Below are 231,490 nucleotides of genomic sequence, written 5' to 3'. Positions count from 1 at the left end.
CCTGCTGCTTCCCCCAGTAGGAGAGCCTAAGCCAGGGCTGGGGCGTGGACTCCCCTGGGCAGATCCAAGGGACAGTCCTAGGAGAGCCCCGGAGGGCCTCTGGGGCCTGGCCCAGCTCTCCCGGGGTGTCAGCTGCATATGCCAGTTACCTCTGAGCGGCCCAGGAGCCCCGGCCCGTGAGGGCAGGCAGCGTGTGTCCCGTTGCTGCTGCCTGTCCCGTGCCCAACCGAGAGCAGAGGCTTGGACAACACTGTCGAGTGGGTGGGTGTTGCCTCCCACGCCGGATGCCTCTTGGGCTATGACAGTAAGTCCATCCTCCAGGTCAGCCACACATCGAATCCAATAGTGCCCAGGCTACTGTCCTGGGCTCCAGGCCCATAAACTTCTGGTACAGACTTGTACAATCACTCTTGCTCCCTGGGCCTCAGTTTCCCTGTCCATACAATGAGAGGCTTTAACGTTCCTTGAAGCTGAGACGCCGTGTGCTATAACATTTCTAAGCTGGGGTCCAGTCTTGGGGCATCAGAACAGACCAGGATGAAAGCAGGACACGCTGCCTTCTCTAGAGTCCTTCAGCTTCCCTTGCTCTTGGACTTGAACTTGGTGTAGACTTGGTAGAGAGTTAGTCCAGTGGCAACATGGCAGCTACTGTTTACTGCGCCTTGCAGTGCAGCAGGCATCGTGTGGGGCAGCGCGCCAAGTGCTTCCCACGCACCCGCGTGCTGGGCCCTCACAGGACCCTGTGAATTGTGCAGCAAGGCCCAGAGAGGTTGAGGAGCTGGGGCCAGGTCACACAGCTGGTAATTGCCCATAGAAGATAAAAGTCAGGCTCGCCTGACCCCTAGTCTGTGAGTGCTTGCCACTCGCTGGGCTCACTACATGGTGAAAAAAAAAAAAGAAAAAAAAAATCCTGAAATCCAGCTACGAACAGATGTGCATCCTGCTGAGACCCCCAGGTTTGTGGGCGCCTCACTGGGGCTGGCAAAAGGCAGGAGGGTCCACGTGTCTGGGGCTACCAAGCGCTTGCTGCATGGATAAGTGAGCCTCCCCTACCTGCCCTCCACCCCCTACCCTCTTCCTTGGAGCAGCTCTGGGAGGACCTGGGCCCCCACCACCTCCTGGGTTTTCCCCGATGGACCCCGACAGCCCTTTCCTGGGGTCTAGCAACCTATGACTGTCAGTTGCAGCTGATCTTTAAAACCCTCATTCTCAGTCGCCTCTGAAGCATTATTCATTTGCTACTGTGCCGGTGGTGATGCTCCTGCCAGCCCTGGCTGGGGGATGTCCATGCTGGATGGCAGCCAGCCAGCCGGGTGTCCCCGCCCAGGGCTCTGAGCTCAGCCCAGGACTCCTTCCTGCCCGGCCTGTGAAGACCAGCCCCACTGCAGGCCGTCAGGTGGGCTGCATGTGGATTCTGCAGAGCAGAGAGGCAGAATATTTTATTTATTTTTATTTTGAGACAGAGTCTCACTGTGTTGCCCAGGCTAGACTGAGTGCCATGGCATCAGCCTAGCTCACAGCAACCTCAAACTCCTGGGCTCAAGCAATCCTCCTGCCTCAGCCTCCCGAGTAGATGGGACTATAGGCATGCACCATCATGCCCAGCTAACATTTTTTTTCTATTTTTTTTTTAGTTGTTTTGGCTAATTTCTTTATACTTATAGTAGAGACGGGGTCTCACTCTTGCTCAGGCTGGTCTCAAACTCCTGACCTCAAGCAATCCTCCCGGCTCGGCCTCCCAGAGTACTAGGATTACAGGCGTGAGCCACCGCGCCTGGCCAGAGGCAGAATATTTTAAATTAGGATGTAGGAAAAGCTCCTCAGTTAGGTGGGAGGCACAGGGCTGAGAGTTCAGAGGCTGAGGTGGAGTCCTGGAACCTTCTCTTGGACTTGCAGCAGGGCAGGGGGCCTGGGACAGCCTCCCTGGGCTTCATTTGCAGAAGAATGGTATCTGCTCTCTGGGCTCTGAAATGCACCTGAGGCCTCTCCCTGCGCCCTCCAGGGGTTAAATATGGGGGTAGGGAAGTGAAGAAGCCACTCAGCCCCCACCCTTGTCCAGCAAGGCCAGCAATACCTGATTGTGGTTGGGGCAGGAAGGAGGAAGGGGCAGAAATGGGGGTGGGGTCCATCCGGGTTGGCCTCTCCCAGCCCTTGCCCCCACCCCCAGCCCCGTTCCACTCAAGGGAAATGTGCTGCAAAGGACTGAGCTTGTTGTCCGCACCCCTCCCCCCATTCATATGTTAAAATCCTAACTCACAAGAAGATGGTTTTAGGAGTGGGGCATTGGGGAAATGGTTAGGTCATGAGGGTGGGGCCCTGGCAAAGGGGATTAGAGTCCAGAGAGACCCTGCCACATGAGGTCGCAGGGGAAAGATGGCTGTGAGGAACGGGCCCTCACCAGACAGGGCCTGGTGCCGTGATGTTGGACTTCCAGCCTCCAGAACTGTGAGCAGCGATACATTTCTGTTGTTTGTTAACCCCCCAGCTTGTGGTACCGTGTTTCCCCGAAAATAAGACCTACCCATAAAATGAGACCTAGCAGGATTTCTAAGCGTTTTCGCAATATAAACCCTTCCCGGGAAAATAAGAGCTAGTGACGGGCGTGGCTGCGCAGCGCATCTGCACAGCCCATGCGTTTCGTGGTGGAGCGGGAAAGAAGACAGCAGCCCTTCTCATCTGCCCCATCGTGACAGCTACAAGCCCAGAGGTGACGGGAAAGGTGGGGCAGCCCCACCTACAAGGTCGGCTCCCCCTGTCAGGTCCCTGCCATCCCGTGCGTGCTGCAAGCTGAGGCTTTGAGGGGAAAATAACACAGCCCCTGAAAATAAGCCCTAGGGTGTCTTCTGGAGGAAAAATACATATAAGACCCTGGCTTATTTTGGGGGAAACACGGTATTTTGTTATTGCAGCAAACAGACTAAGACACCTGTCAACACCAAGCTGACTCAGGGCCACTGGGTGCCCTTCAGGGGGCCTGGGGACAGAAGGAAAACAGACTAGAGAGAATGGAATGTGTAGGTTTGGGCCCCTTTATTTAGAGGAGCTGGCTGGTGGCTTGGGGGTGACTGGGGGCCAGTCGCGTCCACCTTGTCTCGTCAGTCTGCAGGCTGGAGGGCGAGACGTGGCCTTTAGTCTAAAGGCTGCGGGTGGGGAGCGCCCTGCACTCAGGCCCTTGGTCGCCTGAGCAGCCCTGGACCCCCCTGCCTCCCAACAGGCCCCTCGGGAGGGGTAAACACAGCCGTGTTAAGAACCGCTGGAGCCCCCATGCAGGGGCTCCCACGCTGGGTGATAACAGTGGTTGGTTCCAAAGGGCCCCGAGAGAGACTCATCGCACAGAGGTAAACGTGATTGGAAAGCAGCTGGCCGCCCGCTGATAGACTTTATGAGGCCTGGACAGCACGAAGGCAGGGCACAGAGTCGAACTCACGGAAAAGCAGGGCGGGCAGAGGAGCCCAGGTGGGAACTCTGGATGGGACAGAGGAGATTTTCCTCAAAATCGACTTTATTCCAGGCTCAGTCCTGGGACGTTTGTTGCTTCAAAGCTCAGAGCGGTGGGCGGAGAGGCCTCGGCCAGGAGACAGCACCCCTGGGCTCAGGAGCCAGGGGTGCTGCCAGGGTGGGGCTGGGGGCAAGGCCCTCCGTGACAGGCTGCGGAAGTCCCCCCACCCCGCCGTGAAAGAGCGTTATCCCCAGACTCTCAGGAAGGACACTGGTGCCGGTCCTAGAAGGCCCCTGCCCCCTTCAGAAGGCTGCCCGACACGTTTTCTGGGGAGCTTCCAGGGTGCTCCAGGGACTGTGAAGTCGCCCCAGGCGCCCAATGCCTCCTGCGTCCTTCAGCCGGAGCAGGTATCTGCAAAGCGCTTCACAGCGACAGAAAACCTGGCCTGCGCTGGCTAAGGTATTAATAAAAAGGGAACATTTGGAACTGAGAGTCCGGCAGCATCTGCCTTTAGGCGAGGCTCGACCCAGGGCTCACAGCTACGAGAACCTGCTTTTCCTCCCTCCGCTCTGGCTCTGCGTCCTCAGGGCCAGGGCCGCTCTCCCCCGTGGCTTCGGGCTTCCCGCTGGGGGCTCACACCTGGCGGACAGTGACCCACTTCTCCCCTCCCCCCACCCTGCTCCAGAACTGGGTCTCATTGGCCCAGATTGTCCCGAATGGGGTCATTTGTCTATTCTTGGACCAATCAGTGCAGGGCGTGGGGAGACGAGGGGTATGTGGATCACCTTGGACCAATCGACGCCCACGCCTAGCGCTAGGAGGGGGCCGGTCCCATCTAAGCCACAAGCCTGAGGACTCTGAGGTTCGGTCGGGAGTAGGGAAGAGGGGATGAAGGCCAGAGAGGCAGCTGAGAGCTGTCTTCCGTAGATCAATTTATATTGCCCGTGACACTCTCTCACCACTAGCCTTAGCACCTGCTGTTCCTCCTGCCTGAACGCCATGCATGTCGTCAAGCCCATTCGTCCTGCGCAGGAGGGATGGACGGCACTTCCTCCATGAAGTCCTCCTTGACCACACCCAGCCAGGGCACCTCTCAGCTCGGATCACTGTACGTCACTTCTCTATTTTTTTTAAAACAGATTCAGAGAGAGATAATTCACATACCATACAATTCACCCATTTCAAAGCATACATTTCAACGGTTCTTAGTATATTCACAGGGTTGTGCAACCATCAGCACAATGTTAGAACATTTTCATCACTCTCCAAATGAAACCTCGTACCCCTTAGCAGTCACCCCTCGCAACCCCAGTCTCCCAGCTCTAAGCAACTGCTAGTCTGCTCTCTGTCTCTGTAACTTGCCTACTCTGGACACATGTAAACTTAGATTATTTTTTTATGGACAGGTGGAAGCTGGACATTGTATGGAAGCAGAATCAGACAGTATGTGGCCTCTTGTGTCTGGCTTCTTTCATGTAGCATCATGTTTTCTAGTTTCATCCATGCTGTGGTGTGTAAAGTACCTCATTCCTTTTTACCGTGGAGTAATATTCCGTGGTATGGCTATGCCACGTTTTACTGAACCGCTTATTAGCCGATGGACAATTGGGTTGTTTCCACTTTTTGACTGTTATGAATAACGCTGCCACATACATTTTATACAAGCTTTTGCGCGGACCTATGCTTTTATTTCTCCTGGCTGTATACCCACCAGTGGGATTGCTGGGGCGCGTGGTTACATTACACTTAATCTCTCGAGGAAACTGCCGAACTTTTCTGAAGCAGACGCCCCATTTTACATTCCCACCGGGGGTGTGTGAGGGTCCCAATGTCTCAACGTCCCCTCACCAACGCTTGCCGTTACCTGTCGCTCTGATTCCAGCCGTCCAGTGGGTGTAAAAGAGCATCTCACTGTGGTTTTGATTTATATTCCCCGGATGGCTAATGACACTGAGCCTCTCCTCACGCCTTTGCTGGCCGTCTGCATAACTTCTTTGCAGGAATGCCTACTCAGGGGCGGGCCAGTCAGTGGGGAAAGGACAGTTTTTGCAAACAAAGGTTGCTAGGAATACTGGATATCTACATGGGAAAGAATGAAGTTGGACCTCTGCCTTACAAGATGCAAAAATGCCTTGCAAATGCAAAAATAACTCAAAATGTATCAAGCCTCTAATATAAGAGCTAAAAATATAAAAATCTTAGAAGAAAACACAGAGGAAACGATTCTGGCAATGATTTCTTGGAAATAATGCCAAAAGCATAGATAGGCAACAAAAGAGAAAAACCAATAAATTGGACTTCATCAAAATGCAACACTCGGCTGGGCGTGGTGGCTCACACCTGTAATCCTAGCACTCTAGGAGGCGGGCGGATTGCTTGAGGTCAGGAGTTCAAAACCAGCCTGAGCAAGAGTGAGACCCCCGTCTCTACTATAAATAGAAAGAAATTAATTGGCCGACTAATATATATAGAAAAAATTAGCCGGGCATGGTGGCGCATGCCTGTAGTCCCAGCTACTCGGGAGGCTGAGGCAGCAGGGTTGCTTGAGCCCAGGAGTTTGAGGTTGCTGTGAGCTAGACTGACGCCACGGCACTCACTCTAGCCTGGGCAACAAAGTGAGACTGTCTCAAAAAAAAAAAAAAAAAAAAAAAAAAAGGCAACACTTGTGTGCATCAAGGGACACTATCAATGGTGTGAAAAGCAACCCACATAATGGGAGAAAATATTTCTTTTGTTGCTTGTGCTTTGGTTACACATCTAAGAAACCATTGCCTGATCCAAGGGCATTAAGATGTACCCCTATATTTCCTTCTAAAAGTTTGATAGTTTCAGCCCCTACATTTAGGTGGATGATGCATTCTGAGATCATTTTGAATACAGTGTGAGATAGGAGTACACATTTATTTTTCGTATGTGGATGTCCAGTTGTCCTAACACCATTGGTTGAAAAGATTGTTCTTTCCCCATTGAATTGTTTTGGCACCTTAGTTGAAACCAATTGACCATAAATGTATAGCTTCATTTTCAGACTCTCAATTCTATTTTATTGATTTGTATGTCTAAGCGTCTGCCAGTGCCACACTCTCTTGATTACTGTAGCTTTGGAGTAAGTTTTAAAATTGAAAAGTGAGTTCATCAACTTGGTTCTTTTGCAACATTGTTTTTGATCCATTGTTTTCTGGATCCATCCATTTCCCACAGGAATGTTAGGATCTGCTTGCAAATTTATGCAAAGAAGCCAGGTGGGATTTTGATAGGAATTGCATTGAATTTGTAGATCAATTTATATTGACCTCTTAACAATATTGTCTTCTGATCCATGAATAGGGATCTTTTCATTTATTTAGGAGATCTTTAATTTCTTTCTATATTTTATAGTTTTCAGAGTATAAGCTTTGCACTTGTTATATTTATTCTTAAGTATTTTTTATGCTATTGTAAATGCAGTTGTTTTCTTAATTTTATTTTTGGATTGTTTATAACACGTGTATAGAGAAACAATTGATTTTGTATATTGACCTTGCATCTTTGCTCTGAGTCTGTGCTTTACACAGGGGCGGGAACTTTTGAATATGCTGGAAGCAGGGCAAGGCTGAGGGCCAGGCCACCTGCTGGCAGGTGGCTGACACTGACATCCAGACAAGGGGTGGGGTGGCCAGCCTGGGTGGTAGCAGTGGGAGAGAGAAGTGGGTGGACTCGAACCACTGGCCTGGGCTGGGGTTGGGGAAAGGGAAACAGCCGGGACAAGGGCTGGGGTTTTTTCACCAAGGTTGGGGAGGAGTGCGTGGTCATTCCATTTGGAAACTGTGGCTTTGATGTGCCTTTAACACAGCCCAGGAGGCAGCTGAAAGAGCTATCAGGAGCTCAGAGCAGCTGTCGGCTGAAATAAAATCCTGGATGTCAGGCCGGGCGTGGTGGCTCACGCCTGTAATCCTAGCTCTCTGGGAGGCCGAGGCGGGCGGATTGCTCGAGGTCAGGAGTTCAAAACCAGCCTGAGCAAGAGTGAGACCCCGTCTCTACTATAAATACAAAGAAATTAATTGGCCAACTGATATATATACAAAAAATTAGCCGGGCATCGTGGCACATGCCTGTAGTCCCAGCTACTCGGGAGGCTGAGGCAGTAGGATTGCTTGAGCCCAGGAGATTGAGGTTGCTGTGAGCTAGGCTGACGCCACGGCACTCACTCTAGCCTGGACAACAAAGCGAGACTCTGTCTCAAAAAAAAAAATCCTGGATGTCAGAGAGACAGAGAATGCCCGAGACCGCCCAGCGCCCAGGAGCGCAGCACTGAAGGGATGGACACAGGAAGCTGACAGTGGCCGAGCCGCTGGAGAGCCAGGAAAACCACAGGAAGTCGGACTGGGCTGGTGCAGAGCGTGAGGAGGGGGTGGAGAGCCTCTAGAGAGGGAAAGGATGTCCCGCTGTGTCACAAGCTGTTAAAGTCAAGGAAACCAGCAGAGGTTGTAGGTAACTTTAGCCAGACTGTGGCAGGGCAGAAACCAGACCGCAGTGCATTAGGGCTAGCTGGGAGGTACAGAGGCAGACTGGGAAGGGTTTGGCCTAGAAGGGGGGGGGGGAGTGGAGAGGGTGAAGACACAGAGTGGGGGCTGGAAAGGTGGGGGCAGGCCCTGGTGCGGTGGCTCTTGCCTGTAGTCCCAACACCTCAGGAGCCCTAGGTGGGAGGATCAACTCCCTTGAGGCTGGGAGTTCAAGGTTGCAGTGAGCAATGATCGCGTCACTGCACTCCAACCTGGGTGACAGAGCAAGACCCTGTCTCAAAAGACAAAATAAAACAAAACCAGAAAGGTGGGAGTGCAGGAGGGAGTGTTACCGGCACGTGATCTCCCTCAGTCCTTGTGTCCAGGAACAAAGAACTGAAACCAAATGCCAAAGTGGGGAAGCATGAGCAGAAAGTTTTATTTAGCAAACACACTCCCAAATAGACATGCAAGTGGGCTGTTAAAAGTGACTGATGATCAGCAAAGTTATTTAAGCAAACAGACGACAGTATACTCAGAAGGGGTCTGAGCGGGCGCACGTCCAATCGGACAGTGGCCCTGGGGTCTCTTTGGGCTCCCCATTTCTTTCCTCCTTCCTGCACTGCTGTCTCCCTGCCCACGAGGATGCTGCCTCCTCCCCTCCAGCAGGCAGGGAGCTTTTTACTTTATTAGTTCAGGCCTGGATGTGTTACGGCTTCCAAAGCCTAATCGAGGGGTGATAATTCATGGTAGTGATGGTACAATGAAGCCGGAGTTACCTGAGGACACTTCTGCCCTCCATCTGCACGGGCGCCCCCAAGGGGCCTCCCCAAACTAGAGTAAACAGGTGTTTTGCAATGTTACCATCAGCTGACCACAGCTTTTGTTTTCATCACTCTGTAGTCCAACTTTTGTTCCTGTCATTCCGCCCACCTGTGGTCCGTATTCTGGACTCCTGGCTCAGGTGGGAGGGGAGCGGAGGTAAAGCCCCCACCCCCATGCTGCCTCTCCGCCCCACTCTGCACCCCGATACTGTCCTCCCATCTCCTCACCGCATCTGTGCCCCCCCCAATACTAGGCGTGTTGAGAAAAATGTTCAACCCTTGGTGGCGGGGCCTATTGGAACCACTGCCCTGATGACAGTTACGTCTACCGGGACCCGCTAGAACGGCTGATGAGGGGCCACAAGCTCAGTTCCTAAGGACGTGTTTTAATGAGAAGGTTCCTCCTTTTCACAGAGATCAGCATTTCCTTGCAAACTGGGGAGGAGCAGCTGAAGGCACAGCTCCCGGTGAGCCGCACCGGCCTAACAGCCAGCGCCCAGAGTGCTGAGCAAGCTTTGCTTCCTGGGCGGGCGCAGGGCAGTGCTGAGGGGCTCAGGCCCAACTCCCAGAATCGCCGGCCCTCCAAGAGATCTCGGCCAGCGCAGGCCCGGGGGGAGGCGGTCAGCACTTTTTCTCCGTACGCTAACCACTTCCCAGCCTCCTCGTTATTCTTAGCCTGAGGGAGTGTGCAGCTGTCTGTCTGCATCTGACAGATTCCTGGTGATGGGAAGGCCACCCCAAGGCAGGTGTGACAATTAAGGGGCCTGAGGAGGGGTTGGGAGGACTTACCCAGAGTCCTGGCGCCCAGGAGGCGGACATCTGCTCGGAGTTAGGCTCACTGCCTGTTCGATCAGAAGCACCCAGAGCCCCCAGCCTCTTGGTACTCGGGACCCTGTTAGTTATTTCTCTGACTTCAAGGATTTTGCTGACCAGACTGTATTTGTTGACAAGGATGCTTCTCTATCAACAACAGCTGCTGATAGAATGGCCCGGCCCGAGGTGACCCCCGCTGCGACAGGACTCCTGTACCACGGAAGAAGTGTCCACCCTCGGAATGGCGTCCGCAGTGGGGCTGGCTTCCAGACCTCCTGTTAAAGAGCTGCTCTTCCGGGGCTTCGGTGGCGATTCGAGTGCCCCGTCAGTATTTCCGGGCAGTGACTCTGCCCTGGCCTGGTACCTGTGAATATTACTCAGAGTAAGTGACTCAGTAAACTAGGTTGACGTCACCCCATCTTTGGGAGAGGCAGGTCAGGTTGGTCTCCCCGGCCTCTCGCTGGAGTTTGGGGCTGTTGGTGACTTTGCAGTCAAGGCCCCAGTGACGGAAACCTCACCAAACCCCTGCCTAGAAGGACCACTCTGAAACTACCTATCGCCCTCAGAAGTGGTCTTGCTGCATGAAGTCCAGCCCAAGGGACAGGCACGTGCACTGAAGGGCTCTCATTTGCTGAGCACTCACTTCGTGCCAGGTGGTTCTTCATGACACCGAGCAAATGACGTGAGGCTCAGCGGGTGAAGCTGTGGCCAGACTCACGGACACAGGTTTTTCTGACGCCAAGCACGGGGGGTTCTGAGGCTTCTGAAGCTCATCTTTCGTCAGCCCCGACAGCTTCGGTTCTCGCTGGGAAAGTTCTGGCTGACGGGGAGGAAGGCATCCATGAGACCTGGAACACCAAGGGGTCCCCCATAAAATGGTCCAGGAGAGCAGGCCCTCCCAGCACATTGCTGCTATCTCCCACCTGGTTCCCGGCAACTGTGGCCGGCAGGCCCAGGGCTGCTGACTTCAGGTCCAGCAGGGGCCCTGTGCAAGGTGAGCCCTGTGCAAGGTGAGCTCGTTCAGGTGTCAGCAGGAAGACTGGCCGGAGACTCAACGGAGCTGGTTTGGGCCTGTTTTCTATGTGGTCCAGGACAGCATCACCTGGGAGCTTGTAAGCAATTCAAATTCTCAGGCCCCACAGGCGATTTGGATGCTGGCTACAGTCAGGGAACCACAGGGTTAAATGATCCCAAGGGTTTTTCCAAGTCCTTTTTGGGCGACATATGGTCCCACTGTGTCACCGAGGCTGGAGAGCAGTGGTGTGATCATAGCTCATTGCAGCCTCCAACTCCTGGGCTCAAGCCATCCTCCTGCCACAGCCTCCTGAATAGCACGTGCCATGACGCCCAGCTAACTTTTGTCTCCCAAGCTGTCCCCTTGCTAAGCTGCCTCAGCATCTCTCATCCTGGGCTCCCCACTCCTCACGGCTTGTACCATGGGTGCCCTTGGAAATCCAGGCCTGCGGAGAGCCAGGGGCAAGAGCTGTGGGTGGACCACAGAAAACCACAGCATGGATGTGGATTCTAAGGCTCCTTTTCATTCTGAGGTTCTGTGATACGGTGACCTGAGGATCATCCTAACACTATTATAAACACAAGAGCAGCGATAGGGCTGTTTTCTGAGCCCTTACTGTGCCAGGCACCGGGCCAAGCCCTTGACTTAATCATCATCCAGCAAGGCCGGAGCCGGGAGCCCTGGGTTCTCATCTCAGCTCTGACACTTACTAGCTGGGAGGCAGTGGTACAACCTTCTTTAGGTCCCAATTTGTGTAGTTTTAAAGGCAGGGCTTTGGGTGGGTGAATCACAAAACTAGTAAGCTGCAAGAAAGAAGCCAGACGCAAAAGAGGACGTGCTGTACAATTCCACACAGGAAATTCTAGAACAGCAAACTAAACAATGGTGTAGTCAGAGAAGCGATTGTAGTAGTTTTGGAAAAGGGGCAAAAGAGAACGTTATGGGATGATGGAAATGTTCTATCTTGACTGTGGTAGAGGCAATAGAACTGTATATACATTTGTCAAAACTCACAGAACTACATTTAAAAAAGATGAATCTTATATGTAAAAATATGCCTCCATTTAAACATTTCTAGTAAAATAAGGGGTTGTGACTGAATGAATTCTATTCTAAAAATGTTTTGAGTCTAGAATCCTGGATTTCTCTGCTTCCGATGTGGGATAACCCAGAGCTATTGATAACTGATGTCAGCAGGAGGGGCACTAAACCCTGTCACAGTGTGCGCTTTGCCATATCTCCCCAAGTGGCAGCAGTGCCCAGGGCCTGATTCGCAAGGCACCTGCCTGCCCCCAGGTAGGCAGGACATCAGTAACCTACATTTGGTTTTCCGTCATTTGCGTTTGAATAGTGGCTGCCATGGATCTGCTGAAATGCCTGGGACTTCTCTGGTAGGTGTCACTGTTGTCAGTGGGAGCAGGTGGGAGGCAGTTAACTAATTTAATGAACAAAAATCACAAGAAAAAAAGCACGAGAAGGAGGTGGAGGAGAGAAAGCACCAGGAGTCGCTGACTCTCAGATTACAAACATCATTTCCGTCATAGAATCTTTATTTTACAGGTTTCATCACAGCAAGAGAATTTGTCCCATACAATACCTTGACCTGATCTGCACCCGTTATGTGTGTACATAAACGCTCTTCAATGATCATTAGTGTTAAAAAAAACAATACTGAAAACCTTCTGCATCCCAATCTAGCCAGGAAAGCAAATGATATTTACAGACTTGCAAGCCTCCCTTAAATGAAACTTATTTCTGGATTAAGTATGTCCGACTTCTTCTGAGGCCACATGACTAGGCAAATGCAATTTGCAACCTGTCAAAGCTGCTTAAAGAGTCAAGAACCACCCACCTGTGTGGACAGGATTTCTGGGTCCCGTAATAGGATCTCAAATGCTAAGGAGGCTGGCCCTGTGGCTCTGATTTGCCTGCCCACAAGCATACATTTCTGCCACAGAATCTTTATTTTGCATATTTGCATCAGCACAAAATAAGCCGTCTTGGTGTGAGCTGGCTTTTCGGTTTCACACTGATCCTCACCGACTTTACCCAGAACCCCCGCCCAGGCCCCACCAGCACCCGGCCCTCGCTCCCCACGCCCGCCCCCTCAGGAGCGTGTCACAGGCCCTGGCAGTGAGCCATCTAAAAGCATTATCTGTTTTTAAGCATAAACCACACAGAGAGGGCACAAGGGCATCACCAGGCTACAAAAGTGGCCCCTGGGGAATTTGGAGAATGTTCATCTTGCTGACCAATAACTGCATTCCAGGCGGTGACAAGTTTTAGCATCAACTCAGGTGGATGTCTTTTAAAGACTCCCTGCCAGAAACACCCTAGGGAAAAACTGGAGCGAAGAGCAGATCTAGAACGTTTGATATGTTCCAGATGAATACCTTTTGATACACCGAAGAGGTATTGAGTCAAAGTCTAATTTCATGGGGAATTCTAAGTTAGTGGGAAGCCACTAACTTACTGAATCCCAAAGGGAAAGTAAAGCAGTGGGCCGCAGGCACCCTGGACTGGGCACGGTGTGCACCTGGGTCCAAGAAGAGCATGGGGGCGAGGTGTGGAGTGTGGGAACAGGGGTGGAGGAGCGGGCTGGGGGCTGCTTCCTTTGAAATTCAGCACTTGGCAGTGTGAGGCATAAACCGCTCGGCTGCTTTACTGGGTGTATGGAGCTGGGCCAACCACCTCGTATTGTCTCACGTTCTGAGAGCCTTCCTCGAAGGAAATGCTTCAGGACGGGGAGAGGGCAAGGGTACCACTGGCAACTACGACAGCATCTTTCACACTGGTCCTCGGCATGTAAGGTTGCTGGTTCCTCATAGCGGACTCTTGCAAGTACTAAAATAAGACGTACACTGTAGTGTGAAGAAAGACCCTCACATACAGCCCAAAGCAATAATACACCACATTAGTATGCACTCTTAATAAAATCCTCCTTAGCGTAGAAAATGTATCCTGCAGACAGCTGCTGGGAGAAAACGCTGCAATGCACCAAAGCCTTTAGCCCGTATTCCGGGAGTGAGCCCATGAGGCCTGGGCAGAGAGGGGTGGAGGAGGGATGGTGGAGGAGGGCGAGGGAGGGCAGGGAGTGGGGGAGGAAGGTCGCAGGACAAAGGGGAGCAGAGGTCCTGATGAGATCGCAATGCGGGAGTGGAAATTTCACCACAGCAGTCACGTGAAGGGGACTTAGGAGGCTGTGTGCTGCCTCCGCGGGCTGGACATATCTAGGGGGGAAAAACTGAGTATTTTATTCAAAAGAGGTTTCTTGAGAGAAAACTGAACTGGCTGAGGCTCTGCTTGGAGCCTGTGTCTTTAACACTGGAGCAAGCGCCTCCTTACAAAACAGTGAGCCACCAAGCCACCAGAAACACATTCAACAGCACAAAATGCTTTGCTGCTTACATTTTAAAAGCACTAGGGGACCAAGAAACAGGCTGAGCAAGTCCTTGGCCACTGTTAAGAGCCAGGATTAAGAGATCAATGATTGTTCTCGTCCAAGAAATAATTTTCTAGCAAATACGCACCCTTTATTAAATTTCACAGCCAGCAGCACTTTCAGTCCACAACAGATTTCTCAAAGGAAACATGGATATTCTGTGCAGGCAGGAATAGGGAGTAGGAGTACAAAGTGAAGCTATAAATACCACCAATGGCTCTGTGATGTGCACCCGATATTTTCTGCCCAATCCCTGAAATACTGTGCGGGCTTAACCGCTCAAACACTGTGTTACAATGAGCCCGAGCGCCCTGCGGAAAGCTACAGGAAGGCAGCTCGTTAGCTGGTGAAACCACCTGGCTTTGGACCCCTGTAGGTCATCTTTACTGGAAGACAGCTGAATGCTGGTCATGGCTACTAAGTGATGGAGAAAGAAGACAAAATTTACAGAACAAGATGGAGAGCTTAAATAATTTTTTAAAAGCCTGGAACCACCACCTGTTTTCCTAATCCTGGGCTGGGGTTTTGATTTTTCTTACTATCAGCGTGACTTCAAACCTTTTACCAGTTGCTAGGACGTGGCCAGACGACCTGCTTGTTAGGCAGGGTGTGGCCTAGACTTGTAAAAGGCCACCTTGTCTGTGCACTGCTGCTCCAGAAGGCCCAGCACTGTAAAGCTGCAGCCACGTGGCCCTACCGAGGGTGAGCCCAGAGGCGTGCACGGGATCTGAAGGACACCCAGCACCCAGGCGCACGTGCTAGCAGGAACACGAAGGTTCCAGTCTTAGCCGCTGGGCCGGACAGCGCCTGTCCACACACATGCTCCCCCCTCCCTCCTCCACTCACTGGTTTCCTTGCTTCGAAATCCCAGCATGTGAACTGAGAACACCTCCATGGAGACCCTGTCTAGGAGGGAGGTTCCATCACACCTTTTATTCTTGCCAAGGAGTCTTTCGCCCAGTCAACAACATCTGCTTGAAAGAGAACAGCAGGCGTGTCCCTCTGAAGGAAGCAGCTGGTGGTCACAGCATGAGACGCACTCCTGCAGCAGTACTCCCGCGTGCGCGCCCAGGAAAACAAAGTATTAAAAATGTTCCCATCCTCCCTCCTTTATATATAGCTCCAAGTTAATTCTTTAAAAAAGAATTCCCTTAAGTGAATCCTTTGGACGTATTTACCCTTCTCCTGAAGATGGGAAGTCACACAAATACTTCCCTAAAATCTCTGCTGGGAGGCAAGCAGCTGGGGCCCAGGAAGAGGCCCACTGCGCCACGTGAGCCAGCAGGGGGCACTGGGCAGAGCGCGGAGCGCTGAGAAAAGTGCACAGGAAGAACACCTGCTTCCTCAAGGGTCATTCAGGCAGTGAAAATGGCAGGAGGAGGGAAAACAACTGTTTACTAAGTGAAGACTTTTTAGGTTCCCAAACTTGGGATAGCAAGTGTGAACCTGAATCCCGTGGTTTCTGATTTCTGGTTTCTCACCTTCTGGCCAGATGTGACGGGAGACGGTCACCCCCGAGGAGGTCCCTGTCTCCTGCAGGAGCAATCTCACCGACAAGTCCAGGCAGGGGTGGGCTCAAGCTTCCAGAAGCAGCCCATCCCAGCTGGCCCCCCAAGCCGTGTTCCTGACAAGGCCATGCCTGGGTCTTCTGGTAAGCCCGTGGTCACAACAGACCTTCGGAGCTTGTCCCATTGTTCAAGTGACCAATCTCTGAGTCATAACACTGCTCACTTCAAGCAACTGCTTGTGTTGATCCCCAAGTTCTGAAAGTTTGGAAGGGAACTTCACTGCGTTTCTGTGAAAGATTTCACTCTCCCAAAATCCCTGAGTGTAAACTGTTTAATCACACTCATTTGCTTCACATGCATACTCTTACGACATGGGGACCAAGTCTATTTAATTCCTGTACTCAGAAGTCCTACCTAACCTATAGGAACAGCTTTTTAATGAGGATGATTTGCTTGTACTTACGTGTTTGCTTAAACGCTGCCTTTCTGCCCCCAGCTGCCCTTAAGGAAAATTCCTTCTTCCTATTTTCCCCAAATTCTGATCACATAAAATAGACAGAAGCCACAAGAGAGGGAAATGAGAGATGGGGGAACTAGATGTTTAGGGAAATCCTACAGGCGAATGCTTTTTAAGCTTAAAAATAAATTTCTTTCCACCCACTAGGCAACACAGGCTACACTCAATCAAGAAAACCATTTTCCACCCCCTGGTCCCATTTCCCAGGACCCTGACCCTGACAGTGACATTGCAACCCTACAGCCTTTTTGGAAAGAAGACCACTGGGCCTCTAGAGCTATTGGATCCTGGTCACTTTCAAAATCTGGAATAAAGGTCTGGGGGAACATTCAGGGCCAGGAATGCTGGGGTAGGTGCCACAGACTACAATGGGTTAGGATTTTGCTTTCAAAAATAAACTAATTTCATTCATTTTTGTCCTCCCAAAGATGCAAGGACACTCTTGCTTTCCCTTCTGTGTAAGTCCTCAGCAGACACCTGCCCACGTCCCACAGCCGCACTCCCATCCCGTGACTGGCATCACTCACACCTCCCAGCCTCCCTCCCCGCCCACCAACCCTGCTATGCTGCCACGCGTGGGGCCACAAGTGCATACGCCTTAGAGCTCCCACCTGAAAGAAGAATTTAAATTGGAACAGATTCTTCCTGTTCTCTTCCTCCCCCCACGTCTATCCCTCCCCACCACTCCTTCCTGCAGGAGAAGTCTAGCTGCCCGTCACCGGCCACAGATGCAGCGTCCATAGGAGAGTACAAAGTTAGGTCTGTGTGGCACTTTGCTCCCAGCCACGTGCTCTGTGGTGTCACTGTCGGGAGATGCCAATAGTTCACTGTCAGGAACTGCTCTTGCTCACCAATAGGACTATTAATAAATTAAAAGTTTTCTTTGACGGTGCGCCATCCTCGAAGTCGGCCCCATCACACAGCGCCTTCCCAGTCACCCTGGGGCTCCACAGAGCCGTTGGTCACCTTCTTGACTTTCTTGATGTTCTCCATCACCCCTGACGTCGTCACTCTGAACAGGGAAGAAGAAGAAAACAATTAGGAAAATCTCACAGTCTTATAAAAAAGGTCACCTCCACACAGCACAGTGGTTAGGAGCAGTTACAGGTGCTGGCTCTAGAATCAGACGAACCTACGTTCGAATCCTGGCCTGCTCTTGCTAGGAGCTATATAACCTTAGCCAAGTCACTTGACCTCTCTATGCTTAAGTATAATAAATCTCACTTTCCAGAACTGTCATAAGGTAAAAATGAGATTCTCCAAAGTACCTAATCAATAAATACCAGCTGTCATTATTACGATCATCACTAATCTCTTTTTGTCATGACCTCCAGAATTTTTATGTTGCATACATACATGGTAGTTATGAGACTGATATCTGTACCATATTTAACAATCGCAAAAGAAAGCTAATTAGCTGTACAGACATTTATAATAACCAGCCACAATGGATCATTTCTGAGTCATGGGACAGAATTACAGGTTTAGAGGAATCTTCTGGGCCCAAAGATTCTTTTACCACTACAGAGAACTAACAGCTTTCGGCAAATCCGGGGCCTAGCCGTGCCATCAGCATGTGGCTGCTGCCTCCACTCTGAGCTCCCATTCTGTCTGCCAGTGCTTGGCGCTGAGGAGGTGCCATAGAGCCACTCGCTGAACACGATGTAAAGATGGAAGAACCCTGGTCTGACAAGGCGCAAGGAGCTACGTGAGGCAGCCATTTCCAGGGGACTGAATCCCATCTCTCAAGAGGATGCAATCTCCAAGAAGACAATCTCCTCCCTCATGAAAGGTGAGCTGGAAAGACACTAAGGTGCTCTGAATCTATGAAGGAGCCGGTAGCTCTGTAAGTAGCAGAAGAAACCAAGCGGACATACTGAGTGTCAAAAACCACTTGGCCCAGGCCTGGAAACAATGAGGCACTTATGTTCCCATCGTGGACCAACAGGAATTTCCTAATCAGTAAAATAAATTCAACTGATCAACTCAATCATCTGGAGCACATTCAGTAGGACCTCACAGTAGATGTTTTCATGGGGTAAGGGAGGAAACCCTTCCCCTTTTCTTCCTCCAGCCATTCCTGCCGCCACACTGCTGCTGTGACCAGGTTCAAAAGCCATCAAGCCCTCTCCAGAGGTGGCACCTTCCTCAAACAAGGTATTTCAGACTTGCAGGTTATTTGTATTTGTGGCAAAGTTGGGACAAGACACGTGGCTGGAATGTGGTTCTCGTGGGAACTGAGGGAATCCCGCAGATGCTGTGAGTGTAAAAACATCCCCCAAGACAAAGGAAAACACCCGACTGACCACCCAGCACTATTTCCTGCCTGGCCTCCCCAAGAGGCGATCTGCCCCCAGGAGGAGCTGAGGCACACAGGGCTGCTCCTGAAGAAGTCTGCCCCGGGCTGGGCCACAGAGGCAAGCCTTGCCCGAGCCCCACGGCAGCAGCTCCACGTCTCCACGCCTCTTTATATCAGAAAGGAAATGCAACCTCGTGTCTTCCAGAGACGCTCCTGGTAATAATGCAACTATCCTATGGTTACAGCACCTTGTTAAAAAAGGACACAGAGCCGGACGCGGTGGCGCGCGCCTGTAGTCCCAGCTACCCGGGAGGCTGAGGCAGGAGGATCGCTTGAGTCCAGGAGTTCTGGGCTGTAGTGCGCTATGCCGATCGGGTGTCCGCACTAAGTTCGGCATCAATATGGTGACCTCCCGGGAGCGGGGGACCACCAGGTTGCCTAAGGAGGGGTGAACCGGCCCAGGTCGGAAACGGAGCAGGTCAAAACTCCCGTGCTGATCAGTAGTGGGATCGCGCCTGTGAATAGCCACTGCACTCCAGCCTGGGCAACATAGCGAGACCCCGTCTCTTTTAAAAAAAAAATAAAATAAAATAAAAAAAAAAAAAAAAAAAAAAAAAAAAAAAAAAAAAAGGACACAGAGTTCAACGCACACTGGCATTGAAAGGAAAGCACACTCGCTGTGACCCAGGCACGGCTGACAGTGTGCTTGGCAGAGACATTTTGCACCTTTCTCTCCTTAAGAAAATATTCCTTTCCAGATGGTGGACCAAGTGAGAAAACAGCTTCTATTCTTTCAAGACAGCCCTGGTGCTAGGTCACAGAGGAAAAAATGGGACTGCTGCTCTTAGGGAGGCCACAGCCCAGTAAAAGAGATAGTTTTCCCAAGCAACGACACAAAGCCACGTACAACACAGCAGCGCCAGGAACCAGGCTCGGCAGTGGCTCAGGATGAGAAGAATCCCCTCGGCCCGGGGAACTGGGGAAGCTGTGCTGCGGGCACTGAAAGATGAGAAGCAACTGGTGAGGAAGATGGGGCGGGGGTCGGACAGTTTCTGAACAGAAGAAATACAGTAGCAAGAGGCATGGGGGGAAAAGCCACCAAGTCTCCCAGAGCAGTCGGAGAATGCTGGGTAGCCGCAGTCGTGTCTCCGGCCAGCCCACGAAGGAAAGGAGCAAGAGAGTCGGGGCGGACTCGGGCGGGCTGCGGAAGGCCCTGTCTGCCTTGCCTGGAGTACAAACGTGATTCTCACTCCAGGGGTCTCAGCTCCGGCTCTGGCTCAGGTGGCCCGGGAAGTTAAGCACATATACCGAGCCCAGGCACTGAGCATAGGTCTCCAGGGGAGTGGCCAGGGAACCTACACCATAACAACACTCCCCACGTGATCCTGGCAGCCCAGGAGAATGGACAGGAAGGGGAGGTTTCCAGAGGTGACAGGGGAGCGGGGCTGAGAGACATGATGTTACGCTCATGAGACATGGCCACTCACCCACACTGGCTGAGGAAGAGGGAGGTGTTTCAGCCACCACCTGCCTTCTGCTGTTGGCTACAGGTAGATAGTGGTGGCACTAAGGCCCGTGAGAACACCAGGGAGAGGCACACAGAGGGACCTGCTACTCAGGAGGGCGACTGGGCTGGAGCTGGGGAGTGGCAGCGAGGAGATGGCTGGGGCCACCTTGGAGTTGGGTGAGTACAAGGAACGAGAGGAAGAATAGGAGTAAGGGCGTGTGAGAGCACAGGGAGGATGTCAAAGGTGGGGCAGGTGACAGTGAGGTTCAGTGTGTGGCCAGGACCAAGACCAGCTAAAGTGAGCTTAAGTAGGTAAAGAAACCTGATGGCACATGGGGTGGGGAGGAGACTGCATCTCATTCCCCCTGGCAAACCTGAGACGTTAAAGGGTGACCTGGGGCCCCAGTGCCTCAGGTGAGCCTGGCCAGCCCCTACAGACATGGCTCCAGCCGTCCTCCCTCAGCTCAGACACTGCAGCAGCGAGAAAGGACACCTAAAGCCTCCTCAGCAGGGACACACGGTCGTAGGGCTTTAACAACTTCACAGGCTGCTCCCTGGGCGTCCCAGTTTTGGTGCAAAGGCTTACAGGGCCAAACAGCTGAAGAGCCAGCATCCGGCCAACAACCTGCAGCACAGATCACCATCTCAGATGCCCCGTGGGGGCAGCGCGGGAAGGTGCTCCACAAGGCCCAGGCTCAGCAGTGAGCAGGGCAATTCACAGTGTGAACTCCAACTCTGCAGATCTAGGGATGGGCCTGGAGCAGCTCAGGGCACAGAAGTGGACCACCTCACCCTGCAGGTGGAAGGGAGGCTTGCCCTTCTTGCTCCATGTTCCCTCCTCTCACCCCAGGTGCATACCTGCATCACAGCACGGCAACACGACACTTGGCCACGCTGTCCCCACTCTGGAGGGCTGATGGAGCTGCTCACAGCCAGGTGCCAGCAGACTCAGCACACGGGGACATGCTGGCCTCTCTACCTGCCAAACCCACCGCCTGCTTCTGGCAGAAGCTGTTTGTTTCCTCTGGTGCTGCTCAGGTAAGCAGTTCTTTGACTGACTTCAGGAAGGCACCTGCCTCAAGGGCCAGTGGCTCCTAAGCTGGCCAGAGGCGAGAGGCCTCAGTGTCAGCCAAGCAGAGGCGCTGCCTGTGGGCCCAGCACAGGTGAGTCTGCGGAGGACGCAGGGGAAGCTGAGCAGATGAACCCAGGCTGCCTCCAACTTTCGCTCCACATCTAAATCATGACATGTCCCCTACCCCCCACACCGCCACCCTTTCCTTGCAAAGCCCTAGTGTCTATGCTCACGAGCAAAAGTGCTGAATGGAACACAGGCTCCTTCTGCCACACCAGCCTGCCATCAGAGGTGGCCTGAGTGACCCATAGGTGCATGTGTTTCAATAAATAAAAACTATTTTCCAGGCCGGGCGCGGTGGCTCACGCCTGTAATCCTAGCTCTTGGGAGGCCGAGGCGGGCGGATTGCTCAAGGTCAGGAGTTCAAAACCAGCCTGAGCAAGAGCGAGACCCCGTCTCTACTATAAATAGAAAGAAATTAATTGGCCAACTGATATATATATATATAAATTAGCCGGGCATGGTGGCGCATGCCTGTAGTCCCAGCTACTGGGGAGGCTGAGGCAGAAGGATCGCTTGAGCCCAGGAGTTTGAGGTTGCTGTGAGCTAGGCTGACGCCACGGCACTCACTCTAGCCTGGGCAACAAAGCGAGACTCTGTCTCAAAAAAAAAAAAAAAAAAAAACTATTTTCCAGATTTGAAATGTGGAGAGGCCCGGATAAGAGAGAATCCTATTAGTCTCCAATTCCCATTTCCACTTTTGTTCCCACCCATCTGAAAGAAGTAGTGACAATTAACAGCAACCTTTAGGACAGCGTCTTGGAACGGGAACTCCAGCAGACCCACTTCCTTGCCTGCGAACCCACAGCAAATATTTCTTCCCACTCTCACTCCTCACCATGACAGAAATAATTCAGATCACTGAGGATATGCACAGCATAGGAAGCAGCTACCAAATCCGATCATTATAATTGCATCTAGTGCTTTTTGACATGCCGATTATTTTAACAACAAATTTGTATGCCTAATGAGAGATGTTCAAAGAAACACAGAAAGTTAGCATGACTTTTGCTCATTCCCAGGCTCAGAGAGAAGCTATGTTAAGGATAACGGCTGTGGGGCCCTGCGGACCTGGGCTAGGGGCGGGTGGAAGCAGCTCTCGGGGAAGCTCTCTGCCCCCAAGGAGAGCACGGCTCGGTCCTGGGCTCAGCTGGCAAGACTCACTCCCCAACACGCTGCAGTCCCATAGCTCAGCTTCAGATAAAGGTGAGAACAGATGCAAAAGAAGCTGCCAGAATCTCAGTCGTAAGGTCAGTGAGTGACCCAGGTCAGAGTTCATGTCCTCCCACTGGCTAAGACTCATTAGGAAGAGCGTAGATTTGTTTCAGGGGGTGTGTTGTGGGAAACAAGAGGGTGGAAGTCATAAAAAATATTACATCCCATAAAGAGGTACTTTGTTCTGTGGCAGGGATCGGACCTGCCTCCCCTTTTCAGAAAACACCTACCAATGTGCATGACACTTACAGAGAGCTAATGACCTTCTAGAACACAGAGGCAAGGGCTCTGCTCGCCTCTGGCTTGGGTTATTTCTGGAGGACTGGAGTGGCGCCATCCAGGAACAGCACTTCCAACAGCACTTCCAGGGAGATGACAGTGCGGCCGCCGCGCCGTCCCCCAGAAGCTGTAATTAGCCTTTGCGCGCCTCACTGGCAGGTGAACGTGGATGGGTGACGGCAGTGCCTCCATCTCAGGCCCGTCCTGCTCTGTCACATCTCATACATCCATAGGACTCTCCTCTTATTCTTAGCTAAAGAGAAACGCCAGAAGAACTTCCCCAGAACCATTCCTTGCTGATTTAAGAGCACTTTGCCTCAATGCCTCCGAAACGACTTCTGTTTTGTAGGCTAGCCTGAGCTAGTGCTCACTGGAGAGACCACTGCTCCCAACAAGCCGTCTTCGGGGCGGGCTCTCTGCAGCTGTTCCACACAAAGCCTTCTGCCGCTGAAGAGCTCACCTCACACTTATGGTACGGCTCACACTAAGCCGCCCACTCTACATGACCGAGCGCCCTTCCCCTTGTCACAGAGGAGCGTAAACTGAGGCGTCCCTGACTCCCACACGCCAAGCTCTCCCAAGTGTCACTAGAATAAAGAACACACACTCTAGTTCCTGCTAGGCTGGTGGTTGTGCATCTACTCCCTCCCCCACCCCTCCTCCTGCTAAAATGACTGCCACTAGCATCAAATGTCGTCAGAGAGAAACAAACACCAAAACAAAATTTTACAAAGTTTTGCCATGAGACAAAACGTCTTCACAATGCATCCAGACTTCAAGATGCAATGGCTGAGGGAAAGGACATGGGGGACTACCGAGAGATGCTATGACCCCACCGTTCAGCTTCCTGAGAGGAAGGCACTGCCTGAGAAACTGCAGATGGCTGCGGCTACGAACAAGCTAAAGGTCTCCCAGCAGGAGACAGAGAAACACATTGTGTTTAGGTTACTGACACTGCTACTTGCCAGACTGACTCTCATTTGCGTGTTTTCAACCAACAGTCACTTGCTCAGACCCTGCTACTTCTAGAAAAGGCACGTCTGGTGGTCCTCTACTCTTCCCTCCATTGTCTATAAAAAGGTCTTTCTTCCTGTGCACAGGGACATGCTGGTTGGCCCACCAGCAGGCCCTGCCTCTGTCTACCATCCCAGCAGTGGAGCTGAGCAGAGAGCCGCCCATGCTGCTTGACACCGAGCAGAGCCAGCAGGGGCTGAACCTCAGCCTCTGAACTGAGAAAAAGCAAAAGGCTGCCAGTGCTAGGGCAAACACTCCACACCAGTGACACGAAAAGGGAAAACTCAGCCGTAGGCTAATCACCAAACACAACAACTGACCAGGCTTATCAGACTGCAGAGTTCACAAGCAAATACACGTAATCATTATTCACATTTCTAGAAAATGATTGCCCTTTCCCAGGAAATACGGCCCTAGAGTCACTTACCCTTACTCAGAAAAGCCCGTATGACAGGGCGAAGTCACTGTACTGGCTGTGAAAGCCACTTAGTTATCTGATGACAAAGGATGTTTCAGCATCATTAGCAGACTCACACATGACTCAGAAGATTATATTTTCAGAGACAAGCTGACGGTGAGGCCTGACAGGAAGCGCAGCTGCCTGCTCTCAGTAGTCCTGACCCAGCCAAGTACCTTCCCAAGTCCTTCCCACTGAGTTGCTGAAGCGGCCACCAGTGACGCTTAGTAGGATGGCAAGTTCCCATCCTCCCCGACAATACCGAGCCATTGGCAGATACTGTACTTCAAACTGAATGAGAGCACCTGGGGCTTCAGTGTCCATTTCCTGCTGCTAAAAATAGAAGAACCACCTCTGGAGCAACACAATGCTGAGAACAGCTGGTCCAAGTCACACTGTGCTATCGTTTGGTTAGGTAAAGGGGTCAGAAAAAAGGAAGAGAGAAAGAAAGGAGATTTCTTACACAGATTCCATTTCCAAGTCATCTTCTTCCTGAGAAAGTTGCAGGTAGGGGTTATCTGAAGCTGGACGGAATTTATACCCCGTTAGAACAAAGAATACCAGCGTGGCCGTTTCATCCAGGAGCTGCAAGTTTAAAAACCACACCAAAATAAAGAGATTAGCAACACTGTTCTTCAGAGAGCAGTGGAACTAAACAAATGGACGTACTCCCCCGCAACCCACCCCTGCTGACTGCTCACTCACATGTCAGAGTTTACTCTAGAGAGCATTTTCCTCAACTTGCTGAAGCCTAAACTAGGAGCATCCTGCTCAGAGACGAAAGTCATGCTTTTCCTTGCTCGAACCAGTCTTCACTGGTAGCTTTTAAGAGCTCTTTATATACCCACATTTCCTATAGCACCAAGTTCTTCTACAAAAAAGTCTCCAAATCATGTGGTGGCTTACTCTACCAGTTAAACTAGTTCTAACATATTGCAAAGACACTTTATTACTGAAACAATGATAATCTGCAAATAGGAAGGGAGGCTGACTCTAAACTGTCCTAAGCCCTGCAGCTGAAGGCAAAGACCACACCTCATCTAAAATTCTAATTATACAGGGCAAGTCTTATTCCCTCTGCCTGAAGCTTTTCTCTTCAAAGACTTTTAAGACTGAAAACTAAAATCAATAATGCAATTATTTTCAGATTTCTCACATAATCCTGCAGCTTTCCTGGACAAACAGAAAATCCCAATTGTAGACCAGAAGAGATGGAAGGTCTTAGTGGTCATTCCCAGATAAATTAATAACAACATTAAGTTATAAATCCTCTGGCACTGCCCCCTGTGAACAGCATACCTGGTAGAGCCACTTCCACTGGAATGGAACAGCAAGTTTGAGGAGAAATGCAATAATCCTGGTGAAGTATATGTAACACACAATCTATATGAAAGGGAAAGAAACAGAAAAGAAAATCAACATAAAAATCAGGGTACCACTTTTGCTTTCACAAATTAACTATGGAATAAAAAACAAATCACCCAAGGAAAAGCACCTGATACTTACAGTGCTTAGCAATAAATGTAGAGTGACGCTGCTCTGCCAGTTACACCTGAAAGGATTTCTTCACTATCTCCAGGTGACAGAGACATTGACAGTCACACCCACAGGGAGGACAAGACACTTTAGCAGTTGTTGTTAACCTTTCCTCATCTTAACCACAGCCCCTTGATTTCAATCTCCAAAGGGCAGTACTTTTATTCCTAGACTCTGAGGAATATTTACAGCAGTAACAGCTAAGTGGAGCCACACGGGGCAATACTAACTTACTAACTTCCAGTCTCGTCACTAGCAGATGCTGGCAACGTTTGAGGCAGTTCAAATACTATCAAGCACTCTAGCAAGGAGGGATGGCCTTCATTTCTTCTCCCTGGGACCAGGACTCAACATTGCGGCCAGTAGCGCATGGGCTGCTCACAGGGTTCGAGTGGTCAGTTTGTGGGCTGGGCCAGACACACTTGGGTTTCAGGCATGAAGGCCCACTATTCAGGCCTGGCTGTTGAGGGCCACTCATCACTGTTCCCGCATGCAACAAGAGAGGCTCTGTGACAATGCCTACACCTGTCACAAAAATCCACAGAAAAAACCCAACCAACCAACCAATCCGAGTGGGTAGTGTGCCCCTGCTTCTCTACTGCTAAAGTCTCTAACATTGGCTCAGGCAAAAGAACTTCCCCAAGTGATAGTCAACGCCAAAACCACAGATAGAAGACATGGAAACTTCCTTTTAAGAGTCAGGAAGCAAACTAACTCTAGAAGACCCCTACCTTCTATATTCTAAGACATTATGACACTAGTGGTTTACAGCAGGTGCAGTGTTTGGCACTATGGGACGTTTCATGTCCCTCATAACCCTGTTTTTAGGTTTTACAAAAACTGTCTCAATTTTTCTGTTCTTAAGGTAAATATTATTACTGTAACATGCAACTAGTTTTCTGTAGGGAAATCTGAAAGGGGTACATACTCTTAATACTTTTTTAAATGGAAAAAAAAAAGGCTGAAGAGCATGATGATTTGATCCCATTTTTCTAAATGAATAAAAATAGCAAGTCAAATGAGCAGCTAGATATGGCATATGCCTAAGAAACCTAGAGAAATAACCACTCAACCGCTAACAGTTATTACCTTGGGGAGGGCAGGAAAGGGAAGTAGGAGACCAGGGTTTATACAGGCTCCACTGTGTTTCTGTCATCTCTGCATATTTTTTTTTTTTACATCAAGCTTGTATCACTTTTCTAAGTATTTAAAGCCAAATTTTAAATTAAAAGTAATCCAGATATTTAATTTCCCATCTTAAGAGACACAGCTTGATTTTATGAAATGAAACCCACACAGCACCAGGTAGTACAACATCTTGTGTTTTCACCAATTCTTTGGAAGTTCATTTGCCTTGAATTGATTTTATTTACAGATTCAGTGTTTTTTTTACTCACCAAGACGTAATAATGTCTGAAAAGTTTCAGCTTTGCTAAGTTAATAGCAGCTAGGGAAAAGAAAGAACAAAATGAAAGGCTCATTAACTTTTCTCATTTTGAAAAGCAAGTCCCATTCAGGCACCCTCAGTCAGAGCCACGTCCAGTGCAGACGAGTACCACGCGGAGGCTCATGCGTGTAACTGGACACAAACTTCCTGGGCAGGCTCCCCACAGTCACCAGGAGGAACAGGGAGTTGTGGGGCAGCACAGCTGTGGTGACCTAGAACTGGCTTGCACCGGCGACTTCTGCTCTGGGGTCAGCAGCTTGAACCGGGCCACAGTGGAAGCGTATTTTCATCATAGGAATCAGCACACGCTACACATCAGGACCCTCCCTGGCTCCAGAGAGCCCACAGTAAACATTTTAGCTCTGCACAGAGCTGTGACCTCCACTAGGACCAGCCTCAGGGTGATCACAGAGTATCATCTGAGGGAGCCTCCCACTAGCTGAGGGTATAAATTCAGTGAACCCACAGGTGAATTTTGTAAACTTCACTCCGGTTTTCAGTAAGTAACTTGTAATGAGCCCTTTGAATACAACCTCCCTATGTCCTACCTTTGCAATTGCTCAAGGTCAGCCTCACCAGGACAGCTGACTTCCTGACACTGCCTCAGGCTATGAAATATTGATGACCAGAGGGCAGCCTGGCTCCCTCCCAACAGCAACCCTTCCATTCACCATATACCTTCCTGCAGGAGGCAAATTAATTTTGCTTAATAGCATTCAATTACTGACTAAGGTTAAGAATGGGACCGTGGGTGGCGCAGGTTCGAATTTCCTCTTCCTCCTCCTCCTCCTGGCTCATGATTAGTGGCGGGCACTCAAGCTTAGGATTCCAAAAGAAATTCCTGGAATCCTAAATTATCTTTAAGACGATTATCAACTAACAGTATCTGCAAGAACCTCCTCTGAGAAACTGAATGCATTAATGAGAGGACGTTCAGAAAGTCAGTCAGGAGAATTGTGACTCTCATAGTCGAGAGGATAGAACACACCCACCCCTGACGCTGCAGGGGCCCCCTCTTCAGATGCACGGTCTGAAGCAGCAACATCACAGCAGGCAGATCAGCAAAGGATTTCTTATCTAGCAACCTCTCTGGCAGTCTTGTTATTGTTTTTATTATTATTAAACCTGTCTGGTTCTCATCTCTTTTTTAATTCAGTCAATGCAAACTCACGGAGCCCCATCCGAGCCAGGTCCTGGGATACAGCAGTGAACGTGGCAGCTGCCATCCCATGGGGAGAGGGGCACTGAAGCACACGCCATCCCTCACTGAAGGATGTGCACGCAGAGCCAGTGCCGGATCATGCAATCAGTGCTTCTCCTCAGCTGCGGGGACGGGAAAGGCTTCACCAAGGACAGGATGTGAAAACTGAGAAGTGTCATTGGATAAAGAGCTCCAGAAGACTTAAAACTTTGCCCATTTGTAGGAACCTTCTGCATCCTTTTGGGGGTGCAGCTCTCCTGCTCGCACTGGCAGAGGTCAGGGAAACAACCAGCTCCTGCTGCACCTGCCCCAGCAAACCTGCTGTCCAATAGGAACTGCAGACCCCCAACCGAGCTAAATACTTCTTGAAATGTGAGCACTCAATTCTCTTCTCTGTGAATAACTGAGAAAAATGGCACCAATAATTATAAAAATGCTTTAAAACTTTCTTCTAAATTTTGCCTGCTGAAATAAGTCCTGAAAAATGAAAACTCCTACCTTGCTCCACTAAGAAGCATCAGCCAGACAGAGAAGTGTCATGTTTTTATTCCTGGATTTCCAAGTGCCATGACAAAAATAAGCCTGGGCTCCCAACTAGACTGGGGGAAGGGCCAGAGAATTTCCCAAAGGGCATGGACAGAGCTCAGGAGTAAGCCGGAGTCGGAGAATCCAAGTGGAGAGAATGCTCGGGAACCCAGCAGGCACAAAGGCTCAGAGGCCAGACAGCTTCATGGACCAGGAAGAGAAGGTGGCTCAGTGTGGCTATGCCATGATTACACCATGGAGAGGCCAGGAAATGGGCCTGGGCTAACAGCAAAGACAAAAATTAAGACACAGAAGACCATGAGCTTGTTCTCCTTGTTGGTTTTGAGGGCCCCCAGGGAGCCTGTAAGTTGTTGTTGTTGTTTTCTTTTTTAGACTAGTCAAGTGAGAAGGAGGAAAGAGAACAAGGAGTTCAATCTGTAACTGACTGTGAACCATCAACTGATTCATGAAGCGGTATTGAGTGTTCGAGTTCAAGAAGAATTGAGTATTCGCGTTAAAGAAGTATTGAGTGTTCTATCTTTGGACCATCCTGCAAAGGGTTTTAAGCAGGGCAAAGCCACAATCATATCTACATTTTAGAACAACCTCTTCTGTGGAGAAAGAATAAAGAGAAATAAGAGTAAGAGCCCAACTGAGGTCAAAGAACTTGAATGTGGGGAGGCCCCTCTAGAAGATGGGGAGATCTCTATCTACCGGTGTGGAGTGATCAAGGCTCGGGTGTGAACAGGCTGACCGCCCGGCTGGGAAGAAGGACGCAAAAGGCAATGAAGCTGAGGCCCCCAGGTAGAGCGCCAAGTCTGACGGTCCCTCCCTTCCACAGGGAAGGAAACTAGGTGGGAGGAGTGAAGGCACTGCAGGTAAAGGCGTAAGGAATGAGCGTGGGGGCTGAGAGCAGGGAGCGGCAGGCAGGCCGGCATCCCCCTGGCATCCTGGGCCACAGTCACAACCTCCAGGCTACCTCCTGCAGGTATTTATTTATGAATCACTCCATAAATGAGTCTGTACGCCCTACACCCGAGCACTGACGAAGAAACATCACCACGGCACAGATGCCAGGCCACCAGGATACATGCTAGGGCTGATGAACAGACCTTGGGAACAACCAGCGCTGTCTCTGAGAAAAGCAGCCACAATAAACACAGCTTATGGTTATTTCCAAAACCCACCAGGCATGGTGATGTCATTTGACGAGACTGCTGCTCCCAAGCAGGCTCCCGAGTCCCACACTGGTGTGACTGGTGTGCCAGTTATAGCCGAGCCAGCAAGGGCAGGGAGTGAGCGTACTTAGAGGAAAGCAAACAGGAGAGCAGAGTGGCTAAGAGCACAGGCCCTGCACGTCTGGACATCCTGGGCTCCAATTCCAACTGTGCTGCTTACTGGCTCTGTGACGTCAGATGAGTCGCCTAAACTCTCTGAGCCTCAGTTTCTTCATATATTAAGGCAGGAGTAACAACCCTTAGGGGTTGCTGGGAGAATTAATGAGACAGTGCATGGAAAGCAAACAGCTCACAGTTAGCAGTCGAGTATCTGGTGTTGCAGTATTAGTATTATATAGGATTAGTCCAATACCAAATGTGGCATATACTGTGTCACAGCAGCTGCCACATCTGGCAGGAATCCAATGAGCAAAACTGGAGCAAATGGGGACCTGGGGACTACCAGAGCCTTGGCTCTGCTGGAAGCAGGGCTGCCATATGCACACGATGAGTAAGGATGCTGAGCAGGGCTGAACCAGCTCCAGGAGGTGAAACCTCACTCGTGTTATGCAAGGAGCGGAAAGGCAGCAGGTCACGGCCTGGAATCCCAGGCCTCCCTTTGCTTTGCTTCCAAAGATTTCTCCGGAGTGAAGGCGGCTGACAGCTCGCTGCTCACTGGACTAGAGGGCGTGGGCTCCCCCAGGCTGGGCTACTGCTACCACAAAGAGCAGCAAATATGGGGAAAGAACGAGCCTGGGGAGAGGACAAATGCCCAGGAAGGAGGCAGGAGACATGCAACTCCAACCTGCACCATCACGGCTCAGCGTGCCTGTCCTGGCCTGCTGCTTCGTTCTCCAGGCATCAGACTCCACATCTGGAGAATTTCTTTACAGCAGATCAGAATTTCTCATGGCAACGGCTCCTAATCAGGGAGAGCGCCAGAATCACCTGGAGAGCTTTATTAAGCACAGATGCCCAGGCTGCCCCTCATTCTTACGGAATCAGGCCTGGCTATGATGATTTTGAAACACCTGCAGAGGAGTGGGGAAGAGAGGGATCGTCTCCACCTGCTCCAGGAGATCCTACAAGACTGACCTCCTGTGCATTCCTCTTCCTCCCACGCACGCTGAGGAAAATGACCAGGACTCTTGATTTTGGCAAGTACTTACTGACAGGAATGGAACAAGCGCCCGCTGAGGCAAGAGGTGCCACAGCCCTTGCAAATGCTCAAGTCAACACTCTCTCTGTCTGACCCAGGAGCAAAAGAGCCAAAGCGCACCCTCTGCAGGGGGCACTGGTCCTCCCCTAGCTGGTCACCTGTCCTGTCTGAATCACAGAGGAACTATGCAGGCCAGCAAAGAGACAGATCTCACCCTCCTCACCCCTAGCTGACTTCCCTGGACGATCCTGAAACTATGACAATGACAAAACAACAGTATTAGCTGTCACCACTGATTGGGTGATCACCATGTGCCAGGCATCAAGCCAGGCACTGCCCGTGCTTCATCTCACGATAACCTCTCTGAGGGAAGCAGTCTGGTAAGTAGTCAGGCCTGGAGAAGTTTAGCAAATTACCAAAGCCATAGAGCTTGCAAGTGTTGAGAAACTAATACTCAAACCCAAGCCCACCTCCCTACAAGGACCAAGCTCTTAACACCTACACTTTGCACTAAGAGAAAGGCAATTCATAACTTTACAATCCACTGGCAGTTCAGGGAGAAGCAATCATGATTCAGACTGCCGGGCAATGCCCAGGAGCTGCCAGCCATCCATTCTAAGGAGTTAATGCCGCATGATTTATGGGATACACAGAAGCAAAGGCCCACAACAGCCACTTAAAGGGTGAAAAATTTCCAAAACAATACTTCCCTCGGTGTTAAGGAAAGCCTTAAGGCTTAAAACATCTCCACCTACCCATCATCCTTTATTCCTGCTTCCTCTCTGCTGTGCTTCAGGGGAATTTTGAGTCAAACAGAAAAATTAAAGAACTAAAGATGATGGCAAAGCCTGGATGGCATCAGAGTCCCTCTGACTCACTCTGAATCTCAACGTTTCCACAATCTGCTTAAGCTCTGGGCTCTAGCTCACTCTGCATGGGGGACAGGGGAGCCTCCCCCATCTGTGGTCACACATGGGCTCAAAAGCCTGGGTGCATGGCTTTTCTCTGTCACCATAAAGACATCAAAAGGACGCAGGCCACATGCTAACCTAGGACCACACTGGTTTTGGGGAGGTGTTAAGCTTATGGGGTACCCTCTGCCCTCCACTAAGAAAAGGTCCCACTAACCCATTTCAGAGATGGTATTAGGATGTCAACAGAAAAGAAGTGAAACTCGAATTACACGTAAAGTCATAAATCAATACATGGAAGGCTTACAATGGTTTGGCCCAAAAAGGTGGGACATCTCAAAGGGGCACTTACAGGTTGGTTATAGGTGGATTTAAAGACTTTGATTTGTAACTGGCTAAAGAAATGAAGCTTTGTTTAAAGGCTTGGAATGTTTTAAGTTAAGATAAGGAAGTCTGGCTGGACGTAGTGGCTCACGCCTGTAATCCTAGCACTCTGGGAGGCCGAGGTGGGAGGACTGCTTGAGCTCAGGAGTTCAAGACAGTCTGAGCAACAGCGAGACCCCATCTCTACTAAAAATAGAAAGAAATTAGCTGAACAAAAATAGAAAAAATTACCCGGGCATAGTGGCACATGCCTATAGTCTCAGCTACTTAGAAGGCTGAGGCAGGAGAATCACTTAAGCCCAGGAGTTTGACATTGCTGAGAATAAGTCTATTCAGGAAGCTCTAAGTCTATGTGAGAAGCAGGAAATTTTTTATAGTGGGGATGGATGCTTGTACCACATGGCCCAGAAAGGCAAAATCTCTCATTTAGTATTTGTTTAGGCTTTCTGTGTCCATTCTTACTCTGTAGGGTCTAAATTAATTCCATTCCTTGGAATTGGCCTTTATAGTCTCACATGCCCCAGACCCTTTTGTGATAGTCTCTGGGCCTAGAGGGGGGATGTTTGCAGTTGGCAATGAGTAACAGGTTGGGCCCAGTTGAGATGTAATAGTTTTAAATCTTGGAGATACTAGGTAAACTTGTTATTTACTTAAAACTTGTCGTGACTCTGGAAACCAAAGTAAGATAATCAGTAATGTTTTAAATAAAAAGTCATAAAAATATTTTAGTTTTTTGTTTTTCTTTTCTTAAATAACCAGTTATTTTAGGGCAAAAAAAATTTAGTGAAAACTTAAGTAGGAAATCATGAATTGTCTGTCATGAAACACTTGTCACAAAACAGGATCACAGGTTACTATAAAAGTATAGTCATTTATTTAGTCAAACTGATAATTAAAATATTTTTAAAATTAAATATCTCATTTTTTGATAGACAGGAGACTTGGTTTCTCAAACAATCATAAGACCTACGATAGACAAAGTGAAATACAAAGTAATAAGACAAACTGAATTTCTCTCTCTCTCCCTCTTTTTTTTGTAGTTTATTCAAAGGTGAACAAAAATGTTGTTATTTCTATTAATCATATGAAAGTCAAATAGAAAGAAATTAGCTGGACAACTAATAATACATAGAAAAAGTTAGCCGGGCATGGTGGTGCATGCCTGTAGTCTGAGATACTCGGGAGGCTGAGGCAGGAGGATTGCTTGAGCCCAGGAGTTTGAGGTTGCTGTGAGCTAGGCAGATGCCACGGCACTTTAGCCTGGGCTACAGAGTGAGACACTGGCTCAACAAAAAAATAAGAAATAAAAGCATCTAATTAGTTAACACCTTTAAACAGGTGTAGATGATAAAATCTTAGTCATGATTAAAGGTGAAAAGGAGATCTGGTTATTTTTGTGGCATACAACAATTTAACATATGTAATTATTATTAGCACATTATCAAGGCATATTAAAATTTTAGAAATCTCATGAAAATTTTTGTTTGAAAGAGAAAATCAAATTTTTCCTTTGTATTAGTGTATCAATGGAAAAGCTAATTCTAACAAAATCTTGTAAACAAATCTATTTAATTTTAATCAATTTTACTATAAGATTTTTTATAAACCTTTTATAACCTTTATTTTTAACTTTTATAACTATTTAGCTTTACTCATTTATTTAATTAAAAGTCTTTAAAACCTATAAATTTGACAAAATTATCTTTTTTTAACAAAAACAATTTCTATGTCTTATAATCTTTATTAAAAAATTTTATTTTTTATATTGAATTTTCTTTTAGGCATGCGCCACCATGCCCGGCTAACTTTTTCTATATGTTTTTAGTTGTCCAGCTAATTTCTTTCTATTTTTTTTAGTGGAGATGGGGCTCTCGTTCTTGCTCAGGCTGGTCACAAAATCCTGAGCTCAAGCAATCCTCCTACCTTGGCCTCCCGGAGTGCTAGTATTACAGGCATGAGCCACCACACCTGGCCTAGATCCTTTTAAAACACCATATTTTTAGCACTCTGGGAGGCTTAGGCAGGAGGATGCTTGAGCTCAGGAGTCTGAGACCAGCCTGAGAAACCGTGAGACCCCATCTCTACCAAAACAGGAAAAATTAGCTGGGCATGGTGGCACATGCCTGTAGTCTGAGCTACTTGGGAGGCTGAGGTGGGAGGATTGCTTGAGCCCAGGAGTTTGAGGTTGCCATGAGCTAGACTGATGTCACGGCACTTTAGCCCAGGCAATAGAGTGAGATTCTGTCTCAAATAAAAATAATAAAAAGCAAAAATAAATAAATAAATAAAACACCACATTTCAAAACAAAATCTACTGACATTGTGGGGACCAAAGTGTCCCTAGACCCCCAAAATTTAGTCAAATTGTAGGGAGCAGAGCAAAGCCCACTATTTGCATAAAGTTTTCTTGAACATTTATTGATGAGGCAGATTAATTAATAGGAAGAAAAATTATAAACTTATACATGGGAATCTTTACAATGAACACTCAAAAATATAAGGGAAAGTGTCCATTTTTATGGTCAGGGTCAACTAAGTGTAGACAGCTGTGTAGAAATATGATTCGAACAAAAAGGGTGTGATCTACTGCTAACAGGCTGAGTGGGGAACCCAGCAAAGCCTTTTTATTTTTATCTACACTGTGTTTGGCTTCTCTGAGTATGTATTCCTTTCTTTTAGGTGTGGGTCAGGGTCTTTCCGGAGTAGAGGTTTTACAGTAAAACAAAATAGGTCAGATCATTACTTTATGGCAAGATTTTACATAGAATAATTTTAGGTTTTATGGCTTTTAGGAAAAGAGGGGTTCTGGCTTTTATGACCTGTCTTGGGGAAGAGGAATTCTGATTTCTATGGCTAGCTTCAGGCAAGTATGGGACCAAAAGGCAGAAAGACAAGGGAAAGTCAAAGACCTTCTGTTCTTGAGGCCTTTATTTTGGGGTCGTTTTTTGAGGCCCATCAACATGATATCACTTGACTTTAGACCAAGGGGAAAAAAAAACCTTTAGCACCAATACTCAGCACCTCAAATAATGACACAAAGTTGTAACATGTTTTTCTTATATGAGGATCAAGATTAAGCTGTTTTAAAAACAATCTAAATAGTCTCAAAACATTTTCCAACTTGGGTGTAAACTTGAATACATGTTACTATTTCCAAAGAGTAAGACGGTCTAGAGATTCTCTTTGGATTTTAACAATCTTTTTTTTTTATTTTTGAGACAGAGTCTCACTCTGTTGCTCGGGGTAGAGTGCCGTGGCATCAACCTAGCTCATAGCAACCTCAAACTCCTGGGCTCAAGCAATCCTACTGCCTCAGCCTCCCAAGTAGCTGAGACTACAGGCATGTGCCACCATGCCTGGCTAATTTTTTTCTACATATATTTTTAGTTGTCCAGCTAATTTATTTCTATTTTTAGTAGAGACAGGGTCTCGCTCTTGCTCAGGCTGGTCTCGAACTCCTGAGCTCAAACAATCCACCTTCGTCAGCCTCCCAGAGTGCTAGGACTACAGGCGTGAGCCACTGTGCCCAGCCGACAATAATTTTTTTAATCTTAAAATAAATTAATATGTATAAATTAACAATTAAGGATTTTTGTCATAGGCAAAAACTTTGTTATAGCAATAAAATGTACACATAATCAGCTAGCAAATCAAGAGTGGACAAGACCAAGGGAAAACTAAAGCTTTAAAATTTTTAAGATAGCTTTGAATCCCTAACAGTACTGTTACTATCAGATGACAGAAAGAGTGAGTTAGAAACACGTTTTATGTGTACCTTTTCAGACACTGAAATTAGTGGAAGAAACTGTATCTGCAGCTAGGATTAAAAGACCAAAACCAAAATATTTTTATAAATCATTGACCATAAGTTTCTATTTTTATGTTCTATTTATTTGGTGTTTTATTTATTCTAATTTGTTGACACTTATTTTTTGTTTAGGCATATCTACATTTTTACCTAATTAAGAACCTTAAGGTTAAAAATAGGCATTTTTGTTAATAACTCAAGGAGATTTAAGCTATTATCATTAGACCAACAATACTAAATATACCATACTTATTAAAAATTATACAAACACAGACCATTTTGTCTTTGGCTGGGTTTATAGTTTTACAACCTTTGTGTCAAGCCCTGACATTTCTCTTTATTCTTGGCTAGACAGAACCTGTTTACCTTAAGAAACATAAAAATGCCCAGTAAAACCCAGGCAAAAAATATATGTTGACAACATTTTTATTTCTATTTCACCAATAATATTTTTAATAACCCAGTTTACTTATCAAAGATTACTAAATTCAAGTGAATTAGAAAATTCATTTGGGTTTATTTAATTTATGAGCATTCTCTTATTTATAAGCCAGTCCACAACCACGTAGGCACACAAACATATATTATGGGGACAAACACAAAACATATCTAAGCATATACACTCATGCGTTCACAAAGTGTCAATAGATTTTACCTCAGAATTTTAGTCATGAGATGGTAATACAAACTCACCAGTTTGTAAAAGACACTGGATCCAAATTTCTTCTGACAAAATTGGAACTTGTTCATGTGGCTAAACTTTAGTTGCCCTGACAGGTAACCTATTACACCTGAGTATCAAAGTTTTAGGTAAAGCAGTTTTTATGGCAGCTGGGTTTTTTTTAAAAACCTCTTATCCCCCTCCTTTTTTTCTGGTTTAAAATGAGTTTTCAATGTTTACATTTTAGCTAGAACTGGCTGTAAGATTTCCAGGTAGCCTTTCAATTGGATATATTATAAACAATGACTTTATCTCAACATCAGTAGAAAAAGTTAGGTTTAGAATAGCCAGAAAAGAAAGAGAGAGCGCGTGAGAGACATTTTAACTCTATATTGTCAGGTCCACCAACTGAGCTCTGAATTTCCTTGATGTAATTTACCCTTCAGTAAAATCTTGTGCACAGGAATTGGTGGTGGCTCACACCTATAATCCTAGCACTCTGGGAGGCTGAGGTGGGAGGATCACTTGAGGCCGGGAGGCTGAGCCCAGCCTGAGCAAGAGTGAGACTCCAACTCTACTAAAAATAGAAAGAATTAGCTGGGTGTGGTGGTGCACACCTGTAGTCCAAGCTACTCAGGAGGCTGAAGCAGGAGGATCCCTTGAGCCCAGGAGTTTGAGGTTGCTGTGAACTAGGCTTATGCTATGTCACTGAAGCCTGGGTGACAGAGCAAGACTGTCTCAAAGAAAGAAAAAAAAAAGGAATTGGCCATATGGCCATAACTGGCTGAAGTCCTAGAAAACGTGGCAGGTCTTTGAACCTTTCCATTTACAAATATTTGCAGGTACAGGCACCATAAACCAATTGTGGTGCCCAAAGGGGGTCGTCTTCCTTGTCTTCACTCATTTTTACAAGGTTTATTCCCCTGGCTGGGTGCGGTGGCTCACGCCTATAATCCTAGCACTCTGAGAGGTCCAGAGGCGGGTGAATTGCTCAAGGTCAGGAGTTTGAAACCAGCCTGAGCAAGAGCGAGACCCCATCTCCACTATAAACAGAAGCAAATTAATTGGCCAACTAAAAATATATAGAAAAAATTAGCCAGGCATGGTGGCGCATGCCTGCCACAGCCTCCTAGCTACTCAGGAGGCTGAGGCAGGAGGATCGCCTGAGCCCAGGAGTTTGAGGTTGCTGTGAGCTAGGCTGACACCAATACACTCTAGCCCGGGCAACAGAGTGAGACTCTGTCTCAGAACAAAAAAAAAGATTTATTTCCCATTTTCCTTTAAAAGAAGTAACTGAACTGTAGTATAGGGTTTAGTATCAGACAGAGTGTGCTGAGGCTGGGTTGAGGCTTCACAGTGTTTCACCACTGAGCCGTTCCCACACTTTACCTGTCTCAGTTTCCGTCTAATACCTCTGAAAGGGCTCAAAACAGAGAGATCAGCTCTTAAATGTGTTTCCTGGACAAGCCTGCTATTAATTAATTTTGTTGGGGGGGTTCTCTATTGGGCCCCTCAAGCTGTGGGCAATCACCCCAGGCAACTCCCACTCAGGTCCTCCGTCACCCAGGGTGCCTTCCAGCTGAGAGGAATAAAAATGCCCTTTCTCTTTGGAGCTGAGAACTCAGGCTCTCATTTATCAACAAACAAGACAGTTCGGTTTCCTCTTTTGCAAATGTGCAGAAAAGCCAATTGAGATTAATTTTGGGAGGAAGAGGCAATGGAGAAGACACTTTAGAATGTACCTCAAAATCAAAATTAGGATCCCAAACAACAAATTCCTAGGAAAAGAACCAACAGCTCAGAATAAACCAGGACCATCACCCAAAAACGGGAGGTCCGGAGCTCAGGAGGACTTACCAGTTCCACCAAAGGAGAAGCTCGGAGTCGGGGGGCCCAAAGGGGCCATGTTGGTACCTGGTGCCGAGTTCGGGCTACTCCTTCGGAGGGTCCTAAGTCTTCTCTGAGCCTCACGCTGTGCAGCAATCTTCTCAACGGAAAAGAAGTCAAGCTCTGTAAAATAATTTAAACAGGTTTATTCTGACCCAAATCTGAGGACTATGGCCCAGAGCCATGCCCAAGAAGCCTTGAGCAAGTGAGCTTGCTGTGGCTAGGTTACAGTTTGGTTTTATACATTTCAGGGAGACAGGAATCACACATAAAGTCATAAATCAATATAAGGAAGGCCCAAAAAGGTGGGATATGTCAAAGCGGGAGGTTACAGGTTGTAGGTGGGTTTAAAGACTCTTTGATTTGTAATTGGTTAAAGAAATGAGTTTTGTCTAAAGGCTTGGAATGCTTTAAAGTTAAGAGAAGGAAGTCTGTTAATCAGAGATAAGCCACTTGTTTTATACCCAGATTCAAGCAATTTATTCTGTACATTGAGGACCTGTAGGTTAGTCTTGTACAACCTTAGGCCTGTTAATGAGTTGTAAAGGCTATCTCCAAGAAGGGAGGGGGGCATGATGAGGTATGTCTGACCTCCCTTCTCATGGCTAATAACTCAGTTTTAGGGTATTCCTTGGCCAAGAGGGGGCCCATTCAGTCAACCAGTGGAGGGGAGTCTAAAAATATTATTTCAGTTCACAAGGTGTAAGCATGGGAAAGGCTGAGAGTGGTCAAGAACAACTATGCAGAAAACCAACTTCTTTGATCTTCAAACTGTTAAGGGTCATGTGAAAAATCATTCAAAATACATCCCCAATATACTTTGTATACAAATACATACCCCAAAAGACGGCAAAAGTCACCAAATTCAACAGTTAAGGGCTGTGTAGCTCATCACAAGCAAAACTGTGTTTTGCATGATAATAAATCAAAAGCATCAAAGAAAGAAGTAAAAATGGCTCACGAGCAGAACTTGAGACCACACGACACCAGGAAAGACCAGCTCTGTAAAAGACTTCTGTGTTAAGTCTGTCAAGTGTCCAGCTTCCATTCTCTCCTCCCCCATTCTAGAACCACACTGAGATGAGGGGTGTGAGAAGGGCACGCTAATCTCAGACTCTGCTCCTGTCAGCCCTCCTGCTCTCTGCCTGCTGCAGTATGCAGCCGCAAAGCTGTGAGCTATGTCAGCCAGACATGGCGCCTGCCACCTTTGCCTCACCCCCAGCTGTCCACTGCAGTCACAGTCAGCAGTGAGCTAGGCCAGGACAAAGATCAGACTTCCCAATGCTTGATGACAAAGGCTGGTTAACAGCAGGCAAAATCTTCTGAGGAAGAGAATCTGACCTTCCCCAAATACTGCAGTAATCAATTGAGAAGATTTGGTTTCGGCAACGTCTGAAGACACACGGAAACCAAAGGCATGCTAACACCACGAGGCAGGAGAACCAAACCCAGGCAGGCCCATGGAGGGCACACTACCACGGATCACTAACCAGGTCCTCTGGGTGGCTGTGGGCCCCCTAAAAGTATTAATACATTAAAAGTCTAACAACAAAAATAGCAATGTGTCCATGACAAGGCTGCTTCTCAGCCTGGTGATAAGAGAAGCCTCTTTGCTTTGGGTTGTAGCTTATATTAACTCAAGGCGGTTATCTCTCGTTAATCGATTATTTTATAATGTTAATTAGAAGCTGTGATTAGGTTGATGAGATTACAGGAATTCTGGGTGATCTGTTGAGGGAAAGTAATGAAAGGAGGCTTTTGGTGATTAGAAGAAATTTAAAACCACTGTATTAAACCAGCCAAATAAAAAATGTACACACATATTTTCTCTCATTCTCTCTTTAAAACTGTTTATTTAGCAGTAGCTTTAAATCATTCTAGGTTCACAAACTCCTCTGAAAATTTGCTATGATAACAGCCACTAACCCTCTGCTCAGGTAAATGCATGCACAAAATCTCACCTACAGTTTTTGGCACGCACAAATCCCTGTGTAATGCATTCATGGATGCCATGCAAAAACCATCTGAATTAGAGGGTCGCCCACTTAAGTGAGGTAGTCCTGAGTACAGGGCGGAAACATCTGAGGGTTGTAGAGGTACCACTTCATCTCATGCAACACAAGTGGTAACAGGAGCTTTGTAAGTGCTCCCATCGCAGTGCATGAAGAACAAGTGTCGCTGACTGCCAGCCCACCACTTGTCTGTACGGAAGACGGTTGGCAATGCTCTGAGGGTGCAGCTTCAGACTTTGGGGACTGGAGTGGAATGACAAGTATATCCATAGAGACAAAAGGATGACAATTTTCAACCAGATCAAGGAAATCTTCTTTCTTCTTCTGCCTCCTTTCTCCTACATCATGAAACACTGCTCCAGTGGGTGGAGTCCCAAGAGACCATCTCTAGTAGCAGTGTAGACAGCAGCACACTACAGTGCTAGGGGAAATCAAATACTCATTCCTGACCAGGCGGCACCCAGTTCTAGAGCTGTCCCCACATTCTAGGGAGGCAAAATCACAGCAAACCGTGCAGTCGGAGGTTTGCCTCGTTCTCCTAACCTTCTCCTTGCTCTGGAGGCTTCTAAGCTGGAGTCTCTAAGTTTAGCCTTATAATAATCCCCCCTGCCAATAGCATCAGTGGCTTTAGTGCTACCTCAGTTTCTGCTTGGAAAGCAAAAACAAGTTAGACAAACTTATACAGGCTGAGTATCCTTAACCCAAAATGCTTCAAAATCTGAAACTTTCTGAACATCAACATGATGCTCAAAGAAAATGCACATTGGAACATTTTGGATTTTCAGATTAGGGATGCTAAACCAGTTAAGTATAATGCAAATATTTCAAAATCTGAAAAAAATCTGAAATCCAAAACATTTCTGGTCTCCAGCATTTCAGATAAGGAATACCCAACCTATAACTGCACCAGGCACTGGATCAAAGGAGTCAGGGAAGGGAAGGATTATAAATCTCCCGGGGGAAATTTACAGCCCAAAGCTTTGCTGATAAATTTAGGGTAATCCATGATAAAGCCAACTTGTTAGAGACCAGTGCAGATTCTCATCAGAGGGACAGGTTAGGTAAAAGCTTAAACATAGCTCTGGATGCAAAGCTCAAGTTCTATTAATACTTAAAAGCAGTAAGCTACATAAGCTTTACAGTTTTCAAAGTGCTTGAGTATAGAATAAAGAGCCAGTAGTCATTATTCCTCTATTACATATATGGCTTTACAAATGGCTTCTCTCAAATGTCTAGAATAGCCAGAGGGTGGCAAACTTTTTCTGTAAAGGGCTGGACAGCCAATGTTTGCCTATGTGGGCTGGACAATCTCTGTCCCAATTACTCAACTTTGCCTAGTGGTGAAAGCAGCTATGGGCAGTATGTATACAAATGGCCATGGCTGCATTAGAAAAAAACTTCATTTATGAAAACAGGTGGGGGTGGGATTTGATCCATGGGCCATAGTTGGCCAACACCTGCCCCACACCATAATATCATAATGAAAAATTATAAGACAGAATCTCTGCTACCTCGTTTTCCCAAAAAGAGATTATATTTTTATTTAGTAAAAAGTTAAGATGGCAATATCATACGATACCCAAAAGTAGCCAATGGCTTATTTCTGAAGTATCCACCATTGAACTTCCTCTACAATAAGCAGACAAATCTTTTCATACCAGGCAGAGTTTTCCAGAGTAGCAAGTCACTGAGCATTCACCTCTGCATTACATCTCTGCAAAGGGAGTAGGCTGCCCCATAGGACCCCAGATAAATTCTCAATAGCTTCTTAAAGTAGTGAACTATCTAGGCAAACAAGAAGACCCCTGTGCAGCAACAAAACAACAAAAAAAACCCAATTAAAAGGCGGGCAAAGATCTTGAATTGACATTTTTCCATAGAAGATATACAAATGGCCAATAAGCACATAAAAAGATGCTTTACATAGTTAATCATTACAGAAAAATGGAAATCAAAACCAAAATGAAATACCACTTCATATCCCTTAGGATGGCTACTATAAAAAAAAACCCAAAACCAGAAAATAACAAGTGTTAGTGAGGATGTGGATAAAATGAAATCCATGCACACTGATGGTAGGAATGTAAAATGGGGCAGCCACTGTAGGAAACATTATGGCAGTTTCTCAAAAAAGTAAAGGTAGAATTACCATGTGATCCAGCAACTGTACTTCTGGGCACATAGCCAAAAGAACTGAAAGTAAGGACTTGAACAAATATCTGTACACCAATGTTCATAGCAGCATTATTCACAATAACCAAAAGGTGAAAGCAACCCAGTGTCCACTGACACACGAACGGACAAACAAGTGCGGTACACACATACAGTGCAATATTATTCAGCCTTAAAAACAAAGGAAATTCTGACACAGGCTACAACACAGATGAACCTTGAGGACATAATGTTGCATGAAATAAATCAGTCAAAAAGACAAACATTGCATGATTCCACTTACTTGAGGTCCCTAGAGTAGTAAAATTCACAGAGACACAAAGTAGAATGGTGGTTGCCAGGGGCTAGGGGGAGGGGGAAATGGAGAGTTAGTGTTTAATGGGGACAGAATTTCAGTTTGGGAAGATAAAAAATTCTGGAGATAGATGGTAGTGATGGTTGCAAAACAATGTAAATGTACTTATTATTACCACCACTAAACTGTACACTTAAAAATGGTTAAAATGGTAAATTTTATGTTATGTATACTTTACCACAATATTAAGAAAAAGAAAAGAAAAGAATACCAGAGCAGAAATACTCTTTGAGGGACATTCCAGTGGAAGGGGTAGGAAAGATAAAGGCAAGCGGAAACTTGCCACAGAGTTCAATGCATTCTGTATTCTCTCTGCTCTCTCCTGGGAGTCAGTCCTATGGGGGAGTCTCACATCATAACTATGCTGGTGTGTTTCCATCCAAATCACTATACCAGAGTAACAAGATGATTTAAATTAATCTAAAAAAGGGGATATTAAACCTGGGGTCCACAAATCCCATGAAATTGCATGAAAAACTTTATATATACATGTGGAAGGCTAAGTTCTACTCTAAGTTCTATACTCTAAGTTCTCAAATAGATCTAGCACCCCCAAAAGGGTAAGAACCACCAGTCTAAGGAAAGCAAGAATTAAAAATAAGAAATATATATTAGCCGGGCATGGTGACGCATGCCTGTAGTCCCAGCCACTTGGGAGGCTGAGGTAGGAGAATTGCTTAAGCCCAGGAGTTTGAGGTTGCTGTGAGTTAGGCTGATGCCACGGCACTCTAGCCCGGGCAACAAAATGAGATTCTGTCTCAAAAGAAAGAAAGAAAGAAATATATAAACATGAGTTGCAACCAGGATGTACACAATGATTATTTCTCTTCTCTCTCTAGTAGGTTTTTCATCAGGTCTTTTCATGTGGACACACCCAAATAAAACATAGTTCTTTGGCATGTGTTGCCCTGAGCTAATGGACATCTTAAATAACCACAAGCATCTGGCCAAGTATGAAATAAGCTCAATAGGAAGAAAAGAACTAGGTAGACTTTCACTCGAGTTCACGGTCACCATGACCACAAGAGACTTAAGGGACCTCATCTTTAATACGATGGTTCTCAATCTTTTGGTCTCAGGATGCCTTTATACTTTGAAAAATGACTGAAGACCTCAAAGAGTTTTTGTTTATGTGGTAACATCTATGTTTATTTATCATATTAGAAAGTGAAACAGAAATTTCAAAAATATTTATAATTCATTTAAAACAAACCCATTATATGTTAATATAAATAATATTTTTTGTTAAAGAAAAACTCTTCCAAAAAATTAATAATAATAAGAGTGGAATTATTTTCCACTTTTGTAACTCTCAATGCCCAGCCTAATACAACATGACTGGGTGCTCATGTTTGCTTCTGTATCCAGTCTGCTGCGAGGGAGCGCTTTGGTTGAAGTACGTGAAGAAAATAAGGCCACGTACAAAGGGACGTAGGCCTTCTTAGATAACTGAATAGTTTGATTCTACATTTACAGTTGACAAGTGGTAGCTTCTAAACATTAGTGAGCTGGGGGAACCTGAAGCCACATCAATGAACCTTTCACTCTCTGTTACACTAAATTCCACCAGTCCATCCTGCACTCTGAATGGCTCTGTTACCCAAGCATGACTGTGGAACTTCATGCACTGGTCTGGCGAAAGATATTTTTCAGTGAGTTATGCAGCTCTCCCAAACATTTTATTATAAAATTAAAAAAAAAAACAACACATTGTTAATACCACACCTCTGCTTACATCAGATGTCTTATAAGACCGGCTTACAATGGTAGATATAAGTTTTTCTAAATTCTAATTTTCACTTGAAAGAACAAATTTTATCACCGGCAACAAATACTGTTAGTTATTTCTCTTAAAGTGATATGCTCATTTCATTCATTTTCAAGAAACCGTTTTTGTATGTCTGCCAAAAACCCAAGTTTGAGTAACCATAGCAGCCAGTCATTCTTTCAAATAAAAACGGTGTTCCTGACAAAAGTGGCTAGTTTAGCTTGCAACTCAGATAATCACATGCACACTTTTCCTCAAGATCATGACAATCATACTTCGAGGACTTTATGCATACTTCCTATTTTGTCACAAAGAATGTTAAAGGATATGTACTCCAGGGCTGAAATGTAATAACATTAACAGTTTTTATTACTTCATCAAGTCCATTCTTAAGTGACACAAGGCTTTTTCACCCCTGTAAGTAGGTGGCAGTGCAGATGCAATGGCTACTAGTAGAGTTCAGTGCCATAGCCCTGAATGACATGAAGGTGCCAGCAGTTTTACCCAGGATTGCTTTTGCACCATCAGGGCAAACGTCAAAAAGGCTAAAAATGTATGATTATAAAAACAAGTTTGACCTTGAGGACCCCCTTGAGAACTGCTGCCCTAAAAACATCTCTCATGGCCACAGCTCCTTTTAGAACATGGCAGCAGCCAGAATGAAGCCAATGCTCAGTAAACCCTGTAACTAGCCAACTGTCATTTGTTTAAATGTTTCTGAAGCTCCATAAAAGCTAAGATTCTTCAGAATACTTCTTCTGACTTTTCCTCCGAAACACAAGGCCAAAAAAAGGATGATCAGAAGCAGAGACCGTTAATTAAATTTATGGTGTATATCTCCAAGCCAGTCCTACATGGTAATGACAGAAAGGAGGGGAAACAGGGAAGCAAGCTTAAGGGCAGGAACAGCCAGTAAATCTTGGCAGGAGAAAACCCGGGGAATGGAGCTAGGTGTGCCTGTCCAAGACGCCATTAAGCTCCCTCTCAGGGATGCAGTGCAGCAGTGAATCTAAATGACACAGGACCTGAGAGAAGCCACGGCATGTGATAGAAGAGACAAAGACAGGGCCTAAGGACATTGGGCAGCTTCAACCTTAATGTTTTATACTTCCCTCAGGTTCAGTCAAAAGGAATCCAGAGATAAAGAAGTAAACAAGGCCAGTGTGGTGGCTCACACCTATAATCCCACCACTTTGGGAGGCCAAAGTGGGAGGATCGCTTGAGCTCAGAAGTTTGAGACCAGCCTGAGCAACACAGTGAGACTCCATCTTTACAAAAAATAGAAAAAATAGCCAGGTATGGTGGTGTGCACCTGTAGTCCCAGCTCCTGGGGAGGCTGAGGCAGGAGGGTCACTTGAGCCCAGGAGTCTGAGGGTGCAGTGGACTATGATTGTGCTACTGCACTCATGCCTGGGCAACAAAGTGAGACCCTGTCCAATAAAAAAAGTAAATAAAGTTCAAACGAATACCCTCAGAAAGCTATATTCAACCCAAATGCAGGAAGAACAACAACAAACAGCATTTTTCTCACTTGCAATTACTCAGCCTGGACTGTACCTAAACTGAGATTCTTGAGCCCAAGTTACTGTCAAGGCCATGTAATGAGTCAATGGAATAACGAAGCTAAGAACAGGAATCAGAATGTCAGACACTATCCAGCAAAATGCTTCCAAAACAGACAGGAGACGTTACTGCTTGTGGTCTTCATGCTCTCAGGGCCTCTAGGATGAGCCAGACCTCAGGAGGGCTGAACTGAGGAGCATAGCGGGACAACGGGTCCACTGATCCTGGAGCCAGTGGATGGCAGTGCGCTCACTCCAGCTTTCCTGGCTGGGCCACAATGCAGCCATACCTGAGGCTGGCCCTCCAGCACAGAGTGCTATTCCTGAGACTTTTCTGCAGGGGGGACTTCAGCTGTGGACACATGGCTGCCCTCACTCTGGGAGTGTCACAAGCATAACCGTTTTTCATAACCATTCAGTAATGCTCAAAAGCATCCCATGGGCCGGGCGCTGTGGCTCACGCCTGTAATCCTAGCTCTTGGGAGGCCGAGGCGGGCGGATTGCTCAAGGTCAGGAGTTCAAAAAACCAGCCTGAGCAAGAGCGAGACCCCGTCTCTACTATAAATAGAAAGAAATTAATTGGCCAACTGATATATATATAAAAAAAAATTAGCCGGGCATGGTGGCGCATGCCTGTAGTCCCAGCTACCCGGGAGGCTGAGGCAGAAGGATCACTCGAGCCCAGGAGTTTGAGGTTGCTGTGAGCTAGGCTGACGCCACGGCACTCACTCTAGCCTGGGCAACAAAGTGAGACTCTGTCTCAAAAAAAAAAAAAAAAAAAAAAAAAAAAAAAAAAAAAAAGCATCCCATGGACCAAATCAAAATCAATTCAGAGAAAAGAACGTGCATTGAAAAGATACTCCCCTTCTAATCTACTCTATCCCCCATTCAAAGAGTTTACAATATTTGCTGATGAGAAATGGGTGATTTCTTAACACACGTCATCCTGAGAGTGGGGGATATAAGCCCAGGTTTGCCTATGTGATTTCCTGCTTTTACGTTCATTCTCAGAAGAGGTCCCATGCTGTCACCTGGTGGAAAAAGAGAGCAACTACCTAATGTGCCCCAGGCCAGGACAAAAGCATCCATCCCAGTTCGGTAAAGTTTTTCTTTACTTCACATGCTGGAGGGCGATGCTGACCCATCTTGGGCCTCACCTGCTGTGCTGTCTGTCCCAGGCAGGGTACTTTACTAAGATCCTCAGCTAAGGACCAACCCAGGTGGAATCAGTGGTCACTGAGACAGTCTCCACAACACCCCCAGCCCGCTAAGTGCCCGCTATCGCAAGACCAGAAAATGAAGAGGCAGCACAGTCAGAGAGATGAAGGCGGAAGGGAATGGGCAGGAAGGGCCAGAGAGCTCACATAGGTGGCAAGAAGGAGCCAAGAAGAAAAATGCAGATAAACCTTACCAACTGGAAAACACTGCCCTTGGAATTTTTTAACATTTTCAGCCAAATAGCCAGGAAAACTAACTTGAAAATACTGAAGGGTATAAGAAAAAAGTTAAAAGGTGTCATTGCATTATATTAACATAAGAATAAAACTTATTTACTAAGTTACAAAAATAATAAAATCACCTTTCAATATAACATGGATATAAGGGGATGGGGGAGATGAGAATATCCCTAATTATTCCCAGGAGGTAGATTTTTTATTTTTTACCTTGGGTTTTTGTGTTTGTGGCATGATACCTTATTAAAATTTTAATTCAGGCCGGGCTTGGTAGCTCACGCCTGTAATCCTAGCTCTTGGGAGGCCGAGGCGGACAGATTGCTCAAGGTCAGGAGTTCAAACCCAGCCTGAGCAAGATCGAGACCCCGTCTCTACTATAAATAGAAAGAAATTAATTGGCCAACTGATATATATATATAAAAAAAATTAGCCAGGCATGGTGGCGCATGCCTGTAGTCCCAGCTACTCGGGAGGCTGAGGCAGAAGGATCGCTCGAGCCCAGGAGTTTGAGGTTGCTGTGAGCTAGGCTGACGCCATGGCACTCACTCTAGCCTGGACAACAAAGCGAGACTCTGTCTCAAAAAAAAAAAAAAAAAAATTTTAATTCAATTAAATTAATTTAATTCAATTATTTTGTTTTTATGTTTCCTTTACCCCAAGAAGGCAGGAGGGCCTCCAGGAAAGGCTATGTAGCCAGGCTAAAAGCAGAGGCTTTCTTCAGACGACATTCCAGCTTAAACTCACTGAAAAGAATTTATCACGGAGAATATTCCAGAGGGAAAAGAAAGGAATCCAGTGCCTTTGAGGGAAAAAATGAGAAGAGGAGAAGGGCTATTTCCCAGGACTAGAAAGACGACAAAAGCAGGCACAGGCCACACTCAAGAAGCTGGGTAGACCTAGGGAGCCTGGCTAGGGCTCCCAGCCCGCACAAGACTCACACACACAGGCTGTCCAGTGGCAAGAGTTGCGTGAATCTACACATCAAGAATCATGACTTAACTATTCTGGGCCAAAACTAAAGAGATCTTCCGAATACTGTGCTCTCAATAAGAAGCCAGGATCTTACTTGACCTTGGGTGAAGCCCTGAGGTCATGTTTAATTCAATTTAAAGAAATAATGTGATATTAGTTATATACCAACTTTGTGAGATAAGATTTATAGCCACTATAATGCTTTCCAAATTTCTAAAGATAAATATTACCTTTATAATCAGAAAAAGGTCAGCAACAAAATTTCATTAACCAAAAAAACTATTTCTTTTTATTATCAGTAATAGATAATCTGCCTTAAAGAATGTTAATATCAGCATCAGGTGTATGATTTCACAGATCCAGAGGCAGCTCCGGACTTCCACAGAGCACTGCTCCTCAAACCCCTGCTGTCTGAAATTCCCGTTTGAGCCATGGCAGCCTATGGCAGATGTTATTCAAATAGGCCCAGAAACATACAAAACATTTTCTTTGTACCTTTTTTTCTGACTTAGGAGAAATGGTTGCAAAATCAAGGAGATGTAAAAGGGTTATAATGGCAGGACTATTTAAATATCAAATAATTTTAAAGGTTCTTTCTGGCTTCAGAGACTCATTTTAAATTAATACCAACACATCTATTTTGAAAGTGTGTTAAGTCAGCAGGAAGGACTGCTTTACACATAGCCATCTCCAATCCATTATACCTCCTGTTCTCACAGTAAAGTGTCATCTGGGCCTTCCAAGACAAGATTTTCTTTCTGACTCAGTTTTGAGAAGGTGAAAATCACAATCACGGGTGGAAATGAAATGAATCATCTCAACAAGCAGCAGCTACCCCCAAGCCTTACACCCCCAGTCTCTGTAGTGTTCAACACCTGCTTTTCCATCCAACAGCCCCCACTGCTCTTACAAAGTGGGCCTCCAGGACTCCCCCAGCCTGTCCCCCAGGAAGACAGCACCTTGAGACTCAACAGGCCTGCCCCCACCTCTCAGCAGGGCCCTGCATGTAGGCTCAGGGAAAGCTGAGCAGCACAAAAAGAGCACGAGGGAACTTGCCTTTTCCATCTGTTGCTGACGCTTCTTGTAAATGTCTGATTGACCTAAAAATAAACATTTGGAGAACAAAAGGTTAGCTGACAAATTTGCATTCCTCTCTATTTCCAGCACTAGTAACTCGAGGCCTTGAATTCCTCAATTATAAACTGAAAGGTTGGACTAGATAATTTTAGAGCACTGTCCCTAAAAAAGGGATCTGGGATAATCAACACTTGGCCATGTATGGTGCTCAAGGCTGAGAGGTAAAGGCGCCCTCTGCTGGCGAACATGTAAGTCTGCAGCCGCCAGAGTGTGAGGAGAGAACACTTTAACACTCCCACCCTCTACTGAGCTTCTCATCCCCACGACCGTCCTCCCACCCAACACTCCTAAGACAGTGAAGCATCTCTGAGCTCACCTGCCATGGGGAGAGAATCAACCCTAGAAGAAAGTCACAGGATGACTTCTAAAGTCTAGGTTCAAGACCTGGGGACACAAGGCTTCCTGCAAGCTCTTTTCATTGAGTGAAGATTTATAACTCCGCTGAAAAATGCCAGCCTCCAGGGAGTCCTTTTTTCAGCTATGATGTGCTAGTAATTAACTACCACCATGACAGTTCAGACAGGGGAACAATAACATTATTATAGAAGCTGAGATCAGAGTTCTAGGCACAGTCCAAAGCCACAAATGGAGAAACTGTTCTAAAGGGTTAGCAGGGTGCAGGCAGACAGGACCGCGCCACAGAATGGAGCCGGGGTCTGACACTGTCACTCTTTTTGGCTAACAAATCACTTCTAAAGCCTCAGTTTGCTCACCTGTGAGAGTGGGCTGTTTGAGAACTGAATGGAGCAGTATTGGGAAGTTAACTAGCACCAAGCTGGCCCTGAAGCAATGCTAGCTGAATATGAACATTTACAAATATTGTTGATGCCATTTCTTAAATCATTTCTCTAGTACTTACTGATCTTTTTTTCATTTTACAGTAATTTTCAGTACATTTACTTTAAGGAATCTAGCCATTTGACATCTACTCATTAGTGCTATAATTAACGAGTGGCAGAAAAGGGGCACTTGTACCTCTATAGCTCGTCTGAGTTTCTTATATTTGACTGTTCTAATAGTGGTGTACGTTAGAGTAGGGTCTCCAACCCCGTAATACAGATGCTTGAGTTACTTACTCCTGGGCAGACGGCGGAAGACCGTGGTGACTAAAAAGACACTTCAGTACTTCCTCTGCTGAACTGACACAGACCATGTGTGAAGTACGATGGATTAGGGTGAAGAGTGAATTAGGGTGAAGAGTGAAACTAACTGGCTGGAATGAGGATTACATCTCACTGGCACTATGTTCTAAATAATCAGAGTAAGTGACAAACCCCAGGGTTCTAAAACATGTTAATGTACTACATGGGGCACTGCAATACGAAGCATCTCACTTCTAACAGAAGGCAAGCAAGTCTATTTCTTTAAACTTTATTTCAAAAGAATTAATCACATCCAAATAGCCATGGAAGTACTAGATCATTAAAGGTGAACTAAGTGTTTTATTCTTGCTAGCCTTCTTTCCTCTACTAGTATCTTACTGAACCAAGAAGGTCCATCACTTCGCATGTAATTTAACAAGGATATTCTTTCTCATCAACCACTGACTGGGCACTAACACTTCATTCCATGTAATCAAAGCACAATCTATGCACCTAAACTGCCATTTCCAGGAATGGAGCAAACCGTTCTGAAGATACTGAAAATGTTTGCGTGCTGAGAACTATCACTAGCTTTGTTAATGTCCCTCCTCATTTTCCATGTAACTTGGCAAGAAATGGCTATTTATGGGATTTCTCCAACTTTCTCCCCAACAAATTCAGGCTGCCATTTTAGGTTGCTACTAAGTTCTTGTTTCCCAACTTTTCTCTGTTGCCTTAGAACTGTGCTAAATGGCTCTCTGTCCTTTTTTGGCATTCAAGATATAAGTGATGAGTGAGGACATGGTGAGTCCTCTGGTGTGAAATTCCAGATTTCCCTGGTTCTTCTGGTAGGAGCCGTGATCAATTGTGCTGACAACACAGGAGCTAAAAATCTGTACATCATCTCTGTCAAGGGGACCAAGGGACAACTGAATAGACTTCCTGCTGCTGGTGTGGGTGACATGGTGATGGCCACAGTCACGAAAGGCAAAACCCAGCTCAGAAAGAAGGTACATTCAGCAGTGGTAATTCGACAACAAAAATCATACCAGGGGAGAAAATGGTGTGTTTCTTTATTTTGGAGATAGCACAGGGGTCACAGTAAACAATGAAGGCGAGATGAAAGGCTCTGCCATCACAGGACCAGTTGCAAAGGAGGGTGCAGGCTGTGGCCCAGGACTGTGTCCCATGCTGGCAGCACTGCATGATTCTCCTCCAGAATATTTATAAAAGACATTAAAAAGTAGTTGCTCCCCCTACCCCCACCTCAAAAAAAGAACTCTGCTACATGACCAGCCCACGGTGCCAGACTAGCTCTACCAGAATCCCCTGGGTAACTTAATAAAGACACAGGGGCCGCCCTTGGAGACTGATTAAGCTTCCTGGAACCCAGGAAGCTATACTTTCAAACACATGTCCTGTCTGATTCAGATCAATTTGAGAATGGCCAGTTTAGCTTGACAGTCAAGCTGTCACGTCACGCAGACTTCCTCCCTGTGGGTTACTCACCACACCACTGGGAAGAGGATGGCTCCACAGCACAACAGATCAACTAGAAACAGAGAGTCCTTCCACAAGCCATACTCGGTTGTGCCCTCCTCAGTGGACTCTATGATGATGTAGGCTACGTTTGCCAGGACCTGCAAGACACAAGATGTTCCTGAGGCCCCAAAGCAAGGGTGGACTATCCCAACAACAGCAGCCCCAATGTGGGGTATACATGGGCCTACAGATGCCCAACCTGTGGCCACAGCATTATTTCCAGTCCCATGTGCTCTTCCAGAACTTTACCACTTTGCTATTAAGAAGCAGAGTTTCTGTGCTGTCCCCTTGAACCTGGGCAGGCTTGTGACTGCTCACACCAATGGGTCTTGTGACTGCTCTGTCTAATATGGTAAGGAGGAAGTGATGCCATGTGATTTTCAAGGTTGATAGATTCAGCTTCTGCCCAGCTCTCTCCTGGGACCTGTGGAGCCCTGAGCTTGTAAGACTAGCTACCTGAAAATGCCACGCTAGAGACCATGCAGACACAGAAAGACACCCCAGGAACCCCAGTTGCTCCCAGCCCAGGAGACAGATGCAAGTGCAGACTTCAAGGTGCTCCCAACCACTAACTATACCCACAGGAGACCCCAAGCCAGACCTACTCAATTAAGCCACTCCCAAATTCCTGACCACAGAAACTGAGAGAAAAAATTAATGTTATTGTTGTGCTAAGTCACTAAGTTTTGGGATAATTTTTTACATAACAATAACCAGGACACTTTGCTTTTTAGGCACCCTGAGCCCAGCAGTCACTCAGATACTGAACAGGTGGCACTTTACATGCCATTCAGCCATGATGCCCACGGTCCTTAGGCCCAGCTTCTCCAATAACTCTTCTAAATGCCAGATAACAGGACTGTGTTATCAGATACTCTGTGTTTCAGCTTCCTCACTAAGAGAACTACTTTGTTTTAGGACCAATGGATGCAGAAGAGAAAGCAGTATCATATGTCTCCCTAATTTTTCGGCAGCTCTCTATTCAAAGTTGAGGCATCCACAGGCCAGTTTAAAGACACTAATGGTCAAATGTCTCCCAGTCCAACAACCCGAAGTCTAGGTCTGTCAGAATTCAGAAAGAGAATACCAATCTTCAACCCCCAATAGCAGAAGCTGAGAGAGGTGACTCCCTCTTCCCACAGTGGCACAGAGCTAACCCCTGCTAAGTGCCCAGAGAGGAAGTGACAAGTAGGATTAGGGTTCCTTTACCTGGAGTGGGATGACAATCATGAAGATCTTTTTGTCTTTATCAGAAAGGATGTGTTTAATGAAAGCCCAGCCAGTGCCGATGAGTGCGATGGTAATGAACAGTAGTGCCCCTTTCAAACTGGAAGAGAACAATGAAGAAACACCAATGGGTCTCGTTAGACTCTCACTCTGCCAGTTAGACTGTACAGCTCATTCCATGAGTCCACACGCTTCTTGTAAAAGGTAGGCAGCCAAATTCAAGAAATACATCATATGTGAGCAAAACTTCTTTTAGGGCACACAGTTAGCTCTGCACCCACTACCTGAACAGCTAATGGCCACAGAAAAGCAGAAGCAAGCCAACAAGTCCAAATTCTCAAGTCTGGACAGCCACCTGTGCACCACAGCCTGGGTATATAGCAAGGGCCCAGACAGCCTGCCACAGGAGGGCAGGGCCAGTCAATCTGGGGCAGGATGCTGCCTAGCCCCACTTCTCTTGTATGTCATTCATGCTATGAGTATTTCACATGTACCTGCATACTTACAGGTGAGTTATGTAGTACACAACAGCCCAACCTTCGATAGGAAAGCCCTGGGAGGAGATGTAGTGGTAGTCGATCTGAAATCAAACAACTGCATTTCAGAAAGGTTGACCTACCACATATCTTAGAGCACAGTGAAACATGAAATGACCTCAGAGGACCTCAGGAGAGGACATGTCCTCCCTCCACCACTGCCTAATGCCTCACTTCTCAATTCACAATTCACAATTAAGCATGTGAGTGTACTAACAAATATCAGGTAGCTTAAGAAACTCGACACGAAATTTTAATGTCATTGACACTCAGCCCAGGTCTCTCTCTTGAAGGAAGTGATTCACTTTGGCAATGGCTGTCTACTCTTTTCTTAAAAACCTCCAAGGTCCAAATGTCACAAGTCTTTTCAGTATCCTGGCCAAGAACTTTATCTTTCATGTTCCTGCTGCATACATAAATAAATAAGTCAATCATTGGTAAAAAAAAATCTATGTGGAATCACCCAGTTTCAACTATTTTTTCTTTAAAAATATCTGCAAATTTAGAGCTACTTAAAGCCACCAATAATGCATTTTAACAAGTGGCAAGTTTTAGTAGAGCATCTAAAATGCCTCCTGGCAGAACTCACAAAGCTGACATCAATTTATACATCTTTCATTCTATCCAAATGGCTATCTAGATATTAAAGTGACTCAAGGACCCTATCATTCATTAGCTATATGTCTCCAGAAAGCGTCTTTTAACTTAGACCCAAATGGGAAATTATCCAAATAACTGTCAGTTCTTGACATTGTAACTGGATACATTATTGCTTTTTCCTAGGAGGACACTTTCTAGTGGATCAGGAGAGTGCATGCTTCGAGACAATCACCCTCACTAGTGTGGTCGGAGAGTACCATGTAGGCCCAGACTGGGGAAGTTGTGATCTTACCCCCACTGGCTAGTTCGTTTCAATTCACATCAGTCCTAAATATTCAAGCTGAAGCTCAATTCTTATGCCTCAATCTTTACATAATAGAATCAATTTTCTCTCAAATTAAGTATGCTAATGCTGAACGTCAAATCAAGTAGGAACATGAGGGAATATTTGGAAACATGAAAGTCATGGAAACAACTTGGCAGATGGCACTCTCATCTCAAGAAATGACAGGAGGATGTTGGTACTGTGAGACAGGAGTCTGCCAACTTCCTCTTTGCTGGCAAATTAACAAACTCTCTTTCCTTCTTTTCAAACCACTTGTCCTCATTCTTCTGATGCAGCCTTGGAGACAAGTGCCTTGGGTACGTTACTTTCAGTAACAATACTGAGGAGTGATCTAGCCCTTTGGCAGGGGACCTAAGGTCTAAGGTCACCTTTTCTGGAAAAGGTAACTGATCTCCAGGTCTGTCTTCTATATGCAGCTATCTCATAATAACCCATGCTGAAATGTTTGTTTAGCTGATTATTTAATACACCTCACTCATGGAAATGGAGGGTAAAAACAACAACGAAAATAAATGACAAAAACAAACAAACAAAAAAGAAATGACAAAAACAAAAAAATGAAAACAAGTATCCTAGAAAAACTGTGGGTCTGTAAGTAGTATCAGAAGATGTCTTAAGTCTTGTATTAGGGGAGGTGGTGAACATTTACTGCCATGGCCAGTCCCTCCCAGACAAAAGGGGACTTTATGAGAAGTCTATTCTTTCACCTTGTTTCCCACCAATCTATCCCTTTTCTTCTAATTTAGTTTTCTTGCTCACACAGACATTGTACATTATGTCATGAATGACCCCTAAAATGCTAATACATACTGCATGGAACACCAAGGAAAGAGACTTGGTGAAAGGAAGAGCCGCCATCAACCAGTGAATTTTAAATACATCATTCCTATAAAAAAAGAGAGAAAAGAATTAAAAGAAGATTCCATCCGCCCAAGGGACAGCCAAAACTCTAGGCATCAGCTATGTTTATAAAGAGATGCAGTAAATATAATCTGACCAAACCACAAACATGAAAGCTTTTTTTTTTTAAAAAGTAGCTTTTGCTGGTAGAAAAGGCCTCGAATGGAGTCATACAATCATCTCTAACATCCAACTGAATGTGTGAATGGAACTGAGAGTTATGCTCTGAAGCCAGACAGGATGGTTCCAGTCCTGACAGGATGGAAATCTAGCACAGGCTGCCGCTTCCTCCCCAAAAACCACCCTGGGAAAGCCAAGAATGAGGCAGATGGATCTGACAAAACAGTATGGAATCCCTAGGAAAGCAGAAAGTGATTTGGTGCAACTACAGGGGAAGTCTGCAGCCCAGAGCAGAGGAGGGCTGGGAAGTCAGCAGCAGGATGGAAAGGGGAGGCACAGGGGTCATGTCCCTCTCCCCTCCAATGGCTAGTGCCTACCAAACACCCCAGGCCAGGGGTATAAAGCACCCACTTACACCCCAATGGCCTCAAAGGGACTAGTTTACCTTTGGGCTGACAGGCACTAAATTCCTCTATTCCTTCCCACTTGCCCCTAAGAATTAACTTAATAGGACAGATAAGACTATTATGCAGGAAAATAGAAAACTCTATTAATAAAGTATTAATATACAAAGACTTGAGTAAGAAGAGCCACAAGGAGAGAACTCACACTCTCAGATATCAAGACATTCTGCAAAGCCAGAGCAGTAAAAAATGTGCTTAGAAGTGCAGTTTATTTGTTATTCAGACAAATAAACCAATGGAATAGACTAGAGAACTCAGAAATAGATTCATGCGTGTAGGGAAGCTTGTTATATGATAAGGTGATAGCAAATTGGTGAGAAAAGTATAGACTGTGTAATAATTAACATGGGGAAAAAATCAGCTCGAACTTATACACAAGAACAAAGCTGGATGTCTACTCCACACTTGTATAAGGGGATTCCAGACAGATTTCAGCTCTAAATATAAAATACACATTTTGTGAACTTTGAGTTAGAAAAAGGTTTCCTAAGATCCAACAGGCACTGCCCAAGCCCAAAAGACTAAAATTACACAGCCTTGACTCTATTAAAATGAAAGATTTGTATTCAACGATGAATACTACATACAAGTTTAACAGACTGGAAGAATAAATTTGCAGTGTCTAAGACAGACAATGGATATCTAGAATATGCAAGAAACTCAAACAAAGCAATAAGAAAAAGAAAACCCAACAAAAAAATATGCAAAGAATACAGGCAGTCCCAAGGGGAAAAATTCAAATGTTTAATAAGTCCCTGAAATGATAATCCACATCACTAATATTCAGAAAAATGCAAAATAAAACAAGGTACCAGTTATACCCATTAGACTGGCAAAAATTAAGATATTAGTACTGGGGAGTATGTGGGGAAACGGGAACCCTCATGCACCGCTGGGCAGAAATATAAACTGGTGCTGTCATACTGGGGAGCAACCAGGCAGCACTTAGCAAAATTAAATGAGAGTCTACCTATGACCCAGTGTGCCTCCTTCTGAGACTATAGCTCCTGGGCTGCACAGACCCACAGGGGATCTCAGGAGCAGGAGGGAGGTTCATGACAGCCCTGCTGGGCTAGCAGGGAGATAGAGGCAACCTAGGCATGTGTCCATCACTAAAGGGACAGAGCAATAAACTGTGGATGCAGGGTATGGAATATTCCGGAGTAGGTAAAAATCCCTGAGTTGGATGCACACATAGCCAGGTGGCCACATCTTAAAAAAAGGTATTACTGAGTGAAAAATGTACAAGAATAGTACAGCTTATATACATATTTAAAATACACACAACACCAATAAACATTCTCATTTATATATTAAAAAAAAACATATCCAAAAATGCATGTTAAACACATCTGAGTGGCTATCCACGCTGGGAAGGAGTGGGAGAGGGGACAGGAAGTGAAGGGGAATAATAATAATAGGAAAGGGACCTTACACAGAGTGACAATGAAAGCATGCTACAAACTGACGCACATTCAGTTTCCGGGCTCATTTCCTCCTCAGTACTTTCCTGTCCCAGTGCCCACCTACTTGAAGGTCAAAAAGGAAGTGAAGGCCAGAGTAGTCTGTCACTACTGAATGGCAATGAGACTTACCCAGGGGCAAAACCTGTGCTCACTCACACACCCTGGCAACCTTGACTTGCAGTCCACAGTTAAAACATCAATGCAGGGGCAGTGCTATGATAGAAAGAACAAAGCTCTGAAGCTACACTGACCTGGGCTCAAATACTAGCTCTATCTACACTCAGAGTTGAGACCTGGGTTCCAATTCCAGCTCTGTCAGGCGATGATGGCCACGTCTCTCACTTCCTCTCTCTGGGCCTCACTAAATGAAACAAAGATCTCTCAGTTCCTTCTAGCTTAAGGGGCTATAGACTGTGAAATGTATCTGGTATCTGTGAAACCACATGCCTTTATATCACCTGGATTTCCAACCTACCAGAACTAGCTATAAGACTCCTGGGAAAATGGGAGTGGGGGAACAGAGGGGGAGGTCGGGTCTTAAATGAGACATTCTTGTATGTACTCTATACTCCAACAAAAGTTAGAGGTGAGACTTGTACAAAGTAGGTCAGCCTCATTTAACGACAAATTTAAAACTGTTACCACAATTTTATATAAGGGAACAAGTGACTATTGCCATCACTAACTAAAAGGAAAATTAAAATACCACTGAACACTTGGAAACTATTTTATAAGCACCTCACATTTGTGTAGCACCCTGACTTGAAAAGCCCTCTCATATACATTATTCTGGGGGGAATCACATAACCAATCTAAGAATCTAAGACTCCAAGAGGAAGGCAGAGTAATTATTAATGTCCCAGTTTTGTAGTCAGGGAAAAAAAGAGATTTAGAGTGAAGCAAGGCACACAGGAAGTCACAGTCAAAGTTGACACTTGAAATCAGGTCTTCTGACTCCTTGTCCTTACTTTTCTAATAAAGGCAGAAGTAAAACTTTCTTAAAAAAAAAAAAAAAAAAAAGAACCTTCTATGGCCTAAATTTGTAGGATACTTTCCTTCTTAGTAATGGCTACCTGATAATGTAGTCTAAATATGATTATGGAGGTCCTTCACAAGTAAACAAGAAACTCTTTCCATGTGGTGGGGATACAGGATAGTACAACAAGTAGGCGCCAGCAACTGCACCCAGCGGAACCCACGCACAAGATTCTGAGCATGTCCCTTAGAAAACAATGAGGCCACTAGGGATTAAAGAGTGTCTGCCCCAATGCTTCAGACAAAGAGGTATTTGCAGGTGATTATTTTATGAATTTAAATCAAGCCATATAATAATATTAAATCATATTCACATACCATCATGTACTCAGTTTACAGGCCTTATAACAAGTACTTCACACTATTCTCTAACTGAATATTAATATTTTATTTTCAATTTTCTCAGAGAGAGACAGAGAATTCAGGTGTATGCAGCTGCTCCCTGAAGAACCAAGAACAGGAAGTTAAAGCCTCGGGGGTTTCAGAAAAAAGGCCAAAAGCCAGGTAGACGGACTTTGAAGATGTTTTCTCCAGTAGCAAGCAGAGACTCTATCTCCACCAGGCCTTGGACTAATGCTTTCAGGACTAAGCAGTGACTTGATGCTCTTGCCAAGCAGTGGGTCACGGTAACTAACTTCCTCTCAAGAATAAACAGCCCTTGAGTGGAACCAACATGCTCGCTCTGAGTCCTGAACTGTGGGGTTTCTGCTATGGAAACTCTTTGCTTATATATCTTATTTTGCTTATATATTATTGAAATATTCACATTTGCTTTTTAAACAAAACAATGGGATATGAATAAACACCAAGGCTTGCGAAGGCCTCCCCAAAAGTAAGGCTCCTGTGCACTCTCCCTGGTGTTCCAGGGAAGATGCCCTTGGAAGAGAAGAGGAAGAAAACAAGATTGTGTAGTGCCAACTCCTCCCAGGTTCAGAAGCCAACAAAAGGTGAAATTATACAAAACTGAACACACTCTAAGTTGAAGGACTCAAGGAAGTAATAATTTACCGTTGTTTTCGAAGGATATGAATCCAGATGGTCCCAGAAAGGAAGAAGAAAAATGCCATAGAAATGTACAATTTGGGGAGAGGAATTTCTCCTGCTGAGAGGTAGCTGTCAGGATTCTTCTCTGTGATATCAATCTGAAACCAATATGAAATTCATTTTTACTTTTCAGGAATAGACTGTGCCTTATTCAACAATTTGGAATCTCAGCTATTTCACTTAAGCTTAAGAAAGTGAGGCCAGGCATGGTGGCTCATGCCTATAATCCCAGTACCTTGGGAGGCCACAGAAGGATAATCTCTTGAGGCCAGGAGTTCAAGACCATCCTCAGCAACATAAAAAGACCCCATCTTTACATAAAATTTTGAAAAATTAGCCAAGCCTGGTGGTGCACACCTACTCCAGAGGTGGAGGCAGGATTGCTTGAACCCAGGAGTTCAAGGCCCAGTGAGCTACAATCATGCCACTGCACTCCAGCCTGGGGGACAGAGCGAGATACTGTCTCAAAAAAAAAAAAAAAAAAAAAAAAAAAAAAAAAAAATTGAGTACCAGCAGATAACAAGCACTCCACATTCTTAATGCAGAGGTTGAAGTGTGTAAACTCACCCTAAATTGCTTTACATTTTCTTATTTATGAATCCTCTGCTGAAGCATCTTGCCCACTGGCAGAGATGTGTGACTGGCCACATTTTTCTCTTATGTGTTCTTAAAATCAATTCTTATAGAGATACAAATGCCTCACCACGTGGAACAGTCTCCATATGGTACTCACATCAAGACTGAAAGAAAACTTGTCACCAGACTGCAAGTCCTTTCCACGGCATTTATGAAAATAGAGACTGTACAGGCCTTCTTGGTCATCAGTGCTGATGTTAAAGAAAAACTGAAAGTAAAGGCAAAAAACATTTAAGGGTACCCAAATCCTCAGCTATACTTTTAAATTTTAGAAATAAACTGTGGTCTACAGCCATACCACCCTGAACTTTCCTGATCTCATCTGATCTTGGAAGCTAAGCAGGGTCAAGCCTGGTTAGTACTTGGATGGGAGAAATAAATTGTAAATTTTACTGGACAGAAGAAAATAAAGATAGACTACTTAAATTAACTAAATTCTCCCAGAGCAGAGTTTAAACATGTTTTCTTATTCTATGATCTCCCTGATATTTTGCTAAAACTATTTTCAAGCATACAGAACAGCTGACTGACAGAATTGTACAGTGAACAACTAAATACCCACTACCTAGCTTCTACAATTAACATTTTACTATACTTGCTTAAATACAAATCTATCCACCTGTGATGGTTTTTTGCAAATGTCTGCAAAGATAACCTAAGATGCAGTTATCTAATTTTTAAGCCAACATCTTATTTTGCTCTTTGGGTATAAAATACTCTTGGCTGGGCAGGGTGGTTCATGCCTATAATCCCAGCACTTTGGGAGGCCAAGGCAGGAGGATCCCTTGATCCCAGGAGTTCAAGATAAGCCTAGACAACATAGTGAGACCCTATCTCTACAAATTATTATTACTATTTTAATTAGCTAAGCATGGTGGCGTGTGCCTGTAGTTCCACCTATTTGGGAGGATGAGGCAGGAGGATCGCTTGAGCCCAGGAGATTGAGGCTGCAGTGAGCTATGATCATGCCACTGTACTCCAACCAGGGCGACACAGCAAGGCTGTCTCAGAATGAATGAATGAATGAATGAATGAATGAATGAATGAAGTGAGGGAAGGAAGACAGGAAAGCACATTTTATATTTTCTAAAGTAGGCAGTAAAGCCTTCGAGTCAAACAAACCTGGATCTGAATCCCGCCCTTAGGCAAGTTATTTCACCTCTATAAGCCTCAGTTTCCTCATCTGTAAACGGGGAATAATATCAGCACCTACTTCAGAGTTGCTGGGAAGATGAACTGAGATAATGACGGATAAGCACTTAGCACAATGCCTGGCTATGGAGTCCAGTCATCTCCATAATTACTGGGGAGCCTATTATAGGCCAGGCTCAAGATTAGCAGTTTCATACACATCAGTAATAAAAGACACAAAACCCATACCCTTAAGGCCAGCTGCTATAGAGGGGAAGACAGACGATAAACATGATAAATGAGCACAGCATACAGCACGTTAGAAGGGATAAGTGCTCAGGGAAAACAGCAAGACAAGGAGGAACGGGAGTGGGCTACACTGAAAATAGGGTGATCAGGGGAAGCTTTGTTGAGAAGGTGACATTTGAGCAAAGATGAAAGATTCTTGCAGATGAGCATTCCTGCCTGTGGGAACAGCCAGATCAGAGCCTAAGGCCTGATCTTTTCAAGGAAGAGCAAAGTGGCCTGTGTGGGGGGCAGAGTAAGCAAGGGGAAAAACAGCAGGAGTTAAGGTCACAGAGACAACGGAGACCAGAGCATGTGGTCCTTGCAGGCCAGTGGGAGGACTTGAGTTTTTTACTCTGAGACAAATGGAAAGCTGGTGGAGGATTCTGAGCAAATGAGCATCCTGCAAGCTCTCAATAACTGTTAGCTATTAATATCAATGGTGATGAGAATGATGGTTACTAAACTTAAAGAACATATAAAACCTGTTAGGCAAAATGATCTATGATGAAAGAAACCAGAACAGTGGTTGCAGGGGTGGAGGGACTTTCTGAGAAGATAAAAACATACAGAATCTTGATAGAGAGTGGATTACATGGATACATGCATTTGTCAAACCTAATCAAACTGTACACTTCAGACCTGTACATTTCACTGTAAGCAAATTATACCTCAATTAGTATAATAAAAACTGGTTAGAAAAGAGGCAGTGATTCTTACAAGTTAATAATAAAACACTATGTGTACAATGCTTTACAAAGCACTTTTACTAAAAAAAAAAAAAAGCTCCTAAGAATCCTATGAGATAGGTCTCATATTTTTTTTTATTTTTGGACGATTACACAGTGAGATTCAGAAATTAAGGGAATTATCCCCAAAGTCACCCAGCTAATAAGTGGGTTCTAAGACCCAGTCCAATATCTTGTCCCCATATATAAGCATTGATGGTTCCAAAAAACACTCATGTGCAATTAATAACTGTGACAGCTGAGTAGGTCACTCAAGGCCTCTGAGTCTCAATGAACTCATCTCTAAAATTCATCAACCCTAAATCATCACCAACGGTCCTTTCTAGTATAGGATGCTATGCTTCTGGCACACTCTAAATGGGACACAGCATGGGCTCAAAGAGGTGGAGGGTTCCAAAGGAACAGCCTGACAGAACTAGATTGGGACCTGGGCCTTGCCATTTATACTGGACATTCACAAAGTTATTCATTCTCAGAGACTTATGATTTGATAAGTGGGTGGGTAATAATATCCACCTTATAGGTTGGTACAGAGAAAGCTACTGTATTCAAGTAACTGATACATGGTATGTATGCCTAAGTTATTATTCCTAAATTCAAAATTCCTTTTAAAAATTACTCTTTTACATGATAGAGATAAATTAAACAAAGAGAATACATACCTGAAATGAAACTGCCCCATCATTATTATGAATAGAAAAGGAGTTCTCTTCCCTTGCCTAAAATGACATAACAATCTGTTTAAGGATAGTACTGGCAAAAAAAAAAAAAAAGTATGTTAATTAAAATTAAACTAATTAAAAAACCCAAACCACCCTTGCTTTTTCTTAAACCCTAAATTTACTGACCTTCAAAAGCTCTCTGAAAATAAAATTCACTATCCTTTCAAGATATTTGAAATCCCCTTTCACAGAGAATGGTATTCTTCACCTATTTCCTTTCTTCAGCTGTCTCTTCTGCCTCTCCGGTAACATTCTACCTGCAATCCCTTGCCCCAGAATCTTCCTGCTGGAGTGCTTCTCTGCTCCTGAAGCTTCAGCAAGACTAAGGATACTGAGTCAGGCCACATTCTGACATCACCTGAACTCTATTCCTGACTTCAAATGATCAAAATATTGCCCTTTGTACAATGGACTAATACTAAGCAATAAAAAGAAACTATTAATTCATGCAACATTGTGGATGAACTCAAAGTAATTATGCTGAATAAAAGAAGAATAAAGAGCTATGCATAAATCATTCATAAAAAGTTCTATAAAACTATACTATAGTGACAGATCCGTGGTTACTTGGGGATGAGAGGATTACAAAGAGGCAGGAGAAACCTTTTGGGTTTCGCTATCTTGACTGATAATCAAATATCAAATTGTCACTTTAAGCATGTGCAATTCACTGTATGTCAACTATATCTCAACAAAGCTGTTAAAATAGAACATTGCCATTTAGATGTCGCCTTCACTGAAAAAAATCAAGATATTTCCAACCAAAACTTTCCCAATTTTCCCACTTCTGCACTTCTACCACGCTCTCCTCTGCTTTTCTCTCCCGGCCCACCAGCCTAACTGGCCTCCCAGAGGGTCCCTTATTTTACATCGCAAGGCCTGGCACTAGGGCAAATCCTCATCACCTAAACCTGTATTATCACAACAACGTCCTGGTCCCTCTCATGTTACTCTCTCCCTCTTCAAGGCTGCCCCACACATTACTTTCAGAATGATGGTCTTCAATAAACACTATTTGTATCACGTTCTTTCCTGATCAAGAACTCATGACAATTTCCTATTGCCTGCACATCAATTTCCTCTACCATCTGGCCCTATATTATCTCAGATCTGTCTTTCTGCTCCCCAATATGTACCTTTTACTTCAAATAGGCCAGTGCCCAGCATTTGTCATGCACATTCCCACCATCTAGTCTTTGCTTATGATATTCTTCGTCCCCTTCCTTCTCGTCTCTGAACAAACTCAAAGCTCAGCCCTGGTGACACCTTCCTCCAGAGGGCTCTCCAGATGGCTTGGCTTCTCCCTCCTCAACCACCAAGTACTGTGTACTTAGTACTCAATTTTCCTCTGAAATTGTTTTCAGTATGTCAACACTATCTTCCTAAACAGAAGACACCTACTGTAGATTAGGCATGTACATATATACAGTTGGCCTCTGTAACGAGGGCTCTGTATCTATTGATTAAAGCAACTGTGAATCAAAAATATTTTTTAAATAAATAATACAAATAAAAAATCAATAGAATCTAACAACTATTTATATTGGATTTATATTGTATTAGGTATTATAAATAATCTAGAGATTAAAGTAAACAGGAGAATGGGTGTAGATTACATGCAAATACTATACCATTTTATATGAGGGACTTGAGCACTTGATTTCAGTATCCAGTATCCAAGGGATGACTGTATATGTATGTGTGTGAGCATGCATATATGTATATATATATATATAAATATAACACACACACATATATGTGCATGCCCCAAAATACTGAGCACAGTGGGTGGTTGATTCTTACCTTTGGATCCACTGTACTTCTTTTAGACTTTCCACTGTCTAGGAGCAGACACATTTGAAAGATATTACTGCATAATTCAACAGTATATATACACACATATATATACACATACATACACTGTTTTATATATCCTAGTATCATTTTATGAGGCTCCAGATTATCTAATATCAAATAATTAAAACAAACAAAAAAATCTTATGAACTACCATATCCTCAGGTCCCAAGACATATTTATTTATTTATTTTTTGAGACAGAGTCTCGCTTTGTTGCCCAGGCTAGAGTGAGTGCCATGGTGTCAGCCTAGCTCACAGCAACCTCAAACTCCTGGGCGCACGTGATCCTACTGCCTCAGCCTCCTGAGTAGCTGGGACTACAGACATGCGCCACCATGCCCAGCTAATTTTTTGTATATATATATATATATATATATATATTTTTTTTTTTTTTTTTGAGACAGAGTCTCGCTTTGTTGCCTAGGCTAGAATGAGTGCCGTGGCATCAGCCTAGCTCACAGCAACCTCAAACTCCTGGGCTCAAGCGATCCTCCTGCCTCAGCCTCCCAAGTAGCTGGGACTACAGGCATGTACCACCATGCCCGGCTAATTTTTTGTATATATATTTTTAGTTGGTCAATTAATTTCTTTCTATTTTTAGTAGAGACAGGGTCTTGCTCAGGCTGGTTTGGAACTCCTGAGCTCGAGCAATCCACCCACCTCGGCCTCCCAGAGAGCTAGGATTACAGATGTGAGCCACCATGCCCGGCCCCAAGACATAATCCTTGAGCTGCAGAAGCAGTAAATCAGAAATTATTAATATATTTTATATGGTATCTAGTAAATGATACTAGCACCAGCAGGGAAACTCATTTCTGAATAATCTCGTGTATGGCATTGCCAGAGATGCCACATGGGATGGCTTTCCTTCCTAAGTTATCACATTTGAAAACAGATAACTTTTTAAAAACATATAATGTAGGAGATTTATTTACACACATGGAAGAAGTAATAGCAAATAATATTAGCATAATGCATTTTTTACCCACAGCAAGGAGTGTTAAGATTGCTAATGGCTTCTTTCATGGAACAGAGTGAGTACCTATCCCTTATTTTTACATAAGATACTCTTTACAGAGAACACAGAATTTCAAGCTCCCTGCAGGAAGGGAGAAAGTTTCAGAATAAAAAGAAATAAAAGACTATTTTCTGCCTAGGAAATGGTTATGAGAGCACAAGGCACCTGGACAAGGAGGAGATGGTGCACAGACATTAAAATGCACACCACCACACAAATGTAATATTTCTGTATTAAATTTAATTGAGGTCAGGTTCTGACAAACTAAGAAATCATAAATACAGTAAGTCATAAATTATCTTTAAAGAACTCATATAAATCATTAGATGGACCTGTTGGTTAATAAAAGAGGTAATAAATATAAATTGATTAATCAACATATAGCAAAAAATGCAGCTTTTGTAATAAGAGTAAATATAAGAAAAGGAATACATTTTTTTGCCTTTCATTTTAGAATTTTTTTCAGAAAAGAAAATACCTAGTATTGTCTAGGACATGGTGATGTGCACACTATTCCTATATATTTCTGATAGGAGTATAAATTCACACAACTCATTTGGAAAGGAATTTGAACATACATGTATCAATATTCTCAAAAGCATTCATATCCTTTGAACCAGAAATTCTAATTCTGCGAGCCCATGCTAAAATAAGTTCTCTATATGAAAAAGTTCTATGCAAAGAGAAGTCCAATGCAGCACTATTCACAACAGCATAAAAATGGAAATGTGTCTCCTTAAGCAAATTATAGTAGACACTAAACAGGATATTTGAGATGTATGAAATAGGTTAAAGTAAATAGGCATACATATAAATTATAAACATGACTATGAATTTTAAAAATCAAATGTTCTAGGCTTATGAAATAAGCTTATAAGAAAACATAAATTACCAAACTTCTAACACTGGGAATAAAGAGAAATGACTGTTCTTTTCCCAACTTCTCTGTATTTTCCATATTTTTCTTTAATGTTTATATGTTTTTGTATAGCCTCCAAAATAAAATAATGCTAAGACACAGAACATGTCTGCTTTTACTTAGGAACAAAAAAGGATCTACAAAGTAGGGTATGAAAATTAAACGCTAGTTTCCACCTTTTATAATAGTTTACCTTGTTTTTTCTGAATCTGGTTGCCTGCTGAAACAGGGATAACATCGGGTTGCTGGCTCTGACCAAGGACTTTCTCATCCTTGCTGAAGATAATCTTTGGTAACTGGGTACCAGCTTCTGGTGGAGACTTTATTCTTACTCTGCATTCAAATAACATAGAAGGAAAAAAGTTCAAAGCAGTGCTCCTGGCCATTTAAGTGCTGCATGCTAGGCATTGTGTTAAGCTCATTAGTCCTTACAATATTTTATAGTGTAGATTCTCTTACCCATATTTTACAGATGCTGAAACTGAGGCTCAGAAAAGGTAAAAACGTGCCCAGGGGCACCAAGCTAGGAAGTAGCTAGTAGATCCAGGCAGCCTCATTCTAAAGCCTAAGTTCTCAGCAACGACACAATTCTGCTGTACGTATTTTCCCTAAGTATCTTAAAATGTTCAGCAAATTGATGCACAAGGGAAATGGAACAAGAGGTAAGAAACCAATAAGACATTAAAGTGAAATCTCAGGGAGCATGAGAAGGCAGTGGGCCCTATCAGTTGCCTGCCTAACATCCATGTCTGCCTTTCCCCTTCTTAACAGACTGAACTTTGTTTACCCTATCTCACCCCAGGAGTGGCCAGTGACAGCTTCCATGTGTGAGTGAACAATGAGACCTAAACCAGCACATTCAGGCACACCTCATCCTGACTGGGGGAGGAGACTTCTCTCTTTCCCTTGGCTGGATACGAACAAACAAAACAGAAGCAGAGCCATCTAGTGATGGCTGGTGAAACCCGCCTGAGGAAGAGACGAACACGGAGGGGGGGCAGAGCAGAGAGATGAAAGGCACTTGAATCCCTCATAGCAGTAAGCCACTGCTGACCTGCCCCTCACCTGGAACCCTACTGTCCCACCTCAGCTAGGTGAGGTGATCAATGTCTTCACTGTTTAAGCCAGTCTAAGTCAAGTATTTTGTTGCTATCAAAAAAGCACCTTAACTAATATAAGACAGTGTCAGATTAATTTTCATAAATAAAAAAAGATGTTATCATGAAGAATATAAAGTTAGAGTCTACAATAGTTTTATGGCAAACCACTTTTTTTTTAGATGCTTCTTCATTAGTCTTCCTACCTCCAGTCTTGTTCATCTCAAATCCATGTTCTTCTGGGCTGCTAGTGGTCTATCTCAAAAACAAGTCTGAGCACACTACTCCTAGTTTAAAACCTGTCAGGCTCCCTTAGAAACTACACATCAGGGACCTATCAAGTGGCCAGGTAAACGCCAGAAATCCTCACCAACAATCTTACGAAGCAGATACTATCATTATGAGGTGGGTAAGGACACTGAGGCCCAGAGTCACACAGTTGCTGTATGGCAGAAGCCACTGTTTGAATCCAGTCCTATTTCTTACCATGTTCCCTTCCAACTGTATTCTCAATAACGCATCCAGCTTACTGAACAAAACACGTTATTTCATGCAACGCTGCCTCAGCAGAGACTGCTCCCTCTACCTGTAACGCTCTTCCCTTTCTTATACATCTTGTAAAAGCCTGGTCCATAGAAGGCTGCTTCAGCCAACTCTTGCCTGAAGCCTTCCCTTCCCTTCTATTAATACAACCCGTGAGTTTTCTTCCTCACCACTTCTCTGCTTGGCTGTGATCATCTGTATTGCTGTCCTGTCTCCCTCACTCATCTATACAAACCCCTCAAGGACGGAACCTGTGTCTCCCTCACCTTGTTTTTAGTCTCCAGCACTCATTCAGTATTTGGCACAGGGCAGTCACCTGAGGAATGTTACTGTACAACAAATTCTCCCCAACTCTACTCTAGGACTGAACTGAAGGAACATTAGAATTACTTACTCACTTCTGGAGATGTCTAGGATTAGAAGGGTGACAGAGGCAGACTGTTTCTTTAAAATACAGTAATTCACATCTTCATCCTGAGAAAGGAAGAACCAATTGTATATTATCTTCTTTCTTCACATGAGAACAAGAACAGAAAAGTTTTAGGAACAAGGCAAATGAGTGGCTCAACCTCCATTCCAAACAGTAAACCACCTGGGGTACTCAGAAACGCTTGGCAGTCAAAGCAGCCACTACCTAGAGGAAATGGGACTGCAAGAAGTAGGGTATTCCCACTCAGTGGCTTGGGCTCAAGTAAAGACAGTGATCAGGTCATGCAGCATTTAATACTCACCAGGTAAGAAGCAAAGCCATCATTCTTTGTACGGTCTAGGCTGAACCCAACCTAAAAGAGAGCAGAGACTAGAAATAACTTTCCTATTCAGAGCGGAAAAGGTGATTCTTCTGGCCTGGCTTCCTCTCAGTTTTCTTACTTAGCATTCATTTTGCATTTATCTGCTCAAGTAAAATCACTAACTACTAGAATTATTCAAGAATTGCAACTTAAGTGTTAAAAGTAAAACTATCTGATGTCTAATATATAATTTGGTACTCACAAGTTTGCTTTTCTCCTTATTCTGATACTTTATATTTAGGCAATGGGGATGGAAGGTGACTCTTTCACCTAAACTAAAAGAATAAACCACTTTATCTCATTAAAAAGTACTTACAGGGGGGAAAATGGGCATTTATTGAAACCTTAAAATCTGTACCCCCATAATATGCCGGGAAAAAAAAAAAAAAAAGTACTTACAGTGGTATCCTTGTCTCCTTCAGGCTCCTTCACTGACAGGCTGCTGACATTAACCACCATGTACCCATCCTTGAAGAACCCAAAGGTATTCAGATGAACCTTATGCCTCACATCATCCTAAAGAGATTTGTAGTGGTAAAATTAGCAATATGTAAAAATTAACTTTTGATTCATTAACCTATTCATTTGCTTGAAAAACTATAGTACCTGGTGTCCTGCTAGCCAGCCAATATTTTCACATGCTTAATTATATACATAGCTGTGGTAATTATCTTTTTCCAAAAGCTGAAGACAACACATCAGAAATTCAAAAAACATCAATATTTTTAGTGGAAGGAATCACACAATGGAGTCATTTCACTCTCGTACATTTGTGTGGTTGCTAGGGGCAAACTCGGTGCTCAGCTGGAATGTGAACTCCAAGGCAGGAGGAACCATGATTGAGTCATATCTGTAGCCTTCCCGACAGTACAATGCCTGGCATCCAGTAGGCACTCAAAACATGTTGGGGGGTAGGCAGGAAGGAAAGGAGTGGCCAATGCTGCTCCAAGAATATGTTCATTTATACAAATCTTCCTATCGGTTTGTCTGTACCAGGCTCCTCCCTTCACCTTACAGGATGAAGAGTGGTACCTGCATAATAATTTTCTAGCAATAATTTAACTGTTTAAAAGGTTCATTTACAACTAAAAAGGATACAGTATATGATAGAGGTTTTCAAGGAACAAAGCCTTATGCAAGAGGAATACCAGGAACCAGTCACAGGGAGACAGAAGCTTTTGGATACACGATAATCTTGAGCTGTTTTTTTTTGAGACATGGTCTCACTCTGTTGCCCAGGCTAGAGTGCCGTGGTGTCAGCCTAGCTCAGAGCAACCTCAAACTCCTGGGCTCAAGTGATCCTCCTGCTCAACCTCTCAAGTAGCTGGGACTACAGGCATGAGCCACCACACTCGGCTGCTGAGCTTTGATAAAACAGCATCAAAAGGGCAGATGGCTATCCCACTTGTGTGATACTGTCTCAACATCAAGATTCCAATCTCAACTATGTCAACATATTGTAAGGCCAACAGAACAATGGTGCTAGTAAATACTTCTAAGACTGGAGTTCCACAGAGCTACTGTTTATCGTGTAAAGTTGAGTTTTATAGTGAGATTTATTTGCCTAAATTTGAACATCTTTAATAAGTATGCAGTTACTTTGTGTGAAGAGTAATTTTTTATTTCTAGACTTGGGATTTCCTGGGCATCAGAGGTAGTTTAATGGCAAACACCAAAGGCCTGTGAGGAGAGGCTGCGGATCAGATCTTCAGCAGGAACAATATGAACTCCCTCCCTTCTCCTCGCCCACAGAGCTACAACACATTGTATCGCCACTAGGAGGATTTTACTTCCTAGCCCTCTTCCATTGAAGGAACATAGCTTTTTGAGCATCCTAGATTATGGGCTGAGGAGGAGAGGGACACAGTTCCAATGTGCCCTTTTCCCTCAACACCTGTTAAAAATCCAAGGCTCTAGGGTCCAAGTTCCTGCAATGTCTAAGGGCAGCCTGGCTCCCCTGCTCTTTTACCTGCTGGGGTTTCAGCTCCTTCTTCCCTTTATTTGGTCCCTGGGAATTTCCCTTATTTCCTAGGAGCTCAGCCGTGCATTGAAAGCATGTTTGCTGGACTTGCACTGCTCGGATGGAGCAGCTTGCAGCAAACCAGCACTCTCACAGAGAACATCTAGAAAAGCCAGATAAGTGGACAAAGGTCATCTGCTGGGAGGTAATGGTGAGCTGGCAGATGGTAAAAAACAGAAAAGCTAAGGCTCACAGCCTTTGTTGGGATTCTCTGAGAGTTAAGCCCTATGGAAAATGATTTAACTATATTCCCAATTCTCCCACGGATGACACGTGGCTACTACCATCCTAGATGCACAGGAGAGAAACTACTTCAACTACATACAGTGGGTTCCTTAGCACATGAGGGCTTAATTCTCTGGCAGAATCCCCAGCTGAGCAGAGCTGCAGAGAAAATGAACAACATGTAATTCCTGCCACATACAACATGGGTGAATCACACAGATATAACACTGAGCAATCAAGCCACATTCATGAAGACCCAATTCAAATGCAGGAGAGAATCCTCTATAGTGATAGAGGTCATGATAGTAATTACTCTTGGGAGAAAGGGATTTTTGTGTCGCTTGAGGGAACGGGAGGCTAAAGGAGCTTCTGGAAGGGCTTAGTAATGGTTTCCTGCTGGCTTCGAGAATGTGTTTCCACCGTAGAGATGCACTGAGTTGTATGTTCATGAGTAATTTTTAGAATGTACTTTATACTTCAATAAAGTGTAAATTTTAAAAGTATGCTTCTTCTAATTTATCCAGCATGTAGATGCTTTGTAGCAGAATGGAAGCAGAATGGACTATACTCATTAGGTTTTTTTTTCTTTTCTGTGAGAAAATGTTTAAATTACAACCTTATAGCAGTTCTCCCCCAACACACAAAAACAGTACATTTCTTTACTATTTTTTCTTACCTTCATATCACATTTCATGTGATGAAACAATGTCATTAAAAATAGTTTTTGAAGAATGTTATAAACAATAAGGGCCGGGCCTGGTGGCTCTCACCTGTAAATCCCAGCACTTTGGGAGGCCGGGGCAGGAGAGCAATTGAGGCCAGGAGTTCGAGACCAGCCTGAGTAACATAGCAACCTCATCTCAACAACAACAAAAAATTTTTTTAATTAGCTGGGCGTAGTGGTGTGCACCTATAGTCCCAGCTGCTCAGGAGGCTGAGGTAGGAAGATCACTTGAGCCCAGGAGTTCAAGGTTACTATGAAGTATGATCATGCCACTATACTCCAGCCTGGGGAACACAGTAAGAACTTGTCTCAGAAACAAAACAAAACCAAAAATAATAATAATAATGGTATCACAACTCCCAGTTTTCAGTATTTTCTACTACCTGGGTTATGTGCCAAGGGCTTTACCTATGATTTCTAATCCTCACTCAGCCCACTGCAGTTAAGAATAGTATCCTCATGACAGGAACGAGACACAAGTTCAGAGGAGAAGTGACTACCCACAACCATGAACACTATAAATAGTAAAGCTGGGATTTCAATACAGATCTGATATGAAAGCCATTTTCATACTATTGTCTCTTAATATGGGGAAGTAATCATGATATAATATTAAATGCAAAGAGCAGAATCAAAACTATATATAGTAGGATCTGAGTTCTTAAAAAGAAAAAAAATTAAAAGGCATATACATTTTCCCTTATTTATTTATAAAAGACTTGAAAGAAATTCACCAAACTATGAAAAGGTTAGTGCCAAAGATATTGTAGAAAATAAATTTTCTTTACATTTTTCTATATTTTCTAAATTTCCAACAATGCTCACATTAATTTATAATTAGAAAAAAAATCAAATGTTATTTATAAAGTATTACCATTTACCATCTCACCTAACCTGACCCCTACCTCCATTTTAAGTTATAACATCACCATGTCAAATAAGATATGTATAGAAGTGACTCTGTAAACTAGTCCTTGCTATGCAAGTCATACAGAAGTAGAAATCTCGAGAACAGAAAGGAGACACAAGCAAGGAGGGTTTGCCAAAGTAGTGTGAGGATGACAACACGAGACACAGCAGTGGAGATTTAGTTACATCTTCAATCATTTCCATACTGCACTGACATAGCAGTAAAGTTGGCTGGTTTCACCAAAGATTTCAGAGATTGCAGGCACTTGACTTTGTATTCAGTACTGAGCTAATAGCTTCACATATCAATGTGCATTCTTCTAACAACTCTATTAGGCAAGTGTAATTATGCCCATTTTACAGATGAGGAAACAGAGGATCAGAAAGTTAAAACTTGCTTAAAATCAAAGGCTAGTAGGTAGCAGGGCCAGTATTCTAACTCACGGTTACTTAAACGCCAAACCTATGGTTTTAACCACCTTGTATTTTTTACAACCAAACAAATGATTTATCTTTTGTTGTGCTTTTTAAAACTATTTTAGTTTAGAAAATTTGAGGCCAGCATGGTGTGTCACAAGCCTGTAATCCCAACACTTTGGGAGGCTGAGGCGGGAGGACTGCTTGAGCCCAGGAGTTCAAGACCAGCCTGGACAACACGGTGAGACCCCCATCTCTACAAAATAATTAAAAAATTAGCCTCGCATGGAGGTATGTGCCTGCAGTCCCAGCTATTTAGGAGGCTGAGGCAGGAGGATGGCCTGAGCTCAGGAGTTCAAAGTTACAGTGACCTATTATCAGGCCGTTGCACTCCAGCACTGGTGACAGTGAGACCCTGTCTCTGAAAAATAGAAACAAAATGAAAATTTGAAGCTATCAACCCATGGTTAATTTTGTTCCTCTATATTCTTCCCCGCCCCTACTTTTAATTATTTAGAAACAAATCCCAGATATCCTTTCATCTACCAATATTTCAGAGTATATCTCTCATAAGAGCTTTAAAAATAATCACAATAACATAGTATATTCTCAATCATAATAAACTGCTTATCAAGTCAATTAAACAAGATTTTTCACCCATGAGAAGTCAAGGTTACAGAACACAAAATATATTAATAGTACTGTTCCACTGTTCCCGGATACATATTCATAAAGTTGGTAGTAAAAACTTATGGTTATTCCTGGCTTTTCTCAAAAATGTATCTGAAAGCAGTGGGAACACAATTGGCCCTAACATATTTACAATCTTGCAAGTATTGCTCCAAATGAGGGAGCAGACAGGTGTGGTGGTGTGTGCTACTAAACCCAGCTACTAGGGAGGCTGAGGAGGGAGAGCTGCTTGTGTCCAGGAGTTCAAGACTAGCCTGGGCAACATGAGACCTTGTCTAAAAAATGGGGGATGGTGGTGGGGAGCAAGCATTAGTTTGATGGTGATGAAGTAGTGTGAATTAATGTATACTTAATTTATCATAGAGGCTCTCAATAGAAAATTCAGCACCAGCAGATTATTCTGTGTGGTATCTTTTGCCATGTAAGTCTTAGATTTTGAAAGAGAAAGCCTATCAACTTTTATTCCAAATAATATTTTTTAAATATTTTTTCAAAAACATCTTTCTGCATTGCAAGGTTATAAAATATTAAGTGATATTTTATTCTAAAAGTTTTAGAGCTCTGTTTTCCCATTTTGGTCTTAATCCACCTGAAATATATATTTTTTGTGTATGGTATGAGGCAGACACTTATTTCCTTTTGTTCCACATGGACAGCCACCTACCAATGACTACTTCAGAGCAGTCTGCCCTAACCTCTACTGCTCTGCGATGCCACTTCAGTTGCACATTAAGCTCTTATTAAGAACTAAGTTTCGGCTGGGCGTGGTGGCTCACGCCTGTAATCCTAGCACTCTGGGAGGCCCAGGCGGGTGGATGGCTCAAGGTCAGGAGTTCGAAATCAGCCTGAGCAAGAGCGAGACCCCGTCTCTACTATAAATAGAAAGAAATTAATTGGCCAACTAATATATATAGAAAAAATTAGCCAGGCATGGTGGCTCATGCCTGTAGTCCCAGCTACTTGGGAGGCTGAGGCAGCAGGATTGCTTGAGCCCAGGAGTTTGAGGTTGCTGTGAGCTAGGCTGATGCCACGGCACTCACTCTAGCCTGGGCAACAAAGTGAGACTCTGTCTCAAAAAAAAAAAAAAAAGAACTAAGTCTCTATCTGTGTTTCCTATCCTGCCCCATCAATCAGCTTGTTGACTCCTACTCCAGTACCAAATGACACTGAGTAAGATAAGAACTGTCTCTTCCTCCTTGTACAGATTTCTGCTGGCTACTTCAGAACTTTTGGTGACTGGGAGGAAGATCCAGGGAGGCTTCTGGGCACTAGTAATACCCTGTTCCCTGACTGGGGTGCTGGTTACATAGGTGTGTTCAATCAAAAAAAAAAAATTCATCAAGACACACACTTAGGGCTGGGCACGGTGGCTCACGCCTGCAATCCTAGCACTCTGTAAGGCCAAGGTAGGAGGATTGCTTGAGGTCAGGAGTTTGAAACTGGCCTGAGCAAGAGGAAGACTCCATCTCTACTAAAAATAGAAAAAAATCAGCCAGGTGTGATGGCACGTGCCTATAGTCTCAGCTATTCAGGAGGCTGAGGCAGGAGGATCGCTTGAGTCCAGGAGTTGGAGGTTGCAGTAAGCTACAATGATGCCACTGCACTCTAGATTGGGTAACAGAGTGAGACCTCGTCTCGGAAAAACAAAACACAACAAAAAAACAAAAACAAAAACACCCATTTAGCACAGTCTCTGCCTTATGGTAGATTCTTCAGTAACAAGTAGCTATAATTTGGATTCTGTAGAACACTTCATATTCCCCAAGTAAGCCTAGAACAGTCGTCACTAGATCTGTGGTCTCAACCTTTCTGTGTTTGTACACAGCACAGTCTCATTATACTAGAACTTCAGCAGCATACTTAAGAGGGAGGAAAGATATAAAACAATACTCAGGCTGGGCACAGTGGCTCACGCCTGTAACCCTAGCACTCTGGGAGGCCGAGGCAGGCGGATAGTTGGAGCTCAGGAATTTGAGACCAGCCTGAGTAAGAGCAAGACCCCGAGACCCCATCTCTACCAAAAATAGAAACATTAGCCCGGCATGGTGGCGCATGCCTGTAGTCCCAGCTACTCGGGAGGCTGAAGCAGGAGGATCACTTGAGCCCAGGAGTTTGAGGTTGCTGTGAGCTAGGCTGATGCCACGGCACTCTAGTTGGAGCAACAGAGTAAGACTCTGTCTCAAATAAATAAATAAAAATAAAACAATACTCAGCAACACTAACTACATTCTGAGGTTCCAAGTAGACACGAATTTTGGGAGACACAAGTCAACCCAATACATATATCTACTCTCTTAATCATTTACACTGAAATATTCTAAGCTTAATTACCTAGTCCATGTTTTTGTTATCATTCTGCAACTAAAGAGATGAAGAAAAGCTATTCAGTAGTCCAGACAATATTTCTTTTTTTTTTCTGAGACAGAGTCTACTTTGTTACCTGGGCTAGAGTGAGTGCCATGGCATCAGTCTAGCTCACAGCAACCTCTAATTCCTGGGCTCCAGCGATCCTCTTGCCTCAGCTTCCCGAGTAGCTGGGATTATAGACACGAGCCACCACACCTGGTTAATTTTTTTTGTTTCTATTTTTCGTTGACTGGCTAATTTTTAGTAGAGACGGGGTCTCATTCTTGCTCAGGCTGCTCTCGAACTCCTGACCTCAAGTGATCCTCCTGCTTCAGTCTCCCAGAGTGCTAGAATTACAGGCGTGAGCCACCGTGCCCAGCCTCAGACAGTATTTCTTGACCCCCAACTTTTGCTATTAGTTAAAAAAAAAAACCACATGTAAAGATGCACTAAAAACAAACAAACAAAAAAAAACTCCCCAAAATTCTAAACAGCAGTAAAAGGACAGTTATAAAAGTGAAAAAAAAGAGACAAAACAATCCTTGGAATTTTCCAGGGCTATTTCATTTGTTTTTTTGGTTTTTTTTTTGAGACAGAGTCTTGCTTTGTTGCCCAGGCTACAGTGAATGCCATGGAGTCAGCCTAGCTCACAACAACCTCAAACTCCTGGGCTCAAGCAATCCTCCTGCATCAACCTCCTGAGTAGCTGGGACTACAGGCATGCGCCACCGTGCCCGGCTAATTTTTTCTATATATATTAGTTGGCCAATTAATTTCTATTTATAGTAGAGACGGGGGTCTCGATCTTGCTCAGGCTGGTTTCGAACTCCTGACCTTGAGCAATCCGCCCACCTCGGCCTCCCAGAGTGCTAGGATTACAGGTGTGAGCCACCACGCCCAGCCTGTTTCATTTGTCTTTTATTTTTTTAGAGACAGGGACTCACTCTGTCACCCAGGTTGGACTGCAGGGGTGCAATCACAGCTTGCTGCAGCCTCAATCTGCCGGGCTCAAGCAATCCTTCTGATTCAGCTTTCTAAGTAGCTGGACTATAGGCCTGCACCACCATGCTCAGCTAATTTTTTAAATTTTTTGTAGAGACAGGGTCTCACTTGTTGCCCAAGCTGGTCTCAAAGTCCTGGCCTCAAGTGATCCTCCTGCCTCAGCCTCCCAAAGTACTAGGATCACAGGTTCACACCTGCCACCATGCCTAGCCAGGGCTGTTTTATTAAGAAACCTCAGTAATCAAATACTTAATTATTCTACACTAGTATTTTCAAAAGAAAGCAAACTGGCATACATGCCACCAAATAGCAATCACTAAAACAGGCATGTTATATATGCTGAAGCACAGATCCCTAACAGATACACGTATTTACCATAGATGAAACCTTGAAATGTCTATATAAAATATCATTTAAATTGTATATTGAGGTTAAGAGTCTTCCTAATTCAATTATAGCCAGGTCTCGGTATTGAAATAAACTTCACGTAGGGCATTGTGGCATGCACTTTCTTGTAGTTCCAGCTACTCAAGAAGCTGAGGTGGAAAGACTGCGTGAGGCCGGGAGTTTGAGGTCAGCCTGGGGAACACAGACCCCAAAACAAACAAACTAACTAATTAACTAACTAAATAAATAAAAATTCCAAGTGCTATGGACTATCTCACTTTGGCACATAAAGGTAAGAAGGAAAAATGAAGAGGACCAGATCAATCCATATATGTTCACATTATCCAAGCTCAAACAAAATGGAAATCTGACACCAGACCAATTAATTTTTTTTTTTTTTTTGAGACAGAGTCTTGCTTTGTTGCCCAGGCTAGAGTGAGTGCCATGGCGTCAGCCTAGCTCACAGCAACCTCAAACTCCTGGGCTCAAGCGATCCTGCTGCCTCAGCCTCCCAAGTAGCTGGGACTACAGGCATGCGCCACCATGCCCAGCTAATTTTTTCTATATATATTGGTTGGCCAATTAATTTCTTTCTATTTATAGTAGAAATGGGGTCTCACTCTTGCTCAGGCTGGTTTCGAACTCCTGACCTTGAGCAATCCACCCGCCTCAGCCTCCCAGAGAAGACCATTAATTTAAGAGTAGCATGTGCTCAAGCCCAAATGCCCCATGCTATTGGTTTAATATGAGGAAAGGGGGTTATGTTAATGGGTGATTACATAGGAACTGCCCTTTTCATCCTGTAAAATATGCCACTTAGATAATCCTACCTCCCAATTCAACCCTGCCACCAGGAATGCGAATGCAAGGGTGAGAACACAGGTTTAAAATCTGAGGATAAATATACACCTCGCTCTTGCTCCCTTCCCAGTTCTAAAGTCACATTAACGGTAGTATCTCATCTTCCTCCTATTTCTGTCCTCCTAGAGTCTGGTTTGCAGCTGTATCACTGTTGTTAGGCGGTGCTACCAACATCCACCATCACAACCTCTGTCGGCAACGTAGGTGCCAGCTCTTCACTTACCCCACATTTGTCTATCATGTACCTTCTAAATAGCTGGTGGGTCTGGTTCCTCCTTTTCTTTCCTTGTCCTCCTCCCACCACTGCCCTACCTTGGCCCCAGTCTCACACCTAGACTACAGGTATAACCTGGCTGGTCCCTTGCTTCAAGTTTAGCTCTTCTAATCCAGCTCCCAGAGACATTTATTAATATCTATCTAAAATCCAAATCTTATTGGACCAGTCCTGGCTTAAAAAAACTTCAGTGGCTGCTCAAATGCTGAAGATAGGGATCAAATGCCTCTGCATGTATAGAGGCAGCCATCTTAAGCATTTCCTCTGCTTTGTGCCTCACTCCACACACACACTTTAACCTCAGTTTACCCTGCCTTAGTCTTATTGATTCTTCAGGCCTCAGTTTTAACATCACTTCTTCAGGGAACTGTTCCCTTATGCCAAAACCCAGGCAGGTTCCTCATCACACAAAATAAAATCCACACGTCCCACCGTAGCTCACGTGTCCCTCTTCACCTTCACCTCCTGCCTATCACAGCCCCCAAATCACTCTGCCCTAGCCACACGGGCCTCCACAGACAAGTGAGCACAAAGACTGTCCCACACAAGGCCTTTGCAGCTCTGCCCCTCTGTCTGATACTCTCCCCAGAACCTCAAATACATGGCTAGTCCTTTCAGTTTCTGCTCAAATGTCACCTCTTCAGAGAGGTTCCCTCCAAACAATCCATCTAGAGTAGTCTCGAGCTCCATTTCTATGCCCAATGCTGTTATTTTCTTATCTATGCCAATCTCAAATTACTTGTGCATTCATGTGTTCAAGAGCTTGCTGTCCATTACCACTAGAGTGAAAGTTCTGTGTAGGCAAGAGCTTACTCAGTCCTGTTCACTTGCCTCAGCCTGTGTCTGGACCAGTGCCTACCTAGCATATAAAAAAGACCTCCATGGGGGTTAAAAAAGATACCTAAAGAATATTTGTTGGCCAGGTGCGGTGGCTCACGCCTGTAATCCTAGCACTCTGAGAGGCCAAGCGGGAGGATCGCTTGAGCTCAGGAGTTCGCAACCAGCCTGAGCAAGAGCAAGACCCCATCTCTACGAAAAACAGAAAGAAATTAGCCAAACAACTAAAAATAGAAAAAAATTAGCTGGGCATGGTGGCATGTGCCTGTAGTCCCAGCTACTTGGGAGGCTGAGGCAGGAGGATCGCTTGACCCCAGAGTTTGAGATTGCTGTGAGCTAAGCTGACACCACGGCACTCTAGCCTGAGCAACACAGTGAGACTGTCTCAAAAAAAAAAAAAAAAAAAGAATATCTGTTGAATTAATAAGAGAGGAGAGGGCATATGTTGCAAAGTCATCCAGTAAGCTTAAAATCACTCATTTAAGTCAACAAATATATATTGACAGGTTTTATGGCAAAATAAAATGTTTCAGGTACATATTCTTTTTTTTGTGATTTTCTGTTTTAACTTACCCTTTTCATTTAACATCTTCTGGTCTAGATCCCACCAGCAAGGAAGGCTTCTAATGTGACTAGCCAAAGAGTTATACAGCACTTAACAGCAGTCAAGATTCCAACCTAGATCTATCTATTCCAAAGTTGTGTTCTTCCCTGCACTGTGTGTTAAGCTGCTGGTATAAGGTCTTGATTATGTGAGTTATAATATGTGAATAACTATCATAAAAGTACCCAACCCAAGAAATGCCCAAATTAAAGCACTCAAAACTTTAGTGAGGTACTTCTTGGCCACTAGTTCATATGCAGTGGCTAACTGAAAACTAGAATTATCAGTCATTGAAATGTTTTGTATTTTTAAACACAATTTTAAAACTATATTCAAACAATTTTTGACATAAAATTCAGATTAGCTGGGCACAGTGGCACACACTTGTAGTCCAGCTGCTTGGGAGGCTGAGGAGAAGACCACTTGAGCCCATGAATTGGAGGCTGTAGTACACTATGATCACACCTGTGAGTAGCCACTGCACTCCCACCTAGACAACATAGGGAGACCTCATCTCTAAAAAAGAAAAAGAAACACAGATTATCCCTTTTTATTCCATTAATATAAGTTAGAAAATGGCTATTATAATAGTATCAATGGCCATTTAAATATTAACATTTGTTAAAAGTTATGAGTAAAAATAAATGCTTATTGAATAAATGGAAATCATCCATCATCATAAATGGCTAAATTACATTCTACATCTTAACTCTAAGAAGTCAAAAAATAACAAAATATTTAGGAAAAATTCTTGTCAACAGACAAAATTTTGTACTGTATTCAGAATATGGAAGACTATATCTATTTTCTTTGCTGCCCTAAGACTTCCATGGGGGTTAAGACTATGCCTAATAGCACCTAAAAAGCTTCCTGAGCATATGAAAATGCCTAAGGAATGGTACCTGTTTGCACTTTATATGCATTTCTTTTGTCTTGAATACCACATTGAAAATATTACAAGAGCTACCACATAATAAAATATATAACTTAATCAATAATCCTATCCTTTGACATTGAACAGCACAATTAAAGATCAATTTAACTAATAGGCCAGGCGTAGTGGCTCACACCTGTAATCCTAGCACTCTGGGAGGCCAAGACAGGTGGATTGTTTGAGCTCAGGACTTTGAGACCAGCCTGAGTAAGAGTGAGACCCCATCTCTACTGAAAATAGAAAGAAAATTAGCTGGACAACTAAAAATATATATAGAAAAAATTAGCCGGGCATGGTGGCGCATGCCTGTAGTCCCAGCTACTTGGGAGGATGAGGTAGAAGGATTGCTTAAGCCCAGGAGTCTGAGATTGCTGTGAGCCAGGTTGATGCCACCACACTCTAGCCGGGGCAACAGAGTGAGACTCTGTCTCAAAAAAAACAACAAAACAACAACAAAAAAAACAAAAACAAAAACAGGGGCCAACATCACAAAAAGAAAGACAATCAGACATTGTGCCTCCCAGTGGAAGAACACAGCACAGCCTATGACATGGTCTCACTAAAAGAATCCAACCTGACCATGATCAAGTTTCTGGATCTAATTACCAATTTACAGAAAATACAGAAGTTAGATGAACATATTAAACTATACCATGAATAAACCTTCAGCAAAATCTAGTAGGGGGGACTGGGAGGAGTGAGATTCCTTATATTAAGAGACTTAAAAGACACATTATTCAGGCCAGGTGCGGTGGCTAGCGCCTGTAATCCTAGTACTCTGGGAGGCCGAGGCAGGCGATTGCTTGAGGTCAGGGGTTCAAAACCAGCCCGAGCAAGAGTGGGACACCGTTTCTACTATAAATAGAAAGAAATTAATTGGCCAACTAATATATATAGAAAAAATTAGCTGGGCATGGTGGCGCATGCCTGTAGTCCCAGCTACTCGGGAGGCTGAGGCAGTAGGATTGCTTGAGCCTAGGAGTTTGAGGTTGCTGTGAGCTAGGCTGACTCCATGGCACTCACTCTAGCCTGGGCAACAAAGTGAGACTCTGTCTCAAAAAAAATAAAAAAAAAAAAAAAGACATATTAATCAATTGCAATGTGAAGATGCTATTTAGATCCTGATTTTTCAAAAATTTTAAATCCATCTGACCAATGGAAACTCGAACCTGATTTGATATTTGCTGATAATAAGGATTTTTTGTTGTTGTTGTTGTTATAATGGCCTTGTAACTATGTTTTTAAAAGAGTATTTATTATAAGTATATACCAACATATTTATGGATGAAATTATATAATGCCTTTGATTAACTCTAAAATAATACAGGAAGACAACGACAAATGCTGGCAACAATTTGGAGGAGAAAGGGACACCCTCATAAATTGCTGGTGGGATGTAAAATGGTATAGCTACTTTGCAAAATAGTTTGGCAATTTCTTAAAACACTAAACATAAATCTACCATATGACCCAGCAATTTCATTCTACTCCTGGAATCACTCAAGAGAAATGAAAACATATGTCCCCACAAAGATTTGCACGTCAACAATTGTAGAATTGTCATTCGTGATGGCCAAAAAGTGGAAACAACTCAAATGTCCATCCACTGGTGAATGGCTAAGCAAAATATGATTGAATCCAAAACAGTGGAATAGTATTCAACAATAAAAAGGAACTCATTACTGATACATGGTACAACATGGATGAACCTAAAAAAAAAAGCAGCCAGACATAAAAGACCACCTGCTACGTGATTCCATTTATATAAAATATCCAGAAAGGACAAATCCATGGACACAGAAAGTAGATTAGTAGCTGCCTGGGGTCAGGAGTGGGAATGGGAATTAACTGCAAACCAGCACAAGGGATCTAACAGGGGTGACAGAAATGTTCTATTTCTGGATTGTGGTGACAGTTGTATAATTCAATAAATATACTAACAATCATTGAATCATACACTTAAAATAGGTGAGTTTTCCTAGCATTCTGGGAGGCCAAGGCGCACGGATCGCTCAAGGTCAGGAGTTCGAAACCAGCCTGACCAAGAGTGAGACCCCGTCTCTACTAAAAACAGAAAGAAATTAATTGACCAACTAAAAATACACAGAAAAAATTAGCCAGGCATGGTGGTGCATGCCTGTAGTCCCAGCTATTCAGGAGGCTGAGGCAGAAGGATTGCTTAAGCCCAGGAGTTAGAGGTTGTTGTGAGCTAGGCTGATACCATGACACTCTAGCCAGGGCAACAGAGTGAGACTCTGTCTCAAAAAAAAAAAAAAAAAAAAAAAAAAAGGTGAATTTTATGGTATGTAAATTATACTTCAAAAAAGTATAATTTTTTGAAAATTTTTGAAAGTTGTTTTTTTTTTTTTTTTTTTTTTGAGACAGAGTCTCGCTTTGTTGCCCAGGCTAGAGTGAGTGCCGTGGCGTCAGCCTGGCTCACAGCAACCTCAATCTCCTGGGCTCAGTGATCCTACTGCCTCAGCCTCCCAAGTAGCTGGGACTACAGGCATGCGCCACCATGCCCGGCTAATTTTTTGTATATATATTTTTAGTTGGTCAATTAATTTCTTTCTATTTTTGGTAGAGACGGGGTCTTGCTCAGGCTGGTTTCGAACTCCTGACCTTGAGCGATCCGCCCGCCTCGGCCTCCCAAAGTGCTAGGATTACAGGCGTGAGCCACCACGCCCAGCCTGAAAGTTGTTTTTAAAAGGCAAGGAATATAGAGAAAGGTCAAAAGAAAAGAAACGTGGTGAGAAGACTGGAAAAACCAGAATAATGATGTAAAAGATAGCACAGAATAAGAAGAGTGAATAAAAGCCGGGCATGGTGGCGCATGCCTCTAGTCCCAGCTACTCAGGAGGCTGAGGCAGAAGGATCGCTTGAGTCCAGGAGTTTGAGCTTGCTGTGAGCTAGGCTAACGGCATGACACCACGGCACTCTAGTCCAGGCAAGAGTGAGATTCGGTCTCAAAAAAAAAACAAACAAACAAACAAAAAAACAAATAATAATAATAATATAATGAAAAATGAAAACAGGAAAGTGATGTATATGAGCATGGTGCAGAATTAGCCACTGGGTAATAGTTATTAAAGCTGTGTAACAGGTACATGGGAGTACTATTTTGTCTACCTTGTTAAATTTGAAATTCTCCACAGCAAAAAGTTTTTAAAAAGATCAATGCATATTCCTGGTACTCAGTGACTTCTTCATGTAATTCTGGCTAGTGTGGTTCTCCAACCTGATTAAGTCTCCTATTTCAGTCTAAAGCAAAGCAACACAATCTAAAGTTGCTGCTCTAACAGGCTCTCTTCAGGTGATTTCCTTGCCCTCCTTGGGAAAGAAGTTAAGAGTATTAAGTGAAACAATGACAGTACTGATTATGGAATGAGCACCACAGCATTTACTAAACATGTTACAAAGACAGAAAACCATTAAGTAATCTGGCACAACAGAGAGAAATCAATCACCAGAATTATACCGATTGTTTGCCCCTACCACTAAGGTTGGTATTCTTTTCCACTCATACCCATATTGGCAGCATTTACCTAATGATGCTACCTGGCATTTTAATTCTAGAAATGTACAAAGAGCACTGGATTGGGAGCCACAAGACATGGTCCTAGTGTGTTCTATTACCAGCTTTGTCTCTAATTTGTAAGTTATATGAACTCAGGCACATTACTTAATGTAAGACTCAGGATCTTAATCAGTTCTTAATCTGAGATCATAAACCTGGGGCTAGGACCCATAGGTAAGCTTCAGCAGGATTATTAAGCCTCAGAAATTCCAAGAAAGTTTCCTCTACCTATACTTCTCTGGAGAAAGGTTCTATCTACAGCTCTCAGCAGATTCTCAAAAGGAGCCATGATCCTCCTGTGATTGAACCATTTTTATAATTTATCATTTTTATTAACAAATGCTAATACCCAAAAGTATGGTTGTATGGATCTACCTGGCCAGGTTTTTAAATTCATATCCTGTATTCTTTAAATTCTACATTAACAAAATACAATGCTTCATGGTTTGCTAAAGCAATGCGGTTTTTACAAGACAAAAACTTTCTACAATCGCACAACTTAGAAAACTATAGTAGAAAAATAATGTACAAGACTTTGCATATAACAATTCACTTTCCTATTCCTCAGGTTTAACCTGCTGAACCATCTAAAGGTCCATGTAAGCCTTAGAGGACTTTCAACTGTGAGTTATAAAGCAAGATCCATGGGATCATTCTAGGCCTATCCTAACTCTCTTCCCGAGACAGCCAAGGAAGAAAAAGCAAGTCCCCAAGTTAGTAACACGTTTTTAATATGGATTTTAAATTCCTAGTCACATATTTCAAACGACACTTGAAATTCCTTTTGGAGTTCCCGCTTTTGGTCCAGGGAACGCCATAAACCAAACCAGGAAACTGAGTCTAAGGTCCCTCGTACCTTCAAACTACCAGGTACAGTAAAAGGACATGGAAGAGGGAGACCGCGGACAAGGGAAGTCAGGATAAAAGTTAGAAGTAAGAAGGGCGGTGGAAGAGCAAGTTGCTATTGGCGAGGAAACTAGGGAAACCGCCAGGGTTAGCAAGAGAGGCCTCTCGAGTCCTGCGGGGTTACGCCACACTTCAGCCCCTTCCCCTCCCTCAGCTCGAATTTTCCTGTTCCCACCAGGCGGCCTGAGGACCCTCGCGCCGTTCAGCTCCGCCTTCCCCACAACCCCCGCCAGACTCCGCGAAGAAAAAGGCCGCAGCCAAATGAGTGGCCCACTAGCTCAGAGGGGCCCACTGGGCCAAAGTTGCCGTCCTCCTCGGTAGAGTGGCCTCGGCCTCCGCCCCCTGGCCTGGCCCTGTCCCGCCTTACCTTGAGTGCCAGGTGGTGGACGCGGCCCAGGCTGGGCTCGGCCAGAAGCTGCAGCAGCCCCAGCATCGGGAGCAGCTGGAGTCCCGCGGCGAGCGGAGGACAGCCGGAGCCAGAGAGGCCCATTGGCGCCAGGGCGGCCATGTTTGCTCCAGCATCACCAGCCGCTTCCTCTCCCGCCCACATCCGGGGTTAAAGGGCGGCGGCCGCCGGAAGGGCTTGGGGAGGGGGTGCGGCGACTAGCTCTGCTGACCCTGTGGTGGCTTCACTGGGGTGCGCGAGCCAAGAAGTCGCCGAAGGGCCTAAGCTGGCCACCGAAGGACCCTTCTGTTGGCCTACCCGGTGCGGACTTTCGGTTTAGCCAGAGGAGGTGTAGGCACCCCACCCCCGGCAGTTGCTATGACAACGGTGGCCGAGCAGGAACAGCCCCGGCCTCACCCCTGCCTCCTGGAGCTTTGGAAGCGACCTTGGGCCCCAGGGACCCCTGACCTCAGGGTGGGGGTATGCTGCGGCTGCAACACGGTGGTTGGCCGTTGATTGGACTTACTTCACCGAGGGTTGACTCGGCGGAAAATATCTTAAAATTACTGGCTTGTCATAGGGTCCCTTGTTTTTTTCCAGGCTCTTCACCCTCAAATTTCAGGCACAATGGTTGCAATAATATAACTTATTGAGCCCGTATGAGGCAATTTGTTAAGCCTTTTGTTGCATTTAATCATGGAACAATCTGATTCGAGATAGGAGGTAGGTATTGTCATTAATCCCCACTTTACAGGTAAGCAAACTGAGGCTTTTGAGAAATTAATCTATTCCAAGTTGAGCTGGGAATCACATGGAAGCTCTTAACTACTGTGTTACATTGCCTCATGCTATTTCATCTGACCACTGAAGTCTGAGTCTTAACATTTTTCTCTTAATTCTACGTGGAAATTGTCTTTGCTTCTAATCTTTACAATTTATAGGGACCTTTTTAATGGAAGGATTCAATAGTGGGTGGGTCCCCACCTACTCATTCTTTATCAAGGAGTTGTAGAAGAATATGCTTATCAAAATTGCCAATAGACTAGCCAGGTTTATTTAGTTTTTAGAATCTATTTTAACTTGGCACACAAGTCATGCATGCTTTTTCCGTGTAATCATTTAAGCAAAGGAGGAGAAAATAAAAACCACCAGGAATCCCAGTACCAATTAACTGTCAGTGTCCTAGTGTGTTTTATGACAGAAGCAGATTCTTAAAAGTTTTTAACTAGAAGTAGGAACTGAAATTAACGTGATATATTTTAATGGTGCCAAAGTCCTACACTCAGTTTTAAAATCAATTGGAAAGTACAGAATGGGGGACGGGGAGGATCTTAGATTTTTTTAATTGTGTGCAACTTTAATTAAAGGCACAAATCTATGAATTCTTCCCGTGACTCAAAAACCAGTACAAGTTCTGTCACAATCTCTGCAAGAGCAAAAGTAGGGCACCAAGATAAGCCAGGAAGATTGTAGTTTATCCTAAAATACCTGCGACGATCACTTACGGGAAAAGCAATGATTACTAGTTGGTGGAGAATATCCCTTTTCTTCCCCACCCTCTGCTGTGTATTGCAAATATGTAATCTTACATGTTTAAACAGAATTTTCATCTGATTCTACTACCCCCTTTTACAGATAAAGAAACTGAGAATAAGAAACTATAATTATTATTTTGTGAATCTACATAGGGAGATAATAGATTTATTTACTGACCTATTAAAAATGTCACGTATTCCGTTAAGTATTTAATTTAATTTAATTTATTTATTTATTTATTTGAGACAGAGTCTCACTTTGTTGCCCAGGCTAGAGTGAGTGCTGTGGCGTCAGCCTAGCTCACAGCAACCTCAAACTCCTGGGCTCAAGCAATCCTCCTGCCTCAGCCTCCCAAGTAGCTGGGACTACAGGCATGTGCTACCATGCCCGACTAATTTTTTGTATATATATTAGTTGGCCAATTAATTTCTTTCTATTTATAGTAGAGACGGGTCTCGCTCTTGCTCAGGCTGGTTTCGAACTCCTGACCTTGAGCAATCCGCCTGCCTGTGCCTCCCGGAGTGCTAGGGCCCGCCCTCTGTTAAGTATTTTGTATATACATTATCTCATTTAACATCACAAAGACCTTATTTATAAATGCCCCAGCTGGAACCCTTATCTAGGGCCCTGCCCACAAAGCCAGCACTAATCTCTGTCCTGCATTGTTGTAAAGAAAAAGCATTTGTGTATTATTAGGCTGGCAGGATCAGGAGATCCATCCACCTTATTTAACAGATAAAGAAACAAATCCAGGGAATTTAAACGACGTGCTCAGTATCACACAACTAGTTGGGTAATTTGCAGCAAGCATCTTTAAACCAGAACTGGAACTTTAGCTGCTTCAGAATTGGATCTGAGCTTCTTGGACTATATAGCATATGGCTTTCTAATTCTTACTTTTTTTTTTTTTTTGAGACGGACTGAGACTCTAGAGTGCTGTGGCGTCAGTCTAGCTCACAGCAACCTTAAACTCCTGGACTCAAGCAATCCTTCTGCCTCACCCTCCTGAGTAGCTGGGACTAAAGGCACATGCCACCGTGCCCAGCTAATTTTGTCTATTTTTAGTTTGGCTAATTTCCTTTCTATTTTTAGTAGAGATGGGGTCTCACTCGTGCTCAGGCTGGTCTCTAACTCCTGAGCTCAAGCAATCATCTGGCCTCGGCCTCCCAGAGTGCTAGGATTATGGATGGCATGAGCCACTGTGCCCGGCCCCATTTTAAGTTTTTAAAAAGATAAAAATCCAGAGTCTGAGTAACCAATGTGTTTCAAATAAAATGCTAGAGAAACTTTCAGAAAGCCTTTTAAAAATTAGCGATATCAAAGAACATAGTAAGAATGTAAAGTACGTGATATTTCCTTTTAGGTACCAAGAGGAAATACTAAAGACAGTTAATTCTCACTTCAGTATGAAACTAAATGTTAAAGAGAAAGGTGATTTTTAAAAGCAATTTCATTTTTTAAAAGCAGTTTGCAATGTTTTGGGTTTTTTTTGTTTTGTTTTGTTTTACTTTTTAATGTTGGGTGCCATTATTATCACAGGGTCATACCAGAGGTATCTGCACAGGTGTTTGAGAGGAATGTATTCCTTAACATATTTGAGAGCTATATTGTACCAATCATTATTTTGGAATTGAGAGGAATAAGAATGGGGGGAAACTGGCTACAAAGATTTGTAGCACTTTTTAGACAGTTACTTTTTAGATTCTGAGAAAACTACTTTTGATAATTATATTAAGCCATGTGACTTTATAGTTTCAAGAAAATATTATTTGCATAATCATACTGTAACTGAAGACAGACACGTTGAGTAACAGAACAAGTTATGCCTGCTTCTCCCTGGCAACAGTTTCAAAGGGACCTTACATTTTAGGTATTGACTGAAAAAGCCTGCAGAAGCTGGAAAGACTGATCTAAACTTGGCTTTTAGCTTTGTTCTCAGTCAAATGCATTTTACTTTTCTATTTTCTCTAAACTTTGCAGGGTCAACTAAAAGTTGCCACTAGTAGCAGAATGTGTAGCTTGAATCTAGTGCTATTAATTATTTGGCATCAGTTTAGACATTTCCAGAAATCTTTTAAATATTTAAAGTGCTAAATTCTCCAGTCTATCAAAAGCCCTGACTTAAGCATTATACAAGATAACCATGTAACAAAAACACTTGTGTTCCCCTAATACTTTGAAATTAAAAAAAATTCTCCAGTTTAATGAGGTATAATTTCCATTTGTTTTTCTTATCAAAAGGGTTGTATTTCAGACTAAAATCCCCTATAAAAACAGTATAGGGAACTAGATGTCAAATTAGGGCCTGGAAATGCATTCAGAAGTCATATGTCACTTTGACTTAAAACTCCATTTTTTCCACGATTGCAGCTAAGGTTTTCAGGCATTTCTTGGGGTATGGGGGAAGCCCTTGAAAGTATCTTTTTGCAGAAAGTGATCTTCATGGAAAAGCCAGGTCATGACAGGTAGGATATCAGTACAATGCCCCTAACCTTTGAATCCTGTGAGTTGGAGATGAACTTCAGTATCACTTTTTAACCTGGTGGCACAGTGTGTACCTTCTTCAGCTACAGAGCAGACAGTTTTTCTTGATTTTATGTACATCTTTACAGAGACCTTCAGGGGAATTTGATTATCAGTTGTAAAAATGGGTTGCAGTTTTAAGATTCTACTCACCACAGAGTTCCTAGTTTTATCCCATGCCAGCTTTTCCCACTTGAGTGCTTTTTAGGCCCTTAGTAAGTAGTTTGCTAAAGAAATGGGAAATACTAAGCTAAAAACAGAAGTTATTTTTTTTTTAAATTCTGATAATTTCATTAGTAGTAGTACTTCATCAATAGACAACCAATCAACTGTAGTTCAGGCAATGCTTAAAGGATTATTTTCCTTCATATAAGAAGTAAAAATCTAGCTGGGTGCAGTGGGTGGCTCATGCCTGTAATCCTAGCACTCTGGGAGGTCAAGGCAGGTGGATTGCTCGAGGTCAGGAGTTCGAGACCAGCCTGAGCAAGAGTGAGACCCCCATCTCTACTATAAATAGAAAGAATTTAATTGGCCAACTAATATATATAGAAAAAAAAATTAGCCGGGCATGGTGGCACATGCCTGTAGTCCCAGCTACTCGGGAGGCTGAGGCAGCAGGATTGCTTGTGAGCTAGGCTGATACCACGGCACTCACTCTAGCCTGGGCAACAAAGCAAGACTCTGTCTCAAAAAAAAAAAAAAAGTAAAAATCTTCCAAAAAAGAGGAGGAAAGGGAACTGATACTTGTGCCCATATTATGTGCTAAGCATTTTACATGTTTTCTTTCTTTTAATCTTTCCAATATTCTTTCACGTAGCATTATTTCTGTTTTAAAGAGGAGGAAACTGAGGCTTAGAGAAGGAAAGTAGTCCAGCCACAGCTGTAGAGCAACCTGTACAGAGCTGTCCAAATCTGGCTAACATCAAAGCCTGTGCTCACCCTAACTCCGTCATTTCAGCCTAACAACAATCTACGAAGTCCCTGTTTTGTGAATCAGGAAACTGAAGCTCAGTAAGGAACTTGCAGAAGGCCACACGCCTAATAAGGAGTGGAACACTGTGATCTCAATTTAACAATTATAAAGCTCTGTCTGCTTTAAAATCTCATACCTGTGTATAGCTACGTAGATATCTGTATAGCCAGGCTCCTGAAATAGATGTTTATTAAATACAAGCAGGGTTAGAATTGCCAAAAAGCCCTAATACAGTTGTTTGCCTCTTAACACAGCAACCTTTACAGGGTCTCTTCTGTTTGTCCAGATACTTTATTTCAGTACTAATATTGTCCATATGATCAGCTTATTTAGTGGAAATATGTATTTGAGTCCCCCACTGAGTGGAAAAAGCCTATATACAAACTTAAAGTATTTAAAAACAATTTTTTTCTTTTTTTTTCCAACAAAGCCTCCAGATATAAAAATTTTTTCCCTTAATAATTAACACAAAAGACTTTTTTATGACTAAATAAATGTGTGGGGATTTCCCCCAACCAACAGGTAAGTAATTTTGTAGTGGACATCAGCTGAGTGTCTTCTAAATTAATTTTATTTTGACGCTACCTGGAGATAGCATACTGTCAGGTTTCATAGGTTGAAGGCTCAGTCCTCAAAATAGTTCCCCCCACCTCCACCCCTGCCATTTAATTATCAACCATAAGTTTTAGGTTGTTTTATCTGTGTTTTTGACTGGTTATCAATCAGGGATCCATGGCCTCCTTTCTGGGTTTGATTCATTTGTTAGAGTGGCTCACAGCACTCAGATAAACATTTATGTTTACCAGTTTAGGATATAAATGAAGAGATGTACAGAATGAGGTATAGGGGAAGGGGTATGCTACCCTTTAGAAGCTTACATGTTTAGCTATCTGTAAGTTCTCCGAACTTCATTTTTTTTTGGGGGGGGGGAGGGTGTTATCAAGTCTGTATTATGTAGTCAGAATTGATTAAACTGTTGGTCATTGGTGATCAACTTTACTTTTAGCACCTCTCCCCTCCCCAGAGGGTGGGGGTAAGAATGAAAGTCCCAAGCCTCTAATCTGGTGACCAGCCCCAATCGTGAAGCTATTTAGGGACTAGCAGCCAGCAGTCATCTCATTAGTGTATAAAAAGACACTATATATAGTGTCTATATAGTGTATAAAAAGATCACTTTAGAGTTCTTAAGGCTTTTAGGAGTTGTATGTCAGGTTGAAGATTAAATGCGTATTTTATAATATCACATCCACCAAGGTCATAACTTTGTAAATGAGTATTCTCTAGGTATTACTGAGAGGTGAAACTGACGTGTACATAACCTAAACTGACCCTGGAGGTAATTCCAGCATTTACATAGAAAGCGTTTAGAATACCCCTAGTGAAAACTGATTCCTAATTAGGTCAGTAGTTAATAGTGAGACTTCCTTGTCTTAGAGTGACTCCCTTTTACTCTAAGGGAAACTGAAATAGATTTACTTCTTCCTAAAAAATGCTGTATTTTATCCTTTTTTCTGCTGGCTTATTTCATTTTATCTTGACCTGTTGTCTCCATTGATTCAAGATCATTGGTGTCTTCTTTACTTTTTGGAGATTCTAACACTTGCAAACTTTTTCCAGTTACTACCAAAACTTAATGAAGTTAAAGATATTTGCAGTGTGGTATAATTAACTCAGTTCCACAGAGTTCTGCTGCTGTTATAATGGGTTCCTATAACTTAACAATTTCCTGCTTACTCATCTTAAAAGGTTTCATCTTCATGTGGTCTCTTTTCTTCTGCTGCTGTCTTTTCTTCTTTCTCTTCTGTAAAGCATCAAGTTGTTTTACCTCTTGATTAACATTTTCACAGTGGTTGCTCTGTTTTTGAGAAGTCTCCAAGAACTCAATTCAACTCAGATCATTGTATTTGAAAAAATATTCAAACCTTGGCAGAAAGGGAAATTGAGGCGATTACTGAAGGCAAGGTCTTGTAACCTGTATTTTTAGCATACTAAATTGTGGCTCATTGTTTGAATTTCCATCCCCTCCAATTCACGCTAGCTATTAATCTGGGTTGGGTGGGCTGGCAGTGGTGGGCGTTTTTATTGTTATATATCTAGCAGTCCCTGGAGCAAAGAGTACTCAGACCTGGTAACTGTGAGAGCAAAACATTAAACAGACACAAAAATGGCAGGGGCGATCAGTGGCTTGTAACTGCAAAAAGGCAGACCAAAACGGTTTTGACAGTTTAGATACATTGTAACTGTCCCGCAAAGGAAGTAGACTTGGAGGTTTATCTACCAGGGTTTTTTAGCTCCACCCTTTCAGGGAGGAGAACGATAAACAGGTTAAGAATTGTGGGTGGGATTGGAGAGATGCATCGTCGTAAAAAATATTTTTAAACGAAGACCCATTTGGGATTTCATGGTTACTCAGAAAAGGATCCAGCAGTAGCATTAACTAGGGAGAAAGATAACTGGTGGGGAAAGGGCCTAGTGATTCAGAGGAAAAAGCTGGAATTCCAAAAATTCTCCATAGCCGGGAATGACATTTGTGCAGACCTTTGGCATACAGAGAGAGGGAGTCAGTATCTGCACATAAAAGGAGCTCTCAGTTTACCAACCTAGGCCCTGGCCCCACCGCCGTGACCCTCACCTCCACACGGGGAGGCTGGTACCTTACTGCCTCCGTGTGGCAGGCAGGACTCCACTTCTAGAGGTGGCGGCGTTGTCCAAGGCCACCCAGCTGCTACGTGCTGGGCTTGAACTAGTATCTGTGGCTAGCCTAGCCTTTGCTTTTACCCACCGAGCGGTAGCATGATTTCCGTCTGAGAGTTTCTTGGCGAACAAGTTGGAAATCACTGGTTTCAGAGATTAGAAATCACTGGGTGTACGCCCCTGGATTCCTCCCCAGCCGCTCGCTGGCGGTTTGCCTCGACGTCCCCATGTGCACAGCGCAGACACCACGGTCCCAGGCCCCAGCTGCCGGCGCAAGGCTGTGGGGCTCTCGGCGGCCGCTTGCGGTGGGAGAAGCGCGCCCGAGCAGCCTCGGCGTGCGAGGCTGCGGGGGAGCGCGTCGTCCCCACACCCGAAGCGGCGCTCCGCGCGGCGGCAGCCTCGGCCCGCAGGGCGGCCGCGAAGCAGACGGCGCGCTGCTGACAAGTAGTGCAGACAGCGGCGCGGAGGAGTTCTCGGGCGCCAGGCCGCCGTCCCCGCCTCCCTCGCGTCCTTCCGGACCCCGGGGCGATGCGGGCCGCGGAGGGGGCCCGGGGCCCGGCCGGGGGCGGGGCTGGCGCGCGTGCGCGAGCTGTCAGGCCGGCCCGCCCGGCCCCGCCCGCGCGCCCCTCCCCCGCCCGCGCTCCGGTGTGGGGCGGGCGGGCGCTGCGGCGGCCGCGGCTGCTGCTTCCTCGGGCCATTTTGCTGTGGAGCGCCGGGAGGAGGAGCTGCGGCGGAGAGCCCGGGCGAGGAGCGGCGGCCGCGCGGGCACCGGGCTTTCCGCGGTCGCGGGGATCTCGAGGGCGAGGGGCTCGCCGGGGAGGGGGCCCGAGAGGCGCGCCCGCCGCGCGGAGCGCCGCCGCCCGCCCCCTGCACCATGAGCTGGGGCACCGAGCTCTGGGTGAGTGAGCGGGCTGGGCCGCCGGCCGCGCGGGGTTGCCGGGCGCGCGCTGCGCTCCCGGCCTGGGGCGGGGCGGGGGTCCCCGCGCCCCTGCTGGCCTCGGCCGGAGCAGGGGCTGCGGCCGGCTCGCCCTTCGCGGGCTCGGGGCTCGGCGTGGCGCCGGCGGCCTGAGGGGAGGCGCGGTCGGGTCCGGCCCCTCGCGGCGCCCTGAGGCGGCGGTGCGCGGAGGGAAGAGCCTCGCTCCCGCGGGGCGGGCGGCCGATGCTCGGGGGCTCGGCCGGGGGTGCGGAGGCCCCGGCCCGACCCCCGCGGCCGCCTTCTCTCGGTTCGGGTCCGGCGCTCCCCGGGGGCGGGGCGGCCGCGCGGGCCCGCGTCCCGGTCTCGGGTTTTGGGGCTCCGGGGCGCCGAGTAGTGGCTCCCCTCCGGAGCCGGGGACTTGTGACCCGCGGGGGCTCCGGGCGCTGGTTCCTAAGGGCAGCTCAGCTCCCGAATTCGACGTGGGGGATGCGGCGTCTGGCCCGAGGGGGACGGTAGCAGGAGTCGGGGGGAATCGTAGGTTATCGCCCTGGGGGAGAGGCTTTCGAGGGTGAACAGTTCTTTCCCGCTGCTCAGAGGGGACAGTTCAAACGGGGGTGGCTGGCGCTGCGGCGTCGGGCCGGGATCCTTGGCCCGCGGGGCGCGGGCGGTAAACAACCGCGCGGGTCGCGAAGCCCTCTCGGGACGAGCGGGGATGCCGGGGCGGGTCGCGGCCGCCCCTGGGAAGGAGAGGCTGTCGGCTGCGGAGTGGAGCCTTCGCCTGGCTTCCCGGCGAGTCACTGGGCAGGGGGCGGCCGGTGCAGTGGCCAGGAGCAGGAGTGGACGAAATCCCAATTACTGCCTTGAAATGCTCTCAAGATGAGCCATTTCCCATGATGAACTCCAGCGTGCCTGCTCACTACCTTTCCTAATTCCATTTGTAAAGGGTGTGGAGGAGAAAGTGTAGGGTGGTGGTGTTATCTGAGATGAGGCCAAGAAATCTCATGTTGAAAGAAAACAAGGTTACAGCACTTACAGAAACAGAACCCATCCTCCCTTAATTTGGGCGGAGGGGAGGTAATTGTTTTTACATAACCATTTGTTAGGCTCGGAAACAACTACTGTTATTAATACCAAAATCCTGAGGGCAGTAGCTCCCTTAAATTAAGATAATTCATTTTATAAACATTCTCCGCCTGAAAGGAATTCATGGCAAAATTTCCTCTGATGTTTACGAATATTCATTTTAAAAATAGAATAACAGTTTCAAAAATTTGTGCATGCCAATTTAGGTAAAACCCACCACTTTAAGTGCTATATTAAAGTTTCTTTCCTCTTCTCATCCTTTTCCACTACCTTTTTGGCTTTTTAAAGCTTATTTGTGGTGAGGGAACAAATCAGAAGTAATCTTTATCAAGAGAATAGAAATTTTGGCACATTTTTTTCACTTTTTCAAACAGAATGGAATTGTGGAGGGAAAAAAATACAATGCATTTCTGAGTGAAATAAAGACTGAATACAATGGTGGACATTTCATAGTGACGTTGGTGAATGTTATAGAAGATAATCTGGAAGAAAGGAAGTGGCTATGAGAAGTACTGATAAAATTGCCTCTGATAGCCTGCATTATTTTGTACATTTTTGGGGGGGGGGTGAAGAAGTGGGAAGGAAGGCGATGACTGGAGTTGAAATTAAATTGGAACTGGAGTACGTATGAATGATTTGAAATCTTGGATTTGCTTCACAATAATTGGGATGTTAGATGTGGGATAGTGACACAAAATTGGTCTTGAATTGGTGGTAATTGTTGAAGCCAGGTAAGGGTTACAGAAGGGTTCGCTATACTATTCTTTCTATTGCATATGCTTGAAATTTTCTACAATAAAAATAATTGGAAAATAGTTTTAAGGGAGAAGGGTGTGACCTATTTTAATTTTTTTCAGTTGGTAACTTATTGAGGAAGAATGAATCACTTATCAGCTCTGTATATGCAAATATATGGCAGTGAAGAGTTAAAAGACATTCTTACAAGTATTGGCCTTTGCTTTTGAGTAGCTTATAGTTTAATAGAAGGAAAAGGGTGAAATGAACATATTAGTGCACTAAGAGGTGCAAAATCCAAGTTTTAAGGTGAAATTCTAAGGCATATAGTGCATACAAAATGTCTATTTTCAGTTGCCTTATTTTATTCTTAGTTTCTGAGATTAAAAAAAAGTTAGGCCAGGCGTGGTGGCTCAGGTTTGTAATCTTGGCACTCTGGGAGGCCAGGGTGGGAGGATCACTCAAGATCAGGAGTTCAAGACCAGCCTGAGCAAGAGTAAAACCCCTCTCTACTAAAAAAATAGAAAGAAATTAGCTTAACAACTAAAAATATATAGAAAAAATTAGCTGGACATGGTGGTGCATGCCTGTAGTCCCAGTTACTTGGGAGGCTGAGGCAGAAGGATTGCTTAAGGAGTTTGAGGTTGCTGTGAGCTAGGCTGACACCACGGCACTCTAGCCCAGGCAGCAGAGCAAAACTCTGTCTCAAAAAAAAAAAAAAAAAAAAAAGCTAGAGTAATAAAGGATTCTAAAAAATAAACCCCACTTTCTCTGGCCATCAGAGACTTGGTGATGTGCGGCACGTTGGGCAGCCCAGCAAAGGACAGTGATTCAGGGTTTTCCTTGAATGGTGGCTTTGGAATTGTGCACATGTGTAATGAGATAATGATAGGGCACTAAAGCCCAACTTGGCAGAATTATTCTTCTAGAAGGAGAGAGATGGAGCTATGGTTTGGGTGGCCATGAGTTATTTCTAACAGGTGGCTGCAGCTTTCTTGGACCTTCACAAACACTATCAGATTTTATACACATTTTAGCATTTTAGTCAAACTCCATATAGGTTTTTTAAAACTACAGATTTCTAACATGCATTTTACTAAAGGCCTCTTAGCCACATCCTGCTTTGTGGAGGGAGTAGAACCTTTCTCTTCCTCTTCTTCTTCTTCTTTTTTTTTAACCTTTTTATAAGAATAAACTTTCATATTCTTTTTTTTTTAAGAGACAGAGTCTAACTCTGTCACACAGGCTAGAGTGTAGTGGTGTCATTAGAGCTCACTTCATCCTCGAACTCCTGGACTCAATCAGTCCTGCCTCAGTCTCCTGAGCAGCTGGGACGGACCATAGGCACACAGCATCAAACCCAGCTAATTTTATTTTTTGTACAGACAGGGTCGGGCTGTTTCCCAGGCTGGCCTTGAACTGGCCTTAAGTAGTCCTTCTGCCTTGGCCTCCCAAAGTCCTGGAATAACAGGCGTGAGCCACTGTGCCTAAACTTTCATATTCTAGGAAACTGTTGAGAAATTGTAACATGTGAGGACGTTATCATACAGCTATGAAAATGAACTCAAAACTCATAATTTGTAATAACGTTATTGGATTAGTCTATATTTAAGTTGTGGCTTTCTATTTTTTCATCAGAGGGTCATAACAAAGTATAAATGGCTGTTATAAAGTGATTAGGTTATAATACAATTTTTTTTTCTGTGCAGTTCTTTATAACATTGCCTTTTAATCAGTTCTTAAATTTTTTTATTGAACAACTGTGTGCAAGACACTGGTCTGAGTCTAAGTCACATTATGTACATTGAAAGATATCTGCGCATTTCAGTGGAAGCATCTAAAGTAGGTTTTGCCTCCAGCATCAGATTAAGTCACAGGTTATCGAAGTGTTAGTTCAACTTTTTATTAGCTTGCTCATTAGTATGAAATAAATTCCCTGGAAACTTTAGCTTTCCTCATAGTTGTTCCACTCATTGCAGCTAACAAATTACTCAGTGACAGAACCTGGGTTTGTTGTCTCCTAGTATCCTCTCTGCCATCTTTATTTCTTTGCTGTGATACTAATGAGAAATGAAATAGCCTAGCATACAAGAAAGGGAACAGAGAGAGAGAGACCTGAATAATGCATATTCGTTGGCATAGTAAAAAGCTACCTGTGGAGTTTGTAATCTTTTTACCTGTGTTTTTAGGACAGTGCCAACCATATAATGTCCATTCAACTATATTGAGTATGTTGACATTGATTGTGGTGTGTACTTTAAAGAGGCAGCAGTGTACCATCTGTACTGGCAACAATGCCTCATTCAATGAGTTCAATAAATATTTATTAAATGAATTAATCCCTTTTTTTGTTTTAAAATTTGCTTTTTAAAAATAATAAGGTTATTATAATACTTTTCTGTACTTTGGTAGTTGTAACAAATTTTTATAATTCTAGATACCTTTTTAAAAAAAGTAGACTTTATTTCTTAGAGCAGTTTTAAGTTCACAGCAAAATTGAGTAGAAGGTACAAAGATTTCTCATATACCCTCCACCCCCAAATACACATAGTCTAGGTACTTTTTTTTTTACCTTTAAAGTAGGGTTTAAAACATTATTCCTTCTCTGTTCATGCTACTTATGTTTGATATATACATATGTGTGTATATATAAGAACACTTTACAGTGTGTTAAAATTTTAAATTAGGTTATTTTTAACCTTGAAGTAATTGACTATTAATAGTTTGAGAATTATTACCTCTAACAGCCCTTAAATACTAAATTGAAGTGCAGTAGTAACAATAATCCATAGCTCTTCTACTGTTCTTTTTTCTTAACCCTTCAGAGAATTCTGTTTAGGATAAACATAGCAAGACTAACAAGGGAGAAAATATTCCCAGAACTATGGTTACTAGAGCAGAACTACCTACCTCAGAAGAGAGAAGAAATCAATTCTGTCATCCTTATGTTTCCATTAGAATAAGCTTTGCACATAGCCATTTCTGCTTAGAAGGTATTAAACAAAACGAAACAAGGAAGGTCTGGTGGTTGATATTTACATATTAGCTGATTGCCTTCACTTTATGCATTAGATATAATCCTGCAAATTTGTGTAAATTGCATTTTTGGTAGATAAAATATACTTCAAGCACCATAAGGGAGTTCTGTAAGTGTCCTTGCTTACCGTGTGAACACATTACAACTCATGTTTTACATTGGTGAGACGTGGAAAGCGCTTCTTTGAAGGACTGTTCAAGTATCACCCACTTCCCAGCTAAAGCTAATATTGTGTTTCCTGCAAGTATTACTCATACTTGTTTCATCAACACCACCCACATTTAAAAATAAGGCTTTATTTTGACACTTAAAAATTGCAAGCTACCAAGAATACATGAATGCCCTAGGAAATTAATTTAATTAGATTTTAGAATGTGGGTGTGAAGTCTTCTAGAATTAGTGTTTATAAAGAAATATTTGTTTCCTGTTTTAGTAAGGTACACTCATACTAGCTTGAGCCTAGTGATATATCTAGTTCAAAAAAGGTAAAAAAAAATCATGAGGCCATATATATATATATATATATATTACATTGAAAATAATTTGGGGATATACAAGTTTTAAATATGGATTGATCTTTCAACTGGGACCAACTTTTAACTCATAAACATCATCCTATTTGTAAAATTCTATGTTAAATTTATGTACAGCTAAACAACCTCAATTGTTTAATACTAGAAATAGATTCTAACCACCATCACCAACAAAAAAGGTAGATGGACTCTCCATTTTCTTGTTGCAAAAGTCATTCACATTTAAACTATAACATCATATAAACTGTTTTTTTTAATTACAGCATACCATTGTAGTAATTAGAGTTACGTTTTTAATAAGAATTAGTTCTCAGACTAACATCTGTGGTTTCCATGTATACAGTTCAGCAACTATAGTTTCCATTCATATTTTTCTGCTGTGTGTGTGAGTTCTAAAAATGTAAATAGTTTATAATTGCATAAACTCTATAGTTCTTATAATATTTTCATATGAGCCATTCCCTACTGCCTTAAACACTGTTGAATAATTATTATCATCATTTGCCATCTATTGAGTACCTACCACGTCCCGGGTGTTGTGCAAAGTGTTTTACATCCATCACCTCATTTATTCTTCACAAGAACCCAGTAAGGTGAGTACCGTTTGTTCCAGTATCCAGGCAGAAGATGCTGAGATGGAGTCTGGAGCGTAGAAGCTTTACTGGGGAGTGACGCTCATGAAATGAAAAGGAAGGAAGCCACCAGACCATGAGGCCCACCTGACAAAGTCCCTGCCAGGCCAGTGAGGAACTCCAGAGCAAAGATTACTCAGTCAGGGAGTCTTGCATTGGGTAAAAATGGCCAGGGCCCTGTACCCCTGCTTTGCTCATTTGTTGGCCAACAGCTGCCTTGAGATGTGTGTGACCTTGGCTACCACCTTGCTCTGTTATTGCCTAGGGCGTGACCTCTGCTCAAAAGATGAGGCGGACCTTAAAGGAAGCTCTCTGCTGGCCATACTCTGCAGCTGTCCTTTTTTTTTTTTGGCACATCTTCATGTCAGCCACACCATTATTATTCCATTTTATAAGAGAGGCAATTGAAGCTCAGATGGGTAAAATAACTTGCCCAAGTTCACAGAGTACAAAACAGGGATTCAATCCCAGGGCTTTGAGAATCTAGAACTCTCCTTTTTGTCATTTTTTTTTTTTTTTTTTTTGAGACAGAGTCTCACTTTGTTGCCCAGGCTAGAGTGAGTGCCGTGGCGTCAGCCTGGCTCACAGCAACCTCAATCTCCGGGGCTCAGCGATCCTACTGCCTCAGCCTCCCGAGTAGCTGGGACTACAGGCATGCACCACCATGCCCGGCTAATTTTTTGTATATATATTTTTTTTAGTTGGTCAATTAATTTATTTCTATTTTTGGTAGAGACGGGGTCTCGCTCAGGCTGGTTTTGAACTCCTGACCTTGAGCAATCCGCCCGCCTCGGCCTCCCAAAGTGCTAGGATTACAGGCGTGAGCCACTTTTTGTCATTTTTTAAGTTGGTACCTTTAAAAATTATTATTGTTTGAACTTTTTGTTATAGAAAATTTCAAATATACTTAAAAATAGAGAAAATAATATTATGAACTGCCATATACTTATCACCCAGCTTCAAGAATTACCATATTTTGGCATTCTTATTTCATATTTTGCCCCCATGTATTCCTTTAGAGTCTTCAGTCTTCTCTGCCACACATTGTCATGCTAGTCTCCTACCTTGCTTTTGTGAGGAATCATGCATAGAAACAAAATTCTTCCCCCATCTTTTAAAATAGGAAAATGGAAGAGAACCAACATTTAAGTGTATAATGCACCTTTGTTAGGAGATTTAAATATCCTTTCATAACCTAACAAGGACCCTGTGAGTTTGTTTCCTAGTTATTTCAATTTTATAAATAAATCTCAGAGAGATGAAGTTACTTAGAGGGCTCACCCAAACAGTGCTACTGCTAGTATTTACATACAGTTTGGGTTTTTTTTTTTTTCCTTCTGACATCAAACAAAGCCCATGGTAGTTAAAAAAAACTCCATCTTAGGGGGGAGGGGGGCATGGACAATATATGTAACCTTAACACTTGTACCCCCATAATACTCTAAAATAAAAAAATAAAAACAAACACAAAAAACTCCATCTTTTGTATTAGTGCACGTTCCCTTTATCCCCATCATTCACTCATATTTCTACTGTCACTGCTGTAGGTTTTGCTGTATAAAACCTTTGATGTTATTCATTTGAGAATCATTGAGAATCAGTGACTCACACTGCTAAATGCTGCAGACCCAGCAGAAACAGACATGAATGAAGTTTATATTTTAGCAGATGTTTCACAGATGTCTAGTGATCTCTTCTTTCAAATCCAAAGTTATTATTTTTCCTTTCTAATTTAAAGAGATTAATTTGTATGGGTAGTAGTAGTAGTAGTATCAAGTTTTTGAATTCATGTTTAACAAAAGCATGTCTTGGTGAAATTTTTAATTAAATTGATACAGAACAGGAGGAATATAGGTACTGGCCACTTTGGGGGTACACAGGAGATCACATGCTGTCATGTGGAACAAGAAACTAAATATTTTCTCTCCTATCTCTGGCAAAAGAAAACTTGGCACCTGTAAAGGAAGCTATTCCCCTGGTACTTCATTTGCACGCCCAAAATTGCCAGTGAGTTCCTGAAATGCATTTTATTACCGGAGGGGTTCTTGGGATAAACGGGGCGGGTGTTCATGGTTGCGTGAGGCAGCGCTGGAAGGCTCAGCCTAGGCTGCATTGCTTGCCTCATCTAATATTTATCAGGGTTGGGCAAGTCCTTGCATCTCTGTTCCTGCCTTCCCAATCTATAAAGCATGGTGTGATGATCCTTGCCTTTCTCTTCACAAGAAGGCATAAACATGAGTGCTTGTTTGTAAGTTACTTTGAGACTGTTGGATGAGAGGTGATGGGCAAATACAAATTATTACAGTAATGGGGAGGGTTAAGGAAAAACCCCTGTTCCTTGGGAACAAATTGTAGAGCTCTCCTGCTGTAAGCAGAACTATGAAAAACGAGCAATTTACTATCCTAGACTTCTAGTTTTCACAGTGAAGTTTCTGTATTTTGATGTAAATTCTGTGTCCCTATTAATAAAATAAAATAACCTAATATTAAGAGAATGCCTGGAAATCAATTGCTTTGAAAAGGAAATCTGGATTTCAAGAGGTCATATCAACTTCATGTTTATCTTTTTCTTTTCTTTCTTTTTTTAAAAAATATAAAATGCACTTAAGAACACTAGCCATACTAATTTTTAGCAATATACTTGGGTGTACTTATGATATAATTTTAATTTGTCCCTAGGGGAAAATAGTTATCTTTGGCCATTACTACCACTTTTTTAAAAAGTCCTACTGAAATCACATTATTTCCCCCCAAAAGCTACTTGAGACATCTAATGAATTATTCTACATATCAGCTTAGTTCACAATTTTTTTCTTCTTGGCAAAGATATCTAAGAGGTTTAAAAAGATTTGCATTAGGACAGATATATATGGAAATTTCTGGCAATGTTTGGGCAAAGACATTGGATTTCATGAATGTGTATGTGTATATAAAATATATTTCTCACCATGACTCTGAATTTTTTTTTTTTTTTTTTTGAGACAGTCTCACTCTTTTGCCTGGGCTAGGGTGCCGTGGCGTCAGCCTTGCTCACAGCAGCCTCAAACTCTTGGGCTCCAGTGATCCTCCTGCCTCAGCCTCTCGAGTAGCTGGGACTACAGGCATGTGCCACCATGCCCGGCTAATTTTTTCTATATATTTTTAGTTGTCTGGCTAATTTTTTTCTATTTTTAGTAGAGATGGGGTCTCACTCTTGGTCAGGCTAGTCTCAAACTCCTGAGCTCAAATGATCCACTCACCTCGGCCTTCCAGAGTGCAAGGATTACAGGGGCGAGCCACCATGCCTGGCCTGAATTTTTAAATTTAAATTTTGCTTAACCTTAAAAATAGGCTATCTATTTGCTTGTTTGATTTTTTTTTTTTTTTTTTGAGACAGAGTCTCACTTTGTTGCCCAGGCTAGAGCGAGTGCCGTGGCGTCAGCCTAGCTCACAGCAACCTCAAACTCCTGGGCTCAAGCAATCCTGCTGCCTCAGCCTCCCGAGTAGCTGGGACTACAGGCATGTGCCATCATGCCCAGCTAATTTTTTCTATATATATATTAGTTGGCCAATTAATTTATTTCTATTTATAGTAGAGACGGGGTCTCGCTCTTGCTCAGGTTGGTTTCGAACTCCTGAGCTCAAAGGATCCGCCCGCCTCAGCTTCCCAGAGAGCTAGGATTACAGGCGTGAGCCACCGCGCCCGGCTTTTTTTTTTTTTTTTTTTGAGACAGAGTCTCGCTTTGTTGCCCAGGCTAGAGTGAGTGCTGTGGCATCAGCCTAGCTCACAGCAATCTCAATCTCCTGGGCTCAAGCTATCCTCCTGCCTCAGCCTTATGAGTAGCTGGCACTACAGGCATGTGCCACCATGCCCGGCTAATTTTTTTCTATATATATATATATATATATATATATATATATATATATATTAGTTGGCCAATTAATTTCTTTCTGTTTATAGTAGAGACGAGGTCTCGCTCTTGCTTAGGCTGGTTTCGAACTCCTGACATTGAGCAGTCCGCCCGCCTCGGCCTCCCAGACTGCTGGGATTACAGGCATGAGCCACCACGCCCAGCCTGCATGTTTGATTTTTTAAAAGATGGTAAGGTGTGCACGAAAAGTCTCCCTGTCATCCTGGGGCAGATTTAGTTCTCGTCATTGCCATTTTTGGCACAAGGTGTGGTGGGAAATTATTAGGACTTTGAATATAAAAGAGGAAAACAAATGAAATAATAAAATTATATTATACCAAATAAGAGATACAGATACAATGAGTGTGCTTGAGATTTACATATTTCATCCACAGTATGTTTTTTTGAGCATCTAGTAAATGCCAAGACATGGTTCTTGCTCTCAAGTACTTTATAGTCTGATAGGGGTACAGAAATTACAGAACAATGTGACAAGGACTAAGGTAGGGTAAGTACATTGAAACCTGTACACAGGAGTGTAACTCAGCTGGGGAAGAAGTGGCATCCAAGTGGAGTCCTGAAGGATTAGGGAGTTGTACAGGTGAAGGGGTGATCTGGACAGAGCCCTCCAGGAAGAGGGAGTAAATGGCATATCCAAAGGCTTGGAAGTGTCAGAGGACACTAGCTCTCAAATGAGCAGAGCAGGTGATGGGGTCATCAGAGGAGCCTGAAAAGATAGACTGTCACTAAAAACCATGTGAGGACTGTGGCTTTACCTTGAGAGCAGACGAGAGATACCTTTGAACTACTATTGCAAGCAGGTAGCTATGGTGCCCATGTTTCAGCATAGAGAAAGTTGGACAGGAGCTAGGTAGCTCCTGTGGGCTTTGCTGGACTAATTAGCTGACTGGCTAATTTGTGTGGGTTGGTGCAGAGAGCCTTTCTGTGTATCACAGCCCCCTCAACATTTTTATATGGGTGGGGAATTAGGTTAAAAGGAACTGCTAGGGAGCCTTGGATGCCTAAAGAAGGCCTAGCTAGCAACGAACGTCCTGAGAGGTGAGCCAGATGGTGGGAAGGACAAGGCAGGTTCCCTGCTCTGGCTTGTGGGCTAAATATCAGCCACAGGTCCTTTTTCCAGTAGCTGGGCACAAAACCCAAGCCCACTGTCACTTCATTCTAGTCCTCTCTGTCTCTGTCAGCTGGCACAGCCTCTACAGGGCTATCAGGGTTTGCTTTTCAGCTCTTTTAAGCTAACAGATTTATTATTTTCAGTATGACTGGAGGTGACTCACACTCACTAAATTCCCAAGACTGTTGAATAAACCAGAATACAAATGTTAAACTTATAGTGAGAAGTGTATTCGTGTGGAGACTGGATATTCATATTTGCTGATCTGTACTTTCTTCCCCTGTAGGCTAATCTATGTGGAAATCTAAATCCTGTACCAAGTTTCTTGGAGAGCATAAAATCAGAATAGAATTGGATGAATTTAAGGGCTGATGACAGCAAGCTATCGGAGTATAGGGCATCTGTCTCCTCTAGAGGGATAGGGCTACATGAAGAACAGAATAGGATCTATTTTATAGATGCTACATAGATGATTCCTTTCCTGTTAACCCATTCTTTCTCTAGGCAGGCTATACTATAAAGCAGGAGTAGTTAATGTTTAGATCTTTTAAATTACAATCTCTATTCAATCCTTTGTGCCTGAGATTACATCCAGGGACCTAGATTGGATTTTGGGTGTTCATCATCTCATCCCTTTCAGCATTTCCCAAACTGGCAAATCTGAGAATCTATAGTTTGTTTGTTTGTTTATGAGAATCTGTAATTTTAAAAGCTCTCACTGGCCAGGCAAGGTGGCCCATGCCTGTGGTCCCAGGCTAAGGTGGGAGAATCCTTTGAGCCCAGGAGTTCAAGGTTACAGTGAGCTATGATGAGGCCACTGCAGTCCAGCCTGGGTGACAGAGCAAGGACCAGTCTCTAACAAAAAATTTTAAAAGCTCTCCTAAGTAATTTTGATGTGGCTTAGGTAGCACTCTTCAACACTTTGATTCCTTCCCATGCATTCTCAGTTTTTGCTCCTTTTTATTCTTTATAACCAATTTTATTTTATTTTATTTTATTTTATTTTATTTTATTTTATTTTATTTTATTTTATTTTATTTTTTTTTTTTTTTTTTTTTTTTTTTTTGAGACAGAGTCTCGCTTTGTTGCCCAGGCTAGAGTGAGTGCCGTGGTGTCAGCCTAGCTCACAGCAACCTCAATCTCCTGGGCTCGAGCGATCCTTCTGCCTCAGCCTCCCGGGTAGCTGGGACTACAGGCATGCACCACCATGCCCAGCTAATTTTTTATATATATATCAGTTGGCCAATTAATTTCTTTCTATTTATAGTAGAGACGGGGTCTCGCTCTTGCTCAGGCTGGTTTTGAACTCCTGACCTTGAGCAATCCGCCCGCCTCGGCCTCCCAAGAGCTAGGATTACAGGCGTGAGCCACAGCGCCCGGCCATAACCAATTTTAAATCTAGCAATATTTTGGAGCTACTTCCTTACCCCGTCAGCCACTGACAAAACATTTATAACCATTTTAAGGTACTCTTTGTTCTTTATGGCTTTCCAGTTGTGATTTACTCAGGTACCCAGATAAGTCATCATTCATTAATTCATTTGAAAAATATTTATTGACCACTTACTATGTGCTAGGCATTGTTCTAGGCAAAGGGAAGTAGCAGTGACCCAAATTGTAAAAAATTTTGCACATATATGTGATCTTCATTTATGTTCTATCAGATAATGATAAATCCTATGGAGAAATATAAGAGAGCAAGAGACTGAGAATAGTGGGACTGGGGTTGATGGGGAGAAGAACAGAAGTTTAGTGCTGATATTTTACAAGATGCCTGTTACATGTCTAAGTATGCTTAACTACCTAATAATATCTTGTAGGTAGTTAAATATATGTACCTGGAGCTCAGGGAAGAGATCCAGGCTGGAGACATAAATTTGTTTCTTTGTTTGTTTTGGAGACAGTCTCACCCTGTTGCCCAGGCTAGAGTGCATTGGCATCATCATAGCTCACTGCAACATCAAATTCCTGGGCTCAAGCGATCCTCCTGCCTCAGCTTCCCTAGTAGCTGGGACTACAGGCATGTGCCACCACACCCAGCTAATTTTTCTATTTTTGGTAGAGGTAGGGTCTCACTCTATTGTTCAGGCTGGTCTTGGGCTCCTGGCCTCAAGTGATCCTCCCACCTTGAACTCCAAAAGTACTAGGATTACATGCATGAGCCACTCTGCCTGGCCAGGAGATATAAATTTGAATAATCAGAAAAGGTAGAGTTAAGATGATAACATTCTAAGTTCTTGTCATAGGTATATTCTTTTAAGCACTGTTATTCAATGTTAGAACTCTGTTGCTTAGAACAACTATCATAATATGTTGCCCTTTTGGACAGTGACTGTGCTTTCTGTTTGCTGAAGTGTTTACTTCACTGAGAATCACTGTGTGAAACTTGTTTTAGATTGGGAGGGGTGTAGGCTATTAAGAGTTGATTAGTTGGGTAAATTATTTATTTATTTATTTTTATCTCTAACATGGCAAATGGTATCTGATAAATTGTTATAAGAGCATAGTAAGTGGAGCTTGAAGCTTTGATAGGCTTAGAAGTAAAATTAATGTACAAGTCATAAATGGAAAAATAAAAATAAATGGCCACTGATGGGCATTCAGTTTTTTATGTTAATAGTAATCTGAAATTAATGTCACACATGCATCATTTTAATTGGCTTTTGCAGACAGTCTAATAGCATAGACTCTATTCTTTTGAAAGCTGCTTGTGAGCTTACTCTGACGTGGAGGTGAACAGAGAAAGTTTAGAATTATTCAATTCACTAATCAACTAATCAACTCTTGTTGACTGAGATTTCTGTTGTACCTGATGTTGTTTAATTTTCCTTTTTATCTTTTTCTGAGGAAGTTTCACATTGTTAACACTAGATCACCAGATAAATCAGATTTGGGGAGAACTCTGTCTCACGTGTGACAGCTTCTATTTTGCAGAGATATCCATAACATCTCCTATCCCAAATGCTCATCTTACAACGTGCCCTTAGGACTCCTCCCACTGAGAGGTAGGAAAGGGCTTATGTCCCTTCCCCTTGGAGCACAAGGGGATACCTTTGTGACTGCCTTGACCAATAGAGTATGGTGAAAGTGATGTCATATGATTTCTGGGGCAGGATCATAACTATGCCATACACTTTTGCCTTGCATCTTTTGAGATGCCTACTCTTAGAACCCAGTCTCCATGTTAGGAAGCCCAGACAGCACACACAGAGAGACCATATAGGGACGCCAGCTGTAGAGGTTCATGTTAACAGCCCAACAGTCATAATCTGCTACCAGCCATGTGAGTGAAGGGCTTCCAGATGATTCTAGCCCTCAGAAGGTTAGTCCCCCCAGCTGTAAAGCCTTCTTAGCTGGGGCCCCGGTCATGACAGAGTAGAAACAGATTGTCCCTGTCCAAGTTCCTGACCCATAGTGAAATGGTTGTTTCCCACTAAGTTTTGGGGTGATTTATTTTACAACAACAGTAACTGGAACAATATCCCTGCATGTTGTATTAGAGAGTATTAACACTACTGCTTCTTCATTTATTAAAGGACAGGGCTACCATGTGTCCTTTGAATCTATCTTAAAGATAAAATAAGATCATTTTCTCTTTGAAGAAATCCTTAGAATGTGAAATTAAGAGTTGAGGAATATTCAAGGAGTTTTTATAACTATTTTCTCTGAAGATGACAGAATAGGAAACTAAGAAACTCTGACATGAAGACATTAAGATTTACTATAAAAAACACAAATCCTTAAACTGTGTTTGTTCTAAGGTTCTTATAAGATTATACACTTTGAATATAGTGATTCTGTGTCATTCTTCATAAAATCTCAAGATTTTTACATTGTTTTTTTCTTTTTTCTATTTATTTTTACATTGTCATAACCACAGTCACAAGAAAAGACATTTATTGCAATTTCTTTTATAAGAAGTGATTTTGCCAGTTTCTTCCCTAAATTTCATTTCTTCTTCTTTAATATGTTAGCCATGCAAATCTACCTCAGAAGGGTTGTTTTGAGGAATCTCAAATAAAATGCAAAACTTTCTATAGCTTTAGTTGTGAGATAGAATCACTGTTCTAGAGGCAATAGATCTGCCTGACTAAAGTTAGGCATATGGATCTATTAATAGTTCTCTCTGCTACTCATGCACTCTCATCTTCACTGCCTGAGTAAAAGACTTAGGTTAGATAAGTCTCTGAAAGCTGTTTGTTTTTAAATTCTTTTATTTGATTCTTATAAGATTTCTACAATTTAGTCAGTGTCTCATATTGTTCAAGAGTATTGGTTTGGCCAGGCACGGTGGCTCACACGAGTAATCCTGGCACTTTGGGAAACTGAGGTGGGAGGATCGCTTGAGGCCAGGAGTTTGAGACCAGCCTGGGCAACATAATGAGATGCTGTCTCTACCAAAACAAAACAAAACAAAAATTAACCAGCCATAGTGGCATGCAGCTGTAGTCCCAGTTACTTGGGAGGCCAAGCCAGGAGGATCACTTGAGCCCAGCAGTTCAAGGTTACAATGAGCTACGCTATGATTGTGCTACTGCACTCCAGTCCAGCCTGAGCGACAGAGTGAGACCCTGTCTCAAAAAAAAAAAAAAAAAGAGTATGAGTCTGCAGCCAGACTGTTTGGTTCATAGCCTGATATTAACTGAATGATTTTAGAAAAGTCATTTAACCTCAGTGCCTTCATCTGAAAAATGGGGATAATGTGATGATATTTCATCCATGTTTTGAATTCCATGTCAAGAAGAGACTGAATGAGCACTTCCTTGTTAGGGGTATTATAGAAGTGATCAATGAATTGGGTGTAAATTAGACTGCTTGACCCCAGGTCCCTTCAATCCAAGTGTTCTATGGTAATCTGAATTCCAGGATCAACTGACACTGAAATATTTGTCCTAGAAGTTCATAATGAGCAGAAAATACATCAATGTCAATTACAGTAGTGTAACTACTTCCAAGGCTAGAAACTCTATTTAGACATTTTGTATTTGGTTCCCACAGAGTAGCTCAAAGAAATGCTAATAATGTTAATAGGAGGTTTGTAAAGAGTTTAACAATTCATAAAGCGACACATAAATAGAATCATTAGGCACATTCCTTAAGTTGTTAGGCACTCTGTACATAGACTGAATGTCTTGGGTGTGATTTCACAGGCAAAAATACCAGGAGATATTGCTGAACAAAATCTTTTTAGCTAAGAAACCTGAAAATCTTATTAATTTATTTTATAAGATCAGCAAGTAAATGACAGATAAATAATACCATTCAAGAAAAACTTGGTGGTCAAGTGCTTTGTATTTTTATTTTTTTCCTTTTTTTTTCTTCTAAAAAGTATTCTGAAGCAGAATAGGTGGTCAAGTTCTTTGTTTGATAAAAATATTCAACTGCCTGGTAGAAATGAAAAGCAGAATGATATGATGGCTTCTTTCTTCACTTTCTGGATTATGAAATACCAGTAATTGTCTGAGAAAGTGGGAAACAGCCAATTAGATGGAGAGAAAAAAAACCCTAGGAAGAAGAGTGGGATAAAGACTATTTCTAATAACTTCAACCAGATCTTCAAATTGTCATTTGATAATTAAAGAAAGATTGAAAACATAAAAGGTTAATTGCACGAATGGGCAAAGGGTACTCTACATTAGCAGTGATCAGTTATGTGTCACCAGCGTGTGATAGTCTATAGAAAGATCTGTTTATTTAAAAATAAATAATATTTGCTCAATGTGTGGACCCTATCCAGCTGACATGCTTAGAGTGAGGAGGCTGGCTGTTCAATGACTGCAAGTGTAAGCCAAGCTGAAGATTATATGTGTCTTGGTTCTTCAGTGTGGCAGAGATCAGAGTAGCTCCAAGGGAGATTAGTGGATACTACATTATATACTGTGTACTTGATAGTCTTTGATTGTGGGCCAGTTCTAGGGATGAGGCAATCACATGTGACAAAAATAAAAAAAGTAAAGGTAAAAACAAAGAGAGAGTGTAAGATAGGCTATTGTGGGAGGAAGAGTGAGCTCAGGGAAGCTGAGTAAAATGCCAAATGCTCAGAATAAAAAGACCCATCTGAGGATTCCTATGGGCATCACCAAGGGGTTCTGTCAGGAGAACATTTAAGAACCTAGATTACCTAATACGGAGTGGGGTGGGGCTCGAGCCTGAACAGAATCCCAACAAGGACTTCCCGTCTCAGAATAAAAGCTAAATTCAGACAGTGCTGGCCTCTCCTGTCACGTACAGGCTCTTCCAGCCACTGTGCCTTCTCATCCTTATACACAGTAACCTATTTCCACCTTGGGCTCTGATCTCTGTCCTGGCTCTGCCTTGCCCTTTGCCAGAAAGGCTCTTGCCCCAGGCAGCTTCACATCCTTCAGCCACCCTGAGTGTAGGTTTGCCCACTTGAGAGCTCTTCCTGCAGCTGTGTACTTAACCGAGCTCTGACAGCACAGTCATGCTAGAGGACGGCTCTGTTAAGGAAGCAGAACACGGGAAAAGTCTTGATTTTAAAGGCATGATTTATTTCTTATTTGTTTATGTATTTTTTAATAAATAGGCTGCATTTGGCCATGGTGCCTAATCCCTCAGTTACCCCCTTTTCTTCCCTGGAGACAACCACTCTTGGTAGTTTTCTGTGACTTCTTCCAGAGAGCTATCAAGCATTTATAAATAAATGTCCCCCATCCCATTACAAATGTTAGCATCATCTTCACACCTTTTGGTACCTTACTTTTACCACTTATAATATCTTGGTGGGCTTTTTTTTCCTTTGGCCACCTCATTTGTTTTTTTTGAGACAGAGTCTCGCTCTGTTGCCCAGGCTAGAGTGCCATGGCGTCAACCTAGGTCACAGCACCCTCAAACTCCTGGGCTCAAGTGATCCTCCTGCCTCAGCCTCCCAAGTAGCTGGGACTACAGGTGTTTGGGGCAGCCTCATTCTTAATGTAAATATTAATTCTTAATTAATGATTACATACAATTCTGTTGTACAGATAGATTGAAATTTGTTCATGGTCATTTGGATTATTTTTGATATAGTTTTCTATTAAAAATAGCACACTATAGAAGGAACAGAATTGAAGAGAAACCAAATAGTACAGACCACATGCAATGGTAAGTACCTATAATCCCAGTACTTTGGGAGGCAGATGCATGAGGATCACTTGAGGCCAGGAGTTTGAGACCAGCCTGGGCAATGTAGTGAGACCCTGTCTCTACAAAAAAAATAAAATTAGCTGGGCATGGTGGCATGTGCCTGTATGTAGTCCCAGGTATATGGGAGGCTGAGGCAGGAGGGTCACTTGAGCCCAGGAGTTTGAGCAGTGAGTTACAAAGATTGCACCATTGCACTCCAGCCTGGGCAACAGAACAAGACCCTGTCTCTAAAATAAATAAAAATAAAAATAATACAGATTAATAGTTTGGTGTGTGTTATTTTGCATATGTGTAGGTGCATTTGGAAGATCAATACTGAGAACTTATGTGTTGCCAAACCACCCTCCAAAGAGGTTCTCGTGGTTTGAGCTCATCTGTTAGCGTTCCTGTGGTCCCATATTTTCCCCAACACAGTGTATAATCAGAGGTTTTGATATCTGCTAATCAGGTGGAAAGTAGTATTTTGTTGTAGTTTCAATTTTCATTTCTCTTTTCAAAGTTTAAGAAACATTGTGAACTATTCACATGCTCTATTCATTTTCTTTCAGGTAGTGATGTAGGATATGAATGTCTAATGCAAAATGACTTCATTTTAGATTTTGGCATAGTGATAACTCACAAAATAGAAGTTAGGTTAAATTTAATCTTCAAGAGTGTTTTATTAGAAAACAATTATACTTAGATAAAATGTCTTTTTTAATGCCATACCATTCTGAATTTAGATTGACTACCAAATATGTGTCCCTTTTGTCATACCCTTACTGAAAAAGTATCTTTTAAAACAATAGTTTATAATCATGTAAATCGATATAAAATAGCAGTTATATTTCTAAAAATTTGGTTCTTGATATAAAAAGGAGAGTGCTATTTGACATTTTTATTCTTGGGGATATTAAGACACAGTATGTTTTTCTGTACTTTTAGATTTAAAACCTTATAAACGCATAGTAAATTGTGTATTTCCTAGTTGTAATTATGTAAAATGTGTCTGAAGTATTAGTATTCCAAGAATATGCTTTTTTTCTTTTAATATCACCTTTACTGGTTTGACCAAACAATATTCTTAACAACAAAAGTAAGATATTTCTTTTGTGCTATTTAATAACCATTCATAAGCACCATATGGGGGCTGTTTGTGGGTTCTATATTTTAAAATATTTCTATGAAAACTTCAACTTAGCCATTTTACTATGTCCATTTTCCAGGCTAATAGATTTAGTATTTGTCAAACTTTCTTTGTGAAATAGGTTCCATGAAACATCCATCAACAACAGATGAATGGATAAAGAAAATGTCATATATGCATAAAATGGAATATTATTCAGCCATAAAAATGAAGTACTGATTCATGCTACAACTTGAATGAGCCTCAAAAACATTATGCTAAATGAAAAAAGCCAGAAACAAAAGATCACATTATGATTCCATTTAGATAAAATACCAGACTAAGTAAATCCAAAGAGACAGAAAACAAATTGATAGTTGTCAGGGACTTGGGGAGGGAGGAGTGGGGAGTAACTGCTAAATGGTACAGTTTTTTTACCTTGGATAGTGCAAATATTTTGTAAATAGATATAAGTGGTGGTTGCACAACATTGTGAATACACTAAATGTTACAGAATTGTTCACTTTAAAATGGTTAATTTTATGTTGTGTGAATTTCACTTCAATTTTAAAAAAGAGAAAAAAACAGATTGGTACTGGGCATCTTAGTTATCTCTAAGATGACAAAGAGCTAATTTGGGAAGCTCCTTGATCTTCAGAAATTTGAAAGCCAGTGTAAATGCTATATAAAGCAATTGATCCTTGACTGTTCAGAAGGGTTCTATGAATTTTCTCCAAAAAATCCAGAATAATGAAAGGATTGCTGTGTTTGAAGTCTCCTTAATGAATGTCTAAGTCAGGCGTCCTCAAACTACTGCCACATATGGGTGTTTTTGCCCATTTGTTTTTTTACTTCAAAATAAGATATGTGCAGTGTGTATAGAAATTTGTTCATAGTTTTTTTTAAACTATAGTCCAGCCTTCCAACGGTCTGAGGGACAGCGAACTGGCACCCTGTTTAAAAAGTTGGAGGACCCCTGGTCTAAGTACTAACTCTTGTTGCAAAACAGGTTACAAGGGTATATTGGATACCATTTGAAGATATACCCACAACATTAAACCAAACTCAAAGAATTAATTGGGAATTGTTCTCCCTGCAAATTAGTTTCCACCAAATCAGTTGTTAAGCTATCTACTGAAGCCAGTATTTAGTGCCTTTTAGTTAGGTCAGCTGATGGTTATCTTCTCAGAGCTTGCGGGAGAAATGAGAATGGTATTTGCCATTTATGTATTTGCAGTGAGTGTTGTAGGTGGACTTTTTTTATACCTTATTGTAATTACAGCATGTGGCTGAAAATAAGTATTTGGTTCTTTTTTTAAACCACTATAGTTAGATTGTCTATAAACATCATTAAATTTACCTGTGTTGTAATTTACTTCCGCAAACAGGTATTGTTTAAGGCACTGAGCTGGATGCCATGGGGAATAGATATGAAGTGTCTTGACCAACTGTCCCGAAGTTTAATAGAGCTGAGATTTCTAGAAATTACTATAATAACTTTTCATTACCTGAAGCCCATCTGTTTTGAATGACCAGTTTTACGTTATTCTCTTTCAGAAGTACTTTGAGCCCGGCATAATGGCTCATGACTGTAGTCTCAGCTCCTCCAGAGGCTGAGGCAGGAGGATCGCTTGAACCCAGGGTTTGAGACTAGTCTGGGTAACAGCAAGACACATTTTTAAAAAAGAAGTACTTTTGAAAAAGTAACCAGCAATTTGATTAGTTTAGAGAAGTGCTTTGTAGAGCTACCTGTGTTTAAAGAAAATAAAGGAGAGAAAAAAAATAAAGAGAAGTGCTTTGTCTTTTTCAGAATAGAAAAGGACATCTATGTTTATCTATTTAATAAGTGATTTTAATTAGTTTCAGTAATGGAGGATGTTAGAACTAAGTCTGACTGTGTGCCAACATCCATAATCTAAAAGGGCTGACCTCATTTTATTTTTTATTTTTTACTTTTTGTTTATTAGAGACAGGGTCTCAGCTCTGTTGCCCAGGCTGAAGTCCAGTGGCATGATCACAGTTCACTGCAGCCTCCAACTCTACTAGGATTACAGGCAGGAGCCACGGAGTCCACCCTCATCTCATTTTATATTCTCTATTTCTGCAGTGGCAGTGAAGGCCTGAAAGCCTCCTGCCACTTGAAAAAATGGGCAGCTTTTCAAAGTTCTTGAGTGTTAACCTCCCTTGAGTCTGTGAAGGCATTCAGAGCAGAGTACAAGAAACTTTCGGTTTGAATTGGACTGTATCTCTGCTGAGCTGGCGTTGCATATTAATTCTCTATTTCTGTTGGTAACTTTTGGTGTTGTTACTAAATTCTTAGTACCTTTTGGTTTTACGTTGATATGAAGTAGTTTAAATGTTACAGAAATAGTAGTGTTAAAGTTATTCTCATATAGGCAACACTTAGTAAAACAAAAAGAAAAAAAAATGCCCAACCCAAGAAAAGTTAAAAGGTAATTCTAGGGGTAGGCATGGTGGCTTATGCCTGTAATTCCAATATATTGGGAGGCCTATGCAGGAGGATCCCTTGAGGGCAGGAGTTCCAGACCAACCTGAGCAACATAGTGAAACCTCATCTCTACAGAAAAATACAAAAATTTTCTGGGCATGGTGGAGTGTGCCTATAGTCCCAGCTACCCAGGAGGCTGAGGCAGGAGAATCACTTGAGCCCAAGAGTTTAAGGTTGCAGTGAGCTATGATGATGCCACTGCACTCTAGCCTGGGCCATAGAGTGATACCTTACCCCCCCCCCCAAAAAAAAGAAAGTAATTTTAGAATACTCTGATTACATGAGAAAGTACACAATTATATATATTGCGGATATGAAAATAAATGTAAGTTACATTGTCTCCTAGGCAAAATCACTACTGTTGATGCTATTTGTGGTAGGATTTTGACAGCCAACAGAGATTTTCCTTAGTATTCATGTTGAGAAATGTGATTAAAACATTGTTCTGGTACTTAAAAGGCCACTCACTGAATCAACTTTATTTTTTTTTATTTATTTTTTTTTTTTGCATTCACACAAGAGGAGGTTTATTTTCTGGCTAGCCAGGGTCCAAGCCCCAGAGCACCAACGCAGTGGCCACTCTCGCAGGCAAGGACCACTGAATCAACTTTAAAACGGACTATTGACGTCACTCTCAAGTTCTATAGCCTTTTTTTTGTTTGTTTTTAATCTAGTGAGGTTCTGTGAAAATAGTCATAGGACTATTTGTTTGTACAGACAAAATCAGCACTGTGCATTTGACCACTTGAAAAACTTGAGGTTTCTCTCTGGCTAGCCATCACTCCAAAGATCAAAACAAACAACAAAACAAGCAGGGATGGTATTATTTATTTCTTTCCGGTTAATTATTGCCAAGTTTGAATTTGTTTGGCAGATTTTGGTTCCAGATGGAGCAGTCATGATGATCTGTTTTGAGAACTTTACTCACTGATTTTTGTAAACATCAGAGCAAATTACAAAATTGATATTCCAAAATATTTTCTTAAATCACTGCATTGATGTTATCTTTTATCTGACACCAGTATTAAATCCAAAAGAATTTTTATGAAATCAATGCAATCTAATTGTTAGTTTAATCCAAAAAATCAACCTGTCTGGTTTGTGTTGGCTTTTGTCTGGGGAAAAATATAATGATTTGATCATCTTTTTTGATGTATTATTTTGCTATTTCTAGCTAACAAAAGATGATTCTTCCTTGTTTGAAATAAAGTCTCCACTTCAGGTTTTTAGGGGACAGAATTTTCAGAGTTTGTATAAATTCTTCTAGTAAAATTTAGCTACATTATATTCTTATTTTTTGTAAGTGGTAAGTAACTGTATAAAAGTAGACTGTTTTGACTGCATTTAAAGCAATCTGGGTATTCTATATGTGATGTGTCAGGTATAAATATAAAATTTTGAGACAGTAATAATTATAGTGAAGCTTAGTGATTCTTTTTTCTCTCTTCCTTCTGCAATGTTTTTAATTAGCTGAGTGTGAAATGTCATTTGAATCTTCTCAAAACTAGAACTATGTGTTCATAAGTTTAAAACGTTTATCACTTAACATTGACTCCTTAGACAAAATATCTTTCCTGTTCTTCACTGGGGGAAAAGAGGTGTCAACACAAACAGACGCGGCGTCTGCCCTTGTAGAGCTTGTGGTCTGGTTGTGAAGGTAGAATCAAATAACTACCCACATAAATGTGCATTTATACTCATCAATTCCACAAAAGAAAGGAACATGATATTATGAGACCATCTTTGAGGAAGTGGTTGAAAGCCAGGGAGTTCTAAAAGGCTTTCCTGGAGAAGTGAATATTGTCTTGCTAAGTTATACTATCTTTTAGAAATAGTGCCTAAAAAAATTACACAGCATGCCTATAATTTACCACACATTAAATTATTCATAATTCTTAAACAAAGGCTACATGTCTTTTGTTCATAAACTTTTAATTTAGAGACAGGGTCTTGCTCTGTGTCCCAGGCTGGAGTCAGAGGTGCAATTATAGCTCGCTGTAATCTCAAATTCCTGGGCTCAAGTGATCCTCCTGCCTCAGCCTCCCAAGTAGCTGGAACTATAGACAAGTGCCACTATGCCCAGCTAATTTTTTAATTTAGTTTTTGTAGAGAAGTTGTAGAGAAGCAGCTGTGTTTTAGGCTGATTTCAAACATTAACATTTGTTGTGAATGCTTGTTGGCGCCTAGAGAGCCATCCAAGAAAAAATTTCCTTAATTTGAAGAATTGTACTGTAATTGTTTTGTTATCACTCTTTCTTTTAAAAATAAAGATGTAAGAGAACAATGCCAGGAATGAAAAGGAATTTTCTTTTGAAAATAAAATATCAGCACAGACCTGCGTATGGATGTTTATAGCTGCTTTATTTATAATTGCCAGAACTGAGAAGCAACCAAGATGTCCTTCAATAGGTAAATGGATAAACAGTGTAGTACATCCAGATAGTAGAATATTACTCAGCAATAAAATGAAAAATCGAGCCATGAAAAGACATGGAAGAACCTTAAATGTATCCTGCTAAGTGAAAACCAGTCTGAAAAGGTTGTATAGAGTCTCAATGCCCTTTTAGGCCGGGCACAGTGTCTCCCACCTATAATGCTAGCACTCTGGGAGGCTGAAGTGGGAGGATTGCTTGAGCTCAGGAATTTGAGACCAGCCTGAGCAAGAGTGAAACCCCGCTTCCACTAAAAATAGAAAACTTAGCCAGGTGTAGTGCCAGCTACTTGGAAGGCTGAAACAGGAGGATTGCTTGAGCCCAGGAGTTTGAGGTTGCAGTGAGCTATGATGATACCACTGCACTCTACCCAGGGTGGCAGAGTGAGCCTCTGTCTAAAAATAAAATTGTTTATTAATTTAAAAAATGGAAAATAAATCAGTGCAGTAAATTAAGGTCTTTAAGTATAAAGATCTTGAATCTCCTTGGATATGTTGTTGGAGAAATTAGCTTATTGCCATGGAAAACAATTGTCTACAGGTTTTTATCTTTTTTTCTTTTTTTTTTTTAATTTATTTATTTATTTTTGCCAAACAAGTCAGTTGTCTGAAGGTTTTTATCTTTAAACTTAGAATCTGCATTGGTTCCTCCCCCCATCTTTTATTTATTTATTTGTTGTTATTTTTATAACCAGCTAGCTACTTGGCAGAAATCCTGCCTTTAAAAAATGACTTTTTTCCCCAGAGGATAATGTTTTATTGATGTACAATTGCATAAAATAAGTGTTTCTGATGATTCCATTGATGAGTTAAGTATTTTCTCTTTTTATAAAAAAGAAAGTGAAGTTATATTTTCAGCAATATTAAAAATTTGAATTCATAATAGTGTTATAATAATGAAGTTATGGTCTACCCACTGAGTTGGGCTGTATTTCTAATCTTTTATAGAGACAGTCTTGCTGTGTTGCCCAGGTTGATCTTGAACTCCTGGCTTCAGGTGATTTTTCTCCTGCCTTGACCTTCTACAGTGCTGGGATTAAAGGTGTGAGCCACTTTGCCCAGCCTTATTTTTAATAATAAGTAAACAAATAAATTTTCAAGCAAAATTTTATGTTGGAGGCACTTTGGGTCACTGTGATGAGAACAAGAAGGTTAATAATGATTTGTTTTAAATCTTTCTTTTTTTTTTTTTTTTTTTTTGAGACAGAGTCTCGCTTTGTTGTCCAGGCTAGAGTGAGTGCCGTGGCGTCAGCCTAGCTCACAGCAACCTCAAACTCCTGGGCTCAAGTGATCCTTCTGCCTCAGCCTCCCAAGTAGCTGGGACTACAGGCATGCGCCACCATGCCCGGCTAATTTTTTTATATATATATCAGTTGGCCAATTAATTTCTTTCTATTTATAGTAGAGACGGGGTCTCGCTCAGGCTGGTTTTGAACTCCTGACCTTGAGCAATCCGCCCGCCTCGGCCTCCCAAGAGCTAGGATTACAGGCGTGAGCCACAGCGCCCGGCCTGTTTTAAATCTTTCTTGAAGCAAACTTGAACTTGATTATTTTGTTATTTATAGTACCATTTATTATTAAGATTATAGGCCGGGCATGGTGGCTCATGCCTGTAATCCTAGCACACTGGAAGGCCAAGGTGGGTGGATCATTTGAGCTCAGGAGTTTGAGACTAGCCTAAGCAAGAGTGAGACTCCGTCTCTACCAAAAATAGAAAAAAATTAGCCGGGCATAGTGGCACATGCCTGTAGTCCCAGCTACTTGGGAGGCTGAGGCAGAAGGATCGCTTGAGCCCGGGAGTTGGAGGTTGCTGTGAGCTAGGCTGATGCCATGGCACTTTAGCCCAGGTAACAAAGTGAGACTCTGTCTCAAAAAAAAAAAAAAAAAAAAAAGATTACAAGGTAACAACTTATTGTAGTGTTGGAATTTATTTCCTTTTCCTGGAATAAATGTAGGTTTAAAATGCCAGGGAAATTTGCATTGTACTACCTGAAGGACATGGGAAAATGTAATAATTTTGTTTCAATTATCTTATAACAACTATAGGAGACATTTAAAATTTTATGTTTTGTATTAGCATTAAACTCTATAGTTGAATTTTTGAGACTATTACTAACAGGCTTATGATTGGGTTCCCTCTTCTTCATTTAAAAATTTCAAATACACACACCTATTCAACCTATAATAATAATAATAGTGGATTTTTTGCTCTGGTGACTACCATAAGATACTGTCCCAACCCTCAACAAAAGCAGATAAGTCTTTCACTCTTACCAACTTTCATGAATGTTTCTCAACTTTTTTTTCATCTCTACCGAGGCTGAAATTATAGACTTTGGAATCATACCTGGGTTCAAATTCCAATTCTGGTGCTTACATCTTGCTCTGTGACTTTATGTTAAAAATGGACATAATACTGACTCTGCCACGGGATTGTTATGGGGACAAAAAGAATAGCACAATGTAGGCAACCAATAGTAGAAGAAACCAAGAGCAAGGATCATTGTAAACCATCTAGAATATGTGTTAGGCACAGACTCTAGAGCTCTGGGTTCAAATCTCATCTCTTCCAGCTAATAGCTGTGTGACCTTGTGCATGTCCTTTAATCTTTCTGTGCCTCATTTTACCCATCTCAAATAAGGTGACATTAACAGTGTCTGCCTCTTAGGATGGTTGTGAGGATTAAATAAGACATGTAAATTGCGTGGAACAGAGCCTGGTACATAGCAAGGACACTAGAGTGATAGCTATTAATTATTATTATTCATGACTTGAATAATCTACACTGGAGAGACTGAGAGCCCAAGAAAGATGATGTCTATTTCAAATGATCTTGCCAACTCTTTCCTGTATTTGGGGTAAAAAAAAAAAAGGGAAAAAGACTACCCAATTTATATTGGTAGCAAAATAAGATATGTTGGAATTAAACCATTAACACCCCTTCCAAAAACTGTGGGCAGTTACCTTTACAATGTGGATTATTATCTCAAGTTGTCAGCACCTCCTGGGCCAATAAAATGCCTTGCATTTGCATCATGGTTCAAGGAATTCCTGGAATTCATTCACTTGCCTCTCAATTAGGGGTTTCCTATGGTGTTGCCAGAAATCCCTGGACCACAGGGAATTCTGTCCTTAGACTCAGGGCTATGGCCATGTACTAGCCATGTGGGATTCCTTAACTATAATAGCTTATGCTGTGACTAGTTGAGTTGCAGAAAGTGGGAATGAAATCTAGTTATAAAGATGGTTTTAGGGCTGGGCGCAGTGGCTCACGCCTGTAATCCTAGCACTCTGGGAGCCCGAGGCGGGAGGATTGCTCAAGGTCTGGAGTTCCAAACCAGCCTGAGCAAGAGTGAGACCCCGTCTCTACTATAAATAGAAAGAAATTAATTGGCCAACTAATATATATAGAAAAAATCAGCCGAGCATGGTGGAGCATGCCTATAGTTCCAGCTACTCAGGAGGCTGAGGCAGTAGGATTGCTTGAGCCCAGGAGTTTGAGGTTGCTGTGAGCTAGGCTGATGCCATGGCACTCAGTCTAGCCTGGGCAACAAAGTGAGACTCTGTCTCAAAAAAAAAAAAAAGATGGTTTTACTTACTCTTTTATAGTTCAAATATTAATCATCTGGCCTCTGTTATGATAATGCTATGATTCTTAATTTTTTAGTAATATAGCTACTTATGTACTTAGTGCCAATTTTAAGCATATGTATTAGCTAGCACATTTAATGTCCTAATACCACTACCATGTTGATACTTTTTTTTTCACTGCCAAATTTTTGCTTTCCAGATCTCATTAGTTAGAGTCCATCTTGCTTGTGAAACTTAAGGCCACATCCTTACATGCAAGAAGTCTGGGAAATGTAGTTTCTAGTCTTTCAGCCCTCATGATAAAGTGGAAACATAGAAGGAGTGAGGATGGATACTGAAAGTTAATAAACCGTATTGATATAATTTCAGTATTCTCAAAGTAGTTCAATGGCTTCCCAACTCACTCCAAAATTCCTTTCAGTGGCTATCATGTGATCTTTCTGACCTCATCTAATCATGTCTTCCGATTTTTTTCCTGTTCAAAAAATTGTGGCAAAATACATATAAAATTTGTCATTTAACCAATTTTAAGTGTACAGTTCAGTGGCATTAAGTGTAGTACTGTTATTATTTCCGCTTGTGAATGAGGAAACTGTGACATAGAAGTGAAATGACTTAGCCCTACCAGGGAGGCAGGAACTCTGAGACCCAGCACAGGCAGCCTATCTAGTGTCTCACACTGCAGAACCTGCAAACCTCCCCCTGCCCTGCGATACTTAGTATCACCAGCAGCGCTGTAGGAGTTTAGTTTACTCAATTTGGTTTGTTTTTAAAACATAGTATTCATGTGTTGGTTACATTAGCATTTGCCCGGAAGAAATTTGTAACACAGAAATAGGAGCTCAAAACATTGAAATGAGATGAAGCCAGAGATAATTTACAACCACTTAGAAATAGAGCCAAACATGGTGGGATTTCTTTGAAATATCTGTTAATGTTTATTTTTAAAACCTGAATAGTTTTCAGTTGTTAAGCAGAACTGACTACCTGTGTATAATTAATGAAACGAAAACACTTGTGCTAAGTTTATAGGTATATAAACACTTAGATATCTCACATCCTTTGGGAACAGCTTAGGGGGGACAAACATGTGCTAGAGATTTTTTTTTTTTAACGTTTTTGTACCAGATCTCAGGGACTTGGAGAGCTCCTAATGGTAAAATCCAAGTTTTTTGTTTTTGTTTTTAAGAAAAAGATTATCGTTTTATATATGTAAAATTGCATGCTCTTCATAAATTACATTTTTAGTAGCTCCATAAGATCAGGGTGCTCTTCAGCTGTTGTTCAGAGTTGCATCCCCAGCACCTTGCAGAGTGCCTGGCCATGTTATCCTGAAACCTAGGATGATAAACTATGTATGTGAACAAAACTGACTCTGACCATGAGCTAGAAGGAATTCAATAGCAGAAGTTTCCATTGACTCATTCATGCATCCAGCAAATATTTATCAAAGAACTCCTAGGGGGAAGTGCAGTGTTAGTCTTGCCTGCTGGCACAGAATGTGGTGAATCAGGCACAGTGAAAGGGGTAACTCGTGTTAGAACTGCCTGAACAGTGCTGAGAGCACCTCATGGTCAATATAGTATTATGAAGGTAGCAGCACTTGGCAGCAGATTGAAAAACCAAGAAGAAAAGGCAGTGGAAATGAATCTTGGGTTTCTATTTAATTTTTTTTTTTTTTTTTGAGACAGAGTCTTGCTTTGTTTCCTAGGCTAGAGTGAGTGCCATGGCGTCAGCCTAGCTCACAGCAACCTCAAACTCCTGGGCTCAAGCGATCCTGCTGCCTCAGCCTCCCGAGTAGCTGGGACTACAGGCATGCACCACCATGCCTGGCTAATTTTTTCTATATATATTAGTTGGCCAATTAATTTCTTTTTATTTATAGTAGAGACGGGGTCTCACTCTTGCTCAGGCTGCTTTCGAACTCCTGACCTCAAGCAATCCGCCTGCCTTGGCCTCCCAGAGTGCTAGGATTACAGGCGTGAGCCACCGCGCCCATCCTCTATTTAATGTTAAATGACATGTCAATAGAGACATTTTTCCTTTTAGTAAAAATATCAAACTTGAATAAATGGTCATATTTATGCTACTTTGTAATATTTTACTGCCTAAAAGGAAATGATGATACAATAAAGGTAGAAATTATATTCATAATAGGCTTTTTTATTTCCTTATATTATTTACTTAGGTGTCTTTAAAAAAATAAGTCATGAGTTAAATTAGTATTGTACTACATTGATGATCATCACAAAAAACATCTATTGAAAATTTGGAACACATAGAAAAGTGTAAAATGGGATGTGGGAACCCTCCTAATTCTAACTCCCTGAGATGACCACACATTTATATGTCCGTGTGCCAAAAAATATAATTTTCTTAGTCTGTTTGGACTGCTATAACAATACAATAAACTGAGTAGCTTATAAATGACAAACATTTATTTCTAATAGTTCTGGAGGCTGGGAGGTCCAAGACAAAGGCACCAGAAGGTTCAATGTTGGTGAGGGTGTGTTCCTGGTTCATAGATGTGTCTTCTCACTGAAATCTCACACAATGGAACGGGGAAGGGTATTCTCTGGGGTCTCTGTTATCAGGGCACTAATCCCATTCATGAGGGCCCCACCCTCATGACATAATTATCTCCCAAAGGCCCCATCTCCATATCCTACCACATTGTGAATTAGGTTTCATCATATGAATTTGGGGGGAAGGGGAATGCACATTCAGTCTCTAGCAATAATATATAAAATTTTAAATCAAATTAGGAAAAACATTTATTCAAAATATGACAGTTACCTTAATATATGAAGAACATATTCAAAACAATAAGATAAATACAAAGTTTCTAATAGATAAATGAACAAAGATAAAGAAGGGAACAGTTACAAGAGGAAACTCCGCAGGGTAATGAACATATCTAAAATGGTTAATTTCATGAATAATCAAAGAAATGTATACTAAATCAATTTGCATATTAAATAAGCAAAGTGACCCCCACCCCTTTTGTTATTTTTCATTTTGCAAACAGTGGTATTCAGTTTTAGTCAGGGTTCAGCAAGATAGGGATCCTTTTACGGTATTGGTGGGCGTGTAATTGTCTCACCTTTTCTGGAAAAGCCTTGGGCAATGGACAAGGCTGGATTTTTAGCCAGGATGCCCCAGAACAGCTGGCCTCTGTTCTGCTTGGACAGGGAATCTATTGATGACTGATATATTTCAAGAGGCTTGAAAAATGTTTATATCTAGAGACCTAGTAGTTTTTCTCATGGGAATGTATACAAATTAATTTTGAATTAATATTTCTGAGGTTTCTTTATAGCTTTGTGCAATAAAGATCTAGTATGTAAGCTCCATGAGAACAGAGAATTTGTGTCTTCTGTTTACTGCTATGCCTAGTTCCTGCAATAGTGTTTGGCACATAGTAGGTGTTCAGTAAAGCATTTATTGGAAGAAAGCATGGACAAGTGTGTTTTTGGCATAGAGTAGAAATAGCGTATGTTGCTTACTATAATGTTTTATGTTCTCTTAACCTTCATGAACATTTTATTTGAGAGGGAAATAATCTATTAAATTTTTCCCCCAAGTGTGAAGTCTTTTCAATCAATCATCAATCCATACTTGGGTATTAAGTGATGCCCATTTTCTGAAGAACATTTTATATTTTTTTATGGGAACAAAATAGAAAGTACATCAATCAGGGAAAAAGTAATAGTCCAATACTCTATGTAATAGATTTTTCTATTGACTTCAATTTCTGTTTCATAAATGTTTCATCTTCATTTTTGATCTCCAGTTGGCAGAGGCCCAAGTGATCGTGCCTGTCTTATCCTGAAGATTTTCCCAGCAACCCAATTGGAAACTAGCAATTAAATTATGGCATATTATAAAAGAATGTATGAAAATGTGTATATATAGAATGCTATGTATAGAAACAGCAGCAAAACGAACATCCACGTATATGCCACCCAGGCAAAGAAATAGAACATTACCTCGGAATCTCCCTGTGACCCCTTCCCAATCACATCCCTCTTCTAACTTCTCCCACCCTAATTGATTACTATCCAGAATTTTGCATTAGAGGTATTCTTTTGTTTTTTTCTGTACTTTTTCATCACTTATGAATATGTCAGTAAAAATATAGTGTTTAGTTTTGCCTATTTTTGGACTTTAAATAAATGGAATCAGATGGACAGTTGGGTTGTGACTTAAGTCTGTTTTGTGTTGTTATAACAATACCACAAACTGGGTAATTTATAAATAATAGAAATTTATTTGGCTCATGGTTCTAGAGATTGGAAGTCCAGGAGCATGGTGCCAGCACCTGGTGAGGTTCTTGCTGCATCATGGCATGGCAGAAGGGCAAGAGAGCAAGAGGAGCCCAGACTTGCTATTATAACAAGCCCTCTTGCTCGATGATGACATTAATCCATTCCTGAGGGCAGAGTCCTCATTACATAAGCACCTCTTATTAGGCCCTACCTCCCAACACCGTTGGCATTTAGGGATTAAGTTTCCAACACATGAACTTTGGTGACCATGTTCAAACCATAGAAGGTTGTTTCCAGTATTTTGCTGTTATGAATTATGCTCCTCTAAATATTCATATGTATGTCTCTTGTTGCACACAAGAGTTTATTGTCTAGGTTCGAAATCTTAAGATATATTCCTAGAAAATTGCTGGGTCACACAGGAGGATAAGTTCACCTTTACTAGGTAAAATCAATCTGTTTCCCAAGGTCCCCAGCAGCTTGTGAGCATTTCCATTGTACCACCTCCTTCTTGACACTTGGTGTTTTCTGACTTTAAATTTTTGCCAAACTGGTGGATATGAAATGGTATTTCATTGTGGGTTTAATATGCATTTCTCTATTACAAATAAAGCTAAGTATCATTTCTTGCTTAAAATTCTTCATCATTATTTTTTGCCCCCTTTCCTGTTAGGTTATTTGACTATTTTTAAAACAATTGAAGGAGGCTAGGTACAGTGGCTCATGCCTGTAATCCTAGCACTTTGGGAGGCCAAGGTGGGAGGATCACTTAAGGCCAGGAATTTGAGACCAACTTGAGCAACATAGCCAGACCCAGTGTCTATGAGAAATAGAAAAATTAGCTTGGCATCCTGGCATGCACCTACAGTCCCAGCTACTCAGGAGCCAAGATAGGAATTGAGCCTCCCTCCTCAATTGCTTGAGCCCAGGAATTTGAGCTGTGAGCTATGATGAGACCATTAACACTTACTTGAAGGTTTACCATGTGCCAAACATATGCTAAGCGTGAGATAATTTACTAATCCTTTTAGTCCTTGTAGTAACTCAATAAATAGGTCCTATTTTTATCCCGATTTTTGAGATGAGAAACAAACACAGAGATGTTAAGTAACTTGTTCTATGTGACATAGCTGGTATGTCAAAAAGCCAGAATTCAAACCAATTCATTCTAGCTCCAGAGCCCAGATTTTTAGTGGTTAGACTCTGCATCTTTTCTGTATGGCTACCTCTATCCTAACTCGAGTCATTTTTGCAGGCACCTGATCTTGGCCTTTTTCTTCTTTGTATTGGCCTATGTTTCTATCCCTGGTCAATCCCACATAGCCTTTGAAATAACTGTCTAACATCTGGTATGGCTAATACTCCTACCTTGCTCTTCTTTAAGAGTGTTTTAACTATTAGTTGACCTTTGCATCTCAATTTCAATTTTAGAATTATTTTCTTCAAAAAACGTCTTGGGGTTTTAATTGGAACTACAATGAATCTAGAAAATTTGGGAAAGGACTGATATATTTATAATAGCTTTCCAATCCATGAGCATGGTATATTTCTCCATTTATTCTGATTTTCTTTAATGCTGTCTTAGTCTGTTTGTGCTGCTATAACAAAATACCTGATATTGGGCAATTTATAAATGATAGAAATTTATCTCTCATAGTTCTGGAGCCTGGGAAGTCCAAGATCAAAGTGCCAGCAGGTGCAGTGACTAATGAAGGCCCATTTCTTATAGATGGTGCTGTCTAGTTCTCCTCACATGGTGGAAGGAGCAGAAGGACAAAGGCAGCTCTCTGAAGCCTCTTTTGTAAGACATTAATCCCATCCATGAGGATGGGGCTCTCATGACCTAAGTGCCTCTCAAGGGCCCTACCTCTTAATTCCATCACCTTGGGGGTTAAGTTCCAACATGAATTTTGGAGGGAAACGTACATTGAAACCTTAGCAAATATGTTTTAATAGTTTTACAATTTTCCCCACAAAGTTTTTTTTTTTTTTTTTTTTGAGACAGAGTCTCGCTTTGTTGTCCAGGCTAGAGTGAGTGCCGTGGCGTCAGCCTAACTCACAGCAACCTCAAACTCCTGGGCTCAAGTAATCCTTCTGCCTCAGCCTCCCAAGTGGCTGGGACTACAGGCATGCGCCACCATGCCCGGCTAATTTTTTATATATATATCAGTTGGCCAATTAATTTCTTTCTATTTATAGTAGAGACGGGTCTCGCTGTTGCTCAGGCTGGTTTTGAACTCCTGACCTTGAGCAATCCGCCCGCCTTGGCCTCCCAGAGAGCTAGGATTACAGGTGTGAGCCACCGCGCCCGGCCACCCCACAAAGTTTTTACACATCATTTATTAAGTTTGTTTCTGTCTACTTGTAACTTTTCATTTACTTAATAAATGATACGGTTTTTAATATTTCATGTTATGTTTGTTGCTGATGTGCAGAATAGAATTCTATATGTTAATTCTATGTCCAGCAATCTTGTAAAACTTTTTTTACATGCTTAATTCTAATTTTTTATTAGTGAATTTTTTGTCTATGCTACATAATTTATGATATTATCTTGTCTTATTGAGCAACTAATTTTCCAAAATTAGGTCTACAATACATTATCCAAAACCTTTAGGGTCAAATGTGTTTTAGAATCCCAGGTATTTTAGGATTTAGAAGGAAACTATAATAAATATGTGTCATAGAACATTAATATTTCTGCCATGAAAGGTATGAATAATTATAGTAAATGGGATAAAGACTAAATAGCCTCAGTTGAGGTTTGTCAACAGATGCGTTAAAAAAACTTTTGGTTTTCAGGAAGATTTTGATTTTGGATTTGCAAATAAGGAACCATGGGCTCACATTAAGAGAGTCATATTTGCCCATGCCTAATCCTAGCACTTTGGGAGGCCAAGGTGGGAGGATTACTTGAGGCCAGGAGTTCAAGACCAGCCTGAGCAACATAGTGAGACCCCATCCCTACAAAAATTACAAAAATTAGTCAGGTGTGGTGGTACATAGTCCCAGCTACTCGGGAGGTTGAAGCAGGAGGATCGCTTGAGCCCAGGAGTTTGTAGCCCAGCAACAGAGCCAGACCCTGGCTCAAAACAAAAGAAGAAGAAGAAGTCATATGACCCCTGTTCTAGTATTTAACCAATAACTTATTTAAAAATCTAGCCTTGGTGTCTGATTGTTCCTTCCTTTCAATCTCATTCTCTCATTTTAATTCCTCTTCTGAGAATGTCAGTGTCAGGACATCAACTGTTTTTGGAATACAGAACTAAAATAAATTATATGTCATAACATTAACAGCTCAAATAACAAAATCTTACATTTTGTGTATATTATGTCATTTTATTTTATTTGAGACAGGGTCTGCTCTGTCACACAGGCTGGTGTGCAATGGCGTAGTCATAGCTCACTGCAGTCCTGAACTCCTGGGCTCAAGATGTCCTGCTGCCTCAGCCTCCTGAGTAGCTGGGACTACAGGTCCTAGTTTTTTCTTTTCTTTTTAGAGCTGATCTCACTATGTTATCCAGGCTAGTCTCAAACTCCTGGTCTCAGGTGATCCTCCTGCCTCAGCCTCCGTAAGTGCTGGGGTTACAGGCATGAGTCATTGTACCCAGCCTGTTATTTGATTTTTAAAAGAACTTATAGGGGGAGACTGTTCTCTCATTTTTTTGAAAACTGAGGCTTAAGAGAGAAAGAATCATGCCCAAAGTAATATGATTTGTAACTATTGGAATCAGAATTTAGACCCAAGTGTTCAGGCTCCAAGTCCAAATCTCTTATGTTACACTCTTCCAGTTAGGGATGTTTGGGAAGATGGAATTTAGAACTCCTCTGCTGGGTCTGGATTATTAGCCTAAGAAGAAGTAAATATTAGTCAATAAGGCTTTTGATTTTTCTCAATAATTAGGCTTCTCTTCTTTTGGGATCATGGGCTTCGTATAGTAAAAAAAAACTCTTCAGAATTGGTATATCATAGCTTGTATCTCTAAACCTCATTAAATAATTTAAAAACACAGGCTGTAAGTCAGAAAGAAGGCGTAGAGAGAAAAGGGATTGTGTTAGTTGGCAAACACTTGTTGCCAGTTCTGTGAAGTCCTGTGGCCCCCCAGGTCCTCACTGATCTGGGCCCTGCCTCTCTCCCCACCACACTACTCCCCCCACTCTTCACATTCCGGGTACACTGGATATCCCCCTTTTCCTTCAACTTGCCATGTTCTTTCCTTCCTCCAGCCTCTCACTTTCCCTCTGCCTGAAATGTCTTCCAGTTTCCCACCTTCTATCCCTTCTCTCTGTTTTGCTTGGATGACTTTTACTTATTCTTTTCATTTCATCTTAGAAATCACTTCCTCCTCCCTAATCCCATATCTAACTTGGGTCCCACAGTTATAGGCTCCTACTGCTCTTTTATTTTATCCCCCCTCAAAACTCTGCTGGTCTCCACTCTATTTCCAGTGGCTAGCACAGAGCTTGGCTCATGGCTAGCTCTCAATAAGACTGCTGAATTATTGTAATTTATTGAAAGGAGGCAGAGGTGTGTGAGTTAGGCCAAAAAAGACCCAAAGAAAAGTGGCTTAGACAATAAGGGCACATATTCTATCTCACATTATGAGGAGTCCACAGGCAGGGGGTTTCCAGGTTGGTATTGCAGTTCAGTAATAATGTCACTGAAAGGCCAGGTGCTTTCCGTCTTGTGGCTCTGCTATTCCCAGCATGTCAGTAGTGCTTCCTCTTCATGGTTGCAGGATGTTTCCAGCAATTCCAAGCATCACAGGTGGCTATGACCATTTCAAAGAAGAGGAGGGGATTATTAGGGAGGAAAATCTTTCTCAGCAGCTGCCTAGTAAATAACCCCTACATCTGGTTAGCCAGGGTGATGTCGCATGTACGTGTCCTAGCTACAAGGGAGATGGAGAAAGTGATCCTGTAATAAGACAGGTACTCTGCCAAGACAGGATGGGTGGGGGATAGAATAGCTGCTGGATTGTCAGCCAACAGTGTCTGTCCCATGGGATGTCTTACAGAAGAACCAGGGGCTGGATGAACAGGCCCGTCTCACAAAGGGCTTGAATTGCCAGTGGAAAGCTCACAGGTACATCTGTTGTCAATGCCCAGGGTAATGTCTCGCATCTGCTTTACTCTTCATCTCTGCAGAGTACTATTTTTTTCCCCAATTCGGGATGCACATGGACAAAAATGGCGTCTTAGCAATTTTTACCTTTTAGCTCCAGCACCCATTCCCAGAAAGGTTTTGCTTGGTCTAGCCTGGCCCCGCCTGTAGGTCCTCAAGTCAGATGCTCAATTGTACCCGTGGGGTTGAGAGTCGGGATCCCTTCTCTTAGAAGGAGGCATCACCTATGTGTGCACTTAACCTTCTTTACTTAAATGTGGAAGTGGGTTCATTGATAAGTATTTTGGTGGAAAATATTTTTCATTGGTGTTAACTAAGTTTCAAATGCCAGCGCCTGAGACATTTTTTTCCTATGATGTTTTTGTAATAATTTGCATTCACTCTACTTTCCCTCCCCCCAAGTTGGAAATTTTTATAGAGTTTAGAAATATGTCAGGGCTTCAAAAATCTGGCTTTTTCTTATTAAAAATTTAGCTTATATACTTGGCTCTTCTCTAGCCTTTGGATTGCCTTCAAAGTTCTTCCTGGCATTTAGAATGTGGTTTCTTCCTCTCTTTATCTCCTCCTTTTCTTCCCTTCCAGGGTGGGTCTTGAGCTTTCTGGGGGAGAGAGAATACTGTGGAGTATAGGGTGGGATGTTTGGGGGCACAGTTAGTTCTCGGGATTACAGGAATGTAGGACAGCTACAGGAATGTAGGAGGAGGGAAAGCTGACAGAACCGCAGCACCTGCTGACTGAGCGGACTCGGGAAAGAAAGCAGTTCATGGTTAGACAGCTTTCATTGCCAGCCTCTGCGTAGGAACCAGGAAATGGACAAGTAGATTCCATTCCCAGGTCGAAGCCAGACGCTGATATGCTGAATGTTTGTGCTAAAGATGGGCATCTTACAATCATGACTTGACCAAGCCCCTCTTGAGTTCTGACACAATGAAACAGAGCATTTTTATTATAAAGAGCAAGATATTGCCTTCAGCAATTAGCTTCTGTCGTTCATTAGAGCTGAGTCAGCCCCCCACAATTACAAGTTAGACCCATCTTTCTGAAACTAATTTTTTTTTTTTTTGAGGCAGGGTCTCGCTATATTGCCCAGGCTGGTCTCGAACTGCTGGGCTCAAGTGATCCTCCAATCTCTGCTTTCCAGATAGCTGAGATCATAGGCACAGACCACCATGTCTGGCTCCTGAGACTAATATTTATAGCTTTATCATCCTTAATACTTTTCCTGTTTTACTTAAGATATTTAACAATACCTACCTGGCAGAGTAATTTTTTTAAATATTTTAAAATTAGTTTTTTTTTACATGAAAAAAGTAAGCACTTAAAATTTTTTTTCCTTGAAAATCTTTATTCTTCACAATCTCTTTCACTCAGCAAGTTCGGAGCACTTATAGATATTTGTTTTTGGTTGTTTGTTGCTTTTACTGTATCTGAAGAAACAGAGAGAGGAACCAATAGTGACTAGACTACTAAGGAGTTCTAAGAACATTGAAATAGGCTAGAAGCTTGTTTCTGCCTCTTAAAGGAATATATTCTATAGCAGTTTCCCTTCCAAATTTCATCCATTCAGACTCCAGCACAGTAAAAATTCTGGTGCTTTTTATACAGGTTATATTTCTTCCCCTCTCTTTTCCTTTCAGGGTGTAATGTAAAATTGCTTACATTAGAGCATCTCTGCATTCATTAGCTCCGAGTCTTCTATTTTCTGTGCTCTTGCATTTGTTGTGCATCCAGTACCAGCCTCCTTATTGCACTTTTACACAGTATAATTATTGTTATAACAATACAAAAGTGCAGCGTTTCATATTCTGTATGTCTTTACTCATGCTTTATATCATTAACTTCATCCATATGCTGTTGTCCCTTAAACTTCAGCTAAGTTTTTTTTGTTGGTTTTATATTTCTTAACCCATACATATATTTTCATCTTGTGTTCACTTACATTCTTTTTTTTTTTTTTGAGACAGAGTCTCGCTTGTTGCCCAGGCTAGAGTGAGTGCCATGGCGTCAGCCTAGCTCACAGCAACCTCAAACTCCTGGGCTCAAGCAATCCTGCTGCCTCAGCCTCCAGAGTAGCTGGGACTACAGGCATGCGCCACCATGCCCGGCTAATTTTATATATATATTAGTTGGCCAATTAATTTCTTTCTATTTATAGTAGAAACGGGGTCTCGCTCTTGCTCAGGCTGGTTTCGAACTCCTAACCTCGAGCAATCCGCCCGCCTCAGCTTCCCAGAGTGCTAGGATTACAGGCGTGAGCCACCGCGCCCGGCTTCACTTACATTCTTATCTCTTGTGTTTAGAATGCAATTGCTAGAAAGAACCATGGACATAGAATAATTTCCTTAATATTTTCATTTCTACAGCAGAAACAGACATGACTAATTAAATCAAGTAAGCCTAAATTTTTACCTGTCTTTATGATGAGTTGTAGAATTGCATTTTAAAGAGATTCTGAATTCAGTAAGACTTTGCATTTTACGTGCTTTCCCTTTCTATTAATAATTAAAATCTGTTGGCCGGGCATGGTGGCTCACACCTGTAATCCTAGCACTCTAGGAGGCCAGGGTGGGAGGATTGCTTGAGCTCAGGAGTTCGAGACCAGCCTGAGCAAGAGCAAGACCCCGTCTCTACTAAAAATAGAAAGAAATTAATTGGCCAACTAAAAATATATAGAAAAAATTAGCCGGGCATGGTGGCACATGCCTGTAGTCCCAGCTACTTGGGAGGCTGAGGCAGGAGGATCGCTTGAGCCCAGGAGTTTGAGGTTGCTGTGAGCGAGGCTGACGCCACGGCACTCTAGCCTGGGCAACAGAGTGAGACTCTGTCTCAAAAAATAATAATAATAATTAAAATCTGTTGTATTAACTTAATTGTCCAACCATGGCACTGTGATGTTGAAGCCTCTATTTTGTCACTTACAACACAGGCTCCTGCTTTTTGAGGCATTTGCAACCCAGGAATTAACCCTGGTTAATTCAAAAACCAGTTTCAGAAATAGCAGATGAATATATGTTTTTGTAAAATCTGCATCTACTTGTATGGTTAAGACATTAAACATATCTGTGCTCCTTGAGATAAATCTTCTAATTCTGGCTTTTTTGAGGGTAAACAATGAAGTTACTTTGGGAAATACTTCCAGGTTTGACACTTTTATGTTGAACAAACATACTTGGGTATTTTTGCTTTTAATATAGCATATAAGAAAAATCCTCAATTTTTCTTAATTAATTTAAAGCTTGACAAGTATAATTTTGGGTTGCATTTCTGATGTCGCATTTTTGTTTCTGTATATATAGCTTCTTTAATGTTCAGGACCCAATTGATTTTTTTTTTTTTTTTTTTTTTGAGACAGAGTCTCGCTTTGTTGCCCAGGCTAGAGTGAGTGCCGTGGCGTCCTAGCTCACAGCAACCTCAAACTCCTGGGCTCGAGTGATCCTTCTGCCTCAGCCTCCCAGGTAGCTGGGACTACAGGCATGCGCCACCATGCCCGGCTAATTTTTTATATATATATCAGTTGGCCAATTAATTTCTTTCTATTTATAGTAGAGACGGGGTCTCGCTGTTGCTCAGGCTGGTTTTGAACTCCTGACCTTGAGCAATCCGCCCGCCTCGGCCTCCCAAGAGCTAGGATTACAGGCGTGAGCCACAGCGCCCGGCCCCAATTGATTTTTTAAAGCATTTTTTAATGGAGATTTTCTTACAGTTACTCTTTGGATAAATCTATACCCTCTGACACTTTCCCCTCCAAGTTAAGAGAAAGCTAATGCCAGTAATATCATCCTAAGGGATTCGGTTTGGATAGAGTCATTTAAGGACTGCTTCTCAAACAGCTCACGTCCTCAGGAAAGTGAATTTATCAAAAATTAGAGCATCCCCAAATAGTATTCTAGACAGCACCGACTGCAGTAGACTCAATAAACATGAAGGGAGTGATTCCCTTCACTGGGTGAATAATTTGCTGCAAAGGGAGGGGTTTCCCACTGTGTTGACATTTGCCCTGATGGTGCGAAAATAGATGGTGGGCAGAACTGCTGTGGTAAGATGGGAAGTATGCCTAAAGCACTTTAATGCATACCAAAATGCTTATGTGATTGTTTAAGTCATAAGCTTAATGAGTTACTTTTTTGGTGGGAGAACTTTTTTGTTTTAAGAGACAGTCTCACTCTATCACCCAGGTAAGACTCATCAGAAAGGATAAGATAGGTAGTGATGTAAACAAATGTGAGTTTTTTGATATTTTATAACAAAATGTGTCAACACTTGGAAGAACGGCATATATCAGTGAGATAATATTTTCTGGATGATCAATGAATAATGTTACACAGTCATGAACATGTAAAAGATACATTCGAAGTGCAAGATAGACCTGTGGATTTGATTTGATTTGATTTGATTTGATTTATTTTGAGACAGAGTCTCACTCTGTTGTCTGGGCTAGAGTGCTGTGGTGTCAGCCTCACTAACAGCAACCTCAAACTCATGAGCTCAAGCGATCCTCCTGCCTCAGCCTCCCGAGTAGCTGGGACTACAGGCATGTGCCACCATGCCCGGCTAATTTTTTAAATATATTTTTAGTTAGCCAATTAAGTTCTTTCTATTTATAGTAGAGACGGGGTCTTGCTCTTGCTCAGGCTGGTTTTGAACTCCTGACCTTGAGTGATCCTCCTGCCTCAGCCTCCCAGAGTGCTAGGATTACAGGCGTGAGCCACCATGCCTGGCCAGACCTGTGGATTTTATTGTACATGAGTGTCAAAAGGTCATTGCAATGGTTTCAGATTTCACCTTGCAACTAGCCTTTGAGAAACTACTATTTGTCAAGGTTTGGTGTGATATTAAAGAAGAATATCCATAATGATCTAAAAAAGGTATTGACATACTCCTTTGTTTTCTAGCTATATATCTATATAAAATTATATTTTTTAATATATTTCAACCACAGTAAGGAATCAGAATAGATTGAATGCAGAGCCATCTGAGAATCCAGCTGTCATCTGTTAAGCCAGATATTAAAGAGATTTGCAAAAATGTAAAATAGTGCCACTTTTCCTATTTTTTGTTTTGTTTTGGAGATGCCATTTTTAAAAATAAAAAATATTCTATTTCTGTTAATGTGTAATGGATTTTATTATTGTCTTTTTAAATGAATTAATCAGTATTTTTAAAAAATCTGTTTCTGATTTCTGATAGAGCAAATATTGATAAATATAACTCACTTAAAGCTCTTTGGGGTTCTCAGTGATTTTTAAGAGGGCAGAGGGGTCATCGGAACCACTGTCATGAGACATCCAGCAGGAAGGGATGCATTTTGGATAATGGCACCATCCCCAAAGTAGCAAAGGGTGTTTTTTAAAGAACCATTTATAATATTTGCTCACAAAGGAGTCTTTTTAAGATTTGGAATTTTTTTCCATTAAGTTTTCCACATTTTAGGCAAGAATGTGAGTGGGTTGATTAGTTTTTCATCTGTTTTGAATTTCCTTTTAGCTGTTGTCAAAAAAGTCCTTGCTGCAGCCGATCCATGTGATAGCAAGAGCAGGGTGCGGTATCATTAGAGATGTTTTAATATAGCATACAAAGAACCATGCTGTAGTCACAAACAAACACTAATGCATTTGTTACTGAGTCAGGTTTTTATTATTAAGATCTTCTATCTTATTTAGACCCCATCATTTTGGTAAGTGCTTTATTATAGCTTGCAGAATGGTCTTCGATACAGATAACTTTATGGAAAACATATTGTTGGTGTGAGGCCAGTAATTTTTAAGGTGGTCAAATGTAGATGGACTTTTTTGTAGTTGTTTTTGTTAGTAAAAGTTTTAGTATCAAAAGCTGTTGCTTTATATTGTATATATCAGGGCTGAAAAGAACTGCAAACTAATACTTTATAATAGGAAAAATATGTAATCAGATTGTTAATAGGACAAGCATATGCTCTTAGCAAGTTTTCAAGGTGTCACCTATGACTGCTGAAAATAAGTAAGGCTTTGGAGATGGGGGAAATTATACAGAGAGAGGGCTCATAAATAGAAGGAGGGGTCTTTATCATTCAAAAATAAAAAATATAATTGCTATGAGACTAGATCAACAACGAGTTCTCAATTAGCAGAGGGCTTTAAAGAAGGCATGCTGGCCGGGCGTGGTCCTTCATGCCTATGATCCCAGCACTTTGGGAGGTCAAGGCAGGAAGGTTGCTTGAGCTGAGGAGAGGCCAGCCTGAGCAAGAGCAAGACTCCATCTCTACTATGATAAAAATAGAAAAAATTAGCTAAAATTAGCTGGGAGTGGTGGGGCATGCCTGTAGTCCCAGCTACTCAGAAGGCTGAGGCAGGAGGATCTCTGGAGCCCAGGAGTGGGAGGCTACATTGAGCTATGATGACACCACTGTACTCTAGCCAGGGGCAACAGAGCAAGACTGTGTCTCAAAAATATAAATAAATAAATAGAAATTTTAAAAAATTAAAGAAAAGAAGTTTTGCCCTAAATTGCTAAGAATGATTTGTAACCATTACTTGAATTGTTTGTATTTTTGTTCTCTCAAGTAGCTTAAAGAGACTTATCTTATTTACATTATTAATTTGCTTGACAACCCTTGTCTTTATAGATAACACAAATAAATAATCTTCCTGAGCACTGTTTCTCAAAGCGAAGTCTAGGGGTTTGTGGAATATATATTATTGAGGACCAAGAATCAAAAAGAACTTTAAATATTTGTCCCTTATTTTTATGATAATATTAAAAATTATTAGTTATAAAGACAAACATTTTACAGTGGTTATTTTTAATTAGAGAAATATTTTAGTAAAGTAAGAGCTTAGTTTGATAAATTGATGTTTCTCCAACTGTTCTATGGGCCTGGGTGAGATTAAGATTGAGGAAATGATTTCTTTTCAGATGAGGGTTTCTCAGTTTTGAGAAATGGTCTTTTAGACTCCACCATCTGCCCATTCCCTACTCCACAGGTTTGACGCAGATGGAAAATCTCCTCATTTTACAGTTTGCACTGCTTTGAATGGAAAACAGTGAAAGCACAATGACAGACCTAAATTGATGTTGGACTTAAAAGACAAGTTCAATGGACAGCACAGTGCCTATACTTAGCCATACTGTATTGTATACTTAAAAATCCATGAGGAGGGTAGACCTTAGGTTAAGGTCTCGTAAAAAATAAAAAATAAATAAAAGGGCAAGAGGAAACTTCTGGAGATGATGTATATGATAATGGAGTAGATTGTGGTGATGGTTTCATGTTTATTATGCTTATCTCCAAATTCATCAAGTTGTGTACAGTTTTTTAAATATACACAACTTTTAAAATGTCAATCATACCTTAATAAAATAGTTTTTAATTTTTTTTCTTTAATTTTTCCTTCTTTAATTTTTTTTAAATTTAATTTTCTTCTTTTTTTTTTCCTAGTCCATATGCTACAGCAGAATAAAATAGTTTTTAAAAAACTGAAGTCTGGCACCGAATGTGTACTGTTAGATTGCATGCGCGTGTGATAGAATTGAACAGCGGTTTTATATTTTTATATTTCAGGTGGCTCTTCCCCATTTGGCATGATCCTCATGACTGACTTGTGAAATTAGGCAAGGATGCTATCTGCATCCTGTAAGCAAATGACAACAACTGTGAGACATTTGGGGACCTGTCTCTGTGCAGTCCCACTGCTGGGGCTAGAACCCTTATCCTCTATCATTGTTACTTCTGAGGAGGCAGCAAACTTCCCAGCAAATTTTCCACAGAGAATGCCATTTCCACTGAAATTCTCCATTCTCTGTGCTGTGCTAATGCTCTCTCTGGCTCATTCCCACAGTCCTTCCTGGGCCAGGCTCTGTGTCCTGATTCTGTGCAGAGTTGCAGTGGTCTTTGACATTCTGATGCTTGGCTACTGCTTCAGGTCCACCTTCTCACTAGCCTCCTTTCTTGAGCTCTGAATGGTTCTGTGTTTCCACATCTCTTCTGGACATGTCAGCACCTCATTGAACGTGTCCAAACTACATTTAATGTTCACCCCAGCTCTTCTTTCTCTGGACTGTCTTGTCTAATCAGCAAGAGTAGAACCTGAGAGTCACCCTGGAATCCTCCCTGACACTCGTGTCCCTCTCAGACTCCTCATCCAGTCACTAACACTAGTGGATTCTATGTGTTAAATGTCCCTTGGCCGGGCGCGGTGGCTCACGCCTGTAATCCTAGCACTCTGGGAGGCCGAGGCCGGTGGATTGCTCAAGGTCAGGAGTTCGAAACCAGCCTGAGCAAGAGTGAGACCCCCATCTCTACTATAAATAGAAATAAATTAATTGGCCAACTAATATATATAGAAAAAATTAGCCGGGCATGGTGGCGTGTGCCTGTAGTCCCAGCTACTCGGGAGGCTGAGGCAGAAGGATTACTTGAGCCCAGGAGTTTGAGGTTGCTGTGAGCTAGGCTGATGCCACGGCACTCACTCTAGCCTGGGCAACAAAGTAAGACTCTGTCTCAAAAAAAAAAAAAAAAAAAGTCCCTAAAATTCTTCCCTTCTCACATTTGCTTTCATCTGGACTATTGGAGCAATCTCCTGACTTCCATCTCTGATGATTCTAAATATCTGTGGTCATGCCACCCCTTTTGCAAATTCTACTTGTGCCTACTGGAGAATCTAAGCTCCTTAGCTTGGTGTTCAGGGCCTTGGGTGATCTGGCCCTGAACTGTCTGTAGTGTCACCACCCATTGCCACCAATTCCCTTGTGGCCCACCCTGCCCCTACCTTGCACTCAACTGGGACAAATCCACCTGATTCATGTATATCCTCATGCCTTTGCATTAGCTGTTGCTGTCATGCCTACCCCCTCTTGTTCTTGCAGACTCAGAATCCCAAGGCACCCTACAAGTCGGGGCTATATTTCTGTTCATTTTGGTTCCCTAGCTCCAAGCACTGTTCCTGGCACACAATGTGGGCTTGTTGTATGTTTGAGTGAATAAAGCCCCATGTGAATTTCTTTATCCATTCGAAGAAAGCAGAATTTTGTAACCCTTCTCTTCTCTGATTTCCTTGTTCCAAATTTAATCAACTGTTTTGAATGCTTGCCTAGAAATAACAATTAGGGTGCCAGTGGTATAGCTGAGTTAGTGTGTGTATATATGTGCACATGCACGTGTGTTTCACCTGTCAGTTTTTGGCATCTGGGAAAGACATTTTCGTTTGCATTGGGACATCAATTATATCCAAAAACCGTGTTTCTAAAAGGAATAGGAAACATGAATGAATGGGTCAGAGTTCAGAAAACTCCAGGCAGTTTTCAAACCAAATTTGGTAATGTTGATTTAAAACTGCTCAACAAAAAAGCACCCAAGTATAATCATGGAAAATATTAGTGCTGCTTTGTAAGTAGCACTATACTGTTAAGAGACTTGTTCATTGAAATTATGTTAATCATAGAGAAAGACTACAAACTTTCTCCTTGTTTGTTTTAACAGGATCAGTTTGACAACTTAGAAAAACACACACAGTGGGGAATTGATATTCTTGAGAAATACATCAAATTTGTAAAGGAAAGGACAGAGATTGAACTCAGCTATGCAAAGCAACTCAGGTAAGTTGTTGATATTGAAAAAGGTTATTTGTTAACTGCAAATGGATGTAAGGATAATAAATATATAGGCTTTTAAATATTTTCCTTTTTATATAAGGGAATATTTCAATAGAAACAATTGTTTTTAATACAGAAAACTATTTTCATAAAACAGTAAAAATAAAAACTAAGTCATTGCTTTTAGGCTCAGTTTGTTTCAAAAGGATATTTGATGAATTTTGGAGCAGCTTGTTTTTCGGTAAACTTTTTATTGAAATATAACATCTGTACAGAGAAGTACACAAATCGTAAGTGTGCAGCTCCATAAATTTTCACAGCATGAACACACCCATGTGTCTAGCACTCAAATCAAGAAACAGACTGACTAGCCTGAGAGGCCACCCTAGCCTCTTCCAGGTTGTTACCCTCCCAGCAGGGTAATTATCTCCTGACTCTAACTTCATGGATTACTGGGACCTGTTTCTGAATTTTATAATGTAATCACTTGGTGTGCATTCTTTTGTGTCTGGCTTCTTTTGTTCTCATGCTTGTGAGATTCAACCATGTTGTTGCATGTAGTGGTAGTTTGCTTATTTCACTACTGTTTTTAGTATTTTGAATGTATCACTATTCATCCATTCTACTGTCACTAGATATTTGGCTGTTTCCAATTTGGGGATATAATGAATAGTGCTCCTAGAAGCATTATTCTATAAGGCTTTTTGTACATGTGTGAATGCATTTCCCAGTATATACCTAGCAGTGGAGTTGCAGGGCCACAGGCTATGTGCATGCTTAGCCTCAGTTGATAAGGTCAAACCATATTCCGAGGTGCTTGTACTAACTCACACTCCTTCCAGCAGTCTATATGGAACAGTATTTTAAAAGCACTTAGGACCTCCTTAAATTTTTATATATAATCTTTATAAATATAAATCTTTAAAGATTTAATGATTTTAAAAGTTGTTGGCAGACCTACCCTTGAACTTGAAGTGGCATGCAAAATCTTCAATGATTTCTTATTGTGTAGTTGAATTGGTTTGTGCATATTGCTTTAAGACTTGTTAAAGTGCTAGATGATTTTTGGTTTAGAAATATTTAGTTTTATTCCAAAGAGCATCTACATAAGGGATATGTCATATGTCATTGAAAGAATATATGTTCTTATAGGATTTTTGTTGTTTAAATAAGCACCTAAGTGGTACATATGGGATATTTTTAGGGATAACAGGTTTTGTTTCCATTGAGTAAATAACATGTAAAACATTGCTCAATTAAATCATTTTTATAGCCAGAGGATACAGATTGTATGCATATCAGCCTCATTAGCACTTTAAGGCTTTTAGAACTGAAAGTAGGAATAGAACATAGTCTGCTTCATATTGATCATTTAAGTATTGCACTGTTAGTCATGAAATGTCGTCTTTCACGTGAAAATGGGCCATACAGCAGCGTTAGCACAGCGTCCAGGTGTCCTTCCTACCTCAGTCTCACTTGTGGGCCCCTTGGTCTTCCTGCCTCTTCACATCGAGGTGCCCAGCACCCAGTTCTCAGTCATTCTCCCTCTTCAGTCTGGATTCCCCATGACCTCATCTGTCTCTCGGCTTTAGGCATGATCCATATGCAACAATGCGCAGATATGGATCTTCAAGCCAGGCCTCCCTCCTGAACGCCAGAAACAGCTTGCTCAAAACCTCTATTTGGATGCCTAAAGCACCTCTGAAACATGGCTGAAACTGAACTCCTGATCTCCCCAACACAACGTCTGCATTTCCACAAGCCCACTTTCCCCACTCACTTGAGGGCAGCTGCATCCTTCCTGGCTTAGGTCGAAAACACTGGAGTCATCTCTGGCTCCCTCTTTCTCTTACACTCCCCCATCCAAGCTGTCAGGAAGTCCTTGCAACTCTGCTATTCAGATTTATCTGGGATTCATCCACTTCTTATCACCTCCGCTGCTGCCACCAGGGTCCAAATGACCACTCCCTCTTGCCTGGATTATGACAAATCTTCTAAGTGGTTTCCCTGATCCTACTCCATATTGCCTGTCTGGTTTTTACAGAGCAACCAGATCACAGTATCCTTCTGTTCAAAATTTCAACAACTCCCCATTTAATTCTGAGTAAATCCAAAAACCATACAGTGAGTGCCCTGTGAAAGCCTACATGATCTGGTGCCCCGTACCCTTCTGACATCATCTCTTTCAACTCTCTCCTCCTTCCTGCTGTCTAACTGTACAGAGGCCTCCTTGCTGTGTCTCCTACTTACCAGCCGTGCTCCCACCCCAGGGCTACTGCACCGGCCTTTCGTGTAGACACTACCTACATGTTCTTCCCCACTTCCCAGGATGGGTAGCTGACTCCTCACCACCTTCCAGTCTCTGCTGAGGAATCACCTGCCCACCCAGGCCTACCTTGGGTTTATCCTGCTTTGCTTTTCAGTTTTTCCATAGCACTGGTAACTTTCTACCTTTCTATATATTTTTCATTTGTCTATTTTTTAAAAAATTGACAAAAATTATATATATCTGTGGTGTACATGATGCTTTGAAATATGTATACATTGTGGAATGCCCAAATAAGGCCAATTAACATATATATCAGCTCATTTTTTTTATGGTAAGAACACTAAAATCTGTTCTGTTGGAAATTTTCAAGTGTACAATGCACTGCTATTAACTATAGTTACCACACTGTACAATAGATCCCTTGAACTTATTCCTCCTATCTCACTGAAATGTTGTATCTTTTGACCAACATTTCCCCAACTCACTCATGTAAATTATTTATGTATTATATTTATTGTTCATTGTTCCTGCTTCCTCTCTGCTAGAATGTAAGCTCCTTAATAGTGAGGACCCTTGAGCTGTGTTCACTGATGTGTCCCAATAGTGTAGAACAGTGCCTGGCACACAGTAGGTGCTCAGTAAATATTTGTAGAAGGAGTGAATCAATAGGGTACAGGTCTAAGACATTTAGTCAGCATTGCTTCAAGGGGAATTATGTGTTTGCAGCAGCCTGTAAGAGCTGATGAGGCTTTAACAACCAAAAGAACAAATAACAAGGAGACAACAGAGTTCCAATCACTGGGGATGCTCTAATGAATAGGACACAGGAGATGCCTGAACCTAGGGAGTCACCTTCTCACTATGGAAAACAGACTGCATGCAAATAAACAGAGAATTGGCTTATTTAAAGATAGCACTCATCACTCCAAATAAGTAAAACCAGTGATGCGGCAAAGAATGAGGGGGCTGGGGGAGCTTACCTAGCTAGGCTTGTCAGGGAAAACCCAGTACTTGAGAAGGGAAGGACAGAAAGGAGCCAGGCATGTGAAGATGTGGGAGGAGCCCTTCCAGGCTGAGGCGCGAGCGAGTGCCTAGATCCTGAGTGGGGAACATGTGCAGAGAATGCAAAGGCCTGTGTGGCTGGAGCGTATTTAACAAAAATTGAAATTTCAATATAATGTTGAAAAATTGATGTGACCTTTAGAGACCACTTCAGTCATTAAATAATTTTTTTTCCTGCATCAAAGGACACAAAATCCTAACTTATTTAGACACAGAAGATGATAAATAAGACTTCAGTTCCTGTAGGTCAGGGCTTGGCAAACTAGGGCCCATTGGCCGACTCCATCCCCTGCTTGGTTTTGTAAATAAAGTTTTATCAGAACATGACCATGCCCATTCATTGCATATTGTCTATGGCTGCTTTTGCAAGACAACTGGCAGTTGAATGGTTGCAACAGAGACCACAGTCATCTGCAAATCCGAAATATTTACTGTCTAGTTTTTTATACAAAGTTTGCCAACCTCTGCTGTGGATTGATATCTATTCAAGGCAGTGTAGGTTGAAATTCCTAATATAATTTTAAAACATCATATATAACCTGTATAAGAAAACTGGTTATTGATTGCCCATAACAACTATTTCATTAAAAAAAAATTTTTTAAAGCTCAATTATTTGTTATGGCTAGATAAGGAATACATATGATTAGAAAATTCCAAAGGTATGAAATGGGATATAGTGAGATGTCCCTTCTCCTACCCTTGTCTAGTAGTTTCCCTCCCTGGGGAGAACTGATGTTACCAGTTTCTCATGTGTCCTTTATGCATATATAGGCAAATACGTGTGTGTTTTCTTCCTGATTAGCCAGCAGTGCAGTATACCCTTTGCTTTTCTGCTTCCTGGAGATTGTTCAAAGAGTTCATTTTTTATTTTTACAGCTATACAGCAGTATACTGGATTGATGAACATTGAACAAAGTTGCCATGAATACCCTTGAATTGTATCCCTGGCAAGCATGTCTGGAGGTTAAGAACCTAGAAGTAGCACTTCTGATTCCGGGAGATGTTGCCCAGTCGCCCTCCACAGAGGCTGTGGCCCTCAGCGCCCCATCAGCAGTGTGTGGTGGTGCCTGCTAACCTCACCCTCGGGGGTGCTTCCTGTTAGCAAACTCTGATCTGCTGATTTTTGATACGTAAATATCAGTACATCTCAGTGTTAATTTGCATTTCTCTTAGTATGAATGAGGTTGAGCATCTTTATAAACATGTAAGCCATTTGTACTTTCTTTTTTATGAACCAGTCAGGTTCTGATCTGTTTTTGTTATTGTAGCTCATTGCGCATAAAAGGTGACTAGGTAGGAGTCATTTTATAAAACATATTGTATGTATCATATATATAAAGAATTGAATTTAAATTTACTTTAACAGTAAAAAAGACACTAAAGTGCAACTGAGGGATTTGCTTGAGTTCATTCTCATTTGAGAACGCCATTACACAAACATTTTGACTTGATTGTTTGTTCTCTGGTCATACTTCCTCTCCAAACATTGTTGCTGCATCATCTTTTGGTGGAAAAGTCTAGGATCAGCCAGATTTTTTTTCTTTATAACCGTCTTGGATTTTTCTGAGTAAAAAGAATTTTTTTCAACTTAGCAGTTTGATAACTTCACCAAGCATGATGTTGATCATTCTTCATCAGTTTTTCTTAGAGCCATTTCCCATGCAGATTCTATTTTTCATTTATTTCAGGGCAACTTTCTTCAATTATATCTGAGTGTTTTTTTCTACTCAACTTGCTGGGTTATATAGTTTAGAGATATGAGTTATCCTTATATTACATCTTCTTATTTTTTAGATCCTCCTTTTTTTCTGATTTTGTTAGTTGTTTTCATACTATGATTATTTCAAACCTTTCCTCTATTAAATTTGATATCCAGCCGGGCGCGGTGGCTCACGCCTGTAATCCTAGCTCTTGGGAGGCCGAGGCGGGCGGATTGCTCAAGGTCAGGAGTTCAAAACCAGCCTGAGCAAGAGCGAGACCCCGTCTCTACTATAAATAGAAAGAAATCAATTGGCCAACTGATATATATATAAAAAATTAGCCGGGCATGGTGGCACATGCCTGTAGTCCCAGCTACCAGGGAGGCTGAGGCAGAAGGATCGCTCGAGCCCAGGAGTTTGAGGTTGCTGTGAGCTAGGCTGACGCCACGGCACTCACTCTAGCCTGGGCAACAAAAGCGAGACTCTGTCTCAAAAAAAAAAAAAAAAAAAAAAAAATTGATATCCAGCCTAATGTGTTAGTTCTATAATATGTTTTAGTGCTTAGTTCATTTCCCTAGTTTTTCATCTCCCTTTTCATCCCATTCTGTTTTATCAGGTAGTCTTGGGATTCTTGCTTTATTGGCTTTGTGTTTTCATTAAGTTTGTCTACAGTGTAAAATAATCTGGAGGAGTCTGAGTTTGCTTATTTCCCTTATATATTTTTGTTTTCAAACTGGAGTTCTGTCTCTCTCTCTCTTACTCTTTCTTCTTTCTGTATTATCTGTCATATCTCATCTCTTTTCACCTTGCTTATATTTAGTAAAGGTGCTTTAGTGAAGTGGTTGAGTTTCAGACTCTGGAGTCTCAATGCCTGGGATGGAATCCTAGTGCTTCCACTTTAATAGCAGTAGGATTTGGGGCAAATTACTCTCTGTGCTTCATCTTTTCATCCATAAAACCTGAATCATCATCATAATAATCCCCACCTTACAAGGGTTTTGAGGGGACTTAATGAGATAAAGCAGGTAAAGTTCTTAAACCTACACTAGGCTAGTTTGTTTTTGTTGTTGTTTGTAGGCAGTACCATTGCCCTTTTGCTCTGATGGGGTGAGGAGTGTAGGCTAATGCTCCTTGCCCTGCTTCCTTCTTTCTCTGGTACTGGAGGCCTTTCCCTCTGGGTTCCATGTGAGGTAAGTTCTGCTGGACTTACTGAAAGCTGAGGACAGGTGGTTATAGAGTCAGGGTCCAGAAAGGGCCTGGCTTTGAGAGTCTGAGCTCTGCTGTCTCTTTTGAAACTTTGTTAGAGGTTCTGTTTTGGGGTTTACTCCGTTAGGCCATAGATGTGCTCTAATACTGTGGAATGAGGTTTGGAGTGAATACCCCACGGGCTCGGCATAGAGGCCTAGAATTTGCAGCCCCTGCTCCTGCCCGGCCCCGAATCCCTCAGAGTGGTCCCCATGGATGCCTTCCTCTCAGAGTACTTTTGTCACTGTTCCCTGAGCACTTAATCATGCCTCAGTTTACTTCTGTCTGAATTGATTTCTAGGGTCTGTGGACTTATTTCCTTTCCTGTGCCTGTGAGGGTGGGGTCTGAATCCTTCCCAACCTGCCCCAGAATTTTCTGTTCCTCTCCTTGGTCGTCACTTTCTAAAGTGTGTGGACTGAGTTTTGACTCCACTCTTCATTTGTTTTCCGCCATTGAAATTTTTCTTGGCTTTTGTTTTTCACCTTTTGTGGATGGGAAGGCACAATTCTCTGATTGAATTTTATTCTGCCATCTTTATCCAAAAACCTTGTGGTGAGCTTTTACAAAAATAAAAGAAAGAGTGAAAAAAACCCAGAAAACATTCCTGGGCCCCACCCTGGCCTCGGTTTCTGAGGCCCAAGCATCTCATTTTGAAAAGCCTCCTTGTGGTTCTTAGGTCGACCAGGTCTAAACCCAGCATCCTTAATAAAGGATGTCTATTTTTCTCTTACTTTTTAGTCTACCTTAAGAGCAGGCTGAGGATAGAAAACAATTCAGATTTCAGAAAGACACTATAAATGTAAAAGGCTATGTTTTCTATGGTTTATTTGCTTGTTGTTTTTTTTTTTTTAAATAACTTGATACCAAAGGAAGGAGAAGCCTCTCCCAAGAGAATGGAAATGGAATGCTGATCTTGTTTTAGTAGTAGTTGTTAAGAGAAGTATCCTTAGAACTGAAGTTCACTTCTAGGTCTCTTAAGCTTTTAGGTTTCTGCTGGTATTTATAGAGTGAATTATTCATTAGTGCCTTTAAGAAGCACTTTGAATGTGATATATGCTAACATTGTCAAAGTGATGTTCATCAGAATCTGATGGGCTTTACAGAATATCACCTGCAGTGGGTCTTTAATTCTGTTTAGAATTTGAATGCTGAAAGGGAACTATAAAGAACACTGGTTTTCCTGGATCTATTCAAGCTAGGCTTCCTTCAGCTAGATGTAAAATTTAAATAATTTTTATGGCTGCTAAAGACTGGAAGTTAAAAAAAAATGTGGATTTACATAACCTTTAAAATAACAATTTTGAAATAATTTTTATATGAGGTATGAATTTAGAAGTGGCATTTTAAATTCGTAAGTTATAGGTAACAGAAGAAATGGTTACTATTTAAAACCATGCACTCAAAACATCTCACATGTAGCCACTGGACTTTTCCAGTACTCCAGTCTCTAGTATGGGCTGCTTTCAATATGTTTGGAAAAGAACCTATTGATCATGGAGTCATCTGCTTTGCATGCATCTCCTCCTGTTCCTGGTCCTGTGATGGTGTCGTTTTTACTACACCTACCTTTTAGGGAGCAGCTGTGACACACCAACTCAAAAAACTATACTGTGCTTTTAACATAAAATATTTCTCCTTTTTGCATTTTTTTCCTAAGGCACTTCCTTTAAGGAAATAATGCCTTTTCTCATCCTTTTGGATATAAATTTATTAGATAAATTCTGCTGTGTACCCACAGTATCTGTAGAGAAAGCATGCTGTAGTTTATATATTTAAGTGTATGCTTATGTGATAGCAACCTTCAAGTACGTACATTCTTCTTTCAGTTGGCCTAATTAAAAATTTTAAGCTATTATATATTCATGTCTTCATTTTTTAAAAATAATTGCAACAGTTACTATTCCATTGGATGTTAGATATTAGATATTCCCTCAGAATTTCAAAACTAGAAGGGGCAGTAGAGGTCATGTTATCCAAGCCCCACCAACTTACACATGAGGAAGCACAGACTTGTTTATTTGTTGAGGTCGCCTTGTCCAGGCACAGGTCTCTGGGTTCCCAGCGCAATGTCCTTTTGACTATAGTCCATTGCCTCTCGCGTCACCTAATAACATTTGTGAGAGATGAAACCACATTTCACCGTATGTAAAATGTGCTATGATTAAAATTGTGTAAGTTTATTATCACATATTTTTCTAGACAAGTGTGTAGATTTGGGGGAAATGGAAGAAATGAAAGTAAAATAGGAAATAATTAAGGTCCTCCTATAAATGAGGAATAGCAACAGGGAGTAAGGCAGGTGGGGAGTATGGAGACGTTTGTGAAGGGAAGGCCAGCGTCCTGTGGGCATTTCTCTGACTGCAGTGGCCCAAAGTCAGGACCTGGGAGAAACCAGCCAGTAGAACCAATGTCAGTGAGTTTTCTTTCTTCCTGATTACCTCTTAGTTTTTGTATATATTTAAGTGTGCTGAGTGTAGACAAAAGTATTTGGGTTCTTAACCCGGAGATGGAACTAGGAAGGAAAATGATTTTGGCTAATATGAGTGTGTTCAGTGCAAACCTGCTAGGCGAGTTAAAAGTCTTTCTAGTTTGATGTCTTAGTATGAACAAAATATTGTCTCTACTTCCTTCAGGAAGACTTGTTCACAGTTTTCATCATTTCTTTGATGGAGCAGCTATACAGCCTTTGAAACATGCCCTTGGTGCTCTGATTTTTAATTTAAACATATGGACACAGTTTTCCTTGGATTTGGAGCAATAGTGCCTCCACGAAGGATGATCAGGAGGGAGTGGTAGCCTAGTAAGAAAAGCAGCTCAGTGCTACAAATGGAAGCCACTCCATATTTACACATGGTCTGTTCTTGCCAATTAAATCAAGCCAGGTCTTACCATCCAGTTAAATGACCGGCTACTGATCATTTCTGGTTTGATTTGCTATACCTTTGAGGCAAAAGCTTAAAAGCTGTGTAAGTCTTTAACAACAGGCGCTTGCTCACACATGTTTAAAGACTGAAGGAAATAAATGGATTTCAGCTATGAACATTTTGTGATTCTTTTTTAAACTTGTAAACAAAAGCACTAATTTCATCTTTCATTCCTGATTTCTCAATTATCTTTCTATATAAAAGTAACATGTCTGCATTTTTATTTTAGGAATCTTTCAAAGAAATACCAACCTAAAAAGAACTCGAAGGAGGAAGAAGAATACAAGTACGTTTATCATGGATAATTGTGTGGGACTGTCTATATGCCGTTGGTGATGATTATGAAGGGAAAGAAGAAATATCTATCTATAAAAATAAGTTGCAGTCCCCATTCATATATGTGTCAGTTTTTAAATTGGGGTAGAGAACAATAAAAACAAACTCAATTAGCTTTTCTTATACAGAGTCTTTAGACCTTTTCCAGATGTTTCAGTTAAAGTAATTAGGAAGGCCAGGCGCAGTGGCTCACACCTGTAATCCTAGCACTCTGGGAGGCCGAGGCGGGAGGATTGCTCGAGGTCAGGAGTTCTATACCAGCCTGAGCAAGCAAGAGCGAGACTCTGTCTCTACTATAAATAGAAAGAAATTAATTGGCCAACTAATATGTATAGAAAAAATTAGCCAGGCATGGTGACACATGCTTGTAGTCCCAGCTACTCGGGAGGCTGAGGCAGCAGGATTGCTTGAGCCCAGGAGTTTGAGGTTGCTGTGAGCTAGGTGACACCACGGCACTCAGTCTAGCCTGGGCAACAAAGCGAGACTCTGTCTCAAAAAAAATAATAAAGTAATTAGGAAAAATTTAGAATATAATCTAAACAAATATAGGAAGTATGGATTATACATTCTAGAGTCTAGATTTGGTTTGGTAATATCAGGAGTCTCCTGAGTGTCATAGTACTCATTCATCTAAGAAATATGTCCATTTCAGTAAGCAATTAAGGCATTTTAACATGGATAGCCCAAAATATTATGTCTCCAATGTAGACCTAAATATCCTTTACGTTAGTATGTATAGCATGTATGTGAATTTTGGGTTATATCTGGATTTAGTATTAACAAAGCCAAATAGTACATTACATAGAGCAATTCAGTTTCACCAAAATGAAAAGTGTTTTGATTGTAATTAATTCTGAGCCATTTTGATGAGAACACTTTATGTGTAATGAATTGTCAGGATCCTATGGGAGGTCAATGCAAATTAACCCAGTATTAATTAATATTTCCTCAGCATTGAGCAGCGTTAAGATGGACGTGGCCTTGTTTGAAAAGAATGGTGTTTGTTCTGTTCTACAGGTATACGTCATGTAAAGCTTTCATTTCCACCCTGAATGAAACGAATGATTACGCAGGGCAGCATGAAGTTATCTCCGAGAACATGACCTCACACATCATTGGGGACTTAGCACGCTACATTCAGGAGCTGAAACAGGAGAGGAAATCGGTAATAAAAAATGTATTTATTTTCCTTCCTAAGAGATAGACCGACGACAATGGGATTATCCCTAGAACATTTAAAATCGAATGGAGACATATAAGATGATGGATCTTAAACTGACACCTTTGAGAATCATATAAAAGTTATGGACCCTGTTTCTAGAAAACATTTCTAGGTCTCCATGTACAGTTTCAAGGGTCCCCCAGACACTGTCAAACTCATCTGCAGACCCTAGAATATGAATCCCTTTGAGGAGTTAAAATATATTTGAGGATATCAGACATTTTAAAAAGTAAGCAATATAATATGGTATATGCTGTGTGGAATAAATAGTATTCATATAAATGCTTATTATGTATGGCTCACGCCTGTAATCCTACCACTCTGGAAGGCCGAGGTGGGCTGATTGTTTGAGCTCAGGAGTTCAAGACCAGTCTGAGCAAGAGCAAGACCCCATCTCTACTAAAAATAGAAAAAAAATTGGCTGGACAACTAAAAATATATACAAAAAAAATTAGTCGGGCATGGTGGCGCATACTTGTAGTCGTAGCACTCGGGAGGCTGAGGCAGGAGGATTGCTTGAGCCCAGGAGTTTGATGTTGCTGTGAGCTAGGCTGATGCCATGGCACTCTAGCCTGGGTAATAGAGTGAGACTCTGACTCAAATAGATAAATAAATTAAATAAATGCTTATAAGAAGGTAAAAAAAACCAGAAAGATGACCTCAGTGCATTCATTCTGTTCCTTGGCCCATTCATTGCCATCTAATAAAGCAGATCTCACGGTTCCTCTTGCTCCCATTGCAGTCTTTTCATAGGGAGATTTTATTGCTAACAAATGAGAAAAATGTACATTCAAAATAAAGTATAATCACAGTCAAGATATCTGTAAGTCATGGTCTGTATCATTGTACTTTGATTGCTTTGATTATTACTTTGATTGCTTTGATTATGTACTTTAGTAACAAAGTACCAAAGTTGGGCAGTGATACACTTTTTCATATAAATTTGGGTCCACAATAATTCTTTTAGTGCCCTGGAGATACCTGGGTCAACAGGATAGATATGGTCTCTGCTGAAGTGGAGGAGGCATTAAGTAACAATAACAAACATGATTATTTAATTGCAATGATAGTTGCTACAAAGTAAGAGTACAAATGGTGTGAGAGCAAATAACAGGAACACCAGACATGCTTATGCTCCAAATCAGGACAGAGCTTCCTGGGGCTTAGCAGTTAAGGCCTGGAAAACACTTGAGGGATGCATAGGAATTTCCTGGGACAAGCATTCAATAGGGAGCAGGCAGTGCAAAGGCCCTGGGACAGGAAGGTGTTTGGAATAGCTGGATTGAGTTATTTCTGAGCTATAAATATGTAGCATATGGTTTTGGATATGTTTAAAAGTTAGGAAGAGAAGATACATGCCTTAAGATCAACCCATTGGGTTAAAACAACATGCCAGTATACTGAGATGGAGAATTTTTATCCATGCTGCCTTAAGCCCCCGTCATGCCTGTTAAGAACCTGGCCTCACATAACCACCTGAGCTGTGCTGCACACCTCCCTAGCCCCACTCCATGAAACCAGTCCCTGGTGTCAAAAAGGTTGGGGACCGCTGGTCTGGGGGATGGTAGCTGGGGGATTGCTACTGGTATCTAGTAAGTAGAGGTCCCAGAGGCTGTTAAATATCCTGCTATGTGCAGGACGGCCCTCATAACAAAGAATTACGTGGCCAAAATGTCCGTGTTGCTGAGGTTGAGAAACCCTGTACTGAAGCCCAGAATTAGATGACAACCTCTGCTAGACCATTCATTAAAGGAGATTCTTTTCTAATGTGACAGAAAGGACACAGTGAAACAGAATACTAAGGTTCAGAATGAAGTACAAATATCTAATATTATGATAAAATAATAAACACAATAAATCTTAACACAGTGTTGGACTGCTTCCCTGTTCCTGAACTGCCCTTGACCTTGCAAAGGTTTGTGTCTTCTTCCTGTTTGTTACTTTGGTCAATGCTTTGTGTCTCTTCACTGACCTTCTCCACCCATGTAGTTTAGTGTATCAGCCAACTCCCTAAACAAAACCTCTGTGCATTTACCTTAGTAGGAGTGTAAATTCCATTTCTGGAGTGAACCATGAGTTATGAAGCCCACATAATCTGGCCTCCTACGTCCTCTCTGGATCCCTCTCCCCCAACCAGTGGCCTCCTTGCCGCTTCTCTCACCCCTGCTCGGGGTGTTCCTGCCTTCAGGCCTTTGTCCTGGCTTTTCCCTCCTCCAAAAGCCCTTTCCCCAGAAATCTGCAGGGCTTGCTCCCTCTCAGGAATGTTGCTTTCTCAGTGAGGTCATTCCTGTCCACCTTCTTTAAAATTACAGAGTCCCTCCACTCCCCCTCCTCCGCCTTGCCACCTTCCCCTGCCTCGCTTTTTCCGTAGCACTTACCAGCATCCAGCATTCTGTGTGTTTACCGCTGATGCTTTTCTTTCACCCCACACTAGAATGTAAGCTCCATGAGGGCAGGAATTTTCTTATCCACCGTTGTACCCCGAGTACCTAGAAAAGTGTCCGATGTGGCACAGAGCAGGCTGTCAATCAGTACTGGAGGAGTGAAAGAAGTAATCGAGAAATAGAAGCAGCATCTTAAACTCAGCTTCGGGCTCAGACTCTGTTTACTGGTTGAGGATCCTTGTGTGCCATTGTTGTGCTATGACTGAGTTGTTTTATTTACTCACTGTTAATCATATCTTTTTTATAGTCAGTTGTATCTGTATTTTGAATTCTGTCCCTTTTTTAAAATCAGAAATTATAGTAATTTATGGAGTAAATTATAGGTGGTAGAGATACACATTAAATAATATCTTGCAATACATAGTATTCCTTTTATTTTAAGGAGAATTACAAGTGCAGGTCTCTGAGTCAGATGTTCTGTTGAGAGGATCTGCAAACTCTCTTGAAACATTCTGTAATTAAATTAAAATGACATTTTAGAAGATTTTGAAACCTTTTGAAATACTAGAAAGTATCAGTAAACAGATGCATACTTGTGGTATTTTAATATAATGTCTCATGGACATTCTTTTCTTTTTTCTACATTATTTTGAATGACTGCATAGTGTGGTATTATGTTGCATGCTAATCACTGCAATTTTTAAAATTATTCTGATAAATTGGGTATTTAATTGTTTAGCCTTGAATGTTCATTTTTATACATTATAATAGCTAACCTCGATTGCACTTTTCATTTAACCCTCACAATATCCCTTGGGAATGGGGACCATTATTTTACACATTTTACCCAAGACGAGGACCCTGGAGCACAGGCAGGTGAAGTGAGCCGGGCACGTTGCACCCGAAGTGGAGCTGGCTCCACACCCAAGCAGCCTGCCTCTCGGGGCAGCGTGTGTGTGTGTGTGTGTGTGTGTGTGTGTGTGTGTGTGTGTGTGTGCGCGCATGCACATTTTTGTTTCTATTGAGTTGTTTTCTTTAACTTACATGCAAGGATGGTGGATTAGATAGCATGAACATCTTCATCTGCCATTAGCTTTAGAAAAGAAGCTATTTGAGATCTTCTCATAGTAACCAATATTCCTCCTTTAGAACTTTTACTTTTGGCTACCCTGACTTTTCTTAGCAAACTCTCATTTTTATAAGGATGACTCTTAAAACAACTGTAGAATGCTATCATTTCCATTTTCTAGTGAGGTTAATTAGAGTAAAAACTCAAATTCGGGTCTCCTAGTGCCAAATCCAGCCACCTTTCGCTGTGCTACTATGAAAAGCTGATAGGCAGCTTCAGGTCTTTCTTAGAGAATGGGCGAGCCGACAGCAGGGCGGTATCCACAGAGCTGGTGCTCCCTGCTAGGTGGTGGGGAGAGGAGCGGATAGGACACAGGCTTTCTAGCCAATGACCCCCCTTAGGATACCTAGCAGCCCTACCAGCTGTGACACCTTAGGCAGGTTCTGAAAACTCTTAGCTCGCACTTCTGAATCTGTAAATTGAGGCTGATTATATCCACCTTAGAGAGTTGAAGGGAGGATTGCAGGAGGACAAATACAAACCACCCAGCATAGCATTCAGGTGTATCAAGATATAGGCACTGTATAACCGGTTTCTCTTACTATGGTCATTCTGTTTCTCAATACAGAATCTCATTTCCACCCCAGAGCTTCTTGATCAGGGTTTATTACAGAAAACAGGAGCATGTACAGGCCGCTCGTGACCATATGTCATAACAGTAGTTGTCCAGTCAATTTAAAATGACCTTTCTAAAAATGTTGAATTGGTTGATGGCATTGAAAACAAGCTGCTTTTAAAATTTTAGACCTAGCTACTATTTCTCATGGCTGACTAGAAATAATGCCTTGCTTAAGTACCATTCTTAACAATCAGTATAATACAAATTGGGCTATTGGATATAGTGGCAGAGCCCTGTCTGCCCAAAGGGATGATTTAGAAGTTACAGGATTACTATGGATCTCCTTACTGCATGTAGAAAGAATGGCCATGTGCAGTGGAGAATACTGGTAGAAAATTAGTTTTCATCTAGATTTTGCTATGTTTGAATAGGTAAATCTCCAACTAGGGTCAGCATGATAAAGAATGGCTCACTATGCAAAAGAGGAAGTTTCCTTCTCTTTGTGTACGAATTTGAAAGGAAGTAGAAGAAAATAAGGTAGAAGGAGAGATTGACACTCTCCTTGCCTTTGTGGCCATATCAAGATAATGAGTGTGCTGTTCGATCTTTAAGTCTTCAAATCTCTAACTGTAAAATAGTACTTCCATTTATGTTTCCAGGAGAAAAGATGCTTTTTATGAAGTACATATGTTATATTCATATATCACAATGCAGTTCACTCTCATAATACTATGAATAACCAGTGTTTGTCCTGATACACAAATCTGTAGGCTCATTTTGGTGAAAATATGTTGTATTTTTTAAAGCAATTTCTTTCTTTTCTTTTTCTTTTTTCTTAACAAGTTCCCAGGTGCCATTAAGAATGAAAGCAAATTCTTTAAAAAGAGAACCTTACCCTCTGCAAGAACTTAGCAGTTAGTTTCTTTCCTGCCTGATGCCTGAGCCTACACCAGTTCTCATTAGGAAAACATGAACGCTCCTAAAAGCCCAGGACAAGGGGGCCTCTTAGTTCCTTACCTAATGGGCTGCATTTAAGGCAACTTTATTTTCAGTGAGATTTCACCTTCTCTTTAGAGATAATGAAATCAGTGGCCAATTTTTGGAGGTGAATATAAATCAAAGTATACAGTGATGAGTCCTTTACTTTGCCTTCAGTTCTTCATTCACAAGCATAAATTATTAATAAATCTGTGCTCTGTAACAATGTCTAGGATTTATTGGAGTTTACTGATAATGAGTAGAAATAACTGGAAAATCCACAGTTCTTTATAAAATAGCATGATTAGTTTTAATGTAGTAAAATCTGGAGATTTTATACTTGTCTGATTTTTCTAGATTTTTTTTACAAATTTACAGTGAATGTTGTAGTTATCATCTCTTTTAACTGACTGTATACAAAAAGGAACTTAACGTTTTAAAAATTTACTCTTTTTGGGGGTTACAGGAGGGATGGTACTATGATTCACTTACAAGTTACCAAAATTTTAAAAGAATATTACTAAAACTGAATTAAAGGACAAAAAACTCACAGTCTCTCATAAATCAAAATCCTTATTTTTCTAAGTTTCTTTCCTGATGTCATTTGCAGATATACATAATATTTAAGACTATTAGTCCTAGTATAGATATAATTTATATTCTTCTTCATTCTTCATTTAATATCATAAGCACTTTCCATGTTTTTACCTGAAAAGTATAGGGTTTTTTTTTTTTTTTTTGGTTTTTTTTTTTGAGACAGAGTCTCACTCTGTTGCCCAGGCTAGAGTGCCGTGGCATCAGCCTAGCTCACAGCAACCTCAAACTCCTGGGCTCAGGCAATCCTTCTGCCTCAGCCTCCCGAGTAGCTGGGACTACAGGCACATGCCACCATGCCCGGCTAATTTTTTCTATATATTTTTAGTTGGCCAATTAATTTCTTTCTATTTTTTAGTAGAGACAGGGTCTCGCTCTTGCTCAGGCTGGTCTCGAACTCCTGACCTTGAGCTATCCTCCCGCCTCGGCCTCCCAGAATGCTAGGATTACAGGCGTGAGCTGCCGCGCCCGGCCCTAAAAAATATAGTTTTAATAATTAGAATTTTAATAGCCGTGTTTTAGTCTAACACTATTATAATTCACCTAATTTTGGAACTGAGTGTGGTGGTGTGCACCTGTAGTCCCAGCTACTTGGGAGGCTGAGGCACTACGATATCTTGGGCCTCTGTGTTAGAGACAGCATGGGCAAGGGACAAGGGCAACCTTGTCCCTAAAAAAAGAAAAAAAAATAGCAATTCTTTGTTGTTTGATTTATAGGCTGTTAACCAGTTTTTGATTTATTTACTTATTTAGTTAGTCTATTTAAATAATATGACAGTGAGCTTTTTACTTTTATAGCTGTTTTCTTTGTGTGGGGGAGTGAGATTATTTCCCCAAACTAAATGCCCAGAATTGAGAATTTGAGGTCAAACATACATGATTAAACATATATTATTTATGGTTCCTGATAAAGCTTTGATCATTTATGAGATTAATGGTTTTTAACAGAATTATAGATGAGATTCCCAAAGGTTACTGACACAATCAACTTGGTTGTGAATTGGCTTATCTGAGATATGGATAATTCAGAGTTGATAATAGATATATTCCTCCATAAGAACCACTATAATTGTACTCTTATTAGCAACTTCTGCACATTGAATCAAGTCATTAAACAATTTTAGAGATGGTTTGGTTGAGCTCCAACCTTTGAGTCTGTCTAGGGTTACCCACAGTGATCACCACTAATCACATATGAGGAATTTATGGAGATTTGTGGCTCCAGTAGGGGAACCAGGAGGTTTTCACCAGCGTTTTCTGGAATTTCAAGAAAACTTCTCCCCGCAGGTGGAAAATATGGTTCATTACTCACAAAATGTTGGCCAGAGCAGAATCAATTTTTGGCAGTAGTTATCTGCAGAGTTCTAGAGGAAACAATTTTACAATGCTTTCAGTGACTCACTAAAATTTTTATAAACCTCAGACCCGTATGCCTATAGACCCCACATTACTTAGAATTGACCATTTAAAATTTTTCCCTAGGTTTCTGAAATATTTGAAAATTGATACTACACTAAAAGCTATAACATTCTTTTTAAAGTTAAGTATTAGATAGGTCCTATTTATGGACCTTTTGAAGGGGCTTAATTTCCTACAGTTCTGTGGCATGGACTGACTCCAATATATTTAGGAAAAAATGTTTTTATTAGAGATTACAGCAAAGAGATAAAACTTAGCATGAAGAAAAGCAAAAACTAAAAGGAGTTTATATATATGATCTAGCTAATTACAAGTCCATATCTGACTTATCTCCTGTTGATTCAACTGTGGTATTTACTCTGTTATAAATCCAGGACTTGTAGAAAGAAAACATAAAACCAGTACTGACTTTAGGTTTCATGACCTGGGAAAAGGAGCAGTGGGTTTTCCTAACAGTTCTTCTGTACTGGTGTCATTGCATCTGTTTATATAAATCAAAAATCAAGAAGCCCTGCTATCTTTTAATTGTTGGTCTTTTCCATGGGTCTCACTAATACACTGGCCAGCCCAAAGAATTAGTAATTCTCTTTATATCACTGCCTAGCAGACACAAAAAATCTTTATGGTTTGATTTCAGACTCTCTCTCTACAACACATACAACATCCCCTGGCTTGATGTATCTCTAGAAGGTGTTTTGTTTCGTTATGTCTTTGTTTTGAAAGAATATGTAAAAGTGGCATTCTGTTCATTAAAAGTGGGCCCTTACACCACTGTGGTTCTATCACCTGCAAAACCATTGATCTGGTAAACCAAAGAAATTTTATGTCATCATTCATGGGATAACATACTTAGTTAACAGGACACTTGATTCTCTTCCTGGACTTGAAGTATGACCTTGGGTTTTGTGTTTCTCTCTTATGAGCTGCATGATACATTCTTTTTCTTCTGAAAATTGTGAGAATTACTTGACTAATGTTTTGTACCTCACCTGACTCTCCTACATCCAGCCACCTGTTTGACACCTGTCCTTAGATGCCTGATGCAGTGTCACCTGTTGCACCGTTGTCAGCAGAGGCCTGCGGTCCAGCAACAGTATGATGATGCCCCCAGAGTTGTGCAATGTAGTAGGCCTGTTAACTCTTCTAAAAACATACCTTTTTTCATAAAATAAACTTTTTTAAATTAACCCCCCCAAAACCAAAAACATATCTTTGGTTCCCCCAGACTCGTTTACCATGCCCCATTCCAATGTACACTTCCTCCAGTTCTCAATAAATGGCACATTTTTTAACCTGGTTGCTCTGGCTAAAAACCTGCAGTCATCTCTCCGTGTTACCTATTACCAAGTCCTGTTGGCTCTGTCCTCAGTGCTCTGAATCCAAATGCTTCTCCCCACATCTTCCACATCTATGCCTAGTTCAATTTGTCATCATCTCTCAGCGGGAGGACTATGCTGAGCATCCTAATTCATCTCTCTGCCTTCATGCTTGCCCCGGGTCAGTGATCAAGCTATCCATCTCTGATCCACCACTGGCCCTCCCATCCTCCAACCCCTTACTACTCTTGCCCTGTTCACCATGTTCCCCACACAGCAGCCACCTCGACCTTGCAATAAGGCAGATCAGACCATGCCACTTCCCTTCCTAAATCTGCCATCAAGCTCACCATGGCTGGGGAGGATGTCCGTGGTCAAGCCCCTGGCTGCTTCAACTGCCTTGTCCACATCAGTCTAATGGCACTGGCATGTCATTGCTCTTGAAAAGGTCAAGCCCTTTCAGACTCATAGCGTCTGCATTTGTTCTTTCTGCTTCCTAGAAGGGTGTTTCCCCAGACCTTTGCAAGTTCACGTCTGTGTTTTATTCAAGTCTCTACTAAATGTCATCTCAGTTGCCCTATCTAAAATAGGCACCTTCCCCACACCCAACCCTCTTTATTCCCCTACCCTGTTTCTCTTACCACTGGATCTACTAAGTTTCACTAGGGCAGGGTGCTTTGTTTTACTCACACTGCCTTCCTCATCCCTATAGCAGCCCCATGCACACGTAAACATATAATTGACATGTGATGAATGGATTACCAAGTAGACTCTAAGACCTGTCAGCCCCTGGAAGGATTATTGTACCGAAAGTTTTAGCCATCAACCTGGCACTCCATCTAAAAGTCTTGTTGATAGAGATTTTCCTTGTTTGGGTTTAGAAATAACAGCTTATATCTATCCTCAGAAGGGATCAGGTCAGAGACATGAGTCATTCCATGCTTAATATTGGTCATTTTAAGTTGATCCTTTCAAGCATCTCTAAGAATTAATCAAGATGCTACAGAGGAATTAGAATTTCAAGGAATGTGGCCAGGTGCGACAGCTCACACCTGTAATCCTAGCACTCTGGGAGGCTGAGGCTGGAGGATCGCTTGAGGTCAGGAGTTTGAGACCAGCCTGAGCAAGAGTGAGACCCATCTCTACCAAAAATAGAAAAAATTGTCGGGTGTGCTGGCTCCAGCCTGTAGTCCTAGCTGCTCAGGAGGCAACAAAACAAAAAGAATTTCAAGGAATGCAAAGACAGGATTGTTTTGAAAAACAGATAAAAGATTACTGGAGTCTAGGTAAATTGCTGGCTGCAGAGCCTTCTGGGTGGCACAGGCCAGCCTGAGAACAACAGGAACAGTGAGCAAAGGCCACGGGAGAAGGAGAAGGAAACTTGGCCTCCTCTGCTGCTTAGGCCTGACCCAGGCTGTGTGTAGGTCCCCCACTCGGTGCCTAGATGGTCAGTGTTAGGGGTGAAGTTAAGCAACTGAGCCTGACACTGGGAGGTAGGCATTTTAGGAAACTTTAAACAAGTTCATTGAGAGGCATTTTTATTATAAATGAATTTGGGGGAAATAGGCTTTACTGAATAAAAACAGAATGCATGTCCTATCATGAATGTTTTGGTTTTTGGTTTGAGATTTAAGTAGGGTGTGAAGTGGTCCCTTGAACAGGACTGGGGTGTTTTACCATAGTCCCACAGTATCCATGGAAATGTCTACACCATTTATATTCACAGTTAAATTAAAACTGGGAATCCCGAGTCAGGCTTGGCAGCTGCTAGTGTCCAAACCCACTACACTGGGAGTTTTGAGAAAATTACAATATTTGTCACAGACATGTTTTTTGGAAGTGCCTTCCTTCTTTGCCCTTTTCAAGTCTTTATGTTCCTTTGTTTTCATCTGTGGAATCTGAGTTTTATTTAAAATTCCAGATGGTTGACTGTTCTCAGTTGAGTGTTTATTCTTTTTTTTCTACTTTTTTTTCTGAAATAGCTGTTCTCACATCAGTGCCATATTTTGCCTTTTTAACTGTTATTGGTTGAATCTTTCTATATATAGGAAAAATGAGCAGCTGTTGTACCTAATTGCAGAATGCGAATAATAAACATTCTCATACTATTTGTGTGAGTTTGTTTAGCCTAAGTATGATTTCTTGTTGTGCAGTAAAATCTTCTTAAAAGCTTTATCATTTTATTTTTTTCTTTATGTTAATGCTTGCTTATTTTTGGTTCTCTGTGATTTTTTTCTATCTCAGCTACCTCTGGTCACTGAAAAATTTCTAAAAAAATTTTGAAGGATGATTTTATCTGTCTGAAGTTCAGCTAACAAGTTGAAATGAAAATAAGTGCATGTAGCTGTCATTTCAGATACCATTAGGCATTCTTTTTAAGCCTATTATTATGTTTTAAATGAAACTAAAAGCATCTCGTTACAGGAGAAAGTAAGGAGCATTTCTCTGGGTCTCTAGAGATGGCATTTCCTGTCTCTTTTCTGACAAGAGAAAGGAGCTATGATGACTTCATTCCATGGCTCCAAAAGAAGTACTTATTATCTTTGTTCAGAGAACAATTCCTCCTTATTTAGAGATTGTAGACACACTTTTTAGACACACATTTGCTCACTGTCCAGAGAAGAAATGTTCTGCCATTGTTTGTTGATAAACAACAAATACATCTGGTAAGCTGGTTTATTTGTTTAACTTTGTAACTGTCAACATAGCTTTTCCGGTGAAAAGAGGGAAGATAGAACTGGTGACAAGTGACCCCTGCTCTTCAGGTCACCGTGTGCACAGAGTGGTAAGGAGGGCTTTTGTTTCATCCTTAATTTCCTAAGAGATCACGCAGCGCAGAAAGTTTTTTCTGTGTTATAGCCAAATAAGTGATGGAGGGACACACACTTTGAAAGACTGAAAAGAAAATCAGTGTCACCTAGGTCTCAAGCCACATGAAAGGGTAGGGTTGTAATCGCATATTTCCGGGGATAGTTTAATCATGGAAGCAGAGTGTAACGAGGCGTCCTAGTGGGAGAAGGCTCACCAGGACAGTCAAGGCGCACACTGTGCCTTAAAGAAGGCTCACCAGGACAGTCAAGGCGCACACTGTGCCTTAAAGATAAATGAATGTTTATTAAACATTTAAACTAAGGAGTGGCAAGAGGATTCGCTATATGGATTTTTCAATCAAAATCATTCCTAGTGCTTTTTTTTTTTTTTAAGACTCTGGTCTTTAGAGACGATTCCTTTTATAATATCCAGGCAACCTGTTCCAGGAAGTGTCTGTCACTGTCTGTGTGTATTCTGTGTGTTTCCTCTCTCCACCCTCAGCGCTGCCCTAGGCTGGAAGGGAGCTTTCGTTTTGTTAACATCCATTTTAAGAGTTGCTGCAAAGACAGAGAGCAAACCTAGAGTACAGCCCTGAGTTTGCTGCTGGGGTTTTCTTTGTCTTTTTGTGCCTGTCTTGAATCTCAAAGTGAAATTTCTGGGAATGGTGGTAACTTTTCAGCAAACTGCAGAACTGTGGTCCTGCGTGGGAAATGGGATTGGTTCTCTTGACAGAGAAGTAACCAGGTGTGAACTGAAAGGACTCAAGGGTCCTCCCTGGGTGGGCACAGTGTAGCCCAGGTGGTTTGAAATGGGCACTCCTGTCTCTCCTGGGGACTCTCCCCAGCCTGTTCCACCTCGCTGTCTGTCTCTTCTCCACCCCCAGCCCCCTCACTTTCCCTCCAGACTTTACTTACTTACTTACCTACTTATTTAGAGACAGAGTCTCACTCTGTTTCCCGGGCTAGGGTGCCGTGGCGTCAGCCTAGCTCACAGCAACCTCAAACTCCTGGGCTCAAGCAATCCTGCCTCAGCCTCCCGAGTAGCTGGGACTACAGGCATGCGCCACCATGCCCGGCTAATTTTTTTGTATATTTTTAGTTGTCCTATTAATTTCTTTCTACTTTTAGTAGAGATGGGGTCTTGATCTTGCTCATGCTGATTTCGAACTTCTGACCTTGAGCTATCTGCCCGCCTCGGCCTCCCAGAGTTTATAGGAGTGAGCCACTGTGCCCTGCCCCTCAAGACTTTTTAAAAGTGATATATGTGGCTTCCTCCAAGTTTCAGTTTTCCTAACCCTGCCCTCAGCTCTAATTCTTAATTCTTCCACAGCCCTGCTCTTGTCTTTTCTGTTTTGTCTTTGTGTCCATTATGAGAGTTGAAAAAGGAAGCCCCAAGGGGCTCCCCTTGGGCTTGTAGAGACCAAAAAAATTGCTGGATAGATAAAACTTATTGCAAAGAGACGCTTAAAACAGTGAAACTCAACCTCCAAAGAGAGGCAAGAAAACATTCCCTTATAAAGGAGCACTGTTCTTAGGGAAAAAAAAAAATCCGATGTTGTCTCCTCCTCCTTTGCCTTCCCAGTAGTCAGCTAGCTTTCCTGACTCGCTAAACCGTAGGTTCTGAAGAGGTCTGGCAGACTTAGGGGACCTTCTGTCACCTGACCTTCTCCACAGTGCACCCTACCACTAGTGCCTGCCTCGTCAGCCAGAAAACAGGCAGCACATTCAAGCCAGGAACTGAAGGAAGGTTGCTTATTGAAAGGAGCATTTACAAGGTTGTGGGTTCAGGAAAAGCAGTAAGGGATGGTCCAGCACCCTGGGCCAGTCACAGTGAGGAGCTGCTGTGGCCCCCAGGCCTCGGGGCAGGCGGGAGCCTTGCAGGAGTGGCATAGCTGAGCTGTGTGCAAGGTCAGGGACCCAGCCAGCCTGTACCGTCTCAGCCACGGGAGGTTGCAGGCACAGAGTCCTGCCCTCCCACAGGCAGGCACCTCTCTGCAGCAAATATAATCCAGCCAGAGGGCAAGGGAGCCCATTCGCAAGATCCAAGCCAGTCAGGGGACTTGGAGACGGGGACATGGGGCAGGGTGGAGAGCGGTCTGGGAAATCCCCAGTACATTGCCCAAGACAGTGAGGTCACAGTGGAAAGATATTAAAGGATTTAGGGAACTGGTGATTTTAGGTCACTGAATAAAAAAAGACATCATTTTCTTAATATTTCTGTATATTGCTAGCATTTCTTTCCTTGGGATCTTTGTCTTCCTTGGTGATCTCATCCCCGTCTCCTGGCTTTAAACTACCCATTTTATGCTCCCAAACGTCTTTGGTGCTGACCCCTTGCTGAACTCAGACTCATGCATACAAGAACGTGTTAGGGTCCTACTTGGGAGTCTCATAGAAATATCAGCCTTACCCCATCTAAAACTGTGTGTCTGATCTTCCCTACTCTGACCCGTTTCTCTGAGACTTCCTTCTCCTTCTAAAGCTCAGACCAACAACCTCAAAGTCACTCTAGGCATGTCATTTTCTCATATCTGATCTCATCCCCCAGAAAATCCTGGTGGTTTGATCAAAAGACACCCAGAATCTGAACCTCCCACCCCTCCCCTCACTACCACCACCTGGTCGGAGGCACCGTCATGTCCAGATTACTACAACAGCCTCCTTTCTGGAATCTTCCCTTCCAGACACCTATACTCAGTGTCACCCACAACACCTATATTCAGAGTCACCCATTGGCTCCAGCTCCTTCAGACAGAAAGGGCTGCGAGATCCTGCACATCTCCCCCTTTCTTCTCTGGCCTCATATCCTACTATTCTCCATATGGCTCACCTGGATCTAGCTTCCTGGTGTCTTTGCTGGCTAATAACACACCAGTGCCTGCCTCAGGGCCTTTGCAGATAGCTAGGAGGTGACTTTACATCTAAGCGACTTTACATCTAAAAACATCTAAGCCAGGTGCAGTGGTGCATGCCTGTAGTCCCAGAGGCTGAGGCAGGAGGTTCCCTTGAGTCCGGACATTGGTTCTGGGCTGTAGTGCACTATGTCAATCGGTTGTCTGCACTAAGCTCGGCATCAATATGGTGACCTCCTAGGAGTGGGGGATCACCACGCTGCCTAAGGAGAGCTGAGCTGGCCCAGGTCAGAAACAGAGCAAGTCAAAACTCACGTGCTGATCAGGAGTGGGATCATGCCTGTGAATAGCCACTGCACTCCAGCCTGGGCAATGTAGCCAGACCCTGTTTCTAGAAAAAAAATTAAAAAACAAAAAAGATCTAAGTAATGAAAACATCCATCCATACAAAATTCTTACACAAATGCAGCATTACTCATAATAACCCAAACCTGGGAACAACCCAAATGTCCATCAGTTGAATGAATGGATTAAAAAAACATGGTATAGCCACATCATGGAATAATCATGTGGCAATAAAAAGGAATAAAGTACTGGTACACGTGACGGTGTGGATGAACCTTGAAAACACCATACTAAGTGAACATCATAGATAAGGAAAACATGCCAGTCACAGAATTTCTCACACAGTGTGATTCCATTCGTATGAAGCTTCCACAGTAAGCAGATCCAAAGAGAGAGTAAATGGTGGCTGCCTAGGACTGGGGGAGGGGCAAGTTGGAAGGTAACAGCTAACAGGTATAGGGTTTCTCTTTGGGGTGATGAAAATATTTTAAAATTGGTTGTGATGGTTGCACAGTTTTGCAACTCTACTGAAAACCACTGAGTTGCACAATTTGAATGAGTGAATCATATAGTAGTGAATTATATCTCACAGTAATTAAAAAGATGATCAAAGTGATGGCTGTCTTAATAAAACATTCCTGTTTTTACAGGTGGTATGTATAAGCCTTCTAATTCAATATTATTGCATCTGAAGTTTTAAAGGGAACTCCATGACTGTTTTGTTCCTCCAAGTAAAACCCATTTCATCTGTGATGACTATTCTTTTCATTTCCTCTTTATGTTTTTACTCTTAAATTTCTTTGGACTGCACATACTAGATGTTCAACATTTAAATGTTATTTAATATTTGTTCTCCTGTGTTCGTATGAGAAAGAGGGGTACTGATCACTGGTGTGTTTTCCCTTCCCAGAACTTTCACGATGGGCGTAAAGCACAGCAGCACATAGAGACTTGCTGGAAGCAGCTCGAATCCGTAAGTGAAAAACAAGCAGCTGAAGAAATGTCCTTATAGATTTTCTAATTTGGATTTAATTTAAGCTTGAATTGATCAGTAAGTAAAAAACGTACAAAGAAAAACACTAAAGAGGCATCCTTGTGGATTTTTTCCATTTGAATTTGGTTTGTTTCCTAAACCATTATTTAAAATTTGAGCCAGAAAAGCTCAAGTAGAGTCTTTTTCTATAAGTCATATGGAAAGAACAACAATTAGACAGTTATGGTGGAAATAAATGCAGTTTTAAAAATCACTTTCAGAATACGTGACATAAATCAATTCAGACAAGAATTTTTTTTTTTTTTGGAGTTTAGGTAAAGTTATATCTTCTCATAGGAATCTCATGGTTTCATAAGTAATTATTTTCCTCTGATTTTAGAGTAAAAGACGATTTGAACGAGACTGCAAAGAGGCTGACCGAGCACAGCAGTACTTTGAGAAAATGGATGCTGACATCAATGTCACAAAAGCAGATGTTGAAAAGGTGAGGTGAAAGCGGGAGTCTCTCTTTCATTTCCCTTGTGAGTGTTCGTCACAGACAGCCATGCCCAAGTTCCCCTTTCTGATGTGGTCACAAAAGGGCACCCTACTGGGGCTGCCTGCAGCCGTGTCTTCCCCCACATAACCCACTCCCATGATAACTAGAGTAGCTTTCATTTTCTGTTAACCTTAGTGGGGACCAGATGCTAAATCTGGGGGGAATTTTCAGTGTTAGGATTTGAGAAGTTTATCTGTTTAGTCACCAGGACGATAATGCGGAGACTTAGATCATGACCAGATGTAGGACAGTGGTTTCAGGAGGCTGTGGCTCTTTCTTAATGGGTTTTCAAAGAGAAAGTCAATTTCTTGAGAGCCGAGGAGATGGTTCAGGGCCATCTGGAAGAGCTTGGCTGCTCATAATGTTTCCTTTAAAAAGATGAAGAGCCTCACACTGCCCGCCTGGCTTCTAATTGATTCCTGCAGGTTGCTAGCAGGGAGGGTGTAGCAAAAGGCGTGCATTTGTAAGTCCTCTCAAGCTTTCTCTAAATGGACTTGCACAGGCAATTAAGGGTATTATAAAGCTTGTACTGTGTCTTCTTGTGGCGCAATATGTGTTTTTTCCCTAGAAGCTGAGTTTTCTTTTTATAAAAGTCATCAATACAGTGTAAACAGAATTAGGCTGTTACATAACAGGATTCATTCATTACTGCCCAGGGCTGTTTGGGCATTCACAGCCTCGTGCTGCACATGGTTGAAAGCCCTGTGTTTTCATAGATTTCTTTGCTTTTGCCAGATTAGTTGAAGATGAGTTTAGTTGGGTAATAGTGTGAATTAATATTTGCCCAATTCTGCCAAATACCTCACTTAAAGATTAGGTATATATTAATATACCTTTCTGTAAAATTATTTAACATATTAAAATACATATTCTCATTAGGCTTGGTGGCTCATGCCTGTAGTCCCAGCTATTCAAGAGGCTGAGGGGGGATGGTTGCTTAAGCCCAAGAGTTCAAGTCTAGCCTGAGCAACATAGTGAGACATATTCTCTATATGTGTGTTTAATCTCAAAGTGGGGCTATGTATTTTACCAAAAGACATATTAATTTGCTGATAAAGTTACCATAATTATCATAAATTCACCATAAGTTCCCACTAAGTGGTCAGCTCCCCAAATTATTTAAAATGTTATTCAACTAAAGTAAGTTTGATTGATTCAAAGTTTATTTAAAAAATATTTTAGGTTAAATGAGGTAAAATCAGTATATGTGTCATATATATATTGTGCTGCATACACTTGTGCTAAATATATATGTTAATATATTTATAATTCGGAGAAAGATGAAGTCATCCTTCTCCTAATTTCTACCATGGAGGTAAAATTTGTCCTGAATTTGGTGTTATTATTCATAGCTTTAGTATCTATGTATGTATCACCAATGGGTAAATTGTTATAATTTTGTCTCTTTTTCATGTTTATATAAACAAAATCATATTTTATTAATGTTTTTCTAACTTGATTTTCTTTCATTCAACAATAGATTTTTGAGACTTAATTTATGTGGAGTAGAGAACACATGACTTTTATATATGAATGTGTACTGGAGGCTGCAGTGAACTGTGACGATGCCCCTGCACTCCAGGCTGGGCAACAGAGCAGGACCCTGTCTCAAAAAAAAAAAAAAATTAGAGCCAGGTGCCTTCCTAAACTATCTTTTCACTTTTATTTTGATTTTTCTGTAGAGACAGTCATGTCACCAGCAAATAATGATACTTTTATTTCTTCTTTTCCAATCTTTATGCCTTTTACTTATTTTGCTTATCTTACTTTGCTGGCTATGACCAGTATGCTGAGGAGAAACACTCATGGACTTCCTTATCTTGTCCTTGATTACAAAGAGAGTGCTTCAAATGTTTCCCTGTTCAGAATGATTTTTTTTTTTTTTTTTTTTTTTTTTTTTTTTTTTTTTTGAGACAAAGAGTCTCACTCTGTTGCTGGGGCTAGAGTGCCGTGGCATCAGCCTAGCTCACAGCAACCTCAAACTCCTGGGCTCAAGCAATCCTCCTGCCTCAGCCTCCCGAGTAGCTGGGACTATAGGCATGCGCCACCATGCCAGGTTGATTTCTTCTATATATATTTTTAGTTGTCCAGATAATTTCTTTCTATTTTTAGTAGAGATGGGGTCTCGCTCTTGCTCAGGCTAGTCTCTAACTCCTGACCTTGAACAACTCTACCGCCTCAGCCTCCCAGAGTGCTAGGATTACACGCCTGGCCCAGAATGATTTTAATATTCCCTTTATTGAATTAAAGAATTTTCCTTCTTTTCCTATTTTGCCAAGAGGTTTGTTTTTATTTAAGCCTGACTTGATATAGAATATCATTAAATATTTTTTCTGCTTCCTTTAATTCATTAAGTGGTAAATTACATTAATCAATTTTCTTACATTGAACCAAATTGGCATTCCTGGGACAAACTCAACTAGATTATGATGTATTTTTTTTAATACATAGCTGAATTTGTTAATATTTTACTTAAGATTTTTCCCAGAAATGGTCTATGTTCATTGAAATTGGTCTATAATTTTCCTTTCTTGTCTGTTCTACTTTGCCTTACTTATGAATTTTGGTGTGTTTGTTCTTTTTTCTGAAATAATATATATAATAAAATTATTTCTTAAATGTTTTATGATACTTCTTTGTGGGAAAGCTTGTAACTATTGATCTATTTTTTTTTTTTTTTTGAGACAGAGTCTCACTTTGTTGTCCAGGCTAGAGTGAGTGCCGTGGCGTCAGCCTAGCTCACAGCAACCTCAAACTCCTGGGCTCGAGTGATCCTTCTGCCTCAGCCTCCCGAGTAGCTGGGACTACAGGCATGTGCCACCATGCCCGGCTAATTTTTTATATATATATATCAGTTGGCCAATTAATTTCTTTCTATTTATAGTAGAGACGGGGTCTCGCTCTTGCTCAAGCTGGTTTTGAACTCCTGACCTTGAGCAATCCGCCCGCCTCGGCCTCCCAAGAGCTAGGATTACAGGCGTGAGCCACAGCGCCCGGCCTGATCTAATTTTTTATTATCTACTTCTTCTGGGTTGATCCTAGTGGGTTATACTAGTATAGGTTATACTAGGTTCTGTAGAAATATATCTGTTTCATTGTAAGTTTTTAAATGTTTTGGCAAAAAGTTGCCCATTATATGCTCTCACTGTAATTTTTGTTGTATATGTTATATCCCCTCTATTTATTGCCAATATTCCTAATATTATTTATTTATACTTTTTTCTTTTTTCTGGATTAGTTTTTTTAAATATCATTTTTATTAGTGTTTTCCAAGAACCTAAAAACCAAATTTTATCTTTATGGAGCCTTTCTTTTCTATTTTTTTTTTTTTAATTTCTTCTTCCCTTCCTCTTCCTGCCTCTCCTCCTCCCCTGCCCCTTCCCCTCTTCTTCCTTCTCCTCCTCTGTCATTGTCTTTGGCTTTATTCCATTGACCTTTATTTTTTTTTAACTTTATTTATTTTTTAGTGACAGAGTCACTCTCTCACCCAAGCTGCAGTGCAGTGGCATGATCATAGCTCAGCAGCCTTGAACTCCAGGATTCAAGTGATCCTTCCAACTCAGCCTTCCAAGTAGCTAGGACTATAGGCATGTGTACCATGCCTGGCTAATTTTTAAAATTTTTTTCGTAAATACCGGGTCTCGCTATGTCGCCTAGGCTGGTCTCAAACTCCTGGGCTCAAGTGGTCCTCCTGCCTCAGCCTCCCAAAGTGCTGGGATTATAGGTGTGAGCCACCTCACCCAGTCCATTTCCCTTTAAAGAAGTTCTTTCTCCAGATGCTTACCTCAACCTTTCTTCTTTAATACAAATCAAAAAGTTTACAGATGTCCTACTTGCCTATATCCCACAAATTTTGATATGTAGTATTATTAACATTCATTTCTAGATATTATTCATTTCTTTTACTATTTAATCTCTTACCTGTGATTTATGTAGAAGCATGGTTTTAAATTTCCAAATATATGACCTATTTAAACTTAGTTTTGTGTTATTAATTTCTAATTAAATCACACAGTGGTCCTAGGGAGTCTATATGAGTTTGAGCCTTCCATATTTATTGAGACTATTTTATGGCCTGGTTGCATTTATAAATGTTGTATAAGTAGATGAAAAAAATGTGTATTCTCCAGTTCTTAGCTGTAGAGTTCTACATATTTCATTAGGCCAAACTTGTTGATGGTGTTACCCAGATGTTCCTATCATTAAGGATTTTTTTGTCAGCTTGTTTTAACATTTTCTGAGAGAAATAAACTCTGAGGAACAGGACTGATGGGAGTATTAATTGAGTTAATATGTAAACTGTACTCAGAACCATTTGTAGGATGTGCCCAGTGATTCATAAGTTAACTATTATGATGACAGTGATGGAGGATTTGTTGTTTTCTGTCAACTCTGCTCTTCTATTATGAAGTTTTTCTATCAAACAAAGTTAAAACTTGCAATATCTTCGGTATGATTGAATTTTTCATCAGTGTATAGCAGTCCTCTTTCCCCAGTATGCTTTATGCCCCACAGTCTGTTTTACCTGATACAGACCAGATTTCTTTAGGTTGACACTGCCTGGCAAATGTTTCCTATACTTTTTGACTCCACACTTTTCTTTGTCCTCGTATTTAGATGTGTCTCTTGCAAATGGCCAATGGCTGATTTCTGATAATCTCAATCTCTGCGTTTCCCCTGTAGAGTCTGGAGTCCCGTACACTGTCTTATTTTGTGTCTTCCGTTGGTGTCACTTTTTCTGTTTCCTTCCCTCTTTGTTTTGTTAATATTTTACTTAAGATGTTTCACAGAAATGGTCTTTGAAAATATAGACTACATGCCTCTTTCACTGCACTGAGCATTAGTGTCTTTGCCCTCCTTGCTTGGAGATGCAGGACCATGAGAACACTTTTGATAGAGACTTGTTTGATCAAAATTAAAAACCTGATCCAGGATATAGCTGTCTGCATTCACCCATTGTTTTACTATAGAGGGAAATATCATCCCAATTTTTGCATTCATACTCCCAGCTTCACCAGGTAGTTCAACATAACAGAGAAGCCACTAAGCCAGCCACCGCTGGCAGCTCTATGCATTTTTAACCTTTTTCTTAAGATCTTCATGATATTACTAAAGAGGAAACTTACTCATAAAGTACTGTAAGAAATTGCATACAGACCAGCAAGACTTCTGTGTTATGCTACATCATTCCCCATATTTCAGTCTTAAAAGATGTTACAAGTCACTGCAGAGACACGTGTGAGGTCCAGAGCAGATTGTGAGTGATTATGAAAGTGTGTTTCCTGGAAATTTATCTATGGTGATGGAGGCCTAGGTCGAAAGTGGGTTCTCCAGGAAGCAGGCTTACTTGGGGGCGCTACCAAGCTGCGTCAGTGTAAATTTTCCACTTAGGGTTTATGGTCCACACATGCTCTATGAATTCTGGCCCCTTTGTGGTTCAGAAAATTCCAGCATGACTTTTTGCCTCCATTTTTCTCCCTCAGGTCAGCTCTAAAGCAGTTAACGTAAAAAAAAAAAAAAAAGTATACTTTCTGGATCCAAAGGCAATGTTAGAACTTTTGTTGTGTACTTCCAAATTGAATTGCTATCCTCAACTATGTGAATATTTCAAAAGATCTTGTGTTTTTTTCTTATACTGAGAGCATCATTTTGTAATTTTTATGAAAGTACTACATGCCTCCTCCCCAAGGATATAAGCTACTCAATTTTGGCATTACAGATGTTGAAGCTGATAGAGCAGTGTCTAAATATTGAAATTCTTAAGTTATTTCGTTTCCAATGTGACTCGAAACCCTACAATTTCCCAAAATATCCAGTAGTTTGTTCTATCAGGTTTTGCTTTATTGCCTGTGAAGCTGTGTCAGTATTAAGATAAATGGAGGCAGTGTTTCAGTTCTTATCATTGCTTAATGTCATTTCCCACCATGATTCCTGATAGTCCTTGAATCTGACATCGATGTCTTTCCCCCTGGTTTCTGAAAATGATTGAATTATCTAATTACATTTGAAGTGACTCATCCTCTTTTTTCTGGCAGCCAGCCACATGAGCCCTGGAATGATAAGCCTACACTTACAAAGACGTGTAGCTGTAGGGTGGACTTTTCTCAACTGTACTTGGTGCTTGATGATACAGCGGATGTGAACTCCATGCAGGCATGCATTTTCTAAATCCTTTAGAATCTGGAATGAGCCTGATCTTTTCTTTCTGAAGTTAAATGGCCCACGTATGGATTGAAAGAACGCTTTTCACAAGTGCCGTGTTCAAATCACCTAAACTAGTCCCTATACAAGGATAGTATATTATCCTTGAGGCACCCAGTTTAATTAAAAGTAAATGCTTAGGGCTGGGCGCGGTGGCTCACGCCTGTAATCCTAGCTCTTGGGAGGCCGAGACGGGCGGATTGCTCGAGGTCAGGAGTTCAAAACCAGCCTGAGCAAGAGCAAGACCCCGTCTCTACTATAAATAGAAAGAAATTAATTGGCCAACTGATATATATATAAAAAAAAATTAGCCGGGCATGGTGGCACATGCCTGTAGTCCCAGCTACTCGGGAGGCTGAGGCAGAAGGATCGCTCGAGCCCAGGAGTTTGAGGTTGCTGTGAGCTAGGCTGACGCCACGGCACTCACTCTAGCCTGGGCAACAAAGCGAGACTCTGTCTCAAAAAACAAACAAACAAACAAAAAAAAAAGTAGATGCTTAGAAAACAAGATTGAGGTGAAAAAAAAAAAGAAAGAAATTAAATTAATAATTAAAAAAAAGTAGATGCTGTTTATATGTATAAAGTATACAAGAAGAAACTGGCAGTTTTATCTCTGGGCAAGAGTGCATATTTGGATGTATGAGCATGCCATGTTCCTTAAAGCAGCAGTCTCCAACCTTTTTGGTACCAGGGACTGGTTTCATGGAAGATAGTTTTTCCATGGGGTTGGGGCTGAGGGTGCTGGCTGGGCTCAAGTGGTGATGTGAGCAATGGGGAGCAACTGTAAGCAGGCCCCTCCCCCTTTTGCAGAGTGGAAGACAATTTTTCCACTGATGGTGGGGGTGGGGGGATGGTCAAGCTCTGTGGCTGTCCCTAACTAGCCTCGGACCACTACAGGTCCTCGGAACAGGGACTGGGGACGGTAACCTTAGAGGAACAATGAAGGAAGGAAATATGCTTAATTGAATGGTCTTTATTGGCAATGAAAACTCAAGGAACTATGTAGTCTCTTCCTTTGCCAAGATGTGGCCGTCATAGAGTTTTAAATTTGGAGACTTCCAGTGAGCTTGAAATGGTTTGGAATTAGTTAATCTGGGTTTGTAAATATGTTAACCAATATGTGTTAGAATAGGTCATTCCCTGGCTTGTGTCTCAGGTGTTTGAGCTGAAAGTGCAATGGAAAGGAAGGTAACCTTACTGTCTGTTTTGCAACATTGAGAAGTTAAAGGGCTGGAAGGGAACGTGGGAAACTTAAACCATGTGAGTCTTACTCAAATGTAGGATTTTCTTGTAAAAATAAAAACTTAAAACACTGAAATAAAGCTAAAGTATTCTTTGCCATCCTCCTTAAGCGTAATATCCTTTTGGGCCTTTTTAAAATAGGTTGTTATCAAGGTGTGATTTACATACAGTGAAGTGGCCACCTCTTATGAGGATATCTCAATGAATTTTTGTGTATGTATGAAATGTTGTGTATGTATGTATGTATGTTGTGTATGTATGAAATCGTGTACCACCAACCAAGATAGGGGACATTTTAGGGCCCCAGCAGGATCCAGTGAACACCCTGCCCCAGTGGTAACTGTTATTCTGACTTCTATCACAATTAGTTTTGCCTGTTTCTGTACTTCACATAAAATTATACGATATATGTTTAGTATCTGACTTCTTTAATTCAACATAATGTTTGGGAGATTCATATCTTTGTTGCATATAATGGTGTTTTGTGTTATCCATTTTTAATTACCACATGGCATTCTATTGTGTGGATATACTGTAATTTGTTTGTCCACTCTCCTATTGATAGGCATTTCAATTCTTTCCAATTTGAGGGTATTAAGACTAAAGCTACTATGAAAGTTCTTATACATGTCTCTTGGTGGACAAGGTCTCTCATTTTTCTTGGGTATATACCTATGAGTAGAGTTGCTGGGTCATAGGTATGTTTAGCTTTGGTAGATCCTGTTGAAAAGCTGGACAAAGTGGTTATACCTACTGATGCTCCCTGCAGCAGTTGCTCCTCCTCACCGGCACTTGGTACTGTTAGTCTTTTTATTTTAGCCTTTTGATGGGCATAAAATGGAATCTTGTGGTGGTTTTATGTATTTATTTATTTATTTTTTTTTTTGAGACAGAGTCTCACTTTGTTGTCCAGGCTAGAGTGAGTGCCGTGGCGTCAGCCTAGCTCACAGCAACCTCAAACTCCTGGGCTCAAGCGATCCTCCTGCCTCAGCCTCCCGAGTAGCTGGGACTACAGGCATGAGCCACCATGCCCGGCTAATTTTTTATATATATATCAGTTGGCCAATTAATTTCTTTCTATTTATAGTAGAGACGGGGTCTCGCTGTTGCTCAGGCTGGTTTTGAACTCCTGACCTTGAGCAATCCGCCCGCCTCGGCCTCCCAAGAGCTAGGATTACAGGCGTGAGCCACAGCGCCCGGCCTGTATTTATTTTTTTGACAGAGACAGGGTCTCCCTGTTATTGCTCAGGCTGGTCTCAACCTCCTGGCCTCAAGCAATCCTCCTGTCTCAGCTTCTCAGAGTGCTAGGATTATAAGTGTGGGCCACAGGCCGGGCATGGTGGCTCACGCCTGTAATCCTAGCACTCTGGGAGGTTGAGGCGGGCATATCGCTAGAGGTCCGGAGTTTGAAAGCAGCCTGAGCGAGACCCTGTCTCTACTAAAAACATCGAAAGAAACTAATTGACCAACTAAAAATATATATACAAAAAATTAGCCGGGCATGGTGGCGTGTGCCTGTAGTCCCAGCTACTCGGGAGGCTGAGGCAGGAGGATTGCTTAAGCCTAGGAGATTGAGGTTGCTGTGAGCTAGACTGACGGCACGGCACTCACCCTAGCCTGGACAACAAAGTGAGACTCTGTCTCAATAAATAAATAAATAAATAAAAATAAGTGTGGGCCACTGTGCTCTTGTGGTGGTTTTAATTTGCATTTGTATTTCCTTCATGAAAAATGATGTTGAACATCTTTTCATATGCCATTATCTGCCATTTAAATAGCCTCTTTTGTGAAGAGCCCAAATCTTTTGTTCATTTTCAAATAGATTTTTTTCTTTCTGACTTACAGATGTTCTTCATATATTCTAAATATGAGTGTGTGTGCCTGTGCATAATACTGTTAGCTTTTGTTCTGGCTTCTTTTTATGAACAGAAGTCCTCAATTTTAATGAAGTCTAATATACCAATCTTTTATTTCATGTGTAACAAATACATGGATGTATTTTTTTTTAAATATTACTCCTATAAACTCTTTTGGTATGCCTTTAGTTGATATTTGGGTGATCATTTATTTGAAAATTTTCATCATTGCTATCAAAATATTGCTGTACAATCGGAAAAGGCCTAGACAACCAAAATGTGATAGTTTCTATGTCACATGTTTATAACGATCATGCTCAGGAGTATGGAGAGCCTGGCCTCTCTGTAGCCCCATTTCTCAGAAGCCCAGTAACATCAGAATTGACCTGGCACCAAAAGACATTGTTCATTGTCACATTGAGCAATTAACTCTTCAGGTGTTCTTGATTATTTTTTGTGGATTTGGACTGTAGTGTGTGGAGAAGTGCATAGGGGACTTTTTTTTAGCAGAGTCAACAGTTCAAGTGTTATAGTTTGCAGATTTTTTTTGGAAGATAAAAACCAGAGTTCTAAGTAGCCACTAATTTATTTTATAAAAATATTTCTAACAATTTTTTTTTTTTTTAAGTACAGTTTGCTTCTGCTTGGTACAGATTTTTTTTTTTTTTTTTTTTTTTTGAGACAGAGTCTCACTTTGTTGCCCAGGCTAGAGCGAGTGCCGTGGCGTCAGCCTAACTCACAGCAACCTCAAACTCCTGGGCTCAAGCAATCCTACTGCCTCAGCCTCCCGAATAGCTGGGACTACAGGCACGCGCCACCATGCCCAGCTAATTTTTTCTATATATATTAGTTGGCCAATTAATTGGTTTCTATTTATAGTAGAGACAGGGTCTCACTCTTGCTCAGGCTGGTTTTGAACTCCTGGCCTTGAGCAATCCGCCCGCCTTAGCCTCCCAGAGAGCTAGGATTACAGGCATGAGCCACTGCGCCCGGCCTAGTACAGCTTTTTATCCAACTAAATTCTAAATTTGCCTAATTCTGTTTTTACATAGCCCCCAAAATATTTTTCTTTAATTTAAGGGGATTATTATAATAGAATGATTCATAATCTGCTTCTGATTTTTAAAAAATACTTAGCTTGTTGATGGAATTCTTAAATTGTGAGTGGTTCTCATTCATTCCCTCACTCATTGTTCATTAACTTTGTGTTAAGGTGTGGAGGTGGCGTAGACACCAACCCATAATCACGCAATCCCTGGCTTTGAGGAACTTGCCTTTCCTTTTCTTCCTAATGCTTAGTTTACTGTGTTGTGAATTTTCCCATTTGCCCCATAGGGAATAAAATCAAGGTTTGTCTGTCACTCTGCTTTGGAATAATACCATATTAGACAAACTTGGATGAGAGGCAGTACCTAATCTTTGTGTTCTGATAGTGCTGTGGTTGGTTTAGTGTGATATTGGGATGAAAAAGGAAAAGGTTATCAAAATGAATGGAATGTGAACTAATATTTCTGAACAGAGAGAACAGTGTTTTCTAAATGCATGCATTAAACTGAGTTCATCCATGTCAGGCAATGAATAATTCCCTTTCTCTAATTCACCCTTGCCTTGTGACTGTTGGCTCTTACATAATTTCTAAATGCAAAATAGGATATTGTTTAACAGAAACTGCAGTTAGTGGTTACAAACAGCTGCAGAAATTGTTAGTTGAGTTCAAGTTATGTTTTTTAAACTCCAGTAACAATTTCTTCCTTTTCTTGTAGGTCTAATTTCATTTAACTTGGATGATTCTTTTACTGCTAGAGTCTCAATTTATGAGTGACTGTTTTCCATGACAAGTTAATAGGACTTTTTCATTCAAATTCATTGCAATTCTGAGTGTCAAGTAACCAGAAGAGTTCTCTATACAATGTGAGAGGTTTCCTTATTTCTGGCTTAATTATGAATTTTTATTATATAACCCGATTTGAAGAAATTTTTCATGTTAAATTAAATTAAAATCCTGACCACAAGTACTGAATAGCATGGTTTCTTGGGGAGTTTGCATTCCATTTTTTGTATAATATTATGACTCCTAAAAATATTTGGCTTTGAATGTTGGTAGCTTTTTAATTCTACATAGATCTTCCTCTGGTGAAGCAGAATTAGGAAATCTTGAGTGATTTATGAATTAAGGTAGAATTCTAAGAAATATGTGATAAAAGATGAAATTTCATGTTTATAATTACAATAAAATATGCATGTACTCTTTTATGTGTCATATTTAGTAGAATATTTTAAAGAGAAAAATAAAATTGTGGTAAGGAATCTTACTACAGTTTGCCAATCCTGGCAATTTTAAGCAAGAATTAACTTTGAATAATGATCAGTTTGATAATTATCTCAAGAAAACAAATTAAGTTTAGTAGTTTAGAAAGTTGTCTTCAGTTGGAATCAGCCTTGCAGGCTTGCAAAGCACAGGCAGGAGGGAGTTGGTTCTATCCTAACTGAAGCCAGCTGAGTAGCAGAGTGTTAAATTTTTTTACCATTTGGGGAAACAGTCTCCAGCAAGATGACTACTTTAGCTATTGTACATATAAGGAATTGTACTATTAAATTTTTTTGCGTGCGTTGCTGTAACCACTATGTTAACATCTTTGTTGAACATGTTAATAACACTAGTGCTTTCCCCAGATTGCTGTTTCATGTAAAATGTCTGACTCTAGTTAGCTGAAGGAATTGTTCACTGTGACAATTTAGAAAACAAATTTTTTTCAAAAAGAGGAAGTGGTTAGTATGAATGCAGGAAATAAATTTTGCAACTGCAGCTTAATCTTTTAGGTTTAAAAAGTTTAAAATGCTTTTTATTTAAAACACGAAAAAATATATAGAATTAAAAAGGTCTTATCAAAAATGGTTATTGTTGGGCCGGGCGCTGTGGCTCACGCCTGTAATCCTAGCTCTTGGGAGGCCGAGGCGGGCGGATTGCTCAAGGTCAGGAGTTCAAAACCAGCCTGAGCAAGAGCGAGACCCCGTCTCTACTATAAATAGAAAGAAATTAATTGGCCAACTGATATATATATAAAAAAATTAGCCGGGCATGGTGGCGCATGCCTGTAGTCCCAGCTACCCGGGAGGCTGAGGCAGAAGGATCACTCGAGCCCAGGAGTTTGAGGTTGCTGTGAGCTAGGCTGTCGCCACGGCACTCACTCTAGCCTGGGCAACAAAGCGAGACTCTGTCTCAAAAAAAAAAAAAAAAAAAAAAAAAAAAAAAAAATGGTTATTGTTGCTATGACTGTTCTTTTATAAATGTGTCAATGTTCAAATCAAAGATTCTAGAAAAGAAACTTTTGTTGTTCTCTTGTTTATGTCTACCCTGTAAGCAGTCAGATCTCTAGAATTTATATTTACTCCTAACAGCATAATCATTAACAAACCTGTAAGTTAACGTGCAAAATAGCAATAGAGCAGAGGGAAATGATAGGTCATTCTCATGCCCTAGATCTGAAGATAGACGTGAATCCACTGAAACATTTATTTATTTGTCTGTTTCTTTGTCTGTCACACTTAGCACTTACTACATGCCCTAAACTGCCCTAAAGGCTTTCATATGGTAACCCATTTAATAAAGTATTTTAATTTTCACTGATAGTAAATGGCCTACTCCTTGGCCAAGGGCTTTTTCCTAATCTCAGTGTTACACAGAAGTGGGTTCAGATCTTGTTTCTACCACTTACAAATGGTATGATGAGGCAATTTATTTCATCTCTGAGTCTGTTTCATATTCTGTAAAATAGGAGTACAATGCTACACTTCAAGGCTGGTTGTGAGGTTCCAGTGGTATGTGATGCATGTAAAGTGGTGCCCTATTTTTGGACTGCAGTTAATTGGTGGACACTGTTGTTGCCATCTGCATTTTGCCTGTTTGTGTCCTTCTCCCTGGGTTACTCCTGGCTCCTCCCTCCTCAGTTCTTCCACTTCTGTCTACTGTTAACATTCCAGACATTGAACAAGAATATTATTTTAGATGAAGTGTGCAAAGCACCCGTGGGATTATAATAGATACCTTTCACAAGGGCCCCAGTGAGCAAAAATGATGAGATGGAGAGGCAAGGAAACTGTGAATCAGCAGAGAAGAAGACAGAGCATCAAACATAACATGCTAATCATGTGGTGAAAATAATCAGAATGATAGCAGTTAAAAAAATGATTAAAGAGGTCACTCATACATGTAATCACCTGATCCCATGATGAGCAAACACTAGGAGCTCAAGAATTGCTTATGGATTCTGCATCTGAAAAAGTTCTGTGCAGATTATAGGCTGCTGGGAGAGACCCACAGAAGGGATTGGAACTTGAACGGAAGGATGGGTGGAAATGGAAAAGATGGAGCAGGGAGAGCAGGTGAGGTGGGGAGCCCCTCATTCAGGGCTCATGTTGGGTGCATCTACCTGCCCGCCAGGACAGGGCCTCTGTAGGGTCCAGCTGGAGAAGTGAGATGGGAACGGTTTATGAAGGATGTGAAAACCCAAATGTTGGGATGAATGTGGCCTGATGAAATGTTACTGAACCTACTCCTTGAAAAACACACACTGGAAAAGTGTTTTATATTTTCCAAAGGGTTTTTAATCCTCTCCATAATTCTTTTATCTCTTTATAGATAAAAAGGGTAAGGCTATAAAATGATAAATTACCATTAGCCTAAAGTGGCCCTGCTGGATATGGTACAGCCATGACTGAAACACGTTTCTGTGTCCAAGTGCAGTGTTCTTGACCACATGGCATTGCTACTGGATTATATAAATAATTTTTTTCTTTTCTTTAAAGCCCATATCTTTGTAAGATTATATTGATATTAAATGAGCTCCTCACTCTTAGCCATGGCTCCTACCTACAGAATTAGGCAGGTTAATAGACATGTGTGAAACTATTGGGTTGGGGTAAGGTGACAGCTATTAGCACGAGGCCTCAGTATCAGGACCGTGTATAGAAAGGTGTGGCCCTTACTGGATGAGGAAGCACAGGCCCCATCTAAAGAGGGCAGCCATTATGCACCATCTGTTTACACAGTGGGAGCTATATGATACTGCAGATCAAGTGGTATTACTTCTGGTGTCTCATTCATTCTGAGTTAAATTTCCTACTTCCTGAATGATAGATTGTTTTAATTTTTTTTCAACAGAGTTTGTGAGTGGTAAATTTTCTTTCTTTATTAGTTTGAAATATCTTTATTTTGTCCTTAGTCTAATGTGATAGTTTAGCTAGGTATAGAATTCTCACCTGGTACAGTGGCTTGCGCCTGTAGTCCCAGCTACTTTGGAGGCTGAGTCAGGAAGATTGCTTGAGCCCAGGAGTTTGAGGTTGCTGTGAGATATGATCGTACCACTGTACTCCAGCATGAGTGTAAGAGTGAGACCCTGTCACTAAGAAAGAGAGAGAGAAAGAGAGAAAGAAAAGGAAAGAAAAGAAAAGAAGAAAAGAAAAATAGAATTCTAGACTGGCAATTATTTTCTCTAAATATTTTGAAAATATCATTTTATTGTCTTTGATTGTCAATTGTTCCTCTTGGGAAGTTAGCTTTCTATTTAATTGCATTTCTTTGTAGATTTTGACTTTCTTCTCTAGTGGTTAAGACTGTATTTGCCTTTGGTATTCCATAGTGTCACTATGATGTTTCAAAGTATAGCCTGTTTTATTTTTAATTTACTCTGCTTGGGGTCCCTGGAGGATTTGTTCCTTTCATAAATGTAGGAAAACGCTCAGGCATTGACACTTCAAACATTACCTGTTGTTATTAATATTGTTGGTTCTGGAGCTCATATTAGATGTGTATGAAACTTCTCATTCTGTTCTCATGCCTTGTCACTTTTTCATACATTCCATTTTGTTATCTCTGTATATTACATTTCGTATAACTTCCTCAGCTACTTCATGAATACTCTTCAAACTATTCTGTTATTTAACTCATGAATTTTTTTAAAATTTCAGTGACTTCATTTTTCATTTCTAGAAGCTCCACTTAATTCTTTTGCAGATATGCCTGATCTTTAGAGCATCTTATTATTTTCTTGTGATTTCTGTTGCTTTTTATTTCCTTTATCCTTTTAAATGTTCTCATTTTATATTTTCTTTCAAATTTTTTTTAGCTGAAGTTCTAATTTTTTCTCGTTTATTGCATCAGTTCTCATGGTGGTTTATTTCCTTGTGCATTTATATTGTTATCTTTTTTATATGAGCATAACTTCAACCAGAGATTGTTTTTTCCGCTGGGAATCCTATTAAAGCAGGATTGTGGAAGTATTCTCCCAGCAAGGTCTTATATCGTTTCTGCCAGACAACCTGGAACTAATTTTTATGTTAATTTCTTGGCTTGAGGATTCTTGCACCATCTGTACAGTATGCACAGGCTTAAGGTTTTGTTTTTCAGAGGACACTCTCCCCCGATTCTACTCCATAGCCTGAGACCGAAACAAGCTTCCTCGTTATCTTCTCTGGCAACCAGGAAAAGCTTTGCCGGGCATTCCCCAGCTTAAAGAAAGCAGAAAAACTACCATTAAGGTTAAATGGAGGAAGGGCCTATACTCTTAATCTTGGCCTCATTGATAGTATATTACTGAATAACGTGGGTAAGATTTTAATATTAAACATTCTTGATTAAACATCTATGGTGACTTGGAGACTAAGGGTGAACAGCTGCTAACCTACTACCAAACACCTCAGATTTTTTCAGAAATGAAAGTATAGTATTTCATTTCTTTCCTTGGGTTGTGTAACATGACTAATTTTTTTTACTTTACTAAGGAACATATCTTTTCTAGAATTGCACTTTAAAAAGTGCTTTAGGCATTTCTGTACTTTATAGTAACTTCGTGGCAATGGAGAATGATGATCATACGGACATTAACTTTGAGCAGAATCAAGCTATTGTCTTCAGCTGTACATATATGAAACCTGTGAGTGTTCTATTCTGGGGTGAGGGAAATGAATAAGCAGCTTCAAACCCACCATAACAGAAAAACCCGAGTCTCTATAGCCAATGGCAATGCATTAGAAACCAGGGAGGAGGAGGGGCCGAGTCTTGGAAACCATGGTTTATATATTATCGAGAGCTCTAAGCTCATACTGAATTTGTTTTCACTGGCCCACCTTGGAGATTTGCCAACATCAAGATGAACGATACCAACATTGGCTTCTTCTCCATTAGTAGAAATTGTCACTCACCTTTAGTAAATAAATGTTTCAAATTCTACTTTTCAAGTAAGGCAACCAGGGTATGGGGAAACAGAAGGGCTTTTCTTAAAACTGTTTAGCAAGTGAATGGCCCATGCAGGATTGAGATGCTGGTCTCATTTGCTATCTTTTCCGCATTCTCTCCTTCTGTTTCAGCCACTGACACCTACAACACTGGGGCTAGAAAGTTATAAGACTGTTTAAAAAAAAAAAAAAAGGAAAGAAAAAGTCAGGAAATTGCTGAAATATTTCAAGCATATTTCTTTGGTTAACTTATTTTGAAGTTTTTCTCTGTTTTGTATTTTAGCTGCCTGTATAAATTTATCAAAGACAGACTCATTGTTTTGGCAAGCCCCTGGCCTAGAAGTCTCCAACAAAAACTCACAGCACTCTGTCTGAATAGGAATTTTAAAATGCATTCTTAGTCTCAAACTTGAAAATGTATTCTAGATGCCCCAGTGTGCTGGGAAATTTAAACAATGCCGTTTATCGCGTAACAACATTGCTCCAGACAAAGAGCTTTTTCATCTCTTCCTTTGTTAGTGTCAGTCCTACTCCATTAGCTTTTCAGAGCTTTTTTTTCAACTGGACCTCAAAGGCAAGCCGTACCTCTTCAGTCTTTCACCATTTCTGGGGATTCAGCGGTAGAAAATGTCTCTTTTACTGATACTTTTGGCAAAAGAAAATATTCCTTAATCACTCTTTTCAGGAGTGACCATTATTGATGTTTCGTTTTTACAATAATGGGATGAGGCCATAAATACTGTTTTGAAAACTGTAAAAATTTTTAAAAATTTCAGATAGCTTTTACTTCTCCTTATTAAATACTCCTTTACATTGGCTATACATTAGTCCATTGACGGTATGACATAATATTTAACCAATCATTTGTTTCAAATTATTATTTCAAACTAATAGCTATTATAAACAAGTACTATGATGGGTATCTTTTGTGATTATTTCATTAGGATAAATTCTCAGAAATAGAATTGCTGGGTCAAAGACTAGGATAAAATTAATTTCACTCCTAACCATTAATAGATCCTATAGAAATCTAATATACCAATTAGGGTTTTCAGGGATTCCCAACAAGTTGCTGTTTTTCTGATCTCAAAAATACCTAGAAAATATTCCTTCAGAGTGGAGGAGGAAAGAAAAAAAGAAACAAACAAAAATATGAAGAAGATAGGTAATAAAATCCAGCACTGTCTACCTCACTTGTATGCTACAAAAAGACTGTGCTTTCTTCTCATTTATCTGGCCACATCCAAAAGTCAGGATCCTCTAGCTTGCAGGAAGTGGAATGTGCAGGAACCTTCACTTTTTAAACCATACATACAGTTCTGTAAGTTTGAATTATTTACAGCAAACAGATTTTTGTAATCAGGAGAGAAAAGAACAAAAGATGGGGAAAGGCGGCCAGATAACCCAGTTTGTTGCATTGATAAGTTTCATTTTACCTACAGTGTGAAGTCAGTAGCTCCTAGTTTGAGGAGGAGTGAGGACGTGGAGTCAAGTGCTGTGCTGGCCTCGTGCTGTGGCTCCAGCCTGTGGGAGGTGGCCAGGCCCATCTGCCAGCTAAGCAGAGCGGCTGCAGGTTGCTGGTTATTGGATAACAATTCAGGCATCCTATCTGTAGTGCCAAATAGTACATTCTTAGATGAAAATGAATAAAATCTAGATTGAACCCCCTTTTCCATCCAGCCTAAAATACAACTGGTCTCTTCTTATGATAGTAATGAAATACAGTATCGAAAGTGCAGCTGTTCCACAGAACATTCACTGTTGTTTAGGCGACCAGTAATAACTGTAAAACATTCCTCATTGCTTTCCCTAAACTTTTTGTAATAAAAGATGGGCATTTATAATGTCTTATATCCTTTACCAAAGTTACAAAAAAGTAACTGTTTTAGAAGTTCTGGATACTGCTGCTTTAAATAGTTTACCATTTAAGGAATATCAATGTATAACATTCTGAGAAGTCCAAGGCCATGTTCAAAAAATTAAGAAATCTCATTATTTTATTTATTCAGTTGATATATAAATGGAACTAGTCCGTATTTACTCATTTTGTTAGTAGGTCAAAAGCTATGAAAAAAGATGCAAGGCTGTAACTTAGAAGCAAACCTACCATGTTCCCCATGAGAAAGTGTCTTAGTACTCTGTGTATTCGCTGTCTGTGACAGTCGAGATTCAGCCAGCAATATTATTCTCCTTAATATTTTGAAATATTAAGGAAAAAGTAATTGGGAATTAAGCCCAAAATAGCTATATACTTTGGCCATGCTAATAATCTAAATTTAGCTATTAAGTAATTAAATATTTAAATATTAAATTAGACATTTCAAATCAAAAGTGTAGTTTATTATATCATCAAAGGCATTTTCCACAGCTTGTTGAGAATTGAATATTTTTCCTTGCAAGAAATGGTTCAAAGTCTGGAAGAAGTGCTAGTCAGTTCGTGCAAGGTCTCATGGGTGACAGAGTTTCCAAGTCCAGTTTCTGTGGTTTGAGCAGCATTGTTTGTGCCACATGTGGTAGAGCATTGTCTTGTAATAGGATTGGCCTGTCTCTGTTGACCAATCTCATCAGCTTAATTGTAAGCATCATCATCATTTTACCCAACAGGTTGCAGTAGACCTCTACTGTAATCGATTGACCAAGTTACATGAAGCTGTAGTGGATAATATCACTGCTGGACCACCAAACACACACCATTAGCTTTTTCTGATGAATATTCAGTTTTGGACTGTGTTTTGGCACTTCATCTTTATCCAACCGTTGTGCTGAGCACTTGAGATTGTCAAAAAGAATCCATTTTTCATGACATATAACAATACAGTATAGAAATGGTTCACCTTTATGTTGTGACAGCAAAGAAAGGCAAGCTTTGAGACAATTTCTACTCTGATGCTCATTTAATTCATGTGGTACCTATCTATCCACCTTCTTTACCTTGCAGATTTGTTTCAAATGGTCTGATATTGTTGGAATAGTACGTCAAACCTTGGTGCTAATTCACGCATAGGTTGTATACGTAGGTTGAGATAGATTTGCTTCCACTACAGCTTTCAGTTTATCATTATCTACCTTGGTGTCAGGTTGCCCACATGGCTCATTTTCAAGATTAAAATCACTAGAACAGAACTTCTCAAACCATCGATGTACTGTGTGCTCATTAGCCACATCCTTCCCAAACACTTTGTTGATGTTTTGAGCTATCTGCACTGCATTGGTTCCACGACAGAACTCGTATTCGAAAATAACACTAATTTTTTACTTAACCATGGTTTCACAAAAATTGCTCAGAGATACATACTGTCAAACTTAGTACTTAACAAAATCAGACATTTTATACTTAATAACCTAATAAATGGATTACAGTATTTTTATCTTTAAACTGTTAGGATTTTAAATATGGAGTTGCAGTTTAGTTTCTAAAATATTGTTCTCTTTATTTAGAAACTGACCTTTTAGGTGGTACAGTTTTACTTCCACAAGGACATTGAGAATGGACTATGTTAAGGATTACCAAGAAGTGAAGTCATGTGTAAGCTGTACATACTTAGGCCTATTTGGATTTATTTGGGGGAGATTCCTAATGGTTTGTCAAAGAAATTCTAAAGTTTAAATTCAGTCTTTCTGCTGAACATGAAAGTGGTCCAGATCTTATTCAAAGATGTCTGTGACTTACAGTTTCAGACAACTGTGGTCATTCAGCACTTTTTAGAACATTATCTCTAAATTTTGACTCTGACTCATTTAAAACAAGACAAAACAAACCAACCCTCTGTATGTCTTTCTGCCCGATAGTAATGTTGCTATATAAGTTGCAGCATCTTTTATTTTTAGGATGTGAAATTTAATTAAAAGAAATAGCTTATGGTCCGGTTTAGAATGGAAATAGGCTGACCTAAAAAGAGATGAGAAATCGTGATGCTTATAATCTTCATTTAGCTGTAGACGTAGGAAATGCAGTCTCTAAAATATATAGTTACTTAATGGTTACTCCAGATAAGTTTTTCAAAATATTCTAAAAAATATTTTTGTAATAATAAATAATAACAGTTTACTAATCAAAAATAGATTTTAGATAGTGAAACTTGGTTAGAACAATGACACGTTCTTAGGCCAGAGGTTCAAACATGGATATTAATTCAAAGCAGCTGGATGTAGGAACTAAGAAAAAGACAGTCCTGTTGTCCTGCTGTGGCTTTGCAGAATTCGACGTATAACCATATTTTGCTGCTTTTAAGCATTTCCCTGTCCTTTTGGTGGGGAGGGGAGAGAGACTGTGGAAATAGATGGGCTTTTGCCATCTTATGTACAAGCTTTTACATTCAAGGAAAACTCCCAGAGAGATAATGCTTCTTTAACATGAAAAGTAGACCTGTTCCCTCTGAAGTTTTGTTGTCTGGTTTATTTTCTGCCGCTCGGCTATCTTCCAGGCTGGATATTAGACCTGTCATTCTTTTTTTTTTTTTTTTTTTTTTTCCAGCATATTATGGGGGTACAGATTTGAAGGTTTCAATAAATGCCCATTTCCCCCCTCCCCCCTAGACCTGTCATTCTTTACTCATCTTCTTCCATGGTTCACACCTAGTGGTCTTTAGTTATGTTTCAGGATTACTGTATATAAACAGGGTAAAGGGCAGCATGAAAGTATTAGGAGTTAATATACTTAAAAAAGCAACAATACAGCCAAAGCTAAAACATATTAGGGATTCTGTGGAGCCAAAAGGAAGAGGATCACAGGCACTTCTAACCAAAGGGCTCTGGGTCACTTGTGACACCCCCCTCTCATAAGTCAAATATCCCACTGTTGGTATGAGCAGGTTTATTGTCAGGAAGTTTTTATCTGCTCATGTGTGTGTGGGGGGTGTACACACATGCATACGTATTATATATTACAATGACATTCCGAGCTCTGTTTCAGATTCACTAAGAATCTCCAAATAAATAAGGGAACTCTCTATCTTGTCACTTGTTACTGTTCTTTCCATAAGAGATGAGGAAATCCCCCTTGGATTTTTGTGAGACTTTTTGAGTGAAGTTTGTGAATGAAATAGAGAATATTTTAGAAATTTGAGGTCTCTGTGGGAATTTCCTTGGTCTTTTTTTTTTTTCATATTCATAACAAAATGATAAATGATGAAACTGATAGCACTGGAAGAGTTAATGGGGTTTTTGTGTTAGATGCCTTAGAGGAACAGATGGAGTGCCTGCAGGTGGGAAGCTAGTGTTTAAACAAGGGAGGGCTTTTGTACACTGGGATGGATTTTTGAGGATAGCTGGGTACTTGACATTTTGGGGACTAGAGTAATATATTTACTAATGGACACAGTAAGAAGCGGAAGCCAGAGCATATGTCAGGAAGGGAGTTAACAGGCTGCCAACAAAGAGGAAGAATGTGGCAGCTAAAATAAACCAAGGGTAGATGAAAAGTGAATAAAATGATACTGAGATACATAAAGGCCTTAAGAAAGTAAAAAACCTCAGTAATGAGGAAGTTAGCTTGGAGACACTGATATTGTTACCTTCATTTGGGAAGTGTTCATGGAAGAATAGGGAAGAAAATAAAGGAAGCAACTGTGAATTACCACCTTGGGCTTTTGCCAATATGCATATGAGTGAAATGTGAAGTGAAAATCAGGTTAAGTCTTCAAGTCACATAGGCAGGAAGCCAATAAAGAACGTTGAGATGATAAAAAAAAAAAGCCAATACTAGATGTTACCATCAGACAGAAAGTAGGACAAACAACGTCAGCATATCTTCTTTGTGTTTATACGAGAACGTTTCTATGTGCTTTCTTTCTTTCACCATTAGGTCTTAATTTTCTATAACATTGGTTCAGTAAAACAAAACAAAAACAAGCAAGCAAACAAAAGGTTGCCTTGGTTATGTTGGAACACAGCCCTTTTCCTCTTGTGTCTTTGGCTCCATGCAATGAGTTTGCCAAGTCACCTAAGGACCAAGCTGTATCTTCATATGGCATGGGGTAGTTTTGTGCACTGTGGACCTCAGATTGTGTTAGAGATTTGTGAGATATTATTTATCAAGACCCTACCAAACCAGCCTGAGCAAGGGTGAGACCCTGTCTCTATAAAAAATAGAAAAAGTAGCTGGGTGTTGTGGCACACACCTGTAGTCCCAAGATACTCAGGAGGCTGAGGCAGGAGGATTACTTGAGCCCAGGAGTTTGAGGTTACAATGAGCTATGATGATGCCACTGCACTCTAGCTGGGGCAACAAAGCAAGACTCTGTCTCAAAAAAAGAAAAAAAGAAAAAGACCCTACCAAAGTGCTACATAAATCTAAGGTGGTTGTAATAGTGTAACAATCTCTTGTATTTGTGGATGACTTTAGAGATTACAGATATTCTTGTTTGAGCTTTAAAATCTATTCTGCAACTTGTCAACAATTGCCCCTCTGCCCTTTTTTTGGGTATGTGATTAACCAAGATAAGAATTAGAAGAGAACATTTGTAAATTTTATTAATGCTTTTTTAGGAGAAAAGCAATGCAATAACATGAAGTAGCATCCCCCCAAACATAAAAGGCACAAAGAGGGTGCCATACTTACTGCTCTTTAAAGTATAGTTTTAGAAAGGTCTACTTAGTTCATGAACCCATTGAGAACTGGATTTTTAAAAGTATGGGCCAAGCGCAGTGGCTCACACCTGTAATCCTAGCAATCTGGGAGGCCAAGGTGAGAGGATCACTTGAGCTCAGTTCGAGACCAGCCTGAGCAAGAGCAAGATCCTGTCTCTACTAAAAAGAAAGAAATTAGCCAAGCAACTAAAAATAGGAAAAATTATCCAGGCATGGTGGCATATACCTGTAGTCCCAGCTACTTGGAAGGCTGAGGCAGGAGGATCGCTTGAGCCCAGGAGTTTTGAGGTTGCTGTGAGCTAGGCTGACGCCACGGCACTCTAGTCTGGGCAACAGAGGGAGACTCTGTCTCAAAAAGAAAGAAAGAAAGAAAGAGAGAGAGAGAGAGAGAAAGAATGGATTTCCACTCCCTCCTCAAAAAAAATTATATATATATATATAAAATATGTGAACGGAGGTTCCCACAGGGTCATCCAGTTAACATAAATATGTGAATTGGACAAAGTGCCACATTAAGACAATAGAGGATGGTGAGGTTTGAGAAAACTAGGCCATACATTCCTTACCTAAGTAAATTCAAATACAAAACATTTTTTTAAAAATAGCATCTGCAAAATACAATGATTTGAGGTAAATTTGGCCCGTAGGCGCCCCATTGTACAGTTCCAGGCTTTTATTTATTATGCCAATGCTTTTATTTATGATGTATAAATGTGGGGGTATTCTCATTTTTGCCCTAAGGCCCGACAACAAGCTCAAATACGTCACCAAATGGCAGAGGACAGCAAAGCTGATTACTCGTCAATTCTTCAGAAATTCAACCATGAGCAGCATGAATATTACCATACTCACATACCTAACATCTTTCAGGTAAGCCATTCAAACCTTTCAGATTTCATGTTTTGTTTTCCTTAGAAACACATTGTTTCTGAGTCAAGATTTCTAGGTTTGTATCTTAAGTGTTTATATAATTCCAAATTTCCACTAATTTTTTTTTTTTTTAAGAGACTGGGTCTCACTTTGTTGCCCAGGTTGAAGTGTAGTGGCTATTCACAGGCTCAATCATCAACAGCCTTAAACCTCTGGCTTCAAGGGCTCCTTCTTCCTCAGCCTCTCAAGTAGCTGGGATTATAGGTGCATGGGGCCCAGCCTCTTCTAAATCTTTTTTTTTTTTTTTTGGCCCAGGCTGGTCTCAAAGTCCTGGCCTCAAGTGATCCTCCTGCCTTGGCCTGGGCCTCCCAAAGTTTTGGGATTACAGGCATGAGCCACTGCACCCTGCCCACTAAGTCATTTTTTAGAGCATCTAGATCAAGCATTGACTGTCAGTAAGAATGAAATATAACATTAATCTCAAAATTAATCAGGAGCCTTTGTAAAACTTTCATGGCTTATACCTGCAACCATTTTTTTTTTCTAGTCTTAAATTGTAATTCTCCAATTAATGCTGTCTTTGCTAAAGAGATGATTCTGGTTATAAAAACACCAATTTTCGGAGTCAAAGCAGCATTCATACAGTTGTAGGATTTGAACAAATGAACAAATCCAAAACAAATCTTTCTTCTGGATTTTTTCGGTTTGGTTCCTTAGGTTGTCAAAAATCGTATGAGGGCCGAGTGTGGTGGCTCACACCTGTAATCCTAGCAATCTGGGAGGCTGAAGCAGGAGGATTGCTTGAGCTCAGGAGTTCGAGACCAGCCTGAGCAAGAGCGAGACCCCATCTCTACTAAAAATAGAAAGAAATTAGCCATACAACTAAAAGTAGAAAAAATTGGCCGGGCATGGTGGCGCATGCCTGTAGTCCCAGCTACTCGGGAGGCTGAGGCAAGAGGATTGCTTGAGCCCAGGAGTTTGAGGTTGCTGTGAGCTAGGCTGATGCCACGGCACTCACTCTAGCCTGGGCAACAGAGTGAGACTCTGTCTCAAAAAAAATAAATAAATAAATAAGAGGTATGAGAAGAGATATACACATGTCCTCCCATTTGGGAAATCTTTTATGACTTTTACTCTGGTTGTAGAAAAAATATTTGTTTCTTAGTGTCTGCACACACAGCAAACAAGAACTTCCAAATTGTAGTGGAAGGTACACTAGTTATTTCTCAGCCTGTGCTGGGTTGAGACAGTTAACTGAATACTGTGTTTTTGGTGAAGGGTAAAGTGGATCAAAGATGGAGAAAGTGTTTGGAATATACTACCAAATAGTGTTAATGATAAAAGTACCGAGTTTGGGGATTCTTACTGAAATTGAGTTAGCGTCTACTGTAAAGTGTACATCTGGCAGCCTAACGATTTATAAGATATGTGGACAGCTGGCTGATACAGAGGCACAATAAACTCAGGTTGCTCTAACCCTAACCGCTTTCTCCTCCTAGAGAATTTGTTAGAGGTAACAGTGTTGCCTAAAAACAGCTTCCTTAAGTGACAGTGGACCAAATTTATTTTATACAAAATCTAATGTTACAGAAAATACAGGAGATGGAGGAAAGGAGGATAGTGAAAATCGGAGAGTCGATGAAGACGTACGCGGAGGTGGATCGGCAGGTGATCCCAATCATCGGGAAATGCTTGGACGGCATAGTAAAGGCAGCTGAATCAATTGATGAGAAAAATGTAAGTATTGTCGTTTGGGCTTAATTTACAACTGTTTGTGGTTCCATTATTTCTCCCCCTCCCCTCTCCATGCTGCCCCCATTTAATTGTCTCGTGGGAGGTAGGTGCATTCCGTGCTCACAGTACTTTTCAATACTGGCCACACCACTGGAGGGTTCTTTGATTCAGCCCTCCGTGTTTTTTTGTTTTTTGTTTTTTTGTTTGTTTTTTTTTGAGACAGAGTCTCACTTTGTTGCCCGGACTAGAGTGAGTGTCATGGCGTCAGCCTAGCTCACAGCAACCTCAAACTCCTGGGCTCAAGCAATCCTGCTGCCTCAGCCTCTCGAGTAGCTGGGACTACAGGCATGTGCCACCATGCCTGGCTAATTTTCTATATATATATTAGTTGGCCAATTAATTTCTTTCTATTTATAGTAGAGACGAGGTCTCGCTCTTGCTCAGGCTGGTTTCGAACTCCTGACCTTGAGCAATCTGCCCGCCTCAGCCTGCCAGAGAGGTAGGATTACAGGCGTGAGCCACCGCGCCCAGCCAGCCCTCCGTGTTTTGGATTTAGCTCTCTAATTCCTTTTTCGGAAAACACATTTAAGTGGTAAATTGTCCAAGACATTACAGAATTAAATTGAAGTGTTTTCTTGTCATTTGACTGAGTAACTCCCCAACTTGGGATCTGATTGATTTCTAGAAAAGGGCAAAGCCTTTGTTTCCTCTAGGGCAGGGTTTCTTTAGGGCACTTTTGACGTTTTAGGCCAGATAATTCTTTATTCTGGGGAGCTGTTGTGTGCATTGTGGGATGTTTAGCGGTGTCCCTGGCCTCTAACGTTCAGATTCTTCATTGTCCCAAGAGCATTTGATGTGTAACAATATTTAAGACCATTTGTGTAAAAAGTTTTTGTCAGTCCAGTGTGCACAAATGCTAAAGGGAGAGACTAATAGTGGACTTTATAAGTTATGTGTTGAAAGATGAGGTCATCTCTGTGTGATTCTTGACTTCTTTTGGCTTCATTGACTTCAAATCAGCATTGATTAAAATCTGAAGAAGGCTGATATTAATTTCTTGTGTTAGAAGCTTAGAAATTTCTTTTCTCTTGAAACCTTGCAATTTCACAGCATTATGTCTGAGTGATGGTTTCCCTCTATCAGTTTTATCTGGGAAATTATAAGCCACCTAGATTTATAGGATTTTACTTTCTATTATGGGAGCCTAGTTTTCCATCATATCACTGATAATTCTTCTTCGCCCATGATCATTATGGCGCTAAATGCAAGGGTCCATTCTAGGTCTTCCTCATACCCTAGCTGTTAATAGCACTGGCCCCCCTTATCCATCCTCTTACCTGCTTCTCTTTCTCTTGGTTCCCAGGAAGCCACTGCAGTGGCCTTTTCTCTTCTCATGGGTCATTTCCTTTGCGTGTTTGTCTTCTTCCTTCCATTTATCTTTGTGGTGCTCCAGGGCTTAGATCTCAGACTTCTTTACTCTCCACTTTCACTCCTTCAGGTGATCTGTAGATTCTTGGAGCATTAGGTCCCATCTCAACACTGACTCGCAGATTCTACGTTTCTAGGTTTCCAGCCCCAACCTCTGCCGCACACTGCAGCTTCATATATTCAATTACCAGGTGGCTTTTGCATGTGGAAGTCTGACAGGTACCTCAGGCTGAACATGTCCAAACGGAGCTCCTGCCCTGCCTTGCCCAACCCTCTGCTCCCACTCTCCACTGCCTCAGCTGATGGCACTGCCATCTTTCCAGCTGCTCAGTCTTGGAGTCATCCTTGATACCTCCCTTTTTCTCACACCCATATCAGTCTGCAGCCAATTCTGTTGGCTCTACCTTCAAAATGCATTCAGAACCCAACCAGTTCTGGCCACAGCCCCCATTACTCTCCTGATCCAAGGCCCCTTCGTCTTGGATTATGCAGGAGGAGCCGGGGTCACTGCAGAGGCATCAGACTAGTCTCCCCACCTTTGCATTTATGCCGCCTCCCCCCCGCCATACTTTCTTAACGCAGAGGCCAGAGAGAGCCCTTTCAAATGTGTCGGGCCATGTCCCTCCTCTGCTGGGAACCCTTCCGGAGTGTCCTTCTCACTAAGGAAAAGCCAAAGTCACCTGGGGCTGCAAAGCCCTAAACCATCTGGAACCCCCTATTCCCCTGTTTATCTTTGCTCTATTCTCCCAGATGCTGCAGCCACAGTGGTCACTTTGGTATTCCTTGAAAACTGCAGGCATGCTCCCACCATCCTCTTCCTCTGTCTGGGATGCTCCTCCCCTGGGTTTCTGTGTGGCTCACTCTTACCTCGTATCTCCTTTGGGTCTTTACTTGAATGGACAAGTTTCATTTTGCTGTAACTTTGAGAATTCAGAGATGAGTTCTTTCTTAATCCCTATGGGCCATCCTTCCTTGCATATTCCCTTCACCTTTCCAAATACTCCTTTTATGTTTCATATGGTTTTTCAAGTTTCTCCTCTTTTGCAGATTCCATTCTTGGCACAGTTAATTATGGTCTTGCTGCTTTGATCTTAGGTATTTTTATTGTAGTTTTCATTTCATTGCACCCATTTTATCTCTGTCTATTCATGTTTAAATGCTGTTATTTCTAAAAAAAATTCATTTCGAGAAAAGTTGTCTTAGAAAGTGGTTCACTGAGTGTTTAGCAAACACCTGCTTTGTTCCAGGCCTGTCCTCCTCACCATGACCTGCTAAGGAGAACCCTAAACTCAGAACAGTCACAACCTTGCCCAGAGTCGCATAGTGAATATGTCCATCTGGCCCCAAAGCCCAAGTTCTTTCCTCTAAGCCCTGCCACCTTGCTCTTTTTATTTCTGAAACAAGAGTTTTGGGCACATATTTGAATCTGCTCATTCATTCACAAGTGCCAGGCACTATTCTAAAGGGGGAAACAGACAATGCTAAAATTAATGAGAACATTCTTTAGAGTGAAAACAGGAGCATTTTGGAAAAGATAAAGCAGAACAAGATGATAAGAAGTGCCTGCATGGCCTGGTGTTGGGAGTGGGGACATTAGATCAGGAAGTTACATTTGTGCAAAGGCTTGAAGGAGGTGATTTAATAATTATTTAAATGGACTAGGTGAGGTTGCTCACTCCTATGATCCCAGCAACTTGGGGAGCTGAGACAGGTGGATCACTTGAGCCTAGGGATTGGTATCCAGCCTGGCAACATAGCAAAACCCATCTCTGAAAATAAAATAAATATAAAGTTCTAACTGGTTTATTTATATAAGGCTAGTTTCCATTTATATCAAATTATCGTGTTTTTACAGTGAGATCAATGTACTCACTGGAACATTTATAATGATTATAGAACTGAATCTGTTATATGGTTTAGCTTCATATAATAAGAACAATAGGTAGTTGTTTTTTTCTCATGTAAAAGATGTGTAGAGGTAGAGGGTCCAGCAGTGGCAGGGATGGACAGTCCATAAGCCCCATCTAGGCTCCTTCCACTTTACCACTCTGTGATGATGTGATCTTCAAACTCACGGTTCAACATGGCTTCTGGAGCACCAACCATCATATCCAAATTCCAGAAAGCAGAGTATGGAGGAGGGTCCCTGCCGTCACTTTAAAGACTTCTAAAATTGTACACTGTACTTCTACCTATACACAGAGGTCAGAACGTAGGCACATGGTCACCTCTTGCTGTACAAAGGCTGGACAGTAACGCCTTTTAGCTGGGTGGCAGTGTGCCCAACTTAATATCCATTCTTATTACTAAGAAGGAAGGGCAATTGGTTGTTGGAAAACAATTGGCATTCTGCAGCACACCTAAAAATTAAGTATTAGCTAAAATAGCTATGGCTAATTAAAATGTAGTCTCACAGTAAGAACCTGAATTTTTTTTTTAATCTCTCTCTCTACAACACTATGGTTATAACTTCTGTATGCTTTTATCTCTACTAGCTGACTCTGAGCTCCCTGGGAAGCTGTTGGACCCAGAGCTCCTAACAGAATACACATCATAGAGCATTCAGCTCATTGGTTTATTTGGCATTTATTGTGTACTGTTTTCACATAGCACTATCTCGGTACTAGGAATACAGTAGAAAAAAACAGATGAGAGCTTACATTTTAGTGGAGAAGAGACTGAACAGATATATAGTAAAGAAAAATAAGCAATAAACTAATATCTTTGAACCACAATGATCTAAGAAATTAGAGAAATATTTCCTCTTTGATTTGACTTTGTATGTGCTGAATTGCTTTAAGAACCTCTGATGGGAACCAGATTTTTGTATTACTTTATTTTTCAAGGGAATCACAAATCAAGTCCCATTGATTCTTCTGCTTTTAATAAATTAGCTCTTAAATGATATTTATTTCTCCAGTTGTAGAAAAATGATTATTGAAAGTATCTTCAAATCTTAACTAGAGATATCGATTTACAGATGATACTTATTCCTTCTCATGATAAAAATGTTACTAGAAAAAAATCTATTATTGATCAATATAGTTCCCTTAAAATATCGTCTGTATGAGCTCATCATAATTCATTGTGTAAAAAGTATTTGCATACATTTGAATGTATTTCTGTATTCCATGGGTATAATTTCAGGATTCACAGCTGGTAATAGAAGCTTATAAATCAGGGTTTGAGCCTCCCGGAGACATTGAATTTGAGGATTACACTCAGCCAATGAAGCGCACTGTGTCAGACAACAGCCTTTCAAATTCTAGAGGAGAAGGCAAACTGGAGCTCAAGTTTGGTGGAAAATCCAAAGGAAAGTTATGGCCGTTCATCAAGAAAAATAAGGTACTGATGGTTGGATCCTGTGTGAAATGACTTTTATAAGGTGTGGAGATTTTTACTTTATCTTTTAGTCTTGAAAAAAACTAAGATCTTAAACCTGTAGTTTCAGAAAGGAAAAAAAAGCTAGTGTGCTGTTTTATCTTAAAAGTCTTTCTTTTTGGTGGTGGTATGTTTGCCATGGCCCTTTGTCTTATTTCAGATGCATTATCACTCGTACCGTGTCACCCACACTAACAGATTACTGAGCTCTCGGCCGTTCTGCATCATGCTTATCACCCCAAAATCTCCTAGACTGCCGCGTACCTTGCCTGGGAGAGAGCATATGGCGCAAAATTTCCTTAACAATATATCAGTGCATCTAATTGAAATTGTTACCATGTTTATAACTTGGTTTTGAATTCATGTTAACATGTGTTTCCATGAACATTTTTCATTTTCTTTTCATAGTGTGATAAACAGGTGCATGACAGCATTAACCTGGGGACATAAAATATGATCAAGGCAACATTACTGCTTTAACCTTAGGATGATTTAATACTTAATTTTAAGAGACTGTCTTGCAGTTTTCATAACCTTGGCATTTAAGGGCTTTCATTTTCTCCCATTGAGCTATATTAATTTAGGTGGTATAGAAATATTTACCCTCCTGGCTTAACTGGTTTAGAATAACTAATTAGAGTGGTAGTTTGCATGTGAAAGTCTGCATGAGCTTCTCGTCAACTATTTCTTGCTCTTGTTCTGTTGCATTACTTACTAAACCTCCCACTTTCATCACATTCTTCATTTAACATGTTCTACATGTTTTCTTTTGGACCATGGCCTAAATATTTAATTGTTTGTGTTTTTCTTGCTTTGGATTTCAAATATTATTTGATGCTTATTTTTGTTTTGTGTCTTCTTGTTTCTGATTTTCACTCTGTCACTGCTCCATCTCTTACACGTAGCTTGTGTCCCTTTTAACATCCCCCCATCAGCCTCCCCCTCCTCCCCCTGCCTCTGCCTCACCCTCTGCTGTTCCCAACGGCCCCCAGTCTCCCAAGCAGCAAAAGGAACCCCTCTCCCACCGCTTCAACGAGTTCATGACCTCCAAACCCAAAATCCACTGCTTCAGGAGCCTAAAGCGTGGGGTAAGTTCTGCTCTGGAATCCTGTCTCTCTTGAGCGCTTTATGGCATGTTTTGTTCTGCATAACTTATTTTGTTTGTGAATGAATCCATTGTGTTTTCTCATAACATAAAAAAAAAATAAGAACCTATGATTCTTTGTAGCTAGAAAGAAGAAGAAAGAAAGAAAGAGGGAAGCAGGATGGATGGAAGGAAAGAGAAAGCAAGCTAGCCAGCCCAGAGTTCTTTCTGTCTCTGGTACATTTTGAAAGGACTTTACCCCACTTCCCCTTTAAAGTGTCCAAGTCATTAATTTTTTACCTTGATTTTACCAAAAAAAGGAAACTTAGATTCCATTCCTAAAACTAGCAACATATGAGATGAGGAATTGGAAGTGACTGTGTAGTCAGAAAAAGTATTTGCTTAATAATTACTGCAGCAATGTGAGTATAACACTTCCCTGAGCTATGCCTCAGGGTTCAAAGGGGAATGGTCACAGTGGTTTCATTTCGTATTTTGGTGAAACTATAAGAAGTTGATAAAATATGTGTTGACTGGAAAAGGCCTAATTCAGTATTTCCCTTTAAAGGGTGAAATAATAAAAGCGGCCAACATTTATCGAGCACTTATTATGTGCCCTGCTCTGTTCTGTGTGCTCAGAACACAGTTTTTCAACCACCCTGTAAAGCCTAGGTAGCACTAATATTTCTTTACTTTGTTACGGCTAGGGAAATCGAAGCATAAAAAGACGAAGTTAGGAAGATATAGAGCCAGGATTTAAAGCCAGGGAGTCTGTTCTTAGAGTCTGGGATTCTATGGCATCCACATTCAGGGAAAAAGTATTATAATATAGTTGACTCATAAGTGGATCTTATTAAGACTCCAATTTTCCCAGAGCCCCTTTCTGCAAAAAAGAAAAAAAAAAAAAAGACTCCAATTTGACGTTCTAATTAAGATTGATGTGCTTAAGACACAGGGCTTGCTGGACTTGATACAGCCATCCAACATAGATGCTAGTTTGGGTTGCAGTGAAGTAATTTGTAGCCTCCTGAATCAATCTAAGTGGTCAGTGTAGACTAAGCCTCCCAAACTATCCTTTCTAATGAAGAATGGTATTTCGCAATCAAGAGTAAAGAGGTATTTAGTGCATTAACATATCCAGTAAGGTTGTTTTTTTAAAATCCTGTCCCATGGGAGTTGTAATACAGTTGTAATGGAATGCTTTCTTTTACAAACATGATTTTTATTTTTCCCATTTACTGGGATCTACAGCCAACTGATAGTCGGGTTACTTCTTTCCAAGCAGTGCCTCATAGTTAAGTTAGCCCTAAAGCAAGAGTTGGATGTCAGTCTTTAGGGTAAATAAACAGCATTTGTAGGTAAAGGCAAGCCCAGCATTAGTTCTAAACTACAAATTCTTGAGTTTTGTTTTTTCTTTTTGAGTGTCAGCTGATATGTGGATATAGGAAGAGATTCTAAACTATAACTTCTTAATTTGATGAGAGGTGTCCTTCTCAGATTTAGAACCAACCACTGGTTACCAGTAAAAGAATAGTGGTAGTCATCGTTAACCTGACCATCATATTGCTTTGAGTCTACAAGAAGTACTTTGTGTGAAAAAGAATATAAATATAGAATAGATAACTATAAATGATAATAGACTGTTACCTTTTAAAATAAGGAACAGGCCGGGTGCGGTGGCTCACGCCTGTAATCCTAGCACTCTGGGAGGCTGAGGCAGGTAGATTGCTCAAGGTCAGGAGTTCAGAACCAGCCTGAGCAAGAGCGAGACCCCCATCTCTACTATAAATAGAAATAAATTGGCTAACTAAAAATATATATAGAAAAAATTAGCCGGGCATAATGGTGCATGCCTGTAGTCCCAGCTACTCAGGAGGCTGAGGCAGAAGCATCACTTGAGCCCAGGAATTTGAGGTTGCTGTGAGCTAGGCTGATGCCATGGCACTCTAGCTCAGTCAATAGAGTGAGACTCTGTCTCAAAAAATAATAAAATAAAATAAGGGACAAAACATTTCTTTATAGGCAGAGTTCCCTTAATAAGAAAATCTCAAAGTTTTATGCAAAGAATAAAGTTGGTAGAATTATCTTGTTTTAAGGCTACCCAGCATATTAGATTAAGCATTATGAATTTAATTTCCTAAAGATGTGAAAGGAACCATTGTTAGAAGGCAGAGCATAGCTTCACAAGTGGATGATGGATTGTGCTGAGCTCTATTATTAGGACTTGCTGAGGAAGCTGCAGCTTCTGAGCTTGATTATGATGGCTTTTAGAACTCCACTCATTGTTCATCAAGGAATTTCCAACATATGATGAGGGTGTTTTTTCTAGACTGTAACGTTTTATGTTAACTGTAAATAAGCTAACCCACCTCTGCCACTTCCAAAACCTTTACAAAGCACTCATGTATTATATTTATAATAAATATCTGCATTTGTCTTTTGGACGCTCATGATGAGTTATGTTGAATGTTCATGATTGTTTAGCATTTGTTTATGTGTCTATTCTGGTCTTCTCTCAACATTGCACAGTCTGTTGATTGCAAATAGTTTCTGAATCTGTGTTTCATGATATTCTCAAAATGTTTAAGAAAAGACCAAAGAATTCAGTAATCAATAAGTGTAAGAAAAAGACAGTCAGAAAAAATGTAACACTTAAAAAAACATGAGATGGGAAACTGGTTATTTTGATGATTTAGAGAAGATCCCCCTTTTTAACCATAACCAGCAATATGAATTTTATTTCCTACTCCTCAAATCTGTCCTCAGCAAATCTTTGTTAAGAAAAAGTTCCTAAATGGTGATTATGTTTTCCTAAGGGTGAACCACATACATATACTCATTAGCAGCATTAGTAAAGAGGTAGAAAAATATCCTTCATTTCTGGTCAATCTGTTCTTACTTAAGGTGAGATTTACTGTTCTTTTCTCCAGGAAGTAACAATATAAAATAAAAAAGTTCATAAAAACAAATCTATAGTTTGGAGAAATAGATTTGACTTTTAAGCAATCTCCGCATAGAAGGTGCATGGTTTTTACAGGCTCCATGACCAAAATAATACAGTTTTTGCTACCATTTCATTTGTTCTACTTTTTAACTTAAGACTATTATGTCTCATCACCAGGAAATGGAGGTAAATTAAAAAATATATTTAAAAAGACTATTATGCCAAAGATAATTTAGTTAGGAAAGTTCCTAAAAGAATAACAAACCTGTGCCCTTTAATTTATCATGTTTTGCAACTTTTGGATTCAGATTTCAATAATTTGTTTCTGTTATCAGAGTATATAAGTCCTATACAAACATTTCTCGGCATAGCTGAATTTGTTTCTAAATAATAAATAAACAAAGTGAAATATTTTTTGTCAAAATCCATTGACATTTGTAAGAAAATTTTGTTTCCCTGACTGAACATCTTTAAAGATGCTGCCAGAGCATTAACCATTTCATATTTACATGCATCAAAGAAAAATGAAACTAGATAGTATGTTGCCAATTTGCAATCTACAAAATGTAATTTTATTACCTTAAATTAAGATTTCATTTTCTGTTCTGGCCTGCGTTGGAGATTTCTATATCTAAAATATGGACATTTTTTTCCATATTTTAATTGTATGGAAAAATACCATCAAAGTTGATCAAAAGATTTTGAAAACCCTTACCAGTTGTTTGTCAGATGTTAAAGTCTTATGCTTACTTTAATTTTATTTACTTTATCTTGTTCTCTCGCTGGTTATTGGCAGACTCAATCTTTCTGTTTTCACAAAGAACTCATGAAGAGGACAATAGGGAAACGCACGTATGCCTTTGAGGCTAGGGACTATGTTGTAAGTTCACCTGTGCCGGCCAGGTCATGCACTCACAGCACAGCCACTAACCCCATTCAGAGCACCAAGACTGGGGACCAGGTGCACGCTGTTATGCTTCTGCAACGTGAAGTGAAATTCTTAATTGAGAGAACTGGACAGCAGGAAAAAAAAGTCTAATTGTATAAATTCAACCTTAGGCTACTCCATCTGAAAAACTTGCATGAAAAAAGGAATCAAACTTTCTAATAACATCAGTGAGCTGAGCTTGTTGTTGTTTTTTCCCCTTTTCATTCTAGTTCTGGTAAAGTCTTTGAAGGGATTGTGACTGCTGTCTGAGATGTCACTGGGTATGATTTTACAGCAAAATCCCACCCACGAAAGGCGGCCACAGAGCGTAGTCACAGAAGAATGACGCTCTTGCAGATGACAGTTGTGTGGCACAATTATCCTCATCCATGTTTGTAACAAATGGATCCATAAGGGAGTTATGATGCCATAACACTTGGAGAACAACAAAACAAAAAGAAAATCAATGAAGCACGAGCAATTTCATAGAGTAGTAAAACGATTTTACTTAAATATATATATGTCTATATTTATTTTCACTGTCCCCTTTCTTTGTACTTGAGGTTAGTACCTGTGACTGTCCAATAACACATGGACTCGCTAGCTCTTTGTGTTCCCGCATGTGTTATTGATGCCTGTGGCTCCCAAGGCTCTTTGATTGTCGCCTGAAACTGACAGCTTTTTAATTCTTCAGGTGTCTAGCAATGCACTTAATGGAATCTGCAAAATTATTCTTTTAGCCAATGATTGGCTTTCTAATTTTAAGTGATCTAATTGGCTGGCTTACAACTTAAGACTGGAAACCAGTTTATAACTATTAAAAAAGAACTCCCTATACCGTGCTTCTTGTAGATGACTGCCACTGTCCACATCAGAAAATTGGATTTGCCTGAGAATTTGGTATTTCCTATTTCTATTGGGATTTATGTTCAATCCTAATGACTTGTTTTTATTATGAAGTGGTAATCTTCCTATACAATATTTCGATGTTAGAATTCTGTGTTTGGGATGCTTGAGAAAGAATATATAATTTCAAGTAACAAAAGTAGCCAAATAGAGAGCAAAATAGTGTACCTGGTTGGTACATTTGTTGGTTCTTTGAATTAGCAATGTTTAGACAATAATGTGTGAGAAAATATTTGTATATGTTAGTGTGCCTGGCAGGAAAGATATTTGGAAAGTTTTCTGCTGTGCGCCATAAGTGTTGTCTGTATGTATGATAAACTCAAATTGCAATGAATAGATCTGTGCTAAAGTTCACAGGAGGGCTTAAATATTTGTAGACTGCCCACATCAAAGCAGTCAGGAATGTGACTGTATATACCTTTTCTTTTTTCCCCAAAAGTTTGTCTTGCTCCCTCTTTCCTCAAAAATCTTGTTTTTCCTCATAGGGACAATTTCTTTAAAAAAGTTATTCTCTATTTACAAAAAAAGTATCAACTTTTGAGTCAATCTTAAGAATTTTAAAAATTCAGTTAGGGAAGTTTTAAATGCCCCTCCACCTACCAATTCAAAATCAAGGGGCACACTATTTACGACTTTATTTCCAAAGTATTTTTGGATCCTACTACAGATTGCCCGAACTTTTAGGATTGATAGTAGCTACATGAGTATCATGCACTCAACTCTCAAAATACTACTTTATAGCCATAGAGCAGGTCTGCTAATGAAGAGCCAGGTGTTTCTTTTTCTAATTTTGAGATACCTTTCACTCTGTTTGGGGTCCAGTAATCACGATACCTTTACTCCTGATAGTTCTCCAAACCCTGTGTAGCCCCTGTGGAGAGGGCACAGAGCTCTGTAGGAGACATACCTGGTTCTCAGGTGGGAGGGGACATTGTCTCTTCTTCCAGCCTGTGCTGAGAGGCTTTCTGGCACTGGCAGGTATTCACTTAGAGCACCTTCTACTCTTTGGCTACCTGTTCACCAATTTCAGAATTTGCTTCATGCCTTTAAGAAATGTCAATGTTTAATTTATTAGAGTTCCTTAAGATAAAAATATTGCATGTATGTCATGGAAGTAATTTGTGTTCAGACTCTTTTTAGTCTGTGTAAAACTTTCCATGGGAAATTTGATGAACTGGGCCGTGTGATTATATTTGTCTTTTACAGTCATCATATGGCACCAACTCCATGCTTACTTTAGTTTACGTTGAGGCTGGGTGAGCGATACAAAACTGTAGCAGAAGCTCTCCTTTGCTATCTTATCTTTGCTCTGGCAATGTGGCAGCCTCAAAAACGTTTCATTAGGGGCTGGGCACGGTGGCTCACGCCTGTATCCTAGCACTCTGGGAGGCCGAGGCGGGAGGATTGCCGGATTGCTCGAGGTCAGGAGTTCAAAACCAGCCTGAGCAAGAGCAAGACCCCATCTCTACTAAAAATAGAAAGAAATTAATTGGCCAACTAATATATATAGAAAAAATTAGCTAGGCATGGTGGCGCATGCCTGTAGTCCCAGCTACTCGGGAGGCTGAGGCAGTAGGATTGCTTGAGCCCAGGAGTTGGAGGTTGCTGTGAGCTAGGCTGACACCACGGCACTCACTCTAGCCGGGGCAACAAAGTGAGACTCTGTCTCAAAAAAAAAAAAAAAGCGTTTCATTAGGGACCAGCCTTTCTTGTGAACTTTTGCACAGATCTGCTACAAGTCATTTTTATAAGTCAACAGATGAATTTATGTCTTATTTTAATATGGTGGAACAGACCACGTTCCTTTTATTCTGATGTGTTGTTGTTTTTTTTTTTTTCTCTCTCTCTCTCTCTTTCTTTGTCTCTCTTTTTACTGTTACCTCTTCAATTTTTCCATGAAGCTTTCTCTCAAGCTGGTAAGCACAATTATTCCCTGCATGTCCCGAGTCTAATCAGGTTTTTGGTGTGTGTTTGTGGATGCTATGCCATGCGCACCGGATCCTCCAAGTTAACTGTTCATTTGTGTTTCTCTTATGTGTGCTTTGGTTGGTGTTTCTTTATCAGATCTTTGGACTACAAAGGTCTGGAATCTCATAGAGGTGATCTTAATCTTTTCAAGTTGCTAAGAAAATTAACACTTAACTCATGACTTGGTTTTCTTTATTATTGGGGCCTTAGGATGACAAATGTTGATAAATTATCTATATAAATATGAACATAAATATTATTAAATCTTGAGGAGATATTTATTGGAACATTTTGAATAAAAGTAAATTTAATAGTTGAGAAATGTTCCTCTCTGGGAGCCATAGAAGTAGATGGAAAACTCTGGGAACCTGAAGGAGACATGCAGTAATGATCCCAGCCTGCAGCAGCTGCTGGGCTCTCAGGCAGCCTGTGAGAATGGAAGAATGCGGTCTCTTTCAGATGCTACAGAAGTATGTTGGTACCTTGCACATAACCGATTCAAGACGCCACAGAACGATTCCATGGACAGTGAAAGGAGCCTCCTAGGCCTTTTTAGAATTATTTACTTAGTGTTTTATGTTGTTTCTACTTAATTGTATAGTCCTAGTAGACAAACTAATCATTAAATTTATTAAAAGAAAATTTAACCAACATAACCCCAACTATACTCCAAATATGTATAAAAGTTGCATAGTCTTCTCAAATGCCACAGCTGAGAATATCCTAAAATAATGGACAATGATGAACTGTGACAATTCAACCAGGAGTGAGATCAGCACTATATGCACTGCTGTTGATAGCCTAGGACATAGTATTTTAGGCTGATTTTTATGTACATATTTATATGTGAGCAGGTATATACATACATGAATATATATAATTTTTTCAACCTGACTCAGTATTTGGCAACAGACCCAACCCTAAAGAAAAAGAATATTTTATTAAACATTTTTTAGACTGTAAAATAAAATCCTGCAAAGAATCTTTGATTAAGGTCTCCACAAGAAGGAAAGAGATCTAGACACTTGAATAAACTATAAATACATCAACAGTATGAATTCAGGAGAAATTGGATCAATTAACTAGGAATCTCTCTCAGCTGCTGGGCTTTCTTTCTTACCCTTTATTTATTCTTTTGCTGGGTGCTAGCAGCAAAAGGTAATATTCTTAGACAATCTTTCTGTTTGAAATACAAATTATTTTACCAATTTGGTATTGTATTGTTGCTTTGTACCATTTCCTTGAAGCCAGTAAACAAGTGAGGTGTTTCCATAAAGACCACTTGGGTTTAAAAAAAAAAAAAATCTCAGGGGGCAGTTTTACACAGGGCTTGTGCTGTTTGGGGAGAGTTGCCTGTAAGCAAGTGTTTACTTTATTAGCATGTAAAACAAGATCATCTTACAGAGCTCCAGCCATTTAAAATACCTATATGTATATGACACACTCTTCTAATACCAATCCCACCTGGTATAACCAGTCTCTTTGTTTTTTTGTTTTTTTTTTCTTTTAAGTCATCAGTGCAGTGTGCTTCACAGACAGATTTCTTTGCACCTGTTTATGCACGGTGTAAATCTTATACATGCACACAGGCTAGAGCCGTGACATCTAACATGGTCAAGCCATGTACCACATGTGCCTGTTAAATTTTAATAATCAAATAAATTTTAAACATTCAGTTCCACGGTTGCACTAGCCACATTTCAAGTGCTCAGTAGCCACCCTTGGCTACTATGTTGGATGGTGCAGCCATAGAACATTTTCATCATCATAGAAAGCTGCTAGACTCACATACATAGTAAAGCTCAGCAAATGTTAACGAAATTAACATAGACAGCTCATTAGATTTCCTGACTTCTGAAGCAGTGTCTCTTACATTGTGTTTTGTTGCATTACAGCTTTTAAAGAAAATCTTGATTCTAAAAAACATGCTTGTTTGGAAAGACTCAAACCACTTTTTCTCAGCTCTCACACCATAGCAACAGTCAACTGGGAAGACTTCTGTGACTTCTGGTGTGTGGGGATTTTTCCCCACACACCACGCAACAGACACCACCAGCTGGGTGTGCTATAATTCAACTCAATTCTGAAGCTATCTATGTGGAGATAGGGTCAGATCCCACAGGTTGAGGGCTCAGTGCCACAAAACCACCCTCCCTTGCCCACCAGTTGTAAGTCCAGGCCTCCAGAACTTCTGACAACCCAGCTCCAAGTTGGGGTTTCCACTACCCCTCTTTGGGTTTGATCAATTTGCTAGAGCGGCTCACAGAACTCGGGGAAACACTTAAGCTACGTTACCGGTTTATTGTAAAGGATATGACAAACGATACAGAGGAAGAGATGCCCAGGGTGAGGTGTGGGGAGGGGCACCATCCTCCAGGAACCTCCGCGTGTTCAGCTGTCCGGAGCTCCCCAGACCCTGTCCTCTTGGACCTTTTAGGGAGATGTCACTGGATAGGCATGGTCGAAGCATGGACAGCCATGTTGCAAAGTGGTTGGACAAAAAGGGGACGATCTACAGACTGACTGAGTGGGGAAGCCCAGCAAGGCCTGTCTGTGCAGCGTCCTTCATCCAGGGTAGGGGCAGGCCCCTCTCTGGAATGAAGGTCTCATGACCACAATCAGATTAGCGTCCTGCCTTGGGCAGGTGCGAGACAGGCAAGGGAAGGTCGGAGAGAGAGATTCTGTTTTCTGAGGCCTGCTTAAGCACCCCAGCATTCTAGTAGAAGACCGTAACCAGGGTTATGCGAGTCAGAAACGGGGGACAAAAACCCGTATGTATATCACACTGTCACAGTGCTGATTTCCTTTAAGTAAATTCAGCATGAGCACAAATTATTTTTTTTACCTCAATAATTGAACAAATTGAAAAGCCAGTAATAGCTCAGGTTTCAAATATCATAACACCATTGTATATGGAAAAGAAAAAATACATCTTATTTCTATGTTGAAGGTTAGTTTTGCTTCATGTTAGTTTTAGAGTCAAATTAATCTTCCTTCATTTGGTATTAGAAGTAGGCTCTTCCATTCTGGTCCCACTCACATCCTGTCTCCTCACTCACTCACGTACGCACATACGCACACACACACGCACACACACAGGCATGCACCAGAGTCAAAGCAACCAGTGCGTCTTACAGGTGCGTCTTTGAGAACATTCGCTGAAAGGTCCTTTGTGGCCTTTGTTCAACCAACTATTTGCTGAATCACATGCTTCCCAGCACAGCAGCCTGGCATTTTATGGTAATCAGGCTAGGGACTCAGTCACAAGCCCCCATGTAAGCTACTTGGCAAGTTCAGCTTGACTCTGGAATGACATTAACTGGGTCCCTTCTTTCTGCCCAGCCCCAAGCCGGTCTTGCCCTGTTTTAAAAGAATTGAAGTATTAAAGAAAACTCTTTTTTCTAAATCCCCTGGCTTATCCCTGGGGAGAATAAATATCTCTTTCTTTATGAAAATAGCTTCACTTAAGTAAAAGCACTTGATACCACAACGTAGCCACAGCTTTCTAACAAGTAAGCATAGGCCGAAGTCTGGAGACTCGCTGATGATATTTTCTGCTTAAAGTGCTTGCACAGAGGAAAGATAGCAATTGCTTTCGAAAAGGGAATTGAGAGTTTGAAATACATTTCTTCTGACAGTTTGAAAGCAGGAGAGATCAGTTTGGCACACTGTGGGAAGCTGATTTTGAGGTCGGGAGGGCATTCTATCTGGATCCTCAGGGACTACCCCAAAGGCGCCAAAAAGAAGTGAAAAGCAGAGGCGAGGGAAGCGGGCATGGGGTTGGGGAAGGGAGATATATTTTCAAATGTTCTTCTCACCCACATTCTCTGAGGAACGTGGTGTCCCAGCTGTCACTTCACAGGGATGGAAACTTTTGGCCTCAGCCTCTTATGCAGAGACAGGAAGAAATACTCAGACTTGGGGAACAGCCGGACGCGAAGGCCGCTGGTGATGGGATTGCATTAAGGAAACGGAAACTTCCCTGACACGTCAGTGTTGCCCCAGACACTGACAGTAACACTTTGTAAGGAAATGAAGAAGAATCCGGCTAAAAATTTGTTTTTCATGAATTCTCACTAGAGTCAGAAGTATTTCTTCCCCTCTCTCCTTCCTGTGGCATTGCCCCTGCCTTTTCAGAGGCGTCTCGGCCAGTGTAAATGGAAGATGCAGTGGTTTGTGGGACTTCTGCAATTTGCATGCATTGATTTTTGCATCTCAGCTGGGCGTAGTGGGAAAGAGCTTAATTTATTTTGTGGAGCCACATGCAGACAGCTGCATCTCCCGTGTCTGCAGGCTTTGCTTGGGATCTTCTATCCAGGAGTACCTCAGGGCCTTCCGGCTTCTCATCTGTGTTTGCATCTGCAGGGTGCGACTCCAGAGGATTTTAGCAACCTCCCACCTGAACAAAGAAGGAAAAAGCTGCAGCAGAAAGTCGATGAACTAAATAAAGAAATTCAAAAGGAGATGGATCAAAGGTATAGTGGATCGGCATGACTTATTGAGAACTTCACATTCATTTTGGAGAGAAGAGAGATCTGAAATAGATTTAATAGAGACTTTCACGGTGTGTTTTGTCACAGACAGTTTACTGAACCGCTTTATTATTCTCTGTGAGATCCCCACTTACAAATAGATTTTATTCAGAGTTTGAGGAGCAAAGTACATTTGGCACTCTTTTATCATGAGTGAATAGGGAGCTTATTTGCACAGATGAAGAGGAGAAAAGCAGCATGGCCGGCACCCTGTCCTCGCCCCACCTCCTCACTTTGGGTCCAAAAGTTCCTTCCTCTATTAGAGGACAATTCCTGGAGTAGGTTCTCCAGGCTTTTCACAGAGTGTATTGACGGTGTCTAGAAAACAAATCCCAGCATGTCTTATCGGATGCCCCACTGTGGGAGACTCCCGTGCATGGTTCCCAGGTTTCTGAGCTGTTTTGCAAGTTTGCTCTTAGGGGTGGTGGGTTGGTGCACGTGCCAAAAAAAAAAAAAGGTACAACAGATTTACTGTCTCATTTGAGTTTCTCTTCCCACTTTTGTAACCTATAGTACTTTCACATCATTTTGGGGATGTTTGCTAATAATCCTGAGTGAAAAGCCACTTTATTGGTTCTTACCTTATATGTTCCCACTGTTGAATTAGGTGAGTCATTGATTTTTTTTGAGATTTGAACTTAAAAGATAACTTGAGATTTTGTGCTCTCAATAAATAGGTCAAATGGTGATCCTACATACAATGTAGTTATTTTGAAGCTGGATTAAAATTTGGTTATGCAAAAAATAAGCCTCCAACCAACATTGGTAAGGCAGTATAGTTTAAGTGCATGCAACAGAAAAGTCTGGGTTTTTAAAATTCTTTTACCCCAATAGAGCAACTCCTTAAAAAATAGGTTATTTTATAAACATTTTTACAGCATATAAAATGTAGGAACACACGTAATTGATTTTGTTCTAGTTTTATATTAGAAATATATTTTAAAATGGAAAGTTTGCTTTGTACTTTTTATTACATGTGGAACCAAATGTAAAAATGGTTAATGTATTATAAACTGCATGCTTTTTAATACATGAGCAGTTTTATTTTCTACAGGAGTAAAAATTTAGGATTTGAGTATCTGAAATGACATTTTAGAGGTTGTTGACAGACTTAAAACAGATCTACCCTGTCTCTCTAATTGTCTAATACGGTGTTTCCCTGAAAATAAGACCTACCCATAAAATAAGCCCTCGCAGGATTTCTAAGCATTTGCACAATATAAGCCCTACCCTGAAAATAAGACCTAGTGATGGGCGTGGCTACGCAGCATATCTGCACGACCCATGCATTTCGTTGCAGAGCGGAAAAGAAGACGAGTAGACCTTCTCATCTGCCCCATGAGAGCTCCATTGCTCGACATAAAACATTGGGGCCGATGGTTCTAAAAGGAAATAGAGTCGCAAGAAATTCAGGATGGAATTTGGGGTTTGGAGAGTTATTATGATGTTCCAGAAGAAGACAACTTACCTATATTTGAATAAATGTAGATTGTTGTACCATACTTAAAAAAAATAACACACCCCCTGAAAATAATCCCTAGGGTGTCTTCTTGAGGAAAAATAAATATAAGACCTTGTCCTATTTTCGGGGAAACATGGTATCATGTAGAAAGTTTTCTCTGTCATTTGGGTTGTGGCCGTGGAACCTGACCCTTTTAACCTCTGTGACAGCCCTCACTGGTAATAAGGTAAAATGTTCAGCTATTCACTTAACAGCTGCTTATTGAACACTTACTGTATGCAAGGGAATAGTCTAGGCACTGAGGATAAAACAGTGGACAAAAGGTACAAAAATCTTTGTTTTTGTGCAACTTATATTTTGCACAGGAAAAACAAAATAAAAAGACTTTGTGCAGAAAATTAGCATGATCTGGGATTTTTTTAAAAAATCAATTTTAATGCCAGGTGTGGTGGCTCACGCCTGTAATCCTAGCACTCTGGGAGGCCGAGGTGGGAGGATTGCTTGAACTCAGGAGTTAGAAACCAGCTTGAGCAAGAGCAGAGACCCCATCTCTACTAAAAACATAAAAATTAGCTGGGCGTCATGGTGCGCACCTGTAGTCCCAGCTACTCGGGAGGCTAAGGCAGGAGGATCACTTGAGCCCAGGAGTTTGAGGTTGCTGTGATCTAGGCTGACGCCATGGCACTCTACTCAGGGCAACAGAGACTGTATCTCAAAAAAAAAAGAAGTTATAAAAGGAACAGCCAAATCAAACCCCCCCAAAATCGAAGAAAGGAAATAACAAAAGAAACAGTGTAAATGAATTAAATTTGAAAATATATAATTCAACAGAGAGGACCAACAGATCCAAAAGTTGGTTCAACTCTTTTGAGGAGTTTTGCTGAGAAATAGGGAGGTAGCTGGAGGGAGGTGTCTGCCATGGAGTCAAAAGAGGGGTTTTGTAAAGCACATAGTAAGGATAGACAGCATCACAGCCTGCTTATAAAAACATTTGTTCATTCAGCAAATTTTAATGAGCATCTACTGTGTGCCAGGGACTGTCCTGACACTTGGGAACTCACAGAGCTTCCTCTAAGAGCTTCCATTCTTATGGGAGGAGACAGACGGTAAATAATAAACATAAAAATAAATGAATCATACAGTGTTGGAAAGTGATGCATGCTATGGACAGAGGGAAGGAAGGAAGGAGCAGAGGGAAGAAGTCCAAGTGGATCTCGCCCTCTGGTGGAGGGGTGACCCTAGGGAGGAGCTGACAGTTTGTCAGTGCCCGTGGGCTCAGACACAAGTAGTCAAGGAGAAGGGTAGTGAGGACTTGTGGAAATTCTATTCCCATTATTTCTATATTTTCAGTTAAACTATTTCCCATGACCCAAAATATATCTTTTGGTGTGTTTGAAGGCCTTGTGTTGTATGATTGGTTTGAATTTTATTTTGCTGAAGCTCATTAAAGTTAGCTCCTTATCTGCAAAGAGACATTTGTTCTAAACTTTTTCCAACTCAAAGCCTACTGGAAGTGCCTTAAAGCTAGGGTTAAAGTTAGTAGAGTTCTTTGGTCCTAAAGTGTCCCGGCCCGCGGGACCTTCTGTTACTCGTGGGGTCAAGGGGGACCGTGCCTGAAAGAGATGGGCGAGAGAAAGGAACGAGACCAAGCAAAGGGTTGTCAAGGTCTGCTTTACTTGGATTCTTTGTAGGTTTTATAAGCATACAGAAACAAGGAAGTAAAACAGAAAAATAGAGTGGGGTGACGATGAGGCTTGGGTCTGGGTTAATCAGCCCCAATCAGCGTCTTATCGTATCGAAGCTGTTTGTGACTGATTACTCAACCCCAACCTGGCAGGTGGTCGGGAACAATTGCAGTTAGCACACCCTGGAGCATTCCGTGGTCAGCACGTCATGGAATGCATTCTTCTCGGAGCTATAGCTGGAATTTTCCAGGGCGAAGCCCGTGCGTAGGACGAGTCATAGGGGAGTTGAGGGTCTTTGAGGGTCCTTGCCTCCAACACTAAAGGTAAACCCCAACAGGCCTGCAAACTTCTCTGGGGATGCCTGCTCGGGCTCCCGGGGCAGCTTCCAAAACATGATTTCAGGAAAGGGGTGGAATCTTGCAATATGCAGTTCTAACGCTCTTAGCTGCCTTTTGTGGATGCCAACTGTGGATTCAGTTTCTTAACGGTTGCAATGGAGTATAAGAAAATTTCCAAGGCAATTCATTGTGCTGCTTTTTTTGTTTGTTTTTGAGACAGAGTCTTACTCTGTTGCCCAGGCTAGAGTGCCACGGCGTCAGCCTAGCTCACAGCAACCTCAAACTCCTGGGCTCAAGCAATCCTCCTACCTCAGCCTCCCAAGTAGCTGGGACTACAGCCACGTTCCACCATGCCCAGCTAATTTTTTCTATATAATTTTTTAATTGGCCAATTCATTTATTTCTATTTTTAGTAGAGACAGGGTCTCGCTCAGGCTGGTTTCGAACTCCTGACCCTGAGCAATCCTCCTGCCTGGGCCTCCCAGAGTGCTAGGATTATAGGCATGAGCCACCATGCCTGGCCCACTGTGCTTCTTTATGAGGCAAACGTATTGCAACCCACAAGACCCAGGACACCGGTTGTAGCTTTGGTTTGTGTGAAGAATGTGCACATGGAAATACTCAGGAGTTCTTTGTTTTTCTTGTTGTTTGGGGCAAAGGGAGGGGCAGGATTAATTTATGTTTCTCATTTGCTGTAGAAAGTAGGGAAACACCATTCAGAAAAAGCAAATGAAATTTATTAATAAAAATCAGCCGCTGGATTATATGGACCTTGTAGCAGAATTCTTATAGATAATTTCCAGAATGAAAGCTGGCCTGGTAGTCCCTTCAAATCCATGCTCAGATCCAGTCTTCCCACATTCCCGTTCATATGGCTGTCAAAGTGGTGGAGTATAATTGGCTGACAACAGCAACCTTTACTGTTCTGCTCTTTCTTTTTTCCAGAGATGCCATAACAAAAATGAAAGATGTCTACCTGAAGAATCCTCAAATGGGAGACCCAGCCAGTTTGGATCACAAATTGGCCGAAGTCAGCCAAAATATAGAAAAACTGAGACTAGAGACCCAGAAATTTGAGGTATGAAAACTGTGTTGTTGAAAAGCTTTCTTGTAAACAAAGAGCCAGAAAGAGGAACAGGTGCTGCTCTGCATGTATCGGTGCAGACGCCAGCAGCTTTTTTTTTTCTTTTCTTTTCTTTTTTTTCTTTTTTTTTTTTTTTTGGAGACACAGTCTCGCTTTGTTGCCCAGGCTAGAGTGAGTGCCGTGGCGTCAGCCTAGCTCACAGCAACCTCAGACTCCTGGGCTCAAGCGATCCTTCTGGCTCAGCCTCCCAAGTAGCTGGGACTACAGGCATGCGCCACCATGCCCGGCTAATTCTTTCTATATATATTAGCTGGCCAATTAATTTCTTTCTATTTTTATAGTAGAGACGGGGTCTTGCTCTTGCTCAGGCTGTTTTCAAACTCCTGACCTCGAGCAATCCACCCGCCTCGGCCTCCCAGAGTGTTAGGATTACAGGCGTGAGCCACTGCGCCCACCAGCAGCTTTTTTGCTGGGTGGGTCACAGCTGGGACTGCCAGGCTGTTCCATGAGTTACATTAAAAGACAAAATAAGCCGGGCACGGTGGCTCACGCCTGTAATCCTAGCACTCTGGGAGGCTGAGACGGGCGGATTGCTCAAGGTCAGGAGTTCGAAACCAGCCTGAGCAAGAGTGAGACCCCATCTCTACTATAAATAGAAAGAAATTAATTGGCCAACTAATATATATATATAAAATTAGCTGGGCATGGTGGCGCATGCCTGTAGTCCCAGCTACTCGGGAGGCTGAGGCAGAAGGATGCTTGAGCCCAGGAGTTTGAGGTTGCTGTGAGCTAGGCTGACGCCACGGCACTCACTCTAGCCTGGTCAACAAGCGAGACTCTGTCTCAAAAAAAAAAAAAAAAAAAAGACAAAATACACTGTTACCTGCCCAGTGCTCTGCTTTTCAGCATATCCAATTTTAATTGTGTCTCTTAAAACGTGATTGTGTTGAAAGTTGTATTTATATGCAGTCATGTCTTTTTTTTTTTTTTTTTTTTTTTTTTGAGACAGAGTCTCACTTTGTTGCCCAGGCTAGAGTGAGTGCCGTGGCATCAGCCTAACTCACAGCAACCTCAAACTCCTGGGCTCAACGATCCTCCTGCCTCAGCCTCCCAAGTAGCTGGGACTACAAGGCATGCGCCACCATGCCCAGCTAATTTTTTCTATAGATATATATTAGTTGGCCAATTAATTTCTTTCTATTTATATTAGACACGGGGTCTCACTCTTGCTCAGGCTGGGTTTGCACTCCTGACCTTGAGCAATCCGCCCGCCTCGGCCTCCCTCCCAAAGTGCTAGGATTACAGGCGTGAGCCACCGCTCCTGGCCCAGTTATGTCTTTTAAGTTAAGTGTTTCATCAAGTTTGTCAACCGTATGGATGTACTCAAAGGTAGCTGCTTTGATTTCACCCAAAGTTGGAGAAGTGGAAGCAAACTCATATTTGTACAGTTGCCCACACCCTGTCCGCGTGTGGACCTTCTTGCATCAGTTTAAATGACCGAGGAGCAGCCCCTACATTTGGGGCCTGGTCCGGCCTTCAGATGAACTGAGGCCAGAGTCTTTCGTTGCCTTGTTTCCAGGCCTGGCTGGCTGAGGTTGAAGGCCGACTCCCTGCACGCAGCGAGCAGGCCCGGCGGCAGAGCGGCCTGTACGACAGCCAGAACCCTCCAACAGTCAACAACTGCGCACAAGACCGGGAGAGGTACAGTATCTGTGCGGCGCCTGGCTCTGGCGGAGATTTGCTTTGCATTCATTTCTAAATTCCCAGATTTGGAAATGAGCATAAGCCACTTGTTAGATGCCAAAATATCTGTTAGGATTGACCTCTGATTCTTCCCGTGGTACAAATTTATAATTGAACAGGGGGTGGTGATCTAAGCATGCGGGATAATTTAAAACGGTCTTAATGACAACCCTGGAGGAGGGTTGCATGCGGTCACAGGACTAAAATCGAGTCCTCCCTGGAGTCGGTCGCTATAGTTGCTGTGTGTTTTCCTTTCTTGAGCAGCCCAGATGGCAGTTACACAGAGGAGCAAAGCCAGGAGAGTGAGGTGAAGGTGCTGGCCACGGACTTCGATGACGAGTTTGATGATGAGGAGCCCCTTCCTGCCATAGGGACTTGCAAAGCTCTCTACACGTTTGAAGGTGACACTTCATGTCGGCTGGATTCACCTGCCTTTTATAAACTATGTCCGGGTCACTCTTCTCTTTCTGTGACCAGACCTTTCCTTAGAAGCCTTGCAGCTCTTTCTCTGCTATGCTTTTGTCCTACTCGTAGTAGTATTTTTATAGAGACAGGGTCTCACTTTGTCACCAGGCTGAAGTGCAGCAGTGCGATCACAGCTCACTGCAGCCTCGAATTCCTGGGCTCAAGTGATCCTCCTGTCTCAGCCTCCCAAGTAGCTGGGATTACAGGTGCCACGACACCTGGCTAATTTTTTTTTTTTTCTGTAGAGACAGGGTCTTGCTATGTTGCCAAGGCTGGTCTCAAACTCCTAGCCACAAGCAATCCTCCCCCTTCAGAGGCCCCAAACCTATTATTATTATTTGGTTAATGGCTGTGTCTTTTGACTTTTGATTTGTATAATTTAACAGCTTTCAGAGTGGATGAAATGGAATAATATTTTTTTCCTAGGGATGGAATGATAGCTGTGTCATCCACCATTCATTTAATACTTATAGAGCTTCTGTCTCGTAAAGGCCAGAGAAGGGGCGGGGTGCAGGCAGTGTGACAGGGCACGTGCCCGTAGGGGAATCAGGCAGACACAGGTGTGAGAGGACAGCTTGCAGTGTTTACCAGAGGAGGGGTCCACAGTGATGGGAGCTCATGGGAGAATGAGACGACTTCCTTGAGGAAGTTTAGACAGCCCGCCATGGCATAGCACTGCCAGCATGGGGGGCGTGTGGCCAGAGCTCAGAGGTCTCAAGTGGTAATAGTGGAATACGCTCGTAGAAAATGGCAAGTGCCATTGTTGGGGCAGGGGGATAAGAGAAGCCTTTGGATTTTATTTGGCAGACATCAAGGAGCTGTTGAAAGTACTTGAGCCAGTGTGGATGTGCACAGAGCTGTAGCTTAGGAGATTTCTTTTTTTAACTGATGCAAAATATTTATTCCAAGTTAGTTATTTTATGCAGTTTTCCCTCTCAACAGACTTGTGATAACCACATCTTTTAAATCTGTAAATAATGTTATCAAAATAATCTTAATCTTTGAAATCTCATAAAAATTTATATCTTACAATCTACTCTGAATATCAAGGCTGCAAGAATAACACAACATTTCCTATATCCTTGGGGGATTTATTGGCACATGTGTAGGGTCTATTAGGAAACAGGGAGGATGGGTAGGAAGACTAGCCTAGTGTTTCTAAACTGATGAGCCTGGACACCATGTCCTGAGAGTGTTAATAAGGACGCTGCGAAAACGGCTATCAGAGCTCCAGTAAGTATGGGAAGCCCTGAGATAAATGGATCTTATAGATTTCTTTGCTGCAGGACTTTTCAGAACCTTTAATAGACTAAATGTTCTTTGTGACAAAACAAGAAAGAAGTGCCAGGTTAAATGTTCCCAGTTTCACTTCACATCCAATCACCGCCCGCCCTCCCCTGCTCCCGACTCCCTGTTTCCCCTGTTAACAGCTCGTTAAATAATTTGCCTTCCTGAAACATTCTGGGCAGTGGTGCCTTTTGTATGACTTAGCAAATGGCCTGGGGGGCCTTGACTAGGAACACAACAGAGACACTGAAGTTAAACTTCAGGGCTGATTGGAAGTTGGAAAGGAGAAGGAGAGGAAATCAAACATGAGTCCCAAGTTGCATTCCTGGGACAATGGAGTGTCCAGTGAAATGGGGGAGCAGAAGGAGGACCTAGTTTGGGAGGAAGAACAATGAATTCAGGTTCACTCGTGTTGCATTTGTAGTGCCTGGGCCACATCGAGGTGGACGCGCGCTGCAGGCACTAGGAAAGGAGGGATCCTCGCTGCAGAAAAATGCCAGAGTGGGAGAGAGCAGTGTGAGGCCGCTGTTTAGAGGGCTGCAGTTGAAGCCCTGGGGCCGCTTTCCCTCCAAGAGAGATAGAGGATCCGCCCCAAGGGGACGTACTTGCCATTCTGGAAGGAAGGAGAAAAGGCCCATGGAAAACTTAGAACAGTCCTTAGAGAGACCTGGAAGTTCATGGGCGGGGAGGAGTGTCAGGGCAGTGAGGGAGGGAGGGGTCAGTGCATCTGAGAGGTCCAAGAGGATGTGTTCTGTACAGACCTCATCTTTTTTGTTCCGTTTTTGAGTCAGGGTCTTGCTCTGTCGTCCAGGCTGCAGTACTGGCCCAATCATAGCTCGCTTACAGCCTGCAGCTCCTGGGCTCAAGCGATCCTCCTGCCTCAGCCTCCTGGGTAGCTGCGACTACAGGCATGCGCCACCCAGCTAATTTTTTTTACTTTTTGTAATATTTTTTTTTACTTATGTTGCTCAGGCTGGTCTTGTCCTGGCCTTCAAGTCATCCTCCCACCTCAGCCTCCTAAAAGTGCTGGGATAACAGGTGTGAGCCACCACACCCGGCCAGGCCTCATCTTTTGTTACATTCATTTCATCACAAAGATTGCTGTTTGCTTTCCACCTGAATTTGACAAGACCCCCTAAACTATTCCGATATTGCTTTTTCAGGTCAGAATGAAGGAACCATCTCTGTAGTTGAAGGAGAAACACTGTATGTCATAGAGGAAGACAAAGGTGACGGGTGGACCCGCATTCGGAGAAATGAAGATGAAGAGGGTTACGTCCCCACTTCATACGTCGAAGTCTATTTGGACAAAAATGCCAAAGGTGCTAAGACTTATATTTAATACCACTTAAAAAAACTTTTAAAAAGTTGGAGTTGTTTCTTCCCACAACTGTGGCTGTTACAGGCGTTTCTTCACGGGACGAACGGAGAACACCGCAGTGCACGCACGTGGTCGTGCAGTCTCCTGGCGGACTCGCGGGCTCCGTGCACCGGGATTGCCTTGTCTAGCTTTGACTATGATCAAGTTTCTTGCTGATGAAATTTTACGTGGAAAACTGCCAACTGCCAATTTACAACTGTGTCGTTCAAAATCCGATAAACATTTCTTCCTTTGGCAGTATCTGTAGATAACAAAGTTGCATTCTAACTTCCAATCAATATTTCTGAATTAAAAAGTCCACCTATGTCATGTGGGTGCAGAAGATGTCAGTTCTTTGGTTTCTATCTGGTATCCACCATAAATCGAGTTATGTTAGGAGGTTACATTTTGTAACTTAATAAATTAAACTATGCTAGTTTGTTAAATTTTATAATCATTCACTTGGGAGGAAGTCATCATTAAAATAAAATGTCCCCCTTCTTGAGTAAAGAAGTAAATAAGATTCTTATATTGGTACCAAAGTACATATTTTTACTTAAACATGGTTAAATCATTGTTAGATCATCATGATTATCCGATAATGTCTATATGATCCCAAACAACCAATTGAAATCTGGAAAAATTTGGTCAGGTAACCAGTTGATTTTCACAAGCCATGACTGATCTTCTAAGCTCCACCAGATTGACAGTTGATCAGATGTGCCAGTGCCGTCTAGATCAGCTTATTTAAAAGCAGGTCATGGCTACGCCTCAGCTCCCTTTGGCTCTGATTTTCTCACACTTGGTAGTGTCTGTTGAGTTTTGTGGCAGGTAGAGCATATTCAGCTCAGACTCGCCCAGGCAGGGCTATAAACAGAGCTTGGTGTGGCGGCAGCTGCTTCCACACACAGGCACGTCACTTTTCAAAGGGGGGATTTTTTTTTTTTTTAAATCATTGGCAATATTTGAATTTCCTGGAAATTGTTTTAGAATGTCTGGCTCATTTTATATAATTAACTATAGCCAGATTAAAATAAAATGTTTCATCATCTTTAAGGAATCTGGGCCACTTGGTGGGAATTTACGTTTTTAAATTGGCACTAAGGAGGGAGGGTAGATACGAAATTCATCACATGCATAGACGGTTACCAAGCCCAGAATTTGATTGTGTCCATTGCCAGAATCTACACTGAGATCACAGAGAGCCAGTTATACATGGGTCAGAGTGAAGGTGTGGGGTTAAGATTCTCTTTTTATTTGACTTTGAAAATTCTTTATATGTGTCCCTCTTTACTTTTAAGTGAGAAATTAGCTTCTTGCCTCTACATTGTGGGTTCATTTTATAAGTTCAAGTCCATTTCAAGCTGATTTTTCAAAGCGATAGCCTCACATCCGGGCTCTAGAACCTGGCAGGATTGATAAGTGCTTGTTGCTGTGTTTCAAGATTCCAGCAGCAAATTCCCTTAAATTTCACAAGGGCCACCAAAATGGAATTTAAGTCATCTTTACTTAATGACAGCCTGATTTTTTTTAAAACACACTTTTCATTTGGAAATAATGACAGAGTCTCAGGCAGCTGCAAAGACAGACAGTATGTGAGGGGTCCCATATACCCTCCACGCTGTTTCCTCAGTGGCTGTATCTTACACAGCTCCAGCAGCGCAGCATCAAAAGCAGGGAGCCAACGTTGGTCAGCATGATTTTTTAAATATATGTGAATTTTGTAATTAAAATTTCTTTGGAATACTTTTCCTTACATAACATCCATAAAGCCACTCCTCCTGACCCCAGGCCTCTCTGGGGGAACTGTTTCATTCTCCTTTGTAAGAATTGCAGCAAGAAAAGAAAATCAGCTGACCCTTCAACAACAGGGATTAGCTTTAATGAGCAGTAGGAAGTTTCCAGCTTTCTGTGTGTAACCAAGTGAATGGGAGACCTAAGATACTAAAATCTGACCTTTCTATCCGATGATGAACTCATTTCCAGCATATGTACTATGAGAGAAAGCCAACTAGACACTGAAAAAAGTCTAAAATGGGGTGAAACAACATTCATTAGCCTTTCAAAAACCCGCTCTGAAAATAGGGCATTCTGTCAAGTTGTGTTTTTTTCCTTTAGAGTTATGTAAATTTGATTCAGAAAATAGCCCAATTGGTTTGTGAGCTGGGGGTGTTGGTTTGGACATGTTTGGACACATAAATTTACAATTATTAAGCTGTATGCCTGAGTAACTCTTAACAGGTGAATCTATATGATATCGACTAAACAATGAAGATATTTTGTAGTTTCGGTTCCATTTAGTCCATGTGTGAAGTATCAGAAAACATTGGAACAATTCCCAAAGAGTCAGGAGTCTCCATTTCCACCCCAAGTATACTAGTTTTCTTCCAACAGTTCTCTGTTAAAAATAAAAGAAGCAAAATCTCAGCTGTTGGTAATGTTTTCTCCTTTTACTTGACAGCTACACTGAGGGGTTAATCATGTGTATGTAGAAGCTGTTCCTCCCGACCTTCCTTACGAATCTGTCCCGCTTCCCCAAAAACACGGCTCCCCTTGGACTCCTCCAGCCTGGCGGGGCTGCTGCTTTCTGCTGCCTGTGGCCAGAGGGTGGTTTTATTTTTAATAATGCCTGTGCACTTTGTGTGTGTGTGTGTGTGTGTGTGGTGTCTGCAACGTGCTTATTTAATAATTGCCAAACTATTTAGACGAGAGTAACTTCCAATTGGTCAACTGGATTGTGACTTTCTTCTTTTGTGGTTTTGTTTTTGTTTTTTCAAATTGCTTTCTGTTAAACATGTCTGTGATTCCCTCCACAGAATCTATTTGTATATACTGCCATTTAAAAACTAAAAGGAGTACTTGAAATTAATTGATTTCACGTTTTACTTTTTTATCTGTTTGTTTTATTGGTTATTCTGCTGCCTAATGACCTTTTTGTTTTCGTAACTGCTGGGAGCCGCAAGGCCTCCTGCGCTGGTAGCTGGTAGCGAGGTCCCCTGCCGGCTGCTCTGCACTGAGCTTATTATAAACACTTGGGTTCTGAGTAAGTTTTGTTTTAATGTGGCCAAAATGATTGTTTCTTTCTATTCTTATCCTAAAAGAAAAGAATCTGTCTGGCATCTTTTAGCTGTACCCTCGTATCTGCCGCTCTAATAAACGTTATATTTTTCCTCAGTGTTGTGTATTTTAAGTGATTTTTCACCTTTCCAAGAAAATTGTCCTGTGTAATATGAATACTTAACTCTTCCATCTTTAGTAATGGGGAATTTTCTGGCCAAATGCTTTTTTAAAATTCTGCCTTCCACCCCCTTTTTCAACGATGACCTCTTCCCTGTTGCTCACCCTGTGGGGACTCAAGGGCCTGAAAAGTCTGTGTGTGTCGCGTCTCTCTCCTCCCGCCCCAAGATGAAGAGCTTTCACTGTTTATTGCTGAGTGGACAGAGTGGCGAGTGTTCCTTTTCTCCAAAGATTTCCCATTGTGCGGCTAAAGAGCCAGGAGTGTCAGTCAGAGAGGGAACCCGGCCTTCATGTTCCTTGCACCATTCTGAGAAACGTCCGTTTCTTTCTCTTGAAACTAAACTTACTAGAAACATGAGCTGGGGCGGACGGCTGCACCGGCCTCCGTCTGGGGCCTCTCCTAACCCTGAAGTGAAGACTAGCTAAGGGTCCGAGCTAAACCGTGAAAGTTCCTTATCTGGGCTGTGCCCTGTAGTGACCCATCACTCTGAACCCCCTGCCCGCCCCCACCCAGGCGGTGCAGTTTGCAGCCCTGAGCAGAATGCCCGCCGCTAACCTGCTGCCTTCTTCTCTAACAGAGGCTTTCTCTTCTTCTTTTTGTGTTCTAGATTCCTAAGGTGGTGTGCGCCTGTGCGAGCCTCGGGGGAGCCTTCCCGGGAGAAACCCCTCGGCCTGGCCTGCTTGTCTCCACAGCCCCCGGCGCCCCCAAGGCCACACTGGCCTGCCCGCCGCTGCTGGGGTGGCCCCGCCCGCAGCCACATCCCCGCGCGCCTGCGGTGCTGGCCTGTCCCCGTCCCCTCTTTGCAGCATGCCCCTGGTGGCCCAGCTCCTCCCACGGCCTGCCTGGCGCCTTGAGGGGGCCAGGCCTCTCCCCGCACCCCCCACAGCAGGGTCGTCCTCATCGCTCCCCCGCCACCAAGAGGGCGGGTCACAGGCGCCCACCCTCCCTCGCTCCTTCCTGGGCCCTCAGTCCACCCGGGCTCGTGCTGGCCGCTCCTTCCGCATTTCACACTGTGCCTTCTGTGGGAACTTCGCCACCGGTCTCCCGGGGAGACGGACAGGACAGGACCTGGAGGGTCAGATGCGCGCCAGGTGGACTGAGCTCCCAGCTGTCACTGACGGTCACCCTAGGAAATACTCCCTCCTTTCCCAAGACCATTAGGTATCCGCGGCCCTTCCTCATCTGGGCTGGTGCTCACGCTAAGCGGCAGCCTGCTCGGCCTCGGCGCCTGGCGGGCACAGGGACACGCGGGAGCCCTGTCTCGGGGGCCGGCCTGCCGTCTCGCCTGTGTCCACCTTTCATGAGGAGCACCTCGGCCCGCCCTCCCCAACATCTCCCTGTCCCTGAGGCCCGCGGGGCGTGCTCCTCGAGCCAGCCTCACCCCTGCGCCCGCTCCCTGCAGAGCCGCACTCCTTCCCTGGTGAGCACCCCGGCATCCCGGCACAGCCAGCACCAAAGCCCCCGTGCCTCTGTGGCCCTCCAGTGCTCCTGCGGCCACCGCTTCTGCACTGCATCGCCGCTCTCCAGGCCGTGCGGAATTAGCGGAGTTTGCGTCCGGAGCTAAGTTTCCTTCCCCGTGCGGATCTTTGAGGAGAAATGAGGTCGTGCAGCCTGCGGCCCCCACGCCTTCGAGCAGCTCGGCCCCTCCTGTCACTCGCTGCAGACGCAGGCAAGGGAGGAGTCGCTGTGGGCTTCTGTGACCAGGACGGCCGGCGGAAGCGCAGGGTGAGCCAGGCACCTTCACTCTGCTGCTTGGCTGTGTGAGGAGGCGGTCACCTCAAGCACCCTCGATTCTTCCTGACCTCTGTGAATCTAAGACCAGGAAGTCCCACAGGAGCCAGAGGGACAGGGACGGAGTCGCCAGGTCCTCAGAGTCGGGCCTGTCTTTGTTGGTGGCTCGCCCTGTGTGTGGAGACTGGAAAATGGAGTGTCCCTCTCGGCAAACCGGGGCGACCACACCCTGTCCTGCAGGAGCAGCTCGGTCGGCCCTCGGGAACTGGACTCCGCGGCACAACACGCCGGGGTGAGCGGCTGGAGGGGACATGGCTTCAGGGCTAAGAAGCGAGCGAGCGCGAGCCCTTTCTCGTTCTTTCTTCCCCAAGAGTGAGGCTAAGCCTGGGGCTGACCACTGCCGGCTGGAGAGCCTCGGGACTCCCGTCTCTGCAACAGGCGACCCTGCTGTGGGCACCCCGTCACAGGAGAGAGCGGGCTCCGCGGGCGAGAGGAGGGTGGCGGCCCGGGTGCCGAAGGCGAGAAGAGGCAGGGCCTCACCCCGTCCCTGTAAACCAGCACGGCGCACCCCATGCTCCAGGAGGGGCTCCTTTGTCAACAGGGTGCACAGGCGTCTCCAGGGACTTCTGAACTCCGCCAGGTCAGGCTGGCCGCTCTCCACAAGGATGCTCAAGGGTTTTTTAAATCTGATTTTAGAACCTCGGGAATGCATGTGCGTCGCATCTTTCCTGTTATGGGTCCGAGTAGATTAGTTTCTTGCAGCATAGGGGGAAAGGTATAAGCTGTAGCGATTTGTTCTTTGAGTGTCTGTCACATCCCACATAGGATATGCTTGTATCCTCGCGTCCCTGCGTCCTTTTTTAACCTTCTGTTACACCTGTGTCCAAAAAGGAATGGACGACGAGTGCTTTCAAACGTGTAACCTTGGCGTCTGCTTCCCGCCCGACTGCATGGCGCGTGGGGACGCCAGCGCCGTCCCGGCTGGGCCTACTAGGGCAGATAAGTCACCCTGTGGTGGCCGGGCACACACTCACTCTGGGACCCTGCTGTGAGACCTGTGCACGTTGCTATGGAGCCGCCGCGTAGGGTAGGCGCGTGGGCTCCTCCTCCCCGCCCCGTCCACGGCCTGTCATTTCTCTGCCAATGCTAGAATATCGTTGTGTGGCGAGATGACTCGTTTTAAAAGAACCTGCCCTGAAAATGACTTAAAAGCAAGATGAAAAGAGAGCAACTTGTCATTTACCCAGTTTTTCCACTGCAGGGTGGGAGAAAATGAAAAGGCCTGGGAAGCAGTAGTGGGATTTCCCTTTGGGTTTTTATCAGCTCGCTCGTCTTGGAGATAAGCCCGCAGCTTGTCTAACCAGCATAGCACAAGGGCCTCCGATGCCTTTTGGTAACATCTGCAATTACAGAAGAAAGTTTACACAACATAAAAGGGTTATGTTAATACTAAGTATTTTTGCAGAAGTTTTGGTTTCATGTCTCTTATTGGCTCTGCCTGCTGTGCTTATGTCATCCCAAAACTTCTTTTAAAAAAAAAAGATCCCAAATTCTATTTTAACCTGATGTTGAGCACCTTTCAGCTGTTTGTGTGTGTTGCACTAACCCTGAACTTTGGAGGCATTCCACCGTTGTGAAGGCCCGTCGCCATCGTGAAGGTCCTGGGATGGCCCATTTGTCTCTGGGGATGGAATTAAACCAAATAAAGTGCTTCCATTGGAAGGCTTCTGTTGACCTTGTAACTATATGTTCATCCTGTAAACGTTAAATAAAAGTATAACTTCGGGCTCAGCATCATGGGACTGTTTTGTTGCATGAAGAGGCGACTAGCCATGCAAGCAGCCTGGTGCTGTCACAAGTCCCTTGGGCTGGAGACCTGGACGGCCCTAAATGCCAGCCCCAGCCACTGAGGGGAAGGTGTCGGACACTGATGGGACATTCGGGTGCAAGGATTTGGGGAGGCTCCTTTTCTTGGCATGGAGATTCAGCTGGTGGCCCCTCTAGTCTTTCGGGGGACACTGTTGCTCTGGCAGGAGCGGGCGAGGTGGTAGAATGCGGGCACGCCTGAGTTCCATGGGTGACCTGGTGTCACCAGCGCTCAAGCCCATGCTCTTGGTAGCTCCGCTGGAACCACCAGGGTCTGTGAAGCTGCAGGCGGCTCGCAGCGGTTTCGGGACAACTATCAAGGGCAGGCCCGGCACCCGCGGGCCGTGTGCTACTAGTAGAGGCCGTTTCCACAACCAGGTTTGAGAATTTCACCCCAGCCTTTTGGGGGAAGATACGATGGTTTGTGCCCACGCTGTTTTGGGAAGACAGTTCTGCAGGGAATGCAATGTTAGCAGCTACAGCAAGCGCGGGCAGGGCAGCCTTGCTGGGCCAAGGTCAACACTGAGGCTGGGCAGCGCCTCCTCCCGCAGGTACACATAACCCTTCTCGAGCACCTGGGGAGGAGGGGCTGGGCCGCAGCTGCTGGTCCTCTGCAAGAGCTGGCGTGGAGCCCGGGGCAAGGTCAGTCTATCATCGTACTAACTGGAACCTCCTGTCTAGGTTGTCAGCATGTTCTTTCTGGACGCCGACAGCCGTGGGCAGGAGGTGGGGTGTTGCCAACTGTCTCCCCGGGGTCAGCCTTCTGCAAAGAGCCTCACACTGAGGCGCCTGCAGCTGCGTTTGCCCATTTGGGCCTCCGTTCCTCACAGCTTGGGAACAGTGGAGGCCACTAGGCGATGTGTTGCTACACGATTCCGTCTGGGGTGCGCTGAGGAAGCCTCTTGAAGCCATAGTTTCAAACAGCAGGACACTCCTGACTCAGAGGCTCTGGAGAGGCACAGACCTGTGGGTCAGGCTCTTCCGGTAGGTCAGGAAATACCAGCCCGCCCGGCCGCCCGCCCGGCCGCCTGCCCCTGCCACCCCCGCCTGCCCTGGGTGCGCCGGGCCTGGGCGGCAGTTTGTCCGCAGGGGCAGTGGCGCCCCCTCGTGGTAGGAGGAGGCAGAGCGTGGAGGGGAGAGTGAGGAGGCCCCCAGGGATGACCAGGAATGAAACGGAAGGGGTCAGAGGTTGGGGGTTCAGGTATGCCCCTCCCTTTTGTTTTTATTAAAGCAAGAGATTCTGAAACTTTGCAATCCATCAGACAGCCTGGAAATCGAACTCTGAACTGCTGCTGCCAAAGACGGACGGCGGAGGGAGAGAGCAGGGCCCATCAGCGACCACCACCTAGAGGAGGCCTTGTCCCTGGCCCCGTGGGGGCAGGGGTGAGCTGTGTGGCCAGCACCCTCTGAGACCTGGGATGAATCCGTGAGGGCTGCCTGCTGGCACTCAGCACCCTCCTCGTGTCAGGAAAGTTGCACCAAGCGCCCATTAGGCCTTGATTTAAACACTTCTCCATCCAGATGGCATGTGACATCAGCTGGGGACATCTCTGGGCCACAAAAGGTACAGAAGCACGGAAAGGCCCCCATGTACCTTTGTCCTCAGTGCTAAGGGGCCAAAAGCCATGGGGAGAAACGCTCACTGGGATCCACCCTCCCCGGCTGGGGAGCAGGAAGGGTCCTCTCTGCCCAGGCACCCTCGGGGCCCAGCCCCAGGACAGGCTCGGGGTTAGCGAGGCCCTGCCGTCCTTCAAACCCCCTCCGGTTGCAGCTCTGGGCTGGTCGCTGGGGTCAGATCAAAGGAAGGACTGGAGGCTACATCCCTGAGACTGCTTTCCAGAACATAATTTGCCCACGTTTGCTGCTTTTTCACAGCTTTCCCCACAGGCGTTAATTTCTCCTGCACTGGAGCTGCCCATAGTCCCAGGCTGAGCAGGGAGGATGGCTTGATCAAGGCCAGGAGGTGGAGGCTGCAGCGAGCTCTGATCGCGCCACTGCACTCTAGCCTGGGCGACAGAGCAAGATAGTCTCTCTTAAAAAAATTTCCTACGCACCCATCTCACCCTGGCTGCAGCGAAGTTTGTGCCTCAGTAGGTGAAGCTGTAGCAGGGACCAGCCAGACAGAGGTGCGACCCCCCCAAAGCCCGCTCACTACCCCCAGAACGAGGCAGTGTGAGATGCTCGGGATGATTTGCGTGGGCACTGAATTTGCACGCAAACCAAGGTAGGAGACCACTCTTTCCGGGCAGCTGCACCTTGCAAATGCATTTTCCGGGGCAGGTTTGTGAGAACCACAGGCAGGCGGAGGGGCTGGCAGCCACAGCGGCAGCTCGGCTGCAGATGCCCCCACCCACGCTGCAGGGTGGCTTCTCGGCCCCTCATGGCCGGCGCCACGCCCAGCCACAGAGCAGCGCACGGGGACAGAGCGTTTCCTGCCCCGCTTGTCTGAGGTGACCCACCAGACTCCAGCACCTAACTCGGACCGAGCCCTAGAAGCCAGGTGTCTCAGGTAGGTATATGGAAACACTGAGACAGATGGGTCCCTACTTCTCTCCCACCTTCCCACCGTGCAAGAAATGTCTCCAAACCTGCGAAATAAATCCTCCAGACAAAATTCATTCTCATCTTCCGTGTTAAACAAGAAAGCCAGTCACAAAACATGCACCACGGCACTTCATATGTATGTAACCTTCAAATGTGAGCGAAGCTAAAAATACTGCGTAGAGACACACGCGTACTGTAACTAAAAGAGGTCTGAGTGACGCGCGGGCAAGGAGACAGCTCTGGGCGGGGCAAGGGGCAGACTGACCCGGAGGGCCCTGGGGACAGGCCCTTGTCACCCAGCTTTTCATTCTTTCTGTTGAACATGTTTCTCTGTGCTCATACCTGATGGCATTTTACAAGTGTTTTTAATGT

The 231,490-nt window shown here is 42.2% G+C and overlaps 2 protein-coding genes and 1 pseudogene across 23 annotated transcripts; 2 read left to right on the top strand and 1 right to left on the bottom strand.

Annotated features, from left to right (window-relative positions):
- Window positions 1-12,104: 12,104 nt before the first annotated feature.
- GPR107 (G protein-coupled receptor 107) lies at window positions 12,105-87,651 on the bottom strand. 4 transcript variants are annotated; one of them, XM_012772233.3, is made up of 20 exons: window positions 87,301-87,651; window positions 70,620-70,736; window positions 70,161-70,211; window positions 69,824-69,903; window positions 67,983-68,122; window positions 65,799-65,836; window positions 63,936-63,992; window positions 61,206-61,316; window positions 60,437-60,570; window positions 56,254-56,329; window positions 54,468-54,541; window positions 53,944-54,061; window positions 52,702-52,832; window positions 50,030-50,073; window positions 47,526-47,578; window positions 46,163-46,250; window positions 26,876-26,925; window positions 25,242-25,325; window positions 24,406-24,527; window positions 12,105-17,051 (listed from the first exon to the last, which is right to left on the bottom strand). In XM_012772233.3, exons 1-20 carry the CDS (start codon window positions 87,481-87,483, stop codon window positions 16,955-16,957), a joined length of 1,848 nt encoding a protein of 615 aa, XP_012627687.1. In that variant the 5' UTR covers window positions 87,484-87,651; the 3' UTR covers window positions 12,105-16,954. The 4 variants fall into 4 exon arrangements, with proteins under 4 accessions (XP_012627687.1, XP_012627685.1, XP_012627686.1 ...); XM_012772231.3 differs by lacking the exons at window positions 46,163-46,250; window positions 47,526-47,578 and adding an exon at window positions 38,649-38,801 and having other exon boundaries at window positions 87,301-87,500; XM_012772232.3 differs by lacking the exons at window positions 46,163-46,250; window positions 47,526-47,578 and having other exon boundaries at window positions 87,301-87,500.
- LOC105875299 (large ribosomal subunit protein uL14 pseudogene) lies at window positions 51,516-52,400 on the top strand (annotated as a pseudogene).
- An 8,022-nt stretch (window positions 87,652-95,673) lies between the features above and the next one.
- On the top strand, window positions 95,674-228,502 carry FNBP1 (formin binding protein 1). 19 transcript variants are annotated; one of them, XM_020289517.2, is made up of 18 exons: window positions 95,712-95,942; window positions 142,630-142,745; window positions 152,174-152,230; window positions 153,298-153,445; window positions 168,799-168,861; window positions 169,262-169,366; window positions 193,282-193,410; window positions 195,001-195,147; window positions 199,720-199,917; window positions 200,859-201,041; window positions 204,778-204,861; window positions 207,717-207,731; window positions 212,149-212,258; window positions 216,746-216,878; window positions 218,464-218,585; window positions 218,889-219,028; window positions 221,543-221,701; window positions 225,585-228,502. In XM_020289517.2, exons 1-18 carry the CDS (start codon window positions 95,919-95,921, stop codon window positions 225,590-225,592), a joined length of 1,941 nt encoding a protein of 646 aa, XP_020145106.1. In that variant the 5' UTR covers window positions 95,712-95,918; the 3' UTR covers window positions 225,593-228,502. The 19 variants fall into 19 exon arrangements, with proteins under 19 accessions (XP_020145110.1, XP_020145106.1, XP_020145111.1 ...); XM_020289522.2 differs by lacking the exon at window positions 225,585-228,502 and having other exon boundaries at window positions 200,946-201,041; window positions 221,543-224,913; XM_020289519.2 differs by lacking the exon at window positions 225,585-228,502 and having other exon boundaries at window positions 200,889-201,041; window positions 221,543-224,913.
- The last annotated feature ends 2,988 nt before the right edge of the window (window positions 228,503-231,490 follow it).

This window comes from Microcebus murinus, chromosome 12, assembly GCF_040939455.1.
Source record: "Microcebus murinus isolate Inina chromosome 12, M.murinus_Inina_mat1.0, whole genome shotgun sequence".
In the NCBI taxonomy this organism is placed as follows: Eukaryota; Metazoa; Chordata; class Mammalia; order Primates; family Cheirogaleidae; genus Microcebus; species Microcebus murinus.
This window is presented reverse-complemented; position numbering and strand designations above follow the sequence as displayed.

Bases quoted from the DNA above. Each gene is read 5' to 3' on its own strand.
- GPR107 (XM_012772231.3), bottom strand. From the start codon at position 87,483: ATGTGGGCGGGAGAGGAAGCGGCTGGTGATGCTGGAGCAAACATGGCC. The intron at 50,074-52,701 runs GTGAGTAACCCA...GTTTATTTTTAG, and splicing joins ATCCTCTTCCCAGTGGTGTG to GTCAATCAGACATTTACAAG. The intron at 26,926-38,648 runs GTAAGTCCTCCT...TCTTTTCCCTAG, and splicing joins CTTCTCCTTTGGTGGAACTG to CTGCTATTAACTTAGCAAAG.
- FNBP1 (XM_020289515.2), top strand. From the start codon at position 95,919: ATGAGCTGGGGCACCGAGCTCTGG. The intron at 95,943-142,629 runs GTGAGTGAGCGG...TTGTTTTAACAG, and splicing joins GCTGGGGCACCGAGCTCTGG to GATCAGTTTGACAACTTAGA. The intron at 218,586-218,888 runs GTACAGTATCTG...TCCTTTCTTGAG, and splicing joins TGCGCACAAGACCGGGAGAG to CAGCCCAGATGGCAGTTACA.